Source organism: Bufo gargarizans, chromosome 6 (genome assembly GCF_014858855.1).
Source record: "Bufo gargarizans isolate SCDJY-AF-19 chromosome 6, ASM1485885v1, whole genome shotgun sequence".
NCBI lineage: Eukaryota > Metazoa > Chordata > Amphibia > Anura > Bufonidae > Bufo > Bufo gargarizans.
In genome coordinates, this window is record NC_058085.1 from 226,672,820 (window position 1) to 226,961,177 (window position 288,358).

Consider the following 288,358-nt stretch of genomic DNA (forward strand, 5'->3'; position numbering starts at 1 on the left):
CTGTCCACAGCCAATGTGGACAAGCTCATGCTCATTAAAATTAACCAGGCATGGATCCCACAGGATTTGTCTGTACCTTGTGCAGAATAGACATGTATACCGGCCTTAACCAGCCATTGTTATACTACAGCGCAGTTGCTCATTCTTTTATTTTGAATATTTCACACTCTTTTGGAGTGTACCCTAATAAAAGATAATTATAGTAACATAATACATAATAGTACATAAGGCCGAAAAAAGACATTTGTCCATCCAGTTCGGCCTGTTATCCCATGCAAGTTGATCCAGAGGAAGACCCCTCTCTAGTAGCTATAGCCTAATATTATTAAGCTCCAGAAATACGTCCAGGGCCCTCTTGAATTCCTTTATTGTACTCACCATCACCACCTCCTCAGGCAGAGAGTTCCATATTCTCACTGCTCTTACCGTAAAGAATCCTTTTCTATGTTTGTGTACAAACCTTCTTTCCTCCAGACGCAGAGGATGTCCCCTCGTCACAGTCACAGTCCTGGGGATAAATAGCTGATGGGATAGATCTCTGTACTGACCCCTGATATATTTATACATATTAATTAGATCTCCCCTCAGTCGTCTTTTTTCTAAAGTGAATAACCCTAATTTTGATAATCTTTCAGGGTACTGTAGATGCCCCATTCCAGTTATTACTTTAGTTGCCCTCCTCTGGACCTTCTCCAGCTCTGCTATGTCTGCCTTGTTTACAGGAGCCCAGAACTGTACACAGTACTCCATGTGTGGTCTGACTAGCGATTTGTAGAGTGGTAGTACTATGTTCTTATCACGGGAATCTATGCCCCTTCTGATGCAACCCATTATCTTGTTGGCCTTGGCAGCAGCTGCCTGACACTGGTTTTTGCAGCTTAGTTTGCTGTTTATTAAAATTCCTAGATCCTTTTCCATGTCAGTGTTACCGAGTGTTTTACCATTTAGTATGTACGGTTGACTTGCATTTTTCCTTCCCATGTGCATAACTTTACATTTATCAGTGTTAAACCCCATCTGCCACTTATCTGCCCAAGCCTCCAGTCTATCCAGATCCCTCTGTAGTAGTATACTGTCCTCATCAGTGTAAATTACTTTACACAGTTTAGTGTCATCTGCGAAAATTGATACTTTACTATGCAAGCCTTCTACAAGATCATTAATAAATATATTGAAGAGAATAGGGCCCAATACTGACCCCTGAGGTACCCCACTAGTGACAGTGACCCAATCTGAGTGTGTACCGTTAATAACCACCCTCTGTTTTCTATCACTGAGCCAGTTACTTACCCACATACAGATGTTTTCTCCCAGTCCGAGCATTCTCATTTTATATACTAACCTTTTTTGTGGTACAGTATCAAATGCTTTGGAGAAGTCCAGATATACGACATCCATTGATTCGCCGCTGTCAAGTCTAGAACTTACCTCCTCATAGAAACTGATTAAATTAGTCTGACATGACCGATCCCTCACGAAGCCATGCTGATATGGCGTTATTTGCTTATTTCTGTTGAGATGCTCTAATATAGCATCTCTCAGAAAACCTTCAAACAGTTTACCCACAACAGATGTTAAACTTACCGGCCTATAGTTTCCAGGGTCTGTTTTTGGCCCCTTTTTGAATATTGGCACCACATATGCCATGCGCCAATCCTGTGGGACATTCCCTGTCAGTATAGAGTCTGCAAATATCAGAAATAAGGGTCTGGCTATGACATTACTTAATTCCTTTAGGATACGCGGGTGTATGTCATCCGGTCCTGGCGATTTGTCTATTTTAATCTTTTTAAGTCGCTGATGTACTTCCTCGGTCAGACAGGACACTTTTAATGGGGAATTTATTTTTGCATTCTGCATGTCATCTGACAATTTATTTTCCTCAGTGAATACATTGGAGAAAAAAATATTTAACAGCTTTGCTTTCTCCTCATCGCTCTCTGCGACTTCCCCCTCATTACTCTTTAAAGGGCCGACACCTTCAGATTTATACTTTTTAACATTTATATAATTGAAGAACATTTTAGGGTTAGTTTTACTCTCTTTGGCAATTAATCTCTCGGTCTCTAGTTTGGCCGCTTTTATTTGTTTTTTACATGTTCTATTTTTTTCCTTATAGTTTTTCAGTGCTTCCGTGCTCCCCTCCTGTTTCAGTGAATGATATGCTTTCTTTTTGTCATTTATTGCTTTCGTTACAGTTCTATTTATCCACATTGGTTTCTTTTTATTCCTTAACCTTTTATTACCATACGGTATGTACCTCTCACAATGAGATTTTAGGATGTTTTTAAAGATATCCCATTTTGTGGCTGTATTTTTATTTTTGAGGACTTTGTCCCAGTTAGTTTGGCCTATGGCCTCTCTTAGTTGGCAAAATTTAGCTTTTTTGAAGTTTGGTATTTTTGTTCCTCCCTGTAGAAACGCTCTTTTGAATGATAATTGGAAGGTTATTACTTTGTGGTCACTATTTCCCAGGTGTCCCCCAACCTGCACGTCTGTTGTTCTGTCCGGCCTATTGGTTAATACTAAGTCCAGTATGGCCGTCCCTCTAGTCGGGTCCTGAACCAGTTGGGAGAGGTAATTGTCTTTGGTTATTGCCAAGAACCTGTTTCCTTTATGAGATATACAAGTTTCAGTTTCCCAGTCTATATCTGGGTAGTTGAAGTCCCCCATAATAACCACCTCATTATGATTTGCCGCCTCGTCTATCTCGTTTAGTAATAGATTTTCTGTGGACTCTGGTATATTAGGTGGTTTATAGTAAACTCCTATTAGTAATTTATTGAATTTATAGTTGTTTTTAGCTCCATGTATCTCTACCCACAGTGACTCCACATGTTCATGTCCCTCACTTATATCTTCGCGGAGTGTGGGCTTTAGACCGGACTTTACATAGAGGCAGACCCCTCCCCCTCTCCGGTTTTGACGATCCTTTCTAAACAGACTGTAACCTTTTACATTAACCGCCCAGTCATAGCTATCATCCAGCCATGTCTCAGTTATTCCCACTATGTCATAGTTCTCCTCACACATCACTAATTCCAGTTCACCAGTTTTATTAGTCAGGCTTCTGGCATTAGTATACATACATTTGAGAGGTTTATGTATATTTTTTACCCTACACCTTTCCTTCTCAACTGTTCTGGTCCCTCCTTCCATTCCTCCCCCAGTCCCATTACTTTGCCCACGGTCTCTATCTGCACTATCTTCCCGTCCTATAACGTAATTACCCTCCCCCCCAGTCCCTAGTTTAAACACTCCTCCAACCTTCTAGCCACCTTTCTCCCCAGCACAGCTGCCCCTTCCCCATTGAGGTGCAGCCCGTCCCTACGATAGAGCCTGTAGCCGATAGAAAAATCGGCCCAGTTCTCCAGGAACCCAAACCCCTCCTTCCTACACCAGTTCTTGAGCCACTTGTTAATCTCCATAATCTCCCGTTGCCTTTCTTGTGTGGCTCGTGGTACAGGCAGTATTTCGGAAAATACTACCTTTGAGGTCCTTGCCCTCAGCTTTTGACCTAAATCCCTGAAATCATTTTTAAGGACTCTCCACCTACCTCTAACTTTGTCATTGGTTCCGATATGAACCATGACCGCGGGATCTTCTCCAGCCCCTCCCAGTAATCTGTCAACCCGATCCGCAATGTGTCGAACTCTAGCGCCAGGAAGACAGCACACTGTTCGGCGATCACGGTCTTTGTGACAGATTTCCCGATCTGTTCCCCTAATAATAATAATTTAAACCAAAAAATAGTGTTGGCTACCTTGTCCTCCTCCACCGCTGCTTCCACCTACACCGCTACATCCACCGCCTCCTCAAACTCCTACTCCATATTGACCCCCACCTCATAAATCAAGTTTTTTAATTTTTGTATTTGTACATATTTTATTTTATGTAATTTCACTAATTTGTCTGTTACATTTTCGGGTGAAATTTACCAATTTTTGGGTGTGCTAAACCACTGCTCTACCTAGTAGACAGGTAAAAAAAATCACTAATTTGTCTGTTACATTTTCGGGTGAAATTCACCAATTTTAGGGTGTGATATACAACTGCTATACCTAGTAGACAGGAAAAATAAAACACTAATTTGTCTGTTACATTCTTGGGTGAAATTTGACCATTTTTGCCGTAATTAAACCCCTGCTCTGCATAGGTGATGGGGATCTAAATTTAAAAAAATCATCTGTTACAAGGTGACATTTTACCAATTTTGCTGTATACAAAACCCCTGCTCTGCATAGGTAACAAGGAATTACATTTCTTTAACTTGTCTCACATTTGCACTGTGGATATCCCAGGTGGAATTGTCTAAAGGGAGGGGTTGTTTCTGATACCTTGGGACAGTCCCCCAACCAATCCTGTTTGAGTAGGATGTATGAATATGTGCTAGTGTTCACTTCTAGCATTATATAGCTTGAAAAAGACTTTGCTGTCAAAACGTTGCTATTTTTTCCCCCGGTGTTATTAAACACAATTTTTTTGGGCTACCAAGGGGGCCCTCAGGTCGGGGCCTGGCACTGCGAGCACAGACGCCATTTTACACAGAAATCGTGGTGGTGCTGTCCTGTCTTTACTTTGACGAGTTCAATAATTTGTCCCACTTTTCCGCTCGATCATATTTAATTAATTTTTTTTTAATCTCCCTTGGATGTGGTCTCTATTTCTCACGCTCCCTCTCTGGCATGGATCCCTGATTCGCCAATAACCGTGATCAACATGGTAGGCTCAGAAAAGGACATCGAAAGTTGATAGAGAAGATATCCAAATGGATGGTGTACGTCACAGTGACGTGCGATCAGGCAGAAGTTATCTAGAGTCAACAAAGCGGCAGAAGGGCCTCTCCTGGCTAACTTTCCAAATCCTAATAACCTCAGTGACATTCCCTATAATTTTTTATTAATCATTCCAATAACAGGGCATCTTAAGAGTCCTGAATTGTTATTTATCGTCACTACCTCCCCAAGTCGGGAGTGGGTAATTGCCGTGTCCCCCCTCCTTTCCTTCGATCTTCCTCTTTAATAACTTTTCCCATATTTCCGCTCGATCACAATTAAATTTCATCCATTGATCTCCCTTGGATGTGGTCTTTCTTTCTCACGCTCCCTCTCCAGAGTGGAACCCTGATTCACCGATAACCGTGATCAACATGGTAGTGTCACCAGCAGACATCTGAGAAGCTCTGACAGACGTCCTTCAGAACCTCCTCCTTGAGGTTCCTTTTGTTTTGCTTTCATCTTCTCATCTCGTTAGCCTCTCTCAGCTGTCATGTAGTTGCACTGATTGCATCCCTTTAAATCCCTTCCCATACTGCATCACTTTGCGGTTTATATTACTTCCTGGAGTGTGTGCATGCTGATCCTACTTCTGAGTCTTCTACAGATAAGTTTTGTTCATTCATTTGTGTTTTCCTGTTTGCTGGATCCCAGGTGACCCTGACTCCCTCCGTATCAGGTGTAGGGAGCCGGTGGTCGTGTCCCCTCACTATTATAGGGTGTTCAGGTGTTATACAGTCGAGGTACGAGGATATGCGATCATCTACCATTGGGATTTTTGCATAGGCTAAGCAGTTAGGGAGAGAGCCAGGTCTGATGCAGGGCTCTCCCTTTTGTTCCTTAGTTTTGGATCCAGTCAGTCGGATCTATATTTTGTGTCTTCTACAGGGAGTGCAGAATTATTAGGCAAGTTGTATTTTTGAGGATTAATTTTATTATTGAACAACAACCATGTTCTCAATGAACCCAAAAAACTCATCAATATCAAAGCTGAACATTTTTGGAAGTAGTTTTTAGTTTGTTTTTAGTTTTAGCTATTTTAGGGGGATATCTGTGTGTGCAGGTGACTATTACTGTGCATAATTATTAGGCAACTTAACAAAAAACAAATATATACCCATTTCAATTATTTATTTTTACCAGTGAAACCAATATAACATCTCAACATTCACAAATATACATTTCTGACATTCAAAAACAAAACAAAAACAAATCAGTGACCAATATAGCCACCTTTCTTTGCAATGACACTCAAAAGCCTGCCATCCATGGATTCTGTCAGTGTTTTGATCTGTTTACCATCAACATTGCGTGCAGCAGCAACCACAGCCTCCCAGACACTGTTCAGAGAGGTGTACTGTTTTCCCTCCTTGTAAATCTCACATTTGATGATGGACCACAGGTTCTCAATGGGGTTCAGATCAGGTGAACAAGTAGGCCATGTCATTAGATTTTCTTCTTTTATACCCTTTCTTGCCAGCCACGCTGTGGAGTACTTGGACGCGTGTGATGGAGCATTGTCCTGCATGAAAATCATGTTTTTCTTGAAGGATGCAGACTTCTTCCTGTACCACTGCTTGAAGAAGGTGTCTTCCAGAAACTGGAAGTAGGACTGGGAGTTGAGCTTGACTCCATCCTCAACCCGAAAAGGCCCCACAAGCTCATCTTTGATGATACCAGCCCAAACCAGTACTCCACCTCCACCTTGCTGGCGTCTGAGTTGGACTGGAGCTCTCTGCCCTTTACCAATCCAGCCACTGGCCCATCCATCTGGCCTATCAAGACTCACTCTCATTTCATCAGTCCATAAAACCTTAGAAAAATCAGTCTTGAGATATTTCTTGGCCCAGTCTTGACGTTTCAGCTTGTGTGTCTTGTTCAGTGGTGGTCGTCTTTCAGCCTTTCTTACCTTGGGCATGTCTCTGAGTATTGCACACCTTGTGCTTTTGGGCACTCCAGTGATGTTGCAGCTCTGAAATATGGCCAAACTGGTGGCAAGTGGCATCTTGGCAGCTGCACGCTTGACTTTTCTCAGTTCATGGGCAGTTATTTTGCGCCTTGGTTTTTCCACACGCTTCTTGCGACCCTGTTGACTATTTTGAATGAAACGCTTGATTGTTCGATGATCACGCTTCAGAAGCTTTGCAATTTTAAGACTGCTGCATCCCTCTGCAAGATATCTCACTATTTTTGCCTTTTCTGAGCCTGCCAAGTCCTTCTTTTGACCCATTTTGCCAAAGGAAAGGAAGTTGCCTAATAATTATGCACCCCTGATATAGGGTGTTGATGTCATTAGACCACACCCCTTCTCATTACAGAGATGCACATCACCTAATATGCTTAATTGGGAGTAGGCTTTCGAGCCTATACAGCTTGGAGTAAGACAACATGCATAAAGAGGATGATGTGGTCAAAATACTCATTTGCCTAATAATTCTGCACTCCCTGTAGTTTCCTGTACACCTTCCGTGACATTATAAACCGCCTAAACCGTCGTAAGCATGAATCCGGTTTCAACCTTGATTGACCGCATGCAGGGTCTTTCACTGGAGGTAGAAGATCTCCGGAAAACTGTCTCTCAGTTTGAGGTGACCGTTTCTGCTTGCGTTCATGGAATTTGTTCTGAGCCTAAAATCTCGCTTCCGGATACGTTCTCCGGGGGTAGTGAGAATTTTGTTCGTTTTAGAGAGGCTTGCATTTTCGCCTACTTCCCCATTCCTCTGGTGATGAGGAGCGGAGGGTGGGGATCATCATATCGCTGCTCAGGAATAACGCTCAGTCCTGGGCCTTTTTGCTGCCGGTGGGGGCACGGCCCCTCCGTTCAGTGGATGAATTTTTTTTAGCCCTGGGTCAGATATATGATGATCCGGATCGTATTGCTTTGGCTGAGTCTAGACTATGTCTTTTATGCCAGGGTAAACAGTCCGCAGAGATATACTGTTCAGAATTTCAGAGCTAGGCAGCTGATACTGGTTGGAATGATGCTGCACTCCGAAGTCAATTTTGCCATGGTCTTTCAGAGCGATTGAAAGATGCATTTGCCTTTCATGAGAGACCTACCTCCTTGGACTCTGCCATGTCTCGGGCCGTTTGTATTGACAGGCATCTTGGAGAGAGAGGAGAGATCACTCCTTCCTGTCATACTCAGTCCAAGGACAGTGCGGCGGTCTCATTCAGTGCACAGGGGTCTCAGTCGCTCTCAATCCCTTCTGAGCAGGAGCCCATGCACTTGGGTTTGATTGCCTCTGACAATAGAAGATTCAGCCCTCATGGGAAGGTTTGTTTCTGTTGTGGGGGTATAAATCATTTGGCAAATGTTTGTCCCTCTAGGAGATTCAGGCAGTTTTTTGAGAGTAATAAAGTAACAAAAAGAAAAAAAATCCTCTAAAAACGTTCCATCTGTTACTATTGGCAAGGTTGATGTGGAAATTGAAGGTTTTCCGTTTGCTTGTAGTTCCCGTTTTGTCCTACTTGCCAGGGTGGCGCTAGAGAGCAAGAACATTTTTTGTGAGATTTTTGTAGATAGTGGAGCAGCTGTCAATCTCATTGATAGTCAATTTGCTATAACTCATGGTTTCCAGGTATGCACTTTGAGAAAGGATATACCTGTTTTTGATGTTGATTCCGTTCCACTTTCTCAGAAATCGTTAAAGGGCATAGTTCACAATATCCGTTTGATTGTGAGTGATACTCATGTTAAGGATGTGTCATTTTTCGTCCTAATGGGTTGCCTACTCCTCTAGTGTTGGGGCTACCCTGGCTCACTAAACATAACCCCACCATTGATTGGCAAGCGAGGCAAATAAATGGTTGGAGTGACTTTTGCAGAGAGAATTGCCTCACAACATCTGTTTCTGAGGTTTCTACTAAGTCTGTACCATATTTTCTCTCTGAATTTTCGGATGTGTTCTCTGAGAGTGGTGTTCAGGACTTGCCCCCACACAGGGAGTACGATTGCCCTATTAATCTCACCCCAGGCGCCAAGCTGCCTAAATCTCGTTTATACAATCTCTCCCAACCTGAAAGGGTCACTATGCGTGCTTATATCTCTGAGAGTCTGAGAAAGGGACACATACGACCCTCGAAGTCACCTGTTGCCGCTGTTTTTTTCTTTGTTAAGAAAAAAGATGGTTCTTTAAGACCATGTCTGCATTTCAGGGAGCTGAACAGTATCACAATTTGCGACCCTTATCCGCTTCCTCTGATCCAGGATCTGTTTAACCAGATTGTTGGGGCTAAAGTTTTTACAACCTGGTCAGGGTCAGAGAAGGAGACGAATGGAAGACGGCCTTCAATACCCCTTAGGGCCATTTTGAGAATTTGGTTATGCCTTTTTTCTGGGATTTCTTCTCTCCGCTTCTGGTTTTCGCATGGACCCCGAGAAGGTCCGCGCTGTGCTTGAGTGGGAGCTTCCTGAGAATCAGAAGGCGCTGATGCGTTTTTTGGGTTTTGCCAATTATTACAGGAAGTTTATTTTGAATTATTCCTCTGTTGTTAAACCTCTCACGGATATGACAAGAAAGGGGGTAGATTTTTCCTCCTGGTCGGTAGAGGCGCGTAAGGCCTTTTCTAATATCAAGGAGAGTTTTGCTTCCGGTCCCATCTTGGTACAACCTGATATTTCTCTACCCTTCAAAGTTGAGGTTGATGCTTCTGAGGTGGGTGTGGGTGCGGTCTTGTCTCAGGGTCCCTCTCCTGCCAAATGGCGACCGTGTGCCTTTTTCTCATGAAACTCTCCTCCGCAGAGAGAAATTACGATGTGGGAGATAGGGAGTTGTTGGCCATCAAGTTGGCTTTTGTGGAGTGGCGCCATTGGCTAGAGGGAGACAGACACCCTATTACCATGTTTACCGACCATAAAAATCTGGCCTACTTGGAGTCAGCCACGCGTCTGAACCCGAGACAGGCCAGATGGTCTTTGTTCTTTTCAAGGTTTAATTTTGTTGTCACGTTCCGCCCTGGGGTAAAGAATGTGAAGGCGGATGCCCTGTCACGTTGTTTTCCGGGAGGTGGGAATTTTGAAGACCCGGGTCCCATTTTGGCTGAAGGTGTGGTGGTCTCTGCTCTTTACCCTGAATTGGAGGCAGAGGTTCAGGTAGCCCAGCCAGAGGCTCCTGATCTTTGTCCTCCTGGGAGGTTGTTTGTGCCTCTCGCTTTAAGACACAAGATTTTTAAGGAACACCACGATACTGTCCTTGCTAGGCACCCGGGGGCAAGAGCCACAGTGGATCTCATCGCTCGGAGATTCTGGTGGCCGGCGCTTCGTAAGTCGGTTGAGGGTTTTGTGGCAGCCTGCGAGACCTGCGCTCATGCCAAAGTCCCTCATTCACGGCCATCAGGTCCTCTCCTTCCGTTACCCATTCCTTCCCGTCCTTGGACACATCTGTCCATGGACTTCATTACAGACCTGCCTCGTTCCTCGGGGAAGACTGTGATTCTGGTGGCAAAATGGTGCATTTCATTCCTTTTCCTGGCTTGCCCAATGATAAGACGCTGGCGCAGGCATTTATTGATCACATTGTCAAATTGCATGGTATCCCTTCAGACATAGTTCAGACACAGTTTGTTTCCAGATTCTGGAAGGCTTTCTGTTCTCACTTGGGGGTTCGGTTGTCATTCTCTTCTGCTTTCCACCCACAGTCGAATGGTCAGACAGAGCACGTCAATCAGAATCTGGAGACATATCTGCGCTGTTTTGTGGTGGAGAATCAGGAGGATCTGTGTTCTTTTTTGTCCCTTGCTGAGTTTGCTTTAAATAACCGTCGTCAGGAGTCCTCTGATAAGTCACCATTTTTTGGTGCATATGGGTTTCATCCGCAGTTTGGGACATTCTCTGGAGAGGGGTCTTCTGGTTTACCTGATGAGGACAGATTCTCCTCGTCTTTGTCATCTATTATATAATCTAGATTTATCATCTAGATATAAGCGTGTGGCGGATAAGAGACGTGTGCCTGGTCTGGACCTGAATGTTGGTGATCTGGTGTTGTTGCCTACTAAGAATATCAAATTGAAGGTTCCCTCCTGGAAGTTGGGTCCTAAGTTTATTGGGCCTTACAAAATCTTGTCCATCATCAATCCTGTTGCCTACCATCTTGATCTTCCTCAGACTTGGAAGATCCATAATGTTTTTCATAAGTCCTTATAAAAACCTTATGTCCAATCCATTGTACCCTCGTCTTTGCCTCCTCCTCCGATTGTAATCTTGAATTTCAGGTCTTTAAGATTGTGGATTCTCGTGTTGTCCGTGGTTCTCTCCAGTACCTCGCTCATTGGGAGGGGATGTGGGTCCCAGTGAAGGACATTAACCACCTCCGGACCGCCTAACGCACAGATGCGTCCGGAAGGTGGTTGATTTACTCCTCCTGGACGCATCTGTGCGTCATCTCGCGAGACGCAAGATTTCGGTCACAGCAGGCCCGCGCATGCGCATCGTGGGCCGGCAAAAGTTAAAGGAGTATTTTGTCAGCAACCTGCCAACCAATGATCGCGGCTGGCAGGTTGCTGATTTTTAAAAAATCCAATCAGAAGCCACATAGCAGATCATATTAGTAAATATGATCTGTTATATGGCTGCCCTGCTCCTCTGCTGGTCCTTTTCGTCGGTTGGATCCAGCAGAGGAGCAGGCTTCACAGTGAGTACACCAAACACCACACACTAGCCCCAGATCACCCCCTGCACCCCAATTAACCTTTTGATCACCCCTTTGATCGCCCCTGTCAATCACTAGTGAAAGGAAAAAAGTGATCAGTGCAAACTGTCACTTTTTTTTTTCACTGGTATTGACTGATAGGTTTTAGTATAGTTTAGGTCCCTTGGTTAGGTAGTTTAGCGATCGGTTAGCGCCCAGCCCACCGCACCGCAGTCCCTTATTCGCTGATTAGCGTATCGCTAATCAGCATTTGTACTTTTATAGTATCTGGAAGTGATCAAAACTGATCACGGTCAGATCTATAATAGTATTAGTGTCACTTTAGTGCGCCCTCCACCCAAAACGCAGTGTTTGCCCGATCAGGCCTGATCGGTCGCCCACACGTGCGTTCATCCACGCCCGCCCCACCACAGTGACAAAAAATGTTTTTTTTTTATCACTGCACATTCACTTTACACGCGCTGCGGCGATAAAAAAAATCAGTTTTGATATTTTTTATCAACCGCAGCAGCCTCCGGTACTTCCGTAGCCTCCCATTTGTAAGACAGGCTTGCTTTTTTTCTTGGGTAGTCTCAGGGAATACCCCTAAATTTAGTTGCCCAAATGTCAAACAGGGGGTATTCTTCTGAAGAGGCCTACAGGCTTCTGACCCAGTCGGATGAGGAATGGGAACCCTCATCTGATGAATCTAGCGGGTCAGAATATGAACCTGTAGAAAGCAGTGGCTCTCTGACCCAAAGTTCGGACGAGGAGGCTGAGGTCCCTGATAGCACCCGGCCCCGTGTTGCTAGACCGCAGGTTGCGCAGGATCCGCTTCAAGAGCAGCAGAGTGGGACTGGTGCTGTCGGATTACGTGGTGAGGCATACACCAGCAGCGCAGCCCTTCCTGGACCTAGTACCAGCACTGCCGTACAACATGGTGAAGTAGCGAGCACCAGAAGGGCAGTTGAAGCTGGTACGGTGGCACGTGCAGTAGTTACCCCGTCGCAGCCACCGCAGACGTGCCCGTAGAGCCCCTAGAATCCCTGAGGTGCTGGCAAACCCTGATTGGCAGTCCCCAACTTCAGCCGCACCTGTAGTTCCCCCTTTCACCGCCCAGTCTGGAGTTCGGGTTGAGACAGCTCAGATCGGTTCGGCCCTGGGATTTTTTGAGCTGTTCTTGACTGCGGAGCTCTTAGACTTAGTTGTGACAGAAACAAATCAGTATGCCACACAATTTATAAACGCCAACCCGGGAAGCTTTTATGCCCAGCCTTTCCAGTGGAAACCAGTCCAAGTTTCCGAAATTAATTTTTTTTTTGGGCCTTCTCCTCAACATGGGTCTAACTAAAAAGCATGAATTGCGGTCATATTGGTCCACGAACCCAATTCATCACATGCCCCTGTTCTCTGCTGCTATTTCCAGGACACGATTTGAGACCATCCTGCGTTTCCTGCACTTTAGTGACAACACCACCTCCCGTCCCAGAAGCCACCCAGCTTTTGACCGGCTCCACAAAATTCGGCCCCTCATAGACCATTTCAACCAGAAATTTGCAGATTTGTATACCCCAGAGCAAAACATCTGCGTAGACGAGCCCCTAATACATTTTACCGGGCGCCTTGGCTTCAAACAATACATCCCAAGCAAGCGCGCCCGGTATGGGGACAAATTGTATAAGCTCTGTGAAAGGGCCACAGGCTATACCCACAAATTTTGTGTCTATGAGGGAAAAGATCAGACCCTGGAGTCGGTCGGTTGCCCTGACTACCTGGGGAGCAGTGGGAAGACAGTCTGGGACTTGGTGTCACCCTTATTCGGCAAGGGGTACCATCTTTATGTGGACAATTTCTACACAAGTGTGGCCCTCTTTAGGCATTTGTTTCTAGAACAGATCGGCGCCTGTGGCACCGTGCGAACTAGTCGCGCGGGCTTCCCCCAACGGCTCGTTAGCACCCGTCTTGCAAGGGGGCAGAGGGCTGCCTTGTGTAACGAAGAACTGCTTGCGGTGAAATGGAGAGAAAAGCGTGACGTTTACATGCTCTCCTCCATTCACGCAGACACGACAATACAAATTGAGCGAGCAACCCGTGTCATTGAAAAGCCCCTCACAGTCCACGACTATAACCTTCACATGGGAGGGGTGGACTTCAATGACCAGATGTTGTCTCCGTATTTAGTTTCCCGCAGAACCAGACGCTGGTATAAGAAGGTGTCTGTATATTTGATTCAATTGGCTCTGTATAATAGTTTTGTTCTCTACAGTAAGGCTGGGAGAACACGATCCTTCCTCAAATTTCAGGAAGAGATCATCGAGAGCCTCCTGTACCCAGGAGGTTCCGTGGCCCCATCCACCAGTGTAGTTAGCCGTCTACACGAGCGACATTTCCCCAATGTCGTTGCCGGTACCTCAACCCAACCGTCACCCCGAAAAAGATGTTGTGTCTGTAGCAGGAGTGGAATAATGCGTGACACCCGCTATTTCTGTCCTGACTGTCCTGACCACCCTGCCCTATGCTTAGGGGAGTGTTTCCGGAAGTACCACACACAGGTACACCTAGCATAGGGATCACATCTTACCAGGACAGGCGCACAGGGCTATTAGGGCCCATTCATATACAGCTGCTGCAAACGTCTCCTTTCACCTAGGACAAAGTGCATAACGCACTTCGCCACATCTTTGGGCGATTTGCGCTTTGCACATTGACCCATGGGGAAGGAGAGGTTTGTTCTATAAAGGTAAACAAAAAACACCAGTAAGCAAAAAGGTTAATGTTTAGTTCAAAAAATTAAAGTTTATATGTTTTGTTCCAAAGTTAATAAAATTATTGCGTTGCGGCCTGTTTTTTTTTCTGTTTTTTTACCTTCCAGGTGGACCAACCGATCGACTAGCTGCAGCACTGATGTGCATTCTGACAGAAGCATTGCACTGCTGTCAGATTACACGCAAGTCGGTGTATGCGGCGCTGCAAGACGAGATTTCTACTCTGCAGTAAAAGATACGTTTGCCAAGGCGAATGAAGAAATCTGTGCCGTTCATTTTTTTCTTTCAGCCCAGAGGCTGAACGGAAAAAAAAATGTCATTACCTGTATGCTCAATATAAGGAGAATAGCAGAAACTCCTAATGCTGGCCATACATGTAATGATTGCGGAGACCCTCATATGCCAGGGCAGTACAAACACCCCACAACTGACCCCATTTTGGAAAGAAGACACCCCAAGGTATTCGCTGAGGAGCATATTGAGTCCATGAAAGATTTAAATTTTTGTCCCAAGTTAGCGGAAAGTGAGACTTTGTGAGAAAAAACAAAAAAAAAATTAATTTCCGCTAACTTATGCCCCAAAAAAAAATTTGATGAACTCGCCAGGCCCCTCATTGAATACCTTGGGGTGTCTTCTTTCCGAAGTGGGGTCACATGTGGGGTATTTATACTGCCCTGGCTTTTTAGGGGCCCTAAAGCGTGAGAAGAAGTCTGGGATCCAAATGTCTAAAAATGCCCTCCTAAAAGGAATTTGGGCACCTTTGCCCACCTTGACTGCAAAAAAGTGTCACACATATGGTATCGCCGTACTAAGGAGAAGTTGGGGAATGTGTTTTGGGGTGTCATTTTACATATACCCATGCTGGTTGAGATAAATATCTTGGTCAAATGCCAACTTTGTATAAAAAAAAATTGGAAAAGTTGTCTTTTGCCAAGATATTTCTCTCACCCAGCATGGTTATATGTAACACGACACCCCAAAACACATTCCTCAACTTCTCCTGAGTACGGCGTTACCAGATGTGTGACACTTTTTTGCAGCCTAGGTGGGCAAAGGGACCCACATTCCAAAGTGCACCTTTCGGATTTCACTGGTCATTTTTTACAGATTTTGATTTCAAACTTCTTTTCACACATATGGGCCCCTAAATTGCCAGGGCATTATAACTACACCACAAGTGACCCCATTTTGGAAATAAGACACCCCAAGGTATTCCGTGAGGGGCATGGCGAGTTCCTAGAATTTTTTATTTTTTGTCGCAAGTTAGTGGAATATGAGACTTTGTAAGGAAAAAAAACAAAACATCATTTTCCGCTAACTTGTGACAAAAAATAAAAAATTCTAGGAACTCGCCATGCCCCTCACGGAATACCTTGGGGTGTCTTATTTCCAAAATGGGGTCACTTGTGGTGTAGTTATACTGCCCTGGCAATTTAGGGGCCCAAATGTGTGAGAAGTACTTTGCAATCAAAATGTGTAAAAAATGGCCTGCGAAATCCGAAAGGTGCACTTTGGAATATGTGCCCCTTTGCCCACCTAGGCTGCAAAAAAGAGTCACAAATCTGGTATCACCGTACTCAGGAGAAGTTGGGGAATGTGTTTTGGTGTGTCATTTTACATATACCCATGCTGAGATAAATATCTTGGTCAAATGCCAACTTTGTATAAAAAAATTGGAAAAGTTGTCTTTTGCCAAGATATTTCTCTCGCCCAGCATGGTTATATGTAAAATGACACCCCAAAACACATTCCTCAACTTCTCCTGAGTACGGCGATACCAGATGTGTGACACTTTTTGCAGCCTAGGTGGGCAAAGGGACTTTCGGATTTCACCGGTCATTTTTTACAGATTTTGATTGAAAACTACTTCTCACACATATGGGCCCCTAAATTGCCAGGGCAGTATAACTACGCCACAAGTGACCCCATTTTGGAAAGAAGACACCCCAAGGTATTCCGTGAGGGGCATGGCGAGTTCCTAGAATTTTTTATTTTTTGTCGCAAGTTAGTAGAATATGAGAATTTGTAAGGAAAAAAAAATCATAATTTTCCGCTAACTTGTGACAAAAAAATAAAAAGTTCTATGAACTCACTATGCCCATCAGCGAATACCTTAGGGTGTCTACTTTCCTAAATGGGGTCATTTGTGGGGGGTTTCTACTGTCTGGGCATTGTAGAACCTCAGGAAACTTGACAGGTGCTCAGAAAGTCAGAGCTGCTTTAAAAAGCGGCAATTCACATTTTTGTACCATAGTTTGTAAACGCTATAACTTTTACCCAAACCATTTTTTTTTGCCCAAACACTTTTTTTATCAAATACATGTAGAACAATAAATTTTGCGAAAAATTTATATATGGATGGTGTTTTTTTTGCAAAATTTTACAGCTGAAATTGAGAAATGTCATTTTTTGGCAAAAAAATTGTTAAATTTTGATTAATAACAAAAAAAGTTAAAATATCAGCAGCAATAAAATACCACCAAATGAAAGCTCTATTAGTGAGAAGAAAAGGAGGTAAAATTCATTTGGGTGGTAAGTTGCATGACCGAGCAATAAACGGTGAAAGTAGTGTAGTGCAGAAGTGTAAAAAGTGGCCTGGTCATTAAGGGGGTTTCAGCTAGCGGGGTTAAAGTGGTTAAGGCCACTCGTCTCATCAGGGCTTTCCATAGGTACCATCCTGAGAAGGTGGGCTCTGAGTGTCCGGAGTCCACTCGTAGAAGGAGGGGTACTGTCACCACCAGACATCTGAGAAGCTCTGACAGACGTCCTTCAGAACCTCCTCCTTGAGGTTCCTTTTGTTTTGCTTTCATTTTCACATCTCGTTAGCCTCTCTCAGCTGTCATGTAGTTGCACTGATTGCATCCCTTTAAATCCCTTCTCATACTGCATCACTTTGCGGTTTATATTACTTCCTGGAGTGTGTGCATGCTGATCCTACTTCTGAGTCTTCTACAGATAAGTTTTGTTCGTTCATTTGTGTTTTCCTGTTTGTTGGATCCCAGGTGACCCTGACTCCCTCCGTATCAGGTGTAGGGAGCCGGTGGTCGTGTCCCCTCACTAATATAGGGTGTTCAGGTGTTATACAGTCGAGATACGAGGATATGCGATCATCTACCATTGGGATTTTTGCATAGGCTGAGCAGTTAGGGAGAGAGCCAGGTCTGATGCAGGGCTCTCCCTTTTGTTCCTTAGTTTTGGATCCAGTCAGTCGGATCTTCATTTTGTGTCTTCTAGTTTCCTGTACACCTTCCATGACAGGTAGGCTCAGAAAAGAACATCGAAAGTTGATAGAGAAGATATCCAAATGGATCACGGACGTCACTGTGACGTGCGACATGATGTGGCAGTATGTGTGCACACGCCTACACGAACTGACAGATGGGTCTCTAAGATGGGCACATGGCCTGATCTTGCCCTTTACACCTTGGAGTTGCTGGCCTGCCCTGCAGCTAGTGTATTGTCTGAACACGTGTTTTGCATGACTGGAGAGGGTTATCACAGCTTATATTTCCCAATGTTTTGGGGTGTACCCTAATTTAAAAAAATTAAAATACATTTAAAACCAAGAAGAAGTGTAGGCTCCACGCGCCACTTCCACATACACCGCCACATCCACAACCTCCTACTCAATATAGACCTCGTCCTCCTAGGTCAATATATTTTTATTTACATATTTTATGTTATTTAAACATTTGTTTGCAGAGCACTTGCCATGCTCTTAACCATATTTTGATGCCATGTGCAGCCCTCTAGCCCTTTTCATGAAATCTTTACAGTCATTTTAGTGCTCAAATGTCCGGGTCCCTATTGTACTTCAATGGGGTTCGGGGTCAAGTTCGGGTCCCAAACTCAAACTTTTTTGTGAAGTTCGGCCGAACCCGTCAAACCCAAATGTCCAGGTGTCCACTCAACGCTACTGTTAACCCTTGCTTTGTTACTGGAAAAAACAGAAAATTTGCCCCAAAATTTTAATTCTGGAATTTCATCTACATTTGCAAATAACTATTGTGAACACCTAAAGGGTTAACAAAGTTTGTAAAATCAGTTTTAAATACTTTGAGGGGTGTAGTTTCCAAAATGGGGTCACTTTTGTGGAGTTTCTACTCTAGGGGTGCATCAGGGGGGCTTCAAATGGGACATGGTATAAATAAATCAGTCCAGCAAAATCTGCCTTCCAAAAACCATATGGTGTTCCTTTCCTTCTGCGCCCTGCTGTGTACCCGTACAGTAGTTTATGACCACATATGGGGTGTTTCTATAAACTACAGAATCAGGGCAATAAATATTGAGTTTTGTTTGGCTGTTAACCCTTGCTTTGTTACTGGAAAAATGGATTCAAATAGAAAATTTTCCAAAATCTGAAATTTCACCTCCATTTGTTAATAACTCTTGTGGAACACCTAAAGGATTAACAGAGTTTGTAAAATCAGTTTTGAATACCTTGAGGGGTGTAGTTTCCAAAATGGGGTCACTTTTGGCTGGTTTCTATTATGAAAGCATCACAAAGTGACTTCAGACCTGAACTGGTCCTTAAAAAGAGGGATTTGGAAAATTGCTGAAAAATTTCAAGTTTTGCTTCTAAACTTCTAAGCCTTGTAACGTCCCCAGAAAATAAAATGGCATTCCCAAAATGATCCAAACATGAAGTAGACATATGGGGAATGTAAAATAAAAGCTATTTTTGGAAGTATTACTATGTATTATAGAAGTAGAGAAATTGAAACTTGGAAATGTTGCAAATTTTTCTACATTTTGAGTAAATTTGGTATTTGTTTTATAAATAATCATAATGTCATGAAGTACAACATGTGACGAAAAAACAACCTTAGAATGGCCTGGATAAGTAAAACCATTTTAAAGTTATTTACACATAAAGGGACACTGGTCAGATTTGCAAAAAATGGCCTGGTCCTTAAGGTGAAAATGAGCCCGGTCCTTAAGGGGTTAAATGGGCGGTCATCGTTAAAGCGGTGGCCATTGTGAAAGTCACTGTTAAAGGGGCGGTCACTATAAAAATCACTGTTAAATATGCTGGCCACTGTGAACGTCACTGTTAAAAAGGCAGCCATTGTGAAAGTCACAGTTAAACGGGCGGTCACCATTAAACATGCGGCCACTGTGAAAGTCACTGTTATTTAATATAAAATTGCAATAAATAAATACCCGAGCAACGCCGGGTCATCAGCTAGTATAGATATAAAGAGAGAGAGGTTTCAGTAACTGATATGACACATTCAGGAATGTCTGATACAAGGAATTTGAAGATAATTAGAACTTATCCTGCAGGCCTAGCTGGTCTAAATTAAAGACCAGGCTGTGTGGGTCTAAGGTTAATGAGTAAAATGCTAAATCTTTGCACTGGAGAACACCAGTGATTACATGTTTGTAAAATGCAGGTTGGAGGTTCAAGTCCATTGCTTACAAAGTGCTGAGAAGGATGACAGCATTGAAGGGATCTTAGTGGAACCAGATGTCAGCTCATTGAGGTTGACCTCAAGGAGCCAAAAATGGTCCAGTGCCTCAGCTCATGAAGAACATCTTGTTCTATACAGATTACATTACAACACACTTTCAGGGTGATTGCAGATGTCCAGGCTCATTTGGTCATCTTATTTAAAGCACAAATTCACCTGAAAAATTAGCATTTTTCTTATATAACCTCTTCTTGCACCACCCTTTAAGTATATTCTGCAGGTTGCTTAGTAGTTGAGCAACCAGTTAACTTTCTATCTCTACTTTCAGCTCGCCAGTTGAATAAAAGTGGTAACAGGAACTTTTCAGTGCAATACAATTAACTCTCTGCTTGATGCAAAGGTTTGTTTTAGGCCTTCCTCAGTAGAGAAAAGAGAGTTAGAAGAGATAGCAGAAACTATGTAGCTTTTTTCATTTAATCTTTATTGTTTTTACAAATTATAATACAATATTCATCGGTCAATCTAGTTTGCTTTACATTTTGTAACAGCATAGAGGAGGGCAACTAAAGTAATAACTGGAATGGGGCAACTTCAGTACCCTGAAAGATTATCAAAATTAGGGTTATTCACTTTAGAAAAAAGACGACTGAGGGGAGATCTAATTAATATGTAAAAATAAATCAGGGGTCAGTACAGAGATCTCTCCCATCATCTATTTGTCCCCAGGACTGTGACTGTGACGAGGGGACATCCTCTGCGTCTGGAGGAAAGAAGGTTTGTACACAAACATAGAAAAGGATTCTTTACGGTAAGAGCAGTGAGACTATGGAACTCTCTGCCTGAGGAGGTGGTGATGGTGAGTACAATAAAGGAATTCAAGAAGGGCATGGATGTATTTCTGGAGCGTAATAATATTACAGGATATAGCTACTAGAGAGGGGTCGTTGATCCAGGGAGTTATTCGGATTGCCAGATTGGAGTCGGGAAGGAATTTTTTATTCCACTAAAGTGGGGAAAATTGGCTTCTACCTCACAGTTTGTTTGTTTTTTTGCCTTCCTCTGGATCAACTTACAGGATAACAGGCCGAACTGGATGGCCAAATTTTTTTTTTCGGCCTTATGTACTATGTTACATATACACAATTGTACATAAATATTCTCCCACCCCTCCCCACTGCTTGTTCCCTCACTATGGGTGTTACGACACTCACCGCCAGGTAGATGACGCCGCTGGTTAGTGAATAAGCCCCTTTCTCCAGGAATGCAGTTTTTAATCCAGCCGATTATCAAACCCCCGAATGGAGCATACGAACGTGGCAACTCCCGATCAGCAATTCAGTCGAACTCCTTCCACAGCTAGCAATATACGAAAGCGCTGTCCCAATAATAAATCCCTCCATAAACGAGACCAAGCTCCGTCTTGAAAGTCAAACAGGGAATGTTTTATTGAGGGCTACCCGCCCATTTTTATGCAGGTCCCCATCTGGTGGACACGCCCCTAGGGGACCAGAATGGAGACTGTGACACAGGACAGACATGCAGCACTACAGAGACAATACATCCCCACAATGCATTATGGTTTTCTCCTCTCTGCCCTGGCGACACCCAAGGAATAATCCAATTATCTCTCAAGACAGAGGGAAATCACCAATACACATGTGGGGACAACAGAACAGACATCACCATTTAAACATACAATGTCACAACCCTTTTCAATACACAGACATTTAGCATCCCACAATGTCACAAATTAGACCAGGAGTTCAAGTTGGTTCAAGTCCTTTGTGAACAATGAGGCCATTTAGGTTAACTAGCAGCACACTCCTCTACTGGGTGGCCGTCCGTTCAGTAGTTCCAATCGGTATGTGGGGAAACACACGAACAGGGGCATACGGACAGGAAATCCAGCGAAATGAAGGCAAACAGGCGAACCAGCAATATAGGTCTATACAGATGGATCTGTCACAATGGGAAAAAAGAAAAAGAGAGAAAAGGAAGAAAAGAAAGGAAAAAAGGAGAGAAAAAAATAATAATATTGTCTTTCCATCCTCCCCACCCACGGCCCCCCCTATCCCCTCATCCCAAATCATTTTAGCCATTTCTGCCAGAGTCCATCAAATCAAACTTTTTTTTTTCTAGATACCAGGTGGAATTTCTCTCTGGCAAGTGAGACTCTAACCTAGTTCTCCCACTCTCTGACCTCAGGAACCGCACACCCCAATGTGCTACAATGCACTTCCTGGCCTGAAATAGAAGTTTGGATGCTATATCTCGATACTTAACAGACTCTATCTTATCCATCCTCCCCAAAATGCATGTTTGAAACAAGGGACTCTAAACACATGATATCCCTCTATTCTTTCATTCACCTTCCACCAAAATTCTTGGATCTTCATGCATGTCCATAGTATATGTACATCATCCACACCCAACTGCCCACATTTTTTACAGCTGAATTCTTTGGTTTTATATTTCATCAACATTTTAGGGGAGTAGTATATTAAATTGAATAATCCTATGGGAGAAATTATTTGAAACACCGTTTTTGGACTTTATCAGCTTCTCCCAGAATTTCTCCCGTTGAGGCTCCAAGGCATCCTGCCATTCATCCATTAGGCAATTGGCTGCTCTTTTTTTTTTACTTTTGATATAACAGACGTTCATATTTCCTGGACACCAATTTCTTTCCTGCTGTCAGTTTAAAGATACTGGCTAGGGGGCGTGGGAGAGTATCAATTTGTGTTCCCCTTCCTAACGACGCTTGTAGAGCTTGTTTCAATTGTAGATAGAAGAGACTCAGGTCCTTATTCCCAATTCCACCTCCATTTTTAAGATCTGAATATGTAATTATATCTCCCTCTCTCCATACCTGTCCCAATCTGAAAATTCCATATTTCCACCAAATTTTCTGTTTGATTGGCTTCAATTCTATGAGATGTATGTTGTCCCAAGTAAGGTGTATGTAATCTAGTCTGGGGCCACAGTTCTCTTGCTTCTTTGCAAATTTTGGCCCACAACCCAAATAGTGGTATTTTACTAGTTTGCTGTTGTGACAGAATATCAGCTTCCACCACTTGAAAAATGCTACATTTGTCCAGTTTTTTTAATAATACCTGCTATTATATTCTTATATCTTTGTGAGTTACTCCATATAATCATATTTCTAATGTGTCCAGAGAGGAAATATAGTTCCACATCCGGGATCGACAATCCACCCTCCTTCTCCCGGATATGCAGTATTTCAGCTCTTATTCTCGTTTTTTTGCCACACCCTATTAAATTCGCCAATAAGGAAGCTATATTTAAAAAAAAAATTGGGAATTATTACTGGCGCATTCCACAAAATATAATTCACGGAGGGTAGGATACACATTTCACTAGTGAAATGTGACCTGCCATTGAGACATATAGTTTTTTCTTGTATTTTGGGCAGTACATTTAACTGAACATAATCTTTAGGGTTAGAAGTTATTTGAATTCCTAGGTATTTTATGGGTTTATCTATTCTATTTCCAATTGACCCAGTATTAAACCATTCAGAGGATCAATTGGGATGCATGCCGACTTAGACCAGTTTATATTGAGTCCAGCATATTTGCTGTACTCATCAAATATCTCGAAAATCCTAGTAAATGATCCATGGGAGCCCACAAACAGCATAATGTCGTCTGCATATAGAGCAATTTTTTCTTACCTAAAGCCCCCAATATCTTTATCTTGCCTGATCAAATCGCTAAGGGTTCCATAGCTATAGCAAATAGCAGGGGGGAGAGGGGGCAACCCTGTCTACCCCCCCTGCCAATAGGTATATTATCAGAATATTCTCCATTCAAAATCACCCTCGATGATATTTCAGTATATAATAACTTGACCCAAGAGACAAATATTGACCCAAGAGACAAATATGTCGCCAAATCCCATTTTCTTCACGGTTGCCATTAAAAAGGGCCATTCTATAGTATTGAAAGCTTTTGAGGCATCTATAGTTAGGATCATTCTCTCGCCACTATTTGTAGGTTCCACTTGGATTTTCAGTTGTGGTTTTGCCTGACATGAATCCCGCCTGGTCCTCATGCACAAGCCCTGACATTACCCCCCCAAGCCTAGCTGCCAGAATCTTTGCTAATATTTTATTATCTGTATTAATCAGTGAGATGGGACAATATGAATCTGGTAAAATTGGATCTTTCCTGAGTTTTAAGATAAGTGTGATTAAGGCTTCCCTCAAGGAGTCTGGCAATTTACCTGACTCTCTCGATACTGTCAACATATTTAGTAGTTTCAGAATCATTATTTCTCTATATTGGGCATACACTTCAAACGGGATACCATCTATACCTGGCGTTTTATTCTTAGTTATCTTTGTTAGTATTTTATCCACTTCTTTGGGGTCTATTGGGGTTTCCAAGCTTTCCCTTTGGTCTGGGGTTAAGGTAGTGATAGTAATTTTATCCAGAAACTGTTGTATTTGCGCCATATTTTTCTTTATTTTACTACTGTATATATCCTCAAAATGAATATAGTTTTTTTTTTTTATCTGTGATGCCACCACGGCCGCTAGCTTTTTACCTGGTATATGTGCATAGATGTTATTATCCCTTACATAATTTTCTTTTTGTTGTTCAGCCTGCAGAAACAATTCATCTTCCATTTTAGTGACTCTATCTAGCCATTCTTTGTAATTTAGATACAAACACAAAAACACAAATGCAATCGCACTCTGCCCTGCCTTTATGCTGGATGTTGAATAAGGCATTGGTGTACATTTTGGCCAAAGCGTAATAAGCCACTCACCATGTCAAGGTCGCCTTAATGACTGGTCCCTAACATTAGTTCCCTGTTATGGGCCATGACAGCCACACAAAGTCCAGGGAGCGCAGGTACAGCATGCATGCCAAGCACACTCTGCTTTTAACCCCGTCCGGTGCCATTACAACTTTCATCGGATCCAGGGATGCAAGTACCAACATGCATGGTGAGCCCACTATATACTTCTCCTGGAGCCAAATGGCTACTGGTAGGTGCTATATAAGCAGACTCAGTTTTATACTGACTTTAAAACCAGCCTCCAGGGCATACTAACTGGTCAGGTGTGCCTTCTGGATGGCATCCAGGTTGTTTTGCTGACTGTTCTCCATAGTAATTCTGTGAAAATGTCATGAATTTTTGATTAATTGATGACATAATAAAGTATTTATATTTTTATTGGGCATTCTATGGTTGTTTTTTTTAGCAACACCTTTAGGTTTACATGATATTTGGAGAGTAATGCACCCGAAGTTAAAGAAATACTCATGTTTCTCTAAAACACACAGGATTGATTTAGTTTTAACTAACAATAAAGGCACATTGGATATTGAACGAGTCAGGTATGGGCAACGTGGGATTTCGGATCACAACCCCATAAATATAAATATAAAAAGGGAGAAAAAAAATAAAAGAGGGATGAATATAAATGTGGGTTGGATAAATATAATGGGCATACATGATAAGGTTTTGAAAGAGATTAGGGAATATTTTGATATAAATGAGGGTTCAGCGGTAAATAATATGGTTTGGGAGGCTGCAAAGGCCTTTATTAGAGGGATTATTCCAAAATACACGTCATCATATAAGAACATTTTAAGGAAGAAACTATTAGTATTAGAACATGAGGCGGAAAGGCATGGAAAATAAATTTGTTGAAAACCCGGTAGAAGCAAATTACAAAGAATAAATATGGGGGATTCAGCCCGCACAACTCTATGCAGGTGCAGATTGCTATGGAGAAATACAGATACAAACGCAAAAACACTAATGCAATCGCACTCTGCAACCAGCACTCTGCCCTGCGTTTATGCTGGATGTTGAATAAGGCATTGGTGTACATTTTGGCCAAAGCGTAATAAGCCCCTCACCACGTCAAGGTCGCCTTAATGAGTGGTCCCTAACATTAGTTCCTACCTGTTATGGGCCATGACAGCCACACAAAGTCCAGGGAGTGTAGGTACAGCATGCACGCCAAGCACACTCTGCTTTTAACCCCGTCCGGTGCCATTACAGCTTTCATCGGATACAGGGATTCAAGTGCCAACATGCATGCTTTATGGATTTGTCCTCTCGGGAACGTGTTCTGACCGTTCACTTGTACGACATTTGGACCAAGGTCAGATGACCCAAGACATCATTACAGGTAGTAGCCTCTAATCCCAGGTACGTTACTCAGACCGACACAAGCCTTCTCGCAGGCACCGGTCGTACTACGTTCCGGTCACATATAGTTATTGCATATTTTTCCTGGAACAGTCTGGTTATGTATTCCCCTGAATCACTCGGGTTTAGGTATTGGCCTGAATCGCTCAGGCTTCTGTATTTTCCCTGGTCTCTCAGTGGGTAGGTAGTGGCCAGGTCCACCCAGGTTCAGGGTAATGCCCTTTTAGAAGGACCTGTATGTGCAATATGCAGTGATTCACAAGTAGAAAGTATCTGGTATATACCAGCTACAAGTGACTGTGATATTCATCTCACTGCACAGCCCAGTGGAGAGTCAGTATATAATAATGGAGCCCTAAATGATAATACTCTAGAGCAAATAATCACACAGCGTCCATCTAATATATTCAGATGGATATACCGCTATACATCAGGTCATGAATGTCAGGCTGCAAAAAAAACAGACTCTCACACAAAAGTACCCACTGGGAACGTGAACATACCCACAGACATGATGGAGGGCTGAGACACCGGACACAGGGCAGGCTGGAACTCCGACGCGTGTTTCGCCTCAGCTTTGCCAGGAGCTTTGCCAAAAGTGGTTTATCCCCCGCATTAATCGCGAGATCATGAATTTTTAATAGGACATCTGTTTTAAAAGGTGGTGGTATATAAACATTTGCTATCAACCATGCTTTTCCTTCTAGTATACAATCCATGAAGACGTAGCAACCTTATGTATCTATCACAGTTTTAGGATACTTTCACAATAGCGTTCGGGCGGATCCGTTCTGAACGGATCCGCTCATATTAATGCAGACGGTGGCTCCGTTCAGAACGGATCCGTCTGCATTATAACTTAGAAAAATTTTCTATGTGTGAAAGTAGCCTGAGCGGATCCATTCAGACTTTACATTGAAAGTCAATGGGGAACGGATCCGCTTGAAGATTGAGCCATATGGTGTCATCTTCAAGCGGATCCGTCCCCATTGACTTCCATTATAAGTCGGAACGGATCCGCTCGCCTCCGCACGGCCAGGCGGACACCCGAACGCTGCTTGCAGCGTTCAGGTGTCCGCTCACTGAGCGCTGGCAGGCGGATGCATTCTCAGTGGATCCGCCTCCACTGAGAATGCATTAGGGCCAGACGGCTGCGTTCAGGGCCGCTTGTGAGCCCCTTCAAACGGAGCTCACGAGCGGACACCTGAACGCAGGTGTGAAAGTAGCCTTAATCACTTTAATGTCTATGTCTTGATGTATTAAAGGGGTATTCTCATCTCTGTAATCAAGTTGTATTTTCCCCCACAAGCCTTTTTCTAAATATAATGCATTTTCTAAATCCTATAGTTTTTTTTAATAAAGTAGAAAAATCCAATTGAATTGTTTATAGTCGCTGCCCATGGATACGGCCACCGATCGCCGGCCGCATCCATGGGCTGTGCCTGCGCACCGCTTACCCTGGCGATCCAGTGGCCGGCCTGTATTACATGTTGTGAGCGCACGTCGGGCGGCCGCACATGCGCAGATCGACTTTACTTCGTGCCGCGGCTCCAAAGGAATATACTTCTGCGCATGCGCGGGCGCCCGAACACTTCGGTGGAGGAAGAGAAGAGTCGGACCCCGTTGGAATAGCCAGCGGAGGACGTGGGTAAGTATTATTTGTAAATGCCCCACCAATTCCACCAATGATTTACTAATAAGAGCATCATCAATGGGGGCATTCTTCTTCTTAGGGGCACTAATGGGGGCATTATTCTTCCTGGGGGCACAGCTGGAGGCATTATTCTTACTGGGGGGCACTAATGGGGGCATTATTTTTTCTGGGGGCACTAATGGGGCAGTATTCTTCTTGTGGGCGCTAATGGGGGCATTATTCTTCCTGGGGACACTAATGGGACATTATTTTTCTTAGGGGCACTAATGGGGGCATTATTCTTCCTGGGGGCACAACTGGAGGCATTATTCTTACTGGGGGGGCACTAATGGGGGCATTATTTTTTCTGGGGACACTAATGGAGAAGTATTCTTCCTGGGGGCACAACTGGAGGCATTATTCTTACTGGGGGGGCACAAATGGGGGGCATTATTTTTCCTGGGGGCACTAATGGGGCAGTATTCTTCTTGTGGGCACTAATGGGGGCATTATTCTTCCTGGGGACACTAATGGGGGCATTCTTCTTCTATGGGGCACTAATTAGGGCATTATTTTTCTTGGGGGCACAACTGGAGGCATTATTCTTACTGGGGGGGCACTAATGGGGGCATTAATTTTCCTGGGGGCACTAATGGGGCAGTATTCTTCTTTGGGGCACAAATTTATGCTTGTTGATTTGAAGTTTGTTTTTAAATAAACATGTTAATTACGTTCACAATAAAGCTAAATTTCTTAACTAAATTTGGTTTTTCTGTATTTCATATTTTTTTATGTCATGTGGGTATGCCAACATGTGTGAAATCCATCGCATGCGCAGCTCCGTTTTGGACGGAGCACAAAGAAATAAAGGCGGCCGCGCTATTCCTTTGTGCCTTCATCTGCAGGAGCAGAGAGGGGTAGGAGCAGAGGACATGAGGCAGGATGGGGTGAGACTCTGGACTGCAGCAATGGAGCTGTGGGGGATTTATGGCTGCTCAGTTCTGGTTGTGTTCATAGTGGCTGCTGCATTATTGAATGGAGGGACACAAAGGGGTGACATTGAATGGAGGGACATAGAGGAGGTGACATTGAATCGAGGGACATAGAGGGGGGGGGACATTGAATGGAGGGACACAGAGGGGATGACATTCTGAAGTGTAGTGATACAGGGACGCCATTATGGAGTGATTTTCTTATACAGCTCTTACTACATCTGTCTTCATGTACACTATATTTCATTATAGGTGTCTAATTAATGAAACTCAGTGTCCCTCTATTCCATATTGGCGTCCCCTGTGTCCCTCCATAGGACATGAATATGAAGTGGAGGTCATGGTAGTGTTGAGGAATACAGATATAGCAAAGCTGTATTGGAAGCTTTTCATCCAAAATGCTAATGGTGAAGGGGGAGACAGATGTAGCAGTGCTGCATAAGAAGTTGATCAGCCACAGTGCTAGTGGTGGAGACAGATGTAGCAGAGCTGTATAGGAAGCTTTTCATCCAAAATGCTAGTGGTGGAGGGCGAGACAGATGTAGCAAATCTGTATAGAAAGTTGTTTATCAACAGTGCAAGTGCGGAATTGACTATATATATGTAGCAGAGCTGTGTAAGCGGATGGTCAGCCTCAGTGATGGTGGAAGAGAGAGAGATGAACTCGAACTGTATGAGGCTGTTCAGCAACAGTGCAAGTGTGGAATTGACTATATATATGTAGCAGAGCTGTATAAAAAGTTGTTCAGCAACCATGATAGTGTGGAAGTGTCTATATATATGTAGCAGTGCTGTATAAGCGGATGGTCAGCCTCAGTGATGGTGAAAGAGAGAGAGAGGAACTAGAACTGTATGAGGCTGTTCAGCAACAGTGATAGTGTGGAATTGACTATATATACACTCACTTAAACAATTATTAGGAACACCATACTAATACGGTGTTGGACCCCCTTTTGCCTTCAGAACTGCCTTAATTCTACGTGGCATTGATTCAACAAGGTGCTGATAGCATTCTTTAGAAATGTTGGCCCATATTGATAGGATATCATCTTGCAGTTGATGGAGATTTGAGGGATGCACATCCAGGGCACGAAGCTTCCGTTCCACCACATCCCAAAGAAGCTCTATTGGGTTGAGATCTGGTGACTTTGGCGGCCATTTTAGTACAGTGAACTCATTGTCATGTTCATGAAACCAATTTGAAATGATTCAAGCTTTGTGACATGGTGCATTATCCTGCTGGAAGTAGCCATCAGAGGATGGGTACATGGTGGTCATGAAGGGATGGACATGGTCAGAAACAATGCTCAGGTAGCCCGTGGCATTTAAACAATGGCCAATTGGCACTAAGGGGCCTAAAGTGTGCCCAGAAAACATCCCCCACACCATTACACCACCACCAGCCTGCACAGTGGTAACAAGGCATGATGGATACATGTTCTCATTCCGTTTATGACAAATTCGGACTCTACCATTTGAATGTCTCAACAGAAATCGAGACTCATCAGACCAGGCAACATTTTTACAGTCTTCAATAGTCCAATTTTGGTGATCTTGTGCAAATTGTAGCCTCTTTTTCCTATTTGTAGTGGAGATGAGTGGTACCCGGTGGGGTCTTCTGCTGTTGTAGCCTATCCGCCTCAAGGCTGTGCGTGTTGTGGCTTCACAAATGCTTTGTAACGAGTGGTTATTGTTACGACCAGAGGATGTGGATCCTCTGTGTCAGCTGATAGAGGACTGGGAATTAGTCCAATATTGCTGACTGCTGACTCTCAGAGACAGGACCCTGGTGTCTGCACCTGTTACCTTGAATGCAGCTACCTGCAGTAGTGTGAACAGAGTCCAACAAAGGCAGAATAAAGGAACAGATGGTCTTTACTGGCAGACAGTATTCAAAAGTCACTTGACAGGTACAGGCAACACAAAGTTCAGCGCAATATAGCATGCAGATATAAGTAGTCTCATAGGCAGCGCAGGGTCTGGATCCAGGCAGACTTAAAGGAGGAGATGGACAGATGCGTAATCAGGCAGTGCAGATATAAGCGGTCTCGTTGTCAGGCAGTGCAGAGGTCTATAATCCAGGTGGTCCAATAAACAGACAGCAGGCAGATGCGTAGTCAAATGAAGCGGAGGTCAGAATCCAGGAAATCCAATAAACAGACACAGTGGAATGCTTCAGCGGGAGTCAAGAGGTACAACAACCACGCTTGGGCACTTCATGATAAGTGAAGCTGCCTTAAATACAAAATAGTCCCGCCTCCGGGTGGGGATGGTAATCAGGAACCAGCTGCCTACTCCTATAAGAAAGGGAGAGGTGCGCGCGCGCGTGCTATAGCGCATAAGATGACACCTGGCAAAGAGGACGGATGCGGCGGTATGCTGGCGGGCATTTGCGTCTCCTACAAAGTAAGCCAGTACTGGGACCCATAGTGCTGCAATGTGTAGACAGCGATCTGCCACCCTGCCGTGGAGATGCAGATCCCATACTAACAGTTATTTCAGTCAACGTTGCTCTTCTATCTGAATCAGTCGGCCCACTCTCCTCTGACCTCTAGCATCAACAAGGCATTTTCGCCAACAGGACTGCCGCATACTGGATGTTTTTCCCTTTTCACACCATTCTTTGTAAACCCTAGAAATGGTTGTGCATGAAAATCCCAGTAACTGAGCAGATTGTGAAATACTCAGACCGGCCCGTCTGGCACCAACAACCATGCCACGCTCAGAATTGCTTAAATTACCTTTCTTTCCCATTCTGACATTCAGTTTGGAGTTCAGGAGATTGTCTTGACCAGGACCACAACCCTATATGCATTGAAGCAACTGCCATGTGATTGGTTGACTAGATAATCACATTAATGAGACATAGAACAGGTGTTCCTAATAATTCTTTAGGTGAGTCAATGTAGCAGAGCTGTGTAAGCGGATGGTCAGCCTCAGTGATGGTGAAAGAGAGAGATATGAACTAGAACTGTATGAGGCTGTTCAGCAACAGTGCAAGTGTGGAAGTGACTATATATATATATGTAGCAGAGCTGTATAAGCGGATGGTCAGCCTCAGTGATGGTGGAATTAAGAGTTGTAGCAGTGCTTTATATGCGGACCGTCAACCTGAAGGATGGTGGGAGAGTATAATAAAGATGTAGCTGAGCTGTATAGGAGCCCTTGAGCCAAACTTATGATAGGAGACTGGAGAAGAAACATGTTCCTGAGCTATATATATGCATCTATACATATACATAGTGTAAGGTTTATGCACAATTGTAGTACAGTACAGCTGTAATAGAAATAAATCTGCATCAGTGCTGGGGGGTGGGGGATGGTCATGTTTTATGGCAATCAAATGCACAGATTATTATTATTATTTATTATTTAAGCGCCATTCATTCCATAGCGCTGTACATATGATAAGCGGTGCACATACATAACAGACAATTGTACTTATCATAAACAAGATGAGTTACAAACTGGTACAGAAGGAGAGAGGGCCCTGCCCGTGAGGGCTTACAATCTACATGGTATGGGAGAAGGACACAGTAGGTGCGGGTTGAGTTGGTCATGGCGGTATAGAGGCAGCAGGGTCATTGGTTGTAGGCTTGTCTGAAGAGGTGGGTTTTCAGGTTTCTTTTGAAGGATTCCACTGTAGGTGAGAGTCTGATATGTTGGGGTAGCAAGTTCCAGAGTATGGGGGATGCACGGGAGAAATCTTGGAGTCGATTGTGGGAAGAGGCGATAAGAGGAGAGGAGAGAAGGAGGTCTTGTGAGGATCGGAGAGTGCGTGTGGGGATGTATCGGGAAAGTAGCTCAGAGATGTAGGGAGGGGACAGGTTATGGACGGCCTTGTATGTGTTTGTCAGTACTTTGAAGTGGATTCGTTGGGCAATGGGGAGCCAGTGAAGGGATTGGCAGAGGGGAGAGGCAGAGGAGTAATAAGGTGAGAGGTGGATTAGTCGGGCAGCGGAGTTGAGGATAGATTGGAGGGGTGCGAGGGTGCTAGATGGAAGGCCACAGAGGAGAATGTTGCAGTAGTCTAGGCGGGAGATAATGAGGGCATTTACGAGCATTTTCGCAGATTCGAAGTTAAGGAAAGCACGGATGCGGGAGATGTTTTTGAGTTGGAGGCGGCAGGTGGTGGAAAGGGCTTGGATGTGCGGTCGGAAGGAAAGGGCAGAATCTAAGGTCACTCCAAGGCAGCAGGCTTTTTTGACTGGGGATAATGTGCAGCCATTGATCGTGATAGATAGGTCTGTTGGGGGGGTTGAACAAGATGGGGGAAAGATTATGAATTCTGTCTTATCCATGTTAAGTTTAAGAAAGCGAGAGGCGAAGAAGGATGATATAGAAGATAGACATTGTGGGATTCTTGATAGTAAGGTGGTGATGTCTGGACCAGAAAGGTAGATTTGTGTGTCATCAGCATAGGAGTGATACTGAAAGCCATGGGACTCTATGAGCTGTCCCAGGCCAAAAGTGTAGATTGAGAAGAGCAGGGGTCCTAGGACAGAGCCTTGCGGGACACCAACAGAGAGGGCATGAGACAAGGAGGTGGTGCGGGAGTGGGAGACGCTAAACGTCCGGTCTGTGAGGTATGATGTGATCCAGGAGAGAGCCAGGTCAGTGATGCCAAGAGATGAGAGAGTTTGCAACAGAAGGGTGTGGTCAACAGTGTCGAAGGCAGAGGACAGGTCAAGGAGAAGGAGGACAGAGTATTGTTTCTTGGTTTTGGCTGTCAGTAGGTCATTGGTGACTTTGGTAAGGGCAGTCTCGGTCGAGTGGTGGGTTCGGAAGCCGGATTGTAGGCGGTCAAAGAGGGAGCAAGAGGAGAGGTGGGAGGACAGTTCAGAGTGGACATGTTGTTCAAGTAGCTTTGAGGCATACGGAAGAAGTGATATGGGGCGATAACTGGACAAGGAAGATGGTTCAAGTAAAGGCTTTTTGAGGATGGGTGTAATGGTAGCATGTTTAAAAGCAGAGGGGAAGACACCAGAGTTTAGTGATAGATTGAAGAGATGAGTTAGAGCTGGGATAAACACAGATTATAAGTCTACTGGCTGACAATCTTTTGAGCTAATGTATAATATGGAATTATAGTGTTTGCTGCACAGAATGGGTTTGTAAAAGATCAGACTGAGATTGTGTGTAAAACTGTGCAGAAGAGCCACATGTTACTGTACACTGAGCTCACTTATCACAGCTCTCTGAGGATTCCACAGCAGGGGGAGGGGCCTCAGACACTGCAGGCTGCCAGACTGATGACTTATGATGTCATGTGATGTCATAAGGAGGCGTGGCCGGCCTTCACTCAAACTGCCTAAGCCCCCCCAGCCTTAGAAGCAGGAAACCAGGAAGTGAACAACAGAGTGACTGTAGGTAAGGCTGAATAAGCAAGATGTGAATACCCCTTTAATATGCTCACCCCTCTCACGTATGATGAATAAACTGAATGGAAGGCATGCTGCATCCATGGTCTAGTTACCCCTCTATCACGACCGGCGTGCTGATCACATACGTGATGCAAAGGGAGGGAACAGGGAAGGCCCTGTCCAAGGGAGAGGGAAAGATGGTGACCCCTAACTCACCTTGAGGCTGGCACCTGACTGCCCTGACGTCCCTAGACGGGTTTCTCACCCGTACGCCGATCACGTGCCTAAACCCTGGCTTTCCCTAAGATGAGCCCTAAGTAGTGAATAGGGCGGTGGGAACACTAGTCCGCACCACTAACACTAAAGGGAAACACCAGGGAGAGGACAGACAGTACTGACGAAACATATAGTCCTAGGTGGGCGACAACAAACAACCAACAGGGATCCGGAGGGTAATGCTCTGGTACGACAACCAGGAATAACAGCAACTCAGCTCCAATGGGTCAGTATAAAAGTCCAGGCAGGAAGCTCTATATCTGGCAACCAGAGAAGTAGGAGAGGGGAATATAGGGAAGTTGGGAGTGCCGGACAAGAAACAGCTGAGGAAAAGAAGCTACGGATCCCTGAGTGAGAAAAAAAGGATTTCAAGGCAAAAACAGAAAGCTACCATTAAGTAACAGCGCGATCTTTAGACATAGAGTGCACAGCCACCCGCTGCGACTTCCTGACCCTGGGTATAACAGAGTCAGACGTGGCTCTTGACATCCTCGTGACACCCTCCTGACACCCTCCTTTCGTCTCATCTGTCAGATGTGTTTCTTGTAGGCAAACTATGGCCAGTAGTGCCCTATGGATTGCATTAAACACAGCAACTCTCTTTACGCCCCTACTCAAGCCCCTAATATTCCATGAGATTATTCTCATTAAGGCTAATAAATGCTGTCTTTTACCAGATTTGTTATAGACCGAAGAGAAGGGGGGCGGGAAAGAGGGGGAGAGAGGAAAAAAAAAACACAAGCAGCTATAAAACAACCCCTGTCCCACCCTTGCTAAATGACCCAGAATGGCATCTAGTCCTGGCTCTCTTCCTTAGCTTTACTCCCTCCCAGCCCCTCCCCAGCCCATTTTTCACCTCAGCTTTTTATTTTTTCTCTAATCCATTGACCCGCCACCTATGTGGTATCAAATAACCAGGTTCTATTTTCCCATTCAACCCATAGCTTAGCTGGAAACATCATTGAATACTTTACGTTATGTAAACACAACTTTTACGTTATTTATATTGAACTGACTCCTTTCCCTTACTGTCTCCCTAGCGTAGTCAGGAAATAGCATCACTGCTGCACCCTCACACTCCAGACTCCCTTTCTTCCTGGACCTACGTGCTATCTCCACCTTGTCCCTTACTGATAATAGATTAATGATTATTAATCTCAGTCTTGTTCCGGGAGGGGGTAGTTTCGCCGGCAATCTATAGACCCTTTCCACCAAATTTTTGTGCTCTGAGATATCTTGGCCCAGTTGCTCCCTCAGCCAAGTTTGTGTATAGTTGCAAAGGTCCCGTCCTTCTGCCCCCTCCAGGATCCCTAGGCATCTCAAATTGGCCCTTCTGGACGTATTTTCTGAATCGAATAATTTTTTTTTAATTCTCTATTCTCTTGTTTTAGGGTGTTTTTCCCCTTAACCGTTATCTGTAAGAGGTCCTCTGCGTCCGATATTCTTTTCTCTGCCTCTGTCAGCCTATCCTTATATTTTTGTAAAACCGTTCTTAGGAGCCCAACCACCTCCTTAATATTTCCAGTCTGACGAGAGAGGTATTTTATTGCCAAACTACAGTTCTTTATTTCTTGGAATATGTCTTGCAAGTTAGGCGCCTGCTCCCGTTTATTAGAATTACATTCATCCGCCTCTTTTATCTGTTTAGTACCTCTCTCTCCAGTCTGGAGACCCTCATCAGAAGTTTTCAGATTAATATTTTCCACCGACCCAAACAGTTCCCCTTCCAGGTCTTGGGGTGCATCATCTTTTTTTTTTCTTAGCGGGGGACATCTGACTTCTCATAATAGTCAGAAGTTGTTGCTTAGTCCCTTCAGTTTTTTTAAACATTGGAGAAATTGAGGTGCTTAATTCCAGTTGTCCCTGCCCCTTTTTCCTAGCCCCCTGTCTGGCCATCTTTACCTTACGTAGCTGACCAAATTGAGAGCTCTCCAACAGTAAAACGGCCAAGTATGTAGATTCCTCCCAACGTCCCAACAATTAGTACCCTTGTAGCCTAACTTACAGTAAAGGTATTCAGAATATTACTTTGGCACTGCATTCTTTATGTCCATGTCCCCCTGCCCTCATGCAGGTATCCCTCACTCTGGCTGTCTGCCTACAAACTTAAACCAGTTATGCATTAGAAGGTGTATTGCTCTGTTAGAAGCAAGTCACTCTCTCTTCATCTATTGGGCAGCCAGTCACAGAAGGCTCCGACAAGCTACCCATGCAAACAGGGGGGGAGGCTGCGTTTATATGTGTAGCAGTCCTGCACACAATCTATTCATTGCATTCAACACACCCAAAACATTCAAACCAATTAGCGGTATTTCCAGTTGGCATAGTGGCACAATTAGCCAAACTCAAAAATCAAGCTTGTCCACTGGTGACCATCTATGTCGCAGCTCTACAATATTATACGACGATCAGTCAATAGGTTCTTTCATGCCACACTGTTAGTATAATTAATATAATTAGAACAAGTGGATTTGTGTTCCAATTCATGTAGTTAGTACCCTTATAATCACAAGCCCATTAGTATGGTTAACTCTATTAAACTGCGGCAAAAAATGTCACCAGAGACTCCAGAGACAGAAGAGCGTAACGCTTTTACACCTATATAACAGGCGGGCAGTTAATTCGGACAATTCGTTCCACACAGTGATGTAATTAGTGCAGTTTAGCCACAGTGCCAATTAGTATAACAAACACCGCTGTGCTCCAGACCAGTTACTATGGTTAGTTCCATTAAGCAATCCCAGGTGTCTCCGCCGATCATATAGCATGGCAGTTTATGCAGTTATTTTGCAAACACCAGGTTAGTTGGATTAATGCATTCCACACTTGTCATTCTTCAATCCATCCATCCCGACTTTATCTCTATATAGGCCCATTCCACCATGCCGCTTCTCCTCCTGTCAATGTGACTCACACCACCAGGCCTCCCTTCAGCTAGCACAGTCCGCACTGTTAAGTGTGTTTAAGCCTTAAATGTATGCACTGTAGATAAAAAGACCAGTTCTTTCGTTTGTGCAACAGCAGCCATCCCCCAGGACTTCAGAGCCTTAAGCCAGTTATTCAGGGAAGGGGGCGGGGAGAGAGGGTAGCTCAGGGGGCCAGCCTAGCGCTGTACAAAATCTAGAGGCTGGCTTTTTCACTTGCTCCCCTGTTCCCCCCCCCCCCTCTGAGCCTATCCTCTCCCGTCAGCAACAACTTGTCTTGCCCCTGCCGTCTCGGCTCTTCCCCAAGGTACCCACTGTCCCACAGGGGGGAAAAGGGGAGGGGAGGGCGGCCGCCAGGTACTCACTCCGTGGGGCTGCTTACTTGGCGGTCTCAGCCTTCCTTACGTTAGTTGAATCACTTCTGCTCCAGCAGCCAATAGCAAAAAGTCCATTCAGACTCCTGTCTAACCCGACCTCCCTAATCCTCACCTTTTTCCATCTCCAGGTAACAGGGAGGGGGCAAGGAGAACCGACGCTCCGGAGATCAACTGAGAGTCAGCTGGGCAGTTCAACCTTGCAGCGTCCAAGCATCAGGGAGTCTAGTAACGGAACAGCAGAGCACGGGCGACAAAACAGCAGGACAGCGGAGTGATGAGCTGCAGCTAAGGAGGCATCAGTACCATTGCGGTGCAGGCTGGAGCTCGGCGGCAGGGAGGGAGGGGCGCACGTCACCTACTTCTGCACACACACATGCTCCTCCCCTGATCCTATGCAGCTTAAGAAAGCAAAACAATGGAGACAAAGTAAGTGAGCCAAAAAACAAGACTGTACATGTGTATGTACAGTACAGACCAAAACTTTGGACACACCTTCTTATTCAAGGAGTTTTCTTTATTTTCATGACTATGAACATTGTAGATTCACACTGAAGGCATCAAAACTATGAATTAACACATGTGGAATTATATACATAACAAAAAAGTGTGAAAAACTTTCTAACAGTCAAATTCTAACAGTCTATTCAGTAGGACTATCAGCTGTGTATCCACCTGACTTCTCCACTACGCAACTGATGGTCCCAACCCCATTTATAAGGCAAGAAATCCCACTTATTAAACCTGACAGGGCACACCTGTGAAGTGAAAACCATTTCAGGTGACTACCTCTTGAAGCTCATCAATAGAATGCCAAGAGTGTGCAAAGCAGTAATCAAAGCAAAAGGTGGCTACTTTGAAGAACCTAGAATATGACATATTTTCAGTTGTTTCACACTTTTTTGTTATGTATATAATTCCACATGTGTTAATTTATAGTTTTGATGCCTTCAGTGTGAATCTACAATGTTCATAGTCATGAAAATAAAGAAAACTCTTTGAATGAGAAGGTGTGTCCAAACTTTTGGTCTGTACTGTACATGACTGGTCAGTATCCTAATATTAGTAAATTCATAGACTTTGAATACAACAATCTTACATTATAAAATTCTACAGAGATCAAATGTACATGACAACAGAAATTGGTATAAAATCCGGCATTTTTTCTTTGTCTCTGACTGATTTTTTCTCCCAGTTTCAGTTGCATAGTTTATGTAGACAACCTACTTATGATATGGAAGGGAGAATACCTGGCTTATAGGGGTTTTCCAATGTCTAACTCCCCCCAATGCCCGGGTCCCTCATATAGATTATATTTACCCCACTCCCTGGCACTCGAACAACTCCTGAACCCCACACGGCTGCTGCTGCATCTCCGTGGGTGACTCTAGGGAGGCTCGTCCTGCTATTGGCTGCTCCCACTGTTGCTGAATGTTTTCATCCGCACAATGGGTAGATGAGGGATGGCCATGTGGGGATCAGGAGCCACGTGGGTGCCAGGGGTTAGTATAATCTATATGAGGGGCCCGGGCATTGGGTGGCATGTGTTAGACATTGGATAACTCCTTTAAGCTCAAATGTTAGATACACCCAATGGACAAGAGACGCTCTGTTTCTCTTACAACTGCTTTAACCATTTTGTTACGAGCATCATACATGTCCAGCACTGGAGCTATGAGCAAACATGACGCCCACTTTTATGTGCAGTGGGCATAATGGCCAGCCGGTCTCTGCTGTCTCGGCAATAATGCTGATCACAGTAATTAAAACCCTTAAATGCTGTGATCAAGTGAGATCACGGCATCTAAAGAGTGAAAAACACGTAAGCTTACTGGGATCCTCTGTGGCCAATAAGGATGACGGTAATTAATTTAAATGCGCTAGGTATCGCTGAAGAGACCCAGGGCATTTATGCTTTTTTGTTTGTTTGTTTGGCCAGCAGATGGCAGGGCAACATAACATAAGAAATTAGCAATTCTGACTTTTAAATGGAAATAAAAAATCCACGAATGTTCAGAATTAAAAACAAATGGTTGGATTTTGTAGGCTCAAAATCATAACAAAAATTTACAAACTTTAATTTTTTTTATATATTTTTAAAGTTTAATTCAACCCTTTTCTGTAAAAAAAATACATGACATAACAAATAATCTAAACTCCATATCACCATGACTGAAAACACCAGTACTATTAAAATATAAAAATATTTTTTCCAATAAGGTGAATGGCATAATGGAAAAAAGGGTAAAAATAGCCAATTTGCCATTTTTTCATTGTTCTCTTACCCCAAAAAATGTAATAAAATGTGATCAAAAAGTCACACACACTCCAAAGTAGCATCAATAAAAACTTTTTTTAAGTTAGAACACTATTGGAAATAAAAAAAACTATACATATGTGGTATTGTTGCAATCGTACAGACTCAGAGAATGAAGGGCATGGGTCAGTTTTGCTGTAAACAGAACGCCGTGGGAACAAAACCCATAAAACGATGGAGAAATTGTATTTTTTGAAATTTCCCCCCCGCTTCCCACTACATTGTATTCTATAATAAATTGTGGCATTTGAAAGTACAACTTTTTCCACACAAAATAAGCCCTCATACAGATATGTGAATGCAAAAATAAAAAAGTTATGGCTTAAGGAAGATATGGAAGAAAAATTTAAACTCAAAAGAAAAAACCTTTGGTATCCTAAGGGTTAAAAAAAATATCTGGGATTACAGGTATGATCATGTAGTTGCTTACCTCATCTACATTATCTCCATGCTTTTCTTTTTCAACTTGGATTTTCCTGACCAGTTTTTACTATTTAAACAAATCACTCTGGTTTGTTATATCCTGTATCAGGTATCTCTTGCGGCTGTATCCAACCAAACCCACATGATGCGCTTTTTTTGCCACCTCCCAAGCACTGCCCCTTACAGTGCCCAGCTAGTTTATAGCTCTCTCCAAGCTAGTTACATAGACTTTCCCTTAACACTGCCCATGTTACTGTTTTGATGGAAAATAAAAAATACCGTAGCAGCCAAATTACAGCTACCTTCGCAGATGATTATTTTAAAGGATATCTATTTGAGGTTTTGAAACACTGGGGTATATTTGTGTGTCTATACAATATAGTACTGACATATCACTGCTGCAGCAGTTTTACTAAGGCCTCTTTCACACGGGCATCATGGATTTGGGCCGGATAAGATGCGGGTACATCGTGGGAAAATGCCAGATTTTTCCGTGCGAGTGCAAAACAGTTTTATGCATTTTGCACGCGCGTGAGAAAAATCGGCATGTTTGGTACTCAAACCTGAGCCGGACTTCTTCACAGAAGTTCGGGTTTGGGTTAGGTGTTGCGTAGATTTTATTATTTTCCCTTATAACATGGTTATAAGGGAAAATAATAGCATTCTTAATACAGAATGCTAAGTAAAATAGTGATGACGGGGGTTAAAAAAAATAATAATAATTTAACTCACCTTAATCCACTTGTTCGCACAGCCCGGCTTCTCTTCTTTCTTCTTCTTTGAGGAAAAGGACCTTTCGTGATGTCACCATGGTGATGGATCATGTGACGGACCATGTGATGAGTGCAGTGACGTCACCACAGGTCATTTTTCTCAAAGAAGAAGAAAGAAGAGAATCCAGGCTGCGCGAACAAGTGGATTAAGGTGAGTTAAATTTTTATTTTTTTAACCCCTCCATCACTATTTTACTAAGCATTCTGTATTAAGAATGCTATCATTTTTGCTTATACCATGTTATAAGGGAAAATAATAATGATCGGTTCCCCATCCCGATCGTTTCCTAGAAACCATGTGTAAAAATCACACTGCATCCGCACTTACTTGCGGATGCTTATGATTTTCATGCAGCCCTATTCACTTCTATGGGGCCTGCGTTGCGTGAAAAACGCACAAAATAGAGCATGCTGGGGTATTCACACAACGCACAAGTGATGCATGAAAATCACCGCTCATGTGCACAGCCCCATAGAATTAATAGGTCCGGATTCAGTGCGGGTGCAATGCATTCACCTCACACACTGCACCCGTGCGCAAATATCGCCTGTGTGAAAGAGGCCATATGGTTTTTGCAGGCCTGAATTAACAGACATGGATTTTCGCTGCCATGTCGCATAAAAAAAATCCTGAGGTCCCCAGAAATGAAAAACCCCAAGAAGTGACCCCATTTCGGAAAGAGCACCCCCGTACGAACATTTTAAGTGGTGGAAAGGGTACTTTTTACCAAACAGATCAGGGAACGTACGAAGGCGGTTGACAATCGGACATAACAGATAGCCTTCAGATCATTAATTTATCATCCCGACCACTAACTGACACTGAAATCAAAATACTAGAGAAAGGCCTTTCGTTTGTACCAACAACAACTTTTAACAAATTTACGTGGATTAAGGATCTTAATTTGTTTTGCAGGAGACTCAAGTGGCACAAATTTTATCAGAACTTTAATCCTTTAATCTCCAGAACTTAATGGACCTTTGGGAAGAGGGAACAAGAGCAGTGGGGGGGGGGGGGGGGCCTTTACTGATCTACATCAGATTAGTACCAAGTTGCCCCCACCTATGAATTCTGAGCATATAGATATTTTTCTGCGACTGGTGAGCACTGACCTGGAAAAGCTGGATATCAGAAAAAGTAGAGAGCACAATCTCTCCAGAAGTGAATTTACAAGTCTCAGACAACTTTAACCAGATAGCTCTATAGTTATCAAACCATCTGATAAGGGAGGCAACTTGGTAGTAATGGATCACTTAAAATACCAGAAAATATGCTCTGATCTTCTAAAAGACCCAAATAGTTATCATGTTCTGTCTAGTGACCCCTCTGAAACTTTCCTCTCTCAACTGAGGATAATCCTCCAACTAGGTCTCGAGCAAAAAGTCATCAACAAATCTGAGTATCAGTTTCTTTTTCCTAAGAACCCTCTATTGGCGACCTTTTACAGTCTCCCGAAAATCCATAAGGGGTTAAATCCCCTGAAGGGTCGCCCAATCGTATCGGGAATAGACTCACTTACCCACCACTGTGGGATCTATCTCGACAAAGTATTGAGGGACTTTGTATCCTGTTTACCATCACATACAAGGGATACAATGGATTGCTTAAGGAAAATTGAAACTGTATCACTTGATCCACATTGCTACCTCGCGAGTATAGATGTGGAATCACTCTATACCTCGATACCCCATGATAAAGGCCTAGCAGCCACAGCACATTTTCTGAGATCAAGAGGGACTCAGTTTCAGAGCCATAATCAGTTTATCATGAGTCTACCAGAGTATACACTTACTCATAATTATTTTCTATATAACGGGTCCTTTTACCACCAGCTCAGGGGGGCGGCGATGGGCAGTCCCTGTGCCCCCACCTATGCTAACCTCCTCCTGGGCTGGTGGGAAGATAGATATGTTTTCCCTGACTGGGTAACATGGTGGGGTGACATGGTCATCTTCTGGACCCGTTATATAGACGATATTTTCCTGATCTGGAATGGCAGCCTAGAGGAGTTTAATAAATTTGTGTTGGCCCTGAATAACAATGATATCGGACTAACATTCACAAGTGTAATTGACCCCTGCTGCATCACCTTTCTCGATGTGGAAGTAAAACTGCTGGATGGTAATCTCACCACCACAGTCTTCCAGAAGCCGACCGCCATGAACAATATCCTGCACTGGAGTAGCCACCATCCCCCTGCAGTGAAAAGGGGTACCCCGAAACGACAGTATTTGCGCATGCACAGAAATTGTTCAGAGAGGGAAAACTTTTATAAAGAATCAAGGAAACTGAAAAATAGATTATTACAAAGGGGTTACCCTCAGTCAATCCTAAGGGAGGCCTTTCACGTGGCGGAAAATAGCAGGAGAAAGGATCTCCTAATACCAAGATCAAGAGACAGAGATGATGCAAATCCTATTCGCCTGATCTCTACATACGATATAGCCAATAGAGAGGTACTGGCCATTCTGCGTACCTACTGGCCAATCCTGACTATGGACAAGGCTCTCTCGAGGGCTATCTCTTCCTTCCCACAAGTTACGTATCGCAAGGGGAGGAGCCTTAGAGACAGACTTGTACATAGTCACTATACGGGAATAAAAAAAGAAGGTACTTGGCTAGACAGGCAACCAAAAGGAGTATTCAAATGCGGGACATGCAAGGCCTGCAAATAAAGGGCCTTCTAAAAAAATTAGCATATTGTGATAAAGTTCATTATTTTCTGTAATGTACTGATAAACATTAAACTTTCATATATTTTAGATTCATTACACACCAACTGAAGTAGTTCAAGCCTTTTATTGTTTTAATATTGATGATTTTGGCATACAGCTCATGAAAACCCAAAATTCCTATCTCAAAAAATTTGCATATCATGAAAAGGTTCTCTAAACGAGCTATTAACCTAATCATCTGAATCAACTAATTAACTCTAAACACCTGCAAAAGATTCCTGAGGCTTTTAAAAACTCCCAGCCTGGTTCATTACTCAAAACCGCAATCATGGGTAAGACTGCCGACCTGACTGCTGTCCAGAAGGCCATCATTGACACCCTCAAGCAAGAGGGTAAGACACAGAAAGAAATTTCTGAAGGAATAGGCTGTTCCCAGAGTGCTGTATCAAGGCACCTCAGTGGGAAGTCTGTGGGAAGGAAAAAGTGTGGCAGAAAACGCTGCACAACGAGAAGAGGTGACCGGACCCTGAGGAAGATTGTGGAGAAGGACCGATTGAGTCTGGAGTAGAAACATCCAGAGCCACCGTGTACAGGCGTGTGCAGGAAATGGGCTACAGGTGCCACATTCCCCAGGTCAAGCCACTTTTGAACCAGAAACAGTGGCAGAAGCGCCTGACCTGGGCTACAGAGAAGCAGCACTGGACTGTTGCTCAGTGGTCCAAAGTACTTTTTTCGAATGAAAGCAAATTTTGCATGTCATTCGGAAATCAAGGTGCCAGAGTCTGGAGGAAGACTGGGGAGAGGGAAATGCCAAAATGCCTGAAGTCCAGTGTCAAGTACCCACAGTCAGTGATGGTCTGGGGTGCCATGTCAGCTGCTGGTGTTGGTCCACTGTGTTTTATCAAGGGCAGGGTCAATGCAGCTAGCTATCAGGAGATTTTGGAGCACTTCATGCTTCCATCTGCTGAAAAGCTTTATGGAGATGAAGATTTCATTTTTCAGCACGACCTGGCACCTGCTCACAGTGCCAAAACCACTGGTAAATGGTTTACTGACCATGGTATTACTGTGCTCAATTGGCCTGCCAACTCTCCTGACCTGAACCCCATAGAGAATCTGTGGGATATTGGGAAGAGAAAGTTGAGAGACGCAAGACCCAACACTCTGGATGAGCTTAAGGCCGCTATCGAAGCATCCTGGGCCTCCATAACACCTCAGCAGTAGGGATGAGCGAACCCGAACTGTATAGTTCGGGTTCGTACCGAATTTTGGGGTGTCCGTGACACGGACCCGAACCCGGACATTTTCGTAAAAGTCCGGGTTCGGGTTCGGTGTTCGTCGCTTTCTTCGCGCTTTTGTGACGCTTTCTTGGCGCTTTTTGAAAGGCTGCAAAGCAGCCAATCAACAAGCGTCATACTACTTGCCCCAAGAGGCCATCACAGCCATGCCTACTATTGGCATGGCTGTGATTGGCCAGAGCACCATGTGACCCAGCCTCTATTTAAGCTGGAGTCACATAGCGCCGCCCGTCACTCTGCTCTGATTAGCGTAGGGAGAGGTTGCGGCTGCGACAGTAGGGCGAGATTAGGCAGATTAACTCCTCCAAAGGACTTGATTAACTGATCGATCTGCAGCTGTGGATCATTGAGCTGCTGATCCTCAATTGCTCACTGTTTTTAGGCTGCACAGACCGTTTGTCAGTCTCATTTTTCTGGGGTGATCGGCGGCCATTTTGTGTCTTGTGGTGCGCCAGCACAAGCTGCGACCAAGTGCATTTAACCCTCAATGGTGTGGTTGTTTTTTGGCTAAAGCCTACATCAGGGTGAAGCTGTGACACCAAGTGCATTTAACCAGCAATAGTCTGTTCATTTTTTGGCCATATCCCAGTCTAATTCTGTCACTAAATCCATACCGGTCACCCAGCGCCTAAATACTAGGCCTCAAATTTATATCCAGCTAAATCTGTCCCTAGTGCTGTAGCTGGGCGAGTTATTTAGTGTCCGTTCAAGCACATTTCTTGTTCTGGGTTGAAATACAATTCCCAATTTAGCAATTTCATAATTTAGTGGTTCCTGCTATATCAGAGCTCTTTGAAATCTATCCCAAAAAGGGTATATAATATTGAAGGTGCACATAGGGTCATTCAGAGTAACTTCACACACACCCGCTACTGTGTATTTCCAAGTCTAATTCTGTCACTAAATCCATACCGGTGACCCAGCGCCTAAATACTAGGCCTCAAATTTAATTCCCTCTAAATCTCTCGTTACCCACCGCTGTACTGTTGTTGCTGGGCAAGATATTTAGTGTCCGTCAAAGCACATTTTTTGTTCTGGGTTGAAGTACAATTCCCAATTTAGCAATTTCATAATTTAGTGGTTTCTGCTATATCAGAGCTATTTGAAATCTATCCCAAAAAGGGTATATAATATTGAAGGTGCACATAGGGTCATTCAGAATAACTTCACACACACCCGCTACTGTGTATTTCCAAGTCTAATTCTGTCACTAAACCCATACCTGTCACCCAGCGCCTAAATACTAGGCCTCAAATTTAAATCCCTCTAAATCTCTCGTTACCGTTGTCCTGTTGTAGCTGGGAAAGTTATTTAGTGCCCGTCAAAGCACATTTTTTGTTCTGGGTTGAAGTACAATTCCCAATTTAGCAATTTCATAATTTAGTGGTTCCTGCTATATCAGAGCTATTTGAAATCTATCCCAAAAAGGGTATATAATATTGAAGGTGCACATAGGGTCATTCAGAATAACTTCACACACACCCGCTACTGTGTATTTCCAAGTCTAATTCTGTCACTAAATCCATACCGGTGACCCAGCGCCTAAATACTAGGCCTCAAATTTAATTCCCTCTAAATCTCTCGTTACCCACCGCTGTACTGTTGTTGCTGGGCAAGATATTTAGTGTCCGTCAAAGCACATTTTTTGTTCTGGGTTGAAGTACAATTCCCAATTTAGCAATTTCATAATTTAGTGGTTTCTGCTATATCAGAGCTATTTGAAATCTATCCCTAAAAGGGTATATAATATTGAAGGTGCACATAGGGTCATTCAGAATAACTTCACACACACCCGCTACTGTGTATTTCCAAGTCTAATTCTGTCACTAAACCCATACCTGTCACCCAGCGCCTAAATACTAGGCCTCAAATTTATATCCAGCTAAATCTGTCCCTAGTGCTGTAGCTGGGCGAGTTATTTAGTGTCCGTTCAAGCACATTTCTTGTTCTGGGTTGAAATACAATTCCCAATTTAGCAATTTCATAATTTAGTGGTTCCTGCTATATCAGAGCTCTTTGAAATCTATCCCAAAAAGGGTATATAATATTGAAGGTGCACATAGGGTCATTCAGAGTAACTTCACACACACCCGCTACTGTGTATTTCCAAGTCTAATTCTGTCACTAAATCCATACCGGTGACCCAGCGCCTAAATACTAGGCCTCAAATTTAATTCCCTCTAAATCTCTCGTTACCCACCGCTGTACTGTTGTTGCTGGGCAAGATATTTAGTGTCCGTCAAAGCACATTTTTTGTTCTGGGTTGAAGTACAATTCCCAATTTAGCAATTTCATAATTTAGTGGTTTCTGCTATATCAGAGCTATTTGAAATCTATCCCAAAAAGGGTATATAATATTGAAGGTGCACATAGGGTCATTCAGAATAACTTCACACACACCCGCTACTGTGTATTTCCAAGTCTAATTCTGTCACTAAACCCATACCTGTCACCCAGCGCCTAAATACTAGGCCTCAAATTTAAATCCCTCTAAATCTCTCGTTACCGTTGTCCTGTTGTAGCTGGGAAAGTTATTTAGTGCCCGTCAAAGCACATTTTTTGTTCTGGGTTGAAGTACAATTCCCAATTTAGCAATTTCATAATTTAGTGGTTCCTGCTATATCAGAGCTATTTGAAATCTATCCCAAAAAGGGTATATAATATTGAAGGTGCACATAGGGTCATTCAGAATAACTTCACACACACCCGCTACTGTGTATTTCCAAGTCTAATTCTGTCACTAAATCCATACCGGTGACCCAGCGCCTAAATACTAGGCCTCAAATTTAATTCCCTCTAAATCTCTCGTTACCCACCGCTGTACTGTTGTTGCTGGGCAAGATATTTAGTGTCCGTCAAAGCACATTTTTTGTTCTGGGTTGAAGTACAATTCCCAATTTAGCAATTTCATAATTTAGTGGTTTCTGCTATATCAGAGCTATTTGAAATCTATCCCAAAAAGGGTATATAATATTGAAGGTGCACATAGGGTCATTCAGAATAACTTCACACACACCCGCTACTGTGTATTTCCAAGTCTAATTCTGTCACTAAATCCATACCGGTGACCCAGCGCCTAAATACTAGGCCTCAAATTTAATTCCCTCTAAATCTCTCGTTACCCACCGTTGTACTGTTGTTGCTGGGCAAGATATTTAGTGTCCGTCAAAGCACATTTTTTGTTCTGGGTTGAAGTACAATTCCCAATTTAGCAATTTCATAATTTAGTGGTTTCTGCTATATCAGAGCTATTTGAAATCTATCCCTAAAAGGGTATATAATATTCAAGGTGCACATTGGGTCATTCAGAATAACTTCACACACACACGCTTCTGTGCATTTCCAAGTCTAATTCTGTCACTAAATCCATACCGGTCACCCAGCGCCTAAATACTAGGCCTCAAATTTATATCCCGCTGAATTTGAATACAATACATTGGGCCAAATAATATATTTGTTGTTGTGGTGAACCATAACAATGAGAAAAACATCTAGTAAGGGACGCGGACGTGGACATGGTCGTGGTGGTGTTAGTGGACCCTCTGGTGCTGGGAGAGGACGTGGCCGTTCTGCCACATCCACACGTCCTAGTGTACCAACTACCTCAGGTCCCAGTAGCCGCCAGAATTTACAGCGATATATGGTGGGGCCCAATGCCGTTCTAAGGATGGTAAGGCCTGAGCAGGTACAGGCATTAGTCAATTGGGTGGCCGACAGTGGATCCAGCACGTTCACATTATCTCCCACCCAGTCTTCTGCAGAAAGCGCACAGATGGCGCCTGAAAACCAACCCCATCAGTCTGTCACATCACCCCCATGCATACCAGGGAAACTGTCTCAGCCTCAAGTTATGCAGCAGTCTCTTATGCTGTTTGAAGACTCCGCTGGCAGGGTTTCCCAAGGGCATCCACCTAGCCCTTCCCCAGCGGTGAAAGACATAGAATGCACTGACGCACAACCACTTATGTTTCCTGATGATGAGGACATGGGAATACCACCTCAGCATGTCTCTGATGATGACGAAACACAGGTGCCAACTGCTGCGTCTTTCTGCAGTGTGCAGACTGAACAGGAGGTCAGGGATCAAGACTGGGTGGAAGACGATGCAGGGGACGATGAGGTCCTAGACCCCACATGGAATGAAGGTCGTGCCACTGACTTTCACAGTTCGGAGGAAGAGGCAGTGGTGAGACCGAGCCAACAGCGTAGCAAAAGAGGGAGCAGTGGGCAAAAGCAGAACACCCGCCGCCAAGAGACTCCGCCTGCTACTGACCGCCGCCATCTGGGACCGAGCACCCCAAAGGCAGCTTCAAGGAGTTCCCTGGCATGGCACTTCTTCAAACAATGTGCTGACGACAAGACCCGAGTGGTTTGCACGCTGTGCCATCAGAGCCTGAAGCGAGGCATTAACGTTCTGAACCTGAGCACAACCTGCATGACCAGGCACCTGCATGCAAAGCATGAACTGCAGTGGAGTAAACACCTTAAAACCAAGGAAGTCACTCAGGCTCCCCCTGCTACCTCTTCTGCTGCTGCCGCCTCGGCCTATTCTGCTGCTGCCGCCTCGGCCTCTTCCTCCGCCTCTGGAGGAACGTTGGCACCTGCCGCCCAGCAAACAGGGGATGTACCACCAACACCACCACCACCACCTCCGTCACCAAGCGTCTCAACCATGTCACACGCCAGCGTTCAGCTCTCCATCTCACAAACATTTGATAGAAAGCGTAAATTCCCACCTAGCCACCCTCGATCCCTGGCCCTGAATGCCAGCATTTCTAAACTACTGGCCTATGAAATGCTGTCATTTAGGCTGGTGGACACAGACAGCTTCAAACAGCTCATGTCGCTTGCTGTCCCACAGTATGTTGTTCCCAGCCGGCACTACTTCTCCAAGAGAGCCGTGCCTTCCCTGCACAACCAAGTATCCGATAAAATCAAGTGTGCACTGCGCAACGCCATCTGTAGCAAGGTCCACCTAACCACAGATACGTGGACCAGTAAGCACGGCCAGGGACGCTATATCTCCCTAACTGCACACTGGGTAAATGTAGTGGCAGCTGGGCCCCAGGCGGAGAGCTGTTTGGCGCACGTCCTTCCGCCGCCAAGGATCGCAGGGCAACATTCTTTGCCTCCTGTTGCCACCTCCTCCTTCTCGGCTTCCTCCTCCTCTTCTTCCACCTGCTCATCCAGTCAGCCACACACCTTCACCACCAACTTCAGCACAGCCCGGGGTAAACGTCAGCAGGCCATTCTGAAACTCATATGTTTGGGGGACAGGCCCCACACCGCACAGGAGTTGTGGCGGGGTATAGAACAACAGACCGACGAGTGGTTGCTGCCGGTGAGCCTCAAGCCCGGCCTGGTGGTGTGTGATAATGGGCGAAATCTCGTTGCAGCTCTGGGACTAGCCAATTTGACGCACATCCCTTGCTTGGCGCATGTGCTGAATTTGGTGGTGCAGAAGTTCATTCACAACTACCCCGACATGTCAGAGCTGCTGCATAAAGTGCGGGCCGTCTGTTCGCGCTTCCGGCGTTCACATCCTGCTGCTGCTCGCCTGTCTGCGCTACAGCGTAACTTCGGCCTTCCCGCTCACCGCCTCATATGCGACGTGCCCACCAGGTGGAACTCCACCTTGCACATGCTGGACAGACTGTGCGAGCAGCAGCAGGCCATAGTGGAGTTTCAGCTGCAGCACGCACGGGTCAGTCGCACTACAGAACAGCACCACTTCACCACCAATGACTGGGCCTCCATGCGAGACCTGTGTGCCCTGTTGCGCTGTTTCGAGTACTCCACCAACATGGCCAGTGGCGATGACACCGTTATCAGCGTTACAATACCACTTCTATGTCTCCTTGAGAAAACACTTAGGGCGATGATGGAAGAGGAGGTGGCCCAGGAGGAGGAGGAGGAGGAGGAGGAAGAGGGGTCATTTTTAGCACTTTCAGGCCAGTCTCTTCGAAGTGACTCAGAGGGAGGTTTTTGGCAACAGCAGAGGCCAGGTACAAATGTGGCCAGCCAGGGCCCACTACTGGAGGACGAGGAGGACGAGGATGAGGAGGAGGTGGAGGAGGATGAGGATGAAGCATGGTCACAGCGGGGTGGCACCCAACGCAGCTCGGGTCCATCACTGGTGCGTGGCTGGGGGGAAAGGCAGGACGATGACGATACGCCTCCCACAGAGGACAGCTTGTCCTTATCCCTGGGCAGCCTGGCACACATGAGCGACTACATGCTGCAGTGCCTGCGCAACGACAGCAGAGTTGCCCACATTTTAACCTGGGTTGCCACCCTGCTGGATCCACGCTACAAAGACAATGTGCCCACCTTACTTCCTGCACTGGAGCGTGATAGGAAGATGCGCGAGTACAAGCGCACGTTGGTAGACACGCTACTGAGAGCATTCCCAAATGTCACAGGGGAACAAGTGGAAGCCCAAGGCCAAGGCAGAGGAGGAGCAAGAGGTCGCCAAGGCAGCTGTGTCACGGCCAGCTCCTCTGAGGGCAGGGTTAGCATGGCAGAGATGTGGAAAACTTTTGTCAACACGCCACAGCTAACTGCACCACCACCTGATACGCAACGTGTTAGCAGGAGGCAACATTTCACTAACATGGTGGAACAGTACGTGTGCACACCCCTCCACGTACTGACTGATGGTTCGGCCCCATTCAACTTCTGGGTCTCTAAATTGTCCACGTGGCCAGAGCTAGCCTTTTATGCCTTGGAGGTGCTGGCCTGCCCGGCAGCCAGCGTTTTGTCTGAACGTGTATTCAGCACGGCAGGGGGCGTCATTACAGACAAACGCAGCCGCCTGTCTACAGCCAATGTGGACAAGCTGACGTTCATAAAAATGAACCAGGCATGGATCCCACAGGACCTGTCCGTCCCTTGTCCAGATTAGACATTAACTACCTCCCCATAACCATATATTATTGGACTCCAGGGCACTTCCTCATTCAATCCTATTTTTATTTTCATTTTACCATTATATTGCGAGGCTACCCAAAGTTGAATGAACCTCTCCTCTGCCTGTGTGCTAGGCCTAAATATATGCCAATGGACTGTTGCAGTGGTGGGTGACGTGAAGCCTGATTCTCTGCTATGATATGAAGACTGATTCTCTGCTGACATGAAGCCAGATTGTCTGTTACGGGACCTTTCTCCTCTGCCTGGGTTCTGGGCCTAAATTTATGAAAATTGACTCTTACAGTGGTGGGTGACGTGAAGCCTGATTCTCTGCTATGATATGAAGACTGATTCTCTGCTGACATGAAGCCAGATTCTCTGTTACGGGACCTCTCTCCTCTGCCTGGGTGCTGGGCCTAAATTTATGACAATGGACTGTTGCAGTGGTGGCTGACGTGAAGCCTGATTCTCTGCTATGACATGCAGACTGATTCTCTGCTGTCATGAAGCCAGATTGTCTGTTACGGGACCTCTCTGCTCTGCCTGTGTGCTAGGCCTAAATATATGCCAATGGACTGTTGCAGTGGTGGCTGACGTGAAGCCTCATTCTCTGCTATGACATGCAGACTGATTCTCTGCTGTCATGAAGCCAGATTGTCTGTTACGGGACCTCTCTGCTCTGCCTGTGTGCTAGGCCTAAATATATGCCAATGGACTGTTGCAGTGGTGGGTGACGTGAAGCCTCATTCTCTGCTATGACATGCAGACTGATTCTCTGCTGACATGAAGCCAGATTGTCTGTTACGGGACCTCTCTGCTCTGCCTGTGTGCTAGGCCTAAATATATGCCAATGGACTGTTGCAGTGGTGGGTGACGTGAAGCCTCATTCTCTGCTATGACATGCAGACTGATTCTCTGCTGACATGAAGCCAGATTGTCTGTTACGGGACCTCTCTGCTCTGCCTGTGTGCTAGGCCTAAATATATGCCAATGGACTGTTGCAGTGGTGGGTGACGTGAAGCCTCATTCTCTGCTATGACATGCAGACTGATTCTCTGCTGACATGAAGCCAGATTGTCTGTTACGGGACCTCTCTGCTCTGCCTGTGTGCTAGGCCTAAATATATGCCAATGGACTGTTGCAGTGGTGGGTGACGTGAAGCCTCATTCTCTGCTATGACATGCAGACTGATTCTCTGCTGACATGAAGCCAGATTGTCTGTTACGGGACCTCTCTGCTCTGCCTGTGTGCTAGGCCTAAATATATGCAAATGGACTGTTGCAGTGGTGGGTGACGTGAAGCCTCATTCTCTGCTATGACATGCAGACTGATTCTCTGCTGACATGAAGCCAGATCCTCTGTTACGGGAGCTCTCTCCTCTGCCTGGGTGCTGGGCCTAAATTTATGACAATTGACTGTTGCAGTGGTGGGTGACGTGAAGCCTGATTCTCTGCTATGATATGAAGACTGATTCTCTGCTGACATGAAGCCAGATTGTCTGTTACGGGACCTTTCTCCTCTGCCTGGGTTCTGGGCCTAAATTTATGAAAATTGACTCTTACAGTGGTGGGTGACGTGAAGCCTGATTCTCTGCTATGATATGAAGACTGATTCTCTGCTGACATGAAGCCAGATTCTCTGTTACGGGACCTCTCTCCTCTGCCTGGGTGCTGGGTAGTGTTGAGCGCGAATATTCGAAAAGCAAATTTTTTTCGCGAATATCGCAACTTCGCGATTTCGCGAATATTTCGAATATAGTGCTATATATTCGTAAAAACGAATATTCGTTTTTTGTTTCCCCCCCCCCCCCCACAAAATTACAGTACACATATAATTGATTGTTTCCCAAAGGTCCAACAGCTCAGATCTTACTCACATTGCCTAGAAAGTGATTGAGGCGCGAATCTTCGTAAGGCGATTTTATTAGCGCACATGCGAATATCGGCACGTCCCAGAACAGAGGCAAAGGGCTTTGCATTCATACATTAGTGAATTGAGTTGCGAATCTTCGTAAGGCGATTTTATTAGCGCACATGCGAATATCTACACTTGTCCCAGAACAGAGGCAAAGGGCTTTGCATTCATACATTAGTGATTGAATTGAGCTGCGAATCTTCGTAAGGCGATTTTATTAACGCAAATGCAAATATCTACACTTGTCCCCAGAACAGAGAGGCAAAGGCCTGTGCATTCATATAGTATAGCACCATATTCGCGAATACGTAGAACTTCGTAAAAGTCGATTTACGAATATTCGTATTTTTTATTTTACTTTCCACCTTACAGATTACATTGATCTGTACTCTGTCAACTACTGTCATCACCCCCCACTGTATCTCGATTGATTCCCAAAAGTCTCACATTCCCTAGAAAGTGATTGAGGTGCGAATCTTCGTAAGGCGATTTTATTAGCGCACATGCGAATATCTACACTTGTCCCAGAACAGAGGCAAAGGGCATTGCATTCATACATTAGTGATTGAATTGAGTTGCGAATCTTCGTAAGGCGATTTCATTAGCGCACATGTGAATTTTGCATAGCATATGTATTATGCGATAATTCGAATTATCGCATATGCGAAATAATAACGAATTTGAATAATCGCGAATATTTTACGAATATTCTTTCGAATATTCACAAAATTTCGCGAATTCGAATATGGGACATGCCGCTCAACACTAGTGCTGGGCCTAAATTTATGACAATGGACTGTTGCAGTGGTGGGTGACGTGAAGCCTGATTCTCTGCTATGACATGCAGACTGATTCTCTGCTGACATGAAGCCAGATTGTCTGTTACGGGACCTCTCTCCTCTGCCTGGGTGCTGGGCCTAAATATATGCCAATGGACTGTTGCAGTGGTGGCTGACGTGAAGCCTCATTCTCTGCTATGACATGCAGACTAATTCTCTGCTGACATGAAGACAGATTCTCTGTTACGGGACCTCTCTCCTCTGCCTGGGTGCCGGGGCCTAAATATCTGAGAATGGACTGTTCCAGTGGTGGCTGACGTGAAGCCTCATTCTCTGCTATGACATGCAGACTAATTCTCTGCTGACATGAAGACAGATTCTCTGTTACGGGACCTCCCTCCTCTGCCTGGGTGCTGGGCCTAAATATATGCCAATGGACTGTTGCAGTGGTGGCTGACGTGAAGCCTCATTCTCTGCTATGACATGCAGACTAATTCTCTGCTGACATGAAGACAGATTCTCTGTTACGGGACCTCCCTCCTCTGCCTGGGTGCTGGGCCTAAATATATGCCAATGGACTGTTGCAGTGGTGGCTGACGTGAAGCCTCATTCTCTGCTATGACATGCAGACTGATTCTCTGCTGACATGAAGCCAGATTCTCTGTTACGGGACCTCTCTCCTCTGCCTGTGTGTGTGCTGGGCCTAAATATATGCCAATGGACTGTTGCAGTGGTGGCTGACGTGAAGCCTCATTCTCTGCTATGACATGCAGACTGATTCTCTGCTGACATGAAGCCAGATTCTCTGTTACGGGACCTCTCTCCTCTGCCTGTGTGTGTGCTGGGCCTAAATATATGCCAATGGACTGTTGCAGTGGTGGCTGACGTGAAGCCTCATTCTCTGCTATGACATGCAGACTAATTCTCTGCTGACATGAAGACAGATTCTCTGTTACGGGACCTCCCTCCTCTGCCTGGGTGCTGGGCCTAAATATATGCCAATGGACTGTTGCAGTGGTGGCTGACGTGAAGCCTCATTCTCTGCTATGACATGCAGACTGATTCTCTGCTGACATGAAGCCAGATTCTCTGTTACGGGACCTCTCTCCTCTGCCTGTGTGTGTGCTGGGCCTAAATATATGCCAATGGACTGTTGCAGTGGTGGCTGACGTGAAGCCTCATTCTCTGCTATGACATGCAGACTGATTCTCTGCTGACATGAAGCCAGATTCTCTGTTACGGGACCTCTCTCCTCTGCCTGTGTGTGTGCTGGGCCTAAATATATGCCAATGGACTGTTGCAGTGGTGGCTGACGTGAAGCCTCATTCTCTGCTATGACATGCAGACTAATTCTCTGCTGACATGAAGACAGATTCTCTGTTACGGGACCTCCCTCCTCTGCCTGGGTGCTGGGCCTAAATATATGCCAATGGACTGTTGCAGTGGTGGCTGACGTGAAGCCTCATTCTCTGCTATGACATGCAGACTAATTCTCTGCTGACATGAAGACAGATTCTCTGTTACGGGACCTCTCTCCTCTGCCTGGGTGCCGGGGCCTAAATATCTGAGAATGGACTGTTCCAGTGGTGGGTGACGGGAAGCCAGATTCTCTGCTATGGAACCTCTCTCCAATTGATTTTGGTTAATTTTTATTTATTTAATTTTTATTTTAATTCATTTCCCTATCCACATTTGTTTGCAGGGGATTTACCTACATGTTGCTGCCTTTTGCAGCCCTCTAGCTCTTTCCTGGGCTGTTTTACAGCCTTTTTAGTGCCGAAAAGTTCGGGTCCCCATTGACTTCAATGGGGTTCGGGTTCGGGACGAAGTTCGGATCGGGTTCGGATCCCGAACCCGAACATTTCCGGGATGTTCGGCCGAACTTCTCGAACCCGAACATCCAGGTGTTCGCTCAACTCTACTCAGCAGTGCCACAGGCTGATTGCCTCCATGTCACGCCGCATTGAAGCAGTCATTTCTGCAAAAGGATTCCCGACCAAGTATTGAGTGCATAACTGAACATAATTATTTGAAGGTTGTCTTTTTTTGTATTAAAAACACTTTTCTTTTATTGGTCGGATGAAATATGCTAATTTTTTGAGATAGGAAATTTGGGTTTTCATGAGCTGTATGCCAAAATCATCAATATTAAAACAATAAAAGGCTTGAACTACTTCAGTTGGTGTGTAATGAAACTAAAATATATGAAAGTCTAATGTTTATCAGTACATTACAAAAAATAATGAACTTTATCACAATATGCTAATTTTTTTAGAAGGACCTGTACATCAATCAGACCAAAACGGTAACCTGCTCTATGACTAAATATTTACATACTATAGATAATTTTGTCAATTGTAAAACAAAAGGGGTCATCTATATATGTCAATGTACCTGCCCAAAAGACTTTATATAGGAAAAACATACAGAGAATTGAGATGTAGGATATGCGAACATTGTGAAAAAGAAGGATACATCTGTGGCCAACCATGTGAATCACTGTCATAATGGTGATCTTGGATCCATTCGTTTTGCGGCCCTCGAGGTTGTCCCTATGCCTGCCAGGAGGGGTGACTGGGACCGGAGGATACTCCAGAAGGAAACGGAATGGATTTATCGATTCCGGTCCCAGTCACCAGGAGGAATGAACGAGAGGCTAACTTGTTTCATTTAACTGGTATTCTTGTCTAAATGTGACCTTCCTCTGTCTTAATAATATTTATCCAATTTTTGGACCGTGCAGATACGAGAAGTATCGCAACTAATAGGGACATGTTTATCATTAGCCCCTTATCTTACCCAGTTTTATTTATGGACCACCCACAGTGTTGGTGGGCCTCCGTAAGACAAATGTGTGGCTCCATAATAGGGCCACACTTTCTAAAATCTCCCACTTGTGATTAACAGAAGTCCGGTCTAATTATTTACAGCAATACATAACAGTGAATCTTTTTCCATATATTAGGTTTGTGGTGGATATAGTTTCTAATATATCACTGATATCCCCATTAACCACTTCAACCCCCCTAGCTGAAACCCCCTTAATGACCAGGCCACTTTTTACACTACACTACTTTCACAGTTTATTGCTCGGTCATGCAACTTACCACCCAAATGAATTTTACCTCCTTTTCTTCTCACTAATAGAGCTTTCATTTGGTGGTATTTCATTGCTGCTGACATTTTAACTTTTTTCGTCATAAACCACTTTAACCCCGCTAGCTAAAACCCCCTTAATGACCAGGCCACTTTTTACACTTCTGCACTACACTACTTTCACCGTTTATTGCTCGGTCATGCAACTTACCACCCAAATGAATTTTACCTCCTTTTCTTCTCACTAATAGAGCTTTCATTTGGTGGTATTTTATTGCTGCTGACATTTTAACTTTTTTTGTTATTAATCAAAATTTAACGATTTTTTTGCAAAAAAATGACATTTTTCACTTTCAGTTGTAAAATTTAGCAAAAAAACCGACATTCATATATAAATTTTTCGCTAAATTTATTATTCTACATGTCTTTGATAAAAAAAATGTTTGGGTAAAAAAAAAATGGTTTGGGTAAAAGTTATAGCGTTTACAAACTATGGTACAAAAATGTGAATTTCCACTTTTTGAAGCAGCTCTGACTTTCTGAGCACCTGTCATGTTTCCTGAAGTTCTACAATGCCCAGACAGTAGAAAAAACCCACAAATGACCCCATTTTGGAAAGTAGACACCCTAAGGTATTCGTTGATGGGCATAGTGAGTTCATAGAACTTTATATTTTTTGTCACAAGTTAGCGGAAAATTATGATTTTTTTTTTCTTACAAAGTCTCATATTCCACTAACTTGTGACAAAAAATTAAAACTTCCATGAACTCACTATGCCCATCACAAAATACCTTGGGGTGTCTTCTTTCCAAAATGGGGTCACTTGTGGGGTAGTTATACTGCCCTGGCATTTTAGGGGCCCAGATGCGTGAGAAGTAGTTTGTAATCAAAATCTGTAAAAAATGACCGGTGAAATCCGAAAGGGGCTCTTTGGAATGTGTGCCCCTTTGCCCACCTAGGCTGCAATAAAGTGTCACACATCTGGTATCGCCGTACTCAGGAGAAGTTGGGGAATGTGTTTTGGGGTGTCATTTTACATATACCCATGCTGGGTGAGAGAAATATATTGGCAAAAGACAACTTTTCCCTTTTTTTATACAAAGTTGGCATTTGACCAAAATATTTATCTCACCCAGCATGGGTATATGTAAAATGACACCCCAAAACACATTCCCCAACTTCTCCTGAGTACGGCGAAACCACATGTTTGAGATTTTTTTGCAGCCAAGGTGGGCAAAGGGGCACACATTCCAAAGAGCACCTTTCGGATTTCACAGGCAATTTTTTTACACATTTTGATTGCAAACTACTTCTCACGCATATGGGCCCCTAAAATGCCAGGGCAGTATAACTACCCCACAAGTGACCCCATTTTGGAAAGAAGACACCCCAAGGTATTTCATGATAGGCATGGTGAGTTCCTGGAATTTTTTATTTTTTGTCACAAGTTAGCGGAAAATGATGATTTTTTTTTCCTTACAAAGTCTCATATTCTACTAACTTGCAACAAAAAAAAAAATTCTAGGAACTCGCCATGCCCCTTATGGAATACCTTGGGGTGTCTTCTTTCCAAAATGGGGTCACTTGTGGGGTAGTTATACTGCCCTGGCATTTTAGGGGCCCATATGCGTGAGAAGTAGTTTGCAATCAAAATGTGTAAAAAATGACCGGTGAAATCCGAAAGGTGCTCTTTGGAATGTGTGCCCCTTTGCCCACCTAGGCTGCAATAAAGTGTCACACATCTGGTATCGCCGTACTCAGGAGAAGTTGGGGAATGTGTTTTGGGGTGTCATTTTACATATACCCATGCTGGGTGAGAGAAATATCTTGGCTAAAGACAACTTTTCCCATTTTTTTATACAAAGTTGGCATTTGACCAAGATATTTCTCTCACTCAGCATGGGTATATGTAAAATGACACCCCAAAACACATTCCCCAACTTCTCCTGAGTACGGCGATACTACATGTGTGACACTTTTTTGCAGCCTAGATGCGCAAAGGTGCCCAAATTCCTTTTAGGAGGGCATTTTTAGACATTTGGATCCCAGACTTCTTCTCACGCTTTAGGGCCCCTAAAAGCCAGGGCAGTATAAATACCCCACATGTGACCCCACTTTGGAAAGAAGACACCCCAAGGTATTCAATGAGGGGCCTGGTGGGTTCATAGAATATTTTTGGGCATAAGTTAGCGGAAATTGATTTTTTTTGTTTTTTTCTCACAAAGTCTCACTTTCCGCTAACTTGGGACAAAAATTTCAATCTTTCATGGACTCAATATGCCCCTCAGCAAATACCTTGGGGTGTCTTCTTTCCAAAATGGGGTCAGTTGTGGGGTGTTTGTACTGCCCTGGCATTTGAGGGTCTCCACAATCATTACATGTATGGCCAGCATTAGGAGTTTCTGCTATTCTCCTTATATTGAGCATACAGGTAATGAGATTTTTTTTTTCCGTTCAGCCTCTGGGCTGAAAGAAAAAAATGAACGGCACAGATTTCTTTATTCGCATTGATCAATGTGGATGAAAAAATCTCTGCCAAAAAAAAAAAAGGAGGGGAAAGGCGTCTGCCAGGACATAGGCGCTCCGCCCAACATCCATACCCACTTAGCTCGTATGCCCTGGCAAACCAGATTTCTCCATTCACATCAATCGATGTGGATGAATAAATCATTGCCGGGATTTTTTTTTTTTTATATATACATTGTTTGCCAAAGCATAGGAACACCGCCTCCTCCTCAGCTCATATGCCTCGGCAAACTTATCTTTTACTGCAGAGGAGAAATCTCGTCTTGCAGCGCCGCATACACCGACTTGTGTGTAATCTGACAGCAGCGCAATGCTTCTGTCAGAATGCACATCAGTGCTGCAGCTAGTCGATCGGTTGGTCCACCTGGAAGGTAAAGAAAAAAAAAAAAAAAACAGGCCGCAACACAATAATTTTATTAACTTTGGAACAGAACATATAAACTTTAACTTTTTGAACTGAACATTAACCTTTTTGCTTACTGGTGATTTTTTTTTTTTTTTTACCTTTATAGGACAAACCTCTCCTTCCCCATGGGACAATGTGCAAAGCGCAAATCGCCCAAAGATGTGGCGAAGTGCGTTATGCACTTTGTCCCAGGTGAAAGGAGACGTTTGCAGCTGCTCTGTCTGAATGGGCCCTAATAGCCCTGTGCGCCTGTCCTGGTGAGATGTGATCCCTATGCTAGGTGTACCTGTGTGTGGTACTTCCGGAAACACTCCCCTAAGTATAGGGCAGGGTGGTCAGGGCAGTCAGGACAGAAATAGCGGGTGTCACGCCTAATTCCACTCCTGCTACAGACACGACATCTTTTTCGGGGTGACGGTTGGGTTGAGGTACCGGCAACGACATTGGGGAAATGTCGATCGTGTAGACGGCTAACTACACTGGTGGATGGGGCCACGGAACCTCCTGGGTACAGGAGGTTCTCGATGATCTCTTCCTGAAATTTGAGGAAGGATCGTGTTCTCCCAGCCTTACTGTAGAGAACAAAACTATTATACAGAGCCAATTGAATCAAATATACAGACACCTTCTTATACCAGCGTCTGGTTCTGTGGGAAACTAAATACGGAGACAACATCTGGTCATTGAAGTCCACCCCTCCCTTGTGAAGGTTATAGTCGTGGACTTTGAGGGGCTTTTCAATGACACGGGTTGCTCGCTCAATTTGTATTGTCGTGTCTGCGTGAATGGAGGAGAGCATGTAAACGTCACGCTTGTTTCTCCATTTCACCGCAAGCAGTTCTTCGTTACACAAGGCAGCCCTCTCCCCCCTTGCAAGACGGGTGGTAACGAACCGTTGGGGGAAGCCCGCGCGACTAGTTCATGCGGTGCCACAGCAGCCAATCTGTTCTAGAAACAAATGCCTGAAGAGGGCCACACTTGTGTAGAAATTGTCCACATAAAGATGGTACCCCTTGCCGAATAAGGGTGACACCAAGTCCCAGACTGTCTTCCCACTGCTCCCCAGGTAGTCAGGGCAACAGACCGGCTCCAGGGTCTGATCTTTTCCCTCAAAGACATGAAATTTGTGGGTATAGCCTGTGGCCCTTTCACAGAGCTTATACAATTTGACCCCATACCGGGCGCACTTGCTTGGGATGTATTGTTTGAAGCCAAGGCGCCCGGTAAAATGTATTAGGGACTCGTCTAGGCAGATGTTTTGCTCTGGGGTATACAAATCTGCAAATTTCTGGTTGAAGTGGTCTATGAGGGGCCGAATTTTGTGGAGCCGGTCAAAAGCTGGGTGGCCTCTGGGACGGGAGGTGGTGTTGTCGCTAAAGTGCAGGAAACGCAGGATGGCCTCAAAACGTGCCCTGGACATAGCAGCAGAGAACATGGGCATGTGATGAATTGGGTTCGTGGACCAATATGACCGCAATTCATGCTTTTTGGTTAGACCCATGTTGAGGAGAAGGCCCAGAAAAGTTTAAATTTCGGAAACTGGGACTGGTTTCCACCGGAAAGGCTGGGCATAATAGCTTCCCGGGTTGGTGGTTATAAATTGTGTGGCATACCGGTTTGTTTCGGCCACGACTATGTCCACTATGGGTGGCAGTCAAGATCAGCTCAAAAAATCCAAGGGCTGAACCGAACCCGAACTCCAGACTGGGCGGTGAAAGGGGGAACTACAGGTGCGGCTGAAGTTGGGGACTGCCAATCAGGATTTGCCAGCACCTCAGGGATTCTAGGGGGCCTATGGGCCTGTCTGTCCGGTGACTGCGACGGGGTAACTACTGCACGTGCCACCGTACCAGCTTCAACTGCCCTTCTGGTGCTCGCCACTTCACCAGGTTGTACGGCAGTGCTGGTACTAGGTTCAGGGACGGCTGCGCTGCTGGTGTATGCCCCACCACGTAATCCGACAGCGCCAGCCCCACTCTGCTGCCCTTGAAGCGGATCCTGCGCAACCTGTGGTCTAGCGACACGGGGCCGGGTACGCCTGGTGCTATCAGGGACCTCAGCCTCCTCGTCCAAACTTTGAGTCAGACTGCCACTGCTTTCTACAGGTTCATATTCTAGATTCGTCAGATGAGGGTTCCCATTCCTCATCCGACTGGGTCAGAAGCCTGTAGGCCTCTTCAGAAGAATACCCCCTGTTTGACATTTGGGCAACTAAATTTAGGGGTATTCCCTGAGACTACCCAAGAAAAAAAGCAAGCCTGTCTTACAAATGGGAGGCTAGCGAAGTACCGGAGGCCGCTGCGGTTGATAAAAATATCAAAACTGATTTTTTTTATCGCCGCAGCGCGTGTAAAGTGAAAAAAAATTTTTGTCACTGCGGCGGGGACCCAGTTTTTGCGGACATTGAAAAAAAAAAAACAGTCGTGTGCATGAGGCCTTAAGGATGAAATTAAAATCCATGGATGAGTGGTAGGTTCGGAAGCATTCCTTCATGCAGAGGCCTGGTTTCTAACAAATATAATATCTTTTTTGGGTCTTTCCCCTTTTTGCTGTATGTGGCACTTCACCAGGGAAATGATGTCCTGGTACAACACAGGCACTATGACTTCCTGAAGTACTCGGGCCCTCCCCTTCCTGACTTTGCAAAAATTTAGGGCCTTGATTACCGCCTCTTGGAACTGAAGGAAAGTTCCTGTGTGGCCTGCAGTTTGATGTAAAATGTACGCATTGTACATTGCCATCTGTACAATGTATACGGCAAATTTTTTGTACCACACCTTAGTTTTACGGATGGCACTGTAGGGCTTCAGAACTTGATCAGACAGATCAACCCCTCCCATGTGCCTGTTGTAATCAGTCTGGTTTGTTGACAGGGGTAGTGGTACCTCGCACTTGGGCAGAAGAACTGGTGTTGGTGTGAATGGTGGTTAGTACAAGGACATCCCTCTTGTCCTTGTACTTAACCACCAGCATGTTCTCATGGAGGAGAGCCTTACTGTCGCCTTTTCGGAGTAGTTGCCCTACCAGGGATCTAGGGAGCCCTCTCAGATTTTTTCGCACTGTGCCACAAGCCGCAGTACCTTGGGCTTTTAGGGACATGAATAGGGGGATGCTGGTGTAATAGTTATCTACATAGAGGTGATAACCATTATAGATATCACTGAATAGAACGTGTATGCCTCCCACTATTACTATAATTCACTGGAGGGACGCTATGATTAAAACTAATCTTTATTAAATATACCTTAAAATTAAGGATGAACAAAAACAAGGAGGAACCCCCCAAAAACAAACCCCTCAAAGATTGTATCTGCACCACTCAGTGATTTAAGTTGTCCCTGGATACCTACCGTAGGTGCTTAGTACCCATCTCTCTTTTTTAGTATTAAAGGGGTTCTGCACCTTTATTTAACTGATTATCTATCCTCTGGATAGATCATCAGCTTCTGATCGGCGGGGGTCCGACACCCGGGACCCCCGCCGATCAGCTGTTTGCGAAGGCAGCGGCGCTCCAGCAGCGCCGCTGCCGTCTCACTATTTACCGCCGGGCCGCCCGCCCACTGACGTCACGACTTGTATCAACTAGAGTGGGCGCGGCTAAGCTCTGTTCACTTGAATGGAGCTTAGCCGCGCCCACTCTAGTTGATACAAGTCGTGACGTCAGTGGGCGGGCGGCCCGGCGGTAAACAGTGAGAAGGCAGCGGCGCTGCTGGAGTGCCGCTGCCTTCTCAAACAGCTGATCGGCGGGGGTCCCAGGTGTCGGACCCCCGCCGATCAGAAGCTGATGATCTATCCAGAGGATAGATCATCAGTTAAATGAAGGTGCAGAACCCCTTTAATCTGCACCACTGTGACCGCATAGCTGGGTCTTACAGCGTCATAGCGGACCAGCATGCGCGCGATTATTGGTCACTGAGGGGTGTGGATTAAATTTTTGAGGGGTTTGTTTTTGGGGGGTTCTTCCTTGTTTTTGTTCATCCTTAATTTTAAGGTATATTTAATAAAGATTTGTTTTAATCATAGCGTCCCTCCAGTGAAGTGTGATAACCATTATCCAGCAGTAATGGGTGCAGTAAGTCCCACACAATCTTGCCAGTAACTCCTACCGAACCAACTGGACCTGGGCGTGTCAAAGGGTGTGTAGACCGAACCTCTAGGTGCTGAAGCAATGCCCCAATAGCACCTAGAGGCTCATTAGCATATTTTAAAAGTATTTTTTTTAAGAGAACGGCGACAGGCAGGGAGTTATAAAGCATACTGTTATGTACTGCTGACATTAGCACATCGCTAATGTCAGTCAGCTACATAGCGTTATTCCTCATGACGAAACCCTTTAACGCTTTGAGTAACTTGCTATATATATATTTGTATATATATATATATATAGTTTTTTATATACAGTCAGGTCCATAAATATAGGGACATCGACTCAATTTTAACATTTTTTGGCTCTACACCACCACAATGGATTTGAAATGAAACGAACAAGATGTGCTTTAACTACAGACTGTCAGCTTTAATTTGAGGGGATCTACATCCACATCAGGTGAACGGTGTAGGAAATACAGCAGTTTGCATATGTGCCTCCCACTTGTTAAGGGACCAAAAGTAATGGGACATAATAATAATCATAAATCTAACTTTCACTTTTTAATACTTGGCTGCAAATCCTTTGCAGTCAATTACAGCCTGAAGTCTGGAATGCATAGACATCACCAGACGCTGGGTTTCATCCCTGGTGATGCTCTGCCAGGCCTCTACTGCAACTGTCTTCAGTTCCTGCTTGTTCTTGGGGCATTTTCCCTTCAGTTTTGTCTTCAGCAAGTGAAATGCATTCTCAATCGGATTCGGGTCAGGTGATTGACTTGTCCATTGCATAACATTCCACTTCTTTCCCTTAAAAAACTCTTTGGTTGCTTTTGCAGTATGCTTTGGGTCATTGTCCATCTGCACTGTAAAGCGCCGTCCAATGAGTTCTGAAGCATTTGGCTGAATATGAGCAGATAATATTGCCCGAAACACTTCAGAATTCATCCTGCTGCTTTTGTCAGCAGTCACATCATCAAAAAATACAAGAGAACCAGTTCCATTGGTAGCCATACATGCCCACACCATGACACTACCACCACCATGCTTCACTGATGAGGTGGTATGCTTAGGAACAGGAGCAGTTCCTTTCCTTCTCCATACTCTTCTCTTCTCATCACTCTGGTACAAGTTGATCTTGGTCTCATCTGTCCATAGGATGTTGTTCCAGAACTGTGAAGGCTTTTTTAGATGTTGTTTGGCAAACTCTAATCTGGCCTTCCTGTTTTTGAGGCTCACCAATGGTTTACATCTTGTGGTGAACTCTCTGTATTCACTCTGGTGAAGTCTTCTCTTGATTGTTGATTTTGACACACATACACCTACCTCCTGGAGAGTGTTCTTGATCTGGCCAACTGTTGTGAAGGGTGTTTTTTTCACCAGGGAAAGAATTCTTCGGTCATCCACCACAGTTGTTTTCCGTGGTCTTCCGGGTCTTTTGGTGTTGCTGAGCTCACCTATGCGTTCCTTCTTTTTAAGAATGTTCCAAACAGTTGTTTTGGCTGCGCCTAATGTTTTTGCCATCTCTCTGATGGGTTTGTTGTGTTTTTTCAGCCTAATGATGGCTTGCTTCACTGATAGTGACAGCTCTTTGGATCTCATCTTGAGAGTTGACAGCAACAGATTCCCAATGCAAATAGCACACTTGAAATGAACTATGGACCTTTTATCTGCTCATTGTAATTGGTATAATGAGGGAATAACACACACCTGGCCATGTAACAGCTGAGAAGTCAATTGTCCCATTACTTTTGGTCCCTTAAGAAGTGGGAGGCACATATGCAAACGGTTGTAATTCCTACATCGTTCACCTGATTTGGATGTAAATACCCTCAAATTAAAGCTGACAGTCTGCATTTAAAGCACATCTAGATCGTTTTATTTCAAATCCATTGTGGTGGTGTATAGAGCCAAAAATGTTAGAATTGAGTCGATGTCCCAATATTTATGGACCTAAGTCACATTATCATTTTTATTGTAGTCTGGAATGTTGTAGTATTCTACTGTTATTTTCTTGCTTTGTTTTACCATGGTATGTATACACATTTTTTTTTTAAGCACTTTATGTACGCACACTTTGCACTATAAAGTTTTGGCGTATCTATATTACATGAAATAGGGCTTTTATCTTTTTTCAACTTTATTATTAGTTATTCCTATTGTGGGGATCCATCTTTATTGTTATGTTAATTCCCTTGTAATTATATATTTTAAATGTTTTTAGATATTTGGAATTTTTTTGTTTCCTATTTTGTGAATAAAGAAATATTGCTTTATTACCAATCTGGGGAGTGCATATTCAGGTATGTGTTATATGTACAGTACAGACCAAAAGTTTAGACACACCTTCTCATTCAAAGAGTTTTCTTTATTTTCATGACTATGAAAATTGTAGATTCACACTGAAGGCATCAAAACTATGAATTAACACATGTGGAATTATATACATAACAAAAAAGTGTGAAACAACTGAAAATATGTCATATTCTAGGTTCTTCAAAGTAACCACCTTTTGCTTTGATTACTGCTTTGCACACTCTTGGCATTCTCTTGATGAGCTTCAATAGGTAGTCACCTGAAATGGTCTTCCAACAGTCTTGAAGGAGTTCCCAGAGATGCTTAGCACTTGTTGGCCCTTTTGCCTTCACTCTGCCGTCCAGCTCACCCCAAACCATCTCGATTGGGTTCAGGTCCTGTGACTGTGGAGGCCAGGTCATCTGGCCCAGCACCCCATAACTCTCCTTCATGGTCAAATAGCCCTTACACAGTCTGGAGGTGTGTTTGGAGTCATTGTCCTGTTGAAAAATAAATGATGGTCCAACTAAACGCAAACCGGATGGAATAGCATGCCGCTGCAAGATGCTGTGGTAGCCATGCTGGTTCAGTATGCCTTCAATTTTGAATAAATCCCCAACAGTGTCACCAGCAAAGCACCCCCACACATCACACCTCCTCCTCCATGCTTCACGGTGGGAACCAGGCATGTAGAGTCCATCCGTTCACCTTTTCTGCATCGCACAAAGACACGGTGGTTGGAACCAAAGATCTCAAATTTGGACTCATCAGACCAAAGCACAGATTTCCACTGGTCTAATGTCCATTCCTTGTGTTCTTTAGCCCACACAAGTCTCTTCTGCTTGTTGCCTGTCCTTAGCAGTGGTTTCCTAGCAGATATTCTACCATGAAGGCCTGATTCACACAGTCTCCTCTTAACAGTTGTTCTAGACATGTGTCTGCTGCTAGAACTCTGTGTGGCATTGACCTGGTCTCTAATCTGAGCTGCTGGTAACCTGCGATTTCTGAGGCTGGTGCCTCGGATGAACTTATCCTCTGCAGCAGAGGTGACTCTTGGTCTTCCTTTCCTGGGGCGGTCCACATGTGAGCCAGTTTCTTTGTAGCGCTTGATGGTTTTTGTGACTGCACTTGGGAACACTTTCAAAGTTTTCCCAATTTTTCTGACTGACTGACCTTCATCTCTTAAAGTAATGATGGCCACTCGTTTTTCTTTACTTAGCTGCTTTTTTCTTGCCATAATACAAATTCTAACAGTTTATTCAGTAGGACTATCAGCTGTGTATCCACCTGACTTCTTCACAACGCAACTGATGGTCCCAACCCCATTTATAAGGCAAGAAATCCCACTTATTAAACCTGACAGGGCACACCTGTGAAGTGAAAATCATTTCAGGTGACTACCTCTTGAAGCTCATCAAGAGAATGAATGCCAAGAGTGTGCAAAGCAGTAATCAAAGCAAAAGGTGGCTACTTTGAAAAACCTAGAATATGACATATTTTAAGTTGTTTCACACTTTTTTGTTATGCATATAATTCCACATGTGTTAATTCATAGTTTTGATGCCTTCAATGTGAATCTACAATTTCCATAGTCATGAAAATAAAGAAAACTCTTTGAATGAGAAGGTGTACATATTCAGATGTACTGTATATATGTGTTCTTTTTTCTTTGGTATCTATTGCACTTATACCCAGAAGACAATAGCTGAGGGACTGGGACAGAGAGGTGCATCCTCTGCTCATGTCTGATTTATGAAACTAGTGTACTCTGTCAGCATTGCTAGCAAAACATTGGGGCTATATTATGCTGCCCTTACCTAGGTAGCATACTCCGTAGGTAGCATACTAAGCTGACAGATGCTTTTTAAACCAAACTAAAGGATATTTCATTCATTATTTATTTTATTTACTTATATAACACTGACATATACCACAGCTCTTTAAAGACATTGGCATCATTCTGGCCCCCAATAGGGCTCACAATCTAAGTTCCCTGTCAGTATGCTTTTGGAGTGTAGAAGGAAACCGGAGTACCCAGAGGAAACCTGCAGATGTTGTCCTTGCCCAGATTTGAACCTAGGACCCCGGCGCTGCAAGACTCCAGTGCTAACCACTGAGCCTCTGTGCCTGACTATTGATATATGATTTGTGGGAAACCGACCATCAGAACCTTAACTGCTGAACATGCACAGTGATGTCCATATAAGTCTTACCTAGAACTGCTGTTCAGCTCATTCAAGTTATTGAAGCTGAGTTAGGGGTGGGAGCTTGTCAGCATCCCTGGGCTTGTGCTATTGTGAGATTGAGAAGCAGCTCTCATTGTTTGAACATTGTTTTTGTGTGGATTAAGTTAAATGGTCAGGACTGATATTCTGCTGTTTGGCCACAAGAGGCCACTGTTTCTTTAACACAGGTAATAGACTGCAGATATTTGAATATTCAAAGGAAGGTGGAGTTTGATAACTTGCTAGAAGAAGCTGCAGCCATCTTAGAAGCGAGCTGAGGAACTGTGTGTGAGCAGAGAAACTGATTGACACCTAAGTGACCACAGCTGCAGCTGAGTGAAGCTGATCATTGTCCAAGATCCAGATCCTGTCCAGGGAAAGGAGGACTGTTTCCAGGAAGGCTTGCTGACAAGAGCTAAGGAACAAAGCTGCATACCCTGTGGAACCTCATGTCTGCTGGACAGACTGGTTGTTCGGTTCAGAGTTATCAGTGGATAAAGAGCAGACCCAGGTTGGTAAGATTGTGCACACAACTCACTGCAGTGTTGGTGCCTATAGACTGAGACCAGGCCTGTAGTTAGCTAGTTAGGGTCTCTGCTTTGTGTCAGATCTAAAGTGTTGCTACTGTTACTACAAGGACTTCATTACTAAAAGGGACATTGCACAGTTGAGAGCTGATAAACACCTCCACAAACTCTATCCAGTTCAGCGTTTTGCTCAGAACTAATAATCAGGCACGTGCTACCGGACTAGTTATGGGAGGGGGAATACTATAGAGCACGGCAAGATTGTAAACTGTTGTGTTGCACAGCAGGCAAGCCCATACTAAGCACTCAAACAATTGTTCGTGTTTGCTTCAGGGTAATAAGGCAGTTTTAGTTGTGTCCGCCAGTAGGTAAATCACCGAAAATGTCCTCTGGCATCCATCAGAGGGCACCAGGCAACACAGGGGTCTCAGACTTTGGGCTGGGTGTATGTACATTTTATGTTCTCAGCATTTGTGGTTGTGCTTATTACCACGTGTTAGTAAAATTCTGTTTTGGCAAAAGCTGGTGTTGGAGTTGGTTTCCTCGTTAGTGACTTCGCTGTATCCTAGGGAGTCCACCCCGGTACACGGCTTACACTATTCTGCATCATACATTGAAGGCTTATTGAGAAAATACCTTAAAAAGAGTCACGAGCCAGAGCTAGATTTATTTGCTCTATGGTATGGATGGCTGACATCCTAGTTTCTTGTGACCAACAAACAAGAGAATGCACTGACTGGACATGCCTAATTTGTTCATGGAAAAGGGTTTCAACTGATTTCAGTCCTTCTACAAATGAGCAGATTATCTATTCTCAACACATATGTATGACCAGCAATAAAGACAAACAATGTTCACATCTATCCTGTGATCTAAACTGGTTCTTTCTACATGTATAGACAACTCATACAGTACCTTGACTACAGTGTCTATGGTACAATTCACAAACCTCCCTTTATTGCTGCTTTGTCATTGCTGCTCCAGGCTATTGTTGTAACAGGTCAGTCACCATACATCAAGGAAGATTGCAGTTCTATCATTTGCATCATGGGCTTGATTTTATCTGTTTTAAGGGAACTTGGCTTAAAGTAAGAAATCTGACACTGGGTGGAGATGCCATTAAGGAATGAGAAGGGCATGATTTCATTTTATGCTTCACATAGTCACACAATTTAATCCATGCAGGTGTATAACTTAGGCTACTTTCACACTTTTTTGTGCGGATTTGTCATGGACGGATAATACAATCGTCTGCATCCATTCAGAACACATCTGTTTGTATTATCTTTAACATAGCCAAGACGGATCCGTCTTGAACATCATTGAAAGTCAATGGAGGACGGATCAGTTTTCTATTGTGCTAGATTGTGTTGTGTCAGTGAAAATGGATCTGTTCCTATTGACTTATATTGTGTGACAGAACGGATCAGTTTGGCTCAGTTTCATCAGACTGCAAGCAGCATTTTGGTGTTCATCTCCCAAGCGGAATGGAGACTGAACTGATGCAAACTGATGCATTCTGAGCGGATCCTTTTCCTTTCAGAATGCATTAGAATTAAAATGATCCGTTTTGGACCGCTTGTGAGAGCTCTGAACGGCTCTCACAAATGGAAAGCCAAAACGCTAGTGTGAAAGTAGACTTACACGTCAGAAAATAAATACTGCTACGATTGCACAAATACAAAAGGTAAAGAATAATCAGTTTATTAAACGTTTAGCCTGAGACACATGGCGTGTCTGTATCCATATCACTAGAACTGCTCTATTGAATACATTATTTATACATTCTGAAACATATGTATAACTCTAGAACTTGTGTGTACATACACAGAGACTTACCTCTATAATGCATTGTTTGTTATGACACACGTTTATGACACTAGCGAAGGATGCCAATACAACAGATAATGAGAATGAACCATTTTAGATATATACAGTCAGACCTCCCTATAGGCATAGGTTTATACCATAATCAGTCTTTGTATACCTGTAAGTACAGTATCTCTAGCGATACCTCAATAAATACAACGAGAAAATAAATAACATTTCAAATGCAATAAATAAATATGTACATACATAGAAGAAAAAGAAGACGTACACCAAAAACATGTATAAAATAATCAAGTGGCATATGGATAGACAATCAGATGTGAACATATGTATCTGACCACACATATTGTTCTAGAATTATGTACACTGTCAGTTTCACTTTACAATTGATAGTAAATCATTATGAATCATGGCCTTAACCAAACCAATCAGATACAGAGATATTATTTTTTTATGTGATTCGTTGGGTAAACTCTTTGAAAAAACAAATCCAATATTTTGGTGCTGAACATATATAAGAGTGAAGGCAATTGACCAAATATTTGACCAGTACAGTAAGATGAGGTGGTAGATGAAATGGCTTAAAGTGCTAAACATTTATGAATGTGCCAATGTGTGTTGAATATTGCACTCGATACCCTTAATTAGGTCTACAACATCACTAGTGGATCCAGAAGAGATCAACTGGACCAAGTGGCAGATTGTATTCAACCTGGCTATTATACATATCTGACTCTAATATCTTGTTTTCAAAGTTAAAAAATTGTGGACATGACCTAACTTATAAGTTTTCTTTAAGGTAATTAGTATTTTGGGTTTGAGGTCCTTTAGTGAAGTCCTAGTTTTGACGGTTATGGAAAACTAATACAGGAAAGCCCCCAAACAAGTATATTTATATTTACATACATACAACTATGTACATGCACATATACTATATACAGCATCGGGCTGAAGTCCCCTAGGCCCACTAGGGGAAATGATTCTGAGGGTTCACCCACTGTGTATATAGGACCTTAAGTGCCCTGTTTAATTTGGGGTCCATTATTATCAGAGCTCTGGTACTCTGGTGGGCCAGTCTGACCCTGACTATTCATCTTGTTTATGCATTAGGCATAAATACATGAATATAGCTGCACATTTAAGTGATAGCTATGTATGATAGCTTGGCAGTATCAAAGGGCCCTAGCAACTAAAGGAGCCAAACTAACCTGCTGGCTGCCATCATCTACTATCCAATAGTTACTGCATGGTGGTATGAATTTCCCTTATAAAATCAGAATGTCCTATGTAGTAAGAATTAGTGGACCAACCTGGTTACCAGCATGGTGCCCTTCATTAAACAGGCTTATAAATGTATAGTCCCTAGTTAAAATTTTGTTCCTCCTCACCCATGGATCCACTAAATATATGGTATGGTCTTGAGAGGCTGTTTAAAGTTCAGGGACCAGATATGGTGGTCCTAGTGACAACAGGAAAGTTGATTTGTAAAAAATGTTGGCTATTGGATATAATTCTTGTGGGCATTAAATCATCATGAAATAGCTTTAACAAACTTATCCGGTGAGTGACTGGCACTGCATCTCTACACCCAAGGCTACAATGTCAACTAGCAATGCTATAACTATGTTATTTCTACATAGATATCTGGATATACTATAAAGCAGTAAGATCATTTTAGACTTCACAAACCTGCAGCTAAACTTCAGTATTTTATGACAAACATCAGGTTCAGTGAGGGCTGTTCCCTTTACAAATGTAATTGTCCTATGCACAAGTTTGTCATTGACATTATGTTGCTGGGACATAATCCACCAAATCAGTTTTGAATGCATTGACTCTACCTTGTTTACCAAAGTCTGAGAAGAGAGCTCGTTAGTCATTCTTTATTTGCTACAACAAATACATGGCTGGAAAACATTAATAAAATGAGATTTTTACAGGGAATGAGCTATTTGACTTTAAAACGAAGACTATTGTTCAAGCAGAAAAGAGTACCTCTCTTCACTGACTACTATTTCTGACGGGAATCTGGGAACATCGCAGAGCAACAACAAGAAATGTATGGCATACAGGTAGCCAAGATTGTGTTTGAAATTATGCTTAAGAAAGTTAAAATTTAATTAACTGTATAAAATAAATAGATTTAAACTTTGCATACATATTGTCTATCAATAGTAGGTTTGTTAAATCATTCTTCTCCTCTTCCCTATGTGTTCAGTGAGTTGACATGGTAGGTTAGGCCTCTTGACAACCAGATTGTCAAATCAGATTGTCATACTAGAATAATAAAAGTTGTATTCTGACTGGTTATGAGACCTGATATTTTTATGATCATAATATGCCAGAAGAGAACTCGAGCTAGTAGTGTTGTGTGGACATTGACAGACAAACAAACTTACTCAGTACTTATTATGAAATGATAGCATTTAACAATAAATAATTATCAGAGAGCTTCTCATTCATGAGTTCTCATAGCAAAATATCATTGAATGTATCATTGTATGAGCTGTCTCACTGGTTCATTAGAACCTGTTTTCTAATGTAATAGTGGGGAGAAGGGATCTCTGTTTTACACAACTCACTTCCATATCTTGCATGTTCATGGAAGTACAAAGACAACCAGTATCACTGTATGGATGCCATTTCCTAATCTTTTTTTTTTTTTTGTTGTTATACAATTCCTAGCACCAATAGCAGCATCAACATGCAACAACTTAAGTGTCCTCCATCAACAGTTGCTGCTTAGAATAATCCTTTGGAAATGAGCCGACCACGAATTGCCCCCATCACTGGGACCCCCGGAGGTCAGCTGTTATATGTGGAGAAATTTGCATTGACTATTGCATTTTTCTGCGGTGTTATAACAGGAGAAATTAAACATTTCACATTGCCAATTCAAATCAACATATTATCTGTGCAGTAAAAGAAAGATCTTCCAAAGCAAAAGAGACTCTCTTTGAGACCACTCTCCTCCCTTTCCAAGAGATGAGTATACTGAACAGAAGATCTCTCTGGATTACCTCGTAATAGAATTTGGTAGAGTAGATGAAATTCACTTGTCAAATTGGACTACACTTTTAAAAAGGTACAACATCATATAGTGGAAGTAGAGGATCTATGCAACAGCGTGTTGACCTGTCAAATACATTTTTGAGCCATCAACATTTTATTATAAAGTTCAGTTTCTCAGTTTACTTTTACACCATAGAAACCTCTATATTTAAAAAATAATATTCTAGCAGTGTCATTTGTTCCATGCCAGCTCAGTTGCATCCATACTGTTTGAACCCTTTTATTATGGGCAGCTGTGGCATGTGATCGGAATCTGACGAACTGTCCACAGCCTGCTCTCCTCTGTTGACAAGTCAGTCTCTCCAGAGTAACTGACTTGGAGCTTGTTCACATGACCGTTGCCCCTCCGTGCCCGTGCTATGGACCGCAAATTGCGGTCTGCAATACACGGGCACTGACCGTGGGCCAGCCGCATGCGGATTGCGGACCCGTTCACTTGAATGGGTCCGCGATCTGTCCGTTCCGCAAAAATATAGAGCAAGTTTTATCTTTTTGCGGTGCGGATGCACGGAACGGAAGCCCCTGTAGTGCTTCCGTGGGGTTCCGTTCCATGCTTCCGTTCCGCACCGCATCTCCAGATTTGCAGACCCATTTAAGTGAATGGGTCCGCATCCGTGATGCGGAATGCACACGGCTGGTGCCCTGTGTATTGCGGACCCGCCGCAATACAGCAATGGAGGGGCAGCGGTTGTGTGAACGAGCCCTTACTCTGAACTATAGGTTAATTAAATCATTTTTCAAAACCGTCCTGGCTGCTCTCTGACACTTCCCCTGTGCAACGAGGGTCCCCTACTTGCTCCTCTGTATGACCCTCCATACATATGGTTCTGCTGAATATATAATTTCTGATCTAAGGGATCAGGAGGGCAGAAATATAATAGGCAACTTTATACAATCATTAGGTAAAAAATTCACCTGACTCACATTGCCTGTGTATACTAAAGTATCTGTGTGTGCAGAATCTCCAGTTTATTCTATGAGATGCTGCTGTCCCCTGTATTCTGTGTGCAAATGAGCAGCAGAGGACAGGTAGGCTGAAGCTGCATCTCATAGGAATGCAGAGACTCTGCAATATGAGTTAGGTTCTATGTCACTGATCTATCAATTGCTATCATTAGACAGGATTCAAAGCAAAGCAAGTTCAGTGTTATGAAACTCCACGGTCCAGTTTCTGGCAAGCTGGAAATCTAATAGGAAATGTACAGTAGGTTGCATTGGACAAGCCATGTCAGAGGGGAAGAAGGATCAAAGACTGCAGACAAGCCATAACTGGCACGTGAACTAAAACAGATAGATACAAGGAATACATAAGAGCCTCTACAATATTTCGCTACTGGTTCTTTAAAGACCAAAGATACACTGGGTCATAGTCAAAATTATCTGGGAATCCAAAACCCCCACATGTAATTAAAAAAAAAAGGCTTAGAGTGGCATAAAAAGAAATTGGCTGAGGGGGGACTTCCTGTGTAATGATATGCACAAGGAAGCATGAACCTGTGAAAACAGCATGAACCCATGCTATCTTATGTGGTTGATAAAGGTCTTTAATGATGAATAACCAGTCAGTCGGGTTATGGCTTAGGCTTCAGCTATTTATGAAACATCTTTCCACCTCTAGCAATTTTCTTCAATTTTAGTTTTGAGAAAGAAAATATTGTGGGAATTCTACGGACTTAAGTTTCAAACTTTGTAAAATCATGACATCATTTCTACCATGTGCTGTGTTTGGCAGAGTTCAAATATTCCATATTTTGCTCATTGATAAGGAAGCTACGGTAAATGCCCAAGAACTGTAATTCTGAACTTATCACAAAGTACATTATTGTGGCTTAGACTTCCCTCTTGATACCGAATAAATCACAAGGTTATACTATGCTTGTGTTCCATCAGTCTCGTATATTTAAAAGCCATGGGATTCCATTCGGAAGGAGACCACTGCTGGTACTTTCCTTTTCAATCGATTAAAGTCCTTTGCTGACCTCCATAGCCAAATCTGCAGCTCTTTGAGAAGCCAAAAGTCCTCCATCTTGCGTAGAAAGTCATTACTCTTTCCAAATCCTAAACCTGGAGGAGAAGAAGTGGCCAGTTCAGGTGGGGGATTGTATCCCAGTGAAGACATTACCCCAGCAATACTAACAACTAGTCCCTGTAAGCTGGTACAGAATCGACCCAAGCTCCTTCGTAGTTCAGTTCGTGCTACTTCACCATCAATTGAGCGCAAGTAGCAAAGAAGAACACTGTACGCCCGATGGTTTTCTGCCAATCGCAGACTGTCATTCAGATTCCGCCACATATGAAGGTCCACTGAGGCACTAGGAATAGTTTCTGGTCCTATAGCACGTGGAGGGTTGAATTCAGGATCGTTGAAAGGTGGACCAAGATAATTTAGCTAAAGGAAGAAGAAAGAAAACAAAAAATAAAATGTAGAAGATTATGATCACACATTAAATTATAAATCTGTTCTTTTCACAAGAGTCTCCCTCTTTCACTTATCTTTGCTAGTTAGTGATGGGAAATATTAGTTTTCGGGCTATTTCACGAACTTTTGGCCTACTATTTGCGATAAATTTGAGAATTCGTGATTTTGTCACTATTTTCTTGATTGCGAAAATCGGCAATAAAATATGCACGTATTGCGCGTGCAATACAGGCGTGGCTCACTTTTGCTACATTTTTCAAGCTGCTAGAAGTTTCCTGAAACTGGAGAAAATGCACAGTACAGTAATTCCTATCACACTACCTAACACCCTACACTGGAACCTGTCTCCCACTAACTATCTGTATTATATATATGAGCTAACTAACTATCTAATGTAATTGGATAAGGAGTAGGATCCAGATGAAAGCACAGAAATGTCACTGTTCTCTCTCTCTCTCAGAACTGCAAAAAAAACACCAGAAAAAGACTGCTGGGGAGTTTCTTACATAGTAAAGGGGTAGGCAACTTTCCTATTGGTTGCTAGGGATGTTGCTAAACTCTAACAAAGATATTACAACCTTCACATTAGCCCACAAGCAAGAAGGGGGGTTACTGATGAAAATAAAATCTAGAATATTCGCGGTTATGAACATATAGCACTATATTCTACATCTTTGCGAATTCTCAAAGTGCCGCGATAGAAATTTGCGATAAAAATTTGCGCTCAACACTAGTAACTAACAAAAAATATTAGTGGATAATAACTTAGACAATTTTATAATCAGAATATAAAAGTGTTTCAGAATGTGAAATGTGGAGGATTGGTGAGGTGAGTATGACTTCCTTTTTTTAAACCTGACCTCTTGCCAAAAATATTTGACTCGCTTGACAACCCATTTAACCTACATTTATGTAGATTTAACAGAAAGTTTGTGAACTGTGACAAAGTATAACCTGTCATGTTACTTAATTTTATTATAATTTCTATAGACTGGCTGGGTCATATTTGATACTTTCCCAGAGAGAATGGCAGGCATGTCTTGTTCTCCCCATACATACATACATATCAAATTTGACGGTGATACTTGTTCTGTCTGCTTATGTAACATCAACTTGTTTATTTGCATGTTATATAAATAGCTGGCAATGTATACTGTATATCACTAAGAGCTACTCATTCTGCAATCAGGTCCCAGGGGAGTCATGGTGCATTCTTGGTAGTGTAAAGAGAAATGTAGAGGAGTAGAGCAAAATGAGTCGGATAGAGGGGGGGTGCAACCTTGAAGACATAATTATTTGTGAATATGTGTATATATACAGAAGTGAGTGTTTATGTCAATATACACATAGATACATGGATCCAATGACACCTTATGCCTAACCTTTGTATACAGAATGGCTGATTGTTGCCTTGGGGAAGTGTGTAGTTGTGCAAGGGTATCTGAGTGTACACACAAAGTGTATGTGGATCTACACACGGAACTTTAATGTTTATGCATCTACATTCCTGAAACAAAACACCAGGATCAATCTCATCACACAGACTGCATTGGTTTGCCATGAGTACAAATATGAATCTCATGCTGGTAACCTCATTTGTGGTTTTAAGTACAAAATCAAGCCTTTGCCAGACCCCATACAATTTATGGGCCCCAATGTTTACTTTCCATTCTGAGAATAAGTTGTAAGAACTTCAGAGAAATTTACAAAAAAAGCTCACAACATATATTAACATAGACAAAATTATATTTATTGCATAGCTCCATTACAACATTAAAAATTGAAACCATCACCAGTAAAGCTGAATTTAAAGGGGTTTACAATTTTTTTTCTTACTGATGATCTATCCTTTGGATAGATCATCAGCATCTGATCAGTGGTGGTACAACATCCGGGACCTCTGCCGTTTGAGAAGATAGAGGCACTCACAGTAGCACCGTGGACTTCTCACTGTTTACTGCAGGCCAGTGACATCACAATTATTTCACTGCTTAGCCATTTCAATTATTTCACTGCTCAGCCTAATTTTCTTCAATGGGGTGGAGCCGCGGCCAGGACAGTGAAAAAAATCATAACGTCATTGGACTGCGGTAAACAGCGAGTAGGTTGTGGCGCTACTGCAAGCAGCGCTGCCTTTTTCAACAGATGATAGCCAGAGTATAGATCATCAGTAAGAAAAAACATGTAGAACCCCTTTAAGAAGGTGATAGGCATAGCTAAAGGTGGTTAATCAAGAACCACAATTTTTGTGTCCTATGGAAGTCTATCTACTTCTCTCTAGTAGGTCTAATACTACAAAAAAATCATAGCTTCCTAATAAAGCTTCCTCTGCCACAGTCCACCACCCAAAGATTAAAATAGTGGAAATTGGATGGATATCTGTATCTAATTACAAGCAAAATATATATCATTATGGGCCATATCTGTCACGACCATGGTCATGGTCGTGACTCCTGTGTCTGCATGCTGTTGCCTGCGGTCTGGTGTTGTTGTTCAGCCACAGGTGAGGGCTGCTAGTATGTTGCCTCACTTGTGGTTGCCGCTGGCAACATGTGGTTGTTTTGCAGTTTGGCAGCATGAGCTGGTGCTGGGCAGCTTGCTGCAATGTGCATGCGGTTGCACCTGGCAACCTGCCTTTATATGTGTGCACATTCCCTGTTTGGTGTGCACAGAGTTTGAGTTGTGTGCACTTCCCCTTTAAGTTGATGTCTTCCCTTCCCTGGTGTTGAAAGGGTTAACAACTTCCTGGAGTGTGTGCATGCTGGATGCTACTACTGATTCTTCTACAGATAAGTTTGTTCATTCATTTGTGTTTTCCTGTTTGCTGGATCCTAGGTGACCCTGACTCCCTCCATATTTAGTGTAGGGAGCCTGTGGTCGTGTCCCCTCACTATTATAGGGTGTTCAGGTGTCAAACAGTCGAGGAACGAGTGTATGCAATCATCTACCATAGAGATTTTTGCATAGGCTGAGCAGTAAGGGAGAGAGCCAGGGCTGTTGCAGGGCTAACCCTTTGGTTCCTTAGTTTTGGATCCAGTCAGTCGGATCTTCATTTTGTGTCTTCTAGTTTTCTGTACACCTTCCGTGACAATATCATGAGCAATACCTTAAAATAATGTTATAAGCTGAATTGAAATATCCAACAAAAAGACAAAAATATGGATTGCACATGCTATACATCGATCTATCAATGCTTCTCAGCACAATTAGCATTGCTTTTCAGTGTAGTTAATAGTATGTAGCCCCATATTCTACATATTGTACTTGAGGAATTTGTATACATTTTGATCAAAATGCATAAGCTTGCTCACCACGTCAAGTTGCCTCTACAAGAGGATACCTGCTCTAATTTGGCGCGGCACCACTTGGAGACCACAGACAGCACTGCACCAGCAGGAACTAGGTTATTGGCCTCTATGCTATTAATTACACAGAGAAGCAATGCTAGACGGATGCATAGCATGTCGATTTGTGATCCATGCTTTTCTGTTTTTGTTGGACACTTCATATGCTGAATTAATCCTGGATAAGAACCTGGGATGTAGTAGCCACAAGGAATTTAAATTCCCCTCGGCAGAGTTCTTTAAAGGGACACTGACAGGCCCAAAAAGCATATTTAGGGGTATATATGACAGTATAGGTCTTATAAAGGGTATTAGAATCATCTAAGTATCCCCCCTGTCCACCTCATAAATGCAGTAAAAAGAAGTTTTATAACCTGCTTTCCTGGCGTTCAATCTGCCCAAGGGGCGGTGCTTCATATCAATTTGCGCCCAGCCAGCCTCGCCACAACTGCCGTTTGAAGCGCCGCCCAGCTCATCAATATTCACTGAGCTGGGCGGCTACTCTGAAGCGCTGTACTAGTGTCCCCGGCCATCTTCAGCGCATGTGCCCGGCACCCTCACTGGTCGGGATTGCATTGTGCGTCTGTTTTATGCGCATGCGCCGGGCACAGCGCATGCGATCCCGGCCAGTGAGGGTGCCGGGCACATGCGCTGAAGATGGCCGGGGACACTAGTACAGCGCTTCAGAGTAGCCGCCCAGCTCAGTGAATATTGATGAGCTGGGCGGCGCTTCAAACGGCAGTTGTGGCGAGGCTGGCTGGGCGCAAATTGATATGAAGCACCGCCCCTTGGGCAGATTGAACGCCAGGAAAGCAGGTTATAAAACTTCTTTTTACTGCATTTATGAGGTGGACAGGGGGGATACTTAGATGATTCTAATACCCTTTATAAGACCTATACTGTCATATATACCCCTAAATATGCTTTTTGGGCCTGTCAGTGTCCCTTTAACACACTAATAGCGCTTTTTAGATATGGAACACGGGTTGTTTTAAAATGTCTATATTGAAGACACATAAATTTTCCAAACTGATCAGAATATGCACTTGCTAAATTATACTCTGTAATTGCAGCTTTATGTGTTTTATGCAAATAATACAGTTTGGCACTCATTTGACAGAGAACATCCTCTTTTCAAAACTTTCAATAGATGGTAGGTTGTTGACACATTGACATCAAGACTTTACCAGAGTCTCATTTATCCCACAGTTATTAATGATGTCCAGGAATGCAACTTTTTGTTATCATGTACAGAATCAAGATGAAGATTCCTACATCTGTACATGAGCCGCAATGATGTCATATTTTGCTGTTGAGGAATCAGATGTATGAGCAAACAATACATTTGGATAATTAAATTGATACGACCATTGTGGTCAAGTTTCTAATAGCTGGACTACTATAAGGCTGTAAGGTTGGGGCGTCATATAGACTTTTTGTAGAATTTCGATTTTGAAAACCGATTGAATACAGGTCAATTTACAGCTTTGGACTGCTACAAAAAGTCTAGGAGAGCCTTTTACACTATGCTGCCTTAAGATTAGGCTAATTTATGATGAGGAGAGTGCCTGGTGTAAAAACTACTCTTTTCTGTGTTTTTGATCTGGTTTTGTTTCACAATAACTGAAGGAAATCACTGAATAAAACACTGAGGGCTTATGCACATCTTGCGGATCAGATGTGAAGTGAACTGCACCCCTCTATCTAGAATATGTTGGGCAGTGGCGTAACTAGAAATGACTGGACCCCACAGCAAATTTTTTAACGTGGACCCCTCAGCAAATTCTTTGCAACCCCCTTTCATGCAACGCCCACACATGTGGCTAGTCAATATCACTCTATCAGAAAAGGCTCAGCAACAGTAAATTAAACAGTGAAGTGTGTTTTTAAACATTTTGTTTAACCCCTTCCCAACCAGCGCCGTAATAGTACGGCGCTGCTGGAAGTGACTTCCCAACTAGCACCGTAGTACTAAGCTGCACTGATCGGGTGGGTGCAGGGGCTGCACCTGCCAAATCAGCTGCAGGGGACCGGCTGTTTCCGTTAGCCGGACCCCTGCTGTATGCACTGGCATCGGTGAAAACACTGATGGCGCATTAACCCTCACTATGCCGTGGTCAGCTCCCTCCCGGTCCCTATCGGGTACCCGAGCTGCTGTGACAGGGACCTGATGGCTGGGACGGCTTCCTTAGGGCTCTTTCACATAGAGTCGTCGGGGGCTCTATGCCGGAAGAATCCTGATCAGTTTTATCCTAATGCATTCTGAAAGGAGTGAAATCCGTTCAGGATGCATCAGGATGCCTTCAGTTCCGGAACGGAACGTTTTTTGGCCGGAGAAAATACCGCAGCATGCTGCGCTTTTTGCTCCGGCCAAAAATCCTGAAGACTTGCCGCAAGGCCGGATCCGGAATTAATGCCCATTGAAAGGCATTGATCCGGATCCGGCCTTAAGCTAAACGTCGTTTCGGCGCATTGCCGGATCCGACGATTAGCTTTTTTAGAGTGGTTACCATGGCAAAGTGTAGCGGGGGAGCAGCATACTTACCATCCGTGCGGCTCCCGGGGCGCTCCAGAGTGACGTCAGGGTGCCCCACGCACATGGATGACGTGCTCGCAAGGCACGTCATCCATGCGCGTGGGGTGCTCTAACGTCACTCTGGAGCGCCCCGGGAGCCGTGCGGACTGTAAGTATACCGCTCCCCCGCTCCCCGCTCCTACTATGGCAACCAGGACTTTAATAGCATCCTGGCTGCCATAGTAACACTGAAAGCATTTTGAAGATGGATCCGTCTTCAAATGCTTTCAGTACACTTGCGTTTTTCCGGATCCGGCGTGTAATTCCGGCAAGTGGAGTACACGCCGGGTCCGGACAACGCAAGTGAGAAAGAGGCCTTAGGCATCATGCTGCCTTCCCTGTTAGCCTGTGAGATCCAGTCCCCTGGATCACACAGGCAGGAAGGCTGTAGGTGTATAACAGTGAGTAATACACTTACAGCCAATCCATTACAATACAGAAGTATTGTAATGCATTGTAAAGGGGATCAGACCCCCAAAAGTTGTGGGGGAAAAAGTTTAAAAAAAGTTAAAAGTTTTGCAGAATATTTTTTTTTTAGTTTTAAGTACAAAAAAGCGTTTTTTTTCCCCATAATTAAGTAAAAAAATAATTGTAAAAAATAGAAAAAAAGGAAAAGTATACATATTAGGTATTGTCGTGTCCGTATCGACTGGCTCTAAAAATATCACATGATCCATCCTGTCAGGTAAATTCAGTAAAAAAAACAAACAAAAAACAGTGCCAAAACAGACATTTTTTGGTCACTTTCCCTCACAAAAAGTGTAACACCAAGCAATCAAAAAGTCTCATGTACCCCAAAATTGTACTGATCAAACCTCCATCTCATCCCGCAAAAAATGAGACCGTACCTAAGACAATAGCCAGAAATATTTAAAAAAAAGGCAGTCAGAAAACACAAAAACAAGATTTCTTTCTGTTAAAAAATGCATTTACTGTGTAAAACTTAACAAAAATTAAAATAATAGACATATTGGGTATTGCCACGTTCGTAACAAGTTGCTGTATTAAAATATCACACTATATGCCCCCTCTAAAAAAAAATAAAAAAAATACACCAAAACCTTTTTTTCACCTTGCCTCACAAAAAGTTCACTTCATCCCGCAAAAAATGAGCCCCCACATAAGACAATCACTCAAAAAATAAAAAACAATAGCGCCCATAAACCAATCCATCAAAATCTACGCTGCAAAAGCATTATGTTGCTCCTTCCATTCTGAATCCTGCCATGTGCCCTCCCAGAAGTTTACCACCACATATGGGGTGTTGCCGTATTCAGGAGAAAATGGGCAACAAATTATGGGGTGCTTTTTCTCCTGTTACCCCTTGTGAAAATTAAAAATTTGGGGCTAAAGCAACATTTTATTGGAAGAAATGAAACTTTTTATTTTCACAGCCAAGTGTTTTCAAATTCCGTAAAATGCTTAGGGGGTCAAAGTGCTCAGTAACCCCCTTAATATATTATTTGAAGGGTGTAGTTTCCAAAATGGGGCCCAATAACCATTCTAGAAAAATCTGCCTCCAAAAACCATATGGTGCTCCTTTCCTTCTGACCACTGCCATGTGCCCCAACAGCAGTTTACTACCACATATGGGGTATGTCTGTAAACTGCAGAATCAGAGTAATGCATATTGAGGTTTAGTTTGTTGTTGACCCTTGCTGTGTTGCAAGAAAAAAATAGATTAACCTGAAAAATCGGCATAAAAAATGAAATTTTACATTTTGCCCCCATTTTCCTTAAATTCTTGTGGAACACATAAAGGGTTAACAAAGTATGTAACATCAGTTATGAAAAATTTGAGAGGTGTAGTTTCTAAAATGGGTGGTTTCCATTATGTAAGTTCCTCAAAATTGGTGCTTAAAAAAATTGTTTTAGAAATGTTGTTTAAAATTTGAAAAATTGCTTCTAAACTTGGAAGCATTCTAATGTCCTAAAAAAATAAAATAACATTTACAATATGATTACAATAGGTCGAGGTGGCTCACTTGTAAGTAGCTATGGTATAGTGCTACAAGCTCAGATAGAGGGGAACACCCAACCCTCTGTTGGTAGGTAAGGCTACTTTCACACTTGCGTTTGATCGGATCCGTTCAGTACGGATCCGTCTGCATTAATAACTTAGAAAAATTTCTAAGTGCGAAAGTAGCCTGAGCGGATCCGTTCAGACTTTCAATGTAAAGTCAACGGGGGACGGATCCGCTTGAAGATTGAGCCATATGGTGTCATCTTCAAGCGGATGCGTTCCCATTGACTGACATTGTAAGTCTGGACGGATCCGCACGCCTCCGCACGGCCAGGCGCGTTCAGCTGTCCGCCTGGCCGTGCGGAGGCGAGCAGAGCGGAGGCTGAACGCCGCCAGACTGATGCAGTCTGAGCGGATCCGCATCCATTCAGACTGCATCAGGGCTGGATGGAAGCGTTCTGCTCCTCTCGTGAGCTCCTTCAAACGGAGCTCACGAGCGGACAGCAGAACGCTAGTGTGAAAGTAGCCTAATAAATATGAGAAAGTGAGCAAGCACTCAAGCGTTTGGTCTCAGATTTGCACTTTGCACTTGTTATAAAATCACAATATGCTCATATATTCTCTGGTGAATTCAGGTAACACTGTTCCTGGAGTCTCGCTTTAAATTTCCACTTTGCCAATATATAAGTGAAATCTTTATCGGTATTTGGCTTACCGTTTAGTCCAATGTCTCCCGGTCGCTTGGTGTAGAGCTCGGAGTATTTGCCGGCGTCCCTCGTTCCTCTCCTCAAGCTAAGCAAGTTCAGATCTCACGGGAGTAGCTCAACAGATCGCGGGAGCTCGTACGCTCTATACCGCGAATATCTTTGCGTTTTAGAATCGGAAGAAGGTAAACCCGTTCTTTTTCCTTTTACTTCAAGATTCTTTCTGTATGTCCATATAGTATTCTGGAGGACTTTTGTTGTGGGTACGTCCACTTATTACACCAGACGCATTTCGGAATGATTCACTCTCCCTTCCTCAGTGGTCAAGTGTTTACCCGCCTAGCCAGGGCCGGGGGGCCGCCCATCTTTAACAAAAATTATTTATATTTTTTATTCTTCAGGGCCGCGCCGCCGATCACCACAGGCGGCGCGGCCCTGGATATAATTGCGGCGGCAGGGTGGTGCTGTGTGCTGTGGGGCAGGCGAGGGACTCAGGGAGAGGAGTGTCCCTCCCCTGTTCTTCTGATAGGCCGCAGGCACTAATGCCTGCAGCCTATCAGAGGCCGGCTCAGGCAGCGCGATGACGTCATTTTCATCGCGCCGCCTGAGTCGGGCAGCACACAGCAGGGACACAGGCCGGAAGAGGCCTGCATCGCTGCTGATGGAGGTAAGTCACTATAGGAGGGGCTTGCACTATAGGGGGGCTGGCACTATAAGGGAGCTGGCACTATTGGGGGGGATCTGGCACTATAGGGGGGCTGGCACTATAGGGGAGCTGGCACTATAGGGGAGCTGGCACTATAGGGGGGCTGGCACTATGGGGAGCTAGCACTATAGGTGAGGCTGGCACTATAGGTGGGGCTGGCACCATGGGGGAGCTAGCACTATAGGGGGGCTGGCACTATAGGGGAGCTAGCACTATGGGGGGGCTGACACTATGGGGAGATCTGGCACTATTGGGGGGGATCTGGCACTATTGGGGGGCTGGCACTATAGGGGGGGCTGGCACTATAGGGGACCTAGCACTATGGGGGAGCTAGCACTATGGGGGGGCTGGCACTATAAGGGGGCTGACACTATAAGGGGGCTGACACTATTGGGGGGATCTGGCACTATTGGTGGGGATTTGGCACTATGGGGGGCTTGCACTATAAGGGGGCTGGCACTATGGGGGGGCTAGCATTATGGGGGGCTGGCACTATGGGGGGGAGCTGGCACTATGGGGGGTCTTACACTATGAGGGGAGCTGGCACTATTGGAGGAGCTGGCACTATGGGGGCATTTCTTACTGGCACATTATGGGGGGGCACCATGGGGGAGAGGAGCACTATGGGGGTATCATGGGGCTCTAAAGTGGCTTTTTTTTAATTATTGGCACATTCTGGGGGGCACTATAGGGGAGAGCAGCACTATGGGGCATCTGGTGTTACTATAGGGGCATTATTTTGGGGCACCATGGGGAAGTGGGGGCTCTAAAGGGGCCTTTTGTATTGGAACATTATGGGGGGCACTATGGCATTTGGTGGCACTAAGGGGGCATTTTTTTACTGGCACATTAGGGGAGAGCGGCACTATGGGGCATTATTTGGGGGCACTATGGGGGAGTGGTGCACTATTGGGGCATATGGTGGCACTAAGAAGGGGCATTTTTTTTACTGACACATTGTGGGGGAGAGGAGCACTATAGGGGCATCTGCTGGGGCACTAAGAAGGGGCATTTTCTTACTGGCATATTATGGGGGACACTATGGGGAAGGGGGAGAGGAGGACTATGAGGGCATTTACTGGGGCACTATATAGGGGTATTTTATACTGACATACATTATGGAGACATTAGCTCAACTGCGGGCACTAAGCGGGGGTATTTCATGTACTGTCATATTATAGGGAGAATTAGTACTACTAGGGGGTATTATGGGGAGCTTTACTACTACTGGTGGGCTATGAGGAACATGATTACTAGGGCACTAAAGGGGCATTATTACTACTAAGTGTGCTCTGGCAGAGAATTATTTCTATTGATGGGATTTTGGGGAGCACTGTTACTTTGGGGGGCACCCTGGCATAGTATCAGCTTAGCACAATTATTTTTGGGGGACATTATCTTTATACTATTAGTGTCTGGGCGCAGTTATAACAGAAAGTAACAGCTTTACCCACCTGGAGGGGGGGGGGGGGCTGGGGGGTGAACCTCCTCTCGCACACAGATGTGACAGAAAATACATAGCTTATAGCACATAGTAAAGACATACGCCACACTGCTTCCCCCACATTTTCCTGTTCTACATTTCCTGTTTACATATAGACTGTCTGCTGCGTCGCAATAAACCAGAGATATGCGATGACTCCCACCACCTGCGTGTGTCAGTGTCATTCCTCTTCAGGGCTGTAAACCAATTTCTATAATATGGACCAGCACATCAACTTTACTGACCATTGATCAGATCCAAAACAGTTGGCAGCCCAACGTGAGGCTCGAGGATAGGATCCCCTGATACAGCACCCCCAGAGATCAGACGAGAAGAACCTCACTAACGGACATCGGGACTGCAGGCCCGTGATAAGAGTTAAGAAAACTGTCTTATCTTACCTCCATGTGTCCTTTGGTGTAGTCCATCCATGCCTGTCTGAGGGGTGCCATGTCAGCTTGGGACGTCCTCGAGGGCATGAAAGTAAGAACCCCATGTATTTGATAATAACTTGATGTGTTGTAAATTTCATTATCTCGTTATGTGGAAATAGGGAGAACCTTGAGTATCTGTGTAGAACGTTAGATATCAAAAGTCTACCTCAATTTCCTGTATCGTGGGACAGCCAAAGGCGTCTGCCCGGAACACAGATGTGGAGGAGGCGGTCAGACTTAGTCAGTAAGTCGAAGGTCTGACTAAAGAGATATCTGAGCACTTGATACAAGTATAGGTTATGAAGGTCTCACAGAGTGAGGCGAGATGGGAAACTATGAAAGTGTCCTGAAGGGTTACTGTTCCCCTGAGCAGTACGTGTTAAATGTTTAAGCAAGTTAGATTTTTTTTTTTATAATATACTAAAAGGTGGCACACTGAAGGATGAAAAATTAATAGATACCGTCCGTGTGTGGTTGAACTGTACTAAGGAATTTGAAAAGATGGGGGGGGGGGGGGAATTAAATTATGATAAAAGCAGCCGGAGATACTACTGTAAACCCGGTATATTACCTGGGCAAGAGCAGCCACCACCCTATGATGGTGGCATCATACAGGAAAAAGGCTGGACTTGTAAAGTGTGCGGTCAACAGAATTCCGCCTCCAGTAATACATAAGTAGCCTGTGGTGCTTTACGCCCACATAACCACCGCTCTGTAGTTCCCCAGCACGTCTCATAAGTCCCCGCTACGGTGCCAACTTTTCCACAGCCAACGCCCATGGCTGTACCTTTTAATCTCCTTTGGCCCGGATCCCCCCGTCACCCCTAGTGTCCCGGTGGTCTCTACGCTGTACCCGATGATAAACCCGGGTGGCACTTTTATGACTCCCCGTCAAATCACAACCCCTCCACCCATAACGGTGGGAGGTCAGACAGAAGAGACTGATCAAAGGCAGTCTGATGAGGCGGTAGAATCTGTGTCGGGCACAAGGACTCCCACTCCTCCCCAATTGGCACTATGGAATGAGGGTAGTCCTGCTGCTCCGAACCCAAACACCGCCCTTTAGTCTCAGATTACTGCATTGCAAAGAAACATGCAAGAGCTAAATAGGGGCAATTACGAAACCCTTAGGGAAGCCCTGGCACTAACACGTCCCCCAGGGCCCACCCAAATATGTGTCCTTCACCCTACAGCAGTTGTTGACCATAGTGAATCTCTTGCCAGATCCTGATATTCACCCAATGCTATTTTACAGAAAACTATCTCAGGTGCACCAAACATATGGATGCACATGGTTAGACCTGCAAAGCATTGTGGAGAACAAGACAGGCGAATACTCCTCACTGATAATGGACCACATTCCCATCCCTGAGCTGAAGGGTCAGAACTTTGATAGAGCAACTACAGAAATGGGCAAAAGTAAAATTTGCACATCATTCCACCACATTGCAGGACAGCTACGTGCAGCTGCGGGGGGAGATGTTGACCCCACATTTTCTTTTCTCAGAAATGCTAGTATATGCTGTGCTAGTTTAACATACTCTTTGTGATAAGACACTGTCTCGCTTCTTTGTGGTTTTCGTTCAAGTTATGTGACGCTCACGACTGCCGGATGTCTGACAATAAAATTCTGCACTGATTCATATGAGCAAGTGGATTCGCTGCAAACCATTTTGCACCTCATCCCTGATACTGTCTGGGCCAAATGACCCTAGGATATTGGAAACCTCAATGTCCCACCAGGCACTGTGACCCTGAAGGACCCCAAAGTCCTAGCATACAAAGAGACTGGACCCAGAAGCCAGGGCAGCCCCTTACTGTGTCAGAGCTATACATGCAGCCAGTGCCCTGCTGTACACCACTTCTGATATGGTACTAGGCCACCCCCTCACTATCCTAGCACCACATGACATTTCTGCCATTCTCCAACAAACAAAACCTAGGCATCTAACTAATCAACGTCACCTATAGAGATGTCCCGAACTATTCGCCAGAGAACAGTTTCCGGCGAATATCGCACGTTCGTGTTCGCCGCGGCGGGCGAACATATGTGATGTTCGGTCCGCCTCCTATAGGTCATCATTGAGCAAACTTTGACCCTGTACCTCACAGTCAGCAGACACATTCCAGCCAATCAGCATACCCTCCCTCCCAGACCCTCCCACCGCCTATCAAAAAGCAAGGACAGCATCCATCTTAGATTAATTCTGAAGCTGCAGTGTAACAAAGTTGTAATCGCAATGCGATTAACCACTTCAACCCCGCTAGCTAAAACCCCCTTCATGACCAGAGCACTTTTTACACTTCTGCACTACACTACTTTCACCGTTTATCGCTCGGTCATGCAACTTACCACCCAAATTAATTTTACCTCCTTTTCTTCTCACTAATAGAGCTTTCATTTGGTGGTTTTTTATTGCTGCTGACATTTTTTGTTATTAATCAAAATGTAACTATTTTTTGCAAAAAAAATGACATTTTTCACTTTCAGCTGTAAAATTTTGCAAAAAAACAACAACATCCATATATAAATTTTTCGCTAAATTTATTGTTCTACATGTCTTTGATAAAAAAAAATGTTTGGGCAAAAAAAAAAAATGGTTTGGGTAAAAGTTATAGCGTTTACAAACTATGGTACAAAAATGTGAATTTCTGCTTTTTGAAGCAGCTCTGACTTTCTGAGCACCTGTCATGTTTCCTGAGGTTCTACAATGCCCAGACAGTAGAAAAACCCCACAAATGACCCCATTTCGGAAAGTAGACTCCCTAAGGTATTCGCTGATGGGCATAGTGAGTTCATAGAACTTTTTATTTTTTATTCACAAGTTAGCGGAAAATGATGATTTTTATTTTAATTTTTTTTTTCTTACAAAGTCTCATATTCCACTAACTTGCGACAAAAAATAAAAAATTCTAGGAACTCGCCAGGCCCCTCACGGAATACCTTGGGGTGTCTTCTTTCCAAAATGGGGTCACTTGTGGCGTAGTTATACTGCCCTGGCAGTTTAGGGGCCCATATGTGTGAGAAGTACTTTGCAATCAAAATGTGTAAAAAATGGCCTGCGAAATCCGAAAGGTGCACTTTGGAATATGGGTCCCTTTGCCCACCTAGGCTGCAAAAAAGTGTCACACATCTGGTATCGCCGTACTCAGGAGAAGTTGGGGAATGTGTTTTGGGGTGTCATTTTACATATACCCATGCTGGGTGAGAGAAATATCTTGGCAAAAGACAACTTTTCCCATTTTCTTTATACAAAGTTGGCATTTGACCAAGATATTTTTCTCACCCAGCATGGGTATATGTAAAATGACACCCCAAAACACATTCCCCAACTTCTCCTGAGTACGGTGATACCACATGTGTGACACTTTTTTGCAGCCAAGGTGGGCAAAGGGGCACATATTCCAAAGTGCACCTTTCGGATTTTGCCGGCCATTTTTTACACATTTTGATTGCAAAGTTCTTCTCATACATTTTTAAATTGCCAGGGCAGTATAACTACGCCACATGTGACCCCATTTTGGAAAGAAGACACCACAAGGTATTCCGTGAGGGGCATGGTGAGTTCCTAGAATTTTTTATTTTTTGTCGCAAGTTAGTGGAATATGAGACTTTGTAAGGAAAAAAGAAAAAAAAAGAAAAATCATAATTTTCCGCTAACTTGTGACAAAAAATAAAAAATTTGAGGAACTCAGCGTGCCCCTCACGGAATACCTTGGGGTGTCTTCTTTCCAAAATGGGGTCACTTGTGGCGTGGTTATACTGCCCTGGCAATTTAGGGGCCCAAATGTGTGAGAAGTAGTTTGCAATCAAAATCTGTAAAAAATGGCCTGTGAAATCCGAAAGGTGCTCTTTGGAATGTGTGCCCCTTTGCCCACCTTTGCTGCAAAAAAGTGTCACACATCTGGTATCGCCGTACCCAGGAGAAGTTGGGGAATGTGTTTTGGGGTGTCATTTTACATATAACCATGCTGGGTGAGAGAAATATCTTGGCAAAAGATAACTTTTCCCATTTTTTTATACAAAGTTGGCATTTGACCAAGATATTTTTCTCACCCAGCATGGGTATATGTAAAATGACACCCCAAAACACATTGCCCTACTTCTCCTAAGTACGGCGATACCAGATGTGTGACACTTTTTTGCAGCCTAGATGCGCAAAGGTGCCCAAATTCCTTTTAGGAGGGCATTTTTAGACATTTGGATCCCAGACTTCTTCTCACACTTTCGGGCCCCTAAAAAGCCAGGGCAGTATAAATACCCCACATGTGACCCCATTTTGGAAAGAAGACACCCCAAGGTATTCAATGAGGGGCATGGCGAGTTCATAGAAATTTTTTTTTTTTTGCATAAGTTAGCGGAAATTGATTTTTTTTATTTTTTTCTCACAAAGTCTCACTTTCCGCTAACTTAGGACAAAAATTTCAATCTTTCATGGACTCAATATGCCCCTCACGGAATACCTTGGGGTGTCTTCTTTCCGAAATGGGGTCACATGTGGGGTATTTATACTGCCCTGTCTTTTTAGGGGCCCTAAAGCGTGAGAAGAAGTCTGGAATATAAATGTCTAAAAATGTTTATTTATTTGGATTCCGTGAGGGGTATGGTGAGTTCATGTGAGATTTTATTTTTTGACACAAGTTAGTGGAATATGAGACTTTGTAAGAAAAAACAAACAAACAAAAATATATATTTCCGCTAACTTGGGCCAAAAAAAATGTCTGAATGGAGCCTTACGGAGGGGGTGATCAATGACAGGGGGGTGATCAATGACTGGGGGGTGATCAATGACAGGGGGGGTGATCACCAATATAGACTCCCTGATCACCCCCCTGTCATTGATCACCCCCCTGGTAAGGCTCCATTCAGACGTCCGTATGATTTTTACGGATCCACTGATACATGGATCCGCAAAACACATGCGGCCGTCTGAATGGAGCCTTACAGGGGGGTGATCAATGACAGGGTCACCCCCCTGTCATTGATCACCCCCCCTGTAAGGCTCCATTCAGACGTCCGTATGTTTTTACGGATCCATGGATACATGGATCGGATCCGCAAAACACATGCGGCCGTCTGAATGGAGCCTTACAGGGGGGTGATCAATGACAGGGGGTGATCAAGGAGTGTATATGGGTGATCACCCGCCTGTCATTGATCACCCCCCTGTAAGGCTCCGTTCAGACGTCCGCATGTGTTTTGCGGATCCGATCCATGTATCCGTGTATCCGTAAAAATCATACGGACGTCTGAACGGAGCCTGACAGGGGGGTGATCAATGACAGGGGGGTGATCAATGACAGGGGGGTGATCAGGGAGTTTATATGGGGTGATCATGGGTTCATAAGGGGTTAATAAGTGACCGGGGGGGGGGTGTAGTGTAGTGGTGTTTGGTGCGACTTTACTGACCTACCTGTGTCCTCTGGTAGTCGATCCTAACAAAAGGGACCACCAGAGGACCAGGTAGCAGGTATATTAGACGCTGTTATCAAAACAGCGTCTAATATACCTGTTAGGGGTTAAAAAAATCAGATCTCCAGCCTGCCAGCGAGCGATCGCCGCTGGCAGGCTGGAGATCCACTCGCTTACCTTCCGTTCCTGTGAGGGCGCGCGCCTGTGTGCGCGTGTTCACAGGAAATCCCGGCCCTCGCGAGATGACGCGTATATGCGTCGTCGTGCGCAGGGCTGCCGCCTCCGGACCGCATATCTGCGTTAGGCGGTCCGGAGGCGGTTAATACAAGTTATATTATTCGCATTGCGATTACAACTTAGAGCTGGGTTCCTAATGGTTATATTGATAGAATATAACGAAGATTGAGAATATAGTGCTATATTCGTTGTCAATTCTAGCAATACAACCATTGGGAACTCAGATCTAAGTTGTAATCGCAATGCGAATAATGCAGGTTATATTAATCGCATTGCAAATTCAAGCTAGTGAATGCAAGCTAAGTTCCTAATGGTTGTATTGCTAGAATTAACGAATATAACGAATATAGCACTATATTCTCAATCTTTGTTATATTCTAGCAATACAACCATTAGGAACCCAGCAGCTTTAAGTTGAATTCGCAATGCGATTAATATAACCTGCATTAATCGCACTGCGATTACAACTTTCTCAAATCCGACAGTACATTCTAGCATGGAGCCGTTCCCATGGTGATGGGGACGCTCCATGAGCACGGAAGTCGGCAGAAGCTCTAAGTTGAAATCGCAATGCGATTAATTCAAGTTCTATAAATCGCATTGCGATTTCAACAGAACTTCTGCTGACTTCTGTGCTCATGGAGCGTCCCCATCACCATGGGAACGACTCCATGCTAGAATGTACTGTCGGATTTGAGAAAGTTTAAATCGCAATGCGATTAATTCAAGTTCTATAAATCGCATTGCGATTTCAACTTACCACACTCTGCGTCAACTACGTAATTTTCCATGGGAGTTTTGCCATGGATCCCCCTCTGGCATGCCACAGTCCAGGTGTTAGTCCCCTTGAAACAACTTTTCCATCACTATTGTGGCCACAAAGAGTACCTGTGGGTTTTCAAATTCGCCTTCCTGCTGAAGTCTATTGCGGTTCGCCCGGTTCGTGAACATTTGCGGAAATTCAAGTTCGCCGTTCGCGAACAGAAAATTTTATGTTCGCAACATCACTAGTCACCTACGGTTGCAAGGTAGCCTGCTCCTACCTGATAATGTCACTATTCAAAGATGTCACATCCTCAATCCTGCTGCTCCTCTCCCAAGGGGGGGAGTATACTGGAGAATCTAAAGATTTTATTGATCTACAGGCCGAAGTGGATCTTCAAGAATAAGAACTATGGGGTTCCTCTGACTCTATTTATGCTGAACTGGAACATGACTGCCTCACTGATGGAGGCTGAAGTAGGAACGCCACCATCAATTCAGGACACTCCTTTACTGAATCCACACTGGACTCTCTTTGTGGACGGCTCAAGGTACGCTGATGACAAGGGAAAGTTCCATACAGGCATGGCAGTCACTAGTGAGCACGAGGTGCTGTGTGCAAGACAATTGCGCCCAGACCAGTCAGCACAGGAGGCTGAACTCATTGCCCTTACTGAGGCCTGACTCATGGCAAAAGACTCAACTGCCAACATTTATACTGACTCTAGATTTGCCTTTGGGGTAGTTCATGACTTTGGAGTAATATGGAAGGCCCGGGATTACATCACGGCCGCAGGAACCCCAATCAAGAATGCTTCAGCAGTAGTGGCTCTAATGGCAGCAGTACCCCTGCCCACCCAAGCGGCAGTGATTAAGGTAGAGGCTCACAGTCTAGCTGACACCCCTGAAGCTAGAGGAAATGCCCTAGCTAATCAAGTGGCAAAGCAAGCAGCAGTGAAAGAGGAAGAACAGACCTCACAAGTCTTGATGGCAACAGAGTCCATAACAGACCTAACATAGAAACCAAAGGAGGTCTCCTGGGACCTGCTAGTCCAGTTACAGAAGCAGGCCATGCCACGAGAAAAATTGGATTGGCTGAAAGAGTCAGCCCAAGAAGAGAAAGAATCGGGACTGTGGACTCAAGGAAAGAGAAAATGTCTGTCAAAGCTCTCTATCCTCTGATATCTAAGACCATCATGAAATAACTAAATGATAAAATATGGGTGGCCCCAGGGATAACCCCTGTCCTGGTGAGGCATATTCAGTCTTGCCTCATCTGTGTGCAGTGCAACCCAGGAAGAACTGAGCATACACCAACCAAATATCTCCCCAAAGTCCAGTACCCGTTCCAACGGATTTTAATTGACCACATCCAGATGCCAATGTGCCAAGGGTTTCAATATGTGCTAGTAGTGGTATACTTGTTCTCTGCGTGGCCAGAAGCCTACCCTGTCCAAAATCAGACAGCCACAACAACTGCTAAGAAACTAATGCAGGAAACTGTTTATAGGTTCGGAGTACCTGAGGTCATTGAAAGTGATCAGGGCCCAGCATTCACTGCTAGCTTAACCCGAGAAGTTTGGAAGATGGTAGGGTCACACTTAGCCTATCACACGCCCTACAGACCCCAAAGCAGCGACAAAGTCGAACAACTGAACGGGGTACTGAAGTCCAAAATGCTGAAAATGACTAGGGAGACAGGGCTCAGTTGGATACAATGCCTGCCAATAGCAATATTTTCAGTTAGACACACCCCTAGGCCTCCACACAAACTGACTCAATATGAAATTTTGTTTGGGACAGGGCCTAGTATGGGGCAGCACTTCCCACAGCAATTACAAATGAATTATGAATCTGCTGCAAAATATGTGATTGCCCTGAGTAAACAATTGTCTAACATATGTGCACAGGTTTTCTCTTCCATTCCAGATCCTGACTCCCTAGAGGGAATCCATACTCAATCCCGGAGAGTGGCTGGTGGTCAAAAAAAACACGTCAGAAACACCCTCGAACCACAATACCAGGGGCCTTACCAGGTGTTGCTGACTACCCCAACCTCTGTGAAACTCAAAGGGAGACCTACCTGGATCCACGCCTCACATTGTAAAAGAGTAAAGGCTGTCCTGACGACCCTGGAACAATAAGCCATGAGGGTCCACCTACTTATCATGACTTTGACTGTAGACATTATTGTATCCGCAATATTGATGAATGGGACAATTCACTGATACGGCACCATCCAGGGGTTGAATGAGACTGAAACTCTGAGAGATTGTTGGATCTGTACCCACAGTCCCGTGAGCCAGTATACCCCTGGACCTTTCTGAACTGATTGACCTGTCTAACTCTACTATTTTTCTCACTAGCATATACCAAGTTAAATCCAGAAAAGATAAGGACAGCGAAGTGTCCTTATCTGTCGCAGGGTGGGCATATGCCCCAGGGCTCATGATAAACAGATCAGGACCCTCGGTAGATTATAGCTCTACCCCCTGGCAAAAGGGACGCTGGACTAAATGTCAAATGTTTTCCTAGATGGACACACTGTTATTGTCTCCAAGTGCAAACCAAAGGTATGATATTTAGTCCACACATACTACACTCAGGTTGCAATAACTCAAAAACAGACAGCCATGTGCAGTATATTGGTGTAGATGCTGTGAACGGAAAATACCTACCCTGTAATAACCATACTGTACAGGACCTTATCACAGGTATATTAGCTAACAACACCGAAGGTCAGTTAAAAGGATATGAGCTGGTGAAAGGAAAAAAATTAGCCAAATCAATTACCCAACTATTCAATAGCACAGCAGTTGCAGTTCCAGAGCCTGTTCTTACTTGTGTAACCTGTCTTTTAAAAAGAATGAATAAAACTGATGAGCAACCTATCATGCTTCTCTACGGTGAGGAAGAACAAAAGGATACGCCATTTAACACGATTCCCGCTCCTTGCTATGATGCCGTGCAGAGATAGGGTAAGATGAATCCCAGGGTATTATCACAAGTCCGAGCAATCGGGAGCCTACCTAGAAGGGGTAGGTTGTCGCCACTGTGGGTGAAGAGGATATAAAGAGGGGATTCGCTAAGAAAGGGCAAGTCCAAGGGAGACCGTTATGGACTATTGATACAAAATGGATACTTGCTTGTTGAGAACTATACTGTGGTTAAAATGACGGGCAGGCACCTAGCCAACGCCTTGCTTTCTGCTTTATTATGTGCCCCAAGACAGTTTCCATTCAGCTCAAGCAAGCAGCTTCAAAGAAATAGAAAGTAACAGCTTCAACCACCTGGAAGGAGGGGGGGGGGGGTGAAACTCCTCTCGCACACAGATGTGACAGAAAATACATAGCTTATAGCACATAGTAAAGACATAAGCCACACTGCCTCCCCCAAATTTTCCTGTTCTACATTTCCTGTTAACATATAGACTGTCTGCTGCTTCGCAATAAACCAGAGATATGAGTTGACTCCCACCTGCGTGTGACGTCACTGCACTCATCACATGGTCCATCACATGATCTATCACAATGGTGATGGATCATGTGATAGACCATGTGATGAGCGCAGTGACATCAAGAAAGGTCCTGTCAGGGATGTAGTAGGGGGGAACACCAAAAGACAATCAAGAAGGGAGGGGAAAGACACTAGGCCTCACCGCTAGGGAAGGAAAAGGGTCACCACCTATAAAACCCTGCTCCTGGCCCTAACTCCTATCCATACACCTCTCAATGGTAGAGATACCCATACACGGGAACCTAGAAAACCCTGGTGACCCTTAGATGCCCTAAAGATAATGACAGGGCAGAGACCACCTGTTCCTTCTCTGGTAAAGGAACTAGCATCTCACTGAGGCCTAGTAAACAACCGGGGGGGATACAAAACACGACAAGCAGAACACTTAACTTCAGAGGATGAAGGATGAACAGGACTTCTGCACGAACCACACTCCAGCTCTTCTAAGACCAAATGAAGCTATCCCAAGCAAGGAGTGATGGGAAAAGTCAGACTAAAGACTAAATAGGGCGAGGTAAAGGTCACATGATCCACACCAGCAACACACAGACAAAGTGAAACCAAAAGAGGCTGTCAGATAACTAATGCATAGATAATCTTTCAGACCTTCTGGGACCTGTCACAGATGTGACAGGTCCTTTTCCTCCCAGTTCATAAAAAAAAAAACAGAATGGTGATGGCTCATGTGATGAACCATGTGATGAACATGTGATGAGCACAATGACGTCACCAAAGGTCCTTTTCCTCCCAGGTCATCAAAGAAGAAGACCGAAGAGAAGCCGGGCAGTGCGAACAAGGCGATGAGGTGAGTTTAATTATTTATTTAACCCCTCCATCCCTATTTTACTAAGCATTCTGTATTAAGAATGCTATTATTTTCCCTTATAACCATGTTATAAGGGAAAATAATAAAATCTACAGAACACCAAACCCAAACCTGAATTTCTGTAAAAAAAAAAACGGGTTTGGGTCTGGGTACCAAACATGCAGATTTTTCTCACGCGCAAAACGCATTAAAACGCTTTGCACCCGCGTGGAAAAATCACGCATGTTCCTGCGATGCACCCGCATCCTATCCGTCCCTCACACGAGACGCCCATGTAATAGAGGTCTTAAGCAAAACTGACTTTCTGCTCATGATTAATTCCCCCATAGAACCTGATTTATCATGCCTTCACGTCAGAATTCTGACTTCAAAAAGCAGCAAAATGAGGCCTTTGCGACTTTTTGTGTTCACTTGCGCGCACATTTTGCAGCTTTTTTGCGTTTTACTCCACTCTCTCCAGTTTTCAATGTAAGGGCCTGCTGGTGAGCGGACCCTGTAAAAAATTTGATGTGAGTGCCTGCTGGTGAGCGGACCCTCTAAAAAGTTGTCTTCGAAGGCCATATATGTATATGCATTATATGCGACGAATAAGCAATGCATGTTGATATGACGGAAGAGGAGGAGGAGTATGAGAAAAGGAAAATTGAACCATATATCCTTGTTTGTGGTGGAAGGGATGCATGGAAATACAGTCTATTAACTACATTAAAAACAACACATGTAAAGTGCCTTTATGTTCATCAGCATTCCTCTGGCGGAGTCGAGAAGTCATGGTCAATCCAGGCCTTGTTCATTTTTATATGAGTCAACCTGTAAGCATTTTCAGTTGACAGGAGGATACGCTTATCTGTTATAATGCCACCAGCAGCACTAAATACCCACTCAGACAAAACGCTGGCGGCAGGGGAGGCCAGCACTTCCAAAGCGTAGAGCGCCAGTTAGTTCCACGTGTCCAGCTTGGACACCCAGTAGTTGTAAGGCACTGAGGGATCATTGAGGATGTTGATACGGACTGCTATGAACTCCTTCACCATCTTCCAAAATGTTTCTCTCCTTGTGGCAGTAGGTCATGAAACTGTCCCAGGCTTTGGAGAGTGTTGCTCTGCCTCTGTTGGAACTGCTGTGTGTTCCCCTTGTCTCACCTCCTCGGTTGGCCAAGGAAGTACAGACTCTGCCGCCAGCGTTGTCTGATGGGAAATTTTGGATTTTCCAACAAGGATCTTCTGGTATTGCACCATTTTGCTCATCCTCTCCACCAGAGGAATGAGAGATGAGAAGTTCTCTTTATAGCGGGGGTCGAGAAGGGTGAACAACCAGTAATCCATGTTGTTTAAAATGCATATATCGCACGGGTTGCAGGAAAGGCAGCCTAACAAAGTCAGTCATGTGTACTGGGTACTACCCTCTGTAGCTGAGGCAACAGTCTCCTGCTTCTACTCCTCTTAAGCCTCCAATTCGCTCTGAGAAGGCGAACTGAGGGTGGTCTGGCTATCATCAACCTGTGTAATGTCTTCCCCCATTTCCACCTCTTCCACATGCACAGCATCGTCCTTAATTGTGAGTAGCAAGCGTTTGAGAAGACACAGAAGTGGGATGGTAATGCTGATATGAACCTCACAGAGGTCAGACATCTATGCCCACTCCTTGCTTGTGAATAGAGGAAGCTGACTGGAAAGGCAACAACTATGCAGCTGGTATTCCACAACTGCCCTCTGCTGCTCACAAAGCCTGCCCAACATGTGGAACGTGGAGTTCCAGCGCGTGCTTACATCGCACAACAGCCGGTGAGCTGGCAATTTCAAGCGCTGCTGCAGTAGCACAGACAAATTGGGGTAGGTTTTCAGAAACCGCTGAACCACAAGATTGAATACATGGGCAAGGCATGGGATGTGTCTAAGGTTGCCCAGCTCCAAAGCCGCCACCAAGTTACAGCCATTATCAGACACAACCATGCCTGGTTCTAGGTTGAGTGGCGAGAGCCACTGCTCATTCTGGTCTCTTATGCCCCGCCACAGCTCTGCGGCAGTGTGACTGCGGCAGCTACTGCCTGACTGGTGCTGCAAGTGGATAATTTGGAGGTGGAAGTGGAGGAGGAGGTGGAGGAAGAGAGGTGTGGGGTTGGAGCCACTAATGTACTGTAGGGGCTGGCAGAAACCCTGATGGAAGTAGGGCCTGCAATATTTGGCATGAGTAGCCCCTGTGCCATCCCAGGGTACAAGTCGCTCCCGGCCTCCACAACATTCACCTAGTGTGCCATTAGGGAAATGTAGCATCCCTGGCCAAAAGCACTTGTCCATGTGTCCGTGGTTAAGTGGACCTTCCAGGTAACTGTGTTGGTCAGGGCACGTGGGATGTTAAGGGGATTGCGTAATGAGGGATGGCCACCGACATCAGGCTGTGGAAGGCCTCAGTGTCCACAAGCCTAAATGGCAACTTTTCCAGGGCCAGTAATTTGGAAAGCTGCGCATTTAGTGCTATGGCCTGTGGGTGGGTGGCTTGGTATTTGCTCTTGCATTCAAATGCCTGGGGTAATGACATTTGGATGTAGCTCTGGGACAAGGAAGTGGATGTGGTCGCTGATGGTGCTTGCAAAGTTCCAGGTATAGGGCGGGAGGCATCCGGGCCTGCGTGTTGGACACAGGGGAAGAGGAGGCAGTGGTGTGACCCGCAGACACAGATTGTGGACCCAGGCATTTAGCCCACCTATTAGGGTGCTTTGATGCCATGTGGCAGATCATGCTGGTGGTGGTGAGGTTGCTAGTGTTCATGCCCCGGCTAATTTTCGTGTGGCACAGGTTGCAAACTACTATTCTTTTTTCATCCGCACTTTCCTCAAAAAAGCTCCATACTGCCAAACACCTACCCCTTGGCAAGGGAGATTTACGCAAGGGGGTGCTCCGTGGAACAGTTGCGGGCCTGTTCGGTGGTGCCCGCCTTCTACCTTTTGCCACCCCACTGCTTTTTCCAGCCTTGTTGCAGATTCCTCTCCCTCTGTACTGCTCTCCTCGCTCGGCTTATTGCCACCTTCCCAGGTTGGGTCAGTGACTGTCGTCCAGCACCTCCTCTTCCACTTCCTTACTCTGATCAAACTCCTGATTTGTTGACTTAACCAAAACCTCAGTGATTGACAACTGTGTGTCAACCTCTTCCTCAACCTCTTGAGATAGTAATTGTGGTTAAGTCATTGGCAACTGTGTCTCATCATCATCCACCACCTATTATACTCTAATTGCTGTTCCCCAGAGTCATGTTCTTGTGACTCTGGATGCTCAAGAGGTTGGGAATCGGGGCACAAGATTTCAGGTCCCTCTTCAAGCGTGCTTGGCGAGAGGGCCAAATTAATTAATTGTGATGCAAAGAGGTTCTCGGAATATCCAAGTGTGGGATCACTTATTTGGCCAGACTGTAAATGGTGGGAGGAAGGAGGATCAGGGTGAGGATTGTGTGGCTCTATATCAGCTTGAGTCACGCAGTGCTGCACGTCACTCTGCTGTTACAAGTGTAGGGAGAGGATGCTGCTGGACCTATGATTTCAGGGAGAGAATAGGAGAGAATCGAACTCAGCGATCTACCTAGAAATAGTTGTGTGGGTGCAGGACACAATCGTTTTACCCTGCCCTGAGGCCATTGGCCAAAAAAAAAATAACTTTTATAATTCTGTTAGGTGGGTGGTGGTGGCGGCGGCCATTTTATGCATGCTCAGTGCACCAGCACTCATCTGAGCTTTTGGGACATTGCAAATCACCATTTTTATGGGCAAACTACAACATCTGGATTAGTCAGTGTGCAATTTAAGGTAGAAATACATCCATCATTTTCTGTGCTTTGAAAAACACACTTTTTTGACAAAAACCCCCCACTATTTTCAGGCCTTGCAGCATCAGCACGTGTGAAATTACAGGCTTATATACTGCTGTCAAATTCAGTTAAACAAACACTCGTTTGGGCACCAAAAATTTAGTTGGCAGCCTTTGATGCAGATGTCATTGTGAGATACATCCTTAAAGGGGTTGTCCGGGTTCAGAGCTGAACCCGGACATACCCTTATTTTCACCCCGGCAGCCCTCCTGAGCCTGGCATCGGAGCATCTCATGCTCCGATGCGCTCCCGTGCCCTGCGCTAGATCGCGCAGGGCACAGGCTCTTGTGTTTTCAATAACACACTGCCGGGCGGTAACTTCCGCCCAGCAGTGTGTTCGGTGACGTCACCGGCTCTGAGGGGCGGACTTTAGCTCTGCCCTAGCCGTTTTACTGGCTAGGGCAGAGCCAAATCCTGCCCATCAGTGCCGGTGACGTCACCGGGCTGCCTGTCAGCCCCATGGTGAGCCCGGTTCGTCACCGGAACTCAGAAAAATGCCTTTGCCCTGCGCGATTTAGCACAGGGCAAAGGAGAGCATCGGAGCATGAACTGCTCCGATGCTCATGTCAGGGGGGCTGCCGGGGTGAAAATGGAGGTATGTCCAGGTTCAGCTCTGAACCTGGACAACCCCTTTAATACATTTGGGTTATATTTAGAGATTTTAAATACAGCCATTTGGTGCACCAATATTGAATTCAGGCCTACACTGGTTCAGGCCCTGTGAGATACATCCTCTACATACAGGGGTTTGAATCAGGGATTTGAAATACAGCCATTTGAAATACAGCCATTTAGGGAAAATAAATATTTAATTTAGGCCTACACTGGTTCAGACCGTGTGAGATACTTCCTCTACATACAGGGGTTTGATTCAGGGATTTGAAATACAGCCATTTGAAATACAGCCAATTTGTGCAAATAAATATTTACTTCAGGCCTATACTGGTTCAGGCCCTGTGAGATACTCCCTCTACATACAGGGGTTTGAATCAGGGATTTGAAATACAGCCATTTTGTGCAAAGAAATATTTACTTCAGGCCTACACTGGTTCAGGCCCTGTGAGATACTCCCTCTACATACAGGGGTTTGATTCAGGGATTTTAAATACAGCCATTTTAAATACAGCCATTTTGGGCAAATAAATATTGAATTCAGGCCTACACTGGTTCAGGCCCTGTGAGATACTCCCTCTACATACAGGAGTTTGAAATACAGCCAGTTTGGGCAAATAAATATTTACTTCAGGCATACACTGGTTCAGGCCCTGTGAGATACTCCCTCTACATACAGGGGTTTGAATCAGGGATTTGAAATACAGCCAGTTGAAATACAGCCATTTTGTGCAAAGATATATTTACTTCAGGCCTACACTGGTTCAGGCCATGTGAGATATTCCTTCTACATACAGGGGTTTGAATCAGGGACTTGAAATACAGCCAGTTGAAATACAGCCATTTTGTGCAAAGATATATTTACTTCAGGCCTACACTGCTTCAGGCCATGTGAGATATTCCCTCTACATACAGGGGCTTGATTCAGGGATTTGAAATACAGCCATTTTGTGCAAATAAATATTTACTTCAGGCCTACACTGGTTCAGGCCCTGTGAGATACTCCCTCTACATACAGGGGTTTGATTCAGGGATTTTAAATACAGCCATTTTAAATACAGCCATTTTGGGCAAATAAATATTGAATTCAGGCCTACACTGGTTCAGGCCCTGTGAGATACTCCCTCTACATACAGGAGTTTGAAATACAGCCAGTTTGGGCAAATAAATATTTACTTCAGGCATACACTGGTTCAGGCCCTGTGAGATACTCCCTCTACATACAGGGGTTTGAATCAGGGATTTGAAATACAGCCAGTTGAAATACAGCCATTTTGTGCAAAGATATATTTACTTCAGGCCTACACTGGTTCAGGCCATGTGAGATATTCCTTCTACATACAGGGGTTTGAATCAGGGACTTGAAATACAGCCAGTTGAAATACAGCCATTTTGTGCAAAGATATATTTACTTCAGGCCTACACTGCTTCAGGCCATGTGAGATATTCCCTCTACATACAGGGGCTTGATTCAGGGATTTGAAATACAGCCATTTTGTGCAAATAAATATTTACTTCAGGCCTACACTGGTTCAGGCCCTGTGAGATACTCCCTCTACATACAGGAGTTTGAATCAGGGATTTGAAATACAGCCAGTTGAAATACTGCCATTTTGTGCAAAGATATATTTACTTCAGGCTTACACTGGTTCAGGCCCTGTGAGATACTCCCTCTACATACAGGGGTTTGATTCAGGGATTTGAAATACAGCCATTTTAAATACAGCCATTTTGGGCAAAGATATATTTACTTCAGGCCTACACTGGTTCAGGCCCTGTGAGATACTCCTTCTCAGCGTTACTATCCAACTTTTATGCCTCCTTGATAAAACGCTCCTGGCGATGATGGAAGAGTATGTGGCACAGGAGGAGGAGGAGGAAGAGGGATAATTTCGTAGGGTTTCTGGCCAGTCATTCCCAGTGGCTCCGAGGGTGGGTTCCTGCACCCACAAACCCAAGGTACACAATTGTCCAGCCAGGGCACAGTTCTGGAGGATGACGAGGTGGAGGATGAGGAGGAGGAGATTAAGGAGGAGGAGGAGGAACCTTGTTCACAGCAGAGTGGCACCTAGACCAGCTCATGGCCATCACTGGTGCGTGGATGGGGGGGATACAGAGGATACAGACGATACACCTCCCACAGAGGACAGCTTTTCGTTGCCTCTGGGCAGCCTGGCACACATGAGCGATTACATGCTGCAGTGTCTCCGCAACGACCGCCGAGTTGCCCATATTCTAACTTGTGCTGATTACTGGGTGGACACGCTGCTGGATCCCTGTTACAAGGACAACGTACTGTCCTTAATTCCGTCACTGGAGCGTGATCGTAAGATGTGCGAGTACAAGTGCACGCTGGTAGACGCGCTGCTGGTGGCATTCCCATCTGACAGCGGGGGCGCAATGGAAGCACAAGACGAAGGCAGAGGGACGAGGAAGAGGTCGCCAACGCAGCTGGGGCACCTCCAGCACCTCAGAAGGCAGGGTTAGCATGGCCGAAATGTGAAAAAGCTTTGACAGCATGCCACAACAACCAGCACCACCAGCTGATATGGAACATCTTAGTAGGAGGCAGCATTATACCAACATGGTGGAGCAGTATGTGTGCACACACCTACATGTACTGAATGACGGGTCTGCCCCCTTCAACTTCTGGGTCTCCAAATTGGGCACATGGCCCGAGCTTGCCCTTTACGCCTTGGAGGTTCTGGCCTGCCCTGCAGCCAGTGTATTATCTGAACGTGTGTTTAGCACGGCAGGCGGCGTCATCACAGACAAGTGCAGCCGCCTGTCCACAGCCAATGTGGACGAGCTCACGCTCATTAAAATGAACCAGGTATGGATCCCTCAGGACTTGTCCGTACCTTGTGCAGAATAGACATGTATACCTGCACTTAGTTAAAGGTTTGAAACCGCGCTGCTAATGGTTCAGTCAGACGCTGCACAAGTGACAGAAATAGGGCATTAGCCTTCGTCCTCCTCTCTCAAGGATTCGATCCTCCTCAGACCGCCTCCTCTGTAGGATTAAATGACGAGCATATAGTGAAGTATCCTCTTAGTTGTTAATAAAAAAGGTTTTATTCTACTCACAAACAATGGTAGATCATAGGCATATCACAATTAGTGAAAACAACTTGAAGTTCTGCCCGACCCGGGTTTCGCTCAGGGGCGACAACTGCGCATGTCCACAGCTGGGCCCTTTAAATAGCCCAGTCTCCCATTATCAGACCGTGGGAATCACTCCCAATCAAATTTTTTTTTTTTATTCATGATAAAAGCAGTATTCATAACATATCCTTAATAGGAACATTCATATCCTTCCAAAACAATATCAGCCATACACCAAATTGTATCAAAAATCGATTAGAAAATATCTTAAATATACAATATACTTTTCCATATATCTCACATAGCTGTGCCGCAGCTTTATCTTATATACAACCTTGTCACCATATTTCAACTTATCCCCTTTCTTACTCAACCGCGTTTTTGTATTAACATGCTTCCTTTTTCACAGTTATATGACCGCATCTTATTAAAAGCTTTTAATTCACAGTATTCTTACTTTTCTTGTGTGCCTTACCACATGCTCACCTGATCACATCTCCACCCACTATTGGTCACGTTACTCTAAACGTTATTACCCCACCCCTTTCCCATTCATAAAACTCAGATCACATGTTTCAGCTACCCAATCCCTAGTTACTACTCATGACATCTCCTGAAAGGTCCTCAACACAAGGTAGAAGTTATTACTATTTAATTTCCTATGGGCACTTCTCCTTTTTGCACTTTATATTAAACATGGCTTTAGATCAAACTCTATGTTTAAACCGCTCGGCTGCAAGGTGCCCAATTGATAAATCCATTGTACTTTTCGGTTAATTTGTGCCAAAAAATCGCCTCCACGCCAATGTGGTTTAACCACTTCCACCCCAGCAAACTTCAAGCCCCGCAGGTTCTTGCCATGCATCAGCCTGAAGTGGGCTGATACAGCCTTTTTAACAATATCGGACATTGAGCTATATCTTGTAACAAAGGAAAATCTATAGTCTTTCTCATCTTTTTTTATTTTTACTTTCCCCTTTTCCCCTTTTTTCTCTTCTTCTACACTCTGGATATATTCTTCCAGGCTCCCTTCTTCATATCCTCGTTCCAGGAATCGATCTTTCAACACCTTGCATTGCAATCTATAGTCCTCCACTGTAGTGCAATTCCGGGCCATTCTTTTAAATTGCCCTTTTGGTATACCTCTAAGCCATGGTTGATAGTGGCAGCTTTTCATGTCAATATATGAATTGACATCTGTCTCTTTAAAAAAGGAACTGGTTTTATATCTGCCGTCCTCAATTTTTATGCACAAGTCCAGAAAGTTAATAGCGACATTACTAATCTCCCCCACAAACCGCAAGTTCCATGTATTATTGTTGAGCTGATGGATGAAGGTCTCAAGTCCCTCCCTCTCTCCTTCCCACACTAGGAGACAGTCATCGATGTATCTCCTCCAGAGGGTTAACCTGCCTCTGGAGGTGACCGCTCCTAGTGTGGGAAGGATGGTGGCCTCTTCCCATGCCCCCATAAAAATATTGGCGAAACTGGGGGCGAATTTCGCTGTACCGACGCACTGTACATAAAGCGAATCTCGGAACCAAAAATAATTGTGTTCGAGACAATAGTCCAGACACTTCAAAATGAAATCCCCCTGTAGATCACCAATTTTCGGATCTTGTTTGATTCTATTCTCTACAGCTTTTGTCCCAAGATCTTTTGGGATTACTGTATACAGGGATGCCACGTCAACTGTGGCCATCCATGTATTTGCTGTAGGAGGACTCAGGTCTTTCATTAACTGTATTAGAGATTCAGTGTCTGAGATGTGAAGGTTTTTTTATTACATAACCCTGTAAATAAAAATCTATGTACTCCGTTATTCTACATGTCAAGGAGTTCAACCCCGAGACTATCGGCCTCCCCGGGGGGTTGGTGAGGCTTTTGTGCACCTTCGGCAGATGGTATATCACGGGTACAATTGGGTGTGACACGGTTAAATAATCAAACTCCTTTTTGTTTAATACCCCTTTTTTGTGGCCATCTATTAATAAACCATCCAGTATTTTTTTATATTCCAAAGTGGGGTTATTTTTTAACCTTTTGTATGTGAATTGAAAGCTTTTAATAAGATGCGGTCATATAACTGAAAAAGGAAACATGTTAATACAAAAACGCGGTTGAGTAAGAAAGGGGATAAGTTGAAATATGGTGACAAGGTTGCATATAAGATAAAGCTGCAGCACAGCTATGTGAGATATATGGAAAAGTATATTGTATATTTAAGATATTTTCTAATCGATTTTTGATACAATTTGGTGTATGGCTGATATTGTTTTATAAGGATATGAATGTTCCTATTAAGGATATGTTATGAATACTGCTTTTATCATGCATTTAAAAAAAAAAAAAATGTTTTTTGATTGGGAGTGATCCCCACGGTCTGATAATGGGAGACTGGGCTATTTAAAGGGCCCAGCTGTGGACATGCGCAGTTGTCGCCCCTGAGGAAGCCAGAGAGCGAAACCCGGGTCGTGAAGGACTTCAAGTTGTTTTCACTAATTGTGATATTCCTATGATCTACCATTGTTTGTGAGTAGAATAAAACCTTTTTTATTCACAACTAAGAGGGTACTTCACTATATGCTGGTCATTTAATCCTACAGAGGAGGCGGTCTGAGGAGGATCGAATCCTTGAGAGAGGAGGACAAAGGCTAATACCCTATTTCTGTCACTTGTGCAGCGTCTGACTGAACCATTAGCAGCGCGGTTTCAAACCTTTAACTACTTGACTTTCAGTGTGAATACCCACCACACTACACCGGAACCAGCAGCGCAGATAAGTGTCCGTGTTTTGTGACACAGGACTGACATTTTCATTTTTAATGTATACCTGCACTAACCAGCCATTGTTATACTGCAGCGCAATTGCTCATGTTTGTATTTTGGATATTTCACACTCTTTTGGAGTGTACCTTCATTTATAAAAATTAAAACCAAAAACCTGTGTTGGCTATCTCATCCTCCTCCACCACCGCTTCCACCTACTCCGCTACGTCCACCGCCTCCTCAAACTCCTACTCCATATGGAACTCCACCTCATAAATCCATTTTTTTTTTACGTGTTTTATTTCATATCACTACTTTGTCATTTACATTTTCGGGTGAAATTCACCAATTTGTGGGTGTATAGTACCACTGCTATACCTAGTAGGCCAGTTAAAAATAAAAAAATTGTCATTAACATTTTCTGGTGAAATTAACCAATTTTGATTGTATAGTACCACTGCTATACCTAGTAGGCCGGTTAAAAAAATAAAAATAAATTGTCATTAACATTTTCTGGTGAAATTCACCAATTTTTGGGTGTATAGTACCACTGCTATACCTAGTAGACAGGTTAAACAAAAAAAAATTGTCATTTACTTTTTCGGGTTAAATTAACCAATTTTTGTGTGTATAGTACCACTGCTATACCTAGTAGGCTGGTTAAAAAATAAAATAAAATTGTCATTAACATTTTCTGGTGAAATTAACCAATTTTGGGGTGTATAGTACCACTGCTATACCTAGTAGACAGCTTAAACAATAAAACAATTTGTCTGTTACATTTTATGGTGAAATTCACCAATTTTTGGGTGTGATGTACCACTGCTATGCCTAGTAGGCTGGTTAAAAAATAAAATTAAATTGTCATTAACATTTTCTGGTAAAATTCACCAATTTTTGGGTGTATAGTACCACTGCTATACCTAGTAGGCCGTTTAAAAAAAAGAAGAAAATTGTCATTAACATTTTCTGGTAAAATTCACCAATTTTTGGGTGTATAGTACCACTGCTATACCTAGTAGACAGGTTAAACAATAAAACAATTTGTCTGTTACATTTTATGGTCAAATTCACCAATTTTTGGGGGTAATATACTCCTCCTCTACCTAGTTGACAGGTTATTACATTTCAATAATTTTTATTTTACATTTTCGGGTGACAATAAACAATTGTTTTCTGTCATAGACCCCTGCTCTACCAAGTAGACAGGTTAATTAATTTCTGTAATTATTCTGTTACATTCTTGGGTTGACATTATACAATTTTATACGTGAATAAACCCCTGCTCTGCATAGGTGACAGGGAATAAAATTTCTGAAATACTTCTTTATTTGATGCGCGCCACCTCCTTTGATTCAATGCTTAAACTTTAATAAGTTGTACCACTTTTGCACTTCAATAATTTGTTCCACAATTCCGCTTTACTCTTTTGGCTAACATTTTTGCCTCAATAGCTTTTCCCATATTTACGCTTTACTCTTTTGGCCCACATTTGGGCTTCTGTAATTTGTCCAACATTTGCGCTTCAGTAATTTGTCCCACAATTCTGCTTTACTCTTTTGGCCAACATTTTTGCCTCAATAACTTTTCCCATATTTTCGCTTTACTCTTTTGGCCCACATTTGGGCTTCTGTAATTTGTCCAACATTTGCGCCTCAATAGTTTTTCCCACATTTCCACTCAATCCCAATTTTTTAAAATAAATTTATCTCCCTTAAATTTGGTCTCTTTCTCACGCTCAGTCTCCAGCATGGAACCCTGATTCACCGATAACCGTGATCAACATGGTAGGCTCAGAAAAGAACATCAAAAGTTGATAGAGAAGATATCCAAATGGATGGTGGATGTCACTGGGGCACCTCTACATAGATGACAGGAACATCAATTTAAAAAAATCGCTAATTACATTGTCAGATGACATTTTTCTAATTTTGACGGATAGAAACCCCTGCTCTGCATAGAGCGACATGGTGGGGCAGTAAGTGTGCACACGCCTACACGAACTGACTGACAGGGGTCAGCCCCTGCAACTTCTGGGTCTCCAAATTGGGCAGATGGCCTGAGCTTGCCCTTTAGGCCTTGAAGGTGCTGGCTTGCCCTGCAGCAAGTGTATTGTCTGAACGTGTGTTTAGCACGACTGAAGGGGGTTATAACAGGTTATATTTTACAATGTTTTGGGGTTTACCCTGATTTAAAAAAATAAAAATAAATTTAAAAGCAAAAAGCAGTGTAGGCTACCTCCTCCTCCTCCACCGCCGCTTCCACCTACACCGCCACATCCACCGCCTCCTCAACCTCCTACTCCATATGGACCATGTCCTCCTAGATCAAGATTATTATATTTTTTTTTTACGTATTTTATGTTATTTTAAGTCATTTCCCTATCCACATTTGTTTACAGAGTACTTGCCATGCTCTTAATTACATTTTGCTGCCCTCTAGCCCTTTCCATGACATTTTTACAGCCATTTTAGTGCTCAAAAGTTAGGGTCCCCATTGACTTCAATGGGGTTTGGGTTCGAGGTCAAGTTCGGGTCCCGAACCCAAACTTTTTTCTGAAGTTCGGCCGAACCCGAACATCCAGGTGTCCTCTCAACTCTAATAGCAATATAGCGAATATTCGAAAGAAAACAAATATAGAGCAATTTAGCTAATATATTGCTATAATCTTCTTTGTCTCATAGTTGTAATTTTTTACTCATCTGAAATTCACATGAGAAGCTCATCTGAACTATATATAAAAAAAAACATTATAGAACTATAATCTTGTTTTAGAATATTATGAATATTCTGAAAAACTAATATAGCACTATATCAGCTATATTGCTCTATATATTAGTTTTTTAGTCATGATTCCTCCCTGCTTAAGGTACTTAAAAAATGACAAATATATACAGGATATAGCCGATAAAAATTCGCATTACGAAAATTCTTAAGCAGGGAGGAATCATGACTTCAGATGGAAAAAAATGACGGACATTCTAAAAAACTTATATATAGCACTAAATTCTATAGTGCTATATATTCGTTTTTGACCCACGCCTGTATTGATCGTGTAATATTCACATATTACGCGATCATTACCTTGCCGATTTTTTTTTTTATTTGACGAATATTGTACTAAATATTTGCGAAATATCGCAAATTCGAATATGATCCCTGCCGCTAATCACTACCGACCACCTGCTCACACTGGGCTGACTTCAAGAGTGGTGTCCGCCCTGCAAACTAGGACATGAAAATAGGTATCTTGGATGATGTGCACCATCAGCATCATGGCCTCTTCCCCGCCCCTTAATGCTCGCCTTCTTCATATTAAATGTTATATGTTATAAGGGACCGTTTATATGAAAAATGTGGATAAATTATGAAAAATATATATTTGTTGTCAGTAATATTTTTCCCAATATCTGGCCCTGACACACACGTGCTTGCAGCGCAGATGTGACAATTCAATGCAGACACCATTTATAGGCAAAAAGTGGATAAATTATGGAAAATTAGGGTTGAGCGAACGTATTGAACTTTAGGATTTTTGGACCCGGAACCAAACCCGAACTTTTCAGTAAAAGTTTGGGTTTGAGTTTGGTGTTCAGTGAGTTAATGGCACTTTTTTAAAGGCTGCAGAGCAGCCAATCAACAAGTGTTTAACTCGTGTGCCTTTAGAAGCCATCACAACCATGCATACTAATGGAATGGCTGTGATTGGCCAGTGCAGCATGTGACCCAGCCTCTATATAAGCTGGAGTCACCTAGCGCTGCACGTCACTCTGCTCTTACTAGTGTAGGGATAGGATGCTGCTGCTGTGAGGGAGAGAATAGGAAAGAATCTGTTATCAGAAGTGCTTGTTAGCTCAGCGATCTACAACGATTTAATTTTGTGGGTGCAGTGCACCATTTTTTTTACCCTGCCCTGAGCCCAATGACACAGAAAAATTACTTTTCAGTTAGTTGAGCGTCGGCGGCCATTTTGTGCAAGTTCAATGAACCAGCACAGCATATTGTCACGGATGGTGTAACAGAAAACAAGAAGTTACAAATAAGGATCCGACTGGCTTGATCCGAAACTAAGGAACAAAAGGGTGATCCCTATTAAAGCCCTGAAGCTCTTCCTGTCTTCTTAGCCCATGCAAAGATCTCTATGATAGATAATTGCATGCCCTCGTGCCTCGACTGTATGACACCTGAACACCCTATAATAGTGAGGGGACACGACAACCCGCTCCCTACACTTAATACGGAGGGAGTCAGGGTCACCTAGGATCAAGGCAACAGGACAACACAAATAAAATGAACAGACTTATCTGTAGAAGCATCAGTTGCAGCATGAGCACACTCCAGGAAGTTGTATAAACCGCAAGGTGAGGCAGTATGCGGAGGAGATATATAGGGAGGCAATCACTGCTAATAGATGACAGCTGGGAGAGGGAGGAGAGATGTCAAAACGAAAGCAAAACTAAAGAGGATCATGCAGGAGGTACTGAAGAACGTCTATCAGAACTTCTCAAAGATCTGGTCGTGACACATATGTGCATTTGTGACAGTCAAATACAAGGTTTAACTACTGCAGTTATATTCAGTGTTTAAAAAAACACCCATTTTTTGCAAGACCCTATATCTGGGGCCTTTGCTGCATTTGTCACAGTGAAATACAAGCTTTAAATACTGCAATTATATTTTGGTTTTAAATAAACACCCATTTTGGGCAAAATACATTTGCGGCCTTTGTTGAATTTGTGACAGTGAAATACAAGCTTTAACCTCTTCAGGACACATGATGTACCGGTACGGCATGTTGTCCTGGTATTTACCCGTGGGTGTGATCGTAACAAAATCATTGAGCAGGCACCTTGGCTAAATGCGCAGAGGGTCCCAATTCAGACCTGCGGTTTGCGGCTTCTACCTGCAGTTGCGACAGCAGTGGGCGGTGCCATCGGGTCCCCATGCGGCTGTAGGGGGGACCCGATGGCATAGAAGGCAGCGCGATGCCTAAGGAAAGCATTGACAGTATTACTCTGTATTGGAATGCATTGTAAAGCATTAGACCCCCAAAAGTTCAAGTCCCAAAGTGGGACAAAAAATAAAGTGAAAAAAAGTTGAAAAAATAAAGTCCCCCCCCAAAAATTAAAAGTTTCAAGTAAAAATAAACAAAAACATCATTTTCCCCAAATAAAGTTAAAAAAAATTGGTAAGTAATAGGGGAAAAGAAAAAAGTATACATATTAGGTATCGCCACGTTTGTATCAACCGGCTATATAAACATATCACATGACTTAACCCCTCAGATGAACACCATAAAACAAAAAAACTGTGCTAAATACACCATTTTTTGTCACCTTACATCACAAAAAGTACAACAGCAAGCGATCAAAAAGGCGTTTGCCCACCAAAATAGTACCAATCTAACCGTCACCTCATCCCGCAAAAAATGAGCCCCTACTTGAGACAATCGCCCAAAAAATAAAAAAAATTATGGCTCAGAATATGGAGACACTAAAACATCATTTTTTTTGTTTTAAAAAAGCGGTTATTGTGTAAAACTTACATAAATAAAAAAAAGTATACATATTAGGTATCGCGCGTCTGCATCGACTGGCTCTATAAAAATATCACATGACCTAACCCCTCAGATGAACACCGTAAAAAAGAAAAATTAAAACTGTGCTAAATAAACCACTTTTTGTCACCTTACATCACAAAAAGTGTGATAGCAAGCGATCAAAAAGTCATATGCACCCCAAAATAGTGCCAATCAAACAGTCATCTCATCCCGCAAAAAATGAGACCCTACCTAAGATAATCGACCAAAAACTGAAAAAAACTATGGCTCTCAGAATATGGAGACAGTAAAACATGATTTTTTTTTTTTCAAAAATGATATTATTGTGTAAAACTTACATAAATAAATAAAATGTATACATATTAGGTATCACCGCGTCCATATCGATTGGCTCAATAAAAATATCACATGATCTAACCCCTCAGATGAACACCGTAATTTTTTTTAAATAAAAACTGTGCTAAATAAACATTTTTTTGTCACCTTATATCACAAAAAGTGTAATAGCAAGCGATCAAAAAGTCTCTCGTACCCTAAAATAGTGCCAATAAAACAGTCATCTCATGCCGCAAAAACATTTTTTTTGCTTCAAAAATTAAATCATTGTGTAAAACTTGCATGAATAAAAAAATATGTATACATATTAGGTATCGCATCATCCGTAATAACTTGCTCTATAAAAATATCACCTGACCTAACCCCTCAGGTGAATACCGTAAAAAAACAAAAAATAAAAACGGTGTAATAAAAGCCATTTTTTGTCACTTTACATCACAAAAAGTGTAATAGCAAGCGATCAAAAAGTCACACGCATCCCAAAATAGTGCCATTAAAACCGTCATCTCATCCCGCAAAAATCATACCCTACCCAAGGTAATCGCCCAAAAAACTGAAAAAAATATGGCTCTCAGACTATGGAAACACTAAAACATGATTTTTTTTGTTTAAAAAAAGAAATCATTGTGTAAAACGTACATACATTTTTTAAAAAGTATACGTATTAGGTATCGCCGTATCCGTGACAACGTGGTCTATAAAATATCACACGATCTAACCTGTCAGATGAATGTTGTAAATAACAAAAAATAAAAACGGTGCCAAAACAGCTATTTCTTGTTACTTTGCCTCACAAAAAGTATAATATAGAGCAACCAAAAATCATATGTACCCTAAACTAGTACCAACAATACTGCCACCCTATCCCGTAGTTTCTAAAATGGGGTCACTTTTTTGGAGTTTCTACTCTAGGGGTGCATCGGGGGGCTTCAAATGGGACATGGTGTCAAAAAAACCAGTCCAGCAAAATCTGCCTTCCAAAAACCGTATGGCATTCCTTTCCTTCTGCGCCCTACTATGTGCTCGTACAGCAGTTTACGACCACACATGAGGTGTTTCTCTAAACTACAGAATCAGGGCAATAAATATTGAGTTTCTTTTGGCTTTTAAACCTTGCCTTGTTCCTGGGAAAAATGGACTAAAATGGAAAATTTGCCCAAAAATTTAAATTCTGAAATTTCAACTCCATTTGCCAATAACTCTTGTGGAACACCTAAAGGGTTAACAACATTTGTAAAATCTCTTTCGAATAACTGGAGGGGTGTAGTTTCTTAGATGGGGTCACTTTTATGGAGTTTCTACTCTAGGGTTGCATCAAGGGGGCTTTAAATTGGACATGGTGTAAAAAAAAAAGCAGTCCAGCAAAATCTGCCTTCCAAAAACCATATAGCATTCCTTTCATTGTGTGCCCTGCCGTGTGCCCGTACAGTATTTTACGACCACATATGGGGTGTTTCTGTAAACTACAGAATCAGGGCCATAAATATTGAGTTTTGTTTGGCTGTTAACCCTTGCTTTGTAAAAGTAAAAAAAAATATAAAAATGGAAAATCTGCCAAAAAAGTGAAATTTTGAAATTGTATCTATTTTCCATCAATTCTTGTGGAACACCTAAAGGGGTAATGACGTTTGTAAAATCAGTTTTGAATACCTTGAGAGGTGTAGTTTCTTAGATGGGGTCACTTTTATGGAGTTTATACTCTAGGGGTGCATCAGGTGGGCTTCAAATGGGACATGGTGTCAAAGAAACCAGTCCAGCAAAACCTGCCTTCTAAAAACCATATGGCATTCCTTTCCTTCTGCGCCTTGCCGTGTGCCCATACAGCAGTTTACGACCACATATGGGGTGTTTCTGTAAACTACAGAATCAGGGCCATAAATAATGAGTTTGGTTTGGCTGTTAACCCTTGCTTTGTAACTAGAATTTTTTTTATTAAAATGGAAAATCTGCCAAAAAAGTAAAATTTTTAAATTGCATCTCTATTTTCCATTAATTCTTCTTGAACACCTAAAGGGTTAACGAAGTTTGTAAAATCAGTTTTGAATACCTTGAGGGGTGTAGTTTCTAGGATAGGGTAATTCTTGGGTGGTTTCTATTATGCAAGCATCGCAAAGTGACTTCAGACCTGAACTGGTCCCTAAAAATTGGGTTTTTGAAAATTTCTGAAAAATTTTAACATTTGCTTCTAAACTTCTAAGCCTTGTAACATCCCCAAAAAATAAAATGTCATTCACCAAATGATCTGAACATGAAGTAGGCATATGGGGAATGTAAAGTAATAACTATTTTTGGAGGTATTACTATGTATTATAGAAGTAGAGAAATTGAAACTTGGAAATTTGCAATTTATTTACACGTTTTTGATAAATTTGGTATTCATTTATAAATAATTTTTTTTTTTTTTTGCTTCATTTTACCAGTGTCATGAAGTACAATATGTGACGAAAAAACTATCTCAGAATGGCCTGAATAAGTCAAATCGTTTAAAAGTTATCACCACTTAAAGGGACACTGGTCAGATCTGCAAAAAATGGCCTGGTGCCTGGTCCTTAAGGTGAAATAAGGCTGTGTCCCAAAGGGGTTAAATACTGCAATTATATTTTGGTTTTAAAAAACACCTATTTGGGGCAAAATAATACATTTGCGGCCTTTGCTGCATTTCTGGCAGTGTTAGATACTGCTGTTCTATTCTGGTTTTGAAAAAAATACATTTTGGGTGAGATAATACATTTGCGGCCTTTGTTGCATTTCTGGCAGTGAAATACAAGCTTTAAATACTGCAATTATATACTGGGTTATAAAAAATAAACATTTTTTGCAATACCCTACATCTGGGGCCTTTGCTGCATTTGTCACAGTGAAATACAAGCTTTAAATAATGCTATTTTATTTTGGTTTTAAAAAAACACCCACAGCCTTTGCTGCATTTCTGACAGTCCAATACAAGCGTTAGATACTGCTGTTATGTTCTGGTTATAAATAAACACCCATTTTGTGTAAGGCACTACATTTGGGGCCTTTGCTGCATATGTCACAGTAAAATACAACCAGTCAATACTGCAGTTACATTGTTGGTTGACAAATTAACATTTTTTGTGACCGTGAAATAATTGTATAAAATTTGCCTGTGTTCATCTTTATGACACCGGCACTGCCTAACCCTCAATTAACTTAATTGTTGACTATTGGCGGTTACATTGTGGCCTGACATAAAGCATCTGTTAGTTTGGTGGGTGAACGCAAAGAATGAGGAGAGCGTCAAATAAGGGACGTGGCAGCGTCGGATGGAGATGGCTGCATAGTTCACAGCTCTCCCGAGAGGTTTGCACATAACTCCAGCTACCAGACGCTTTATTGAGCGAGAATGGTCAAGATTGGCAACTCGAAGCAAGGTGAACATTCCACCACTTCTAAAGCTCAAATCCCTCCTGGAGAAATGGAGAAATTCCTCAAAAAAGCCGCCGCTACGGTGACTCAGAGAGAAGCCAAGATGGCGCCGACACCACAAGCGAAGGCGCAGAAGCGTGCTCCGGCTCTTTCAGAGGGAGAAAGCGATGCGGAAGAACCGCAGGCTAGTACCGATCTTCCCCTCACCAGAAAATACCTGGATCGAGCCCTGAGCAGGGTCATGGAACCCATCCTTATGGAAATCTCCGCGCTCAGACAGGAGGTAAAGCACATCGCGATCGAGTGGAGGCCGTGGAATCGCTCCAATCTGCGTCACTGATCCACCAAGCCGCAACGACAGATGCCCTAAGCCGGTGTTCGACTTACCTGAACGGGCTTCACAATATGATCGAGGATCAAGAAAACAGAGGGCGCCGCAATAATCTGAGGATCCGCGGGATGCCAGAAGCGATTCTACCAGGTGACATACCGGCAGCTGTCTGCACTATCTTCAGCTCTCTATTGGGGCCTGATTATTCACGCGAAGTGATCATAGAACGGGCACACAGGGCTCTCCGCCCGAAACCCAAGCCATCTGACCCACCAAGGGACATCATTTGTAAGCTTCTGAATTTTCCGGTCAAGTCCGCCATCTTAGAGGCAGCCCGCAACGCCACAGATTTATCATTTGGGGACTCTAAGCTTGAAATTTATCAAGATCTGGCCCCTTCTACCTTGAGGAAACGCCGAGCACTGAAGCCTTTGACCGATTGGCTCCGGTCCAATAAAGTTCTTTATCGCTGGTCTTATCCATTCTGGCTCTCATTCTCCTTCTCTGGAAAAAAAGTATTCATCGCTTCTTTCACTGATTTGTTCGCCACCTACGACATCCTAAATATTGACCCATTGCCAATTGAAAACTGGGAACTCTACCAAGACCTGAAGGACCTTCCAGAACTGCCCAAAGTAGTTCCTTTTGAGGTCCCACGTACTCCGAAGAATTCCAGATCCAGGAAGAGAGGATTGCAGTTTACTCCGGGAAGCCTTTCCCAGGACCATTAACCTGAGACACAGGTTCCCTCTCAATAAGTCTGGGACTTTCTTTTGTTTTTTCCCGTTGCTTTTTTCTCTCTTGAGTAGGTCCTGGAACGATGGTTTAACGGCCTGTTATTATAGGCAAGACTGCTTAGTTAGTATTCCTATTTACTTCTGTTTGAATGCTCAGGAAGACTCTTCCTCTCTGATAAATTATTGGCCCTAGCTGAGATGTTATATGACCTCTTAATCGGTCGCAAGACCACATTTCCCCCTCATGATTGTAGCATATACAGATATGCTTAATTTCTCACTGTTTGTTTTTTTCCTGTTTTGTTCCGTATTTTCACTGTTTTTCTCCCAAGGTACGAGACACTCCTATCCATTACATACGTTCGAGGCTGCACTTTGACGATTGCTGCTGATCTAGAGATGAGAACGCTTGACACCTTTTTGCTCTCTTGGAGGAAGCACCACCAGCGTAGAGGTACTTGCATCTACACTTCACAGTATGGCTGACTTACACATTGCTTCTTATAATGTCAAGGGCTTTCACTCCCCTTCCAAAAGGAGTCAGGTCTTTGCCATTCTGAGGAAAGCCAAGGCTGAAGTGGTGTTCCTCCAGGAGACGCATTTTCGGTTCAACCGTTACCCCAACATGCAGTTCTCTTATTTCTCCGACTGGTACCACTGTGGGGGTAACTCCTCAGCTTCATGTGGGGTTAGCATAGGCTTTAATAGGAAAATACCCTTCAAGCTCTTAGACCAGATTTTGGACCCAGAAGGGAGATATTTGCTGATTAAAGGTTCCATTGGCCAGCAGATATATACCTTCATTAACGTGTATGGTCCTAACGCCAACCAACCCCAATGGGTAGCTACTCTTATCCCAATTGTCAACCCTTTTAAGGAAGGGATCGTGATTATGGGGGGAGACCTAAATGTGGCCTTATTCCCTCTATTAGATACATCGTCACGCAGGTCCTCCCATTCAGGCAGATCTTAAGATCATAAGGAAAAGCCTGTGGGATCTCCACCTGGTAGACTCATGGCGCTCCCTCCATCCCAACTCCCTTGATTACTCTTTCTATTCCCCGGCTCATGACACATATCACCGGCTGGACTACTTGTTCATCTCTAAAGAACACCTCCACCTCTGCAACTCAGCATCAATTGGCTCTATCCATTTATCAGACCACTCCCCCATATATATTAATATACTCGCTCCATCTAAAAATCCTACATGTTTTAAATGGCGCCTTAACGAGACCTTATTGGGCTCCCAAGACTTGATAGATCAGGCTTCCAAACACTTAACAGATTATTTTTCACTAAATGAAAATACTGATATTTCCGTTAATACGATGTGGGATGCCCATAAACCAGTGATAAGGGGTCACTTTATTAGTGTGGGCTCCTTTAGAAAGAAACTGCAAGAGAAGGCAATAGATGAGGTCCTTAAAAAGATACAAAGTCTTGAGTCCTGCCACAAATCTACCCTTTTAGGATCACAGCTGAAAGAACTTTCTGAATATAGGGCGAAACTCCAATCCCTCCTATCAGCTAAAACAGCGAAGTTTTTTATGAGCGCTCAACATAAGTTCTTTGCTCATGGAGACAAGGCTTCAAAATTCTTGATGAACAGGATTAAGGGAAGGAGGTCTTCGAACTATGTTCATCAGCTTTCTTCTCCGGATGGCAAGTCGATCTTTTCAGTTTCCCAAATTGCGGAGCAATTCCGGGATTATTATAGTAATCTCTATAACCTTTCCCCTACAAACTCTACTGACAAACGAACTTCACTCATTGGAAGCTTCCTAGATTCATTCAAAATACCACGAATCTCAACAGACCAGAAATCAAAGCTAGAAGCCCCTTTTTCCATCTTAGAACTTAAAAACGCAATGCTACAAATGCCAGTCGGAAAAAGCCCAGGTCCGGATGGACTTCCTCTTACTTATTACAAGACCCTTCAGGGAATTCTCCTACCCCACTTGTTGAAGGTCTGTCATCATTCCTTGTTGGGAAACCCACTATCAAGAGACATGACCATGGCACATATTACCCTTATACCAAAAGAGGGGAAAGATCCCAAATGTTGCTCCAACTACAGGCCCATATCCCTCCTAAACATAGACCTCAAGCTCCTAGCCAAGATGTTAGCGAACCGACTAGCTTCCCTTCTCCCCTCCCTCATTCATGGAGATCAGGTTGGCTTTATCCGCGCAAGAGAGTGCAAGGATAACACGGCCAGAGTGATAGACGTCATTTGGCTTTCCTCCCCTTTGCTTCTCCTTAGTACTGACGCGGAGAAAGCATTTGATAGGGTGAACTGGCAATATCTACGGCAAACTCTTCAGAGATTTGGCCTTCCTGGTCCCTTCATTAAAGCAACTTTTGCTATGTATGAGCGAGCATCAGCGAGAGTACAAATAAATGGAAGCCTATCTGCCCCTTTCCTGATAAGCAATGGGACTAGGCAAGGTTGCCCCTTTTCACCCCTCCTATTTATATTGGCGCTAGAACCCCTGCTGGCTATTGTGAGGAGTGACGAGGAGATATCAGGTCTATGTTTGGGAGACAGGGAGCAAAAAGGTGCTGCATTTGCGGATGATGTTCTCATAATGACAAACAACCCCAAAGCTTCCCTCCCACGTATTCAATATCACCTAAACTGCTTCAGCGCAGCTTCGGATTTTAAAATTAACGCGAGCAAATCCCTAGTCCTTTGTGTAGGGGTGCCCCAATCTACAAAGAATCAGCTAATGGTAGGCTCACCCTTTAATTGGTCCTCACCTACGATCACATATTTAGGAGTCAAACTTAGCCCCAATATTCAAGATCTCTTTTCCCTTAACTACACCCCCTTAAGGAAATCTATATTCGAAGCTATAGATAAACTGGCGCAATCTAACCCAACTCTCTCGTGGTTCGGTCGCAAAAACCTCCTCGCATCCCTGATTCTTCCACGCCTAACCTATCTACAACAGGTATTGCCCATCACGGTCCCAAGACACTTTTATGAGCAAATAGCCAAAAAGTTTAGAGCCTTTATTTGGAACAACAAAAAAGCAAGGCTGTCGTACTCCTTGCTAACCAGACCCAGACATGAGGGAGGGATCGGCTTGCCAAATCCAGAAAATTATGGCAGGGCTATTCTTCTAGCCCGAGTAGTAGCATGGTTGCGGCCACCCCCCCACCCCCCACTCGCTCTTGGTGGAAGTGGAAGCAGATATTCTACAGAGGTCCCCCAGGGCTTTACTTCTTGGTTCTCAAACGATTATCCCGAGTCAATTTGCCCATTACCCATTAATAAAAGCAGCGCTAGAGGCCTGGAAATGGTTCTTGTCCTCACATAGCTCGGTTCCTTTTCCTTCCCCGCTTCTGACAGTAAAGGACATCATAGACACTGCCCCTTCTACTTTAAGATCTGCTACCTCCCAAGAGCTCAAATCCACATCTCTACCAGTAATTGCTCTGACACTACCTTCGGGTGAGTGGTTAGATCATCACTCGATGAAAGCCCTTCTAAATCCCCGCCCGTGTGATACCTTTACCATTACGTACCTCAGAGCATATTTAAAACAGCATATAAAGATAGGGGACCTTTACCGCCCCATAGTGTGGTTCGAGTCGATCATTTCTTCTCGCTCCCCCCCCAAGAAAATTATATCGATGATCTATAGTAGGATCCGCTCACCACCTTTGCTCGCAAAACCGTCATTCATCATGGGATGGGAGAGGGATCTTGATATTGTTATTCCGTATGGCGGGCTCCCTGATCTCCTGGGTTCTCCCCATGGGGCCTCTCGCTGCGTTCGGATTCAGGAGAATAATTATAAGATTCTCACCAGATGGTACAATACGCCTGATAAAACAGCTTTATATTCCAATTCTGCTTTGGACGTATGCTGGAGGTGCCATGGGGAGAGAGGTACATTTCTACACGTATGGTGGACCTGTCCTATTATTCACAAATGGTGGACGGAGATATTTGCCCACTCAAACAAGATATGTGGGACCTCTATTCCACTTTCCCCGCAGCTGGCTCTTCTTTCTCTCCCCTCAACTGCTCATATGGGGAAACTGCCTTATGTGTTTACACAAATGCTTATAGCGGCGCGCCTCTTGCTCCCCAAACATTGGCTCCAATCCCACATCCCAACTGTAGAAGACTGGATCCAAAAATTAGACCAAATCCATAGGTTTGAAGAATTATCCTCTTGGGAAATGCGTGCTCATTGCACTTTTCTAAAGAAATGGGTACTCTGGTCAGATTTCAGGAACCCCCAAAAATGAACGAAAATTGAACCCCTATCCCACACTATGACATCCTGCTACAGAATTTGGTGTCTAGCCTATACATTAATTGACTCTTCCTTGGGAAGTCCTTAGTCTAGCTGCAGTGGGAGGTGGGAGCCAATGTAGTGAGTCAGTATGTCGTGCATAGGATTGGTCCCCTTCCCCCCCTTTACGGTACACTGAACCCCATCTGTTTTTGAGCGATACATACCTTAACAAAAACGAAGGTGTTACCCCAAAGCCGGGTCGAGCTTGGTTGATGATATTTAATAATGTGCTTCCCACTCTTCAGTATAAGGCTGCTTCGATTGACAATGTAATGCCTATGGTTGTCCTGAACATGCAATCAGACCTAACGCGATACTATTAAGTGGAATGTAATGTAATGTACTAGCCTTTGTCTATGACTCTGATACGGCCTGCGTGCCTCTACCTTGGTACCCTGTTACCCTTTTTTCTTGTTGAAAAAACAATAAAACTTAAATTAAAAAAAAAAAAAAAAAAAAAATCTGCAGAAGTTGGACAGAGTAATAAACCAAATAAAAATAGTATTTCATTGTATTTTATACAATAAACATTGCTTCCTTGGACCAAGAAGCTGAAAAAAATAAAAATAAAAAAATAAGGGACGTGGCCCCAGTCGTGGTGCTGCTGGTGGAGCTCCTGTTGCAGGGAGAGGACGTAGTCAATCTGTGCCAGCTACACACATAAGTGAAACAGCCTCCTCAGGTGCGAGTAGGCGACAGAACCTGGTTATTTGTAAGGGCCGAATGCGGCTCTACGAATGGTGAGGCCAGAACAAGTACAGGCGATAGTAGATTGGGTGGCTGACAGTGCCTCAAGTTCCTTCACATTGTCTCCCACCCAGCCTTCTGCTGAAAGATCAGAGTTGGCACCTGCAGCCCATGCCCATCAGTCCTTCACCTCACCCCTTTGCAAATCAGGCAAGCAGTCTGAGCCCCAAGTCATGCAGCAGTCTGTTATGCTTTTTGATGACTCTGCTGGCAGGGTTTCCCTGGGCCATCCACCTAGCTCTACACCAGAAGTGAAAGAGATTGAGTGCACTGATGCCCAACCACTTATGTTTCAGGATGAGGACATTGGAAGACCATCTGATGATGACAAAACACAGGTGCCAACTGCTGCGGCTTTCTGCAGTCTGCAGACCGACAAGGAGGGCAGGGGTAAAGAGTGGGTGGAAGATGATATGGAGGATGATGAGATACTAGACCCCACATGGAATCAAGGTCATGCGAGTGACCTGTCTAATTCAGAGGAAGAGGCGGTGGTCGCACAGAGGCACCAGCACAGCAAAAGAGGGAGCAGGGTGCAAAAGCATCTGTTACATTCTTGGGTGACATTTTAAAATTTTTGCAGTGAATAAACCCCTGCTCTGCATAGGTGACAGGGACATAAATTAAAAAAAAATCATTTGTTACATTGTCAGGTGACATTTTATCAATTTTGCCGTATAAAAACCCCTGCTCTGCATAGGTGACAGGTACCTAATTTTTGTTAAATCGTCTGTTCGGTTGGTGGGTGACGTGAGCACAGTTTTGCCGTGAATAAACCCCTGCTCCTCATAGTTGACAGGGCCTGAAATGTAAAAAAATCGTCTGTTCCATTGGTGTGTGACGTTAACCCATTTTTGCCGATGAAAAAACCCTGCTCTGCATAGGTGACAGGGACTTAAAATTCAAAAATGTGCCTTTAATTGACGCGTGCCCCCTCCTTTCATTCGATCCTTCCGCTTTAATAACTTGTCCCACATTTCAGCTCAATCACATTGCAGCCATTGACTTCCTTTGGATGTGGTATCCCTTTCTCATGCTCCCTCTCCAGCGTGAAACCCTGATTCACTGCTAACCCTGATCAACATGGTAGGCGCAGAAAAGAACATTGAAAGTTGATAGAGAACATATCACGGGGACGTGCGATCAGGTAGAAGTTATCTAGAGGCAATAAAGCGGCAGCAGGGCCTCTCCTGTCTAACGTTTCCAAATCCAAAATACCGCAGTGACATTCCCTCCCAGAGTTGGGAGTGGGTAGTTGCTGCGCTCCCCCTACTTTACTTGGAAGCTTCTGCTTCAATAATTTGTCCCACATTTCTACTCGATCACATTTAATTTCATCCATTGACCTCCCTTGAATGTGGTATCCCTTTCTCAGGCTACCTCTCCGGCCTGGAACCCTGATTCCCCGCTACCAGTGATCACCATGGTAGGTGCAGAAAGGAACATCGAAAGTTGATAGAGAAGATATCCAATTGGATTGTGGACAACATGGGAACGTGCAACATGGTTGAGCAGTATGTGTGCACACACCTACACGTACTGACTGATGGGTCTGCCCCCTTCAACTTCTGGGTCTCCAAATTGGACACGTCCTGAGCTTGCTCTTTACACCTTGGAGGTTCTGGCCTGCCCTGCAGCCAGTGTATTGTCTGAATATTTGTTTAGCACGGCTGGAGAGGGTTATCATAGGTTATATTTCCCAATGTTTTGGGGTTTACCCAAAGTAAAAAAATAAAAATAATAATAATAAAATAAAATAAAATAAATATAACCAAAAAACAGTGTTGGCTACCTCCTCCGCCGCTTCCACCTGCACCGCCACATCCACCGCCTCCTCAACCTCCTACTCCATATAGACCTCCTCCTACTAGATCAAGATTATTCTTTTTTATTTTTAGATTTTGCTGCCATTTGCAGCCCTCTAGCCCTTTCCATGACTTTTTTAAAAGCCATTTTAGAGCTCCAAAGTTTGGGTCCCCATTGACTTCAATGAAGTTCGGGTCCCGAACTCAAACTTTTTTGTGAAGTTCGGTCAAACCCGTCGAACCCGAACTTCCAGGTGTCCGCTCAACTCAATGGAAAATATATATATGTTGTCAGTAATATTTTCCTAATATCTTGCCCTGACACACACACGCTTGCAGCGCAGATGTGACAATTCACTGCAGACACCGATTAATAGGCAAAGTGTGAATAAATTATGGAAAATATATATTTCTCGTCAGTAATATTTTCTCAATATCTGACCTTGACACACACAAACACGCGCTTGCAGCACAGATGTGACAATTCACTGCAGACACCATTTATAGGCAAAGTGTGGATAAATTATGGAAAATATATATTTCTTGTCAGTAATATTTTTCCCAATATCTGGCCCTGACACACAGAAGGTATTGCAGCACAGATGTCACAAGTCACTGCAGAACATCGAATATAATAATTTATATTGCCACCACACACAATAGTCCTTAAAAGGACTTTTGGGTCTTTGAAAGTTTTTATATCGAATATATTGCGATCACACTCCCGAAACTATCTGTCCCTTTCTAAGCACAGCTCTCCCTGACTCTATCACACCCGTTCTGGCCACCCAATCACTGTAATGCCAGCAGCCAACATAGATACTGGCATTACATTGATGGCAGTACTTACCTGTATGTTTATTGGCTGCTTAGCAGACGCGAATCGTGCGGGGAGGAGACTCGAGCATGGCGCTCGAGCACATGCGGTACTCGGCTGAGTACTGCCATGTGCCGAGCATAGCGATGCTCTAGCCGAACAGGTATTCGGCCGAGCATGCTCGCTCAACACACCTATGTGCATTATGTCATGCTGCTGTACGCGGTCAGGACACCATGGTGGGACCCGGAAAAAGACCAGGGAAGGTGAGTACAGCCAGCGCAGCACTGCTCTTACTTCTCCATGCCTCCTGCATGCCATTTTTTCCACCTTTTTTGTGCAGATTTTCTGTTTATGTAAACAACCCCATTGAAGTCTATAGGGAAAACTACTCTACAGGAGGTCTGGAATCTTACAAACAATTGACATGTTGGAGATTTTAAAATCCACACAACAGGTCAATTTATGTGCCAAAGGAAAAAAATGCAAAATGTACATGAGATTTGTCACTGTATTACACTATGGTGGGGTGCCTTCACACATGGCGGAAAAGTCCACCAGAAAATCTGCAGGTGCAGATTTTTACAAAGTTTTGGATGTTTATGTGTGAAATAGAAGTGTGCAGTGGAAAATGCTGCAGAAAAATGATTTGTCTGCAACTTTTTCCACTGCAGATTCAGTTTGCCACAGAATTGAGTGATTCTCATTGTAACAGTGGCTGCTGTGCGCCGGTGTTCCCCTGCTTACCACCGTGGTCCCAGGCGCCGTGTTCAGCAGTGATCTGCTGCCAGTGCTTCCCATTCACCACTGCAGTGGGCACGGTCTGTGTAGGTACTGTTGTTCTGGGATCCGCTCCACAGTTTCCTCTCAGCCCTGGCCACGGCCATGCTTGCTGCTTGTTTCCTGCATCACTTCCTTAAAGGCCAGCGTATGTCATTTCCTGTGCTTTATGGGTTAGGTCATGTGACCTCGCTGACCAATCCTAGCCCTCCTGCACATATATAAGTGGCTCAGCCCCCTTACCAGATCCCTCAGTGTCAAGGTCCTTGTGTCCTGCTAAGGTTCCTGATAGCTGCTTGTGTTCCTGACGCTTACTTATATTCCTGGACTCACGGATTGCCTGACCTGTACCTGTACCTGTGCCGCCTGCCCTGACCTTCTGCCTGTCTGACTTCGCCTCTGCCTCATCCTTCAGTCCTGCACTGTTGCTCCTGGTTACGACTCACCCTGCTGCCAATGCCTGTACCTCAGGTACCTTTCTCAGGTACCTCCTGGGCCAGCTGCCTCGTGTGCCTATCCTCCTCAAGAGGTAGTGACCTGGTGTTCCCTACGGGAAAGTCTATCTCCGCCATCAGGGGTACTGTGAAGATCAAGGGGTTCACTTAGACAACGCCCTTAGAGAAGCTAGGACACGTGGCAAAGTGGGTTCACACCCACTGGTTTGTGACACTCATACAGAAAATCCACAGCACAATGTTATCGTCATTTCACAGTAATAACACAGCTTTCTCTGCAACTGTTGTGCCCTCTCCACTTTAACAGATAGGGCCAGGTAGGGAAATTTTTATCATGCCTGGCCCTGTCAGTAAAAGCAGAGAGGTTGCAGAGAGAACAGAGCTTCTAAGTGTAATGGCAATGCCCCCATTGCTCCTAGAGGTGCATTTGCATATATTCAAACCTTTTCCCAGCAATGCTGGCACATATGAACATGCGGCTAACACAGATGCCTTCAGCTGCCATGCGCACATGATAATTGTCAGAAGAAACTGTTGATTTTTCTGAATGAGCCTGAAAAAAATCACCCTTTTAATTGGGGCAACAGTATAGTGTGGATGTGGAAAAAGTTGAGTAATAGTGGCACGTGGCCAGAATAGTAGCGGCAGCAGTAGTAGCACAGATGTACTGAAATAGTAGATGTGTGTGCAGCTGTTTAAGGGTAGTAGTAGTAGGGATGGCTGTGTGGCCGCAATAGCAATAGAAGTAGGGGAATTAGCAGCGAGTAGCAGCTGTGGTGGCTTCAGCAGCAGCCATACAATACAGAACATGATGGCAGGCAGGTAGACAGCAGCAGTGGCATGATAGCAGCAGCCATATAATATAGAACATGATAGTAAGTAGGCAAACAGTGGCATGATGGTGGCAGCAGCAGAAGTCCTATGGTACCAAACAGAAAATGATGGTAGACAGGCAGATTGTGTCAATGGCAGCAGCCATACAGTACGGAACATGATGGTAGGCAGGAAGACAGCAGTATTGGCATGATGGGGCACCATCAGCAACAGGAGATCTATTCATTGGCCTCAGCTAGAGGAGTGTGAAAATCCTCATGGATCCATGGTTTGTTCACTTTGGCAAAAGTGATGATTTGTATAGTGATGGAGGACAACTGTGCCCGTTTAGGTGTCACGATGCCCAATGCACTGGAAACCCTCTCTAAGATGACACTGGATGCTGGCAAGACAGAACAGAGAGAACCTACCGGGCCAGTTTGGCACATTGTACTGCCTGCTAGTGATGTTCCGAATAGTTCGCCGGTGAATAGTTCCCGGCGAACATAGCTTGTTCGCGTTCGCCGCTGCGGGCGAACATATGCGATGTTCGGTCCGCCCCCTATACATCATCATTGAGTAAACTTTGACCCTCTACCTCACAGTCAGCAGACAGATTCCAGCCAATCAGCAGCAGACCCTCCCTCCCAGCCCCTCCCACCTCCAGGACAGCATCCATTTTAGATTCATTCAGAATCTGCATTCACAGTGAGAGGAGGGACAGTGCTGCTGCTGCTGATTCAATAGGGAAAGCGTTAGCTAGGGCATTGTTCTGTGTCCACAGACTCATCTGCTGTAAGGACAGCGTTCAGACAGCACCCCAAAAAGCCCTTTTCAGGGCTGGTACATCAGTCTGCTTATTTTTTCCCCCCCCATATATATATATTGCAGTTGCCTGGCTGCCCGTGTGTGAGAGGCTGCAGGCTCAGTCATAGACAGCACTGTGTGCACAGTGCACACCATTCATACAGGGTGTGACAGAAAATACCTTGCAGATAAAAAAAAATTATATTTAATATTTTTCTGTGATCTAATCACATTTGCAAGCCCGTGTGTGTCAGGCCCCCACACAGACTGTATTGTGTCCACTGGCTAGTGGCTAGGCCTGCACTCATACCGTTACAGGGTGTCATTCACCCAAATACCTTTCAGAAAAAAAGAAATCTATTTTAAATTTAACTGTGATCTAATCACATTTACAAGCCCGTGTGTGTCAGGCCCACACAGACTGTACTGTGCCCACTGCCCACCACTTATATAGAGTGGCACAGTACCTTGCACACATAGTAACACTTATCTAATAAAAAATGACAGGCAGAGGCAGGCCACGCCACAGGGGCCGTCGTGTTCGCGGTGCTGTGATTTCCACTGGCCCTGGAATAATGCCCAGTGTTCAGATGCCACATACCCTGAACCCAAAAAATTCTGAGAAAATAGTTGACTGGCTTACACAGGACACCCAATCTTCAACAGCTTCCGCTAAGAACCTTGACGCACCATCCTCCTCCAGCTCCGCTTTGGTCCCCACTCTCCCGCCCGCCGCCACCACCACCACTACCACCACAGCCGTTTCACTTGATCCCTCAGAGGAGTTATTTGCTGAAATTAGTGATGCACAACCATTATTGCCAGGGGATGTAGATAACAGGGATATGTCTCAGTCAGGCAGCATTACACACATGGACGTACAGTGTCATAAATTAATGTGGCCTCCCTTTTGGCCAGAGGAAAACATTCTTCTAAGGTTAATAACAGGGGATGACATCATTGATGTCGCTGTTGTCCCTACTGACAAGTCTGGTGGCTTCTTCAAAGGGCCGGAGTTTGTGATAGGCATACAACACATGCCCCCAGCTGAGGTGGTCTGGTGCAATAATAAGATCATTCATAGCTTTACGCTGCTTGTACAGACACTTTAGCATAAACAAATAAATAACTTCAGCTCACTCTTACATGCCACAGCCGTGCACAGATGGGCGGACCAGGGAACAATCCAGCCAAAATGCAAAAATGCAAAAATTCCAGCAATCAGGCCACTGTTAAAATTACAGCGTTTATTGCATCATCTTAAAATCCATTAGCTGACCGAAGAGCAAAAAGGGTTTTGCTCTTCAGTCAGCTAATGGATTTAATATGATGCAATAAACGCTGGAATTTTACCAGTGTCCTGATTGCTGGAATTTTCATGTTTTGTCACTCTGGCTAGACACTTTAGCATATAAAAGGTGGAATTCCAGCGAGTTGAAGTGTTGTAGATCAAGCTGTGCAATGGCGACTTAAGAATGGTTGAAATGCTAGGACAGTCTCCTGGCCTTTGCAAGCCACTGTACTTTTAAAAAAATGTTGCGAGATTTATCATGTGTGCCATGCATGGAGTATGTGTTATTTCCCCTAAATGCAGTGCAGCCACAATGTTCCTGCCATTGTCGCTCACCACCTTGCCCAGCGGGATGTTTGCTGCATTTTAGCAACTAATAGTGTGTGGCTATTTTTTCCAGGTCTATCAACTCTAACACAGCATAGCAACACTTCACTACACATATCACAGGAGGGAGTGGGAGTGATGCTCTGCCCTGCCAAGGATGTCCATGGAGGAGGTCATGGAGGAGGTGGATAAGCACCTGGTGGGGAAACCAGACCATCACAAATATGAAGGTGACAATTGGACCTGACCATGTTGCTGCTGTGGAATGCTGCCTTGCTGCTGCCATGCAAATCACTGACCCAGTGGGCCATGAAAGACATGTACTGTCTCTGCCCATAACTGCTTCTCCAGGTGTCTATGGTGCGTGCACCTTGCCGCACATTGAGAATTTTAAACAATGGTTTTGAAAAAAAATTGTCAGCTAGGCAGAAGTATCAAATATTCTGTGGCACCATTACCAAAACAGTGGTATGGCAGCAACTGCACTGGCAGCAACTTGGACAGGTGGGAGTTTATCCTGAGCACCAGCTAATTGCTGGTTGCAAATAGTTTTCTTATGGCCACACATTCTGTTATGTATGTCTCACAGTAAAAGCAGATCTGGCACTGATAATTAGTGATAGACGAACATCGGCCTCGACGATTCGCGAACGAGATTAACTGGCAGGCCCCATTCACTTTAATGGTAGGCGAACCTGAAAAACCTTCAGGTTATATTTGTAGCCACCAAATACTTACTAGAAGTGCACAAATCATCCCACAACATGGACTGTGACATACCAGACAGGGATCAATGGCAAGAATTCCCACAAAAAATATGGATTTTAATCAGGAGCCATTTTTATGCGTCTTAAAGGGAAACTGTCAAAAATGTGCCCTGCTGGAATTTTATTTTCGATGACTCGAGTACAGGCCTCAAACATTAAGCATTCACGAGACAGAAAACATGAAGTGATTATGTGGCTGGAGGTATATTAGACAGTCAATGGATATCAATTTTACGGCAGGCCTGTGGACTACAGGCCCCAAACATTATTCATTCACCATACAGAAAAGAACAATTGATAATGTGGCTGGAGGGAAATTAGGTGGTCACCGTATAACAATTTTACTGTTAGCCAGTTAGATTACAGGCCCCAAAAGTTATTCATTTACAGGACAGAAAACATCAAGTGATTATGTGGCTGGAGGTATATTAGATGGTCATTGGATATCAATTTGAGTACAGGCCCCAAACATTATGCATTCACTGTACAGAAAACATCAAGTGACTATTACACGGTCAATGGATATCAATTTTACTGCAGGCCAGTGGACTACAGGCCCCAAAAATTATTCATTCACCATACAGAAAAGAACAATTGATAATGTGGCTAGAGGTACATTAGGCAGTCACCATATAAAAATTTTACTGTTGGCCAGTTAGATTACAGGCCGCAAAAGTTATTCATTTACAGGACAGAAAACATCAAGTGATTATGTGGCTGGAGGTATATTAGACGGTTGATGGATATCAATTTTACTGCACGCCAGTGGACTACAGGCCCCAAACATTAGGCATTCACCGGACAGAAAACATCAAGTGATTATGTGGCTGGAGGTATAATAGATGGTCGATAGATATACATTTTACTGCAGGCCAGTGAACTACAGCCCCCAAAAATTATTCATTCACCCGACAGAAAACATCAAGTGATTATGTGGCTGGAGGTATATTAGATGGTCATTGGATAACAATTTTAATGCAGGCCAGTGGAGTACAAGCCCCAAAAAATATTCATTCAACGTACACAAAAGAACAAGTGATTATGTGGCTGGAAGTATATTAGATGGTCTTTGGATATCAATTTTACTGCAGGCCAGTACAAATACATGTCAAATACATATGTTTAATAGAACAAAAAATTTAAAATTGGATTAAAAACATCCCCCCTCTTGAAAAAAAACCAAATGATAATAGTTGAAATTCTATAACACGTGGTCATCAAAGGTGTTGAATTCCTCCGTGGCACCAAAGATTGGGCATTCACAGGACAGAAAAGGCCTTTTATGCCGCTGTATTTACATAATACAGGGACCATTATTTGTTCTGTCTGGTGGCGGATATGTGTAGGCTGGCATGAGAAAATTCTATTTAACGTTGTCGTCACAGGTGTTGAATTCCTCCGAGATTCATGCCTCATTCATTTTTAGAAAGTGAGCTAGACGAGTGCGCTTATCGGTCACGATCCTCACTGCTGTGCTGAACGTCCTTTCGGACAGGACCCTCGACGAGGGGCAAGCCAAGAATTCCATGGCAAATTGCGCCAGGTCTGGCCACAGGTCAAGCCTGCACACCCAGTAGTTCCTCGCTTCTCAGAGTGTCCACATCAGCCGTTAACCCGATGTAGTCTGACACCGGTCGGTCTAGGCGTTCCATGAGGCTGGATCCGGAGGGCGACTGTTGATAGATTGCCTGCAAGAATGATCTCATATCCAAAGTGACCAACACATCTTCAAACCGCCCACTTCTTGCATGCTCTGTAGGATTGGTACCCGCAACAGTTTCTCTGTGGGTGGAAATTCCTCTGCTAGCGCCCGCAACAGCAGAATGCAGCATCTCTCGAAGCAAGGCCTGGAAATGCTGCATTTTGACAGCCCTCTGTGATGCTGGTAACATGTTTCCATCCAGTACTTTATACTTTTTATACGGGGTCCCTCTTCAAACACTGAAGCATGAAGGCCTCGATTTGCACTAAATTGGAGGCGATGGAGCAGCCTGGCTCCTGCTCATCACCCAGAAGAATGTCGTCCTCCGTCTCCTCCCCCCTTCCACGGACAACACCAGGGATCCCAGAAAAGTTTAAAGCCTGCTCTTATTGCTCCTCCTCCTCCTCCCCCCAGTCACCATCCTCCTCTGACTCCTCTTCAGACTCCTGCTGACTTGTCTCAGATGGAGTAGCCCCCCCCCCCCCCCCCGGGAATTTATTCAGCATTGCGACTTCCTCATCTTCCTGCTCCTTAACGGCTTGATCAATGACACGACACAATGCATGCTCCAGAAAAAGGCGTAAAGTATGATGTCACTGATGGCGCCCTGGCTGAGACTGGCTAGTTTGGTGATTTCATTAAATGGCCGCAGAAGTCTGCATGTGTCGTGCATGAGCAGCGGTGAAAAAACCAAGCTCCCAAAACCTGTCCTGCCGCAGAGTTCATACAGGTAGTAGTTAACGGCATGTTTCTGCTGGAGCAGCCTATCAAGCATATACAAGGTGGAGTTCCAGCGTGTCGGGCAGTCACAAATCAGACATCTGACGCGCAAGTGGTGTCACAGCTGAACGTCAGCAAGGCAAGCCATGGCTGTGTAAGATCTTCTAAATGGCCAGAGATTTCCCTGGTCTGCCACAAGACGTCCTGGACCCCGGGGTATTTGGCAACGAATAACTGCATAACTAAGTTCAGGACGTGTGCCATGTACAGCACGTGTGTCGTTTTGCCCTGCTTCAGCACGCTCAGCAGATTGGCACCACTTTGTCAAATTGAGCGGGGTTAGCCACTGATCGGCCTGTGACCGCATAGCTGAAAGGAGTGCAGGACCGATGTGGCTCTTAGCTTCCAGGCACAACAACCGCAGCACAGCATGACAACGTCTCATAGGTTCTGGGGAGCTGGGGGGTGCAGTGGAAGAGGCGGCAGCTGTGCAAAATGAGGAGTTATCCGAGGAGGAGACGGAGGATGGAGTAGGAGGAGGAGAAGAAGAGGCAGGCCTGCATGCAATCCGTGGCGGTAACACCAAATCCACACGGATGCTACGGGTTGCATGCTTGACAGCCATCAGAAGGTTCACCCAGTGGGCAGTAAAAGTTATGTACCTTCCCTGCCTGTGTTTGCTAGACCACGTGTCTGTGGTGAGATGTATCTTGGCACCGACACTGTTCGCCAGAGATACATTCACTTGCCGCTGAACATGGCCATATAGCTCTGGGATGCCCTTCTGGGAGAAATATTTCCTTCCGGGGATCATCCATTGCAGTGTGCCAATGGCAAGTAATTTTCTAAAGGCCTCAGAGTCCAGCAGTTTATATGGCAGTAGTTGGCGGGCTAGCAGTTCCGACAAGCCGGCGGTCAGCCATTGAGCAAGCAGATTATCTCACGTCATCAACTTTTTAATTTTAAACATTTGGGCCATGGAAGCCTGCCTTTTTCTAGATGAACGCGATGATGGCACGGTGGAAGGTGGAGTGGAGGACAAATGGAGAGAGGAGAAGAAGAGGCAGGACGTGGAGCGCCGGGAGTGTGGCTTTGTGGGTTCTGACGGGGCTGCTCCCACTAGGCTCTGTGATGGGAGGTCAGGTTCCGTCTTAAGGCAGTCGTCACTAGTTGAGTGTTGGGCTTAACGCAACTTATGCTTTGACAGCACAGGCTGCAGATGGCAACACTATTATCAGCAGCTGACATGTTTAAAAAAAGCCCACACTGCAGTGCCATGTGCCAGCGTCGATGGTAGCCCAGATGTGACCATGCATGGTGGATGGCTCGCCTCAGATACATTTGCAGTCTGCTTTTTGCCTCCTGTGCCCTGGGAGTTCTGCCTGCTTCTCCTCCCAATCTGCTGCTCCGTCTTACCCTCTGAACTCCCCTCCTCTTCCTCTCTTGTGGGCACCCACGTGACTTCCATCGACACATCATCATCTTCACCTTCAGCAACACTGACATTAGAGATCTCAGAGTAGGCAGCAACAGCGGGGACCACCCTCCTTGGGCTGATCTGGGTACTGTCGTCAGACCGCTAGGTGGCTGCGTTGCTCTCTCCTCTTCCTCATCCAATGCCAAGAATGGCTGCGCATCAGGAAGGTCTCGGAATGGATGGCAAAATAATTCCTCTGACTTGAGTGGAGGGGCTGTGGTGGTGGTGGTGTCTTTGGGGGTGCACACAGCAGAGAGTGAGGAGGGTGCTGATACAGAGGAGGAGCAGGGTGCAGAAGCAGAAGGCTGAGCGAGCCAGTCAACCAACTCTGACGTAATCGCAGGCACCTTCTCCAACTTCACATTTAGGCTCCGGCCTGGTGCACCTACCCGACCCCTACTACCTGTGCGGAATGGCCTGCCTCTTCCTCTGCCTGTCATTTTCGAAATTACCCTGTGACAAAGTCCGTATAGAAGAGCAGTATTTTTGGAAGCAGGTATATCGCAGGCCTCAATCAATATTTGTTGGAAGCCGGTATATCAATCCCCTCTATCAGTATTTTGCAGAAACAGGTATATACACTCGCCTAAAGAATTATTAGGAACACCATACTAATACGGTGTTGGACCCCCTTTTGCCTTCAGAACTGCCTTAATTCTACGTGACATTGATTCAACAGTGTGCTGATAGCATTCTTTAGAAATGTTGGCCCATATTGATAGGATAGCATCTTGCAGTTGATGGAGATTTGAGGGATGCACATCCAGGGCACAAAGCTCCCGTTCTACCACATCTCAAATATGCTCTATTGGGTTGAGATCTGGTGACTGTGGGGGCCATTTTAGTACAGTGAACTCATTGTCATGTTCAAGAAACCAACTTGAAATGATTCGAGCTTTGTGACATGGTGCATTATCCTGCTGGAAGTAGCCATCAGAGGATGGGTACATGGTGGTCATGAAGGGATGGACATGGTCAGAAACAATGCTCAGTTAGCCCATGGCATTTAAACGATGGCCTATTGGCACTAAGGGGCCTAAAGTGTGCCCAGAAAACATCCCCCACACCATTACACCACCACCACCAGCCTGCACAGTGGTAACAAGGCATGATAGATACACGTTCTCATTCTGTTTACGCCAAATTCGGATTCTACAATTTGAATGTCTCAACAGAAATCGAGACTCATCAGACCAGGCAACATTTTTCCAGTCTTCAACAGTCCAATTTTGGTGATCTTGTGCAAATTGTAGCCTCTTTTTCCTATTTGTAGTGGAGATGAGTGGTACCCGGTGGGGTCTTATGCTGTTGTAGCCCACCTTTCTTTCCCATTCTGACATTCAGTTTGGAGTTCAGGAGATTGTCTTGACCAGGACCACAACCCTAAATGCATTGAAGCAACTGCCATGTGATTGGTTGACTAGATAATGGCATTAATGAGAAATAGAACAGGTGTTCCTAATAATTCTTTAGGTGAGTGTAGAACCCAATAATGGGTATTTGCTGGAGGCTGGTAAATCAAACCCCTTAATCAATATTTGGTGGAAGCTGGTGTATCGCAGGCCTCAATCAATATTTGGTGGAAGCCGGTATATCAATACCCTCTATCAGTATTTTGTGGAAACAGGTATATAGAACCCAATAATGAGTATTTGCTGGAAACTGGTAAATCAAACTCCTAATCAATATTTGGTGGAAGCTGGTGTATCGCAGGCCTCAATCTATATTTGGTGGAAGCTGGTATATCGCACCGCTTAATCAGTTTTTTGGGGGGCAACAGGTATATCACACCTGTTACAATTAGTTATTCCAATAGCGTTTGTCCCTCTATCTAGCTGCAGTATCGCAGCAGAACCGCAGACAACTGCTGCACAATACATATGCACTATAATATACTTTCTATGTTAGAAATAATATTAAAAGTATATCACACCCCTCTGTATATCACACCTATCGATAGCACACCTATACCAGTCCTTAAAAGGACTTTTGTCTGTCCCTGCTCCACACGGCAACCTCTCCCTACACTGGCAAAAAACGGAATGTAAAATGGCTGCCAGATCGGGTTTATTTATAGGGTAGGGGGTGTGTCCAGGTGCTGAAATGTCTCAATTGGCTGTCCTGTCCCACCTGATGGATGTGTAATCGGTCAAAGTTCGGCGCTATGCAAAAAATATGGCGCATGCGAATATCGCCATATGTTTGCATGTTCGGCGAATCGCGAACGAGCATAGCTCGCTGCGAAACGACCGCTGGGCTAACCGCAAGGCCATCTCTACTGGTAATTGGATTTGGTGATTTTGGATGGGGTGATTTTGGATTTGGTGATTTTCCTACTATCCTCCTCCTCTGATGTCACCTCCTTCTTAGCACCCTGGTCTGTCTCCCAGGTTCTATCCAACACACGATCATCTTCATTGTAATCCTGACCCTCCATGTCACTTTTAGCAGTCTGTGGGGCTCCCATCTCAGTTCCTTTCTCTATTTGCTCTGAGTGTCAATGTCACTACCACTGCCTCCATTACTACCACCACCACAGCTGTCTCCTGCCTCCCTCTGAATCTCCTCCTCATGGCAGTCCAAACACTGAATGTTCTCATAGAAAGAATATCTTGAGTATTTTCTGTAGTGCATTATGGGGTTTTATTGCCTCCTCTTAACAAAAAAGAAGGTGTTTCACTAGAAAGAAGCAGGAAGATAGAGATGATGCAATAGCAAGGCTTCTCTGGGGTTTCAAGGAGGAGGAGCAGGAGAAATGCTGTGACTGCTGGCACCAAGGTACAGTGTAAGGCTCAGGTAACCTCTATATCACCCTGCTGTGACTGACAGGATAAGGCTACTTTCACACTAGCGCTTGATCGGATCCGTTCTGAACGGATCCGATCATATTAATGCAGACGGAGGCTCCGTTCAGTACGGATCCGTCTGCATTAATAACTTAGAAAATTTTCTAAATCTGAAAGTAGCCTGAGCGGATCCGTTCAGACTTTCAATGTAAAGTCAATGGGGGACGGATCCACTTGAAGATTGAGCCATATGGTGTCATCTTCAAGCGGATCCGTTCCCATTGACTTACATTGTAAGTCTGAACGGATCCGCTCGCCTCCGCACGGCCAGGCGGACAGCTGAACGCTGCAAGCAGCGTTCAGCTGTCCGCCTGGCCGTGCGGAGGCGAGCGGAGCGGAGGCTGAACGCCGCCAGACTGATGCAGACTGCATCAGGGCTGGACGGAGGCGTTCGGGTCCGCTCGTGAGCTCCTTCAAACGGAGCTCACGAGCGGACCGACGAACGCTAGTGTGAAAGTAGCCTAAGTAAGCCATCCAGTCCACAATATCACCCTCTTTGTCCTCAATAATAATGTTGCACCTTTTGAAAGCCAGGGAAAACTAAAGCCTACTTCTACTACTGACTGGATGGCTGGTGATTCTACTGCTGCTATTCTCCACATTCTGACTCTTAGATAAGAGGCATGTGTCATTCATTTTGCATTCTTCTATTTTCCAGATATTTTTTTATGAGGCCTATAAATGAGAAGTCACCGTTTCCTATATATGCAGGATAGCTGCCTTACATCTGATGGCATTAGAGGCAAAGCTTGTTAAGAGCTCATTGTTAAGAGTTTGAAACACACAGATTATTAAAAGATACTATCAAAATTGTAAGTGTGTTTTTCTGTAATTTAAATGCCCCTTCCCTTTTTCAAACACACTGCACCATTGGTTTTGACAATTTACTTTGAAAGTAATTCAATTTTATATCAGGACTCAAGGCTTCTTATTATGCGTAATTTTCTTTATACTGAACTACAGCAGCTAAAGACAAAACATTAGTAATCACGAAAAAACTTCAATAGGTACAACCTAGAGTGCTGTATATGCAATAACCAATGAGGGCAGAGTACAGGTAATATCAGGTCCACTGGTGCAAACTCTGCCCTCTTTCTTTAGCTGCTGCCGCAGTGTGGAGTCAGATAAGTATTGTCTCTATATTACTTGCAATATTACCCTTATTATCGACATATTTCTAATACATTTTCTTTCCATATTAATACTCCTTCCTTTACTACCCTTACCTTTGCATACTTTACCCTTTTACTCTTCAAAATCCCAGTCACTTACTTTTCTCACTTCTCCTTGTGTTTACCAATTGGTACACTTCTCCCCTTTAATATCTCTGCGACCGGTCTCCGCTATCGCCGCTGCGACTATTACCATTCAGCTGACGACTTTCCCAGTCTTCTCTTTCCCCCTGCAGCTACTCCTATAAGTTACATCACAGTGTATTTTGTACTTATTACCTGATAGTCACTGCCACCTTTTTGGCTTTCCCTCCACAGGGCAGGTAGTTGTTCATTATATAACAGTCAACTATTGAATTTGGCTCTTTTTCATTGGTGATACCTTATATCTCCGGTGTGTTACACTTTGGCTAGTACTTATTTAGCATATACCGTATTTTTCGCTTTATAAGAAGCACCTGATGATAAGACGCACTAGGTTTTTGAGGAGGAAAATAAGAAAAAAATATTTTGAACCAAAAGGTGTGCTTTTGGTAGTTTTTGAACTAATGGTGGTCTGTGGATGACGCACTGTTATGGGGATCTGTGGATGACGCACTGTTATGGGGGATCTGTGGATGGAACTGTTATGGGGGATCTGTGGATGGCACATTATTATGGGGATCTGTGGATGACGCACTGTTATGGGGGATCTGTGGATGATGCACTGTTATGGGGGATCTGTGGATGATGCACTGTTATGGGGGGATCTGTGGATGATGCACTGTTATGGGGGGATCTGTGGATGATGCACTGTTATGGGGGGATCTATGGATGATGCACTGTTATGGGGGATCTATGGATGATGCACTGTTATGGGGGATCTGTGGATGATGCACTGTTATGGGGGATCTGTGGATGACACTGAGGGGGGATCTGTGAATGACACTGAGAGGGGATCTGTGCATTACACTGTTGGGGGATCTGTGCATTACACTGTTGGGGGATCTGTGGATGACACTTATGTCATCCACAGATCCCCATAAGTGTCATCTACAGATCCCCCATCAGATGCATCAGTGTGGAGGGAGGAGGCGGGGACACTCATGGCGGGGCCCGGTGCAGTGACTCTACTCTAATACACCGGGCCAAGCAACTGTTAAATACATTTAATCTGATCTATATCTAATTGTATATGCTCTGTACGGTACTTACTGTAGTACCGTAAGTATAGCATTAAGACGGTGCAGACCGACATCTCCCACGGTCATGCGCCGCCTGCCGCAGCCCCTTTCTCATGCGCCGCCTGCCCCAGCTCCCTCGGTCATGCGCTGCCTGCCCCAGCTCCCTCCTCATGTCCCGCCTGCCTGCTTATCTCACTTTATGAATGAACAGGCAGGAGGCACATGACAGAGGAAGCTGGGGCAGGCGGCGCATGAGGAGGGAGCTGCGGCAGGCGGTGCATGACCGAGGGAGATTAATGCTATACTTACGGTACTATAGTAAGTACCGTACAGAGCATATACAATTAGATATAGGTGAGATTGAATGTTTAACAGTTGCGGGGCCCGGTGTATTAGAGTAGAGTTACTGCATCGGGCCCCACCATAAGTGTCCCCGCCTCCTCCCTCCACACTGATACTCCGCTAGCCGCGCTGTGCAGCACATCGGCCAGCGAAGTATTCGATTTATAAGACGCACGGCCATTTTCCCCCCACTTTTTTGGGGGGAAAGTGCGTCTTATAAAGCGAAAAATACGGTATATATATATATATATATATATATATAGCAGAAAAGGAGATTTGGCGGCACCAGTCTGTTGGCTCAGGTGCTATGTCCAAAGGAATGAGCTTTCCACCTTCTAATATATGCAGAGAATCGGACAGCACTCCAAGACTTGAAAAAAGTAGAAATCTTTATTCACCCATGTGAAGAATAATTGCAACGTTTCAGCTCACAATCGAGCCTTTCTCAAGCAATGAAACACAAGACTGTGCATGTCTTATACAGCTTTTTCAAAAATCAGACAACCAATCATTGGTTGTCTGATTTTTGAAAAAGCTGTATAAGACATGCACAGTCTTGTGTTTCATTGCTTGAGAAAGGCTCGATTGTGAGCTGAAACGTTGCAATTATTCTTCACATGGGTGAATAAAGATTTCTACTTTTTTCAAGTCTTGGAGTGCTGTCCGATTCTCTGCATATATATATATATATATATATATATATATATATACAGTACAGACCAAAAGTTTGGACACACCTTCTCATTCAAAGAGTTTTCTTTATTTTCATGACTATGAAAATTGTAGATTCACACTGAAGACATCAAAACTATGAATTAACACATGTGGAATTATATACATAACAAAAAAGTGTGAAACAACTGAAAATATGTCATATTCTAGGTTCTTCAAAGTAGCCATCTTTTGCTTTGATTACTGCTTTGCACACTCTTGGCATTATCTTGACGAGCTTCAAGAGGTTGTCACCTGAAATGTTTTTCACTTCACAGGTGTGCCCTGTCAGGTTTAGGCTACTTTCACACTAGCGTTCTGCTGTCCAGCCCTGATGCAGTCTGAATGGATGCTGATCCGCTCAGACTGCATCAGTCTGGCGACATTCAGCCTCCGCTCCGCTTGCCTTCGCCTCTGCTTGCAGCGTTCAGCTGTCCGCCTGGCCGTGCGGAGGCGTGCGGATCCGTCCAGACTTACAATGTAAGTCAATGGGAACGGATCCGCTTGAAGATGACACCATATGGCTCAATCTTCAAGCGGATCCGTCCCCCATTGACTTTACATTGAAAGTCTGAACGGATCCGCTCAGGCTACTTTCGCACTTAGAAATTTTTGTAAGTTATTAATGCAGACGGATCCGTACTGAACGGAGCCTCCGTCTGCATTAATATGCAAGTGTGAAAGTAGCCTAAATAAGTGGGATTTCTTGCCTTATAAATGGGGTTGGGACCATCATTTGCGTTGTGGAGAAGTCAGGTGGATACACAGCTGATAGTCCTACTGAATAGACTGTTAGCTGCTTTTTTCTTGCCATAATACAAATTCTAAGTAAAGAAGGAGCCGGACTTAGGGCGCAGCATAGGGGGAGGCGAGCATGACAGGGGGTGGTTTAAAGAGACCCCTCCCTGTGAGTAGTAGGGGATTGGTGAGTTTGATTTAGGTGGGGGGAGCCAGAGGGGTTAAAAGGGGGAGTGAGGCAGGAGAGAGGGGCCATTTTGGTGCATACTGGCCGCCATCCGGACGCACCATGGAAGCGATCCTGTCCCAGCTTAGAGCAGCGGCGGCCGAGAGGGGTGAGGACTGGCTGCAAGGACGGGTCCAGGAGCTGCTGCAGGGGGTGGCAGAGGCTCCCGCTTTGTCTCTGCCGCGGACGTCCCGGCCGCGGCCGTCCGTCCCGCCGGCGCGCCTCAGTCCTGTGATGGCGCCCCCTAGGGCTCAGCGCCAAAGAAGGAGCCCCTCGAGGGACCCTCCACGCCTGAGGTCGACGGTATCTGTGCCTCCCCGGACGCCCAGGCGTGGGAGGAATCCTGCCCAGCGGCGGAGCTCTGCTGCAGGCTGTGCCAGGCCTGCCCGGCATGACGGTCGGCGTGTGGAGGCGGGACCCAGTGCGGCAGGCCCAGTCCACGGAGCGGTGACTGGGGCCTCTCAGCGGGGGAGCAGTGGAGAACATGGCGGAGCTGCTGCAGGCCACGCGGCAGGAGGCAGCAGGCTCCCGGCGATGACGTCCAGCAGCACAGAGGGGGAGGGGCCGGCCCTCCTTGAAGAACTTGCCTGCAGCAGTGGATCCTCGGCTGCTGCGGGGGTGCGACGCCTGGAGGAAGATGCCCCTGGAGGATCGGCGCAGGGAGCGTCTCGTCCGGATGCAGGACTTGCGGCTGATGGGGTCACAGCACCCACGCAGCCAGGTGAGACACCTTGGGGACCGTTAGTACAGTTGGGGGCTAGTTTGGCTGGGGGTGTGGGTGGGGGGCCCATCTTAATTTGAGTAGAGGTTTAGGGCAGTTGCTTGGGGGTTTGGCGGGCCTGGCGGCAGGCTGGGGGGCGGGGGGCCTGTCACCGCTTCCGGTTTGGGGGGCGTTGGGGGGTCCCAGTGGGGTTCAGAGCAGGGGGGGTGCGGTATCGGATGTGCGGGCGCCCAGCGTGTCGGTGCAGACTCAGGCTGGTGGAGTAGGGGAGGGGGGGGAGTCGCGGTTGGATGACCGGGCTAAAGGGGAGGTATGTTTGTTTCGAGGGGCCGCTGGGGGCTCACCTGAAGCAGGAAGTGAGGGATCGGATTTGGAAGGGGGAGTATGTGGATATTTTTTCCCTGCTCCCCCTTGAGAAGTTCAATCTTGATAGGGTACGGAAGGATGAAGGGAAAAGAGAGGAGGAGGAGAAGCGGAGGCATCAGTTGATACCGCGGACGTTTGCAAATTGGCCAGCGTTATAGGGGAAAAGGAGCCGGAATGTTGTTCCGCTCTTTTTTGTTACTTGGACGCGATAGGGGAGGCCCATCGGGTGTATGGGGGGCTGGCTTGGCTGCGCTACGATGAGCAGTTCCGGCAGAGGAAGGCGGTGCAGCATGGGATCCGGTGGGATCACAAGGACATTGGGTTGTGGTTGAAAGTGACGGCGCCGGTTAAGGTGGGACAGTCCTTTCGGGGGGAGGTGGGGGCTGGAGGCCAGTCCGGTTTTGCGACAGCATCCGCAAAGGGGCTGTGCTTCTTGTTTAATGAAGGGGGATGCAAGTTCGGGGCGAAGTGCAAGTTTAAGCACAAGTGCTCAACTTGCGGGGGGGCTCACGGAGCGGCGAGATGCTTTAGAGGGGGGAAACAAAGGGGGGGGATAACTCTGGAAAAGGGGGAGACGCCGGTGCGGCTGGCAAGGATTGTTCCGTACCTCGATAGGTATCCGGATAAGGGGGCGGCGGAGCTGTTGAAGGAGGGGTTTGCGTCGGGTTTTCGGATTCCGTTTGTTCCGTCCGATGCTGTGTTGGTTAGAAAGAACTTGCGGCCGGCGATGGAGCACCCGGGGGTGGTCACGGAGAAATTGGAGATGGAGGTTAGGTTAGGCAGGATGGCGGGCCCGTTTTTGGAACCACCTTTAGCGGGCTTGCGGTTGTCGCCCTTGGGGGTGGTTCCGAAAAAGGAAGCGAATAAATTCCGTCTGATTCACCATTTGTCCTTCCCTAAGGGAACGTCGGTCAACGATGGTATCGACCCGGCGATGTGTTCCGTGGTTTATACGTCGTTTGATGCGGCAGTGGCATTGGTGAAAAGGTGTGGGCGGGGAGCGTTAATGGCGAAGACCGACATTGAGGCGGCGTTTAGACTTTTGCCTGTACATCCTGATAGCCTGCATCTGTTGGGGTGTTTTTGGAATGGGAGTTTTTTCGTGGACCGTTGTTTACCGATGGGGTGCTCCTTGTCGTGCGCATACTTCGAGGCGTTTAGTTCTTTTTTGGAATGGGCTGTGCGGGACGCGTCGGGGTGTGAATCTGTAATTCACTATCTGGACGATTTCCTTTGTGTGGGTCCGGCCCAGTCCCGGGTGTGTTCAGTTTTGTTGCACACGTTGTTTGCGTTGTTTGGGGCGTTTGGGGTTCCGTTGGCGGGGGAGAAGACGGTGGGCCCGGCTACGGAATTGAGCTTCTTAGGGATAATAATCGATTCTGGGAGGATGGAGTGCAGGCTGCCGTTGGACAAGGTGGAGGACCTTAGGCAGGAAGTGGCAAGGGCTGGGAGGTTGGCTAAAATCAAATTGAGGGAATTGCAGTCTCTTCTGGGGAAGCTTAATTTTGCACGTCGGGTAATGCCTATGGGGAGGATTTTCTGTAGAAGGCTGGCGGGTGCCACGGGGGGGGTTCGGGCTCCTCATCATTTTGTTAGGTTGGGGCGGGAGTTGAAGGCTGACCTGGGGGTGTGGGGTAGGTTTTTGGAACAGTATAATGGTCGTTCCTTGTTCATGGAGGAGGTTAGCTCGTTTGATTTTGAATTATTTTCTGATGCGGCGGGGGGTTGCGTGTACGGGTCTATTTGGGTGACCAGTGGTGTGCGGGTACGTGGCCGGACAGTTGGGTCGTCAGGGGATGGGTGCGCAACCTGGCGTTATTGGAGCTGTTTCCGGTTGTGGTGGCGGTGATGTTGTGGGGGGACCTTTTTCGTAACCGGACGGTTTGTTTCCACTGCGACAATTTGGGGGTTGTGCAGGCAATTAACAGTTTGTCGGCTTCTTCACCATTGGTTGTGCGGCTTCTGCAGAAGTTGGTGCTGGAATGCCTGCTGCTTAATGCATGGGTTGTGGCGGTTCATGTGCCTGGTGTGGATAACTGTATTGCTGACGCCCTCTCTCGTTCGCAGTGGGACCGTTTCCGCCAGCTGGCTCCTGGTGCAGCGGAGGTGGGCTTGGAGTGTCCGGCGGGGATTTGGGAAATCCTGGAGCAGCAGTGATGGGCTTGATCCGTTCCTCCTTGGCGCCTGTGGCGTGGGATAAGTATGCGGGGGCTTGGCGGGTATGGGAAGAGTGGAAGGTGAGGTTGGGTGTGGGGGACAGGGAGGATTTGGAGATTCCCCTCTTGTTGTTTATTGGGCACTGTAGGGAGGATGGTTGGTCTGTAACCAAGATGAACGGTTGGATCGCGGGAGTGGCTTTTGGTTTTCGTGTACGGGGCATGGTCGACGTTACGAAGGCTTTCTTGGTGAGGAGGGCGTTGAAGGGGTGGCATAGGGTGGGTGCGGTGAAGGATTCTCGTCGCCCGGTGTCGTTCTTTCTGTTGTTACAGTTAGGTAGGACGTTGGCGGATGTGTGCACATCGCTGTGGGAGGTTCGTTTGTTCCGCTTGGTGTTCTCGCTGGCGTTTTTTGGGGCATTGAGATTGGGAGAGCTTGTCTGCCTGGCAACGGATAGGTTGGGGGGGCTGTTGCGTGACGATGTGGATGTTTTTCCGGACCGGATGGAGGTAGTGTTGCGGCGGACCAAGACTGATGTGGAGGGTAGAGGTAGGCGGGTGGTGTTATTTAGTGTCCCGGATTGTGAAATGTGTCCTGTGCGTTGCTTGCGGGATTACGGCGGTGTATGGGGGAGGGTGGTTACCCCCCTTTTGGTGCATGCTGACGGCTCCTTTTTGTCGAGGTTCCAGTTTTCGGCAGTGTTCAGACGGTGCTTAGTTCAGTTGGGTTTGGGGGGTGAGGGTTATGCTAGTCATTCTTTCCGGATAGGGGCGGCAACAGAGGCCGCCAGATGGGGCTTGGGGGAGGAGGTCATCAAGAGGATTGGGAGGTGGGAATCAGTGCGGTTCAGGTCTTATGTGCGCCTGGATGGGCTTGGGGGGTGGTGATTTGGTTGGGAGGTAATCTTCGTGTTGGGTGTTAGGTGGGGGGAGGTGGTTAATTGATTGTGGTTCTGTCATGTTTTTGTTGTCGTTACAGGTTCCGGTCCGGTGTTGGTTTGGGTGCTGGGGCACTCCTACGTTTTCTGGGGAGCACTCCGGGCGGCGGTTCGGCCTGACGGTCAGCAGCTCGGTTTTGCGCGGGAGGCGGTGGTGGTAAGGTGGATTGGACGGCGGGGCATGATGTGGAAAGGAATGTTGCTGGAATTCCACCGGTTTGTGAAGCAGGATAGGGCTCCGGACGTACTTGTATTGCATGTGGGGGGCAATGATCTTTGTGCACGTCCATCACGGGAGTTGGTGAGGGATGTGAAATTTGATCTGCTCAGATTGTGGTCCCTCTACCCGGGCATGGTAACGGTCTGGTCGGACATGGTGCCGAGGATGGCTTGGAGGGGGGCGCGGTCAGTGGAGGGTGTGAACAAGGTGCGGGTGAAGGCTAATCGGGCGATAGGCAGGTTTATGGCCCGTAATGGGGTATTGGCGGTAAGGCATAAGGAGCTGGAGAGGGGTGTTGGCGGTTATTGGCGCAGTGATGGGGTTCACTTGAACGCACTTGGAATAGACATGTGGTGTTTGGCTTTACAGGAGGGCATGGAGGTTGCGGTGCGGGTGTGGAGGGATGCCAAGGCTTAAGGGGTCAAGCCTAGGCTTCTGTGGCGGTGGGAGGTCCTTGGAGTCGGTGGGTTTATCAGAGGACCAGGATGGGAGGGCCCCACGGTGGGGGCTGGACTCCCATGGTTGCTTGGCGGCTGTGGCGGAAATTGTTGGGGTGGGTCAACTGTGGTGCTTCCGAGCCAAGGTACAACGGCTGGAGGTAAGGTCGGCCACCCCGGCATGGTTTAAAAGGTTCGGGCTTCAAGGACCTCCCCCTGGGTTAGGTTAATGTGGGGTTAATTTTATATGTATGTTTGTTTAATAAAAGGCTGCTGTGGCCAATTTATTCCATCCAGGTGTCAGTGTTGTTATTTAGGGGGGAAGAAGGTTAGAGTGGGAACTAGAGGCTGGATGGTGCGTGGAGGGCAGCCTGAGGAATAAAAGGGGGGGTCGAGTGGGTATAACCAGTACCCTGTCAAGAAGGAGCCGGACTTAGGGCGCAGCATAGGGGGAGGCGAGCATGACAGGGGGTGGTTTAAAGAGACCCCTCCCTGTGAGTAGTAGGGGATTGGTGAGTTTGATTTAGATGGGGGGAGCCAGAGGGGTTAAAAGGGGGAGTGAGGCAGGAGAGAGGGGCCATTTTGGTGCATACTGACCCCCGCCCACCCGCCCTTCTGTTTTGGGGGAGGAGGCTGGGGGGGGGGGGGGCCGTGGGAAATTGGCGTCGGTGTGGGGGTTTTTGGGGTGGAGGGTTGGTTTGCACTTGGGGTTTTCTTTTTTTTTTTTTTTTTTTTTTTTTCTTTACAATACATAAAAAAAAAAAAAAAAAAAGTGGTAATAATAAAAGGTGGAGAATGGAAGAAGACAAGGGGATGTAAAAGGGAGGCTCTTGTCACGGCGGCTTAGGGTGGCGGTGGGAGGTCCTTGGAGTTGGTGGGTTTATCAGAGGACGAGGATGGGAGGGCCCCACGGTGGGGGCTGGACTCCCATGGTTGCTTGGCGGCTGTGGCGGAAATTGTTGGGGTGGGTCAACCGTGGTGCTTCCGAGCCAAGGTACAACGGCTGGAGGTAAGGTCGGCCACCCCGGCATGGTTTAAAAGGTTCGGGCTTCAAGGACCTCCCCCTGGGTTAGGTTAATGTGGGGTTAATTTTATATGTATGTTTGTTTAATAAAAGGCTGCTGTGGCCAATTTATTCCATCCAGGTGTCAGTGTTGTTATTTGGGGGGGAAGAAGGTTAGAGTGGGAACTAGAGGCTGGATGGTGCGTGGAGGGCAGCCTGAGGAATAAAAGGGGGGGTCGAGTGGGTATAACCAGTACCCTGTCAAGAAAAACGAGTGCCATCATTACTTTAAGAAATGAAGGTCAGTCAGTCCGAAAAATTGGGAAAACTTTGAAAGTGTCCCCAAGTGTAGTCACAAAAACCATCAAGCACTACAAAGAAACTGGCTCACATGCGGACCGCCGCAGGAAAGGAAGACCTAAGAGTCACCTCTGCTGCGGAGGATAAGTTCATCCGAGTCACCAGCCTCAGAAATCGCAGGTTAACAGCAGCTCAGATTAGAGACCAAGTCAATGCCACACAAAGTTCTAGCAGCAGACACATCTCTAGAACAACCGTTAAGAGGAGACTGTGTGAATCAGGCCTTGACGGTGGGAACCAGGCATGTAGAGTCCATCCGTTCACCTTTTCTGCGTCGCACAAAGACACGGTGGTTGGAACCAAAGATCTCAAATTTGGACTCATCAGACCAAAGCACAGATTTCCACTGGTCTAATGTCCATTCCTTGTGTTCTTTAGCCCAAACAAGTCTCTTCTGCTTGTCTGAGAGGGCACACCTGTGAAGTGAAAACCATTTCAGGTGACTACCTCTTGAAGCTCATCAAGAGAATGCCAAGAGTGTGCAAAGCAGTAATCAAAGCAAAAGGTTGCTACTTTGAAGATCCTAGAATATGACATATTTTCAGTTGTTTCACACTTTTTGTTATGTATATAATTCCAAATGTGTTAATTCATAGCTTTGATGCCTTCAGTGTGAATTTACAATTTTCATGGTCATGAAAATGAAGAAAACTCTTTGAATGAGAAGGTGTGTCCAAACTTTTGGTCTGTACTGTGTATATATATATATATATATATATATATATATATAAAATACCTCCGCTTTCTGGTTTATTGTATTTCCCAACAGATTTTTTCACATAAATTATAGATAATACATACATACAATATGTCTGAGGAGCAACCAAAAAATGCAGACATTGAATATATGTCAGGAGCTCAAATGCAAGATATGGTTGATGTATCAGTATCTTACTCCGTGCAGTCCGCACTGTGGTCCGCCATGACTAACATGCAAGAAACTATATAAAATTCAGTTGCATTGGCTATTGCTCAATCAAACCCCAGGAATTCTCCTCATATGGCTCCCAATGCACTGTCAGATTTATTTTTCTCAGCTGACGATTCTGCCATTACATTGGCCAAAGGCTTCAGAAAATCTAAAAAGTCTACCCTGAAAAGACAGTTCTCATGATGACGACTGCAATCCCCCCAAACAGAAAAAATCTGTTAAAAAAGGGACAGGTCAAGACCTCTGTGACGGCTCACAACAATCGTGTAGCAAATTTACTGGTGTGCATACTTCGCACCCCCTACCCTCCGTCCGTGAGGACGATACTGATACTAAACTGGCTCAGACCACCACTAAAAGGGTGAAGCCAGATTATTTTGTCAAATATTCAGACATATCCTCTGATGACATTCCTGATACATCAGATAATGACTATTCTGATCTAGATGAGGCCTTTGATGAGGACAGTCCCCAGGATTCTGCCAGTACCGAATCCTTACTTTTAGATAGTACGGGGACAACATTTTTTAACCCCTCTCAGATAAAGCATTTCTGCTCCGGAGAGTGGTTCCCCTAATACCCAGGTCCAAAAATTAATTTCTACATGGTTGAACAAAAGCTTGGATCGTTCCTCCCGGAACAAGCTACGGGCCGAGTGCCCTCGCCCCTCATTACCTGAGTTTTATAGACCCGTTATTAATTAAATATCTTTTAAAATTGGGTAAAAATATAAAGAAGGGAATAGACCACTCATTTAGAGTGGCTTAAGACAAACTTTTAGATGTATTGGGGCCAGTCACAAAAATTGTAGACCTCACAGAAGAGGCTTCTAATCTCGGGCAATCCGATAGATCTAACCACCCTAAAAAGGATGGGCACAACGTACCATGTGTTTACTAGGGAATGCTAATGCGACCCTAAATGCTGAACATCGCAGATCTGTTCTGATGGGACTGGATCCCCAACTGTCGCACCTGGCTACCTCTGAACCCTCGCTCCCTACTGAGGGACTTTTGTTCGGAGAACCATTTTTGAAGGAAATCAACAAGTTTGTGAAACTGCTTTCCTCCCTTGATAGGGCACAAAACAATCTGAAAAAAGTCTTTCAAGGGAAGGTTTTCAGTCGTGCTGGGAAAGGTAGTAGGTGCTGGTCTATCAAAGATCAAAACATCGAAGCTCCTTTCAGTCAGACTGACAGTCCTTTACTGCACCAGCTGTCCAACCTACCCCGTGGAAGACCGTGGAGTGCCTGAGGACAACAGGGATTTTCCAGACCAAGAGCTTCTTCTGGTAAGTCAAATTCCTCCTTATTTTTCCCAAATACCATTAGGAGGCAGATTACTACATTTTTTTTCTCCCAAATTGGACTACAATTTCTTCAGATTGTTGGATTCTAAACACTGTTTTAGGTTTCCACATAGACTTTGTGTCACCTCCAATCCAGTGGAGCCTTCCCCATCCCATTCATTTTTCCTCAGAAGATCGATCACTGATAGATCTAGAAATCAAGGAACTATGTTCCAAGAAAGCTATAATTCAAGTTCCTCTACACTCAACCGGCTTTCTCAGCAACCTCTTTCTTGTAAAAAAGAAAGACAGAGGTTTTCGCCCAGTGATAAATTTACACCTCCTAAACAACTTCGTCCAATACAGACATTTCAAGATGGAAGGAATCCATCTTTTTAGGGATCTTCTCCTTCAGGACGATTGGCTAATAAAGATATATCTGAAGGATGCCTACCTTACAGTCCCAGTTTATCCTTCTTCTCAAACTTACCTACAAATTATGGCAGTTCACTTGCCTTCCATTCTGCCTTTCTTCAGCCCTTGGTGTTTTACCAAACTCCTAAAACCCGTGTTGGCTTCCCTCCAGTCTTGAGGTGTCCATCTCATCATCTACCTAGATGACATCCACATTATGGCAAACTCAATTTCTCTGCTTCGTCTCCACATGCTTTGGACCCTATCTCTCCTAACGAATCTCTGATTTCTTATCAACTTCGAGAAATCAGTCCTTTCTCCATCCCGAGAAGTGGAATTCTTGGGCTTTCTAGTCAACACCCAATCATCTATGTTAAGTCTTTCTCCCAAGAAGCTGAAGGTTATCCGGAGAGAGATTTGATCCATTCTCAACAAGAATTTGATTTCCCTTCGGACAATTGCTTGAGTTGTTGGCCTTCTTTAGGCTTTCATGCAAGCCATCTTCCCAGCACCCTTACACTACAGAGCACTGCAAGATCTGAAGATCCAACATTTTAGGAATGGATTAGGCTACTCAGATGAGGTTCTTCTCTCCTCGGATGCCAAAGAAGAACTTCTTTGGTGGCTCCAATGCGTTCAGGATTGGAACGGGAAGACGATCTTCAACTCCAATCCAGATCTGGCTATAGAATTGGATGCCAACCTGTCAGGCTGAGGTGCCAGATACGGATCCAAGTCCACCGGAGGAAAGTGGTCTCCGTCCGAAGCTCACCTACACATCAACTGTCTGGAACTCTTGGCTGGGTTTTTTGCACTCAAGAGCTTTGCATCCGACAGATCTCATTGCTGTATCCTCCTGCGTATGGACAACATTTTGGCTGTCCAGTACTTCAATCGCCTGGGAGTCACGAGATTAAATATTCTTGCCGATATTGCCAAAGAATTTTTGCCTGGACAGAAATATTGTGATCAAGACAGAATATTTCCCAGGTCTCTCCAACGAGATGGCAGACTGGAATTCTTGTTACCTCGTCAATTCAAGCGATTGCCAATTAAACCCAGAGATCTTTCACCTCATCAACTCTCTCTGGGGTCCTCTTCATATAGACCTATTTGCGTCTCGTCTGAACTGTCAAATTCCCCGCTTCTTCAGCTGGCTTCCCGACCCCCACACTTTGGGAGTGGATGCCCTCCTCCAGTTCTGGCCTCGGCACGCTCTTTATGCATTCTCTCCTTTTGCCCTGATACCCAGGGTCCTTCTTCAGGTTTCTATTCAGAAATCGACTCTTGCCTTAATCACTCCGTTATGGCCAACACAATCGTGGTTACCACAAATTCTGGGAATGCTAATAGATATTACACGGATCATTCCTCACTCTTTGAACCTTTTATTAGACCCCGCCGGGAATCCTCATCCCTTAATCTCATCGAATCGGTTGTCTCTTGTAGCCTGGTTCATCTCGGGCCTTTCAGACCTGACTCAGAGCTTTCTCAATCGACTAGAGATCTTCTTTCTGAGGCCTGGGTACAGATGAGCCTGGAGACTTTGGGCTGATTGGTGCATTCAACGGGACCTGGATTCCATACATGCACCTATCACTCTCGTCTTAAATTTCCTCTCCGCGTCTTTCAACACAGGAAAGGCATACCGGACTGTTAACCTTTATAGGTCAGCTATTTCTGCTTCCCATGTCCCTATCCAATCTATTCCTATAGAGAAACACCATCTAGTTTGCAAGCTACTTAAGGGTATCAGTTTTCAAAGACCTCCCCTTCCCAAATACCGGTCTACTTGGGATTTCAATTCTTTACTCAGTGGCGTACCGCCAATATAGGCAGGGTACGCCACTGCTATGGGGTCCACGGCACCGGGGAGCCCGGAGTGCATGGAAGGCCCCGCCCCCTATATCTGCTCTGCAAAACTATTCCTACTATAAATCAATGGGCCGGCATTGAGGTAGCCCAGGCTCCCCACCCCCTGTTTATTTACTTATCTGTCGGGAGTGCAGGCTCTGGAGGACCGCAGGGCAGCAGCATTACATGTCAGCAGGCACGCTGAGCCAATGAGGAGCGGGCTCTACATACGTGCCTGCTGATGCTGATTGATGCTGCCAGGTCTGCGCTCCGAAGAAAGCATGCAGAGTAGAGGTCAAAAAGAAAAAACCTCTTGGCATGCTATCAGTGGTGCTCCCACTCCTCCTCCGTGCCTCCTGACTGCTCCTCTCCTGCAGCCTCCAAGAAGAAAGGTAAGTGACCAATCTGTGTTTGTTATGTGTGCGTATATACACATATATAAATATATATATATATATATATATATATATATATATATGTATGTATTGTAAGGGATCGCTGTACTTGGGGGGTCATTCTCACAAGAATCGTCTTCAGGACACCAGGTTTCAGGTCCAAACAGTGCATTTATTGTGCCTCAGCAAACCAAACATAAATAATACAAAATAAACACCTGCCCGGCTGGACTCTAACTAAACATGAAGTTCCTGACTCACCTAAGTCACAGTTCACACCCTGTGAACCCATGCGGCTGTACAGAGTCCAGTATGCCCACTGTCTCCAGTTCAGTGTTTATGGTGGGGGATTGAGGCTTAGTAGTCTGCCTGACTATAGCCCTGCGACCCTACCAGGTATCGCTTCGTCACCCAACTCCAGGCTATTTCCCAGCCTTGTGGTCCCTCAGCCTTGCCCAGCTGAGACCACCGAGACAGAGCCTCCAGGCCTCTGTCCACAGGTAACACACTTTCCTCTTGCTGACACCCTGGGAGGTGCTTTGTGCCAGCCTGATTACTTCCAGCTGGTCTTCCGCCTGTGGTGGAATAGGCATGTGGACCGAACTATCCACCCCTTTCTTGCCTCTATATGTATATATGTCTATATTTAACTGTGCATGCATGTGTGTATATGGATATATACACTCACCTAAAGAATTATTAGGAACACCATACTAATACAGTGTTGGACCCCCCTTTTGCCTTGAGAACTGCCTTAATTCTACATGGCATTGATTCAACAAGGTGCTGATAGCATTCTTTAGAAATGTTGGCCCATATTGATAGGATAGCATCTTGCAGTTGATGGAGATTTGAGGGATGCACATCCAGGGCACGAAGCTCCTGTTCCACCACATTCCAAAGATGTTCTATTGGGTTGAGATCTGGTGACTGTGGGGGCCATTTTAGTACAGTAAACTCATTGTCATGTTCAAGAAACCAATTTGAAATGATTCGAGCTTTGTGACATGGTGCATTATCCTCCTGGAAGTAGCCATCAGAGGATGGGTACATGGTTGTCATGAAGGGATGGACATGGTCAGAAACAATGCTCAGGTAGCCCGTGGCATTTAAATGATGGCCAATTGGCACTAAGGGGCCTAAAGTGTGCCCAGAAAACATCACCCACACCATTACACCACCACCACCAGCCTGCACAGTGGTAACAAGGCATGATGGATACATGTTCTCATTCTGTTTACACCAAATTCGGACTCTACCATTTGAATGTCTCAACAGAAATCGAGACTCATCAGACCAGGCAACATTTTTCCAGTCTTCAACAGTCCAATTTTGGTGAGCTTGTGCAAATTGTAGCCTCTTTTTCCTATTTGTAGTGGAGATGAGTGGTACCTGGTGGGGTCTTCTGCTGTTGTAGCCCATCCGCCTCAAGGTTGTGCGTGTTGTGGCTTCACAAATGCTGGCTTCACAAATGCTTTGCTGCATACCTCGGTTGTAACGAGTGGTTATTTCAGTCAACGTTGCTCTTGAATCAGTCGGCCCATTCTCCTCTGACCTCTAGCATCAACAAGGCATTTTCGCCCAAAGGACTGCCGCATACTGGATGTTTTTTACTTTTCACACCATTCTTTGTAAACCCTAGAAATGGTTGTGCGTGAAAATCCCAGTAACTGTAAATGTATGCATTTATGTATACATATTATATATCTATGTATGCCTGTGTGTATATATATATATATATATATATATATATAATGTTGGTGATCATATTTATTGTATGTATGTGTCTCCCTCTGTGTGTGTGTATGTGTGTCACCATCACCATGCCAACAGTGTTCCTATGTCTTGACACAGCTGCATCAGGACGTTCTGTGCTGGGAAAGAAGAAGAAGAAAGCGGAGGCAGCGCCAGCAGCATGGAGTCCGTGGGAGAGACACAGGGGGGCACACTAAGGACGTAGGTAACACTACCACATTATCAGCACTAGTGTTATCTGTGGTTTTACATAGGACTGCAGGTAACATTACCACATTATCAGCAGTAGTGTTATCTGTGGTTTTACATAGGACTGCAGGTAACACTACCACATTATCTGCAGTAGTGTTATCTGTGGCTTTACATAGAACTGAAGGTAACACTGCCACATTTTCGGTAATCAGAGAGCCATCACTGTGTTGTTTGTGGTTTTACGTAGGACTGCAAGTGGCATCTACTACATTATCTGTACTCAGAGAGTTATCACTGTGTTATTGGTAGTGTTACAGAGAAATGCAGATTTATACTTTTATGGAATATCAATAGGAGTCCCATAGATTCCTATACCACAGGGCTTTGTTCCTACGGCATACCCTTTGCCGCAAAACTGACCTGTGCCCTTCATTCTCTGGGTCAGTATGAATATGTACGAACGTATGTATACATTTTTTAATTGGCGTGTGGGGGTGTGGCAGTGGAGGAGCCAGAACAGGAGATGGGATGGGCCAGGGGTGGGTAGTGGGTGGGGTTAGGGGACCCAATTCAGATTCTTGCTACGGGGCCCAGTGATTTCTATGTACGCCCCTATCTTTACTAGAATTACTTTCATCTTGGGACGACAACGATCGTCTGTCCTTAAAATATTTATCCTTTAAACTTCCCATTTTATTATGCCTAATATCCATCAAAAAAGTGTCAGATATCAGATCCTTGGACATATCTCATAGATCATACTCACCTCAAGGTGTCCATTTTACAATCTTAAGACAAACAAAAACGAATGTACACTCTTTTACCCTACTTTTCCTCATAATGAAAAATTATGTGTGGTGCATTGCCTTCGATCATACGAAACTGGACTGAATACTGAATCCCTCTGTTCTCTTCTTCTTTTATTTTACTGCAAACCACATTTGCCTGTTTCTTCCCCCACTCTAGCTAGATGGGTGAGACAAACAATGACCCTAGCTGGCATCGATGTTTCCTCACTTGGAGTCCATTCAACTCAAGGAGTGGTTTCTACCAAACTCAAACAATCTGGTGGTTCTTTAACCGACCTTCTCAAAGCGGCTAACTGGTCCTCCAAATCTACCTTTCGGACATTCTATTTCATAGCTGACCCTCACATATCCATGTCTCTAGTATTGATGTTAAAAAATGTGTAATGAGTTTATTAGGTTTATGATGTTGAGCTTTAAACTCGCATAATGAGAAGCCTCGTGTACTGATATAAATTTTTTGATTTTCCTAGCTGCTTGTGCAGGAAAATATGGATTTTAATAAGGACACCAGGGGAGCATTATCCCACCCATGTTAACCCATCCCTATATTTTCTGTTCTTATCTTTCAGCCTTCCAGTAGCAGATAGATACCCCCACATCGGCTGTTTTTCCCTCAGATACCTCGATGGATGACTCCACACCTTCCAGATTTAATCAGCTTTACCTCTATCTACAAGAACTGTTTCCTGTTGTTACCCTACTTGTGCACTACAAGTTTCTGATGTTATATCTAGGTTGTACCTAGTCAAGTTTTTTCGTGATTACTAATGTTCTGCCTTTAGCTGCTGCAATTCAGTATAAAAAAAGTTACGCATAATGCTCGCCTCGTGTCCTTATTAAAATCCATATTTTTCTGCACAAGCAGCTAGGAAAATCTCAAATTATAGAGGTGAAAAGTCTTTGCACTATGTTTTTAATATCACTGTTTCAACAATTAGGTTTTTTGTACTAAAATGTCTATGAAACACACGATCTGATGAAGTAATGAGTCTGTTAACATGGATATATCACAGGTCCGACAGTCACCCATCGAGGAGTCTGATAATAGTGGTAGTACAGTAAAGATCAAAGTCATAGGACTACATAAATATAACCTTTATTTCTTATTCAATATGATAACCTAAAAAAATGTGTAATAGGCTACAGGGGTAGTGTCACGGTACCTTCGGTGACAGAGGTTAGAAGATCTGAGAGACTGCACGTGAGTTTAACTGACAGTCTCTTGATTCTCAGTGTTGTTGTCTGGTAATGACCACCACACCTCTTGTCAGGTGCAGCGTGTGGTCATTACTGCTTCCTTATTTAGTTTGGTTTCATACCATGCAGTTGATATTCTCTGCTTGGATTTGTAAGAGTTGGTGTGTGGACCTTTCCTGTGTTCCTGCTCATCCATTTTCTATAAGATAAGTTGTACTGCTCTTTGCATTTGGTTGTTCACTTGTGCTTGTTGTCACTAGGCCTCACAAGGCCTCAGGGAGACGCTGGTTAGTTCACCTGGGAAGGAACCAGTAGTCTCATTCCCTGTCACTATCTCTTGGGAATTTTCAGGGCTCCTAGGGTTTAGGTTCCAGTGTATGTATTTTCCCACCTTCAGGGTCTATACATACTGACAGAAGTCAGGGCCAGTTTTAGGGTTTTCCTAGGAGGTGACCTTCTCCCGTCCCTAGACTTGAGGTCTAGTTTTTTGTCTTTTCCCTTCTGTTGTCATTTTGGTGTCCTCCTCTCCCCACATTATTCGTTACAGGTCAGAAAATATTCAGGTTATAGTTCATAAGGGGACAGTCGATTCAACCTACGGCATTATCTGATTGTTATATGATAAATCAATTAAACCTGTTAGATGTTTGTTATATAGTGTGATGATAAAAATATAAAAAACTAAATAAATTCAAAAGCCAATATTTACTTGTGGTCAGAGTTTGGACTGTATAAGTAGGGTCCACCATGGACCAGCAAATACTTTGCCAAATGCACTCAGATACCATATATGGAGTTCCACTAGTATATAAAAATATGCATCTCCTACAGATATAATCAGTATATAGCTGCAAAAAGTACAATGGCTATGAGTGTCTGTAAAGCTGATGCACTGTTGGGGAAGAGCAAAAGATGCTGACAATGAAAAAGTCAAAAGAACGCCTGAGTGACATCAAGTGAACTAGACCATTTTACTCAGTGTGGGGCTAGAACATGTTCATATGGAATCAGATAACAAAAACAAATTGCCAGCAGATATATCTGGTGCAATTGGATCAGTATACTTGCGTGCTACTCAGTAGGCAGGTGCCAGTAATGATAATATCACTAATGGTAGGTACCTGGTCCTGGTTGCACCATGGTTGTGTTCAGTGTGTTCAAATGAGGATGCTGAAAATCATGTTTGTATCAGAGCATGTGCACTAGTAACCAGCAGCCATCATATTGCCATATTTAAGGTGCAAAGGGGTTTCCCCGCTCACACCACGTTTCTGAGGTTGTGGGAAAAGGGGGCATGGTGTTGGCTGCGAAAGAAGGCCATGTCTCATTTACTATTTGCTACGCCAGTTTATAGAGTGGAAAATTATCTTAAACTACTGTATGCCAGCAAGGGAGCTGGCGTAGTTTAAACTATGTTACACGGTCGGCGGAACAAAGCGCCAAAGTCATGTACAGGCCTAAGCTGCTACATAACTTTGGCATATACACCACCAGTGCAGGGGTATTAAGACCTGCATATAAATTGCCAGTCTTAATAAATGACCCCCTATGCATTTAATATTACTAGTTCAACAATGACATTTTTGTAGTAAAATGTCTATAAAACCAACAGTCTGATGCAGGAATGCGTCTGCTAACTAGGTTACAACAATGCAATATGGGGATGAGCGAATTCGCATAAAACTCTGTTTGAATACTGTATGGAGCGAGCGCTCCATACAGTATTAGAATGTATTGGCTCAGATGAGCCGAAGTTATTACTTCGCAAAGTCTCACGAGACTTCAGATAATAACTTAAAAAATACATTTCTACTGTTAAAAACTTTTCCCGAACTCGGGTTCGGTTCCAAGGTACCACTTATAATAACTTATAATAACTTTGGATTATCTGAGCCAATACGTTCTAATACTGTACGAAGCTCTCACTCCGTACGGTATTCAAATTAATTTATGCCAATCAACTTCGGATGTTTCATCTGAAGTCGATTCGCTCATCCCTAAATGCAATGTTTGTGGTGAAATCTCTTTGAACTGTGTGTTTAATATCACTGGTTCAACAATTACATTTTTCAATAAAATGTCTTTGAAACACACAGTCTGATATAGTAATGCGTCCATTAACACGAATATAAGAACAATACAGTGTTTGTGGTGTCTCTATAATCATTTTTCTATAGAAATGAGTGGAGCTTGGATGCAACAAGATTAATGGTGGTGCCCTCATTACACCAAAGGCATAATTTTAATCTAAGGAAAAAGTATCATCCCTGTGGAATGGATACTAGGCTCAACAAAATAAAAACTGCGTTTTAATCAGGTGAACAACAGTTATGTGTCTATGTGAACAGTTGGACAGTGAGGTCTCTGATAACAAATTCCCTTTAAAGGCTATGGACATCTTTGTGCACAAAAAAAATCAATAAACCCATATGTGTCACAACCAGACAGCTGAGAAGCTCTGACAGAAGCCTTTCAGAACCTCCTCCTTGAGGTTTCTTTGTTGTGGTGTTCAGTTCCTCATCTCGTTACCCTCTCTCAGCTGTCATGTAGTTGGACTGATTGCATCCCTTTAAATTCCTCCCCATAATGCACTACTGGGCGGCTTATACTTCTTCCTGGAGTGTGTGTGCATGCTGATCCTATTTCCCAGTCTGCTACTAAGTTAAGTGCTGTACACTTATCTGTTATTTTCTGTTTTCTGGATCCCAGGTGACCCTGACTCCCTCCGTGTCTGGTGTAGGGAGCCGGTGGTCGTGTCCCCTCACTATTGTAGGGTGTTCAGGTGTTATATAGTCGAGGTACGTGGATATGCAACCATCCACCTTTGGGATTTTTGCATAGGCTAAGCAGCCAGGGAAAGTGCCAGGTCTTGTGCAGGGGTCATCCTTTTGGTTCCTTAGCTTTGGATCTAGTGATTCATATATGCATGTTGCATTGTCTTGTTTCCTGTACACCGTCCATGACAATATGTTACCGTAATGCAGCAGATAATAAAATTGCACTTGTTTGTTTACTGGTATCAGCTTTGCTTCACATGCACTAAGAAATGCTCTGATATAAATTTAGCTCAGTGCGGTCATCTCCTGTGAGGCTCTGTGGGCGTTCCTGTTGATTTCACATGCACTAGCATCAAGCTCTGCTGCCCCGTCCCCACATCCTGTTACACGGCACAGCCCCGTCCCCACATCCTGTTACATAGCTCAGCTAGGAGCCACTTACATACAGTATAGACTGCTTGAACTTGCAAGTAACTTGGTAGTAAGATTTAATTCCAATCCACAACATGGTGAGTCTTACAGTATGCTTCAACCTGTAATCAGTCCATTATTTGTAGACACAATAGATATTTCTGCTGGTAATGCTAGTGCAGCGATCTACAATCAGAACCAGGCTTTATACGCAGGATATAGATCTCATTGCTGACCCTCTCACTACATGCGCTCTCTTCTGAATACAGTATTATGTGCAGTCTCTTCTGAATACAGCATTGTGTGCAGTACACATATTGAGCGGTCACTTTTCCCACACAGATTAGTACAGTGTGACGATACACAATGCTCTGTACACATAGAAGTACACAGGGGAGGAGATTTATCAAAACTGGTGCAAAGTAGAACTGGATTAGTTGCCATTAGCAACCAATCAGATTCCTCCTTTAATTTTCCAATGAAGCTGTGAAAAATGAAAGGTGGAATCTGTTTGGTTGCTATGGGCAACTAAGCCAGTTCTACATTCCACCAGTTTGATAAATGACATATATATACAAAAATATATAAAAAGTCTGCACACCCCTGTTAAAATGTCAGGTTTCTGAGACAAAGATAAATCATTTCAGAACTTTTTCCACCTTTAATGTGACCTATAAACTGTACCACTTATTTGAAAAACAAACTAAAATCTTTTAGGTGGAGGGAAGAAAAAAATAATAATAATAATGTGGTTGCATATACTTATAACTGGGGATGTAGCTGTGTTCAGAATTAAGCAATCACATTAAAAAATTATGTTAAATAGGAGGCAGCATACACCTGCCATCATTTAAAGTGCCTCTGATTAACCCCAAATAAAGTTCAGCTGCTCTAGTTGGTCGTTCCTGAAATTTTTTTAGTCGCATCCCACAGCAAAAGCCATGGTCCACAGAGAGCTTCCAAAGCATCAGAGGGATCTCATTGTTAAAAGGTATCACTCAGGAGAAGGGTACAAAAGAATTTCCAAGGCATTAGATATACCATGGAACACAGAGAAGACAGTCATCATCAAGTGGAGAAAATATGGCACAACAGTGACATTACCAAGAACTGGACGTCCCTCCAAAATTGATGAAAAGACGAGAAGAAAACTGGTTTGGGAGGCTACCAAGATGCCTACAGCAACATTAAAGGAGCTGCAGGAATATCTGGCAAGTACTGGCTGTGTGGTACATGTGACAACAATCTCCCGTATACTTCATATATCTGGGCTATGGGGTAGAGTGGCAAGACGAAAGCCTTTTCTTATGAAGAAAAACATCCAAGCCAGGCTACATTTTGCAAAAACACATTTGAAGTCTCCCAAAAGCATGTGGGAAAAAGTGTTATGGTCTGATGAAACCAAGGTTGAACTTTTTGTCCATAATTCCAAAAGATATGTTTGGCGCAAAAACAACACTGCACATCACCAAAAGAAGACCATACCCACAGTGAAGCATGGTGGTAGCAGCATCATTCTTTGGGGCTGTTTTTCTTCAGCTGGAACTGGGGCCTTAGTTAAGCTAGAGGGAATTATGAACAGTTCCAAATACCAGTCAATATTGGCACAAAACCTTCAGGCTTCTGCTAGAAAGCTGAACATGAAGAGGAACTTCATCTTTCAGGATGACAACGACCCAAAGCATACATCCAAATCCACAAAGGAGTGGCTTCACCAGAAGAAGATTAAAGTTTTGGAATGGCCCAACCAGAGCCCAGACCTGAATCCAATTAAAAATCTGTGGGGTGATCTGAAGAGGGCTGTGCACAGGAGATGCCCTCGCAATCTGACAGATTTGGAGTGTTTTTGCAAAGATGTGCCATACTGAAAGACTCATACCCAAAAAGACTGAGTGCTGTAATAAAATAAAAAGGTGCTTCAACAAAGTATTAGTTTAAGGGTGTGCACACTTATGCAACCATATTATTTTATCTTTATATTTTTTCTTCCCTCTACCTAAAAGACTTCAGTTTGTATTTCAATTGAGTTGTACAATTCATAGGTCACATTAAAGGTGCAAAAAGTTCTGAAATTATTTATCTTTGTCTAATTTTTTTTACATCACAGAAACCTGACATTTTAACAGGGGTGTGTAGACTTTTTATATCCACTGTATATATAAATAATGTCCGCATTCTCAAACACTTTATTCATGCTTCTCGCAATGTTTTCAGCTCATTCACAGAGTCTCTTTTGAAACTGTGAGCTAAAACTAGTGTTACAAGGCGTACAAGGTTCGGGTTATCTAAGAATTCCGTTATGGGTTCTGCTACCACGGACCATAAAGGGTCCATTTACACATCTGCAACTGTTTTGCAGTCCGCAAATTGCTTATCTGCAACCGGCCATGTGCGTTCCGTATTTTGCAGACCGCACATGGCCGGCACTATGATAGAAATGCCTATCCTTGTCCATGACTGTGAACAAGAATAGGACATGCTCTATTTTTTTGCAGGGCCGCGGAACAGAAGTGCGGATGTGGACAGCGCATGGTGGTGCTGTCCGCATCTTTTGCGGCCCCATTGAAAATGAATGGGTCCACACCCCTTCCGCAAAATTGCGGAACGGATGAGGACTCATTATGCAGATGTGTAAATGATCCCTTAGTTATGGTCTGTGGTAGCAGAATCCAAAACAGAATTGTATGCCAAACTTGAAAAACAAGTTTGCTCATCCCTAGTGTGACCACAGGGGTGAATAAAGTGTTTTTCTTTTGACTCATTTTTTTTAATGCGAGTGCTGCCATTTTTTTTAATTCTTATATTGTCCTGGATTTGTTGCCGGATCCATTGGCCTTCACCTCCATACTAATATTTGGCCTGATATGCTGCCATTGTTATATATTAGGGTTATTCCTGCAGCATGTAAATCTTTTGCTAGAGGTAGCTGCGCATTATGTGTGTGTGTGTGTGTGTGTGTGTATATATATATATATACTTTTTTCTGTGAGGCAGGGTAACCAAAAAATGGCTGTTCTGGCACAGTTTTTATTTTTAGTTTTTTGCAATGTTCACCTGACAGTGTAGATCATGCTATATTTTTATAGAGCAGGTCGTAACGATGCGGCGATATCTAATTTATTTTATTTTAGATTTACACAATAAAATTCTTTTTTGAAAAAAAATCATGTTGCCTGATCGTCCTTGGCAGCACACACCAAAGGGTTAAGTCCCCTAGGTACAATCAGAATAGAGACCAATTAGTAAGCAATAGATTGATTAATTTGCATTGTACCTCCCAGTATAAAGCACTACAGAACACGCAGAACCGTGTATTTTATTTTTCTGTAGGTAACAACTCGAAGAGACCATCTCCAACAGTTATCCCCCCAGGTGTGACACTTTTGCCCCTCACCCTGAAGATGGAGGTGAGAGTGTTTCCCCAGTGCATCATGCAGCACCTCGCTCCATTCTCTGCTTAGCTCCCTCTGCATGGATATGGGTTGAGGTTGAGGCAGCAGAGACGCACGATATAGCAGAGGCGCAGGCGCAAGATGATACTGGGGAATTGTGACTCATATCTTAATTAAACGTGCTCTGTTAAAAATACCTTTAATTTCATAAATGGGTAATAGGCTAAAATAGCCCTAGTGAAAATCACTTACATAGACTAATAATGTGCTAGTTAACTCCACAGAATTAGGTTTTTCCTATCGAGGGACGGATTACAAGGGGAGATATATAGGCAATGCTAGTGCAGGTATGTGGGTCATTGATGTAAAAGGGATCAAGAAATTTATCCCTAGTTACGACCCTATGGCTTACTCAGCCCAGGGACACCTCCTAATGGTGGGGGTGCCCTGTCCTCGTACCTAAACCTATTGCGCCCCTAGAACAGCCCTATATCCCATATTTTAGGTTAGACTAATAAATTAGTCTCTGACGATGCCTATGGAGGATAATAATAATATATATAGAAACACACAGACCCTGACGCGTTTCTACTGCAACAGTGGCTCATCAGGGGGTAGTAATAAAGATGTGTAACATAGATAGTGGATAATAGTCAAAGAAAAAGAGGATACTTAGCTCCCATATGATTATGGTCCAGATACACGTTTCCACATCAGAGTGATATATACTGATGGGAACTTGGACCGAGCGTACGCAGCCTGGTGAGGGAGCTAACACGGCTGATACTGGGGAATTGCGATGTCTCGCGCATGCGCACTCTCGCTGGTGTGTCCCGGAAGTATTTAACTCCGTGGCACAGTAACCATGTGCGCTCGCCAGGACACTACTCCCGCTGCTTGCCGATGTAAGTAAGATTAGCGTACGAGGATTAACATGCTTAGCTAGATCTGGCATGGGTTTAAATGCGGCTGTCTCTTCCTCTGAGCACACTCTTCGGTGGTGTTTGGGTATATAATTTTTTTTTTTTTTTTACTTTTATTGATACTTATTTATCAGATGTCTGCCTCCCGAGAGGAATCTCTTAAGAGAAAAAGAAAGTCCAGACACCACTCCTGCAGGATTTGTGAACAATGCCAGATGATGCTCTTTCTGATCTGTGTAAGGGCTGCACTTCTGTACAATCCTCCTCCCTCCCGGAATAATGACTTTCTGGACTGGTTTAAAGATCAGTTGTCCTCTATTTTTGATTAAATCAGGGCCTCAAAAAGGAAAACAAAAACATCTCATAAAAGTTCAGGGCCACAGTTTGTCTTATCTTCTGACAGCTCCTTATCTGAGGGAGAAATAGACTCAGATTTGTAGGATATTGAGGATACTATGCTGTTCCATAAAGAGAAACTAGGGGGTCTTCTCAAAGCAGTCAAGCACACTATTGAACCGACAGAGATATTTCTAATAAGTCAAAATGTTACAAACTGTTTTATTTTCCTAAATCAGGAGGCAAAGATTTTCCAGTGAACCTGCTGCTTAATGATTGGCTAAAGCAGGATTGGGACAGGCCAGATAAGAAACCAGATCCCAGTTCCAGATTCAAACATACATATAAGTTAGCAGACGATAAATGCAAAGAATTGATGTCAGTCCCTAAAGTAGATCTTCCAGTAGCCAGATTGTCAAAAGGGGTGCTTTTTTTCATCTGAAGAGGCTTCCCTGATCAGGGATCCAGTTAACAAAAGTTAAGGAGTCTCTCCTTAAAAAAGCATATGCGTCCACTTCATCTTCCTATGTACTGGCCCTAGTGTCTGTACCAGTGGCAAGATCTCTGCGGATCTGGCTTTCCCAATTATCCCATGACCTAGAAGATGGGGTTCCAAGTGAGGAAATTATAAAAAGTATTCCGGTTATGAAAACTGAATCTGAATTCTTGCGATTCTCCACTAGATTCGTTAAAATTTGCATCATGTTCATTGGCCCTTATTAATGCCACCAGACGATCCTTATGGATTAAGCAGTGGCCAGGTTCCACTTCTGTAACCTTCCATTTCAGCCCACGTCTTTGTTTGGGCCACAGTTGGAAAAGATTCTAGAGTTATCAAATGTCGGGAAAGCTTCTAAATTTCCAGAAACCAAATAGAAGCCTTCCAGATCCTTTTGGCTTCAAAGTAGAAGATCCCCTAGATTTCAGAACATACACAGTTTTACAGACTTCAGAAAAAAGGACAAGAAGCCCACAGAAAAATTACGCCAGGCCTCAGCCCCGGGTAGGAGCAAGATAAAAAGAGTTCACCGCAGCGTGGATGAACACATCGAGCGATGCCTGGGTCATTTCCACTATTCAGAGAGGTTATGTCCTGGAGTTTACAAAATACCCTCCAGATCGATTTCTTATAAATCAAACAAAGCCAGTGATCCTTCAACTACTAGAAGAATTCATAGAGAAAGCGGCATTGGAGCCAGTTCAGTTTGTGAAAGCAGGGAAAGGCGTTTCATTCAAAAGTCTTCCTGGTACCCAAACCAGGAAACAAGTGGAGGCTAGTAGGGGATCTAACGTACCTAAATAAATATATTGCCAAGAAGAAGTTCAGAATGGAATCAATCCTATCAGTGATCTCGATATTAGAGGAGAACAGCTACATGGCATCGATAGTTCTCCAAGATGCTTATTTACACATTTAAATCCTTCCGAAACATCCAAATTATCTGAGAATAGCGATTCAAACTCAACACGGAACATCTCATCCTAAGTTCACCTGTTTCCTGTCACGAGGGTGTCAAGAGCCACGTCTGACTCCGTTATACCCGGGGTCAGGAAGTCGCAGCGGGTGGCTGCGCGCTCTATGTCTAAAGATCACGTTGTTTCTTAGTGATTGTTTTCTGTGTTTGCCTTGCAATCCTTTTTGTCTCACTCAGGGATCCGTAGCTTCTCCTCCTCAGCTGTTTCTTGTCTGCCACTCCCAACCTCCTTATATTCTCCTCTCACACTTCTCTAGTTGCCAGTTATAGAGCTTCCTGCCTGGACTTCTATACTGACCCACTGGAGATGTGAATCCTGGTTGTTGTTCCAGAGTGCTACCCTCCGGATCCCTGTTGGGCTTTTTGTTGTCTCCTGTTGTCGCCCACCTGGGATTATATGTTGAGTCTGTATTGTCTGTCCTCCCCTTGGTGTTTTCCTTTAGAGCTAGTGGTGCGGACTAGTGTTCCCACCGCCCTGTTCACTATCTAGGGCTCATCTTAGGGAAAGCCAGGGTTTTAGGCACGTGATCGGCGTACGGGTGAGGAACCCGTCTAGGGACGTCAGGGCAGCCAGGTGCCAGCCGCAAGGTGAGTCAGGGGTCCCCACCTTCCCTCTCACTTGGGCAGGGCCTTCCTCTTTCCCTCCCTCTGTGTCACGTATGTGATAGTCACGCCGATCGTGATATTGGCCAGTTATAATAAGATGGGCGACAGATGGGCGACTCTACAAGAACTAACAGATAGGTGGGGGCTGACGGGATCTGATTTGTTCCCATATCTGCAGGTCAGGCACTATTGTAAGAGTCTAGCTACCAACATGGCTGGTGAATGGGTTCGGAATAAATTTGATGCACTCATTATCTCTGGCAACAGACGATCTATATCGCTTCTATACGGTAGTCTGAGGTGCCATTGGGAGGACTCTTTCTCTCAGGGATTGTTCGGGAGATGGGGGAACAAATTAGGCCTGGAGGAGGTTTACCCTATAGTGAGAAATGGTATTGCAGCCCTACACAAGGCAGTGGTAAATGAGACAATGAGGGAGACCCACTTTAAAATTATACATCATGCCTTGTATGGATTTGATATGCCGGCCACTAGTGCAAAACCAGATAGGATAGTGGCCTGTCCTAGGTGTTCCACCCCTAAAACTGACCTTATACATGGGCTGTGGAGCAGGACAAAATTGGAGGAATATTGGAAGATGGTGGGATTGATCCTACGGGATGGTAGTAATTTTAATGAGGAACTTGACATCCGGGTGGCAATGCTACATGCGGGAAAGCAGGTGGAGTCGAATGAAGGTGGAAGTGAGCAGAATAGGGGCCTCACAGCAATGGGTCATAGGATAGTTCTTGAGGCTAAAAGATGCTTGTTATCTGTATGGTTGGAGCCAAAAGTACCATCAAAGACCAAGTTTTTAAGGCGTTTGAGTCATATGCTCCATCTGGAGTGGCTCGAAGCAATAGGTAAGAAAGAAACATTTGAAAGGAAGTTGTACAAGACCTGGAAAAAATTTATGTTAAACTTCATGGAGGAGGCGGAATCATTAAGGATCATGAGACCGTTTACCCTGACAGCCTGGTATTTGCAGGAAGATATCAAAGGACGGCTGGGTAGGCTGAAGGTCTGTGATCATTAGGGTCTTGAGAAGAGACAAGTAAGAGGAGACAAAGGGGAGCCAGGAAATGGGTCTAGCGTTGGTGGCGAATAAGATAGTGCTCAGAGAGGTGTGTTTATCCTTGCCAGTTGTGCTCGATTTGTTATGATCATTTGTTCGATTACACGGGGGGGAGGGGGTGGGAGGGGAATGATTGGGGAAAGGGGGAAAAAATATAAAATGTATTGTGTTGTGCTGATGGATCTAGATGAAGATGTGTCACCTATTATGCAGTTATTGTATGCTGGATGATACTGTAATGTTAACTTTTCAAGCTCATGACACAATGTAAATAAACATCTTTGTTAAAAAAAAAAAAAACAGCTCAGAAGACCCAGAATCTCTAAATATGGTCATACACTTTCTTCATGAAGGCTTCAAAAAAGGTCTGAAAACAAACACTTTGAAGGTTCACTTTACTGAGAGAAATGCGCAGCAGCAAGGGAGGTTTACAAATAATCTGTTGATCCGCACTTTCTTCAAAGCCTTGAAGAATATTAATCCTTCCTTCCATTCTCCAGTTTCATCCTGGGATCTGTCGGTGGTATTGTCTGCCTTGTGTAAATCTCCATTTGGGCCGCTAGAAGAAGCATCCATCTGTCTGCAAAAGCCTTGTTCTTAGTAGCAAATTCATCAGCAAGATGTATAAGTGACCTATAAACCCTATCCTGCACAGAGCCATATTTTAGGGACTTTGGCCATTCTTTGGTTCTACGCACTATGAAAGGATTTTTACCCAATGTTGCTTCAACTACTAACATTAATCAAGAGATATCTCTTCCAGAAATCCAGGTGTATACTCAAGACGAGGATCAAAGTCATCTCCTGGATGTCAGAAGAGCACTTCTGTTCTACCTGCGGGTCACTTCATCACTCAGGGAATTTGAAAATCTCTTTTTACAGTATCAAGGCCCAAATAAGGGTAAAAGGGCCAGTAAAGCAACTTTGTCAAGGTGGATCAAACAGACAATAGAGTTGACCTACTCAATGGCTGAGTTACAGTGTCCATTATTATTAAAGGCTCATTCAACAAGGTCTAGAGCTTCATCCTGGGCTGAGCTGGTACAAGTCCCATTGGAACAGATCTGCAGGGCTGCTACATGGTCTACGTCATCGACCTTCATTCAACACTACAGGCTAGACATCCAGGCAGCAGAAGAGGCTTCTTTTGGCAAATGAGTGCTACAGTTGGTGGCCAGTGCTCCCTCCCTTTGAGTACTGCTTTAAAATCCCTTTGGTGTGTGCTGCCAAAGATGATCAGGAAAACATCAATTTACTCACTGAAATTTTTGTTTCTTGGAGTCCGTAGGCAGTCCGTAGGCAGCACAATATGCCCACCCTTAAAATAAATTATTACTGCATACAATACATGGCTCTTTGTGTTCTGTGGTGCATTATACTGGGAGGTACCATGCAAATGAATCAATCTATTGCTTACTAATTGGTCTCTATTCGGATTGTACCTAGGGCACTTAACTAGGGTTGAGCGAATAGGCGGCGGCTATTTTATGCAAGCTCAGTGCACCAACACTGCATCTGAGCTTTTGGGACCTTGAAAATCACAATTTGTTGTGCAATATACAACATCTGGACTAGTCAGTATGCAATTTAAGCTAGAAATACACACATCATTTTCTGGGGTTTTAGAAACACACTTTTTTGACAAAAAACAAAATTTTCAGGCCTTGCAGCATCAGCACGTGTAATATTACAGGCTTATATACTGCTGTCAAATTCAGTTGTTAAACAAACACTCGTTTGTGCAAAAAAGATTTAGTTGATGCAGATGTAATTGTGAGATACACCCTTAATACATTTGGGTTAGATTCAGAGATTTGAAATACCGCCATTTGGTGCACCAATATTTAATTCAGGACTACAGTGGTTCAGGCCGTGTGAGATACACACTTCACATACAGAGGTTTGATTCAGGCTTTTGAAATACAGCCATTTTGGGCAAAGAAATCTTTAATTCAGGCCTACAGTGGTTCAGGCCGTGTGAGATACACCCTTTACATACAGTGGTTTGATTCAGGCATTTGAAATACAGCAATTTGGTCAAAGAAATCTTTAATTGAGGCCTAGTCTGGTTTAGGCCAGGTGTGAGATACACCCTTTACATACTGTCGTTCTATTCTACTATTAATTAAACACCTATTTAAGGCAAGATCCTAAATTCAAGAAATATGAGGAGATCGTCAAATAAGGGACGTGGCCCAGGTTGTGGTGCTGCTGGTGGAGCTCCTGTTGCAGGGAGAGGACGTGGTCGATCTGTGCCAGCTACATGCACAAGTGAAACCCCTTCCTCAGGTGCGAGTAGGCAACAGAACCTGCAGCGGTATTTGGTCGGGCCTAATGCGGTTCTACGAATGGTGAGGCCTGAACAAGTACAGGCGATAGTAGATTGGGTTGCTGACAGTGGATCCAGTTCCTTCACATTGTCTCCCACCCAGTCTCATGTTGAAAGACCACAGTTGGCACCTGCAGCCGATGTCCATCAGTCTTTCACCTCACCCCCTTGCAAATCAGCCAAGCAGTCTGAGCCCCAAGTCATGCAGCAGTCTCTTCTGCTTGCCCTGCCCCAGAAGTGAAAGAGATTGAGCGCACCGATGCCCAACCACTTATCTTTCAAGATGAGTACATGGGAGGACCATCGCAGCACGTCTCGGATGATGACGAAACACAGGTGCCAACTGCTGTGGCTTTTGAAAGTGTGCAGACCGACAAGGAAGGCAGGGGTGAAGACTGGGTGGAAGATGATGTGGAGGACGATGGGGTCCTCGACCCCACATGGAATCAAGGTCATGCAAGGGACCTATGTAGTTCGAGGAAGAGGCGGTGGTCGCACAGAGCCACCAGCACAGCAGAAGAGGGAGCAGAGTGCAAAAGCGGAGCGGTTGCCCTCTAGACAGTATGCCTGATACTGCCCACCGCAGCAAGGGACTGAGCACACCAAAGCCAGCTCCAAGGAGTTCCCTGGCGTGGCAGTTCTTCAGACAATGTGCTGACGACAAGACACGAGTGGTTTGCACGCTGTGCAATCAGAGCCTGCAGCGAGGCATAAACGTTCTCAACCTGAGCACAACCTGCATGACCAGGCATTTAAGTGCAAAGCACGACCTGCAGTGGAGTAGACACCTCAAAAACAAAGAAAGGTCTCTTGCTCCAACTGCTTCCCCTTATACTGCAGTCACGGCCTCTTCATACACCTCAGGAGTGACAATGTCACCTGCCACCCCCGCAAACAGAGGATCTGCCAACAACACCAACACCTGGGTCACCAAGCATCTCCACAATGTCCCACAGAAGCGTTCAGCTCTCCATCTCCCAAACGCTGGTGAGGAAGAGGAAGTACCCCCCTAACCACCCGCGATCTCTAGCCCTAAATGCCAGCATTTCTAAATTACTGGCCTTAGAAATGCTGCAATTCCGTCTGGTGGAGACGGATAGTTTTAAAGGCCTTATGGCGGTGGCTGTCCCACAGTATGTCGTGCCCAGCTGCCACTACTTTTAAAGGCGATCTATCCCTTCCCCGCACAACCAAGTAGGGGACAAAATCAGGTGTGCACTGTGCAACGCCATCTGTGGCAAGGTCCACCTAACTACGGATACGTGGACCAGTAAGCACGGTCAGGGCCGTTATATCTCCATAACAGCACACTGGGTAAATGCAGTGGCGGCTGGGCCTGAGGCGGATAGCAATTTGGCGCATGCCCTTCCACTACCGAGGATTGCAGGGCGCTTCAGTTTGCCTCCTGTTGCTTCCTCCTTCTCTGCTTCCTGATCCTCTACCAGCTCCTCATCCGGTCATAGTAACACCTTAACCACCAACTTCAGCACAGCCAGGGGTAAACGACAGCAGGCAGTTTTAAAACGTATCTGCTTGGGGGACAAACCCCACACCACGCAGAAGCTGTGGACGGGCCTTGAACAACAGACCGATGAGTGGTTTGTGCCAGTCAGCCTCAAGCCCGGCCTGGTGGTGTGCGATAATGGGCGAAATCTCGTAGCAGCTCTGGGACTAGCCGGTTTGACGCACATCCCTTGCCTGACGCATGTGCTGAATTTGGTGGTGGAGAGATTCCTTAAAAACTTCCCCGATATGTCAGATCTGCTGCATAAAGTGCGTGTCGTCCATGCGCGCTTTCGGTGTTGTCACCCTGCTGCTGCTCGCCTGTCAGCGCTGCAGCGTAACTTCGGCCTTCCCGCTCACCGCTTCATATGTGACGTGCCCACAAGGTGGAACTCCACCTTGCACATGCTGGCCAGACTGTGGAGTCTCAGCTGCAGCACACACGAGTGAGTCGCTCGGTGGAACAGCACTTCAACACCAATGACTAGGCCTCCATGCGAGACCTGTGTTCCTTGTTGCGCTGTTTCGAGTACTCCACCAACATGGCCAGTGCCGATAACGCAGTTCTCAGAGTTACTATCCCACTTCTATGCCTCCTTGAAAAAACACTCCTGGCGATGATGGAAGAGGATGTGGCACAGGAGGAGGAAGAGGGATCATTTCATAGGGTTTCCGACCAGTCATTCCCAAGTGGCTCCGAGGGTAGGTTCCTGCACCCACAAACCCAAGGTACACAATTGTCCAGCCAGGGCGCAGTTCTGGAGGATGACGAGGTGGAGGATGAGAAGGAGTAACCATGTTCACAGCAGGGTGGCACCCAGACCAGCTCATGGCCATCACTAGTGCGTGGATGGGGGGAAACAGAGAACACAGACGATACACCTCCCACAGAGGACAGTTTTCGTTGCCCCTGGGCAGCCTGGCACACATGAGCGATTACATGCTGAAGTGTCTCCGCAACGACCGCCAAGTTGTCCACATTCTAACTTGTGCTGATTACTGGGTGGCCACGCTGCTGGACCCCAGTTACAAGGACAACATACCATCCTTAATTCAGTCACTAGAGCGAGATCGTAAGATGCGCGAGTACAAGTGCACACTGGTAGACACGCTGCTGGTGGCATTCCCACCTGACAGCGGGGGCATAGTGGAAGCACAAGGCGAAGGCAGAGAACGAGGAAGAGGTCGCCAACGCAGCTGGGGCACCACCAGCACCTCAGAAGGCAGGGTTAGCATAGCCGAAATGGGGAAAAGCTTTGTCAGCACGCCACGACAACCAGCACCACCAGCTGATATGGAACGTCTTAGCAGGAGGCAGCATTTCACCAACATGGTGGAGCAGTGTGTGTGCACACGCATACACGTACTGAATGATGGGTCTGCCCCCTTCAACTTCTGGGTCTCCTAATTGGGCACATGGCCTGAGCTTGCCCATTACGCCTTGGAGGTGCTGGCCTGCCCTGCAGCCAGTGTATTATGTGAAAGTGTGTTTAGCACGGCAGGGGGTGTCATCACAGACAAGCGCAGCCGCCTGTCCACAGCCAATGTGGACAAGTTCACGTTCATTAAAATGAACCAGGCATGGATCCCTTAGGACTTGTCTGTACCTTGTGCAGAATAGACATGTATACCTGCACTAACCAGCCATTGTTATACTGCAGTGCAATTGCTCATTCTTGTTTTGGATATTTCACACTCTTTTGGAGTGTACCCTAATAAAATAAAAAATAAATTAAAACCAAAAACCTGTGTTGGCTACCTCGTGCTCCTCCACCGCCGCTTCCACCTACACCGCTATGTCCACCGCCTCCTCAAACTCCTACTTCATATGGAACTCCACCTCATAAATCAAATTTATTTTATTTTATTTGTACGTATTTTATATCATTTCACTACTTTGTCATTTACATTTTCTGGTGAAATTCACCAATTTTTTGGTGTATAGTACCACCGCTATACCTAGTAGACCGTAAAAAATAAAAATTGTCAGTTATATATTCTGGTTAAATTCACCAATTTTTGGGTTTGATGTACCACTGCTATACCTAGTAGACAGGTTAAAAAATAAATAAATTGCCAGTTACATTTTTGGGTGAAATTCACAAATTTTGGGGTGTAATATACCCCTCCTTTACCTAGTTGACAGCTTAATAAATTTCAATAATTTTTCTGTTACATTGTTGGGATGACATTATACAATTTTAGAGGTGAATAAACACCTGCTATGCATAGGTGACAGGGAATACAATTTTATAAATTATTCAGTAATTAATGTGCGCCACATCCTTTCATTCAATGCTTGAACTTTGAAAAGTTGTCATACTTTTATGCTTTAATAATTTGTCCCATATTTCAACTCTATAATTTTAAACTTGAAAAAATGAATCCTCCCCTGGATGTGGTCTCTCTTTCTCACGCTCCCTCTCTGGTCTGGAACCCTGATTCCCCGCCACCAGTGATCACCATGGTAGGCGCATAAAAGAACATCGAAAGTTGATAGAGCAGATATCAAATTGGATCGTGAACATCGTGGGGCAGTAAGTGTGCACACGCCTACACAAACTGACTGACAGGGGTCAGCCCCTGCAACTTCTGGGTCTCCAAATTGGGCACATGGCCCTTGGAGGTGCTGGCCTGCCCTGCAGCCAGTGTATTGTCAAGTGCAGCCGAACCCGTCGAACCCAAACATCCAGGTGTCTACTCAACTCTAGACTTAACCCTTTGGTGTGTGCTGCCCTCGGACTCCAGGAAACAAAACTTTCAGTGAGTACATTTTTGTTTTTTGTGTTTCTTTTTTCTGAAAGCCATAAAAAAAAATTGGGGGACGATTGTCTTTTTTTATATATATTTTGCCTTTATACAATAAGAGCATTTTTTAAACAAAAAAATCATATTTTAGTGTCTCCATTTTCTGAAAGCCATATCTTTTTTATTTTTTGGGCGATTGTCTTAGGTAGGGGCAAATTTTTTGCAGGATGAGATGACTGTTTTATTGGTACTATTTTGGGGTCCATATGACTCTTTTGATCACTTTTTATACAATTTTGTGGGAAGTGCAGTGGGCAAAATTGCAATTCCATTATAGTTTATCTTTTTTTTTTTTTTTCTTATTGCGTTCACCCACCTGAAGCTGCCATACACAGAACCCAGCTGACGCTGCCATACACTGCGCCCACATTACGCTGCTATACCCTGCACCCACCTGATGCTGCTATACACTGCGTCCACTTGACGCTGCCATACACAGCACCCACCTAACCCTGCCATACACAGCGCCCATCTGACGCTGCCATACACTGCGCCCACCTGGCGCTGCCATATACAGTGTCTACCTGACACTGCCATACCCTGTGCCCAACTGATGCTGCTATACACTGCGTCCACTTGACACTGCCATACTCAGTGCCCACCTGATGCTGCCATACACAGCGCCCACCTGACGCTGCCATACACTGTGCCCACATGACGCTGCCATATACAGCGCCTACCTGACGCTGCCATACCCTGCGCCCACCTGATGCTGCTATACACCGCGTCCACTTGACGCTGCCATACACAGCGTCCACCTGACGCTGCCATACACAACGCCCACCTGACGCTGCCATACCCTGTACCCACCTGATGCTGCTATACACTGAGTCCACTTGACGCTGCCATACTCAGCGCCCCCCTGACGCTGCCATACACAGCTCCCACCTAACTCTGCCATATACAGCACCTACCTGACACTGCCATACCCTGCGTCCACTTAACGCTGCCATACACAGCGCCCACCTGGCGCTGCCATACACAGGGCCCACATGACGCTGCCATACACAGCGCCCACATGACGCTGCCATACACAGCGCCCACATGACTATATACATATTACATACACCGCTCTACCATATGCCCATTACACAGATAGGGTCGCCACTGGCTTCACTCAAGAAAGCCGAACCTCACCGGCCACGCCCCCAAACCAATAACCACTCCCACCTATGTGAAGCCGCTCCCCTATCGCCGCCGGGGGGCGTGAAAGCCCTTCACAGTAGTTATTAACCCCTTTCAGTCCCCTCCTCACAGTAGTTATTTATTCCCCCCTTCCAGCTCCCACAGTAGTAACCCCTTTCAAAATCAGCAGCGTCAGCTCAGTAGCCTCACAGACTTTCTTATAACTTATTTTCCCCCCTTTCAAGTTTCACTGCAGTCAGACTCCCCCCCCCCCCCCCCCCCTTTCAATTTCAGCAATCCATTCCCCAACCTGGCCTCAGCAACAGAAGCACAATCTTTAACTTTCAGACTCCAGTAAGCTACTACTATCTCACTGGTTCAGCGCAGCTGTACTTGCATCAGGCAGTGCTCCCCAGAGTCTGTCTTCCTTCCACTTCCTGCGAATCCTGCCGCACCTGAATTGACTGGTGCGAAACTGCAGGCAGCGCTGCGTGTGACATCAGTGCGCTGAGAGCTCGATCCGGATCACGCGACTTGTCAATGATTTAAAGTGCCCCTCTAAAAACTGGACTGTCCGGCCTAAAACAAGATGTCTGGCCACAATATACACAGATAGTTTACTATATACGCATTGCACACACAGCCCTGATACATATCAATTACACAGAACTACTGTGTGCACATTACACACAGAAAACTGTACTGCACTGGTTACACTGACATAGTCCTGCTTTATACACACCTTCCATACATAAAGTACCTCTGCATTCTCCACCAGCACAGTCCTACACAGAGCCTGTGTTCCCCAAGGCCTCTTTCACACGACCGTATGGCTTTTTCAGTGTTTTGCGGTCCGTTTTAAACGTATCCGTTGTTCCATTTTTTGTTTCCGTTGTGTTTCCGTTTCCGTTCCGTTTTTCCATTCCATTTTTCCGTATTGTATATACAGTATACAGTAATTTCATAGAAAAAATTAGGCTGGGCATAACATTTTCAATAGGTGGCTCCACAAAAAACGGAACGGATACGGAAGACATACGGATGCATAGAAGTGAATGAAGCTGCGTGAAAATGCATTTTTCACGGATGGTTGCTAAGAGATGTTGTTTGTATACATTCATTTCTTTATTACGCACGTGCAAAATGCATCAAAACGCATTGCACCTGCATGATAAAAACCAAACTCAACATGATCGCAGGAAAAACTGAATGACTTTGCCTGCAAAATCGCGCATTTTTTACAGAACGCATTTGTAACGCATCCTGGACCTAATCCGAACACACTCGTCTTCAAGGGCCCTTAGGCCCTAACGCTTTCAGTTAAAACACACAATTTTGCAAGCAAGTTCAGTTTTATATGTGATTGTGTTCAGTTGTTCAGTTTTTTCCAAGTGGGTGCAATGCGTTTTGATGCGTTTTTTCACGCACGTGATAAAAAACCTGAAGGTTTACAAACAACATCTCTTAGCAACCATCAGTGAAAAACGCATTGCATCCGCACTTGCTTCCGGATGCAATGCATTTTTCACTTAAGCCGCATTCACTTCTATCGGGCCAGGGCTGCGTGAAAAACGCAGAATATAGAACATGTAGCGTTTTTCACGCAACGCAGAACTGATGCGTGAAAAAACAATGCTCATGTACACAGACCTATTGAAAGGAATAGGTCAGGATTCAGTGCAGGTTCAATGCATTCACATCACGCATCGCACCCGCGCGGAAATCTCGCCCGTGTGAAACCAGCCTTAGAGTTACATACCAGCTTTAGAAACTGAAAATTAACAGCACCTTAGTTTAGAGCAGGCATGTCCAAACTGCGGCCCTCCAGCTGTTGCAAAACTACAACTCCCAGCATGCCTGGATAGCTTACAGCTATTAGGGCATGCTAGGAGTTATAGTTTTGCAACAGCTGGAGGGCCGCAGTTCGGACATGCCTGGTTTAGAGCCTATATTAATGTTTTACAGAGATCAAGTACCAAAAAAGACCTTAACATTATGTGTTCTGAGGAGACTGCAAGAATCAGGCCAAATGGTCAAATTGCTGCAAAGAAGCTAAGGAACAAGAAGAGAATTGCTTGGGTCAACAGAAAAAATGGACAATAAACAAGTGGAAATTGGCACTTTGGTCTGATGAGTCAAAATCTGAGATATTCTATTTCTTTGTGAGATGCAAAAAAAAAGGTGAGTAGATAGATCCTACATGTGTGATTACCGCTGTGAAGCATGGAGGAGGAGGTGAGATGGTGTGGGTATACTTTACTGTTTGAATAACTTTTCCGGTTTACCCTTTTGTTATATAATTTGATATGATTGAGATTATAGAGACTTGGAAAGTATTACATTTAAAGGGGTTATCCAGTTTAATTAAAAAAATCCTGCGATCCAGAACTGAAGCTTCAGTGGGGTCCCATGTATTAATGGCTGACTGCAGCAGCCAATCAGTGGTTCAGCAATGATGTGCTGTATGTTTTTGGAAGTAGAGCTACAGCTCCTTTCTGTTCAGGCTGATTATCAGTAGCAGCAGCTAAGTAAATGCACAGATCTGAGCATATTTGTTGTGTTCAGCCTCCAAAATTTTGGAGGCTGCAGCATCAGCAGATCACTGTGGATCAATTAGCTGTTGATGCTATAGCCGCTGTTTTAGGGGATGGCGTCAAATCAACTTTTTGCCTCAGGCAACAGAAAAGCACCCCTACATAAATACCACCAGTTTAATGGAAAAATAGACCAGATAATAAGGAAACATTGACTCATCCTTCACAAATCATACCCAGAAATGGCAGGATTCAAACAAGCTCCTCTAATTTACAATAAAAAGAGCCCCCAACTTATGTGATCGGGCTGATATGGTTGGGTATTCAAATTTCCAATGTTATTAAAGGAGACTGGTTTTCCCATCCACAGACTGTTATAAAATTTGGGATACATGGATATTACACGTCAATCCACAAATGTCTTCCATCTGGTCAAATGTTGCTGCAGTCTCTTGTATGGGGGAGAAAAAGCTCAACATGCAAGAGACCCTAAATCTACTATTCGCAGTTGTAATCTCCTTCTGACAATCCATTATCACTTTAACCTAAAAATAACATACAGTCTTTCAACTTAAATATCAAGTTGAGTCTCATGACCTTGTTTCCACTCAACTATTCAGAAGACATAGGAATAAGGTTGCACAAAAATGCCAGGATGTGCTCTAAACTGTTGAGTCAAAATTTGAAATATTTGGCAGCAAGAGAAGGCAGCGAGGAGAGCAGTACAAGGCTGGAGAGCAGTACAATCAAAGAGTCGTCTGATTGACTCCTAATTTATTCTCCATCAGGCCAGCGACCCCAAACAGTGTCATAGCTAGAAATGACTGGGCCCTACAGCAAAATTTTGAATGGGGCCCTCCTCCCCCAGTAATTTTTGCCCAAACCCCTTCCTTTCATGCCGCCTATGGCTAGGAAAGATCACTCTCTCAGACCAGGGCCGGCAGCTGTTCCATATGTTTTCTACACTGTCTATACTGTCACTGTATATAATTTCATTGTGTAATACTGTTGAGGGGGGCCTGACAAAATCTTGTAGTTCTCCTCCTCCTGGATGGGCCCCTTCTGGGTCAGGGCCCCAAAGTAGCCGCTTCCCCTGCTTCCCCTATAGTTCCCTCTCTGGACCCCGAACATACAGCCAATGTAATCAAAGAGGTTGAACCAGTGACGTGCCGCATGGGTGACAGGTCACTGCTGCGGCCAATGATTGGCAGCTGCAGAACTGGCCGTGGAGCGATGGAACTGGAACCGGAAACCAGGGGCGGGGTGATGGTATGATCACCACTGCAGTACCAGACACTCTATGAGGTCTTAAAAAATGTTGGCTAGCTTCTTTAAGGCTTCTATTTTTTAATATCGTTCTTACATTGCAGAATTTTTTCCACAGTACTGTGTAACAGTTGATGAGAGCTTGAACTGGGCCGAAGCACAGCCTTACAATATAAATTGATCTATGACATTGGAAAGATGACTCTGTCTTTTTACATTAATTTGTTTAATATTACATTTTGTACTGTTCCATAAGGTCATATAAGACAATCCCAAGAAAGATTGTAAAAGGCTCGGCTGATCTGAGTCTGCTAAGAACTAGCAGTTTATACAGACACCCAGGGCTTAGAGATAACATTAACCCCCAAAGCAGGGGATGAGGCAGCATTACCGCTTCCTGATTTATATACACTGCACTCATTGAGTGCTATGTATACAGGCATAGGATTCAGCCAGTTCCCTCAGGTTCTCCAGATCCGGTTGTTAAAATTACAGCGGCAGCTGGAGATGAGCGCTTCCATTCCATAGTAAAGCTCCTCAGGCTTTTTAAAAGTTGGGTGGTATGTGTGTGTAGTGTTTATATGGTGTATTTATGTGTATGGCATATATATGGTGTATGTATATGTAAACATGTGTTTTTGATGCTGCGTGTCCGCCGTTGAGTAGGGAACCTGTTGTAAAATCTGCAAGCACACTCAGAAATGTCCTTGGAGAGATAAGTGCCATCCACCTAGATTTATAAAGTTGATATAGGGTGGGACAATTAATCAAATTAATTTGCTTATTTTGCCCACTTTGAGGCTGGCGATGTCAATTTGTTGCCAAATCAAATTTTGCAAAATGGTTGGAAGTAGGGTTGCCAGCACATAGTTATTTTTTGTCTTCCCCTGGCTTGGTTTGGCACCAGGGGAAACCTATTGGGAGGAGTTAGGCAGTGCCAGGCACATCGACATTTTGCACCTTAGATGTTGACTGGGCTGCTGTCTTAGAGTGAGCTGTTCAAAAGGACACGCCCATGATCTGGTTAGGCCACGCCCCTCCCACTCCTCAGCCAACTGAAATTGAAAAAATGAAGTTAAAAATCAACTTCTAGGTCCCGCTAAACCACGCCCAGATCTGGCTAGGCCACACCCCCTCCACTCCTCAGCAGACAGGGATTGAAAAAATTAAGGTAAAAATCAACTTCTGTCAACTGCAGGGGTGGGTGACTTTCTCCCTGCAGCTTACACTCAAACATCAAAGTGCTGATGTCTTAGAGTGAGCTGTTCAAAAGGACACCCCCCGATCTGGTTAGGCCACGCCCGGTCACACTCCTCAGCCAACTGAGATTGAAAAAAGGAAGTTAAAAATCAACCTCTGGTTAGGTCACGCCCCCTCCACTCCTCAGCCGACAGGGATTGAAAAAAATTAAGGTAAAAATCAACTTCTGTCAGCTGCAGAGGTGGGAGGGAGCGTGACTTTCTCTCTGCAGCTCATTCTCAGACAGCACAGTGCTTGTGTTTTAGAGTGAGCTGTTCAAAGGGACACACACCCTATCCAGTAAAGGCCACTGTTAAGGGGGTGGGCCCCCGTGGAGGTCACTGTCAAGGGGGTGGTATGCTGTGAAAGTCACTGTTAAAGGGGAAGGCTGCTGTAAAGGTCAAAGTTAAAGGGGTGAGCTGCTGTGGAGGTCCAAATTTATGGGACGGGGCACTGTGCGGGGTCAGTGTTAAGGGGTGCTTCAGCTAGTCATCCACAAAGTTGAAATAATCAAGATTTTTTTTTTTTTCGCATAACCATCCTAGGTTTTAGATGGAGGAATATAAGAAATAAAAAATATTTTGGACCAAATGATGTGCTAAATATTTAAAAGAAAACCAGGAGGGAGCTGTTGATGACACCATTATGAGGAGATCTGTGGGTGACACAATGTTATGGGTTCCGTTTACTTTTAGAGTGGACCCTGTGATCATCTGCCATCACTTTGAGACCTGGGTGCTGCCATACTGCGTCCCAGAGAAATCAGCTGCTCCTTCATGTGATACATAGGCCCAGGGGCCGAAGCAGCTTTTTGCTGTGGCTGATTGCAGGTACCCCCTTTATTACATCCACATACTCAGTATGGATGGATATGGCACAATAAGTGAGGTGCCAGTTATTATAAAGACTGAAGCAAAAGCTCCTTATAACAGAGAGTTCACTTATTTTCCTACACTCATCTGCTTTAGAAATCACATATTACATATCTAGGAAGCCCCCAGCCCCCCCTCAGTTGTACACTCAGCTGAAGCCACAGACAAAGCATGCTACCTGAGCATTTGTGTTCTATGCTCACGGTTACAGCCCAGGAGGGGCAGCTAAGGAAAGTGTAATGCCCCAGAGGTGCATTACCACATTTGAGCCCCTCTACTATGGTTAACCTAATGTCAGGATATGCATTAATTTCTAGATCCTGCAAAATGTGTATTCATAATCCTGTTATGTAACTGTTCAAATGTAATCTGCCTGGTTGACCAGTAGGTGGCAGCATAAATGGCAGAGTTATTTTACCTAGAATGAAACCCTTCTTTCCATTCTTGCTCTGTCTAAGACAGGGAGGGACTAGTTTGTGAGAAGTTCAGTTTAGAGTACCCCCTGCTAGGGGAAGGCTGGGTTCAAGCCAGCTAGAGCACCGTAAGCTCTGCTGGACATAGAGGCCAAAGCCTGAAGCGTCTGAAGCCAGGAGGAGAAAGTTCCCTGAACAAAGCTAGAGACAGACCAGTCTACAAAGTTAAGTACAGCAGAAAGAAAAAGATCCCTATTTAATCAAGTTAGCACAGCAGAGCCAGAGAGCGACTGACGTAGCAGAAAGGAGTTTGCCTGTCACAGTTAAAGGGGTTAATTCACCTTCTGTGTTCAGCACCGCAGGTCCGTACTTCGGGTGCTCTAGGGGGCAGTGCCTGCTAACATGAGTGGCAGCGCAGGGAATTCCCTCCCCTGGCCTGTACGTCCATGCTCCCGAGGCTATTAATTATTCAGCAGCAGCCTTGGTCGGCTCAGCAGAAGGATAGCTGGGGGCGCAGCACTGTGGCAGCTCCATACCACATAGGAATTTAATACCAAAAGGCACTTCAGACTCAAGGCAATGAAGGTCGGCTTTGGCTTTTTTTTTTTAGCTCAAGCGCAGCCACCGCTAAGGAATTGCGGTGGTGGCCGTATCCCCTAGAGACAAGCAGTTTATAATAACAAGGAAAATTGGGGTAAGTGAGAACAGGAGACATTATGGTCACGTAGAGTATATTGGTAAGTAACATCTATTAGGTTATTAAACAACATACAGTTGCAAGAAAAAGTATTTGAACCCTTTGGAATGATATGGATTTCCGCACAGATTGGTCATAAAATCTGATCTGATCTGATCTTCATCTAAGTCACAACAATAGACAATCACAGTCTGCTTAAACTAATAACACAAAGAATTAAATGTTACAATAAATTTATTGAACACACCAAGTAAAGATTCACAGTACAGGTGGAAAAAGTCTGTGAACCCTTGGATTTAATAACTGGTTGAACCTCCTTTGGCAGCAATAACTTCAACCAAACGTTTCCTGTAGTTGCAGATCAGATGTGCACAACGATCAGGAGTAATTCTTGACCATTCCTCTTTACAGAACTGTTTCAGTTCAGCAATATTCTTGGGATGTCTGGTGTGAATCGCTTTATTGAGGTCATGTCACAGCATCTCAATTGGGTTGAGGTCAGGACTCGGGACTGGGCCACTCCAGAAGGCGTATTTTCTTCTGTTTAATCCATTCTGTTGTTGATTTACTTCTTTGTTTTGGGTCGTTTTCCTGTTGCAACATCCATCTTCTGTTGAGCTTCAGCTGGTGGACAGATGGCCTTAAGTTCTCCTGAAAAATGTCTTGATAAACTTGGGAATTCATTTTTCCTTCGATGATAGCAATTTGTCCAGGCCCTGACGCAGAAAAGCAGCCCCAAACCATGATGCCCCCACCACCATACTTCACAGTTGGCATGCGGTTTTGATGTTGGTGTGCTGTGCCTCTTTCTCCACACATAATGTTGTGTGTTTCTTCCAAACAACTCAACTTTGGTTTCATCTGTCCACAGAATATTTTGTCAGTACTGATGTGGAACATCCAGGTGCTCTTGTGCAAACTGTAAACGTGCAGCAATGGGTTTTTTTGGACAGCAGTGGCTTACTCTGTGGTATCCTCCCATGAAATCCATTCTTGTTTAGTGTTTTACATATTGTAGATTTACTAACAGGGATGTTAGCATATGCCAGAGACTTTCGTAAGTCTTTAGCTGACACTCTAGGATTCTTCTTCACCTCATTGAGCAGTCTGCGCTGTGCTCTTGCAGTCATCTTTACAGGATGGCCACTCCTAGGAAGAGTAGCAGCAGTGCTGAACTTTCCCCATTTATAGACAATTTGTTTAACCGTGGACTGATGAACAGCAAGGCTTTTGGAGATACTTTTATAACCCTTTCCAGCTTTATGCAAGTCAACGATTCTTAATCGTAGATCTTCTGAGAGCTCTTTTGTGCGAGGCATAATTCACATCAGGCAATGCTTCTTGTGAAAAGCAAACCCAGAACTGGTGTGTGTTTTTTTATAGGGCAGGGCAGCTGTAGCCAACACCTCCAATCTCATCTCATTGATTGGACTCCAGCTGGCTAACACCTCACTCCAATTAGCTTTTGGAGATGTAATTAGTCTAGGGGTTCACATACTTTTTCCACCTGCACTGTGAATGTTTACAGGGTGTGTTCAATAAAAACATGGTTACATTATTTGTGTGTTTTTAGTTTAAGCAGACTGTAATTGTCTATTGTTGTGACTTAGATGAAGATCAGATCACATTTTATGACCAATTTGTGCAGAAATCCATATCATTCCAAAGGGTTCACATACTTTTTCTGGCAACTGTAAGTATCACTTCATAAGATGAGACAACCCCTTTAATGCCAACGCCTGCTGGAAAGCAAAACAAAGCCTGTAAACTGTTCCAGTTCCTGCTAATATTCTGCAACTTCGCACTGCTATTGAAGAGGAGTGGACCAACACTTTACAGGCTACAATCAACAACCTGATCAACTCTATGCAACGGCGGTGTGTTGCACTGCGTGAGGCAAATGGTGGCTACACCAGATACTGACTGGTTTTCTGCCCCCCCCCGCCTTCCCCAGTAAGGCAAAACTGTGCACATTTCAGAGTGGCCTTTTATTGTGGGCAGTCTAAGGCACACCCAGTCAATATTCATGCTGTCTAATCATCACCTTGATGTGCCACACCTGTGAGGTGGGATGCATTATCTTGGCAAAGGAGAAGTGCTCACTAACACAGATTTAGACAGATTTGTGAACAATATTTGAGAGTAATGAGTCGTTTATGTATGTAGAAAATGTTTCATATCTTTCAGTTCAGCTCATGCAAAATGGAAGCAAAACCGAAAGTGTTGCGTTTATAGTTTTGTTCAGTGTATTTACAGTACTGTGTAACAGTTTTAGGCAAGTGTTGAAAAATGCTGCAAAGTAAGAATGCTTTAAAAATTTTAAGTGTTAAAAGTTTATTTTCATCAATTAATTATTAATCATTTAAGGTAAAAAAAACAAAAGAGAAATCTAAATCAAATCAGTATTTCGTGTGACCACCCTTACCTTCAATTCTTTTAGGTACACCTGCTCATAGATTTTGAAGGAACTTGGTATAGAGTTTGTTCCAAACATATTGGAGAACTAACCACATATCTTCTGTGGATGTAGGTTTGCCCAAATTCTGCTGTATCTTCATCTAATCCCAGATAGACTTGATTATGTTGTAATCAGGACTCTGTGGGGGGCAATATCATCACTTCCAGGACTCTGTGTTCTTTTTTTTATGCTGAAGATAGTTCTTACTGTGTGTTTGGGGTCACTTTCCTGCAGCAGAATTTTTAAGCCAATCAGATGCCTCCCTGATGGTATTGCATGATAGATAATTGCCTGCATTTCTCAGCATTGAGGACACAATTTTTACACAGCAGACATAATGCCTATGGAAGCAACTATATTACCACAGGACCCCTGAGAGAAAGAGTCTAGTTATCTTTTAAGGTCCTGAGTCATATAGGTAGGCAAGCTACAGACAGCTATTTTATGGCAGAATAGCTTTGTTGCTTTGGAAAGGATTATTGCCTTCACTACCTGCCACACTTTGAGATAGATTGGCCATCTGTATCTGCACTCCTCAACCAGGGAATGTATAGCAGGCCTGTGGTTATCTTGGGAAGATCGTAAAGTGTTTGAAGTCAGACTCCAGAAGTACTACAACTATCATCATTGTTGTTGCCTCTCCACTGCTGTTGAGAGAAGATTGCACTGTGATATATTGTGTTGTGATATACTTTGGGGCAAAGCCTTTGCTGCTTATATGTACTACTACTACTCCTACCATCAATTCAGTAAAGAGACTGTTATTTATTATAACCTGTGCCCTGGTTATTAACTCTTGCATCCGCTGGCCACTTCATCCCCACTGCTGCCTTGCTCCTAGCCAAACATCCTCCATCAAGAGCTACCAGCATGCAGGAGCCACAGTATCAGGTTGTATCCCAAGGGGAGAAAATCCACTGCAAAGCTTCAGAGAATGCAAGAGGGAAGACTTACACCTTGAGCTATTATTACCCCTCTCAGGGTCACAACTACCAACCCCATCCTATCTACCACGTGCCACCCTTCAGCTGCACATTTAACCCCTCAGGTGCCACATCTGAGCAGTCTTTCCCTGGGAGAGCTTTGCCCGAATTGCTTCCCTGTGCTGAGATAGAGGGTGCCATTTGGTTGCTGTGGAAGCCTTGGGCACTCTGAAGGATCTGATACCTGCCATAGCAATGTTCCTATTGAATCTCCCATAAACAAATCGTATGTCCAAGTCCCATGGATTAAAAAAAATAAAATAATGAAAAAATTTATAAAAAATGTAAATCACTCCCCTTTCTCCATTTTAAAGATAAATGAACAAAGATCACTGGCATTGCTGATAAAATATGAACATATTTATCCCATATAACTGCCGATTTGCTGGTTTTTTTTTTGTTGCTTCACCTACCCTAGCAAAATTGAATAAAAAGTGTTCAAAAAGTACTACACACTCCAATATGGTATCAATGGTTACATCAACGGAGCTGTGTGGGGGCTCATTCCGATCTGTAGTTTTTATTGATACCATTTGGAGTGTGTATGGCTTTTTGATCACTTTTTATTCATTTTTTTTCCAGATGCTCTGCTATCTCTGCAACTGCTGCGCCCTCCCCACTTTGTTTGACAGGGCCAGGCAGCAAAGTGCAGCGGGGCGCGGCAGTTACAGAGGCAGCAGAGCCTCTTGGAGTAACCTCAATTTGCCAAGTGCACATGCAACAAGTCCGCCACAGGTAGAAATCTGCCTTATGAGGTTAAGAACCATAGCTACATTTGAAAATATACATGTGTATAAGTATATATATATATATATATATATATATATATATATATACACATACACTCACCTAAAGAATTATTAGGAACACCTGTTCTATTTCTCATTAATGCCATTATCTAGTCAACCAATCACATGGCAGTTGCTTCAATGCATGTAGGGTTGTGGTTCTGGTCAAGACAATCTCCTGAACTCCAAACTGAATGTCAGAATGGGAAAGAAAGGTGGGCTACAACAGCAGAAGACCCCACCGGGTACCACTCATCTCCACTACAAATAGGAAAAAGAGGCTATAATTTGCATGAGCTCACCAAAATTGGACTGTTGAAGACTGGAAAAATGTTGCCTGGTTTAATGAGTCTCGATTTCTGTTGAGACATTCAAATGGTAGAGTCCGAATTTGGCGTAAACAGAATGAGAACATGTATCCATCATGCCTTCTTACCACTGTGCAGGCTGGTGGTGGTGGTGTAATGGTATGGGCACACTTTAGGCCCCTTAGTGCCAATTGGCCATTGTTTAAATGCCACGGGCTACCTGAGCATTGTTTCTGACCATGTCCATCCCTTCATGACCACCACGTACCCATCCTCTGATGGCTACTTCCAGCAGGATAAATGCACCATGTCACAAAGCTTGAATCATTTCAAATTGGTTTCTTGAACATGACAATGAGTTCACTGTACTAAAATGGCCCCCACAGTCACCAGATCTCAACCCAATAGAGCATATTTGGAATATGGTGGAACAGGAGCTTCGTGCCCTGGATGTGCATCCCTCAAATCTCCATCAACTGCAAGATGCTATCCTATCAATATGGGCCAACATTTCTAAAGAATGCTATCAGCACCTTGTTGAATCAATGCCACGTAGAATTAAGGCAGTTCTGAAGGCAAAAGGGGGTCCAACACCGTATTAGTATGGTGTTCCTAATAATTCTTTAGGTGAGTGTATACATATCTCGAAAACTTTCCACCTATTTATTTAAAAAAAAATTGACAAACTGCTACACTGCAGCACCAGGGAACTACTATGACTTTCTAATGGGCTCTGTCCTCCCTCTTCACATGGTCTCCTTCAATATGAGATCATGAACTGCTGCATCCAAGTTAGATTGTTTTCCAGTGTTATTAAATAAAACAATTATTAACAGCTACAGTACCAAGTGGCATCAGCCATCATTTATAACAGCGAAACGTTAAAAACTTTTTTTTCAGTCGCCTCTTATCTTTGTCGTCCCATTTTCATAATGGAACAATATAGAACAAATTATGGCTTTACAAGAAGAACTTCATGGGGAACATCTTTCTGATAAAAGAGGTACATCGACATTCATGTCAAACTGCATACATTTGGCTCTGTGCACAAATATTTTTTATTTTTATACTCACTTATATAGTGCTGACATATTCCACAGCACTTTACAGATATTAGCATTAAGCTGTCCCCAATGGGACTCACAATCTAAGGTTCCTATCAGTATGTCTGTTGAGTGTGGAAATAAACCGGAGTACCTAGATGAAACCCACACAAACACGGGGGGAACATACAAACTCCATGCAGATTTAGTCTTTGGCCAAATTCAAACCCAGCACCCCAGCAGTGCTAGCAAGGCAGAAGTGCTAACCACTAAGCCACCATGCTGCCCTATGCCTATGCTGTAGTTCCCACTATCAGGGCATAAACAGCAGTCATCTGCGCTGCTGGGAAAGCGGAGGCAGATGCACTGCACGTGCACTAACTGTGGAAACTGTAGTGCAGGTGTGAGATCACAGCCCATCCCAATAAAAGGGATGGAGAGAGGAGCTCTTGTGCTCCAAGGGGCTGGGTCCCATCTCTTGGTGCTCCAAAGGCATAATTAATAATATTATTAAAAGCAATAAGCGAATCAAAGTTGACGAAGTGGAATTCGATCCGAATTTCAGGAAAAATTTGATTCGCACCAAATCCGAATTTCCTCACTCTTTGTGGTAACGAATCACATTTCTTTCCTAAAATGGCTGCTGCACGTGTTAGGACATGGAGCAAGGAACTCTGGGGACAAGGGATAACCCACAATACCATGCATGCAGCCAATCGGCAGCCAGCCAGCCCTGTGGTGTCACAGCCCTATAAATAGCCTCAGCCATCTTGGATTCAGTCATTTCCCAGTGTACTTAGTGCAGTAAGAGACGTCAGCAGGCGCTAGGGACAGTGGTAGAAAATACTTTATTGTGCTGAAAAAACGATTGACTGCAGATCCAAATTGCCATTATACAGCTCTATAATTCCAGCAAACTGTTCTTGTTATTGGGGTGCAAGTGCTGTTTGATACAGCTATTAACAGGATTTATTACAAGGAAATATTTCTATGTCTTATTTGCCCTTGTGCAGTTACAGCTCTTTTTGGCATGTATTAGTGGCAAAAAATATATATATTTGCCGTTCAGTGATGCAGTTATATGTTCTAAAGCCCTTTTTGACCTTTTTTAGGGGCAAAAAAATATATATTATTTGCCGTTCAGCCGTGCAGTTATATGTTCTAAAGCCCTTTTTGGTGTGTATTAGTGTGGAAAAATAAAAAGGGCTTATTAGCCGTTGTGTGTTGAAGTGAGAAAATGACAGCCCTTTTTGTGTGTATTAGTGGCAACAAAAAAAAATTATTTGCCATTCAGCAGTGAAGTTCCTTTGTACTATAGCCATTTACGGGGTGTATTAATAGGATAGATACGTACATCCTATTAGCCATTCTGTGGTGAATTAATTGTGATTGTTATATTTTTTTTGGGGGGGGGGGGGGTGTATTAATAGGAAAAAGAAGTCTTATTAGCCGGTCTGTAGTGAACCGACATTGTTATACAGCCATTGTTGGGGTGTATTAATGGGAAAAATAAGTACATGTTATTAGCCGTTCAGCTGAGAATTTACATTGTCATTCAGGGGTGAAATTTGTTTGTAATACAGCCTTTTTCGGGAAAATTGGTCAGTGAATGTAGACTTTCTTCTGTATGGACTGAATAATTGCGTCGATTAGCCATTCAGTGGTGACTTTTTTTGTGATACAGCCTTTTGTGGGAAAATTGGTCGGTAGCTGTTACTACATATCAGCCTTCAAGCACAAGCAATGCGTAGAGAAATGGCAGATTTTTCTACACAGGTGACAGGAGAGGAGGAGCAGGAGCACCTGGAGGATCTACAGGGCGATGATGAAGATGACCCAGACACATCATGGCAGTATGCAATGGAGATGGCGGCAGGGAGTCCCTCCGAGTCACTTGCGAAAATGGCCTGATGCATGCTCAGTTGCTTGTGTAGTAACAGCCAAATTGTCACCACTAGCAGAGGGATGAATACTGGCTCTCCACCATGTTAGACCCTCGCTACCAGTCCAAAATGGGGGAGTTTTTTTACACCCGCTGAGAGGGAGGACAAACTGAACTACTATTGAGACATCCAATTTAGTCAGTTGGCCGCTGCCTATGTGCACCATCGCCCATCCTCATGCAGGTCTGACCGGGGGGCCCTCTGCGCTCACGTTCCACTGCCATGGCTGCTGGGGTGGGGGTTGGGGGGGCAGGAGCAGTACCAGCTCCATTAGCAGCAGCTTAAGTCGAGAGTCCCTGATGAGCAGTTTTTTTCACCCGCCTGCTGAAGAAACTACTCACCAGCAGCAGCAGCTTGACATAGAGCAGAACCTGAAACAGCAGGTTTTGGCTTGGAGTCAATTGTGCCACCCCATATCAAAGATCCCCTGGACTACTGGGCAGCCCAACTCGATTTGTGGCCGCAACTGGCTGAGTTTGTCCTGGACAAGCTTTCCTGCCCGGCCAGCAGTGTGGCATCAGAGCGAGTGGATAAACTGACCTTTGTGAACATAAATCAGGGGTGAATAAGCCAGGATTTTCAAACACAAGTGCCTGATGGACCAGACTATATCATCCATGGTGCCACACCTACACTTTGACAAAAGAGACCCGTTTCTTTTGTCTACCTGCTTCAGGTACTATTCTGATGCTGCCACCCATCTGATGCCACACCTGCTTCCAGGTGCTCCTACAGCCACCCACCATCTTCAGCTGGTACTGGTATTGCCCCCCAGCTCCCCACTATGTCAGTGGGCCACTCTGTGGTCTTCTCATGCTGCTGCCACCTCACCACTATGTCGCTGGGCCACTCTGTGGTCTCCTAATGCTGCTGCCACCTCAACACTATGTCACTGGGCCACTCTGTGGTCTCCTCATGCTGCTTCCACCTCACCACTATGTCACTTGGCCACTCTGTGGTCTCCTCATGCTGTGCCACCTCACCACTATGTCACTGGGCCATTCTGTGGTTTCCTCATGCTGCTGCCACCATAACACTATGTCACTGGGCCACTCTGTGATCTCCTCATACTGCTTCCACCTCAACACTATGTCATTGGGCCACTCTGTGAACTTCTTATGCTGTTTCCACCGTCTCCACTCCATGACTGAGACACTATTTTGCATTTTTGGCCTAGTTGACATCATCATTTATTTGACCCTTCTTCTGATCGGTCAGAACGAAGGAAAAATGAGACGCACAACGGATCCTGTCTATATAGCAGCTGTAAGGCCTGTATGACATGGTCCCTATTTTTCATCAGAATTGGCTTATAATTTGGAAGCCAAAAGCAGGAGTGGGTACAAAACACAGAAGACATGCAAAGATTCTATTCACATGTCATCTCTGTTTAGGATCCACTCCTGTTTTTTTTTTTGGACTTTAGCAATAATGATGGATTATTGACCAAATGCTGATCAAGTGAAGGTGTATGCTCAACAGACAAGAACCGTTTGGGGGTTATTATTCTGACGGATCAGAATAAGGGCAAAATAATCAGTGACGTCAACACAAACTTATTGCTGACACCCTCTCCACTCTGTCAGGGGCGCTCTACTCAGGGCCAGGCCAACACAGAGGCTGGGGAGGCTCCAGCCTCAGGGCGTAGGCCAGCTCCCCAGCCTCTGGGTGGCAGGCAGGCCACTGACCACGTTGCTGCTGCCGCACCTGCCAGGCTGCGCTGGAGGACGAAGGGAGAAGTGAGCACTTGGCACTGACTTACGTGCTCCCTCCTGGCTCCGCCTCCTGGCTCGGCCGCTCGGCTGCTCTGGTCTCTGTTCAGTTGCTTGCCTGACTGGCTGCGTACAGCGCGCACTTTGACCTGACATGCTGTACGCAGTCAGGTCACATGTGCGCCCTTTGGAGACCAGGAGCAGTGCAGGCAGCAGCAGGCAGCAGCAGGCAGCAGGACAGCACTGTGTCACGACCCAGCCCAGGCCCCTGAAGTGTAGTTTTTAAATAAAGATAATATTCTTGGGGGGCGTGGCCTGAGCGCAACATAGACAGACGTGTCTAGCTGAGCTCCGTCTCTGATGCCCTAACTTTGTCATTATCCTGAACTTACTGACCGCAATCATATCACCCACGGAGGAGAGGAGATCGGGACGCTCCCATAAATCTGGGATGGCGCGCAATAGGGCGCAATCGGCGGCTGAAAGGCTCAAAGAATTTGCCCGGTCTGACTCCCCTCCCGGAGTGCCTCCCCTGCTCCTAATGCAGATGGCTCGCCGGACGCTGAACCCTCGCTCAAGCAAGTGACCGATCAGCTACTTCAGGCGATAGCTACTTGCCGCTAATCTCCGTCTGGAAAGATGGAGGAGGTGAAGATAGATATCGGCCTCCTGAGACATGATATGCAGAACATGCGAGATCGTATTGCAGAGGTGGAGAACCGTGTGTCCACGGCTGAAGATCTACTGAACCCACTACCAGCCCGCTTGGCCGAACTGGAGAGGAAGGTGGATTACTGGCAGCAAAAATGCGTCGACTATGAAAATCGCTTGCGCCGCAACAACCTACGTATAGTTGGACTCCCTGAGCATGCAGAGGGTAACAGCCCATGCGATTTCGTGGCAACATGGCTGCAAACCACTTTCCCTGATGCCGCCTTCTCTTCCGCATTTATTGTTGAGAGAGCACACAGGGTGCCTGCCAAGCCTTTACCTCCTGGAGTGCCACCTCGGCCATTGCTGGCGCGTCTCCTGACCTTGGCGGATCATGACCTCATCCTGCAACTGGCTCGTCTCAAGCATGAGCTCCGCTTTGAAAATGCAACGGTTATGCTGTTCCCGGATTTTTCCGCAGAACTTCAGAAGCGCAGAGCGACGTTTACAGTGATTAAGAGACGTCTTCGTGACTTAAACATGCCGTATTCCATGACCTACCCAGCCAGGCTACGGGTAGTGGACGGCGACTCCATTAAGTTCTTCAACACTCCTGCTGAAGTCACGGCCTGGTTGGACGGTCAGCCGCGTCCAGCGAGACATCAGAGATGAACGCTCTCTGCTACCTTTGGTTCTACCACCTGTCAAGGTTTTTCTTGTTTTGAGAAATGGGTTTGTTACTGACATGTTGCATCGCTTATGTGCCTTACTCATTTTATAGTCTACTGCTAGCCATGTTGTGTTTTTCCACCATTTGATCATTTACTGCCCATTGTGTGACATGCGGTCGCAGCACGGTACTGTTATGCATTACGGTTATCCTGTATTAGCTGCTGGGCGGTGGCACTTATCTTGTGGTGTAGTATAGTATCCTGTAGATCTTTGGCTATGGAAAGGTGGTGGTATGATTGTCGGAATAGGAATGAGGGGCCTCCTTCTCAGATAGATGTGCTCAAACAACACAAAGTTGGGCCATAAGCTCCTTTGCTTCTTTACCCAAATTCAGTGCGAAGGGTTAAGTTAACCGGTAGCACACCCCGTATATTATTGTGCCACTCTGGATCTACCGCCAAGTATCCCGCTGCATACTTGTCATGCCCTGGATGCTTGGCGCTGGATCTTATTTCATGGTGTCCTTTCAGGATTTACTGTTCAATGTTTGGTTTTATCTAGTTCTTAACTTCCATTTCATGCTCATCTATGTACCATCATGCTATGTTTTTGATATGCAGAGATATGGCCGGAGGCGGCAATGTGTGTTGGAGGGTGGGGAGAGTCATGCATTTTCCATTATGTCACAATGGCGGAAATAAGGTTGATGTCATGGAATTTCAGGGGCCTTGGGAGTGTTAGGAAGCGCACCATGGTGTTTTCAGCAATCAGGAGGTTTAATCCTCATATTCTGTGCTTACAAGAGACCCATCTGCTCCCTGATAAGACTAGAAGATTATGTAGATCTTGGGTCCAGTGGTCTAGCCACTCATGTTATTCTAATCTAGCCAGGGGAGTTTCTCTTATGGTTCATAAATCTCTGAGGTGGGAGGTGGAGAGGCTACAGGTAGACAATGCGGGAAGGTATATTTTCGTGGCAGCATACATTAATTGCATACTATATGTTATACTGGGCATTTATGCCCCCCCTCCTCCCTCCAAGTGGTGTTACACCAAGCGATATGTTTCACAGCCACCTTCCCCACGACACGGGTCATATGTATGGGAGACTTTAACATGACTCTCCATCCCCTGATGGATAGGTTTCATGGGGAGGAACAGCCCCGTAGGGGGTCTCAATTGGACTCACCCTTATCTAAATTGATGGAGGAGGTGGGGTGGGTGGATTTATGGCGCCTTAAGCACCCAGATGATAGGGTCTACTCGTGCCAGTCGGCTAGTCACCATTCTCTATCCCGCATTGACTGCATCTTTGGTAGCTCCACAGTGAGCTCACTCTCCTATCAGGTGGAGTACGGTGTTAGAGGGGTGTCGGAGCATAACCCTATCCTGTTGTCCTTACTGATGTCTGCTAGGGGTGCGGGGCGTTCCATGAGGGTGCACCCCTTCTGGCTCACATTGTTTCCGCCCTCGGACCGTATCCCAGACCAATTGTCTATGTTTCTGTCTGATCACGCTGATCATACGGATAGGTCGATAGTGTGGGAGACGCTGAAGGCGTATCTGAGGGGGTGCCTGCGTTCCTCTATTTTCGTTTATCAAATGAAATTCTGCTAATCAAGAAAAAGAGCTGGCTGAGGAGTGTGCTGAGATGGAGAGGCAACCAATCTAGTAAGTTGCTGGCACATATCGTTCACCAGAATCAAGCGTCTCCTGCTATCCTGCATATTAGAGATGGGGAGGGTACTATAGTAGTGGAGCCGGAGGCTATAGCTCAGCGCTTCCGGGAATTTTATCAGGATCTGTATGAGCCACGTGCTGATTACACTATGGAGGCGGTTTATACTTATCTGCAGGAGTTAGACTACCCCTGGCTTTTGCAGGAGTCGGTCCAATCTTTGGAGGGCCCAATATCGGATAGGGAGATAATTGATGCCATCAAATCCTTGGCGAATGGGAAATCCCCTGGCCCTGATGGGTTACCGTTGGAAATATACTCCAGATATGCTGATCAGTTAGTTAGTCCCTTATTACAAATGTACCATGACTCCTTCTCGAAAGGTGTCCTACCACCCTCACTGTATGAGGCCACTATTGTAATACTGCTTAAACCAGGCAAGGATCCGACTGAGTGTGGGTCATACAGGCCCATATCATTATTGAATTCGGACTACAAAATCTAGGCCAAGATTTTGGCGCAGCGGTTGAATAGGGTTATTGTGGATCTTATTTACCCGGATCAGTCTGTTTTTTTGCCTAGTAGATCTACAACGGATAATATCCGTAGAGTGCAGGTTGTCACCCAGATTGGCCTTCAGTGGGGGAAACATTGGGCCCTTGCCTCTTTAGGCCTTTGATTCTGTGGATTGGCCCTACCTACTGGCGGCTCTGGGATGTTTTGGGATAGGCCCTGCATTTATCAAATGGATCTAAGTGTTGTATAAGCATCCCTCGGCTGGTATTCTGGTGAATGGTATGTGTTCAGTGACCTTTGACTTGGGCCGTGGGACCAGACAAGGATGCCCGCTGTCTCCACTATTATTCGCCTTGGCGACTGAGCCCTTAGCTATACGTATTAGATCTGATAGCCTATTCAAGGGGATAACTGTTAGAGATCAGGAGGACAGAGTGGGACTATATGCGGACGACATGGTATTGTTCATGTCAGAGGTGGAATCTACGCTTCCTCGTGCTACTCACCTCATTGACGTTTAGCCAGTTTTCTGGTTTCAGGATTAATTGGACTAAATCTGTTCTATTTCCGCTATACTCCTTACCCTTATCCTCTCTGAATACCGAGTTGCCCATTGTTTCTGAGTTTAAATACTTGGGTATTCATATTACCAAAGACGCAGCCTCTTTCCACACTCTCAACATACAGCCTCTCCTGAACTATTGTGCAGACAAATTTAGGGTGTGGAGTGGGCTCCCTCTGTCCGTCCTGGGTCGAATTAACCTTATTATACTGATTATTTTGCCTAAGTGGTTATATGTCTTAGAGCATGCACCCTATATTGTACCTAAGAAAACATTTCAGCATTACAAGTCTCTGCTATCTCCATTTATTTGGGGCAGCAATAGACGTTAATTGTCCATTGATGTATTGTGTAGACCTAGAGGCGAGGGAGGTATGTCCCTGCCTGATCTATATCTGTACTATCTGGCGGGACAGCTGAGGCAGTTAAAGTCGTGGATTTCCTCAGAGGGTGCTCTAACTAGGGCTGAAAAGCAGTTAGCAGTATTCTTGGATATCCATCATTGTGGCCAGTGTTGGAACATCCAAAACTGTTTAGCGAATGCTACTACCCGTGCACAAGCTGGCTATCCAGGTCTGGGATGCTGGCAAAAAACTACATTCTTACACTGGACTGATTCCTCTTGTTCCTTTATGGGACAAGCCTATGTTTCCTCCTCTCCGTACAGGAATAGATGGGCAGTTCTGGAGGGATCATGGGATTGCTGCTCTGGGTGATTTATATTCCAACAATGTGTTTAATTCATTTGAACAACTAAGAGAACGTCATGATCTCCCTAGAACAACCTTTTTCAGATATCTTCAGGTACGACATGCGATGAGCACTCATTTTAGGGATACTATCTCTGATAACCCACTGATCGGTGTCATACGCTCCCAGGGCCCCAAGGGATTCATCTCCGGTCTTTATACCCACTTACTGAATACTAAGATGAATACTGAATACTAAGATGCATGGAGCCCCCCTTTCGGTATTATCTAAATGGGAGACTCTAATGCCAAGTATTACAAATGAGGATATCAATGATATATTAGAATCTCTGGTATTGGTCTCCCCATCTATCAACAATAAATTTATACAGTTATGCATTGTTCACCAGGGTTATCTATCACCTGTTCGGCTACAAAAGATAGGCAAATTGGCGCATTCTACGTGTCACAGATGCGATGCGGAAGGGGCAAAGTTGGAGGAGGGGGGGGGGGGCGCACTTGGGCAGCTCAGCCTCTGTTGGTGGTGGACCTTGTCCCAGCCCTGGCTCTACTTGTATAACCGTTTAATAGAACAGGTTCTGTAGACATCTATGTGGAATCAGCTGACGGTGGAAAAGGAGTGCGCTCTTTCACACTATAGTAGGATCTTGGGCCTCTGCATTGTTTTTTATACCTGGCGCTAACATCACAGCTGACCTGTAAGGCTGAGTTCACAATTGATTTATTTGGTCAGTTTTGGCCCCATAATTGACCAAATGAGTGAAGTGTGAATTGATTTTAAGAGCGATGCCTGTCATCTGCGTGTCATACTGACACAGTATTGTTTCACTACCACAGCAGACTCCCTATGCATGTTACTGCAAGACACAGTGTTCTACACCACTATACAGGCTCTGTGCAGCCAGGAAATAGCTATTTTTTAATGGAATTCGTAACAAATAAATTCGGATCTAATTTAATCTTTTTGGAAAATTCGGCGAACTAACCGAATCAAATTTTTGAGAAATTCACTCATCTCTAGTAATAATGTACTCTTAATCGTAGTGAGACCTCAGCACACGTTTAGTTAAATGGCTTTTGTGGGTGCTCGTCTCCTGATAGCCTCCTTCCACCCGCGGAGTGAAATAGTAGCTTTCAAATAAGTTTTTCAGAGACAGCACACCAATGTAGCTTTATATTCAACCTTTATTTACCAGTGGTATATTCCACTGGTAAATAAAGGTTTAATATAAAGCTACATTGGTGTGCTGTCTCTGAAAAACGTATTTGAAAGCTAGTAATAATGTATATACTTTATAGGTTCTGTTACTCAATAATCTACTGTTCACCCGTTATATACTCGAGCAGTTAATGGTATGCCAGGTGACACATGACACGTGTGAGGGTCACATAACTGATGCTATGTTTGGACTTAACCAGTTAGCCCATTAGTTCATTACACATGACTAAGCAGTCAATAGGCTATACCATTCTACTGTGCAGATAGGGTTCAACTCCACTGATAAAGAAAGGCATGGGAGCAGAATTTAAAATTCATGTATCATAAAAACTATGATTTCTTATTAAATAAAAAATTACATTAAAAAAAAATAGCTTTTCTACCACATCTTCTTTCCATGACCCTTTGGTTAATTACCCACACCATTGTTTGTATGACATGTGGAGAGGGGACTGGTTCTCTCTACCCATTAATTACACATTCAAATAAACTACTTTTTTTTGCCCTCTGTCTACATTGGCCCTATAGCAGTCATTATGGTACTGAAAATACTATAGTAGGATTTTCCTTTTATGTTTGTGCATTTTTCTACAATTTTTTTTCCTGATTAAGTAATCTGGATTTTTGTTTTTAAATAATTCACACAAAGCTATTTTTTTCATACATATGGCTTTTTTCTATTCTATTGGAGTAAGACACTACATGGTAAACTACATAAAATCCACACTTTACATTTATTTTTCTAAAGTCAATCTTGAAGGAATTCCATGTGAATCCAGACTATAAGGTATTTCAGTCAGTGTTGTATCAAAGAGGTTTTAGGTTTGAAATATGTTGTGACAATTTCCTTGGCTTCTCCAAACCCTAACCCCCAGCAAGGAGACTCCGATCCTATAATGTAGGATGCTTGTGTAATTTGTAGGAAAGCCCAAGGCAGTACAGATATGATTACATGACAGGAAGGAGCAGAGCGACAGAACTGTATAAGGAAAAAAAAATTAAGCTGAGGAATTGAATGAAAATAAAAACGTGAGAAAAAATTAGAAGAAGACGGTGAAGTAAAGAATAGAAGTAGCAGGCGGTGGGGGGGATCTGCAGCAGGGGGAGGATGGAAAGAGAGACTGAGCCAAGTTGGAGAGGTCCATGAAGAGAGACAGACAGGGAGCGCTGCCTTTAATCACACAAAGTTTACACAGTACGTAGAAAGCGAGACCACTGCCATTTCTCATATTATAATCAGGCTCTCTCAAAGCCAAAACACAGCGGCCTCCTACTGCAGTCAAGTCCTCAAACTCTCTTTTAGATTTTGCCTGACATCTTCACTCTACTTGTTCTCTTGTGCATCACTGTACATCTCCTCTATTTTTCAGACTCTCCATTTTGCTCTGTACATCTGTCTCTCTTTTTCGCACCCTTTTTTGGCTCTGTACAACGGAAGCGGTCTCATTTTGGACCGCACCGAGCCAAACATCTTGAGAACTGGAGAGAGTGAAAAGCGTGGAGACGAGAGGGTCTTATAAAGAAATGTATACTGATCTGCACCTGTGTTTATGTGTACACACCACTAAGGACATGTATGCTTCTAGTTACACTCACCCCTTTACATAACCAACTTGTATAATTTCTGGTATTTTCAGCTTAAACCCTTCTTACATAAATCTTTCTAATGTCTCTGTCATATTTAGCTTATCTGGATTAAAATAATGTAGTTTTTTTTTTTCCATTTATCTGTTTTAATGTGTTAACACCCAAGGTATGAATCTGTTAAATACATCCACAACTTTCCTCACAAAGATCGTAAATAGGCTGCAATCCACATACTGGGAAGGAACAGGATATTAGATTTTTACCACATCACTTTTTCCTATCAGTATTGAAATCCATTACAATTACCTGTCCAGCTAAATTTTTAAAAGCAACATTTGCAATATCCCATCATTAAATAAAATAAAAGCTCATTTGTGCAAGACATATTTCAATTTAAGGTCTCCTGTAAACTTCTAGCTTTCAGGGTTTTTTTCAGATCTGTGTTTAAAGCTGCATATTTATGTTTATTGTGAACAGAGGAGAGCACTTAGCATATTTTAATTAAAAATGTAACATAAAACCCAACAGAAAAAAAGCCTAAGGGAATTTAAAGTTATTTCTCCACATAAATTTAACCAAGCACTGCCTTGGGTTTGTCAATCAGCTCTGCGCCACTCTTCTATCAGGCACAGAATGTACTCACAGAGGAAGCTGACTGTCGTGTGCTCACAGTAGCGCTAAAAAAAATACCAGTATATACCAGCATACTTTCACAAGCAAGACATTCGCCATCACTTCATACCAGTTTGCATGACTTCCAGTAATTAGATTTCTGTTCCTGGAAACCCTCTGACCCATCAGAGGATCTCATTCTGTTTGTATTTTTAGGTGTAAAGCTGGCCATACACATTAAATAGAAGTTAGTTGATTGTTGAACACCAGTTAAACAAAAATCTGGTGAACATTTGATTCACAGACATGGTCACACACACTTTAGCCTATATTGATGGTAAGACCCATTTCACATGAGCGAGTGTCACGCTTCAGACTCGCAGCGCAGCACCCGTCCTGAACCTCCAGCACTGCCTGGGTCGCTTAGCATTATATAGATTTATGATGCTATGTAACCCTTACAGGTCTGGAATGTACTGGATAACACTGACATAATGCTATTAGTGTTATACAATACATTCCAGAACTGTAAGGGTTACATAGCATCATAAATCAATATAATGTGGTATCGTTGTAATTGTAGTGACCCAGAGAATGAAAGTAACAGGTCAATTTTACTGCATAGTGAACACTGTAAATGCAAAACCCATAAAACTGAGGCAGAATTGCATTTTTTCAAATGGTGCAAATCAAAGGCATAGCTAAAGGCTCATGGACCCTGGTGCAAGAGTTCAGCTTTGGCATCCTTCCCTCAGTGGTTTGTGGCAAGGGGCAGGGGTGCCTTGCCTTTCTGTGCCTGAGGCAACAATTGAAGCGGCACCCCCCATCATGCCAAATCCTCTTGTTAGGGCAGACACACATGAACGAGTTAAATGCAATAAACTTGCAGGTGTGTCAGTGAGAGGTCCCGTTCTGGCCTCCTCTCCTCTGACAGGATTGCACAGGATCATATTGAGTTATAATGCTGTGTAACCCTTTGAGTTCTAAAATCTATTGTATTACACCCACATAATGCTATCAGTGTAATACAATAGATTTCAGGACTCTAAGGCCTCTTTCCCAGGAGCGTTGGGTGTGACGTGCGGAAAAAGATGCGTGTGCGTTGCGGGAAAATGCACAAATTTTCCCCGCAAGTGCAAAGCGTCTTAATGCGTTTTGCACGTGCGTGACAAAAATCAGCATGTTTGGTACCCAGACCCGAACCCGGACTTTTTCACAGAAGTCCGGGTTTGGGATCGGTGTTGTGTAAATTTTATTATTTTCCCTTATAACATGGTTATAAGGGAAAATAATAGCATTCTGTATTAAGAATGCTAAGTAAATTAATGATGGAGGGATAAAAAGAATACTAAATTAAACTCACCTCATCCATTTATTCGCGCAGCCCGGCTTGTCTTCTTTCTTCTTCTTTGAGGATCTGGGAGAAAAGGACTTTTAGTGGCGTCACTGCGCTCATCACATGGTCCATCACCATGGTGATGGGTCATGCGATGGCTCCGCGGTCATCACATGGTCCATCACATCGTCCGGCGCAGTGACATCACCAAAGGTCCTTTTCCTCCCAGGTCCTCAAAGATGAAGAATGAAGATGAGCGGGCTGCGCAAACAAGTGGATGGGGTGAGTTTAATTTTTATTTTATTTTTTAACCCCTCCATCCCTAATTTACTTTGCATTCTGCATTAAGAATGCTATTAATAAAGAACAGGCCCCATCCCGATCGTCACCTAGCAACCATGTATGAAAATTGCACGGCGTTCTCACTTGCAATTTTCACACACCCTATTCACTTCTATGGGGTCTGCGTTGAGTGAAAAATGCACAATATAGAGCAGCGTTTCCCAACCAGTGTGCCTCCAGCTGTTGCAAAACTACAACTCCCAGCATGCCCGCACAGCCAAAGACTGTCCAGGCATGCTGGGAGTTGTAGTTTTGAAACAGCTGGAGGCACACTGGTTGGGAAACACTGATGTAGAGCATGGTGCGATTTTCACGCAACGCACAAGTGATGTGTGAAAATCACCGTTCATGTGCACAGCCCCATAGAAATAAATGGTCCTGAATTCAGTGCTGGTGCAATGCACGAGGTGAACGCGGAAAACTCTCCTGTGTGAAAGGGGCCTAAGGGTTACATAGCATCATACATCAGTATTAGGGTCCATTCCCACGTCCTTAGTTCATTGCGGATCCAAAAAACACCCGTCCAGCACCCCCATAGAAATGCATATTACGGACAAGAATAGAACATGCTCTATTTTTTCTGGAGCCGCGGACTGGAAGATCCGTGGCGCTCTCCGGAAAAGCGGATGCGGACAGCACACTGTGTGCTGTACACATCCATTCCGTCCACATAGAGAATGAATAGGTCCGCACTCGTTCTGCAATTTGCGGAACGGATGCGGACCCATTATTATGGACGTGTAAATGGAGCCTTATGGTGTGCAATCCTGCAGGAGGAGTGGAGGCCAGAACGGGACCTCTCACTGACACACGCTGTTTATTGCATTCAACTTGCTTGTGTATGCCTGGTATTAAAGACATACTAGGAAAACATTACATACAGCGCTACAAATCATACAGCATTCCATACCTCTTACATTCAGTAACGTCTCCTCTGATGTAGATTTTCTCTTTCCTAATCTTCTCTTTTCAAATCAGACCATCATGATGATTTCTTTCAGCCATCTCACCCCATCCTGTCACCACCAATACTGTGCCTGGTGTGTTCCTCAATACTATATTGCAGAAACAGTCCCCCTGAAAATACGAGTACCACACAGATAGTGCCCCCTTGAATAATTATTGGCACACAGTGCCCTAAAAAAATAACAGCGCCCAGCAAATAGTGGGCTTGACACTAATAGTGTAAACATAATGTCCCCCAAAAATAATTGTGTTAAGCTGATACTGTGCCAGGGTGCCCCCACAGTAATAGTGCTCCCCAAAGTCCTAGCAATAGAAATAATCTGCCAGAGTATACACATCTTCCCACAATAGTAATAAGGCCCTCATTGTACCCATACTAGTAATCATGTTTCCCATAGTTCTCCAGTAGTAATAATTCTCCTTATAATGTGTGCCAGTAGAAAAAGGCCTCCTAATGTGTGCCAGTACAAATTTTTTTTATTTATAATGTGTGCCAGCACAAAAAAATATCCCTATAATGTGCACCAGTAAAAAAAAAAAATCTCTCTTATAAGGTGCACTAGTACAATAGTACAATACCCCCTCACAATGTGTCAGTACAAAAAATCCCCCCTTATAATGTGCACTAGTACAAAAAGTGCCCCATTATAATTTGTGCTAGCACAAAAAACACCCACTTATGTGCCAGTGAAAAAAAAAAAAAACCTTTACAAGCTATGCTAGTACAAAAAAAATGCCCCTTATAATGCATGACAATTGAAAAAATATCCCTTTGTAATATGCGCTAGTCCAAAAAAACACCCCCTTTTAATGAGCGTCAGTGAAAATAAAAAACATTTAAATTGTGTGCCAGTATTAAAAAATGCCCCTTTCTCTGTGCCAGTAGAAAAAATGTCCCCCATTATCTATGCCAGTACAAGAACATGTCCCCTTTTGTGTGCCACTACTAAATGTCCATATTTAGTGCCCCCAGTAGATGACCCCATAGTGTCCAACAGCATGGTGCAAAATAAAAAAACAATAAATTCAAATATTTATCTCCGCTGTCAGCCATTTGCTGCCTGGCTCAGGTGGCATGATGATGATTATGTCATCGTGCCATCTCTGCCGGCCTATCAGAGGTAATGGGGGGAAGGGGCAGTGAGACATCGATCCCACATCGATACATAATCGGCGACACCTATAGCTACGCCACTGATGCCAATAGAAATCGTTAATTTCTAACGATAATTTGTTTTCCCTTAGTCCTAACAGCAGCACAGATGGGGTTAACTGCCCCTGTGGACTGGTAGGACCGGCGGAATTTTAATGAGCCCAAGAACCAATAAACAATCTTCAGCTCCCTGAAAGGGAGGAGATCACCCCCCAGCCCACCGTGTTTTTAACAAGTATAATGTATTTAGGGTGGGATATTTGTGTGCTGCTGTTAGGACTAAGGGAAAACAAATTATCGTTAGAAATTAACGATTCCCTTACGTCCTACCAGCAGCACAGATGGGGAGATAGCAAGACGAAACCCCTAGGAAGGGTCCTCATGCCTGGCAGAACTAAGAACTGTCTGCCCAAAAGCCAAAAACTCTGCCATCCTAGCATCTATCCTATAATGGGAGATGAAGGTTGACTCAGAGCTCCAGGAGGCCGCCTTACAGATCAACTCTAAGGGGAGAAGGCTTCTTTCCGCAACCGAGGTGGAGACCGCCCTAGTAGAATGGGCTCTCACAAACTCGGGAGGATCTAAGGATTGGGAGACAAAGGCTTCCCTAATGGCCTCCTTGATCCAGCGACTAATGGTGGCTTTAGACGCTTTACAGCCTTTAGACTTACCGGCAAACAGGATAAGGAGATTCTCATCTATCCTGAACTCTCTGGATCTATCCACATAGATCTGGAGGCATCTTGAAATATCCAGCGGGTCTCTAGCTGGAGTATCAGAGGAGGAGGTTGTAAACAAAACTGGTAAAGAGATTACCTGGTTGATGTTTTGAAAGGTAGGCACCTTAGGCCTGAAGTATGGTAAAAACTTCAGGAGCACTCTATCCTGTAGGAAAATAATGTATGGATGAATTGCAGAGAAAGCCTGCAATTCAGAGATTCTTTTGGCTGAAGCTATAGCCAGAAGAAAGTTTGAAAATTTGAAATCTACCTCCTCCAAAGGCTCGAAGGGGGGAGATGCTAGCCCCCTGAGCACTACTGAAAGATCCCACTGGGGGATAGGTTTCAGTATAGTAGGCTTTAGTCTCTCAGCTCCCTTCAGGAAGCGTTTGATTAGTGGGTCCCGAGAATGTGGCCTGTTGAGACAGGCCGAGATGGCACAAATCTGTACCTTCAAGGTAGCTGGAGATAGGCCTCTGTCTAATCCATCTTGAAGGAATTGTAGTATCGCAGGAAGGGGCGGATCTGCGGACGCCACCTGTTTGGAATCACACCTTGCCACGAAGAGTCTCATGATCCTGGAGTCAGCCTTCTTTGTAGACTCTGCTCGGGAATGCGACAAAGTTCTCAGGACCGACTCGGAAAGCCCTTCTATGTTGGGAAGGGACTGATCAACCTCCAGGCTGTCAGGTTGAACCTGTGCAGATCTGGGCAGAGGTGAGTGTCCCACGACACCAGGGTCTGCTCCGGGGGGAGTCTCCAATATTGTCCCCGACTCATCTGAATGAGCTGGGTAAACCAGGATCTCCTGGGCCAAAACGGTATGATGGCTATTACCGAGGCCTGATCCTGACGGATTTTCATCAATACCCTCGGTATCACGGAAAACGGAGGGAAGATGTAAGCCTGCCTGAACCTCCACGGTATCGACAGAGCATCTATCGCCAGGGGGTTGTCTTCCCTGTACAGGGAACAGAACCTCAGCACCTTGGCGTTGAACCTGGTTGCCATGAGATCCACCTCTGGCATACCCCAACTGTGAACTAGCTGCCTGAAGATCTCCGGATGCAGAGACCACTCCATAGTCGGTAATCCTCGACTTAAGCGGTCCGCTATCATATTTAGGGAGCCTCGAATATGAACGGCAGATAAATGGGAAAGGTTCAACTCTGCCCACCGAAGGATCACCCCGATCTCTGATAGAAGGGGCAATGACCTTGTGCCTCCCTGCTTGTTTATATAGAGAACCGCAGTCATATTGTCTGACTGGACTTTCACCGCTTTGCCCCGAATCTGAGGGGCGAAGTGAAGGAGGGCTAGCCGGATAGCTCGCATCTCGCGAAGATTGGAAGAAAGACGCCGCTCCAGGGGGGACCAGGATCCCTGTACTGGGGATCCGTCCAGGTGAGCGCCCCAGCCTACAAGGGACGCGTCTGTAATCAATATGACCCAAGCTGGTTGGGTCATAGACTTCCCTGCTGGCAGCTGAAACCACCATCTAAGGGAATTCCGGGTTTGACCGGACAGGGAGCAGAGGGAATCTAGCCCCGCAGGGCTGCCGTTCCATAGGTGTAAAACCTCCGACTGAAGAGGACGGAGGTGCCATAGTGCCCAAGGGACTGCGTTCGCAGCCGCTGACATGAGCCCCAGCATCTTCATGAGAGTCCGGATAGAGACTCGACGAGGGACGTAAAGGACTTTTGCCAGGTCCTGGATCCGTGCTCTCCTTTCTAAAGTCAACCAGAGGGACATCACCACAGAGTCGACCACGAATCCTAAATAATGGATTGAAGTCGATGGGCTCACATTCGACTTCTGCCAGTTGACAATCCAGCCCAGGTGGAGGAGAAAGGAGATTGCGATCTGAAGACGGTGGGTAAGGATCGGAACCAAAGAGGCTATGAAAAGCCAATCGTCCAGATAAGGAATAATAGTCAGTCTTTGCAGTCTCAAAGCTGCCACCGCCGACACCACCACCTGGGTGAAGATAAGGGGGGCAGAAGGGAAGCGCGGTGAACGGAAAGTGCCTGTGAACCCCTGAAATCTGGACCGTGATCCTGAGGAGTTTCCGGGAAGCAGAATGGATCGGAATATGAAGATACGCGTCTTTGAGGTCCAGAGTAGCCATGATATCCCCGAGGTTGAGAATATGGCTGACTGACCTTATGGTTTCCATGCGAAACCTTGTTTTCCTTATAAATCGATTGAGATATATCAAGTCGATGATCATCCGGAGATCTCCCATCTTCTTGGGAACCAGGAACACTGGTGAATAAATGCCTAGGCCTCTCTCCCCTGCCGTCACCTCCTCTAGGGCTCCCTTGGAGATATAGTCCTGAATGTAAGATTCTAGGACCACTTGTTTGGCCGACCCGAAGTTTCGTGTGGCGATGAATCTCTCTGGGGGGAGAGAGATAAGGTCTACCCGGTACCCGACGGAGACTATGTCCTGAACCCAGGGGTCTGTAATCAACCGACTCCAAGAGTCTTTGAAATGGGAGAGACGGCCCCCCACGGGAATCTGGGGGAGGGGTACGGGAAAATCTAGAGGAGACACTGCAGGGGCAGCAGGGCTTATCCAAGAGCCTCGAAGAGGCCCATAGTCAGGAGGGTTTTGCCTCCCTGGTGGGTTTACGGGAGCGCCTCGAATATTTACGAGACGGCCCCCCCCCCAATCTCTGCGCCTAGACTGCTGCCCTGGACGACCTCCGTCTTTCTTCTCTTGTCTGGGGCGTCCCCGAAAGGGCTGCTGGGGGAGGCTCTTCCCCTTTTTATCGGAGAGCCCCTCCATTATCTTGTCCAATTCGGACCCGAATAGCCTGTCCGGTTCGAAGGGGAGCCCACAAAGATTAAACTTGGACGCATTGTCCGCGATCCAAGGTTTCAGCCAAAGTGGTCTGCGGGCAGCCGAAACTAGGGCCATAGTTTTGGTGGCCAGCTTCACCTGCATCTGGGTGGAATCAACTAGAAAGTCCATAGCCAGATTGGCTGATTTGAAGGCTGCCAGGATATCATCTCTGGACACGCTCTGGTCTGCGTCCGTCTGGATCTGGTTAAGCTTAGAGCTTAAATAGGTGGCTACCTCAGTGGCCGCAATTGAAGTTGATGCAGAGGCAGCGGCCGCCGCATAACTCCTTCTAAGGGTGCACTCTGCCCTCCGGTCTAGAGGGTCCTGCAGACTAGACCCATCGTCTGCAGGAACTAGAGTGCGCCGGGACAACTTGGCTATAGCCATGTCCACCTTGGGAACGGAACCCCACGATTCCACCAAGGGTTTAGCCATCGGTTACGTGAGTTTGAATTTTCTGGTGAGAACTGGACCTTTCTCAGGCTTTCGCCACTCTGTGCGCATCACAGAGAGAAGGGTCTCATCCGCTCTAAAGACACGCTGTGTCCGTCCGGCGGGATCGGAAGACTCCCCCATATCAACATCCTGGTCCCCCGACCTGATGGACTTAAGTAACTTCTGCGTCTTTTCTGGAGGGAAAAAGCAAGAAGTAATTTCTTCTTCCTCAGAAGAAGACCCCACCGAACAGGGGGTAGGTCTTTCGACTGGTGCGACTGGTGCGACCACATCCATGGGAGTCTAAGAGGGTCCTGGTAACCTCTCATTAAGTAATCGCACCACTCCCTTAATGGAATCGTCCACGTATGTCTTCGTCCACTGAAACATTTCTTGCATCGTGGGTTCCGTGGATGCCGTGCGACAACTCTCACATCTAGAGTAGGGACAGCCGTCGTCTAAGGGCGTGTTGCATTCAAAACACGCCAAATGCTTCCTCTTGGCCCCAGCCTTTCGCTGATCCGGATCCCTAGGGGAAGCCATAGTTCTGTAATTAGAAAGAAAACAGGTCATAACACCTACAATAATTGGAGGTGGTGAAACAAGACCTTAAGGGGGCCCACCAGCACTAGAAGAAATAGAGCTGCTGAAAGAGAAACAACAAACCCAAGCCAAGCAATACTACAAGAATATCTCAAGGCACAGGGAACTCTGGAGCTAGCTTGTCAAAGCGATGCAACCAGAGCACTGACTGACAGGCTCTGGGCGCTTAAAAGGAGAAAGCCCCGCCCCCTGAGCGGGTCCTCGATCGTAACTAGCCCAGAGATATAAGAGAGCCTATACTGGCTCAGCTTGCTGTAAGTGGCTCCCCCGGTTAATCCTGGATCCCAGGATGTCTATAGGGGGACAGTTTAAAGAAAAGGAGGTGAGGTTAGAACCTCACACCGCGCTACAAAAAAAAACAGAAGTGACGTAGCGCACCCAGTGCGCGTCACTTCCGGAAGATGGCGGCGCCCATAGCGCCGCACGCATGTGGCGATCGGAAGAAACGGGACACCGCCTGTACTGAAAGAAGAGGGGAGGGTGACACCCCACTCCCCGACGGTACCCCAGGTACAAAAATCGCCGCAATCAGGCCTAAAATAAAGGAAATGAGAGCCAAAAAACGGGGCAATCCTTCTAAGGAAAAAAAGAGCCCCTAGCACTCTCAGCTCCCTGAGGGGGAGCGAGCCGCCAGTCCACCTGTCCAGAGGACAGAAAAAAACACGGTGGGCTGGGGGGTGATCTCCTCCCTTTCAGGGAGCTGAAGATCGTTTATTGGTTCTTGGGCTCATTAAAATTCCGCCGGTCCTACCAGTCCACAGGGGCAGTTAACCCCCATCTGTGCTGCTGGTAGGACGTAAGGGAAGTACAACTTTCATCTGGTGGAAATGAACTAGAACCTGACCGAAGACAGACTATTATTTTCTGAAAAGATGTTGACTGTTTTAAAGAACCACTCCCACAAAAATTTGTATTCTGTGACCAGTTAGAAAGGTTCATGATCTAAATTGTAGAAGAGGATAATCTTACCAGTGATTGTATTTGTGAGTTATAACCATTTTCCTGATTCTCAGCCGTGTCAAGTGACAAACATTCTGATCTCCAACCAGGAAGTAAATTACTTCTCTATTCATTCCTATGCAACTGACATTAAGGCTCTCATAGAAATAAATAGACAAACTGGTTTCCTGTCCACACACAAGATGCTCTATTATTTTGAAAGTCAGTGTGTCAGTCGCTTGACACGGCTGAGAATCAGAAGGGAGTTTATAGCTCACAAATACAGTCTCTGGTAAGAAAATTACCTTCACTACAGTTTACATCATGTATCGTTTTAACAGGTCAGAGAATAACAATTTTTGTTGGAGTTTTTTTTTTTTTCCCGTCCAATAGTCAGATTAAAGTTATTTTGTTCAAACAAATATCTTTTGTGCATGATCTTTGAAAGAATGCTCCCAGAAAGATCTTTCATCCATCATCCGATTTAATTGAATTTAACTGTATCGCCAGTTTGACAAAGTGTAACAGTTGATATGGACTAAAATGTGTATAGCAGTGTCTGCAAAATGAACTTTCACTAGATATCTGTTCAAATGTTGTTCAACCAACCAACTTATATCTAATGTACAATTGGGAAGGAAATATCATTAAAGGAATCGATAAGTAAAGCATGTAGGTGTTGTTCCACTTAAGTGAATGGGGATGAGCTACACTACCACACCCAGCCTCTGGGCAGGTGTAGCTCTGTTTTTGGAAGAATTAGGCTGGTTTCACACGGGCGTTGCGGATTAGGTCCGGATGCGTTCAGGATGCGTTCAGTGAAACTCGCACTATTTTGCAAGCAAGTTCAGTCAGTTTTGTCTGCGATTACGTTCAGTTGTTCATTTTTTTCTGCACGGGTTCAATGCGTTTTGATGCGTTTTTCACGCTCGTGATAAAAACTGAAGGTTTACAAACAACGTCTCCTAGCAACCATCAGTGAAAAACACATTGCACCCGCACTTGCTTGCGGATGCAATGCGTTTTTCACGCAGCCCCATTCATTTCTATGGGGCCAGGGCTGCGTGAAAAACGCAGAATATAGAACATGCTGCGATTTTCACGCTACGCAGAACTGATGCGTGAAAAACAACGCTCATGTGCACAGACCCATTGAAATGAATGGGTCAAGATTCAGTGCGGGTGCTATGCGTTCACGTCACGCATTGCCCCCGCGCGGAAATCACGCTCGTGTGAAAGGGGCCTTAAACTAACCTTTCAAAGCCCCCTCCGATCAGCACTGCCGCTAGGTTCCCTTCATCAGGCTGCAGCAGTGACATACTGTTTTGGCTGTAGCGGTGATGTCCTGTATACTGCATGTTAACACTGCAATCACTGGCCTCAGCAGTGCATGGCACAAGACCACTGAAGTAAGAGATTGGCTGCAGCGGTCACATGTGGTATATGGGATGTCAACTCTGCAGTCCAAACAATATGTAACTGCTGTAGGTCAGCAGAGGGGACTGACTTCCAGCAATGGATCGGCGAGGGCTCGAAAAGGTACGTTTAAGGCCTCATGCACACGACCGTCATTTCATTCCGTGTCAGTTGTTCAGTTTTTCGTGATTTTCGGCTGACCCATTGACTTTCAATGGGTCTGTTGAAAACTCGGCTAATGCACCGTTTGTCATCCGCGTCTGTGATCTGTGGTTCCAGTCCGTCCGAAAAATATAACCTGTCCTATTTTTTTCACGGAAAACGGTTCGCGGACCCATTCAAGTCAATGGGTCCGTGAAAAAACGCGGAGGCACACAAGATTGTCATCCGCATCCGCGTCCGTTTTTTTTTTCTATCATTTAGACTTAGACTTTTTTTTTACTTTCCTTCATGTCTGGTGATCCTCCAAAAAAAAAAAGGAAGACGCACGGAAACAAAAACAGAAACGGATCACGGAACAACGGAACCCCTTTTTGCGGACCCTTAGGCATGAGGCTTTTTTTATTTATTATTTAAGCAATCTCCCTGTAGCTTCAGATTCAAACCAGCTCCTGGATCTGAATACTTTTGTAATTGCACGTAATAAAAAATTTAGCATAACCACTGAGTTATTGTCACGGACGGTGTACAGGAAACAAGACAAAGCAACATGCATATATGACTGAGTGGATCCAAAGCTAAGGAACCAAAAGGGAGACCCCTGCACAAGACCTGAGACTTTCCCTGGCTGCTCAGCCTATGCAAAGATCCGAAAGGTGGAAGGTTGCATATCCACGTACCTCGACTATATAACCCCTGAACACCCTACAATAGTGAGGGGACACGACCACCGGCTCCCTACACCAGACACGGAGGGAGTCAGGGTCACCTGGGATCCAGCAAACAGAAAATAACAGATAAATGTTCAGCACTTAACTTTGTAGCAGACTGGAAAACAAGATCAGCATGCACACACACTCCAGGAAGTAGTATAAGCCGCCCAGTAATGCATTATGGGGCGGAATTTAAAGGGATGCAATCAGTCCAACTCCATGACAGCTGAGAGAGGCTAACGAGATGAGGAACTGAACAGCACAACAAAGAGAACTCAAGGAGGAGGCTCTGAAAGGCCTCTGTCAGAGCTTCTCAGCTGTCTGGTTGTGACAGTTATTCAGTAAAATGTATCTGTACAGCGCTACCTGCTGCTTGTTCTTTTTCTTATTTATTTGTTCGGCTCACTGAGAAGACCGCACATGCTCAGTTTCATCCTTGAGCTGCCTCCTGAAGTTGTGATAGGGAGACCATAGACAAGACCCCTGAGCTGTAGCAAAAAAAGACACTCCCCTTGATCTGTCAGCTTGATATAAATTTAGCAGAGCAATGAATGGGGCGATCTCCGGATCCATGTGAGGTACAGAGCTTGTTCTAGCTTTATTATAAAGAGATTATCATGTACTATATGATCATTGATTTTTATTTTTTACATAAGTCATGGGATAACCCCTTTAACTCATAAAGCCCCTTTAATTGTACTTTACCCTACATTGTAGAAGTCTGGAAAATACATTTAATGTAAAATAGGTAAACTAGTTAAACAAAAAAAAAATTAAATATTTAGTGTGGATACTGTGCAGTTCCCATTGGACAATACAACATATTCTACTAATTACAGTATATTTTTGTCAAGATGTCACCTAATGGTGCAAAATCAGGCTAGTGCATTGTCTTAAAGAGATTGCCTTAAAGAGAGGGGCCAGGTGCACTAAGCCAAGCAGTTGAAACAAGTGGAAAGATGGTAGTAAAGGTCTCTGCGACTTCTAAATGTGCTGTGATCCAGAAGAGAATAATTATTTGGAAAATTTGATAATCCATGACGGAATACTGAATTTTTATTGCAAAAAAATATTTTTAAGCACATTATGAGGAAATCCAAGTATGGCTAATAGTAGTAAGACTAAAATGACACCATTTGCTGAAATACTACTTAAAATTAAAGAGTACCTTTCACCTGGATATCCTTAAAGAGGACCTTTCACTAGAATAGAAAGCGCTGGACAATCGCAGCGCTCAGCTCATAGCCTGAGAGGCCAGCGCTACAGCATGGGAGAAGGAGACTCCGGCAGGTTCCACTGGGTGGAGCCTAACATATGAAGATACCGGAGGCTATACCGGGAGAACGGAGCGGCGCCCAGGTATAACAGTAAGTGCAGGGAGATCCCTGGGCGCCGCTCTCCATGTCTGTATACTTAGTTTAGATTTTTTATTGTAGTTGAAGGTCCTCTTTAATCTAATTATTATCCTACCTTATAGTTCGGCCCCCACTGATGTCTTTTTGACACTTGCACTTTTTTTTTCCTACAGAACCCCCTGTTCGTCCGCTGTGGCCCATGTATCTTTTGGCGCCTCATATGCTAATGAGGAGACTCGGTTATACTAGGCATGGACTTGTATTTCTCCTGGACGCAGTTATCTTCTCCCTGGCTGTGAGCTCATACAATCAGAGTGGCCTGCTCTTAGCCAGGGAGAAGGACCTCAGTTTTCGCAGGAGAAGGAGCTGCGATTCTCATGAGAACTTGAGCTCCTTCTCCCTGGCTAAGAGCATTGGTGCAAATTGGGATGACAAATTCCCTCTAAAACTCTTTGTATGAACACAGAGATTTAGCCTGCTAAGTAATAGGACCACCAATTCAGAGGGTCTGGTCCAGGATGGCCAAAAAGTCTCAGGAAAGCCATATGAGAAATAACCATGTAATATATGACTTTGGTGCATGGGAAATATACTTGAAGCCTTTATGTGTCTTCGGGGTTGCAAACCTACAGTAATTACGTATTTTTTCTGGACAACTTGTCAACAAAGCATAAACAGCTAATATTATTTGCAGACAAATTGGAAGACCATAATAAATCATGAGGCTACGTTCACATGGGTAAAATCTACCACTGATTCATTTTTTGCTGTATAATCCACATTCAAAACACCACCAACAGCTTCTCATTGACTATAACATAAAAAACTCAAACATGAGCACACCTTTTGCCTCACCAGCGTTACCTGACCTCTATTTATATAGATATAAAGCCGATTCTAACCACCTTTTATCTCAATTTATTTATAGCAGACAATAGGCATAACTACACTGAGAAATCTACTTTTTACAGCTCTATGTCTCTATCTCCACACATAGTATATTATAAAACTAGCCCTCTGCAACACCACTGGTGGAAGTTCAGCACATAGGAATTTTTACAGTTTCACATTAAATTAAGGGAAGCTGTAAAAAATCTCCTTTATACTAATGCAGGGGTGCACAACCGTTTTTTGGTCTGAGGGCTGCATTGTCACATCGCTTTATTTCAAGGGGCCGCAATGTACACAGGCCGATGTAAAGTGACTGGGGAGGAATGATCGCTATCACAGTCATTCTTCAATAGCACATACCTGATCACACAGAGAGATGTGCGGCATGATTATACCGCCAGTTATCATGAGTGAGTGTCCATATGAAGACATGTTTCCAGTAATTGACCTGAATATCTCGCTGCTGTCGCTGGAAAAATACTAATAGTGGCCCCGTTTTGTAGCCGGGTACAAGTTGATGTAAGTCCGGGGCAGCAATACCATATTGTGGCACATTATACCGCCCCACAGTTCATCACACAATACTGCACCCATGAGCACAAAATACAATCCCCAAAAACTCTAACTGGCTGGCCGTGAGGAGGGCCCAGGTGGCCCCCTGGGAAATTTCCCTGTGAGATCTATGGCTAATCCACTTTGGCTTAAAGGGATTTTCCAGTAAAAATGAATTTTTACAAGTTCTTGCAGCATGGCCCCTGAAACCGAACAGTTATACTTACCTGCTCCAGGCAATGATTACACATGTCAGTGCATGACCATGGTCACATGTACCTCTGCAGCCAATCACTGCTGCAGCCAGTCATTGACTGGAGCGGTGTATGTGACCATGGACATGCACGGACAGGTGTAAAAGTGCAAGAACCGGAAGATAGAGGCAGCGGGGGCAGGGCGGCATGGAGCAGGGAGGCAGGGGGGGGAAGGGCGACATAGAGCAGGTAAGTATGCATCTTCTGGTTCAGGGGCCACGCTGCAGGAACTTGTTCATAAATTTGTGATTTCCCTCACTGCAGAGGCCGTGCTCCCTGGTTATTACCGCCTCCTTCCAGTTACAGGCACCCTGCAATAACCAGTAAGCACTTTCTCTTACTAGTGGCGAAAGCGCTTATTGGTTAACACTTTAATAACCAGGCCTGTGTTTTTGTGCACCTGGTGGTTCGAACGGTTGTAACTTATTTATGTGTTGGGACTGCCAAAATAATTTTTGCAACAATTTTTCACTTGACAGATAGGGCCCTATAATTTAATTATGATTATAATTAGTTCCCTATTTTGTGTCAGTCGTTTTGTTATATTTATATGTATAATTAGTTTCACATGAATGGGGCGATAATGGCAACGGTTTTGGTTGGTGTTTTTTCTTTTATGTATTTTATTATTTTTTATCTTTTGTAACTTAATTTTTAATATACTTCTGCTACAAATAATATCCCCCAAGAGGTCATAAAAAGACCTTTGGGGACACTGACACTGTGAATTTTTCACTCCCCCTTTGGGCCACCACACAGTGTTAATGCCCACAATGTGCTTCTTTCAGTGTAGATATGCCCACATTGTGACCTTCTCACTGTAGTTATGCTTACATTGTGCTCCTTTTACCGTATTTATGGCCACTTTGTGCTCCATAACAGTAGTTATGCCCACATTGTTCCCCCTCACAGTAATTATGCGCACAGTGTGCCCCATCACAGTACTTATGCTCACATTGTGCCCCTACACAATAGTTATGCCCACATTGTGCCCCCTCACAGTAGTTATGCCCACATGTGCCACCTTCACAGCAGTTATGCCCACATGTGCCCCATCACAGTAGTTATGCCCACATGTGACCCCTTTACAGTAGTTATGTTCATATGTGCCCCCTTTTACAGTAGTTATGCCTACATGTGCCCCTTCACAGAAGTTATTCACACATGTGCCTCCTTTACAGTAGTTATGCCCACATGTGCCCCCTTTACAGTATTTTTTTCTTATGTGCCCCTTTATAGTAGTTATGTCCCCTTTGTGCCCACTCACAGTAATTATGTCCACATGTGCCCCCTCACAGTAGTAAATACTCAGCTAGTTCCCGTAATGATCAGAGCTCATCTTGCGCTCCCCAGCAGGCACGATGTGGTCAGACATCACGTTGCTGGGCTGAGTAGAAGGAACGCATAGTTTGAATCCTACATAGCCCAGCAGCGCAATGACTGACAGTTTTGTGGCTGCTGGGGGCTGCCAGCAGCTGATCTCAATTGTGAAATGGGGAGTGGACAGCTCCCTCCTTCACCATTACAATCAGCTGTCTCAGCCATTTTGGGACCACGGAACAGCCACCAAAATCTGAGACTGTCCCACCGGATACGTGACAGTTGGGAGTTATGCATGTGCCAAGTACAGCTACATCACAACTGCAACCTGTATTCACAGACTAGAGCTGTGGCACTGGGAACAGTTGGAGAATAAGTTGTAAATATACGTTCTTTTAATACTTTATTACATTTGCGGGAACTTAGAAAGTTCTTGTATAACTTAGATAACTCCATTGAGATGGATAGTTATTATAACAATAATCTGAACAAACTCCTCTAGCTTGAAAGTAAATCAGACACGTGATTTTTTTTCATGAACACTGGAAAAAAGCTCCTAGCAGCTTACAAATTGAAAGCGTGTATTGTATCATACTGATACCAATTGTTGTAAAAGTTTTGAAAACTGAAACTATTAGTTTACAGTCTTGAGGCCTCCACATTAGTGTTTTGTCTGGCCGAGCCCACTGATAAAGGTTCCCTTTAAGGCCTCTTTCACACTACCGTTTTTTTTTTCTCGTTTTTTTCGTTCCGTATACGGTCCGTATATGGAACCATTAATTTCAATCCGTTTCCATATTTCCGTTTTTCCGTTCCGTTGACAGATAGAACATGTCCTATTATTGCCTGCAAATCACGTTCCGTGGCTCCATTCAAGTCAATGGGTCCGCAAAAAAAAAGGCATGCATCCGTATATCTTCCGTATCCATTTCGTTTTTGCGGAACCATCTATTCAAAATTTTATGCCCAGCACAATAATTACTCTATACATATACTGTATATGCCATACGGAAAAACGGAACGGAAACAAAAAAACAAAACAACGGATCCGTGAAAAACGGACCACAAAACACTAAAATAGCCATATGGTAGTGTGAAAGAGGCCTAAGTTGTCAGCAGGTGTTAAGTAACTGAAAACAAACTAGTAAAAGAAGATGGTTACTCACATATGGCCCAGCCAGGGAGCGCAGTTGATGTTCCAGGTATTTTGTGAGGTCGTAGCTTTTTTGAATTGAAGTTCGAGCAAGGGGGTCTGTTATGTTTAGAGCATCAATAGAAATTGCATGCAAGAGGGACACCAGCATAGCACATAGGACTCTTTGGGAGCCCTCTTAAGATACAGATGGTTACAAGAAAGTCAGCAAGAGAGTAGTTATGAGTGACAGGTTTAGGTAAAAGAGGAAAATAAAGTAATGAGCATAAAACACATAGAGAAATGACAGTAAAGGGAAAAGCAAAAAAATAAAAAAAATAATGAAAATTAAAATCAATATAAAATGGCCAATAAATATTAACTAGGCATGAAATGTAACATACGGTATGCCATAATGTATATCCTCAATGTCATTTCTATGTCTTAATTACAAGGAACAAAAACAATTCAGAATCAATTATCTTAATTATTATTATCATGATCCTTACCAAGATCTTGACCTCTTTGACAGCGATTATTAGACTTAATAAATAGCAAAACAATTTTGAATAGAATTTCCTCAGTATTAATTTCAATTTCCATTTCTCAGTGAGACGCATGATTAATTTTTTAAATGTGTATCTGGTATTTATTTTATTTTTTACAGTGATGGAAAGTCACACCGCTAAAGAAAAATAAAAATAAATGACCAGCAAGCATGGGCCTATTATATTGAAATTATGAATTAGATATAGTTCCATTAATACAGAATACATTTTAAAGATTAACCCTTTTTTTTTTTTTTTTTTTTTTTGCATGCTGACTTGAAAAACGAGGAAAGACTGTTTCTTTAAAAAAAAAAAATGGCTGGAATATAAAACAACCTGGATATGAATGAAAATGAATGGCTGTCTTTGACCACATTTAAAAATGGAACAGTTGGCTTAGGATAAATGTTAGGTACACGTAAAATAAAGTACTGATTTTACGGTATCTTCATCCTTGAATATTTGGAGACAGCCTTGCATTTTAACAACCTAAGCAGGTGAAAAATTGTAACTGTCCCACTGATCAGTAGTTTCACACTACACATCTGCTGTATGTATCCTGCGTGCCTGACTACAAGTGGAAAATCCGTATCAAAATGACTGAAACTATATGAAGTCACTGAGATGGAATTTTGAAAATAATGAAAAATAAATAAATCCACTGACCTATTTTCTCATTATCTATGTTTTTTGACACCCCTCTCTCCCTATTTTGGTTCCTTAGTCTCTGTTTTTATTTGTAATAGGAAGCACATGTGAGATTTGTCTTTTATAGAAATGAGAGGAAACAGGCTAAAATAGGGACAAGTAAAAAAATAAATAAATCAACAAATGGCAAAAATGACCACATAAAAGAACAAAATACAGACGTCTGTAGGACAGGATTAAAAAGACTGTATAATGTGCAAAACCATATATATCCAACATAGTCCTAAACATTTTATTTTCAGTTATAGAAGAATTGAGATAACTTTATTTTAATTGAAGAATGTTCTGGAAGTCTTTAAATAAAATGTTATATGGATTAAACAAAGGGCCAAGACAACTACACAAACACTTTGATGAACTGATAGATTTTTGTGACAAAAATTGTGTATTTCAGATAGGTCAAGTGCCTTTCCCTTAGCTATTCTGGCTTCCCTCTGAAAGAGCTCCAAAATCTTTCACACATCGCAAGAAGTTAGAAGATATTTAACCTTAGGTTCAAAGAAACAAGATAAAATATATGGAATAGAATGGTACTTGTATAGTAAAAGTGAAAGCAACTTAAAAACTAACATAGGAATCCATGGACTGAGGCAAATGATAGCAGGGAAAAATAATATACATTCAGTAAGGAAGTGGGCATAACATAGTAGAAAAATATCAAGAATCTGAGTGAATTGATATTTCTAAATGAGAATGAAGATACCAAGAGTGAAGAAAATTAGAGAAAGGTAAAAAGACATTAGTTAGATACAGGAAAAAATAGTCAGAGAGAAGAATCAGCAAAGAGCTTATCAGAAGCATGATTTACAGGGAAAGATGTCAATAGTTATAAAGTCCCAGAAGGCTAAACATAGATGAGAAGGGTTGTAAAGGACAAATAAGTTGCTGTGAGATACTGTAGTTGGAAAGTACAAAGTTGGAAGTAAATTTCAGATATACATGGTGTAGACTAAAGGAAACAGAGTAAGGATAAGACTGGAGTGATGAGCCCAGCAAGTTAGACAAGCTGTGTTTTAGAGTACTGGTCTGTCAATGCTCAGGGTGGGGAACTTTGAGAGATGTCACAATCTGACTTTGATATTGACACTTTTCTACAAGTGTCTGTCTTTAAGGCCCCTCTCATGTTTCACCCTCAAATGACACAATCACAGTTCTTACCTGTCTTTTACCCACATATTTTTTTCTTTTTGCCTGTTCAGCCACTTCATTAACTCAGGTATATGTTTATTTTCTATCTCATTTCATTAAGGTCTAGTATGTATATTATGTAACCATGCATATCATTATTATTGATATTTATGATGTGTGCACAGTAGTATGTTACTGTGAGTGAAAAATTTATTGTCGTGAAAGTCAACTTATGCGCTGTGTTTCATAACAGCGCATGGAACTGAAAATAAAGGAAGAATAAACAACATCACAAATAGATTGTGAGCTCTAATGGACAGGGATCTCCCTCTCTATAGCATTTTATTGTAATACATGTTGTCAACATTGTGTCTTAATTCCTAAGTGTAAGCACTGTTGAATACACTCTAACTGTATAATTAAAGGTTATTACCTAATCTAAAGGAAAAATAAAGCCTAAAAAGTCATACAAGATAGATTTGTGAACCAAACAAGAACATACAATGAATAAGCATAAGCTTCAAACAGTCAATGGAATCAAGACATGAAATGCTCTCAAGACAGACAGAGGACTGATGAAAAAGAAAGAGACGGGTGCAAAAGACAGTCTGCAAGAGAGGAAGAAGGAATAAGTGAGAAACCAGTGAGATGGAGGTGCAGATTGAAGCGGCCCAGGCAGATTCACAGCAAGGAAAAAAGATGTATTGCAAAGCTTGAGAAAGTTAGATACCTGTGATACGCAGCATGTCGAGGCCCAGGAAAGTTATTGGTTGCTGGTTGCTGGTAGCCCAGCTCTCTGTTTCCTAGCCAGGGCAGAGAGTGCCATTTCTTGCTGCTATCTTGCTTTAAAGCAAGACTGGGTGATCTGTGGGAGGGGGAGGGAGAGGAGGAGAGAACGAATGGAAGAGAAAGGAGGGGGAAGCAGGAATTTTTGGGAGGGAGAGAGAATTGGAGCCTCTCCCCTGACGTCATATAAGTAACCACAGAGAGAGAGAGAGAGAGAGAGAGAGAGAGAGAGAAAGAGAGGAAGTGTACAGAGAGAAAGAGAGAGACAAAGAAAAAAGTTATCAGTCTATAGGAAGCTGATAGGTAAAAGGGAAGAACAAGGTGAGACAGGCATTCTCGATTAATGCCGCCGTCTCTATTTAAGTACATGCAAACTCATATTGTGTATCATTCACAGAAAGTAGTAGTTTCTTGAGAATAAACATGTCTAAAAAGCCATAATGGGAAGACAGTTTGATGTATTTTGTTGACCTGCACCTTGTTGTACACTTTAAAAAGCCATCTGTATCACAATATGTCCTTTGCCCTTCTCCTAATATGTCAGAAGATATCACTTGTTCCTAAAACTAAGGCATTGGATTGTAACAGATATCTCATAAAACAAGGTTATACACATGGCATACCCTAATATGTAGACTTTAGAACTAGAACTATTACATTACCATGCATAGATATGTGTACATATGGTTTGGCATAATAAACAGCACAAGAGAGAGACGTGTGCCTTTGCCTAGTGCAACCAATGGAATCATTGCTTTCATTTTTTTCTTCTAGCAAAATACAAAATTGAATCTGTCTGGTTATAGACCTTTGCCTGTTCATGCCAAATGAGTTGCTAGTTAGTATAGAAAACAAAACAAGAATTTGGTCCTGCTTTGTGGCCCTGTAACTCTTATCTTGTGACCAAAACAGACCTACTGTCAACTCCTCATCTGTAAATACAAATGGGACCCAGGGACATTAAGTGGGCTGGCGTTTTTTTTAAGCCTCATTCACACATCAGTGTTTGGTCAGTCATTTCCATCAGTGATTGTGTGCCAAAACCAGGATTGGCGCCTCCACAGAGATAAGGTATAAGGCCTCTTGCACGCAAACATTTTTTTCCATTTACGTTCTGTTTTTTGTGTTCCGTATATGGACCGTATACGGAACCATTCATTTCAATGGATCTGCAAAAAAAAAAACGGAAGGTACTCTGTATGTCTTCCGTTTCCGTATTTCCAGTTTTCCGCTCCATTCAGAGATAGAACAGTTCTATCAGGGGCCAGCTGTTCCGTTCCGCAAAAAACTGAATGCACACGTATGTCATCCATATTTTTTGCGGATCAGTTTTTCGCGGACCGCAAAATACTGAAAAAGCCATACGGTTGTGTGCAAGAGGCCTAAGGGACAGATCTGCACCTGTTCTGTGTTTAGAGCCGCACCTGGTTTTAGCTCAGAATCACTGATTGAAATCACTGACCCAACACTGACTGTGTGAATAATACATATACTGGGACATAAAAGAACATGAGACACTGACCAAAAAAAAGGGGGGGGAAAATGATTAGGCTTTCTTCACACACACAATTTTTGCAGCATTTTTAATTTTTATTAAAAAAATCATTAGTGTTGAGCAAAGTGAGCTTCAGATGCTTCATCCGAAGTCGCTTCGTTTAAAACTTTGGAATAATACTGTACATAGATCCATCTCTGCGCGTGACTTTGTTGAATAACTTTGGTAGTTCATTTTTAAAGTGGAAAATCACTTTAAACATTGAAACCAAACTCAGCTTTGGTTCCGACTAGTACCTTGGAACGAAAGTAACGAGTTCAGTTTCAAGTTTTAAAGTGGTTTTCCACTTTAAAAATGAACTACCGAAGTTATTCCACAAAGTCACACGCTACTTTGCGAATAACTTACTTCGGCTCATTAGAGCCCATACATTCTAATACTGCACAGAGATGGATCTACCTACAGTATTATTCAGAAGTTTTAAACAAAGCGACTTCGGATGAAGCATCCGAAGCTCGCTTTGCTCAACACAAAAAATAATGTTTCAACAATTTTCATTGCATTTTACTAGGCACTTTCTGGCTTTTTGTGGCATTTTTTTAAGTTTGCGCCATTTGTATTTTTTCTAGAGATTGAAGTCCTACCAGAAAACCACCAGAAACTCATCCCCAGATCATGTCACAAATGTCAAAACGCCACAACTAGAACACCAAAATACTTTATAAGTAGTGTATTTTATATTTCAATATAGACTTTAATGTAACATTTGGTGGCAGTGTTTTTAAGCTACAAAAAAAGCTTAAATATCGTTGATATTTAAGAGATATCGTTGATCCAGGGATTTATTCTGATTGCCTGATTGGAGTCGGGAAGGAATTTTTATTCCCCTAAAGTGAGGAAAATTGGCTTCTACCTCACAGGGTTTTTTTGCCTTCCTCTGGATCAACTTGCAGGATGACAGGCCGAACTGGATGGACAAATGTCTTTTTTCGGCCTTATGTACTATGTTACTATGTTACTATGTTAAAATACTGTATGCAAGCCAAAAACAGTAATGAAGTAATGAAAATAAAAAAAAGAAATGTACAGTGAACAAATAAAAAAAGACAAGGAAAACAAAAATGTAGAGAAAAGAAAAAAAAAGAAAGTAGGAATTGTTTATTTTTATCTGCATTAACTTCTTGTATTTTTATCACTTCTTAGATTTTTCATAGATTTTTCAGATTTTCCAGATTTTTTCTCCCTTTTACCAGTTTCTATCTTTTTCATTTATTCATTTTTTTTGTTAATTTTCATTTTCTTTTTTGCTAATTTCTTTATACCCTTTCCCTGTTTTTTTACCTACATTTTTGTTTCTTTTTAACTTTTACATATTGTATATTTTTCTTCTTCAATGTGTAATATTGGTCTAGAGTTGTTATTGTACAGAGAGCAGAGAAAAGAGTTATACATCAGCTGTACAAGCTGTGAGATGCATAGGAGGCAACTAGATGACAGATGATCATAGGGAGAGACAATGGAGGGCTAATGACTAACAAGGCAATAATTAGAGTGTTCTCTGTGTGTATTCTGAGAAAGGTCATGCTTCCTAGACTTGCATTCAGCCCTTGGCTGGGTAACCTGTTAGTCATTGGACCTGGAGTGTGGCAGTGGCAGCAGCAGGAGTTAAAGCCATTCATAAGTATCTGCCCAGCCACCCTGACTCAGAGTTAAAGTCATTCATGAATATCTGTCCAGCCACCCTGACTCAGAGCACAGCCGGGAACTGGCAGACCTTCCATGTGGTCATGCAGTTACATTGTGTGTCACTCAAGAGTGAAAATCAAGTTACCAATTCACAGACAAGTGAATTTCCTGAATTGTTTTCGATATGTTTAGGTATGATATCATAAAAAACTAGAGTGTTCAACCTATAACACATACCCTGTTTATGTGATAGACAGGGGTTCTTGATTTGAAGAATTTTCCAGAGTATATTATAGAAGTGTCTAAATTCTCTTATACAATTACAATCATCAACTTTAGCCTTGAGAGCAAGTTCTGTGGGGAATTTGAAACCAATACATCACAAGTCCCTGCACAACCTGCACTATCAAGAGCTCAAAACATAAAGTTTGGAACAAAAGCAGTTGTTCAATGATTTCTCCTGTTCCACCTGTTGACAACAGCAGAAACTCAATAGTCCCTTCTAATGTTTATAAATCTATATGAACAAATCCAATATCCATAATTATGATTTTACTCCTCAAGAATGGATCTCAGTTTGTGGTCCCCATCTATTTAGAAAGGTGGCTATTAAAAAGGGGGTATACTCTTTCGGTTCTGGCACTGGTATGTGAAGACGCATGGCTTCCAGCTCCTCTCCGCTAAACCTACCATAGCCCACTCTGTCACACTACAATCTGCTCTTAACAAGTTGCAAGAGGTTGTCTTACAAGATCATAGGATCTCTGAGGTAGAGCAGCAAGTGGCATGTGTGGAAGAGGAATCCAAGCTCAAGATGGTAGAAACAAAAAAAACCAGTGGAGCGCCAAGTAGTAGAAGGAGATGTGAGAGATCTATGGTCAAAATATCAGATAACAATTTATGGGATCCTCCTTTACGTTGTTGACTACTGTACAATCTGCTTTTAACAAGTCGCAAGAGGTTGCCTTACAAGATCATAGGATCTCTGAGGTAGAGCAGCAAGTAGCATGTGTGGAAAAGGAATCCAAGCTACAAGCTGGTAGAAACAAGAAAAAAACTGTGGAGCGCCAAGTAGTAGAAGGAGATGTGAGAGATCTATGGTCAAAATATCAGGTAACAATTTATGACATCCTCCTTTACGTGTTTGGAAGAGAGGCCCTTTATTGTATAGCCCAGTGAGATAAAAGGGTAGAGAGTAGGGTTGAGTGAACCCGAACTGTAAAGTTCGGGTTTTGGACCCCGGACCCGAACCTGAACATTTCCGTAAAAGTTTGGATTCGGTGTTCGGTGCTTTCTTGGCGCTTTTTGAAAGGCAGTAGAGCAGCCTATCAACAAGCGGTTACCTGTCTGACCTTAGAAGTCATCACAGCCATGCCTACTAATGGCATGGCTGTGATTTTCCAGAGCAGCATGTGACCAAGGCTCTATATAAGCTTGAGTCACATAGCGCTGCACGTCAGTCTGCTGTTACAAGTGTAGGGAGAGGATGCTGTTGGACTTGTGATTTCAGGGAGAGAATAGGAGAGAATCTAAGGGTACTTTCACACTTGCGTTCTTCTTTTCCGGCATAGAGTTCCGTCACAGGGGCTCTATACTGGAAAAGAACTGATCAGTTTTATCCCAATGCATTCTGAATGGAGAGTAATCCGTTCAGTTTGCATCAGGATGTCTTCAGTTCAGTCGTTTTGACTGATCAGGCAAAAGAGAAATCCGCAGCATGCTACGGTTTTCTCTCCGGCGAAAAAAACTGAAGACTTGCCTGAACGCCGGATCCGGCATTTTTTCCCATAGGAATATATTAGCGCCGGATCCGGCATTCAGAATACCGGAATGCCGGATCCATCGTTCCGGCATGCGCATGCGCAGATCATTAAAAATGAGAAAAAATGTACAAGACGGATCCGTCGGTCCGCATGACAAGCGGAGAGACGGATCCGTCCTTGCAATGCATTTGTGAGACGGATCCGCATCCGGATCCGTCTCACAAATGCTTTCAGTCAGCGGCAGATCGGCGGATCCGGCGGCCAGTACGACGGAACTGCCTGCCGGATCACACTGCCGCAAGTGTGAAAGTAGCTTAACTCAGCAATCTATAGAGAAATAGTTGTGTAGGTGCAGGGCACAATCGTTTTACCCTGCCCTAAGGCCATTGACCCATTTTATGCAAGCTCAGTGCACCAGCACTGCATCTAAGCTTTTGGGACATTGCAAATCACCATTTTTTGGGGCAAACGACAACATCTTGATTAGGCCTCATGCACACGACCGTTGTGTGCATCCGTGGCCGTTGTGCCATTTTCCGTTTTTTTCACGAGACCGTGATCCGTGTATCCTGTCCGTCAAAAAAATAAGACCTGTCCTATTTTTTTGACGGACAACGGTTCACGGACCCATTCAAGTCAATGGGTCCGTGAAAGAACACGGATGCACACAAGATTGGCATCCGTGTCTGTGATCCGTGGCCGTAGGTTACTTTCATACAGACGGATCCGAAGATCCGTCTGCATAAAAGCTTTTTCATAGCTGAGTTTTCACTTAGTGAAAACTCAGATCCGACAGTATATTCTAACACAGAGGCGTTCCCATGGTGATGGGGGACGCTTCTAGTTAGAATATACAACGAACTGTGTACATGACTGCCCCCTGCTGCCTGGCAGCACCCGATCTCTTACAGGGGGCCGTGATCCATACAATTAACCCCTTCAGGTGCTGCACCTTAATGGGGTTAATTGTGCTATCATAGCCCCCTGTAAGAGATCTGGGGCTGCCAGGCAGCAGGGGGCAGACCCCCCCTCCCCAGTTTAAATTTCATTGGTGGCCAGTGTGCCCCCCCTCCCTCCCTCTATTGTAATAATAGCATTGGTGGCACAGTGTGCGCCCCCGCCCCCCCCCTCCCTCCCTCTATTGTAATAATAGCATTGGTGGCACAGTGTGCGGCCCCCCCTCCCTCCCTCTATTGCATTAACATTGGTAGCATTGTGCTACCCTCCCTCTATTGTTTTAATACATTGGTGGCAGTGTGCGACCCCCCTTCCTCCCTCTATTGTTTTAATACATTGGTGGCAGTGTGCGTCCCCCCCTTCCTCCCTCTATTCTTTTAATACATTGGTGGCAGTGTGTGGCCCCCCCCCAGATCATTGGTGGCAGCGGAGTTCCGATCGGAGTCCCAGTTTAATCGCTGGGGCTCCGATCGGTAACCATGGCAACGAGGACGCTACTGCAGTCCTGGCTGCCATGGTTACTTAGCCTTAGCAATAGTAGAAAATTCATACTTACCTGCTGGCTGCTGCGATGTCTGCGTCCGGCCGGGAGCTCCTCCTTCTGGTAAGTGACAGCAATGCGCCGCACAGACCTGTCACTTACCAGTAGGAGAAGCTCCCGGCCGGACACAGAGATCGCAGCAGCCAGCAGCCAGGTAAGTATGATGCTTCTACTCCGCTGCCACCAATGATCGAGGGGGGGGGGGGGCGCACACTGCCACCAATGCTATTATTACAATAGAGGGAGGGAGGGGAGGGCGGGGGGGCGCACACTGCCACCAATGCTATTATTACAATAGAGGGGGGGAGGGGGGCGCACACTGCCACCAATGCTATTATTACAATAGAGGGAGGGAGGGGGGGGCACACTGCCTGCCACCAATGCTATTATTAGAATAGAGGGAGGGAGGGGGGGCGCACACTGCCACCAATGCTATTATTACAATAGAGGGAGGGAGGGGGGGGGCACACTGCCTGCCACCAATGCTATTATTACAATAGAGGGAGGGAGGGGGGGCGCACACTGCCACCAATGCTATTATTACAATAGAGGGAGGGAGGGGGGAGGCGCACACTGCCGCCAATGCTATTATTACAATAGAGGGCGGGGGGGGGGCGCACACTGGCCATCAACAAGTTAACTACAGGGGAGAGAGGGGGGGGGCCCACTGGCCACCAATGAGTTAAAAACTGGGGGGGGGGTGTCTGCCCCCTGCTGCCTGGCAGCACCTGCCAGGCAGCAGGGGGCAGTCATGTACACAGTTTTTTTGTATATTCTAACCTGAAGCGTCCCCATCACCATGGGAACGCCTCTGTGTTAGAATATACTGTCGGATCTGAGTTTCACGATGTAGCTCATATTCGACAGTATATTCTAACATAGAGGCGTTCCCATGGTGATGTTAAAATATACATTTCACGATGTAGCTCATATCCGACAGTATATTCTAACATAGAGGCGTTCCCATGGCTTCAAGTTAAAATATACTATCGGATTGGAGAAAACTCCAATCCGATAGTATAAAAGAACTCCAGAATTTACATTGAAAGTCAATGAGGACTGATCCGTTTGAAATGGCACCATATTGTGTCAACGTCAAACGGATCCGTCCCCATTGACTTGCATTGTAATTCAGGACGGATCCGTTTGGCTCCGCACGGCCAGGCGGACACCAAAACTACTTTTTTTTCATGTCCGTGGATCCTCCAAAAATCAAGGAAGACCCACGGACGAAAAAACGGTCACGGATCACGGACCCCGTTTTTGCAGACCGTGAAAAAATACTGTTGTGTGCATGAGGCCTTAGTCAGTGTGCAATTTAAGCTAGAAATACACCCATCATTTTCTGGGCTTTGAAAAACCTACTTTTTCCCCTCAAAAAAACAGTATTTTCCTGATCTGCAAGTGTTAGATTCAAGTTTAATATATACAGATTATATATTCTGTTACAAAAAAAACTCTTTTTTTGGCAATCTACAACATCTTGATTAGTGAGTGTTAAATTTAAGCTACAAATACACCTAGCATTTTCTGGGGTTTGAAAAACATACTTTTTTGACAAAAAACACTATTTACAGGCCTTGCAGCATCAGCACGTGTGAAAGTACAGGATTATATACTGCTTTCAAATTCAGTTGTAAAACAAACACTTGTTTGGGCACAAAAAATTTAGTTGGCAGCCTTTAATGCAGATGTTATTGTGAGATATACCCTTAATACATTTGGGTTACATTAAGAGATTTTGAATACTGCCATTTAGTGCACCAATATTGAATTCAGGCCTACACTGGTTTAGGCCTTGTGAGATACTCCCTCTACATACAAGGGTTTGATGCAGGCATTTGAAATACAGCCATTTGAAATACAGCCATTTTGTGCCAAGAAATATTTAATTTAGGAATACAGCCATTTGGTGCACCAATATTGAATTCAGGCCTACACTGGTTCAGGCCGTGTGAGATACGCCCTCTACATACAGGGGTTTGATGCAGGCATTTGAAATACAGCCATTTGAAATACAGCCATTTTGTGCCAAGAAATATTAAATTTAGGAATTAACACTGGTTCATGCCCTGTGAGATACTCCCTCTACATACAGGGGTTTGATTCAGGCATTTGAAATACAGCCATTTGGTGCACCAATATTGAATTCAGGCCTACACTGGTTCAGGCCGTGTGAGATACGCCCTCTACATACAGGGGTTTGATGCAGGCATTTGAAATACAGCCATTTGAAATACAGCCATTTTGTGCAAAGAAATATTTAATTTAGGCCTACACTGGTTCTGGCCCTGTGAGATACCCCCTCTATATACAGGGGTTGGATTCAGGCATTTGAAATACAGCCATTTAAAATACAGCCATTTTGTGCAAAGAAATATTTAATTTAGGCCTACACTGGTTCAGGCCCTGTGAGTTACCCCGTCTACATGCATCACGCCAGACCTGCAGGGTATTGCGATAGTGAGGTCACGGTTTTGGGCAATCGAGGGTTACTCACTTTTTAGAGGAGAACCCTGGGCAGGCATGCGGCAGTGAAGGAGAGGTAGACACAAGTTCCTCTGGGGCACACTCAGGATGTAGGGACCAGGCCTGATGGTGGATGAGGTGCCCTGGATGTTGCAGGTATTTTGAGTGCCTGAGGCAAGGTCCCTTTAAGGATCATGATGCCAGCGCTTGTAACGGTGGCACACCGATTTGTAGGAGTATTAATAGAGTACACAGATGGTAAACCAAATGTTGCTTTACTTTGGAAGAACAGTCCAACTTTGTACAGACAGTTACAGTAGATGATGATGCAGCCCCTTATAGCACAAATGCACAGCAGATTCACTTCACAAAATGGCAGGCATAAATCTTGCAAGATACTTGGAGGGTAAACAGTTAATGCTTCGCAGAGCTATGCTGCACTATCCCTTCAGCTATTCTAGCTGTCTGGATCCCAAGGCCCGGATGCCTAATTGCTGGCTTGAATCCTTGGTTTATAAATCTTCCTCCAGTATTGACCCTTGCTTTATACTAAAGTACCTCTGCCCCTCAGCTTACTTCTCTCAGCTGGGTGTTCTGTCTCCGCTGGGTTGGAAAGTGGCTGCAGGTTGCTCCCAGGAGGTAGATTCTTCTTCTGGGGTGACTCTACTGAGCTAAGCTTAGCCTCAGGAGCTTTAGGCTGACTAGGTGGCACTTCTAGTCCCCTGGCATACACTAACCCTCCCCTGTCTGGGCCTACCTATATATACTTAGGGCTCTCTAGCTCTCTCTAACGTCTGGGAGGCTAAACTACACCCTGACAGGCCTGACACCCAGATAATACAGGGAAATGCACATTAAACATCACATTAATGCAATAGACATATTAACCCTTGTGTAGTGCCCACCTTTACCTAGCGGGACACTAGATACCCCCACGCTATGACGTTGCCATCCTCGGCGCAACATAAAGGGGTCCGTCCCAGGTGTGTCCCAGCTGGAAACTGCAGCCTGAAAGACAAAATGGAGAACAGGCATACACAGCAATCACCATATTAGCAATATACAGGGAGTGCAGAATTACTAGGCAAATGAGTATTTTGACCACATCATCCTCTTTATGCATGTTGTCTTACTCCAAGCTGTATAGGCAATGTTGATGGTGAACAGATCAAAACACTGACAGAATCCATGGATGGCAGGCTTTTGAGTGTCCTTGCAAAGAAAGGTGGCTATATTGGTCACTGATTTGTTTTTGTTTTGTTTTTGAATGTCAGAAATGTATATTTGTGAATGTTGAGATGTTATATTGTTTTCACTGGTAAAAATAAATAATTGAAATGGGTATATATTTGTTTTTTGTTAAGTTACCTAATAATTATGCACAGTAATAGTCACCTGCACACACAGATATCCCCCTAAAATAGCTAAAACTAAAAACAAACTAAAAACTACTTCCAAAAATATTCAGCTTTGATATTAATGAGTTTTTTGGGTTCATTGAGAACATGGTTGTTGTTCAATAATATAATTAATCCTCAAAAATACAACTTGCCTAATAATTCTGCACTCCCTGTAAATATAACAAACAGTTTCACTGGAAAGTGCGGTGAAAAAGGGGCGTCGTTCTCTTCTCTCAGGATAATGTAAGGGAACAGGGGCGCTGACCTGGTGCAGCGTATCAATAATACCAGGATAGTCCGTAATAATATTTTAAGTGCAAATTGTCCATAATAAAACAGTAGTTGTCCATAGGAACATGCAAAACAAGTATAAGTCCTTGGAGGCTCAAAGAACAACATGAGTCCATACCCAGGCTTGTAAAGGTTAAACAGGGGTTTCACGTGAGGGGCTGTCACGACCCTTGGTCATGGTCGTGACTCCTTGGGAGCCGCATGCAGTTACCCGCGGTTGTGGTGTTGTGTCAACCGCAGCTGGGGGCACTTAGTGGTTTGCCTCAGGTGCGGTTGCCGCGGATAACAGGCATGCGTGTGGTTGCCCTTGGCAACGTGTTTTATGTGCACTCCCTTTGTTTGTTTGTGGTGCACTAGGTCATGTGTTATATGCACGGAGACACCTTCCTTCACCTGCGGTTGTCCGCGGCAACGCCTGTTGCTGTGTGCATGTGGTGGCAGGGTCTCGGCCTGCGGGCTGTTCCCCAGTACATGGTGGCCACACATGCCGTTGCTGGCGGTAACAGGTGAGTGTGTTTGTGTGTTATGTATTGTGTGCACTTCCTCTTATATGTGTGTTTTCCCTTCTGTGTGCTGGAAGGGTTAACTTCCTTCCCAGTGTGTGTGATGTCACTGGGTGTGGTTGACCGGTGAGTGTGGCCTTTTGGCCTATATAGCCTGAGTCTCTTGCAGGCTTCAGTAGGTTGCTTCAGCCCTGCTAGCTGGAGCAGCCTCCTGTGTATTTTACCATCTACCAGTGGGGGCCTCCCTTCTGTTCATAAAACTTGGTTACCTTGTCTGATGTTATGTTTTATGTGTATGTGGTTGCTGGTTTGTTGCACCTTATGGTTTCCTGGTTTCCCGTGTGATGTATGGTGTGTGCTGTTGTCATTTCTGTTGTTGTGGACAAACAGCACTTTTGCATGGGTTCCAGGCTGTGTGTCTGTGGCAGGTAGGTGAGGTTGTCGTTTCCACGTACCTGCCACTGCCATAAGTTGTATTGGATTCCCCTTTTCTCTACAGCTTGGCCTTTGGGACTCCTGATCCTCCCTGTCTTGGAGGAGTGGGTTGTCCTACTCTGTCACCTAGGTCAGGGCCGACTTGAGGGCTTGTAGGGACTTTAGGTTCCGGCGTATGAGCCCTCCTACCATCAAGGTCAGCTCATACTGACAGGAGACAGGGTCAGCGTTAGGGACGCAATAGGAGGTGACCTGCTCCCTAATGCTGTGGTCCTGGCCAAGCAGCGACCAAACATCTTCGGGTACCGCACGGCTGAGGGGTTCCCCCACCGCCAGCCGTGACAGTATGAACAGAAGGGAAAACACACATATAAGGGGAAGTGCACACAATACATAACACACAAACACTCACCTGTTACCGCCAGCAACGGCATGTGTGGCCACCATGTACTGGGGAACAGCCCGCAGGCCGAGACCCTGCCAGCACATGCACACAGCAACAGGCGTTGCCGCGGACAACCGCAGGTGAAGGAAGGTGTCTCCGTGCATATAACACATGACCTAGTGCACCACAAACAAACAAAGGGAGTGCACATAAAACACGTGGCCAAGGGCAACCACACGCATGCCTGTTATCCGCGGCAACCGCACCTGAGACAAACCACTAAGTGCCCCCAGCTGCGGTTGACACAACACCACAACCGTGGGTAACTGCATGCGGCTCCCAAGGAGTCACGACCATGACCAAGGGTCGTGACAGGGGCTACCTGGGCCCATAATGTAGTCTCCAAATCTCACAGTGGATCGTGTGGACCTCCTTACTGGCAGAGGTTCTTCATGCCTAGACACTAGCAGGAACTGAGGCTGGTACCATCAAGTTCAACCAGGGTGTGAGAAACCAATGAAGCAATTCTTTGTCATGGAGTAAGTTCTCAACAGGTGGAGCTGGTGTAAGAAACAGTCATGTAATGTGTCTAAGTTTCGTTATCCTGGTAAACTGTGTTAAAATTTAATGTATAATGCTATTCTAGTGAGGCTAGTTTCACACTAGCGGCAGGACGGATCCGACAGGCTGTTCACCATGTCGGATCCGTCCTGCGACTATTTCGCCGTGCCCGCGGACCGCCGCTCCGTCCCCATTGACTACAATGGGGACCGGGGCGGAGCTCCGGCGCAGCACGGCGGTGCACGGAGAAAGCCGCCGGACTAAAAAGCCTGACATGCAGTAATTTTAGTCCGGCGGCTTTCTCCGTGCAGCGCCGTGCTGCGCCGGAGCTCCGCCCCCGTCCCCATTGTAGTCAATGGGGACGAAGCGGCGGTCCGCGGGCACGGCGAAATAGCCGCAGGACGGATCCGACATGGTGAACAGCCTGTCGGATCCGTCCTGCCGCTAGTGTGAAAGTACCCTAATACAGATAAATGTAAATGCCTGCAGTATTCGTTTGGTCAGTAGATGGCAGCATAGGACCAATTTGCATTGAATTTTACCATAGAGAAAGTGTATTAATGTGATAGTGGCTCTTTAAAACAGCAGTTAAGTGTTGAAGTGACACGCCCCTTATGATGTCAGCCTGCCTCAGTGTGAGCAGGAAGAATGAGGAAGAGAGACTGGAACTATAACGGCTGCCATCTTGGCTAGATAAAAAGCAAGTTCTGTGCTGTGTAAGATGTGTGTGGAGATACTAAAGGACGTTCCTGTGCAGCCAAGCTGTGTGAACTTCAGTCTAGAGACGGACGGAGTATAAAGAGACCGTGCATTTAGTGAAGCCAAGTTAAAAAGGACTGTGTGCAGGAACTAACCTGTGGAGCCGACATTGGGCTGAGTGGATTGCCCCAAACAGTAAAGAGACTCACAGTGCTGTCGAGGTACCGGACAGTAACTGTAATAATCCTGGATTATATTCAACTGGTTTTCCGGCTTGCTGAGGAGGACTTCTTTGTTGCGGATCCTGCGCTGGTTAAAGGAAAAGGACGACATCGGGCCCCACCGTGCACTTCCACAAACTGTAACAGGTCTACTTGGACCACTGGGATAAGGGGGGTGCGCACCCGCTTGAAAGTTAGGGTCAGTTAGGGATAGTTCCTGGGACTGCTATTTCTTAGTGTCTGCACTGCGAATACGGACACAGCAAAGGTGGAAATTGTTGCAGTCTCTGACTTGAATTGTTTATACTGTTTTGAATATTTTACTTGTCTTTATCTCTGTGATTTCACTGTTAACCTGCTTTTATTAATTTATAGTAAATGCAATTTTCTTAATCTTGACTTCTGCGTACGCACTCTTTTCTGGTTGCGGAGTCAAACCACCTGCCTTGCTCTCGGTTCACAAATTGGCGTAGTCGGCAGGATCCGCTTACCAGAATGGACGGCGACGCACCCGTTAGGAGGGATGGTGCTGGAGGAAGAATGCCAGCAGGGGCTGTAATGAGTCAGTTAGCAAAGTTTGATGGCAATAATATGTCTGTGAGTGTGTGGGCAGAGCAGATACGAATGGTACAGCGCATGTACCAGACCGCACCAGAAGTACTAGTAGAGCTAGCCATATTGACGTTACAAGGAGATGCTAAGACTACAGTGATATTGCGGCCATTTGAACAAAGACAGACATTTGAGCAAGTCGTCCAGATTCTAGAAACTATTTATGGAGAAACCGCATTGCTGGGGTCCCTGCAGGCACGGTTCTTCCAGAGGGTACAAAAGGAGAATGAAAGTCTCCCTCAGTATGCAAATGCCCTACAAGAACTGCTCCGAGATATTCAAGGGAAGGAAAGAGGGGGCTCACCAGCTTTCTGTAACCCTGATCGGACACTCCGTGACCAGTTTGTTCTGGGGATCCGTGATGGCAGCTTGACTGTTGCTATGCAGGACTTTATACGACGGGAGACTGATGCTAAATTTCATGACGTACAGGTGGAGGCCATCTCACGTGCCAATAGTATGGTTCAGAAGCATCAGACCGCAGTTGGAGTTAAATTGTCGCAGGGGGCTAGCTCTGGCCCAGAAACAGTGGAAAAAGGGACAGTTAAAGAGATACTTACAGTAATGCAGAAATTGCAAGAGCAAATGGAACACCTACAAACAAATTGTAATGAGAATTCTATGAGAATTGCAGGCCTCCAGAAAACTAGAGATGAAGGGGTGGGCCGTTCACACCAAGAAGGTCAGAATCACCCACAACCCTACTGGAGGGATGAGGATAGGACCTACCGAAGGGGTCGCAATAATGTAGTACAACTCTCAGGAGAGAACGATGGGGCTTACCGAAGGGGCCCAAACTGATGGCCAGAGCGACGGGAAATACGCTGCTGGGATTGTGGACGCGTGGGCCACATTGCTGCTAGATGTCCAGAGCAGCGACAAGCTTATGAGAGACCGCCGTTAAACTGAAATCCCCTGCTGCAGTAGGGCGGGCAGCAGGGGAAATTGAGGAGACTATGAGAGGAGAATGCCCTGAAGAGGATCTGATCGCTGCAAGTCCCATCATACAAATGGAATTGGAAGGTATTCCTGTTACCGGGATGATTGACACGGGTTCCCAAGTAACGACCCTGAGTAGAGACTGTTACGAACGGTATTTTCAGTGACATGTGAAATATGATCCCCATACATTCATACGAGTGGTCGCAGCTAATCAGTTACCAGTACCGGTGGTGGGAGTGGCCTGGATGAATGTCAGATTATGTGGCCAAGATCTAGGCAAGAAAGGCATTGTGGTAGTACAGGAGTCACATGAAGTAAAGGTCCCTGTCATCTTGGGGATGAATGTGTTAAAAGAATTGGATCAGATTCTCTTTGAAAAGAAAGGTCACGGTTATTGGAGAGAAACCACTAGCCATCGGCCTACTCAAACGGCCTTCCAGCGGCTGGTCCGAACATGTGGCTTACAGAAAAGTTCAGATGCACAGTGTCCTCTTGCTCGAATTTCGGTCCCTCTGCATACAAAAGTTACGTTGCCACCCAGATGGGAGATGATAGTGTCCATGCCTGTAGGCACCTGTAGGAAACTAGAGGGCATAGCTGTGTTGATAGAACCACTGCCGACAGCCGGAAGAAGTGTTGATCCGCTAGTAGCCCGTTCCTTGGCAGTAGTCCGCAATGGGAGAGTACCCCTCCGATGTGTAAACACTCAGGATCAGAGTGTAGACCTAGCCCCAGGAAGGCTGCTGGCTAACCTCTATGTGACTCCGGAGGAAGTGAGGAAAGCGACCCCGATGCAGTTGAGGCCGGCTGAACGAGGTAAATGGGCCGTAACCGTGTCTATGGGGGAAGGCGAGAACCCCACCCCTAAATGGAATGGCGGTGCAATTCGAGAACAGATGAAGATAGAGACTTCTTTGTGTTCTCTGGAACAGATCCGGAAGGTAGATGAACTGTTATGGGAAAACCGCACAACCTTTGCACGTCATGCTGAAGATTTTGGATGTACGACAGGGATCTACCATGAGATTCCCACAGGAGACACCCCTCCAATCAGAGAGCGCTACCGACAAATTCCTCCACAGATGTATCAGGAGGTGAAAGAACTGTTGACCCAGATGCTGCAGAATGGGATCATTCAAGAAAGCCAAAGTCCCTGGGCAGCTCCAGTGGTACTAGTAAGAAAGAAAGATGGGTCCATTCGGTTTTGCGTAGACTATCGAAAGTTGAATACCTGCACCGTACGAGATTCCTACCCCTTACCTCGGATTGAGGAGTCCCTTTCGGCACTAGGAAGAGCCCGGTACTTCTCCTCACTAGACCTGGCTAGTGGGTATTGGCAGGTGCCAATGGCCGAGAAAGATAAGGAAAAGACAGCCTTTATCTTGCCCATGGGACTATACGAATTTAACCGGATGCCCTTTGGATTGACAAATGCACCTGGAACGTTTCAACGATTGATGGAGAAATGTCTTGGTGACTTCAACTTTGAATTCACTCTCATCTACTTGGATGACATTATAGTGTACTCTGCAACCTTTGAGGACCATCTCCGCCAGTTGGGACAAGTATTTCAACGATTGCGGGAACATGGGCTCAAACTGAAACCCAGTAAATGTCGGTTGTTTCAATCTGAAATTGATTACTTGGGTCATTGTGTATCAGGAGAAGGGGTGAGGCCGTCAAGGGACAAGATAGCGGCTGTTCAAGACTGGCCGACACCGACTACCCTGCGAGAAGTGAGGGCGTTCCTGGGAGTAGCCAGCTACTATCGACGGTTTATTAAGAACTTTGCTAGAGTAGCAGCGCCACTTAATGCTCTCCTACGAGGCACCGCCGGGGGTCCGAAGAACCGGTCAGTGAAATGGGGCCCTGAACAGGAACACGCCTTCCAGGCATTGAAGGATGCTCTTACAACGGCCCCAATCTTGGCGTATGCTGATTACCACTTGCCCTTCCAGCTATATACCGATGCAAGCCTGTATGGTCTCGGAGCGGTGCTATCTCAGTTCCAGGATGGCCAAGAGCGTGTCATAGCGTATGCCAGCCGATCCTTGCGAGATTCTGAGAGAAACCCTGACAATTATAGTTCATTCAAGTTAGAACTGTTGGCACTGGTATGGGCCATGACTGAGAAATTCTCTGAGTATTTGACCGGAGCTGAAGTCTTAGTACTGACTGACAACAACCCATTGGCTCACCTGGAAATTGCCAAGCTCGGGGCTTTGGAGCAGAGGTGGATAGCCCGAATGTCTAAGTTCAATTACCGCATTAAGTATCGGTCCAAGACGGAGAACCAAAATGCTGATGGACTTTCTAGGGTAACTACCCAGGACGCCAGCGGAGACGTGGATCATGAGTTGGAGCATGTGGAGATGCCTGACTTCATCAGATTTTCACAAGCCTTGGTCACTGCTATGCAGTGTGCAGTGGAAGGGACCGAAACGGCTCCTTTCTTTGGCCCCTCACTACAGGAATGGGTGCAAATACAGCAGGCCCATGAGGGGCTGGCGAAAATGATCAAGTGTGTTGAGAAAGGCAAGAAGCCCTGTAAAGAGGAAAGAGAACGACTGACCCGTGAAATGCTATTAGTCCTGAGTCAGTGGGAAAAGTTAGAGATGAAAAATGGAGTGCTATGCCGAAAGGTATATCTGCCTTCTGAAATCGACATTTGTTACCAAATCGTAGTGCCTAGTGAACTGGCTCAATCATTGGCTCTTGAGGCTCATAATAAGAATGGACATTTTGGTCATGAGAAGACCTTTCGTTGGCTACAGCGACTGATTTACTGTCCAGCTCTCCGTCAAATGGTCGAAGAAGTATGTCATAGATGTCGAACTTGTGAGATCCATAAGGCAATAGAACAAAGAGCTCCCCTGCAAACCATAGTGACCCAGGAACCTTTAGAGATCGTCATGATAGACTACCTAATGGTGGGCCCATCCAACAGTGGGCACCAGTACTGCCTCGTAATGGTGGACCACTTCACCAAATTTGCGGTGGTGACCGCCACCAAGGACCAGACCGCTGAGTCAGCAGCTCGAGCCCTATGCCAAGATTTCATCCGAGTGTACGGGTGTCCACAACGCATCCACTCTGACCAAGGGGCTTGCTTTGAGGGACATGTAATGAAAGAAGTTCAACGTATCTACGGGATAAAGAAGTCGCACACGACTCCATACCATCCCCAAGGAAACGGAGCCTGCGAACGATTTAATAGAACTCTGCTACAGATGGTGCGGACTTTGGAGGAGGACAAGAAGTTACAGTGGCCTCAGTTCTTGTCTGAGATGGTGTGGGCCTATAACAATCAGGTCCATTCTACAACGGGGTATTCTCCTTATACTCTCCTCTTTGGACGGTCTGGGCGAAGTGTCGGAGAGTTACAGTTAAATGATGTGGATGGGTTCCCTCCAAGAGATCCAGCCTCCTGGGTGCGAGCACACCGGCAGAGACTTGAGACAGTTCATCGATTGGTGCGACAGCGTCTGCAAGAAAATTCTCATCCTGATAAGACCCCGGTGCAAAGGGCACCATTGCAGCCAGGTGACCTGGTGCTGGTACGTGTCAAGAAGCCTCAAGGAAAATTGGAAAGCAGGTGGGAGGCTGTGCCATATCGTGTAGTTGCCCGCAAGTATGCAAATGGGCCTGTGTACGAAGTTCAGAAGGAAGGAACTGATTGTGTCCGAGTACTTCACAGAAATATGTTGCGCCTGTGTCAATCTAAAGAAGCAAATTGTGATGGAACTGATAATGTCAACGAGCTCCCACAGTCCGAGAATGGTGGTGTGGAATGGGCTTACGATGATGAGGATGATTGTTGGCCAATCCCCGCTCCTGAGGATGTTCCACCTGTGACTAGTGTGCCCCCAGCCTGTGCCCCCTCTGGTGCGGAGTCTGCTGGTCCTTCTCAGCCTATGGCTACAGTACCCCAGAGTATACCAGTGGTTCTCAGACGCACCACTAGACCAAATGCTGGCATTCCCCCTGTTCGGTATGCGCAGGACGAGTTTATTTGGCCTGCCATACAACGGTACATTACCACTCTACATATAAGAGTACAGCCCTCTGGATATTCAGTCATTGGCAGGGACTGCCAATCTTAAAGTGGGGGGGGGGGGGGGGAATATGTAAGAAACAGTCATGTAATGTGTCTAAGTTTCGTTATCCTGGTAAACTGTGTTAAAATTTAATGTATAATGCTATTCTAGTAATACAGATAAATGTAAATGCCTGCAGTATTCGTTTGGTCAGTAGATGGCAGCATAGGACCAATTTGCATTGAAGTTTACCATAGAGAAAGTGTATTAATGTGATAGTGGCTCTTTAAAACAGCAGTTAAGTGTTGAAGTGACACGCCCCTTATGATGTCAGCCTGCCTCAGTGTGAGCAGGAAGAATGAGGAAGAGAGACTGGAACTATAACGGCTGCCATCTTGGCTAGATAAAAAGCAAGTTCTGTGCTGTGTAAGACGTGTGTGGAGATACTAAAGGACGTTCCTGTGCAGCCAAGCTGTGTGAACTTCAGTCTAGAGACGGACGGAGTATAAAGAGACCGTGCATTTAGTGAAGCCAAGTTAAAAAGGACTGTGTGCAGCAACTAACCTGTGGAGCCGACATTGGGCTGAGTGGATTGCCCCAAACAGTAAAGAGACTCACAGTGCTGTCGAGGTACCGGACAGTAACTGTAATAATCCTGGATTATATTCAACTGGTTTTCCGGCCTGCTGAGGAGGACTTCTTTGTTGCGGATCCTGCGCTGGTTAAAGGAAAAGGACGACATCGGGCCCCACCGTGCACTTCCACAAACTTTAAGAGGTCTACTTGGACCACTGGGATAAGGGGGGTGCGCACCCGCTTGAAAGTTAGGGTCAGTTAGGGATAGTTCCTGGGACTGCTATTTCTTAGTGTCTGCACTGCGAATACGGACACAGCAAAGGTGGAAATTGTTGCAGTCTCTGACTTGAATTGTTTATACTGTTTTGAATATTTTACTTGTCTTTATCTCTGTGATTTCACTGTTAACCTGCTTTTATTAATTTATAGTAAATGCAATTTTCTTAATCTTGACTTCTGCGTACGCACTCTTTTCTGGTTGCGGAGTCAAACCACCTGCCTTGCTCTCGGTTCACACTGGCAATTCCGGTTCAGGAGACTCCAGCTCAATGTCCTCTGCTGCCGGTTCTCCTTCTATACAAGGCTTTAAACGATTTCTATGTACAACTTGAGAACCTTTACCTTCTCTGGAGATTTGGTAAATTTGAGCTTCAGCATTAGGAATTGCAGAAATGACATAGGGAATCCTTTCCCATTTACTGTCCAATTTGCTGGTTCGGTGGTTATTCTTCAACCACACCTTGTCTCCTAGAGTTAGGGGTTCCGAATGAGCAGCCAGGTTATAGTCTCTTTGCTGTCGTTCCAGAGCATTCTCCACGCATTCCTGAACGATCTCTTTGGCATTGAGGAGACGTCTTTGGTGCTCCACTACCCAATCAGTCTTTGGTAGTGGGTTAATGACATCCGGCACTTGCACATCTAGGGAGTGATCCGCAGGCAACCTCCCTTGTCGGACAAACATCAAATAGAAAAGTGTGTAAACAGTGGAACAATGAATTGTGTTGTTATAAGTATACATACAGTCATGTGAAAAAATTAGGACACCCTTTGAAAGCATGTGGTTTTTTGTAACATTTTTAATAAAAGGTTATTTCATCTCCGTTTCAACAATACAGAGAGATTAAAGTAATCCGACTAAACAAAGAAAACTGAAGAAAAGTCTTTTCAAGATCTTCTGTAAATGTCATTCTACAAAAATGCCTATTCTAACTGAGGAAAAAGATAGGACACCCTTGCCCCTAATAGCGAGTGTTACCTCCTTTGGCTGAAATAACTGCAGTGAGACGGTTCTTGTAGCCATCTACCAGTCTTCGACATCGGTCTGAGGAAATTTTACCCCACTCCTCAATGCAGAACTTTTTCAGCTGTGAGATGTTTGAGGGGTTTCTTGCACGTACAGCCCTTTTCAAGTCACCCCACAGCATCTCAATGCGATTCAAATCTGGACTTTGACTTGGCCATTCCAGGACTCTCCATTTCTTCTTTTTCAGCCAATCTTTGGTTGATTTACTAGTATGTTTTGGGTCATTGTCATGTTGCATGGTCCAGTTCCGCTTCAGCTTTAATTTTCTAACTGATGGTCTCACATGTTCTTCAAGCACCTTCTGATACACAGTAGAATTCATCGTGGATTCTATGATGGTGAGCTGACCAGGTCCTGCTGCAGCAAAGCAGCCCCAAACCATGACACTTCCACCTCCATGCTTCACAGTTGGTATGAGGTTCTTTTCTTGGAATGCTGTGTTTGGTTTACGCCAAACATGTCCTCTGCTGTTGTGTCCAAATAATTCAATTTTGGACTCATCTGTCCAAAGAACATTATTCCAGAAGTCCTGGTCTTTGTCAACTTTATCTCTGGCAAATGTCAGTCTGGCCTCGATGTTTCTCTTGGAAAGCAAAGGTTTCCTCCTTGCACACCTCCTGTGCAAGTTAAACTTGTACAGTCTCTTTCTGATTGTAGAGGCATGTACTTCTACATCAACAGTAGCCAGAGCCTGCTGTAGTTCTCGAGATGACACTTTAGGGTTTTTGGAGACCTCTTTTAGCATCTTGCGGTCTGCTCTTGGGGTGAACTTGCTGGGGCGACCAGTCCTGGGCATGTTGGCAGTTGTTTTGAAAGCCCTCCACTTGTAGACTATCTTCCGGACAGTGGAATGGCTGATTTCAAAATCTTTTGAGATCTTTTTAAATCCCTTCCCAGACTCATAGGCTGCTACAATCTTTTTTCTGAAGTCCTCTGACAGCTCTTTTGCTCTCACCATGGTGCTCACTCTCACTTCAACAGTCAGGAGCACACCAAACTAAATGTCTGAGGTTTAAATAGGGCAAGCCTCATTCAACATGCAGAGTAACGATCTACTAATTATGTGCACCTGGTGTGATATACCTGTGTGAGATCTGAGCCAATTTAAGAGGGAATACATGTGAGGGTGTCCTATCTTTTTCCTTGTAGAATGACATTTACAGAAGATCTTGAAAAGACTTTTCTTCAGTTTTCTTTGTTTAGTTGGATTACTTTAATCTCTCTGTATTGTTGAAACGGAGATGAAATAACCTTTTATTAAAAATGTTACAAAAAACCACATGCTTTCAAAGGGTGTCCTAATTTTTTCACATGACTGTAAGTTGTGGCAACAGAGTAGGCCAATCACCCCTTGTCTCAGGGGGTACTGCTCTCAGCATTTCAATGAGAGTTTGATTAATCTTTTCACAGAGTCCGTTACCTTGCGGATGGTAGGCAGTGGTCCGGACTTTCTGGCAATTATGCAGCAGGCACATCTCTTGGAACAGCTGTGACTCAAACGCAGACCCTTGGTCAGTGAGGATTCTCTCTGGGCAGCCGTAGGGCAGAAGGAAATGCTTCCAGAACGCCTCTGCTGTAGTCTTGGCTGGTTCACAGGCACTGCTACAACAAACTTAGTGAAGTGATCAATAATAGTCATGGCATAAGTATACCCTGAGCGACTCGGCTCCAACTTCACATGATCAACAGTAACAAGTTCTAACGGAGTTTTACTTACGATAGAATGGAGAGGCGCCCTCTGGTCATGGCGTTCAGTTCACCCCACAGCACAGGCAGTGCATTCTCGGCACCATTTTTCAATATCTTCTCTCATCCCAATCCAATAGAATCTTCTGCGATTGGTGGTCTCAGTCTTCTGCACGCCGAAGTGTCCGGACTGATTGTGATACATTTCTAACATTAGACTGGCATCTCGACGTGGTATGAGGATTTGATATAGCCTATCACAGGACACTGGATCCAGACTCCTTCTGAGCAACAGACCTCTTTGAAGGAATAGTTGGTGGCGATGTCTCCACAGTCTCGCTAGTTCTGGGTCTGCACTCTTCCTGCGTATTCTCTCAGGGGTTTTCCCACTGGTAAGGAAGTCGAGCAGTTCACCGAGGACTCTACTTTCGGACTGGAGCTTAATCCACCTTTCTTGGTCGCCTCTGGACTCCGGAATATCTGATGAGGAAGGATCAGCAGCAGGGAGGTTTTCAGTGCAGATATTATCCTGCTGGGCAAATTTATTGTAGAACGCTGGCATTTCCACTTCTTCCCAGGCATACTTTGGTTCAACTGGGGCTTCTGTAGTGGGAAGCCGCGACAGGGCATCAAGCGTTATCATTGGAGCGGCCTGCCCGGTATTTCACAGTGAAGTCATAGTTGGCAAGGCGGGAGGCCCATCTTTGCTCCAGTGCCCCTAATTTGGCTGTATTCAGATGCGCCAGGGGGTTATTGTCCGTGAAGGCAACAAACGGTGTGGCAGCGAGATAGTCTTTAAACTTTTCGGTCACAGCCCACACTAAGGCAAGAAACTCCAGCTTGAAGGTCGTTCTTCTCAGCTCCCTTCAGGGATCTGCTGGCGTAGGCAATTACCCTCTCTTTGTTATCTTGCACCTGAGCCAACACGGCCCCCAGGCCTCTTTTACTGGCATCTGTGTAGAGGTGGAACGGCTTCTGATAATCTGGGTAACTCAGAACAGGGGGTTCAGTCAACTTCGTTCCATTCAACAGGAATAGGAGTTTTTGGGCTCTTCTTTGGATGCCCCCTCAGGAGTTCCTGGATGGGATCCGCAATTTGTGCGAAATGCGGGATGAAACGCCTGTAATACCCTGCAAAACTGAGAAAGCTTCTCCCCTCTTTCACGGTGGTAGGAGTAGGCCAATTGCGGACAGCAGCAAGTTTATCAGAATCAGGCTGTACTCCTTCGGCACTAACAACATGCCCTAGGTATTTTACCGCTGGTTTCAGCAGGTGGCACTTGGATGGCTTGATTTTGAGGCCATATTTAGTAAGAACTTGAAACACTTCAGCCAGGTGTTTTAAATGGTCCTCATACGTCTTGGAGTATATAATGACGTCATCCAGGTATAGTAGTACAGTCTCAAAATTTCTATGGCCTAAACAACGTTTCATCAGCCGCTGGAACGTCCCTGGAGCGTTACACAGTCCAAACGGCATATAATTTAATTCAAACAGGCCCATAGGTGTAGTGAAAGCAGTCTTTTCTCGATCTTCTGGGGCCATGGGTACTTGCCAGTACCCACTAGTTAAGTCCAAGGTAGAGAAATAGGCTGATGACCCCAGGGCAGTCAAGGACTCCTTAATGCGTGGCAATGGATATGCATCTTTGTGGGTGATTTGATAGATTTTTCTGTAATCCACGCAGAACCTTATGCTGCCATTTTTTGTCCGGACAAGAACTAGGGGCGCAGCCCAGGGACTATGACTGTCCCGAATTATATTAGAGTCTTTCATCTCTTGTATCATCTCTTTCACAGACTGATAGGTAATAGGTGATATGGGTCTGTGTCTCTCATTAATAGGAGGATGAGAGCCAGTGGGTATAGTGTGTTTGATTACACTGACCTCTCCGTAGTCCGTGGAGTGCTTGCTGAAAGCCTTGTGGTGCTCTTTCACCAGATTCAGAACTCCCTCTATTTGCTCCTTCGCGGTGGATTCGATCCCCACATGAAGTTCTTCCCACCAGGATGTTGTAGGGGTGCTGGCGGTGGTGCTGCTGCTCTGTGTGGTCTGGAACGCCTCCATGGCAGGCAGACGGATCACATCCTGGAAAGACACCTGGAAAAGCTGAGCAACGGGGCAGTGTTTAAAAAGAGTAACGGGGTGATCACCAAAGTTAATTAAACGGACAGGCACTTTACCTTGAGACAAGGTCACCAGACTCTTGGCCGTCTGTACAAAGGGATGATTCTCAATTTGAATTGGTTCCACCAGGGCTTGATAGTCCTGACCCTGGATCCCTAACACAGCACGGCACCACAGGATGATCTGGGAATTTGGAGGCCGAGTTACTGGCCGGCTATCCCGGATCTCCTTTTTTGTTGGCGAACCTTTGTTGAGCACACAGCGCGCTGATAGTCTTTTGAATGACTCTTCTGGAAGCAGGCGAGGCTGAAGATATAGTTTGATTCAATGCGTCAAGCACTTCGGAGTAACAATTTTTAAGGACATTAGTCCCTAGGATCACAGGGTGTCCTCCCTTATCTCCTGCTTGTGCCACAATCACGCCTTGCTATGGTAAGGTGGCTTCTCCCACCTGAAGAGTAGGGACTTTCACTGGCTTACCGTTGCTGGCAATGATATCTAGCCAGGACTCTGGTGGCTGGGTGAGGAGACTTGGATCCCAGAACTTGTCAAAGGCAGGTCGTTGAATGGTGGTGACCTGTGACCCAGTATCCAGCAGGGCTTCAAAGGGTATCCGTTGATACATATTTAAATTTTTGGACGGGATCCTACATATTTAGGCATCCAGCTTGGATCCTTTGGACCTACTGTTCTACCTCCTGAGGGGCGGTCCTCTGCCTCAGGAGTTGCCTGTTGTAACTGCCAGCACATTGATTCAGTATGTATATATTTTGTACAATAATGACAGAAAAGTTTTTTTTTTTTTTTCTAGACCGGTAACTCGGTCGCCCATCAGGTTCTTTTGGATATACATCTCTATATGCAGGTGGGAGTCTTGGAAGAAAAGGGCCTTCATCTTCGAGTAACAATGGTCTCTCCCACTCCTCTATTTTCTTGCATACTTTCTCTAAGCTTAGAGTGAGATGGTTCACTTGCTCCATTAGTGCTGCCCCTACATCTGTGTCTGGAGCCTGGGTGGCCTGACTGACTCCAGCGGGCCCCACATTGACAGTCTTTGGCTGACAAGCCTGAGGTTCAGGGAAGGCTGCTGGCCCTGCGGCAGGGTTCTGGCTTAGTATACTGATGGCCAATTCTTTAAAGTCCAAAAATGTACAATGGGGGTGTTGAGCTGACAACATCCGCAGCTGGCCCTTTAAATGCTCAGTACTTATACCCGCAATAAACTGTTCTCTAAGAGTCCTGTCCTGGTCCTCAGCCTCTTTAGGATCCACCTGGACCACAGCCCTCAGGGTCTCTTGCAAGGACAGAGCAAAATCGTGGAGCGACTCCCCAGGCTGCTGCTTTCTGCTAAAGAATCGCATTTTAACTTCGGACACCGTCCTGGCCTCAAATGTGGTGCCGAGGCGATCAAAAATCAGCTCCAGGCTACTCTTTTCAGAACAGGGCCATGACATGACTTAGCTGCGGACGGCCCCTTCTAACTGAGCTAGGAGGATCTCCATTTGTTGTTCAGCAGATATAGGGTAAAGCCGGAACAAGGCCAGTATCTGGTCCCTAAAGTCCTTTAATTTATGGGCTTCCCTGAATATCGTGGGAACCAGGGGGCCCCAAAATAATACGGCATGGTTAGTGGCATCAGGCTTGATGGTGCCGTGGCGGCAGGAGCCCTATGGTCGGTTGCGGGCACTTCAGAAGGCATGACTGGGACCACCTGCCCTGTTTCTTCAGGTGCGGACATGGTGTTACTAGGTGGGTATGGCCCTTTAAATGTCAGCGGAGCGGACCGGAGCTACAATGTCAGTTTTTTTTTTTTTTTTTTTTTTTTTTTAGGTCAAGTCTTTTGTCGCTAGTAGGGGACCCTCTCCGGTACCCTGGCAGGAGTTGGGAACGTTCCGGTATAGTAATCAGAAGGGGGCCGGTAAAGGATTAAGTTAGTACTTACTCCGGCGGTGCTCGCTCCAAGTATCGCGAGATGCGTGGCTACATCAGACGGGAGTCCCACACACAGCGTCAGCAGGTAGGCGCGGCCTCTCACAGCTCCGGGATCCAGCGCGGCGGTTTTCCTCCTTGCAGGCTGGGCGATAACTTCACCTTGTCCTTTTTCGCGCCAAACGGGTACAACGAGGCGCACTTGTAATCCAGTCAGGTTAAGCGGCCATCTTTGAGCGAGTCGCTGTCTATTCACTGACAGCAAGCGGTGGCTTAAGCAAACGGCAAACAGTCCATACAATATAATCTTCACACCGCAAATTATTACAGTTCTCTTTGGCCCAGCAATTTTCAATAAAACAATTAGGGCTTGTCACTTTAATGGCAAATAACAGCACACAGTTTTTGTATCCGCAATGGAGCAGGAATGATCGTATCCTGTTTGTGACGCCAATTTATGCAGCACGCCAGACCTGCAGGGTATTGCGATAGTGAGGTCACGGTTATGGGCAATCGAGGGTTACTCACTTTTTAGAGGAGAACCCTGGGCAGGCATGCGGCAGTGAAGGAGAGTTCCTCTGGGGCACACTCAGGATGTAGGGACCAAGTCTGATGGTGGATGAGGTGCCCTGGATGTTGCAGGTATTTTGAGTGCCTGAGGCAAGGTCCCTTTAAGGATCGTGACGCCAGTGCCTGTAACGGTGGCACACCGATTTGTAGGAATATTAATAGAGAGTACACAGATGGTAAACCAAACATTGCTTTACTTTGGAAGAACAGTCCAACTTTGTACAGACAGTTACAGTAGATGATGATGCAGCCCCTTATAGCACAAATGCACAGCAGATTCACTTCACAAAATGGCAGGCATAAATCTTGCAAGATACTTGGAGGGTAAACAGTTAATGCTTCGCAGAGCTATGCTGCACTATCCCTTCAGCTATTCTAGCTGTCTGGATCCCAAGGCCCGGATGCCTAATTGCTGGCTTGAATCCTTGGTTTATAAATCTTCCTCCAGTATTGACCCTTGCTTTATACTAAAGTACCTCTGCCCCTCAGCTTACTTCTCTGAGCTGGGTGTTCTGTCTCCGCTGGGTTGGAAGGTGGCTGCAGGTTGCTCCCAGGAGGTAGATTCTTCTTCTGGGGTGACTCTACTGAGCTAAGCTTAGCCTTTAGGAGCTTCAGGCTCACTAAGTGGCACTTCTAGTCCCCTGGCATACACAGACCCTCCCCTGTCTGGGCCTACCTATATATACTTAGGGCTCTCTAGCTCCCTTTAAAGTCTGGGAGGCTAAACTACACCCTGACAGGCCTGACACCCAGATATTACAGGGAAATGCACATTAAACATCACATTAATGCAATAGACATATTAATCCTTGTGTAGTGCCCACCCTTTCCTAGTGGGACACTACATACATACAGGGGTTGGATTCAGGCATTTGAAATACAGCCATTTTGTGCAAAGACATATTTAATTTAGGCCTACACTGTTTCAGGCCCTGTGAGATACCCACTCTACATACAGTTGTTGGATTCAGGCATTTGAAATACAGCCATTTTGTGCAAAGAAATATTTAATTTAGGCCTACACTGGTTCAAGCCCTGTGAGATACACCCTTTACATACTGTCGTTCTATTCTACTATTAATTAAACACACATTTAGGGCAAGATCCTAAATTTGAAAAATATGAAGAGAGCGTCAAATAAGGGACATGGCCCAGGTCGTGGTGCTGCTGGTGGAGCTCCTGTTGCAGGGAGAGGGCGTGGTTGATCTGTGCCAGCTACACGGACAAATGAAACCCCTTCCTCAGGGGCCAGTAGGCGACAAAACCTGCAGTGGTATTTGGTCGGGCCTAATGCTGCTCTACGAATGGTGAGGCCTGAACAAGTGCAGGCGATAGTAGATTAGGTTGCTGCAGTGGATCCAGTTTCTTCACATTGTCTTCCACCCAGTCTCCTGCTGAAAGACAACAGTTGGCACCTGCAGCCGATGTCTATCAGTCTTTCTCCTCACCCCCTTGCAAATCAGCCAAGCAGTCTGAGCCCCAGGTCATGCAGCAGTCTCTTCTGCTTTTTGATGACTCTGTTAGGCTACTTTCACACTAGCGTTCGGGCGGATCCGTTCTGAACGGATCCGCTCATAATAATGCAGACGGAGGCTCCGTTCAGAACGGATCCGTCTGCATTATTTTTAGCATAGAACAGCTAAGTGTGAAAATAGCCTAGTACGGATCCGTCCAGACTTTCAATGTAAAGTCAATGAGGGACGTATCCGCTTGAAGATTGAGCCACATTGTGGCATCTTCAAACGGATCCGTCCCCATTGACTTACATTGAAAGTCTGGACGGATCCGCACGGATCCGCACGGCCAGGCGGACACCCGAACGCTGCAAGCAGCGTTCAGCTGTCCGCCTGTCCGTGCGGAGGCGAGCGGAGCGGAGGCTGAACGCCGCCAGACTGATACAGTCTGAGCGGATCCGCCTCCATTCAGACTGCATCAGGGCTGGACGGCTGCGTTCGGGTCCGCTCGTGAGCTCCTTCAAACGGAGCTCACGAGCGGACCAGCGAACGCTAGTGTGAAAGCAGCCTTAGCAGGGTTTCCCAGGGCCATCCACCTTGCCCTGCCCCAGAAGTGGAAGAGATCGAGTACACTGATGCCCAACGACTTATCTTTCAAGATGAGTACATGGGAGGACCATCGCAGCATGTCTTGAATGATGATGACAAAACACAGGTGCCAACTGCCGGGGCTTTCGAAAGTGTGCAAACTGTCAAGTAAGTCAGGGGTGAAGACTGGGTGGAAGATGATGTGGAGGATGATGAGGTCCTCGACCGCACATGGAATCAAGGTCATACGTGTGACCTATGTAGTTAGGAGGCAGAAGAGGGAGCAGGGTGCAAAAGCGGAGCGGCCGTCCTCTAGACAGTACGCCACCTACTGCCCACCCCAGCAAGGGACCGAGCAGACCAAAGCCAGCTCCAAGGAGTTCCCTGGCGTGGCAGTTCTTCAGACAACGTGCTGACGACAAGACATGAGTGGTTTGCACGCTGTGCAATCAGAGCCTGAAGCGAGGCATAAACGTTCTCAACCTGAGCAGAACCTGCATGACCAGGCATTTAAGTGCAAAGCACGAGCTGCAGTAGAATAGACACCTCAAAAACCAAGAAAGGTCTCTGGCTCCTCCTGCTTCCTCTTATGCTGCAGTCACGGCCTCTTCGTCCACCTCTGGAGTGACAGTGCCACCTGCCACCCTGCAAACAGAGGATCTGACAGCAACACCAACACCTGGGTCACCAAGCATATCCACAATGTTCCACGGAAGCGTTCAGCTCTTCATCTCCCAAACGCAGGTGTCACTACCAGAGCTTTGAGACGTTCTCACAGCTCTGTTTCTCCACCCCTGTGATGATGTCACAACTAGAGCTTGGAGGAATTCCCTCTGCCCTGTTTCTCCGCCCCTGTGATGAGGTCTTTACTTTCTGTTTCCTTCCTCCCAGCTGTCCCTCCTATGTTTGATTTTGCTGCCTTTAAATCACCCCTCCTCCTTTGTAGAGGTGCGGATTATACTTTTCATTTGAGCTGTATCTCTCGCTTGAGTATATTCACCTGTGTGATATCTTTTCACTGGATCTGTGTTCTGCTGAAGCAAGTACTTCGGATATTGTCTGCTGACTTTGGATCTGTTTTCACTGCAGCTGCAGCTCCTTCAGTTAAGTGTTCAGACATTGTGTGTTTCTGTTTGTTTGCTGACTGGATCCGAGGCGACCCCGGTTCCGTCCATATACTGAGCAGGGCACCGGTGGCCGTGCCCCTTCCACTATTGTAGGGGTTTCAGTGGTCATCAGCCTTAGGTACGCGGGCATGTCTCGATCCACCATCTGGATCTGGACATGTGCTTAGCAGCTTAGGGAGAGCTTTTAGGGTCTGACAGGGGTCACCCTTTATCCTCCCTAGTTTGGGTCCGGTCAGTTGCTATTCACTGTGTAGGCTCTTGTTGCTCACTTACAGCCGTGACATTATAATCCACCTAACCGTCCTTTTTTGACATGGATCCGCTTTCTGACCTGGTTGACCGCATGCAGGGTCTTTCTTTGGAGGTAGCGGATCTCCGTCAATCTATGACTCAGCTTCAAGCATTGGGCTCTGCTCCGGCCCATGGAGTCTGTTGCGAGCCAAAGGTCTCACTTCTGGAAACGTTCTCCGGGGGCAGTGAGAATTTTGTTTGTTTCAGAGAGGCATGCAAACTCCATTTTTGCTTGTGTCCCCATTCCTCTGGTAATGAGGAACAGAGGGTGAGGATTGTCATCTCCCTGCTCAGGGGTAATGCTCAGACTTGGGCTTTTTCGTTGCCATCGGGGGATCCCTCCCTTCGATCTGTGGAAAGATTTTTTGTGGCCCAGGGGCAGATATATGATGACCCAGATCGTGTTGCTCTGGCCAAATCTAACTTACATTTTTTATGCCAGAACAAACTGTCTGCGGAGCTTTATTGTTCTGAATTTCGGAGATGGGCAGCTGATTCAGGTTGGAATGATGCTGCACTCCGGAGTCAGTTCTCTCATGGTCTCTCAGAGAGATTGAAAGATGCGTTTGCTTTCCATGAGAGACCAACGTCCTTAGAGTCTGCCATGTCATTGGCGGTACGCCTTGACAGGCGTCTAAGAGAAAGAAATGAGACCTCTCTGTCCAGCCATTGTCAGTCTAGGGGCAGTGGTGCGGACTCATTCAGTGTGCAGGGGCCTCATCCTCTCTCGGTTCCCTCTGTGGAGGAGCCCATGCAGCTAGGTCGACTTGCCCCTGATAAAAGAGGATTTAGTCCTCAGAGAATGGTGTGTTTTTGTTGTGGGGGCATAGGTCATTTGGCAAATGTTTGTCCGTCTAGGAAATTCTTGAACTGTACTAAGAGTTATAATAAGAGAAAAACCTCAAAAAGGTAAATCATCAAACTCTGCTTCATCTGCTACTTTGGGCAAAGTTCATGTAGGAATTGATGCTTTTCCTCTGACCTGCAGTTCCCGTTTTCTCCTTTCTGCCAGGGTAGCGCTAGGGAGCAAAGTCATTTCTTGTGAAATTTTTGTCGATAGTGGAGAGGCCGTCAATCTTATTGATACTCAATTTGTAGCCATGCATGGTTTTCAGGTTTGCACATTAGAAAAGGATATACCTGTTTTTGCTATTGACTCTGCTCCACTCTCACAGAGATCCCTGAAGGGCATTGTTCACAATATCCGGTTAGTGGTAGGTGACACTCATGTGGAGGATATATCTTGTTTTGTCCTTAACGGATTGCCTTCTCCTCTAGTTTTGGGGTTACCCTGGCTCACTAGACATAACCCCACTATTGATTGGCAAGGAAGGCAAATAAATGAGTGCAGTGAGTTTTGTAGAGAGAATTGTCTCACAGCGATTTTTGCAGAGGTGTCTACTAAAACGGTGCCATCATTTCTCTCTGATTTCTCGGACGTGTTTTCCGAGAGTTGTGTTCAGGAGCTACCTCCTCACCGGGAGTTTGACTGTCCCATTAACCTCATTCCCGGCGCCAAGCTGCCAAAAGCACGCCTCTACAGTCTCTCACAACGGGAAAGAATCGCAATGCAAACTTATATCTCTGAGAGTCTCGATAAGGGGCATATTCGTCCCTCAAAATCACCTGTTGCCGCTGGTTTTTCTTTTGTTAAAAAGAAAGATGGCTCTCTGAGACCTTTCCTGGATTTTAGGGAGCTGAACCGTATCACGATTCGCGATCCCTATCCCCTTCCTCTGATCCCGGACCTCTTCAACCAAATTGTTGGGGCCAAGGGTTTTTCCAAATTGGATTTGAGAGGCGCGTACAACCTGGTCAGGGTCAGAGAGGGGGATGAATGGAAAACGGCCTTTAATACCCCTAACGGGCATTTTGAGAATCTCGTTATGCCTTTCGGCCTGATGAATGCTCCGGCCGTCTTTCAGCATTTTGTTAACAGTATTTTCTACCATTTAATGGGGAAATTTGTATTGGTGTATCTTGATGATATTTTGATTTTTTCCTCTGATGTTCAGACCCATCAGGATCATCTTTTTCAGGTTCTGCGGATTTCTGCGGGAAAATAAATTGTACGCCAAGCTGGAGAAATGTGTTTTTATGGTATCGGAGATTCAATTTCTGGGTTTTCTCCTCTCTGCTTCTGGTTTTCGCATGGATCCGGAGAAGGTCCGTGCTGTGCTGGAGTGGGAGCTTCCTGAGAATCAGAAGGCATTGATGCGCTTTCTGGGTTTTGCGAACTATTACAGAAAGTTCATTTTGAATTATTCCTCTGTTGTCAAACCCCTCACTGACATGACAAAAAAGGGGGCAGATTTTTCCTCTTGGTCGGAGGAGGCGCTTGCAGCTTTTTCTAAGATTAAAGAGAGTTTTGAGTCTGCTCCCGTCTTGGTGCATCCCGATGTTTCCTTACCTTTTATTGTTGAGGTGGATGCTTCCGAGGTGGGTGTGGGTGCGGTTTTGTCCCAGGGCCCTTCTCCTGCCAAGTGGCGACCCTGTGCCTTTTTCTCTAAAAAAACTCTCCCCGACAGAGAGAAACTATGATGTGGGAGATAGGGAGTTGTTGGCCATCAAGTTGGCTTTCGAGGAATGGCGCCATTGGTTGGAGGGGGCCAGGCACCCCATCACCATTTTTACCGACCATAAGAATCTGGCGTACTTGGAGTCGGCCAGGCGTATGAATCCGAGACAGGCCAGATGGTCTCTGTTCTTCTCCAGATTCAATTTTGTCGTTACATTCCGCCCTGGGATCAAAAATGTGAAGGCTGATGCTCTCTCTCGCTGTTTTCCGGGAGGAGGAAACTCCGAGGACCCGGGTCCCATTTTGGCAGAGGGGGTGGTTGTTTCTGCTCTGTATTCTGATTTGGAGGCCGAGGTCCAGACTGCCAAGACTGAGGTACCTGCCTGTTGTCCTCCTGGGAAGTTGTTTGTGCCTCCTTAGTTACGTCACAAACTCTTCAAGGAGCATCATGATACTGTTCTTGCTGGTCATCTCGGGAGTAGAGCCACGGTAGGTCTCATTGCTCTGAGATTTTGGTGGCCGGCTCTTCGTAAGTCGGTGGAGGGTTTTGTGGCTGCTTGTGAGACGTGCGCTCGCGCTAAGGTCCCTCGTTCACGGCCTTCAGGTCCCCTTCTCCTGTTACCCATACCTTCCCGTCCTTGGACACACCTCTCCATGGACTTTATCACGGATCTTCCTCGTTCCTCAGGGAAGTCGGTGATCCTGGTGGTGGTGGACCGTTTTAGCAAGATGGCTCATTTCGTACCCTTCCCTGGTTTACCCAGTGCTAAAACGTTGGCGCAAGCTTTTGTCGACCATATTGTTAAATTGCATGGCATTCCCTCGGATATTGTTTCCGATAGAGGCACGCAGTTTGTGTCCAGATTCTGGAAGGCTTTCTGTTCTCGCCTGGGGGTTCGGCTGTCCTTCTCTTCTGCTTTTCACCCGCAGTCGAATGGTCAGACTGAATGCGTCAACCAGAATCTGGAGACATATTTGCGCTGTTTTGTGGCAGAGAACCAGGAGGATTGGTGTTCATTTGTCTCCTGGGGCTGAGTTTGCTCTGAACAACCGTCGTCAGGAATCTTCTGATAAGTCACCATTCTTTGGTGCATATGGGTTCCATCCGCAGTTTGGGACATTCTCGGGAGGGGCTCCCTCTGGTTTGCCCGAGGAGGAGAGTTTTTCCTTGTCTTTGTCTACCATTTGGCAAAAGATTCAGAGTAATCTTAGAAAGATGAGTGAGAAATATAAGCGTGTGGCTGATAAGAGACATATGCCTGGTCCGGACCTGAATGTGGGTGATCTGATGTGGTTGTCTACAAGAAATATTAAACTGAAGGCTCCCTCCTGGAAATTGGGTCCCAAGTTTATTGGGCCTTATAAAATCTTGTCAGTCATCAATCCTGTTGCCTTCCGTCTTGATCTTCCACGGGTTTGGAAGATACATAATGTATTTCACAGGGCTCTTTTAAAACCATATGTCCAGCCCACGGTACCCTCCTCTTTGCCTCCTTCTCCGATTTTGGTTGATGGCAATCTGGAGTTTGAGGTTTCCAGAATTGTGGACTCTCGCATTGTCCGCGGTTCTCTTCAGTACCTCGTTCATTGGAAGGGTTATGGTCCTGAGGAGAAGATGTGGGTTCCGGTGTCGGACATTAAAGCCATTCGCCTCATCAGGGCATTTCATAGGGCTCATCCTGAGAAGGTGGGTCCTGGGTGTCCGGAGTCCACCCGTAGAGGGGGGGGGGGTACTGTCACTACCAGAGCTTTGAGACGTTCTCACAGCTCTGTTTCTCCACCCCTGTGATGATGTCACTACTGGAGCTTGGAGGAGTTCCCTCTGCCTTGTTTCTCTGCCCCTGTGATGAGGTATTTACTTTCTGTTTCCTTCCTCCCAGCTGTCCCTCCTGTGTTTGATTTCACTGCCTTTAAATCACCCCTCCTCCTTTGTAGAGGTGCGGATTATACTTTTCATTTGAGCTGTATCTCTCGCTTGAGCATCTTCACCTGTGTGATATCTTTTCACTGGATCTGTGTTCTGCTGAAGCAAGTACTTTGCATATTGTCTGCTGACTTTGGATCTGTTTTCACTGCAGCTGCAGCTCCTTCAGTTAAGTGTTCAGACATTGTGTGTTTCTGTTTGTTTGCTGACTGGATCCGAGGCGACCCCGGTTCCGTCCATATACTGAGCAGGGCACCGGTGGCTGTGCCCCTTTCACTATTGTAGGGGTTTCAGTGGTCATGAGCCTTAGGTATGCGGGCATGTCTCGATCCACCATCTGGATCTGGACATGTGCTTAGCAGCTTAGGGAGAGCTTTTAGGGTCTGACAGGGGTCACCCTTTATCCTCCCAAGTTTGGGTCCGGTCAGTTGCTATTCACTGTGTAGGCTCTTGTTGCTCACTTACAGCCGTGACAGCTGGAGAGGAAGAGGAAGTACCCCCCTACCCACCCGCGATCCCTAGCCTTGAATGCCAGCATTTCTAAATTACTGCCCTTTGAAATGCTGTCATTCATCTGGTGGAGATGGATAGTTTTAAAGGCCTTATGGCGGTGGCTGTCCCACGGTACGTAGTGCTCAGCCGCCACTACTTTTCAAGGCGAGCCATCCCTTCCCTGCACAACCAAGTAGGGGACAAAATCAAGTGTGCACTGCGCAACGCCATCTGTGGCAAGGTGCACCTGACTACTGATACATGGACCAGTAAGCACGGTCAGGGCCGTTATATCTCCATAACTGCACACTGGGTAAATGCAGTGGCGGCTGGGCCCGAGGCGGATAGCAGTTTGGCGCATGTCCTTCAACCACCGAGGATTGCAGGGCGCTTCAGTTTGCCTCCTGTTAATTCCTCCTCCTACTCTGCTTCCTCATCCTCTACCAGCTCCTCACCGGTCAGCGTAACACCTTCACCACCAACTTCAGCACAGCCAGGGGTAAACGACAGCAGGCAGTTTTTAAACTTATCTGTTTGGGGGACAAACCCCACACCGTGCAGGAGCTGGGGACGTGCCTTGAACAACTGACCGATGAGTGGTTTGTGCCAGTCAGCCTCAAGCCCGACCTGGTGGTGTGCGATAATGGGCGAAATCTCGTAGCAGCTCCACCTTGCACATGCTGGCCTGACTGTGCGAACAGCAGCAGGCGATAGTGGAATTTCAGCTGCAGCACGCACGGGTGAGTCGCTCGGCGGAACAGTACCACTTCACCACCAATGACTGGGCCTCCATGCGAGACATGTGTTCCTTGTTGCACTGCTTCGAGTACTCCACCAACATGGCCAGTGCCGATAACGCCGTTCTTAGCGTTACTATCACACTTCTATGCCTCCTTGAAAAAATGCTCATGGCGATGATGGAAGAAGATGTGGCACAGGAGGAGAAGGAGGAATAGGGATCATTTCGTAGGGTTTCCGGCCAGTCATTCCCAAGTGGCTCCGAGGGTGGGATCCTGCACCCACAAACCCAAGGTACATAATTGTCCAGCCAGGGCAGAGTTCTGTAGGATGACAAGGTGGACGATGAGGAGGAGGAGATGGAGGAGGAGGAACCATGTTCACAGCAAGGTGGCACCCAGATCAGCTCATGGCCATCACTGGTGCGTGGATGGGGGGATACAGAGGACACAGACGATACACCTCACACATGAGCGATTACATACTGCAGTATCTCCGGAACAACTGCCGAGTTTCCGACATTCTAACTTGTGCTTATTACTGGGTGGCCACGCTGCTGGATCCCCGTTACAAGGACAACGTACCGTCCTTAATTCCGTCACTGGAGCGTAATCGTAAGGCATTCCTACCTGACAGCGGGGGCAGAGTGGAAGCACAAGGCGAAGGCAGAGGACGAGGAAGAGGTCCCCAACGAAGCTGGGGCACCGCCAGTACCTCAGAAGTCAGGGTTAGCATGGCCGAAATGTGGAAAAGCTTTGTCAGCACGCCACAACAACCAGCACCACCAGCTGATATGGAACGTTTTAGCAGGAGGCAGCATTTCACCAACATGGTGGAGCAGTATGTGTGCACACGCCTACATGTACTGAATTATGGGTCTGCCCCCTTCAACTTCTGGGTCTCCAAATTGGGCACATGGCCTGAACTTGCCCTTTACGCCTTGGAGGTGCTGGCCTGCCCTGCGGCCAGTGTAATATCTGAACGTGTGTTCAGATACACAGGGGGTGTCATCACAGACAAGTGCAGGCGCCTGTCCACAGCCAATGTGGACAAGCTCACGTTCATTAAAATGAACCAGGCATGGGTCCCTCAGGACTTGTCTGTACCTTGTGCAGAATAGACATGTATACCACCACTAAGCAGCCATTGTTATACTGCAGCGCAATTGCTCACGTTTGTATTTTGGATATTTCACACTCTTTTGGAGTGTACCTTAATTAAAATTAAAAACCTGTGTTGGCTATCTCGTCCTCCTCCACCGCCCCTTCCACCGCCTCCTCAAACTTCTACTCCATATAGAACTCCACCTCATAAATCAATATTTATTTTTTGTACGTGTTTTATTTTATATCATTTCACTACTTTGTCATTTACATTTTCTAGTGAAATTCACCAATTTTTTAGTATATAGTACTACTGCTATACCTAGTAGACAGGTTAAAAAAACTAATAAAAAATTGTCATTAACATTTTCTGGTGAAACTAACCAATTTTTGGGTGTATAGTACCACTTCTATATCTAGTAGGCCGGTTAAATAAAATAAAAATGTTCATTAACATTTTCTGGTGAAATGAACCAATTTTGGGGTGTATAGTACCACTGCTATACTTATTACACCTGTAAAATAAATGTAAAAAATTATCTGTTACATTTTCTGATGAAATGAACCAATTAATGGGTGTATAGTACCACTGCTATACCTAGTAGGCTGTTTTAAAAAAAATAAAAAATTTTCATTAACATTTTCTGGTGAAATTAACCAATTTTTGGGTGTATAGCACCACTGCTATACCTAGTAGGCAGTTTTAAAAAAAATAATAATTGTCATTAACATTTTCTGGTGAAATTGCTATACTTATTACACCTGTAAAATAAATTTAAAAAATTATCTGTTACATTTTCTGATGAAACTAACCAATTAATGGGTGTATAGTACCACTGCTATACCTAGTAGGCCATTTAAAAATAAAAATTGTCATTAATATTTTCGGGTGAAATTCACCAATTTTTGGGTGTATAGTACCACTGCTATACCTAGTAGGCCAGTTAAAAATAAAAAAAATTGTCATTAACATTTTCTGGTGAAATTAACCAATTTTTATTGTATAGTACCACTGCTATACCTAGTAGGCCAGTTAAAAATAAAATAAATGGCCATTAACATTTTCTGGTGAAATTCACCAATTTTTGGGTGTATAGTACCACTGCTATACCTATTACACCTGTAAAATAAATTAAAAAAAATTATCTGTTACATTTTCTGATGAAATTAACCAATTAATGGGTGTATAGTACCACTGCTATACCTAGTAGGCCATTTAAAAATAAAAATTGTCATTAATATTTTCAGGTGAAATTCACCAATTTTTGGGTGTATAGTACCACTGCTATACCTAGTAGGCCAGTTAAAAATAAAATAAATTGTCATTAACATTTTCTGGTGAAATTAACCAATTTTGGGGTGTATAGTACCACTGCTATACCTAGTAGGCCGGTTAACCCCTTAAGGACTCTATTTCACCTTAAGAACTTGGCCATTTTTTGCAAATCTGACCAGTGTCACTTTAAGTGCTGATAACTTTAAAACGCTTTGACTTACCCAGGCCGTTCTGAGATTATTTTTTCGTCACATATTTAACTTCATGACACTGCTAAAATTGGGTCAAAAAAGTTATTTTTTTTTGCATAAAAAATACCATATTTACCCAAAATTTTGAAAAATTAGCAAATTTCTAAGTTTCAGTTTCTCTACTTCTGTAATACATAGTAATACCCCCAAAAATTGTGATGACTTTACATTCCCCATATGTCTACTTCATGTTTGAAGCATTTTGGGAATGATATTTTATTTTTTGGGGATGTTACAAGGCTTAGAAGTTTAGAAGCAAATTTTGAAATTGTTCAGAAATCTTCAAAATCCCACTTTTTACAGACCAGTTCAGGTTTGAAGTCACTTTGTCAGGCTTACATAATAGAAACCACCCCAAATTGACCCCATATTAGAAACTACACCCCTCAAGGTTTTCAAAACTGTTTTTAAGAAACTTTGTTAACCCTTTAGGTCTTCCAGAAGACTTCATGGTAAATGGACATAAATTTTATAAATTTTGATTTTTTGAAGTTTTTTCCAATATAATCAATTTTTTCCTGGAAAAAAAACAAGGGTTCACTGCCAAACAACTCAAAATGGGTTGCCCTGATTCTGTAGTTTGCAGAAACACCCTATATGTGGTTGTAAACTACTGTTTGGCCAAACGAGATGACATAGAAGGATGGGAACACCATATGGGTTTTGGAAGGCAGATTTTGCAGGACTGGTTTTGTTTATACCATGTCCCATTTGAAGCCCCCTGTTGCACCCCTAGAATAGAAATGTCAAAAAAGTGACTCCATCTAAGAAAGTACACCCCTCAAGGTATTCAAAAATGGTTTTACAAACTTTGTTAACTCTTTAGGTGTTCCACAAGAGTTAATGGCAGATGGAGAAACAATTTCAAAATTTCTATTTTTTGGAAAATTTTCCAATATAATTTTTTTTCCAGGAGTAAAACAAGGGTTAACTGCCAAACAAAACTCAATATGGGTTGCCCTGATTCTGTAGTTTGCAAAAACACCCAATATGTGGTCGTAAACTACTGTTTGGCCAAACGGGAGCACATAGAAGGAGGGGAACACCATATGGGTTTTGGAAGGCAGATTTTGCAGGACCGGTTTTGTTTATACCATGTCCCATTTGAAGCCCCCTGTTGCACCCCTAGAATAGAAATTTCAAAAAAGTGACTCTATCTAAGAAAGTACACCCCTCAAGGTATTCAAAACTGGGTTTACAAACTTTGTTAACCCTTTAGGTGTTCCACAAGAGTTAATGGCAGATGGAGAAACAATTTATAAATTTCTATTTTTTGGAAAATTTTCCATTTTAACCCTTACTTTATTACTGGAAAAAATGGGTTAACAGCCAAACAAAACTCAAAATGGGTTGCCCTGATTCTGTAGTTTGCAGAAACACCCCATATGTGGTCGTAAACTACTATTTGGCTAAACGGCAGGACATAGAAGAAGGGGAACGTCATATGATTTTTGGAAGGCAGATTTTGCTGGACTGGTTAATTTACACCATGTACCCTTTCAAGCCTGCTGATTCACCCCTAGAGTAGAAACTCAAAAAAAAAGTGACCCCATCTAGGAAACTATGAGATAAGGTGGTTGTTGTTTTGGGACTATTTTAAGGGTAAATATGATTTTTGGTTGCTCTATATTACTCTTTTTTGAGGCAAGGTAACAAAAAATTTAAATTCTAAAATTGTTTCTACATTCGCTATTTAGTTTTGTGGAACACCTAAAGGGTTAACATAGTTTGTAAAGTAACTTTTGAATACCTTAAGGGGTGTAGTTTCTTAGGTGGGGTCACTTTTTTGGAGTTTCTAGTCTAGGCTACATCAGGGGGGGCTTCGAATGGGACATGGTGTAAAAAAAAAAAAAAAAAAAAAACAAAAACAGTCCATCAAAATCTGCCTTCCAGAAACCGTATGGAGTTCCCTTCGTTCTATGCCCTGCGGATATATAGCCATTTACGACCACATATCGGGTGTTTTTGCAAACTACAGAATCAGGGCAATAAATATTTAGTTTTGCTTGGCTGTTAACCCTTGCTTTATTACCGGAAAAAAAGGTTCAAATAGAAATTTTTCCCAAAAATTGGTGTTTTGGCACCGTTTGTTTTTTATATTTTTAACACTGTTCATCCGAGGGGTTTGGTTAAAAGTTATTTTTATAGCGACGACTTTTACGCACGCGACGATGCCCAATATGTATGGCTCTCAGACTTTGGAGACACTAAGCAGGCATCCTAAAACTGCGGCCCTCCAGATGTTGTAAAACTACAATTCCCACCATGCCCTGCTGATGGCTGTAGGTTGTCTGGGCATGCTAGGAGTTATAGTTTTTCAACATCTGGAGGGCCGCAGTTTGAGGATGCCTGCACTAAAACTAATATTTTTTTGGGAAAAAATAATTGTTTCCATGTCTCCAAAGTCTGAGAGCCATAGTTTTTTATGTTCTCTAGTGGACTGTTGGGGATTATAAAAGTGTAGTACTCCATGGAAGTGAGATACTCCCTGAAGCAATCAATAACGCAGAGGCCCGGATGATCGGGGCACGTGTCGCACTGAGTGGTGGTGTCCTTCCGTATCCCCCTCCTGCGACACACTCTGCACTTTTTTGGGGTTCGTCCCTTCTTTCCAGTATGGGGGACCACACCTGGAAAGTGTTGGCCAGGGACGATCCGGGCGCCTCCATTCCCGAGGTACTCCAGCCTGCTCTTTCCCGGTCCGAAAAGATCAGGGCCTTGAGGACTGCCTCAACAGGTTTCCAGCAACAGGTTTCCACTGGTAAGGGCACGGGTCTCACCCCTGGGGATAGGTACCTGGAGGGGGTAAGCAGGGAGGCCGCGTTGGGGGGGGGGGGGTCAAGTGGCAGGGGGGGGTCTGGGGTCTAAAAGATGGAACACAGAAAGTTTTAGATAAAAGTTATTTATTTTATTTTTTTTCCTAACTTTTCCCTTCTTTCCCTGCCTAACGATGCCTCTCCCTCACTGACCCTAACCTACCTGGATGGCGATGAGTGCAGGAGGGTGATGGATGGCGATTAGGGGGACGCAGGAGCTGGTGCTGGACGGTGCTCGTGCAGAACAGGAAGAGGAGGGGATAGAGGAGCGCAGGAAGTTTGAATCTCGCGCCTCTCCCCCCTGCACCAATCAGCACCCTGGCGTTCAGCACCAGGGCCAGCACCGCCTCTTCAAATGCACGGACTGTGATTGGTGGTGTGTAATCACGCCACCGATCACAGTCTTTTACCGGAGACCCGAATGGACCGGAAACGCAGAAAACCGCAGGTCTGAATTGACCTGCGGTTTTCTGCGATCGCCGATACGGGGGGGTCAAATGATCCACCCCTGCCTTGTTACATGATGCCGGCTGAATGATTTCAGCCGGCATCCTGTTCCGATTAACCCCCGCGGCGCCGGAATCCCGATTTAAAGTTAGGACGTACCGGTACGCCCTGAGTCCTTAAAGGGGTTCTGCACTTTCATTTAACTGATGATCTATCCTCTGGATAGATCATCAGCTTCTGATCGGCGGGGGTCCGACACCCGGGACCCCCGCCGATCAGCTGTTTGAGAAGGCAGCGGCGCTCCAGCAGCGCCGCTGCCTTCTCACTATTTACCGCTGGGCCGCCCGCCCACTGACGTCACGACTTGTATCAACTAGAGTGGGCGCGGCTAAGCTCCATTCAAGTGAACAGAGCTTAGCCACGCCCACTGTAGTTGATACAAGTCGTGACGTCAGTGGGCGGGCGGCCCGGCGGTAAATAGTGAGAAAGCAGCGGCGCTGCTGGAGGGCCGCTGCCTTCTCAAACAGCTGATCGGCGGGGGTCCCGGGTGTCGGACCCCCGCCGATCAGAAGCTGATGATCTATCCAGAGGATAGATCATCAGTTAAATGAAAGTGCAGAACCCCTTTAAGGACTCGGGAAATAGGGCGTACCGGTACACCCTACGTCCTTAACCCCTTAAGGACCAGGCTCATTTTCACCTTAAGGACCAGGCCATTTTTTGCAAATCTGACCAGTGTCACTTTAAGTGCTGATAACTTTAAAACGCTTTTACTTATACAGGCCATTCTGAGATTGTTTTTTCGTCACATATTGTACTTCATGACACTGGTAAAATAAAGTCAAAAAAATTAATTTTTTTGCATAATAAAATACCTAATTTACCCAAAATTTGGAAAAATTAGCAAATTTCAAAGTTTCAGTTTCTCTACTTCTGTAATACATAGTAATACCCCCAAAAATTGTGATGACTTAACATTCCCCATATGTCTACTTCATGTTTGAATTATTTTGGGAATGATATTTTATTTTTTGGGGATGTTACAAGGCTTAGAAGTTTAGAAGCAAATCTTGAAATTTTTCAGAAATTTACAAAAACCCAATTTTTAGGGACCACTACAGCTCTGAAGTCACTTTGCAAGGCTTACATAATAGAAACCGCCCAAAAATGACCCCATTCTATAAACTACACCCCTCAAGGTATTCAAAACTGATTTTACAAACTCTGTTAACCCTTTAGGTGTTGCACAAGAGTTATTGGCAAATGGGGATGAAATTTGAGAATTTCATTTTTTTGCCTAATTTTCAATTTTAACCCATTTTTTCCACTAACAAAGCAAGGGTTAACAGCCAAACAAGACTGTATCTTTATTGCCCTGACTCTGCCGTTTACAGAAACACCCCATATGTGGCCGTAAACTACTGTACGGCCACACAGCGGGGCGTAGAGTGAAAGGTGCGCCGGATGGTTTTTGGAAGCCAGATTTTGCTGGACAGTTTTTTTGACACCATGTCCCATTTGAAGCCCCCTGATGCACCCCTAGAGTAGAAACTCCATAAAAGTGACCCCATCTAAGAAACTACACCCCTCAAGGTATTCAAAACTGATTTTACAAACTTCGTTAACCCTTTAGGTGTTGCACAAGAGTTATTGGCAAATGGGGATGAAATTTGAGAATTTCATTTTTTTGCCTAATTTTCAATTTTAACCCATTTTTTCCACTAACAAAGCAAGGGTTAACAGCCAAACAAGACTGTATCTTTATTGCCCTGACTCTGCCGTTTACAGAAACACCCCATATGTGGCCGTAAACTACTGTACGGCCACACAGCGGGGCGTAGAGTGAAAGGTACGCTGTATGGTTTTTGGAAGCCAGATTTTGCTGGACAGTTTTTTTGACACCATGTCCCATTTGAAGCCCCCTGATGCACCCCTAGAGTAGAAACTCTTTTGGCAGATTTTCCATTTTAATATTTTTTTTCCAGTTACAAAGCAAGAGTTAACAGCCAAACAAAACTCATTATTTATGGCCCTGATTCTGTAGTTTACAGAAACACCTCATATGTGGCTGTAGACCGCTGTACGGGCACACGGCAGGGCGCAGAAGGAAAGGAATGCCATACGGTTTTTGGAAGGCAGATTTTGCTTGTCTGGTTTTTTGACACCATGTCCCATTTGAAGCCCCCTGATGCACCCCTAGAGTAGAAACTCCATAAAAGTTACCCCATCTAAGAAACTACACCCCCTCAAGGTATTCAAACTGATTTTACAAACTTTGTTAACCCTTTAGGTGTTGCACAAGATTTAATGGAAAATAGAGATACAATTTCAAAATTTCACTTTTTTGGCAGATTTTCCATTTTAATATTTTTTTTCCAGTTACAAAGCAAGGGTTAACAGCCAAACAAAACTCATTATTTATGGCCCTGATTCTGTAGTTTACAGAAACACCTCATATGTGGTTGTAGACCGCTGTACGGGCACACGGCAGGGAGCAGAAGGAAAGGAATGCCATACAGTTTTTGGAAGGCAGATTTTGCTAGACTGGTTTTTTTGACACCATGTCCCATTTGAAGCCCCCCTGATGCACCCCTAGAGTAGAAACTCCAAAAAAGTGACCCCATTTTAGAAAGTACGGAATAGGGTGGCAGTATTGTTGGTACTAGTTCAGGGTAGATATGATTTTTGGTTGCTCTATATTACACTTTTTGTGCGGCAAGGTAACAAGAAATAGCTTTTTTGGCACGTTTTTTTTTTTGTTATTTACAACATTCATCTGACAGGTTAGATCACGTGGTAATTTTATAGAGCAGGTTGTCACGGACGCAGCGATACCTAATATGTATACAATTTTTTTTATTTATGTAACTTTTATACAATAACTTCATTTTTAAAACCAAAAAATTGTTTAGTGTCTCCATAGTCTGAGAGCCATAGTTTTTTCAGTTTTTGGGCGATTATCTTGAGTAGGGTCTAATTTTTTGCGGGATGAGATGACAGTTTGATTGGCACTATTTTGGGGTGCATATGACTTTTTGATCGCTTGCTATTACACTTTTTGTGACATAAGATGGCCAAAAATAGCTTTTTTTGCACAATTTATTATTTTTATTTTTTATGGTGGTCACCTGAGGGGTTAGGTCATGTGATATTTATATAGAGCCGGTCGATACGGACGCGGCAATACCTAATATGTATACTTTATTTTTATTTATGTAGGTTTTACACAATGATTTTATTTTTGAAACAAAAAAAATGATGTTTTAGTGTTTCCATAGTCTAAGAGCCATAGTTTTTTCAGTTTTTGGGCGATTATCTTGAGTAGGGTCTAATTTTTTGCGGGATGAGATGACGGTTTGATTGGTACTATTTTGGCGTACATGCGACTTTTTTGATCACTTTTATTACCTTTTTTGGGAAGTAAGGTGGGCAAAATTTCAATTTTCTCATAGTTTTTATTTTTTTATTTTTATGGCGTTCACTGTGCAGGGAAAGTAACATGACCGTTTTATAGATCAGGTCGTTACGGACGCGGCGATACCTAATATGTGTAGTTTATTTTATTTTTTTAATTTTTATTCAGTGATAAATGTTTTTTTTTTTTTATCTTAACTTTTTTCACTTATTTTTATTTTTTTTTGACCCAGACCCACTTGGTTCTTGAAGATCCAGTGGGTCTGATGTCTGTAAAATACAGTACAGAACCTATATAGGTATCTGTACTGTATTTTACTTACACTGAACAGATCTATGCTTTCAGCATAGATCTGTTCAGCACCATGGACAGCAGGACGCCTGAGCAGGCGTCCTGTTGTCATGGGAACCTTCCCCGTCTGCTCAGTTATGGTCAGAACTGCGCAGACGGGGAAGGGTAAGGACGGGGCTCTGGGGGGGCTGTCTGGGGGCTCTCTCCCTCTCCCATCGGGGGGCTGCAAAGGCACAGCAGCCCCCCGATCGGAGAGGGAGGGAGCTCCCTTTTACTGTTAACCTTTTCCATACAGCGGTCCGTACGCATCAACGATGTCAGCCGTTTATACCAGGGTGCCAGCAATGTGCTGGCACCCTGGTATACCCACTGTACACCAACGATTATTCAATGGGAGGCGGGCGGGGGATCGCGATCCCGCCTGCCGCACCGCCCGCCTCCCGCAACGCCCCCACCGCCTGCGACACCCCCCCTGCACCACCTGCTGCCATCAAATCATGCAGGGGTGCAGGGGGGGTGTACTATATTGATTTTAGACACTCTAAAGTTTCTGATCCCCGCGGTCAGGGACCGCGGGGATCAGAAACTGCAAAAAGCGCAGCAAAACGCAGGTCTGAATTGACCTGCGGTTTGCTGCGATCGCCGACACGGGGGGTCACATGACCCCCCGTGGCGTTTTAACAGGATGCCGGCTGAATGATTTCAGCCGGCATCCTGTTCAAATTAACCCCTGCGGCGCCGGAATGCCGATTTTAAAGTCAGGACGTACCGGTACGTCCTTGGTCCTTAAGGACTCGGGAAATAGGGCGTACCGGTACGTCCTATGTCCTTAAGGGGTTAAGGGGTTAAAAAATAAAATTAAATTGTCATTAACATTTTCGGGTGACATTCACCTATTTTGGGGTGTATAGTACCACTGCTATACAGTGGCGGAAATAATTATTTGACCCCTCACTGATTTTGTAAGTTTGTCCAATGACAAAGAAATGAAAAGTCTCAGAACAGTATCATTTCAATGGTAGGTTTATTGTAACAGTGGCAGATAGCACATCAAAAGGAAAATCGAAAAAATAACTTTAAATAAAAGATAGCAACTGATTTGCATTTCATTGAGTGAAATAAGTATTTGAACCCCTACCAACCATTAAGAGTTCTGGCTCCCACAGAGTGGTTAGACACTTCTACTCAATTAGTCACCCTCATTAAGGACACCTGTCTTAACTAGTCACCTGTATAAAAGACACCTGTCCACAGAATCAATCAATCAAGCAGACTCCAAACTCTCCAACATGGGAAAGACCAAAGAGCTGTCCAAGGATGTCAGAGACAAAATTGTAGACCTGCACAAGGCTGGAATGGGCTACAAAACCATTAGCAAGAAGCTGGGAGAGAAGGTGACAACTGTTGGTGCGATTGTTCGAAAATGGAAGGAGCACAAAATGACCATCAATCGACCTCGCTCTGGGGCTCCACGCAAGATCTCACCTCGTGGGGTGTCAATGGTTCTGAGAAAGGTGAAAAAGCATCCTAGAACTACACGGGAGGAGTTAGTTAATGACCTCAAATTAGCAGGGACCACAGTCACCAAGAAAACCATTGGAAACACATTACACCGCAATGGATTAAAATCCTGCAGGGCTCGCAAGGTCCCCCTGCTCAGGAAGGCACATGTGCAGGCCCGTCTGAAGTTTGCCAATGAACACCTGAATGATTCAGAGAGTGACTGGGAGAAGGTGCTGTGGTCTGATGAGACCAAAATAGAGCTCTTTGGCATTAACTCAACTCGCTGTGTTTGGAGGAAGAAAAATGCTGCCTATGACCCCCAAAACACCGTCCCCACCGTCAAGCATGGGGGTGGAAACATTTTGCTTTGGGGGTGTTTTTCTGCTAAGGGCACAGGACAACTTATTCGCATAAACGGGAAAATGGACGGAGCCATGTATCGTGAAATCCTGAGCGACAACCTCCTTCCCTCTGCCAGGAAACTGAAAATGGGTCGTGGATGGGTGTTCCAGCACGACAATGACCCAAAACATACAGCAAAGGCAACAAAGGAGTGGCTCAAGAAGAAGCACATTAAGGTCATGGAGTGGCCTAGTCAGTCTCCGGACCTTAATCCAATCGAAAACCTATGGAGGGAGCTCAAGCTCAGAGTTGCACAGAGACAGCCTCGAAACCTTAGGGATTTAGAGATGATCTGCAAAGAGGAGTGGACCAACATTCCTCCTAAAATGTGCGCAAACTTGGTCATCAATTACAAGAAACGTTTGACCTCTGTGCTTGCAAACAAGGGTTTTTCCACCAAGTATTAAGTCTTTTTTTGTTAGAGGGTTCAAATACTTATTTCACTCAATGAAATGAAAATCAGTTGCTATCTTTTATTTAAAGTTATTTTTTCGATTTTCCTTTTGATGTGCTATCTGCCACTGTTACAATAAACCTACCATTGAAATGATACTGTTCTGAGACTTTTCATTTCTTTGTCATTGGACAAACTTACAAAATCAGTGAGGGGTCAAATAATTATTTCCTCCACTGTACCTAGCAGGCCTGTTAACAAAAAAAAATTATTTGTCAGTTACATTTTCAGTTGAAATTCAACAATTTTTTGGTAGTGAAGTACCACTGCTATACCTAGTAGACAGGTTAAACAATAAAACAATTTGTCTGTTACATTTTCTGGTGAAATTAACCAATTTTTGGTTGTATAGTACCACTGCTTTACCTAGTACACCGGTTAACAAAACGAACAAAAAAAATTACATTTTCAGTTACATTTTCTGGTCAAATTTAGCCGTTTTTGGGTGTGAACTACCACTTCTATACCTAGTAGACCAGTTAAAAAAAAAAAAAAAACATTTGTCAGTTACATTTTATGATCAAATTCACCAGTTTTTGGGTGTAATATACCCCTCCTCTACCTAGTTGACAGCTTAATAAGTTTTTATAATTTTTATTTTACATTTTCGGGTGACAATAAACAATTGTTTTCTGTCATAGACCCCTGCTCTACCAAGTAGACAGGTTAAATAATTTCTGTAATTTTTCTGTTACATTCTTGGGTTGACATTATACAATTTTAGACGTGAATAAACCCCTGCTCTGCATAGGTGACAGGGAATAAAATTTCTGAAATGCTTCTTTAATTGATGCGCGCCACCTCCTTTGATTCAATGCTTAAACTTAAACAAGTTGTACCACATTTAAGCTTCAATACTTTGTCCCACATTTCCGCTATACTCTTTTGGCCAACATTTGCCACTCAATTGCTTTTCCCACAATTCCACTTGACTCTTTTGGCCCACATTTGGGCTTCTGTAATTTGTCCCACATTTGCGCCTCTATAGCTTTTCCCACATTTCTTCTCTATCCCAAATTCTTTAATTAAATTTATCTCCCTTAAATTTGGTCTCTTTTTCTCATGCTCCCTCTCCGGCCTGGAACCCTGATTCCCCGTCTCCCCATAATCATCATGGTAGGTGCATAAAACAACATCGAAAGTTGATATCAGAGCAGATATCAAATTGGATGGTGAACATCACGGGGACGTGCGACATGGTGAGGCAGTAAGTGTGCACACGCCTACACAAACTAACTGACAGGGGTCAGCCCCTGCAACTTCTGGATCTCCAAATAGGGCACATGGCCTGAGCTTGCCCTTTACTCATTGGAGGTGCTGGCCTGCCCTGTAGCCGGTGTATTGTCTGAACGTGTGTTTAGCACGACTGGAGGGTTATATTTCCCAATGTTTTGGGGTGTAATTTAAAAAAATAAAAATACATTTTAAAACAAAAAGCAGTGTAGGCTACCTCCTCCTCCACTTCCACCACTTCCACCTACACCGCCACATCCACCGCCTCCTCAACCTCCTACTCCATATGGACCTGGTCCTCCTAGATCAAGATTATTATTTTTTATTTTTACGTATTTTATGTTATTTAAAGTCATTTCCCTATCCACATTTGTTTGCAGAGCACTTGCCATGCTCTTAACCACATTTTGACGACATTTGCAGCCCTCTAGCCCTTTCCATTAAATTTGTACAGCCATTTTAGTGCTCAAAAGTTTGGGTCCCCATTGACTTCAATGGGGTTCGTGTCAAGTTCAGGTCAAGTTCGGGTCCCGAACTCAAACTTTTTTCTGAAGTTCGGCCGAACCCGTAGAACCCGAACATCCAGGTGTCCGCTCAACCCAAGTAGAGAGCAATTACACGTATTAACTTTTTTTTAGGCCTAGGAATAAAATACCGATAGGAAGATATTTTTAAATATATAGGTAAGGTTCGGAAGTAAAATGTAATTAGTGCAGTGTTACACTTAAAGGGATTCTGTCACCGGCTTTTACCATTTTAAGCTGTCACCATCGCTATGTTCACTAAAGTACCTTATTTCCAGCAGTTTTCTTTTTACTTTATTTAGTTTTGACCTTTTGATATAAAAGCACTTTTTATGATATGCTAATGAGGCTCCAAGGTGCCCAGAGGGGCGTTTTTTTTCCTTCTCCGGTGCCCAGTGACGCCCCCCTGCAGTGCCCAAGAACGCCTCCTGATCCTCAAATAACCTCCCACAGCCCGGAAAACGGTTCCGCCCCCTCCCCACGTCATAGTCTGCCTTCTAGAAATGCCCCATCCTTCTTCCTGTCAGCGGCCAGAAAACTCGCGCAGGCGCAGTACCGCCTGCGCCTGTGTGATCATCAACCTCCTCAGGGCAACAGCGCTCAGGTTACATCACTGGGCTCAGCGCATGCCCAGTGAGACTTTTGAGGTAGTTGCCCTCAGGAGCTTGATGATCACACAGGCGCAGGATTGTGTGTACGCCACTGAGCATACCACCTCATCAGTGAAGCATGGTGGTGGTAGTGTCATGGTGTGGGCATGTACGGCTGCCAATGGAACTGGTTCTCTTGTATTTATTGATGAAGTGACTGCTGACAAAAGCAGCACTATGAATTCTAAAGTGTTTCGGGCAATATTAGGCTACTTTCACACTAGCGTTCGGGACTCCGCTTGTGAGTTCCGTTTGAAGGCTCTCACAAGCGGCCCCGAACGGATCCGTCCAGCCCTAATGCATTCTGAGTGGATGCGGATCCGCTCAGAATGCATCAGTATGGCTCCGCTTGGCTTCCGCTCCGCTCAGCAGGCGGACACCCGAACCCTGCTTGTGTCGGTTACATATACTCTATTGCATACTGCACTTTGTTCTATATTGTATACAATTTTTTAATACGTATCTGTTGTTGTTGTTGTGTCTAATAAACGTTATACATATTTTTAATATTCCCTGATTGTTGGATGTGCATTCATGGGGTGGCTCTTTCTGACTCTCTCTTGGGTCAGGTTATTTATTATACAGTTGCAAGAAAAAGTATGTGAACCCTTTGGAATGATATGGATTTCTGCAAAAATTGGTCATAAAATGTGATCTGATCATTATCTAAGTCACAACAATAGACAATCGCAGTCTGCTTAAACTAATAACAGACAAAGAAATAAATGTTACTATGTTTTTATTGAACACAACATGTAAACATTCACAGTGCAGGTGGAAAAAGTATGTGAACCCTTGGATTTAATAACTGGTTAAATCTCCTTTGGCAGCAATAACTTCAACCAAACGTTTCCTGTAGTTGCAGATCAGACTTGCACAACGGTCAGGAGTAATTCTTGACCATTCCTTTTTACTGAACTGTTTCAATTCAGCAATATTCTTGGGATGTCTAGTGTGAATCGCTTTTTTGAGGTCATGCCACAGCATATCAATCGGGTTGAGGTCAGGACTCTGACTGGGCCACTCCAGAAGGCGTGTTTTCTTCTGTTTAAGACATTCTGTTGTTTATTTACTTCTATGCTTTGGGTTGTTGTCCTGTTGCAACACCCATCTTCTGTTGAGCTTCAGCTGGTGGACAGATGGCTTTAAGTTCTCCTGCAAAATGTCTTGATAAACTTGGGAATTTATTTTTCCTTCGATGATAGCAATCCGTCCAGGCCCTGACGCAGCAAAGCAGCCCCAAACCATGATTTCCCCACCATCATACTTCACAGTTGGGATGAGGTTTTGATGTTGGCGTGCTGTGCCTTTTTTTCTCCACACATAGTGTTGTGTGTTTCCTCCAAACAACTTAACTTTGGTTTCATCTGTCCACAGAATATTTTGCCAGTACTGCTGTGGAACATCTAGGTGCTCTTGTGCAAACTGTAAACGTGCAGAAATGTTTTGTTTTTTTTGGACAGCAGTGGCTTCCTCTGTGGTATCCTCCCATGAAAACCATTCTTGTTTAATGTTTTACATATCGTAGCTTCGCTAACAGGGATGTTAGCATATGCCAGAGACTTTTATAAGTCTTTAGCTGACACTCTAGGATTCTTCTTCACCTAATTGAGCAGTCTGCGCTGTGCTCTTGCAGTCATCTTTACAGCACAGCCACTCCTAGGGAGAGTAGCAGTAGTGCTGAACTTTCTCCATTTATAGACAATTTGTCTTACTGTGGACTGATGAACAGCAAGGCTTTTGGAGATACTTTTATAACCCTTTCCAGCTTTATGCAAGTCAACAATTCTTAATCGTAGGTCTTCTGAGAGCTCTTTTGTGCGAGGCATCATTCACATCAAGAAATGCTTCTTGTGAAAAGCAAACCCAGAACTGGTGTGTGTTTTTTATAGGGCAGGGCAGCTGTAACCAACACCTCCAATCTCATCTAATTGATTGGACTCCAGTTGGCTGACACCTCACTCCAATTAGCTTTTGGAGATGTCATTAGTCTAGGGGTTCACATACTTTTTCCACCTGCACTGTGAATTTTTTCATGGTGTGTTCAAAAAAAAAACCATGGTAACATTTAATTATTTGTGTGTTATTAGTTTAAGCAGACTGTGATTGTCTATTGTTGTGACTTAGATGAAGATCAGATCACATTTTATGACCAATTTGTGCAGAAATCCATATCATTCCAAAGGGTTCACATACTTTTTCTTGCAACTGTATACTTATTTTTTTCCAGGCCGGGTCTTGGTTTGGGCTAAAAAACACAGGCAGCATTGTCAGGTGGTAGGAATTTACTCCTCTCTGACAGTGAAGCTCTGTCAGTCTCTGTGTTGGGACCTGGGAGTTTGGGCCTGGGTAAAGGCCTGCTACCTTGTTGGCGTGAGAGCAGCTGGTTTCTGCTATGTCCAAGGACTTCTGCATTGCTGCATGCTGTGAACAAACACCAGACTCAAGGTGACTGTTCTCCTTGAAACTGACTTTTTGTTTTGCTTATCCTTATGTGTGAATGAACACCGAACTGTTTAAGTTAAAGACGTTATCATTGCCTCTATACTGCGTCCGCAAGCCTGTCTACCAGAGCAAATCCCCACAATTGGTGTCGGATGCGGGCAAACGCAGTGAGGCAGGCATGAAGGACGAAAAGTTTTTGTTTTCCCCGGCACAAGTGCATGTCCTACATTAAGCCGGCAAGGTTACCACCCGTGTCCCCTGACAAAATGAAGGCGGTCGTGAAGGCCCTCGTGGAGGCTAACTTGCAGCAGCGGAAGGCTAACAAGCAGCATTAGGAAACTAACCAGCTGCTTTTGCAACATGTGATGGCATTGCAAGCAGCAGGAGCATACCTGAACGTCCACGATGCCCAGAAAGCTGTCTGTGTGGCGATCCCTAAGATGACCCCCTCGGATGACGTCAAGACCTATCTGGCGGTGTTCGAAAAGGTGGCCATGAGGGAAAAGTTACCCCGAGACCAGTGAGCTGAGGTCGCCGCTCTGTTCCTGGCGTCTGGACCCTAGAAAGTTTTTTTTAGATCTCCCCAATGATCAAGCGGCCGATTACTTGACTGTCAAAGGTAAGATCCTGGCTAGACTGGGGGTGAATGTGTTGGTTCGGGCCCAGAAAGTGCATCAATGGGAATTTAACCCGGGTGAACCCGCCAGACCGCAGTATTATGACCTGCTACACCGTTTGCAAAAATGGCTGCAGCCTGACGTACTGAACCCCCACTGCTATGCTGGACCATCTCTTGGCGGATGTGTTCTGGAGGGCTTTGCCGTACCCCCCCCCCCAGCACTGGATTGGCCAGGTGTCTCCAGGTAATGCTTGGAGATGGTCGACCTGGTGGAGTGCTAAGAGGCCACCAGAAATCTACAGGGGGGTTCTTTTGGGAGGGGGCCAGTCAAACACCAGAAATATCCACCCCAGACTCAGCCCTGGTGGTCTGCTGGCGATGTCAGGAGCTGGGACACATAAGGGCTGACTGTCCCCATCGGGGTGAACTCATGGACACCAACTATGGCTACCATCACTCATTATATGCCAGGAAGTTGTGTGCCACAGGAACCTCTGAGACTATAGACAATAGCCACCTATGCCAGGTGGAAGTGGGGGACACTCTGGCGGTGGCTCTGCTGAATTCAGAAAGCCTGGTGTCCCTGGTAAAAGCTGCCCTGGTATGGCACGACTAGTATACTGGCCAAAAGGTCGGCTTAGTGTGTATTCATGGAGACTTAAAGGACTATCCCACCGCCCTGGTCTCTCTATCAATGGTTGCCGGCCTGTGGACTCATAAGGTGGCCGTCCCAAAATTACAGTATGAACTCATAATTGGGAGAGACTTCCCCGATTTCCCACCACTATGGCAGGATACGAAAGAGACCGATATCCGGGAGACAGACACAACCCTTGCAGAGTGGCTCGGCTCAGGGGGGGAGACCAGAACCCTGGGAACCTGAGTATGAAGGTCCAGCGGTAGGGGTGGCCGCCACTTTGATGGAAGAGGGGGAGACAACACCGCTAAGTGTGATGGGAGACGTGGAGGACTTGCTGCGGGGTCCGGAGTTGGCAGACCTCAATGTTTCTGTTGATAATTTTGGCACAGCACAGCACTAGGACCCGACTCTATCCCGAGCCTGGGAGAATGTGGTAGTAGTTGAGGGTGAGCCGCAACAACCGGGGGCCAAGTCTATGTTCCCCTGTTTTGTGGTTCAACAGGAGATGCTGCAGCGGGTAAATCAACTATGGGGTGAACATATTGAACAGCTGGTGGTGCCCAAGGCGTATCGCAAGCTCGTGTTGGAGTAAGCCCACCAACATGTTCTTGGGGGGACACCTGGGCCAGCAGAAAACGCAGGACCGGATTCTACAGCGGTTCTACTGGCCCAGTGTGTTCATAGAGGTGGAAGAGTATTGCAAGTCTTGCCCAACCTGCCAGATAACCAGCCCCCAGCCACATTTCCGTAGTCCTCTGGTCCCTCTCCCGATTATTGAGGTTCCATTTGAGCGGATCGCTATGGATCTCATAGGCCCAGTACCGAAGTCCACTAGAGGGCACCAACACATCTTGGTCATCCACGACTACGCCACTCGGTACCCGGAGGCGGTGCCACTGCGTAATACATCAGCCAAACTCATAGCTAAGGAGTTAATGGAGATGTTTTCTCAAGTGGGTCTGCCTTAGGAGGTTCTGATTGACTAAGGGTCCCCATTTATGTCCAAGGTCATGAGGGAACTCTGTAAGTTGCTCCACATAAAACAGTTACAGACGTCCGTGTATCATCCGCAAATGGATGGCCTGGTAGAAAGGTTTAATCAAACATTAAAAAATATGTAAAAAAAAGCGGTGTCTAAGGATGGGAACTTCTTCTGCCTTATCTCATGTTCGCAGTGCGAGAAGTGCCCCAGGACTCTACTGGGTTCTCGCCCTTCGAACTGCTATACGGCAGACACCCTCGTGGTCTGTTGGACGTCGCCAAAGAGGCTTGGAAACCCCAACCCACACTGCACAAAAGTGTTGTCGAGTACGTCACCCAGATGCAAGTACGGATGGAAACAGTGTTCCCTCTGGTTAGGGAGCATATGGAGGCAGCACAGTGGGCCCAAAGTAGGGTCTATAATCGCCAGGCTCGGTTCTGGAACTTTAACCCGAGTGATTGGGTGTTGGTTCTGGTACCGACTGTAGACAGTAAGTTCCTAGCTAGGTGGCAGGGGCCCTACGATGTACTTGAAAAAATTGGAGAGGTAGATTAAAAGGTACACCAGCCAGGTAGGCGAAAGCCGGACCAGGCGTACCATGTGAATCTGCTCAAACCATGGAGAGATGGCTCATAACAATGATGCTGGAAGTGATGACATACAGGAAGTGATGACATAGGAAGATGAGAACATAGCCAGCTCACAAACACATGTATCCTATAACCACTGGAGCGAACCCCATCTATCCTTGCTCAGTGATCAATGCTAGATAAAGTTAGTATGATCTTCATGCATGTTTATTTACAGGACAACGTCATTCTCTCCAGCGGCTGATCAGGCGCACTAGAGACAACAAATGCACATTCCTTTCATATATTGTTCTCTTAACAAATGCATCCACGCCAAGCCAATAAATCAGTGTCTTGCACGGAGGTCCTAGCCGGCGTCCATACATCAGCCAACAAAACACTGCTCTGCTAAACACATCAGTCTCCCCCGGCCCACAGCCAAGTGCTTAGCACATGGACCATTCGCCGACGGAGACCTCTGCGCCCAGCAGCTGATACAAAAAATCAGTCCAGTACAACAGACGGAGCTGTAGACACTGGAGCCTATACCGGACGAACGGAGCGGCGCCCAGACATACTAGTAAGTGCAGGGGGACCCCTGGGCGCCGCTCTGCGCACTGATATAGTTAGTTTTTAGTTTGTAAACTAGTGAAAGGTCCTCTTTAACCCGACGGATGCGTCTGGGAGGCGGTTGATTTATTCCTCCTGGACGCATCCGTGCGCCATCTTGCGAGACACGAGATTTCGGACTGAGCCGGCCCGCGCATGCGCATCGCGGGCCGGCAAATGAACGAGAACCATTTCGTCACGAGCCTGCCAGCCAATGATCGTGGCTGGCGGTCTGGCGATTTTTAAAAAATGTCGAATCAGAAGCCATATAACACATCATATTAGTAAATATGATGTGTTAAATGGTTTCCCTGCTCCTCTGCTGGTCCTTTTGGTCGGTTGGTTCCAGCAGAGGAGCAGGCTTCACAGTGAGTACACCAAACAGCACACTTTAGCCCCAGATCATCCCCCTGTACCCCAATTAACCCCTTGATCACCCCTTCTTGCCCCTGTCAATCACTAGTGAAAGGGAAAAAAGTGATCAGTGTAAACTGTCACTTTTTTTTTTTCCACTGGTATTGACTGTTAGGTTTTAGGGATAGTTTAGGCCCCTTGGTTAGGTAGTTTAGCAATCAGTTAGCGCTCAGCCCACCGCACCGCAGTCACTTATTCGCTGATTAGCGTATCGCTAATCAGCATTTGTACTTTTATAGTATCTGTAAGTGATCAAAACTGATCACAGTCAGATCCATAATAGTATTAGTGTCACCTTAGTTCGCCCTCCACCCAAAACGCAGTGTTTGCCCGATCAGGCCCATTCACTTCACAAGCGCTGCGGCGATAAAAAAAAAAATCAGTTTTGATATTTTTTATCAACCGCAGCGGCCTCCGGTACTTCGCTAGCCTCCCATTTGTAAGACAGGCTTGCTTTTTTTCTTGGGTAGTCTCAGGGAATACCCCTAAGTTTAGTTGCCCAAATGTCAAACAGGGGGTATTCTTCTGAAGAGGCCTACAGGCTTCTGATCCAGTCGGATGAGGAATGGGAACCCTCATCTGATGAATCTAGTTGGTCAGAATATGAACCTGTAGAAAGCAGTGGCAGTCTGACTCAAAGTTCGGACGAGGAGGTTGAGGTCCCTGATAGCACCAGGCGTACCCGGCTCCGTGTCGCTAGACCACAGGTTGCGCAGGATCCGCTTCAAGGGCAGCAGAGTGGGGCTGGCGCTGTCGGATTACGTGGTGAGGCATACACCAGCAGCGCAGCCCATCCTGGACCTAGTACCAGCACTGCTGTACAACATGGTGAAGTGGCGAGCATCAGAAGGGCAGTTGAAGCTGGTACGGTGGCACGTGCATTAGTTACCCTGTCGCAGCCACCGCAAGGACGGGCTCGTAGACCCCCTAGAATCCCTGAGGTGCTGGCAAACCCTGATTGGCAGTCCCCAACTTCAGCCGCACCTGTATTTCCCCCTTTCACCGCCCAGTCTGGAGTTCGGGTTGAGACAGCTCAGATCGGTTCGGCCCTGGGATTTTTTGAGCTGTTCTTGACTGCGGAGCTCTTGGACTTAGTTGTGGCAGAAACAAATCGGTATGCCACACAATTTATAACCGCCAACCCGGGAAGCTTTTATGCCCAGCCTTTCCGGTGGAAACCAGTCCAAGTTTCCGAAATTAAAAATTTTCTGGGCCTTCTTCTCAACATGGGTCTAACTAAAAAGCATGAATTGCGGTCATATTGGTCCACGAACCCAATTCATCACATGCCCATGTTCTCTGCTGCTATGTCCAGGACACGATTTGAGACCATCCTGCGTTTCCTGCACTTTAGCGACAACACCACCTCCCGTCCCAGAGGCCACCCAGCTTTTGACCGGCTCCACAAAATTCGGCCCCTCATAGACCACTTCAACCAGAAATTTACGAGTCCCTAATACATTTTACCGGGCGCCTTGGCTTCAAACAATACATCCCAAGCAAGCGCGCCCGGTATGGGGTCAAATTGTATAAGCTCTGTGAAAGGGTCACAGGCTATACCCACAAATTTCGTGTCTATGAGGTGTGGGGGATTAGCTCTTCTTAGGGGGTCATTCTCACAGGTTACTTCACCAGACACGGATATAATGTCCAAACAGTGCATTTATTGTGCAACACCAGCAACAACAAAATGACAAAATAATAAACACTCGCCCGTCCAAGCTCTAACTAAACAAATGGATCCCTGACTCACCTAAGTCCCTGTTCACACCCTGTGAACACGTGCGGCTTTCTGAGCCAATGTCCCACAGCCTCCTGGCTGTACAGAGCACAGTACGCCCACTGCCTCCAGTCCAGTGTCTCTTGGGGAATCGTGGTCACTCAGCCTTCCTGGCTTCGACCACACAGAGCCTCCAGGCCTCTGTCCACAGGCAACACACTCCCCCCTTTCTGACACTCTGGGAGGTGCCTTATGCCAGGCTGATTACCTCCAGCTTCTCTCACCTGAGGTGGAACAGGGGTGTGGACCGCACTATCCACCCCTTCCTTACCTCCAACCTGCGTGAGACCTGTCACTGTCTCACATATCCCCCCCCTTTGTTCAAGCCTGTGAGGGTGAACACCTGCATAACCACGGGAGGCTGGCGAGAGGGCATCCAGGCCTGGACGTGGGGGAACAGCCACCCACCCTGCTCTTTGGCTGCTCCCAATAAGAACCGGCCCAGCTTGGCTTTACAGCCACACTAAGTAACCCAGTGTCAGCGAGCACTAGCTGCCGCTGACATATAAATTTACCGGTTCTTATTTCACCGAGGCCAGGAACCTCGGTGACACGTACCTTCCCTTTGTTCTGCCAGACCCAGGACAACAGCGCTTGGTTTATCACCCAAACCAGCCTCTTGCCCAATCTAATCTGCCTAAAGGCCTCATGTCCTTTCTTGGACTGCTGCAGTTCTTGCATGAACCGTTCCCAGTCATGGTCATGTCCCGACACTTTCTCCTTTGCTTCTTTTACGTGCATCTGGGTCACTTCTTCCTTCTTTCCAGCAGTAGTTACCCCAGCTACGAGGGCAGTTTCAGAGACCTCTGCTTCTCTAGCGGCTTTTTCCACTTTGGCCGCGGCTCCCTTTGGCTTAACTTTGGTCTCTGCAGCACCTGGGGACTTCATGTCAACCAGCACATCGGCCTTAACTTTTTCAGTCTTTGTCTTCTCGAAGTCTCCAGTCTCTTTGACCGCCTTCTCATCCTTCTCAGACATGGCACCATACACTTGCCCTGTTAACTCCTCCCCCTCTTTCTCACCAAGGCAGGAGACACCAGGGTCTTCAGCAGACACCTCATCTTCTGTCATTTTCTCCAGAGGCTCACCCAGGACACTGTTCTCCTTTTGGGGAGGAGTCAGGACATACAGCCCATCGTAATAGCCCGGATCCAAAAACTGATCGTTCACCTCCTCGTATTTCTTCCCCAGCATGCTGCTGGCTATTTGGAAGGCCTTGTATGCAGAGGGGACATCTTCCAGGCCTGGGCTACACGCTCCCACGGGTCTGTGGTCTTCGGCATCCACATCAGCCCCATCAACTGGTTCAGCAGAAGCATCTTCCATCTTCTCTGCCACAGCCAGCACCACAGTGCCACCATCTCCAGTACCATTTTTAACAGGCTCTGGCTTCATGACGTCTTGCAGAGAACTCTCCTCTTCAGGTTTCTCACTTTCTCCCTGCTGCTTGAGAGCACCCTTAGATTTCTCCAACTCATCTTTTAAGCTCATGAGATTTTCAGTCTCTGCTCTGAGTTGCTTGTTCAGCCTCTCAAATTCAGCATGCTCCTCAAGCGCTTCTTCCAGGGCTCTAGCCAAGGAGAGGGCCTTGGTCTCCTTTTCCCAAGCATCAGTCTCCGTTTGGTCACGTTTTTCACCATATCGAGCTGAAATGTATTTCTCTTCAGCTAGGAGCCAGTCACACTTCTCCTGTTTGCAGCTGTACTGTCGGGTCAGGTCATCTATAACTGCCTGGACATGGGCCTCAGACACTAGGCTGATGTCACCCGACTTTTTTCCCGTCTCGTCAGATATAACTGTCTGGTTGCTACTAGTAACCACCTTTGTTTCGCTCTCTGGGTTGCTATCAGTCACAGCACATACGTCGCCTATACCGCTCGTGTCATTATTAATTCTGACCTCTAGGGGCACTGCTGAGCCATTCCCCACCTGGGACACTTCCTTCGTAACCAACCTACATTGTGGAGACTGCATTTCCACCTCTGGTCGTGCGGTACACCCTCTAACCACATCCTATTTTCCTGCACCTTCAAACACTGAGCTGGAGCTGGGCTTTGCTCCACACTACTTATATGCATGTCTTCAAACCTTTTGATCAAGTCATATAGCACTTCATGAAACATAGCAGATGCAGAAAATAAAGTTTCATTATCATTTACATTTTTACCACCAGGGGGCGCTTCTCCCCTGACCACAACCTGCAACGGAAAAGGTGCATCACTGTCGCCACATATTTCATATGACATCACATTTTCCTTATGCATTTCCACACTCTTGTCACTATCACTTTGCACTTTACCAGCACCATTGTTTTCAATGGTCAATATTCTTTCCCCATGCAGGTCAAAGTGCAGCTCCCTTAGACCTTCACTTAAAGGGACAAGTACAGGTTCTGCAGGAGTTTCCTCACTAGCTGCAGAAGTGTCTACCTTACCCCACAACAACGACACAATATCCCAGTCCAACATCACATCATATATGAACATATTTATAACATCAGGTCCACAATACCCAGTTCTCACTGGAGTCTCACACTGAGTGAGAACCACCGGATAGTCCTTATTATCCGCATGACTGTCCCACACATCTATCATTTGCGGCTCAGTCTCCAGAACCGTGCTCACTGTCACTTTGTCTTTTACACCAGAAAAACACGGAACAGTCTTACCCACAGACGTCACTGGTTCGGCAGCCTTAGGCGATGAGGGAGAGCCAGGAACATCTTCCCCGAGGTCACCGTCCTTCTCCTGGACATTAGGAACCTCCCGCCTTTGATTCCTGGTTACCTGACTTCTGACCATAGGACAATCAGGTTCACACTTTGTGACTTGACGGCATCTCCAGCAGCGCTCTCTTTGTTGCAGGACAGCTGCCTGCCGTCGTGGTTGGTTGCACCTAGCACCCGCATCACGACTCCTCTGGACATCCTTTTCTTCCCGACGGTTGCCCTTGGCAACGGCACACATCACCTTTTTTACAGTTTTTTCAGCCGCATCACCGACACTTTGGACTTTTACACATTGTCCACTCAGCTTTTTAGGTTTTTTCTCCAGGGCCCACTGCAATGGCGTCCTCAAAGCATCAGCACAGCTGTTACCCTGGGAAACGCTTTGGGTTAGGAGTTCTCTTTGCCTTTCATAATCCTCCATGAGTTTTTCATGCTCCTGCTGCCACTTCAAGTGCCTTTGGGTAGCCTACAAATTGGCCTGCCTCAGCTGCTCGGTGAGATCCTCCATCCACCCCATAGCAACAGACAGCCCAGGCACCAGAAAATTTTTCAGCAACAAGTCCACTAACGGAGACCCGGCCTCCAGGTGTCTCACTCTCAAGAGACAATTTCAGCATTCACAGTCTCTTTTGCATTGCAGATATTAAAGTTCCTTTCCCAGGGCTGCTGGCCCTTTAAATCCACACAGCAATTTCCTTTGCAACACAGCAGAATTCAGCAGCACCTGCTCTTGCCGTTGCCCCTAGCAACCAGTTATCTCCTTTCAGCAGGGACGCTTGCCCGCATCCTCCACCAATTGTGGGGGATTAGCTCTTCTTAGGGGGTCATTCTCACAGGTTACTTCACCAGACACGGATATAATGTCCAAACAGTGCATTTATTGTGCAACACCAGCAACAACAAAATGACAAAATAATAAACACTCGCCCGTCCAAGCTCTAACTAAACAAATGGATCCCTGACTCACCTAAGTCCCTGTTCACACCCTGTGAACACGTGCGGCTTTCTGAGCCAATGTCCCACAGCCTCCTGGCTGTACAGAGCACAGTACGCCCACTGCCTCCAGTCCAGTGTCTCTTGGGGAATCGTGGTCACTCAGCCTTCCTGGCTTCGACCACACAGAGCCTCCAGGCCTCTGTCCACAGGCAACACACTCCCCCCTTTCTGACACTCTGGGAGGTGCCTTATGCCAGGCTGATTACCTCCAGATTCTCTCACCTGAGGTGGAACAGGGGTGTGGACCGCACTATCCACCCCTTCCTTACCTCCAACCTGCGTGAGACCTGTCACTGTCTCACAGAGGGAAAAGATCAGACCCTGGAGCCGTTCGGTTGCCCTGACTACCTGGGGAGCAGTAGGAAGACAGTCTGGGACTTGGTGTCACCCTTATTCGGCAAGGGGTACCATCTTTATGTGGACAATTTCTACACAAGTGTGGCCCTCTTCAGGCATTTGTTTCTAGAACAGATTGGCTGCTGTGGCACTGCGCAAACTAGTTGCGCGGGCTTCCCCCAACGGCTCGTTACCACCCGTCTTGCAAGGGGGGAGAGGGCTGCCTTGTGTAATGAAGAACTGCTCGCGGTGAAATGGCGAGACAAGCGTGACGTTTACATGCTCTCCTCCATTCACGCAGACACGACAATCCAAATTGAGCGAGCAACCCGTGTTATTGAAAAGCCCCTCTCAGTCCACAACTATAACCTTCACATGGGAGGGGTGGACTTCAATGACCAGATGTTGTCTCCGCATTTAGTGTCCCGCCGCACCAGACGCTGGTATAAGAAGGTGTACAGACACCTTCTTACAGGGCCTATTTGCCGTTCAGTGGTGCAGTTATATGTTCTAAAGCCCTTTTTGGCATATATTAGTGGCACAAAAAAAGTATTTGCCTTTGTGTGGTGAAGTGAGAAAATTACAGCCCTTTTTGATGTGTATTAGTGGCAAAAATATATATTTGCTGTTCAGCTGTGCAGATATATGTTCTAAAGCCCTTTTTGGTGTGTATTAGTGGGAAAAAAGGGCTTATTGGCCGTTGTGTGGTGAAGTGAGAAAATTACAAACTTTTTTGGGGTGTTTTAAAGGGTAATTGTCATGTTTTCATGAAAAAATAAATTTTAGCATATGTTACTGCTGCAGCAGCATTATGCATAAAGCACACTTTAGTTTCTTCACATACCACTGTCTTCCTTGAGTTTTTCCCTTAGTTACGGCAGTTTAAACATTTACAATATGAGGACCTTCTCAAGATGGCTCCTCTGACAGTTCTGTGAGGCCAAAACTGCTTTGCCTCACTTCCCAGTTTGGATTTCTGAGAGACACGCCTCCTCACTCTGAAGCCTAATGCAGGCATGCAGTGTGAAGGACTGCCCCTCCGTCTTCCTCTCTTCTTAGCCAGAGACAAACAAGCCATAGCAGGCACAGGTCGCAGCAGAGTAAGGGGGCGTGGCAGCAGGGGTCACTTCAAGAGGCCTGAGCTTCCAGTGTCAGCTAGCGGTCGTTTCTTGACCTTCTTCGCCTTTGTCATAAGTGACATCAGACACCCCCAGCCAAGAGTTGGTGGGTTCATCAGACACAACCCTTAGTTGGCATGGCCCGGGAGCAGGCCCTATGCCGTTTTCAACCTTCCTCTGTCCTTTTCTGTTCCCTCAGCCAGATAAGTATTGTATGCTGTGGGCTCAGCTCCAACATACAGCGAGGATGAGCTACTAGAAACCATCAGCAGCTACTTGCCAGCCAAGATGTGGAGGAGACATCTTCCGCTTTCTCTGGTAGGTGGGCACGTAGTGATGAGGAGAGTTGTGTGGGAGCTGGTGCTGCAGTCCCTCCCTTTCCAAGTGGGGGACTCTGCACCTTTCAGAGAACTTATGGCTTGTGGCAAGCCGAGGTGGAGAGTCCCAACCCATCATTTCTTTGGCAAAAAATCAGTACCAGCTTTGCACACATATGTAAAGCAGAAGGTGGGCCACTCCTTGAGCCTGTCAGTGGCTGCCAAAGTGAATGACAGCGCCGACGTGTGGAGCTGTAACTACAGTCAGGGACAATACATGTCCTTAATGGCCCACTGGAAGAATGTGATTCCTGCACAGCCACACCAGCAACTTGGCCAAGTGACGCCGCTTCCGCCTAAACGTTCTCAAGCCGTTGGTCCTGCTACAATGTCCACCTCTGCCTCCTCATTCTCCACCGTGTCCTCAGCCTCCAATGCAAGGACAATTCAATGTCCCCCTCCAGCATACCACATGTGCGGGGCACTGCGGTGTCATGCTGTTCTGCACCTTGTTTGCCTGGGCAAAAGGAGTCACACAGGCTTTCCTCACGTCAATTCAAAATCGGAACCTTGGTGACCTACAATGGGAAGAACATGGTGTCAGCGCTGCATCAATGAGAGCTTAGCCATGCGCCCTGCATGGCACACGTGTTCAATCTGGTTGTCAAGTGGTTCCTGAAGTCTTCCACCCATCTGCAAGACATCCTAAAAATGGCCAAGAAACTTTGCATGCACTTCCGCATGCACTTCAGCCACTCGTATACCGCAAAGCACACCCTCCTTGAGCTGCAGCAGCAGACTGGCATCCCCAAACATATGCTAATATTCGATTTCTCCATCCGTTGGAATTCCACCCTCCATATGTTGGACCGACTATACGAACAGAGAAAGGCCATAAATGATTTCTTAACTATCCAAGCGGACAGGAGTACTACCCTGTGTAACTTCGATATCAGCCAGTGGCAGATCATGCGTGACACCTGATGTTTGCTCAGGCCCTTTCAGGGGGCCATGTTATTTGTCATTCGCCATGACTACGGAATGAACAACGTCATTCCACTGCTTCATGTCCTGGAACAGATGCTGGTAAATCTGGCTGGTCTGGGGACTGGAGACGTGGCGCCTAGATTTCAAGGCCACATGAGCCCTGTGGCAGCTGAACTGGAGGAGGAGGAAGAAATTGGAGCACAAGCAAAGTGTAGCAAAATGTGTGTTTTTTTATACACAGGTGACAGGAGAGGAGGAGCAGGATCACCCAGAGGAGCAAGAGGGAGATGAGGAAGACGAGGCAGAGGACCCAGACAAACCATGGCAGTATGCAGTGGAGATGGAGGCAGGGAGTCCCTCCGAGTCACTTACACAAATGGCCCAATGCATGCTCACTTGCTTGCGTAGTGACAGCTGAATTGTCACCATTCGGCAAAGAGATGGCTCTCCACCTTGTTGGACCCTCACTACTGATCCAAAATGGGGGCCTTTTTTACACCTGCTGAGAGGGAGGACAAACTGAACTACTATAAAGACATATGTAGTCAGTGCCATTGTCCATCCTCTCGCAGGTCTGACCAGGGGGGCCCTCTGCGCCCATGGCTGCAGTTCGAGGAGCAGTTCAAGCTCCATCAGCAGCAACTTGAGTCTAGAGTCACTGATGAGCAGCTTTCTTCACCTGCCTAGTGAAGAAACTACTCGCCAGCAGCAGCGGCAGCTAGACATGGAGCAGGACCTGAACCAGCAGGTGGTGGCATACTTCGACAGCACCCTGCCACCCCACATTGAAGATCCGCTGGACTACTAGGCAGCCAAACTGGATTTGTGGCCGCAAATGGCAGTAGTGTGGCATCAGAGCGGGTGTTTGGTAAAGCGGAGGTTCATCGTTACTCCAAGAAGAACTCGCCTGTCCACCCAAAATGTGGAGAGACTGATCTTTGTCAAGGATGAATCAAGCGTGGATCAGCCAGGATTTCCACCC

The 288,358-nt window shown here is 44.9% G+C and overlaps 1 protein-coding gene across 1 annotated transcript; it reads right to left on the minus strand.

Annotated features, from left to right (window-relative positions):
• Positions 1-75,037: 75,037 nt before the first annotated feature.
• On the minus strand, positions 75,038-222,229 carry CLCF1 (cardiotrophin like cytokine factor 1). Its single transcript, XM_044298849.1, has 3 exons — positions 222,095-222,229; positions 219,015-219,178; positions 75,038-76,879 (listed from the first exon to the last, which is right to left on the minus strand). The coding sequence occupies exons 1-3, from the start codon at positions 222,108-222,110 to the stop codon at positions 76,391-76,393; spliced, it is 669 nt and encodes a 222-aa protein (XP_044154784.1). The 5' UTR covers positions 222,111-222,229; the 3' UTR covers positions 75,038-76,390.
• Between the last annotated feature and the right edge of the window lie 66,129 nt (positions 222,230-288,358).

Coding starts and splice junctions, on each gene's coding strand:
- CLCF1 (XM_044298849.1), bottom strand. Junction 76,880..219,014: donor GCTCCCTGGCTGGGCCATAT/GTGAGTAACCAT, acceptor TTCTTCCTTTAG/CTAAATTATCTTGGTCCACC.